At 40.8% G+C, this 288,358-nt stretch overlaps 2 protein-coding genes across 7 annotated transcripts; one reads left to right on the forward strand and one right to left on the reverse strand.

Annotated features, from left to right (window-relative positions):
- Nucleotides 1–28,137: 28,137 nt before the first annotated feature.
- ndufb9 (NADH:ubiquinone oxidoreductase subunit B9) lies at nt 28,138–40,588 on the forward strand. The gene is made up of 4 exons (XM_041190091.1): nt 28,138–28,384; nt 35,751–35,943; nt 37,114–37,227; nt 40,345–40,588. The coding sequence occupies exons 1-4, from the start codon at nt 28,299–28,301 to the stop codon at nt 40,468–40,470; spliced, it is 519 nt and encodes a 172-aa protein (XP_041046025.1). The 5' UTR covers nt 28,138–28,298; the 3' UTR covers nt 40,471–40,588.
- A 7,922-nt stretch (nt 40,589–48,510) lies between these two features.
- Nucleotides 48,511–226,258, reverse strand: LOC121279060 (protein MTSS 1-like). 6 transcript variants are annotated; one of them, XM_041189914.1, is made up of 15 exons: nt 225,503–226,258; nt 212,732–212,793; nt 208,397–208,470; nt 103,232–103,316; nt 101,850–101,941; nt 101,072–101,146; nt 83,504–83,661; nt 74,382–74,489; nt 73,973–74,070; nt 72,008–72,218; nt 66,468–66,515; nt 65,251–65,445; nt 63,387–63,557; nt 56,562–56,724; nt 48,511–51,936 (listed from the first exon to the last, which is right to left on the reverse strand). In XM_041189914.1, exons 1-15 carry the CDS (start codon nt 225,572–225,574, stop codon nt 51,194–51,196), a joined length of 2,355 nt encoding a protein of 784 aa, XP_041045848.1. In that variant the 5' UTR covers nt 225,575–226,258; the 3' UTR covers nt 48,511–51,193. The 6 variants fall into 6 exon arrangements, with proteins under 6 accessions (XP_041045848.1, XP_041045849.1, XP_041045846.1 ...); XM_041189915.1 differs by having other exon boundaries at nt 65,251–65,361; nt 66,396–66,515; XM_041189912.1 differs by having other exon boundaries at nt 66,396–66,515.
- Nucleotides 226,259–288,358: the final 62,100 nt, after the last annotated feature.

The raw sequence follows: 288,358 nt of genomic DNA on the forward strand, positions 1-288,358 counted from the left end.
CACTGACCACCTGAGTCATTGCCTGTGTGAGGGCTTGCAGGTCCAAGCGCAACCCCAGGAACCCTTGATTCTGTTCCTGGAGCTGCCTCTCCATGAGAGTCACCACTTTCTCAATGGAGGAGGCTATGCACTCAACCATGATGGTCAACACAGTGCTCATGCTCCGCATGGACTCCTCCATAACGGAGATCATGGCATGCATGCCCTCATGGATCTCCGCCAGATTCTCCCGCACGTTTCGCTGGACATCCAGCATTTGCTGCCTAATAGACGATTCCAGAGATTCATCATCTGCCTTCGACTGAGCAACATCCCTCAGTCCCCAGCAGTCCCCCTACCTCCAGCACCCTGGGCAATCTCTGGCCTCCGCCTGCACCTCAAGCGAGTGTGACGTGCCCTCACCAATGTATACCAAGATACTAGCCGCCGATCTAATGCCCATCGAGGTGCTGGTACCTGCACTGTTGCCTGTCTCAGAGACCGGGTGTGATGCAGGTGCAGCTGAGGCTTCGTGGTCCTCCAGTGTCAGGTATGGCCCTTCAGGGTCCATTGAGCGAATGCCTGCTGGTGAATCTAAGGGAGAACAAGGACATGTCATTAGTTAAAATCATCACGCTGTCACTGTGCATGCCAGGCACCCTGGTGAGGCAATGGAGATCTGCATCATGGTGCCATCATCTTTCAATGATCAATGGAGACTCCAGGCTCAAGGTTCACATCAGTGAAGAGACTACAGAGGAATGGTTGCATAATCTGAAAGTCTCACCTCTGTGCGCTGCATTCTTACCTTCATCTGGCACCCCGCCTCTCCACAGCAGGTAGCATGTGGAGTGTGCCAGCTCTCAAGTTCCAGGGCGTCTTCCTCGAACCTGCTGAGCAGCAGGAGGTTAAGCGGCTCTCCGCCTGTAGGTGCCCTCTCTGCTTGGTTATGGCTTGTCTTCTCCTGAAAGAACAGAGGAGCATTGATAAATCTGCTCTCTACCTGCTGCACCATTGCAGCCTGGCCAACCCCAGTTGAGGAGCACCTCACTGTGCACATCCCAGCTGAGCCACAAGGCGCTTAGTCCAAGCAGCTAGGGCTCATCCCCTTGGCCAACTCTAGCGTCACTGAGAGTTGGCACTCAGACTCTAGCACCACTGAGGTCCAAGGGGGGGCGGGGGGCGGACGGGGGATGGCCACACCTTAACACTTCTGCACACTGACGCATGCCAACACAGTACTCACCCTTCCTGCATGCAACAGCTCATTGAAATGCTTCCGCACTGCACCCACGTGCGCCACACCACGTCATGGCTGCTCACCAGTGCTGCAACCTCCTCCTCCACCTTCCTGGCAGCCATCTCCTCCAGGAAGACGGCGAGGCACTCGTCGCAAAAGTGGGGCGCCAAGTGTACACCTGACCTGCCCTCCCACCTGCCGTGTCCAGCCGCACTCACCTCCATAACTTCGTTTTGGGAATGCAGAGGGGACATCCTTCCATGCCAGCCTTCCAGGGGCTGCCTGGGCCATTTTTAAACTGGCCGCCGGGTCACCATTGGACCCAGCAGCCGACAGGCCCCCGCCCCCGCTCGGCCCTTTCTGACCACTGTAAAGCCACATTTCACACTGAGCGGGCCTTAATTGGCCCGCCAGGATGAAATCGCGGTTGGGGGCCGATCGCAGACGGTGTTCCGTTCCCAGCCATTCCCGGGCCCACCCATTGTGCCTGCCCGATGACCTCAAACTCCTGCCCCAATCACTCTCCAGCAACATTTGCTGAAAGGATATGTACACAGACATAACTTTTTCTCTCTTTTCTTCTTGCTTTTGCTTAATGTTTGCCCCACATTTTCCTCACTGTTGTTCTCACGCATTTTCCACATCCTCTAACGGGTGCCTCCTCTCCGCTCACTGATTTCCTATTATTTGTTACTTCCCCATCTGACCTTCAGTTTCCTTCTTCATGACCTTCAACTGCTCTTTGCCAGTGGAAAATCAGTTTATTCCTTGTTAATGCATTCACTGTGTAGATTTAATGAGTAATTTCAAAACTTTGAATACCTTTTATTGAGTGACTAGGGAAAGATGAACATGATTGAGAAACCAGTGACGATTAGGGCTTTATCAGTTTAAAATTGTAACCAAGAATGAGGTGAAATTTCTTCATGCAGGAAGATTTTGGAGCATGGAATGCTTTGCCACAGGCATTGGTTGAGGCAAACATCATTGCACCTTTTAAGGGAAAATTGGAAAAATATTTGAAGCAGGAGACAATACATGGCTCGCTATTAGCCATCAGCAAGATGGTAAGATTAGTTTTGGACTGTTCTAGCAAAGATCCAGCACGAATGTGATGGGTTGAATGGCCTCCTTCTACATTGTAAACTCCTATGGTTCTATGCATTTCATTCTGTTTTCTTTAATCACCCATCTGTGGGCTTCAGACTAGTGTCGATAGCCATGGCAATCAAGAGTGTCCCTAGCCCTGCCAACACCCATCTATATATTCATCCTGCTCCTCCAAATTATTGTGACCATATGAACTGTTGCAAGATGAAAGCTGCAAGGAGTGCCATTCAGTCTTCACCATTATGATTGTATGCATTGTTTCAAAAACTTCAAAATTTTTGTTTCTGCTGAACAAAGACTTCAGCACAGAATGAATTGTGACATACCCACTTAATTTTGCAGAGACCACTGCAGCATTGTCCCTTCTGCAGCAAAGTGAAATTTTTACACAATTATCCATATCTTTTAGTTGTTCTTAATTTACAACTGGTAGTACTATAGGCTAAGAGCACACTCTAGGCTTTCCTTTGGTATCATAAAATTCCATTCCAGAGAGATCATGAATGGGAATAGTGTATTGAGAATTACATAAAATGTCTGTCTCAATTCAGTAACTTTAAAGAATGAGTCAAAGGAACACTTAAGAAAGTATATATCTATCTGTCTTTACAGCATTTAGAATTTTGTGACAGTTCAATGGAAAACACTTGTTCTTTCAGTTGATATATTAGGTGCTACAGTACGTCTTTTGTCTATGATCAACCATCCACTATTATACCGATATCAAATTTTTATCATACCGTGGCATACGGATTATTCGATTTTGCAACAGTGATAAAGTATCGGAGCAAGGCTTCATTTAGTATTTGTACTGAATCTTCTACTTCAGGAAGCTTTTCTAAATCAATGTCAAACTCCTCACCAGTTAAGTTTATCCAATCTAAACCTGAAAAGGCGTTAGGATGAACTTCAGAAACTGTCGGGGAAAATACAAATATATTAAGCAAACTCCTGCTATTGTACAATGGAATTACTTACAAAATCTTAGATAACAATTGGCACTACAAGATTACTTATATTCACATATGACTAAATGATCACATCTGATTTTTTTTTCCTTTATTCCCTTTCAGGAAATGAACTTCCCTAGTAAAGCCTGACTTAACCATTAACAGTGTTGAAAGTTATTTGGTTTATATTGAAACTCCCATAAGAAACTCAAGGGTCTGATGTCATTGTCTCTTACTGGATTCTCTTTAGGGATGGTTGGCCAGATATCAACTAACACTTAAAATTCCACAAATAACTGCACTGCAGAAGGAGATAGGAATAAATGGGCAACCAGTCTAAGTTTCATCGTCCAAGTCATTAATAAGTGAATTAAAGCTGCACTTATAATGCTTGCAGCTTTACTCATGAGAGTTGTATGGCCTGTGCAGGAATTCCAATTCCATAACCATGTAAATCACTGGACTGAAATCAAAAAGCAAAAAAATCACCTATATACTTTCTCAGCTTTCTTCCAAAGTGGAAGAGGCAGAAGTTAATTCACCTTTGTTCAACTCATGGAGCTGTGGAGCAAGGGAGAGAAAGTAAAGAATATTAAGTGTGTGCTCCAAGGAACTAATGTCCTCTTCTATGTACAAATGAGGTAGGAAAACATGAAGAACAATCAATTTTAGCGCTTTGGCTCATATTGAGGCCGAAGTCTCTAGTGGGATGTAATGCGATACATCAGGTGTTGGTAAGATGTTTACGATGGCAGGATCGAGTACAAAGGTTGGCATTAATAGCAGAAAGCTATGAATATGCTGTTATTAGTAAGCATGGAACTAAAGCATTGGTGTGATCTGATCAGTTAGGTTGAAAACTTATTGGATGTGTACATGATGCTGAGGTCTTCACACCATCAGCAAAGTGGAATGATGCTTTTAGCTTCTTGGATAGAGGCTTACTCTCAGATAAGTACATTTAATTGTACTCCAGACATTGCCTCTAGATTATATTAACAGTGTACACAATCGAAGCTTGTCTTCCCTTGTGAAATATTTGAGAGCAACATCAAAGACTGAATCCTTAGGAAAGACCTTAGGAAAGCTTTCTCCCCACATTTTTAACAGAAGGCCTCATAGTTCAGCTGTCTTAGTATTTTGATAACTTCTTTGCTATTTCCTATGTTGATTAGAGAGTGACAGATATGTATAAGATAAAAGCAAAATACTACAGATGCTGGAAATCTGAACCAGAAACAAAAATAGCTGGAAAAACTCAGCAAGTCTGACAGCATCTGTGGAGAGGAAGACAGAGTTAACGTTTTGAATCCATATGACTCTTCATCAGAACTGAAGAGAAATAGAAATGAAGTGAAATATAAGCTGTTTAAGGAGGGGTGGGACAGGTGGAGCTGGATAGAGAGCCAGTGATAGGTGGAGTCAAAGGAGAGATATGTATAAGACTTGGGATTAGTAGAGAAGAAAATTAGGTACATATGTCATTAACATATATTTAGGGATGGATAGTATAAGCTTCAGTACTTTCAAATTATACGATGCAATATTCACATGCACTTAACGCCCATGTAGGAAATCCTTTTGCCTGATATTCTAATGAGGCATTAATGGGTTGACCCCTCCGTCAATATAAAGGACCAAAGAAGTTTTCTATGAAAGCAAACAGTGGAATTTCAAGGCATTGAATGAGGTGAAAAGTTTAAATTAAAAAATTAAAATGTCAACCTCGCTCAGGTGATAGCACTTTTGCCTCAAACTCAGCTTCTGTGTCCAGTTGCCACGTCAGGACTTGAGCACATAATCTAGTCTGGTACACTAGGGTAGTAATGAGGGAATTTCACATTGTCAGAGGTGTAGATCTTTGGGGAAGATATTAAACTAAATCTATCTGCCTATTCAGGACATGAAAGCTTGCATGGCACTATTTGAAAAAGAATAGGTGCCCTAGTCAACTGGTCAATATTCTTGCTAAACCAACAGTACCTAAAACCAACTAACCAGCTACTCATCTCATTTTGTGATTCTTGCTGTAATAAATTGGCTAGAGTGTTTGCCTACATAACAATGACTACACATTAAAAGTATTGAATGTGTATGCTTGTTTTGACGATGCGAATTCTCCCATGCCCCCATCGGCAGGATCAATGGTGGGTGAGGGGGGAAGAATTCAGTGGGAGGTCCAAAAATTGGTTTCACACCGGTGTGAAATGACGACGGGATTTTCCGATACTGCCCACCATGGCAGATTGCTAATGGGATGCAGATGAAGGCCCAACCAGAATCTATCCCCCAGGCCTGATTCTCTGTGACACCAGTGGGAAAATACACCAATCCAGAATATGTCTGGACCAACGTAGCGTGCAAAAGTTGGGACTTAACTTAAGGCCTTGGATAGCTCGTGAACATCCAAAAAGAAGATAGAGGTATCCAGCAGCTGGAACCTGGAGCACAGGATGGGTGGAGCTTCATCGACATGGTCTTCCGTGAAGCAGCTTCCAGATGGTGGAAGTTCTGCACGCAGCAACATTGCTCAACCTTCAGACCTTCATCCAGAAACATCGCTCAACCTTTGGACCTTCTTCCAGGGATACAGCTCAATATTCAGACCTTCTTCCAGGGAATTCACCACTGGTTCAGAACTTCTTCCAGGGATTTTACCATGAGATCGTATCCTTGAGCTGCAGTGGAAGGCAGCAGGAGATAACATTGGGTGGCGAGGGTCTTTTGAAAGGGGAGGTTAAAGAAGGTTAGGAGAGGACTGTTGAGTTGCTGACTGGTAGAGGGGTACATTGACCGTTGGGGGCGCTGGAAAGGTAATTACAAGGGTGCAAGGCAGTAGAGGGAATGGAGAGGGAGGGTGGGAAGGGCCATGTTGGTTGCCAGGTGGGGTGTCCAGCTGTGAAGGGACTCACAGGGAGGGGTCGACAACAGTTGACTCCTGGAGAGCAAACTCAGGGTGGGCGTGGTATGAGAGAATTGTGAGGGTTACAGGGAAAGGGAGAGTCAATAGGGTGGGAGTGTGAAGGTGCAACACTGTCACATGAAGGGCCAGCAAGGTAGTAGGTGGGGATGGACTCGGGGGTGGGCAGGAGTGGGGCAGGCAGGTTAATGGTGACGGGGATGGAATTCTCAGGGAGGAAGTGTACATGTACATTGACCTGGACATTGTCAAAGGTAAAGGGAGCGGGTTGGAGGGTAATGGTGGGGAGGTCGAACATAATGCTAGAGGGGGATTCAAAGGTAAGGGGGATAGGGTGTGGGTGACTGGAGGAGGGGAGAAGGTGCCAGAATGCAAGAAAAATGTCACAACCACATGCTGGTCTAGTCCAAATTTAGCAGAGCCTCGTGTTGGAGGTCCCAAGGTGCTGCATGGGAGTTGGGTCAGTGGGTGAGTGGAGATGCAGGTCAACTCAGCTGAACAACTGAAAGGGAACCCAGCAGATAATATTGACCATGCTCGGGACCTGAAATATGAGACTTTGATGGATGAAGGCTCAGTGTACACTGGAGAGTGCTAGAACATGGCTCGCAAAGGTCCTGCCACATATCCTTCGGTCCCTGCAGGTTCACTCAGGCGTCGGGTGTCTGCAGGAGAGGAGGGGTAAGCCTTAAGGATCACGCTGAAATAAGACAGTAGGCATTATTGAAGCAAAAGTGATTATATTTACATAACTTCTAATTGTGGCAATCATTTGTTCACCCATGCAACCAGTTGTGATCAAAATTTCTTTATTTTCCTTGGCCTACTATTTCTTTTAGGTACTCCCCTGGCATCCACAGCAGGGCTGGAGGCAGCCTACTGAATAGTTGGCCCTGTTGCCTTGGATGACTATGATGGCCGTCCTCTGGAGAGCTGAGGCCTGGTGGGCCCCAGCTTCCTTAGGCTGTCCTCTGCGGTGACATAGGACGAGGTTGAAGGGGTCACAGCCAGAGTGGTTTTGGAAGGTCCAGATAACCTCTGAGATTCCTGAGTGGATGACCCAAGTGTGTCCAGTCTTCGTCTTCCCCCTTAGGGTGCCTAAGGGCCCCAGCCTGACTCCTTGAAGGGAAGGGGCACCTGGAGGGAGACCGAGTGCCCTGTTCCTATCTCATGTGCCAACTGCAGAAGCTCCCCTATGGTTACTACGGTGTAGTGCAGCTCTGCATACATCTCCGGCAGGACCTGCTAGACTAGGATCTCCATGGAGTCTGCCACCCTTCCCATGGAACCTCGATGCATGTATATGCTGCACCACTTCATCAGCCATCAGGCAGACAGACACCTCCAACTAACATGCCACCCTGGTGAGGGCCTACAACACTTCTGCCTGATGTTGCTCTGCCTCCTGCTGACTCTCCACCATTCCAGAGGCCCGTCATTGGACTTGGACCTCACAGATCCCTCTCCCCCGGCAGTCCTCCAGGTACCGGTGAGCTCAGCTGACCCTACCTCCTCCAAGTATCTGGGCAATGACTACCAGAGTCTGAGAGCCTTCCTACGATAGCCCACTGAGGTGTGTGTCTCTGCGATGGTTACAGGGTGCAAATGTCTACTGTGATGCCTGTACAGGTGAACATCTCTCCTTTTCTCCTATCTCCTGCCTCCTCTCCGGGCTAGGGCTCCTGAGGCCTGACAGGGAGTACTCTGCCTTGGGCCATGGCTCTTTCTGGTGGCACCTGTAACTGAGAGAGGAGACCGCGTGTGCCAACATTAGCTACCTCCAACATGGAGGCACACTTGGTGCTCAAGTTTCTGTACCATGGATGGATCCTTACTGGGTGGAGGCCCAAGTCCAAGCTCCCCATCACCAATTACACAGTCCTGCTCCACACTCTTCAAACTCCATGACAGCCCTTAGATGTGGGCGCCCCTCCCGTCCTTGCCAGTTGTGCCTCAATTTCTCCTACTCAAAGACAACGGTAAAGATGGTTTTGAGAGCAACTGTATGTTGCATCCATTTGTTCATAGCAATTTCACGTTCTTTTCTCATACTTCCACTCTTAAAAATAATCCACTGAATAGTGTGGCATGGCATTAATGCTCTGCACGTTGTCCAGAAGGGTTGTGGGCCAGCTCCATCCAGAGCGCTGAGCCCATCCACATGCAAGGATAAGGATTAGAGAGGCATCTGATTTGCGGGAGCCTGCTGGTGCCTTCTGCGTCTGAGACCATTCCCCCCACTTTCCATGAAGCATTTGATCTCTGTATGTGGAAGGATGAAGAAGGCACAGTGGTCACTCCACCACAGAGTGTAGGCACTACAGTGGGGCTTGAGGCATGACTATGCCGTTGCCACTGAGGCCCTTGTACCCTGACATTCATTGCTTTCGTTGTGGTTAGTGCGAACAGCTGAAGCTTTACTTACCCTGGTGGAGTGAATGAGGTCATCCATCCTTTTCCAGCATTGTATGGCTGAGCTGTGCTGGATAGCCTGGGCACTTACAGCATCCACTACCTGCACCAATGCAGGGTTAGTTTCCCTGCTTGGCCTCCTCCTCCCATCAGCCAGGTAAAGTACATTCTTCCTAACATTGACATGGTTGAGGAGGACACGCAGGGAAGCGTCACAGAACTTGGGTGCTGGACCTTCACCTCCCCTTCCTGACATCTCAAAAGGTAGTGATGACAGTAAGGATGTCCAGGCACCTCTTTTGGAGGTGACCAGGAAACTCCCTGGAGTTGTGGGATCAGTCATTTAAATATTTAAATAATCAATTAATTCAGTTATTAATCCTGGATTTTGGCTTAGCAAACGGTTTCCCAAGCTGTGTGAATATTGCCAGGGCCAACAAAGTGAGAGCACTGCAGGGAGCCATTGATTACTGAAACTGTCAGGCATGAAAGCCTTTAGACAGTGAAACTGCATAGATACTGCCCTACCTTTGTGAAAGGCTTGTATTCACAACAGTTATTCTGAGAGTCTGCTTTCAATGCTTCACAAATTATTCCCAACTTCTTAGAAGTCAGTTCACCTGCACTGGACTTTATTCACCTTGATCTGATCTTCCCTGCTGTCAGACTTCACTGCAGAATCAAAGCAGCTTATACAGCTTTACTCTGGATCTCTGATGGGGAAACAAGAGCACCGCCAGCAACACAAAAAGCATCAGAAGCAGCAGGAGCAATACCAGCAGCAGCATAAACTGCCTCCTCCTCAGCCAAATGCCACTCCATAGGACTGAGGAGATGGACACAGAGCTGCAGCTTGAAGGGGACATTACCACCAATACAGGGGCTACAGGCAAATGACCAGCTTTCTTGACATGTCCGAGTACCAGTGACTCATGATGATCAGGCTTTCATGGCAGCCCATTGTTGACATCTACGGTATCCTGGAACAAGATATCCTTCTCACAGTGAAATAGGTGGGCATGCACGGCTAGTGGCCTTCAATATGGCTATCACTAGAAGGCCACTCCTTCTCTGCCAATCCCTGGAGATTTCTGCATGGAGAGAAAGCAGAGGGTCATGTGAGAAATGGCTTGTGTAGAAAGGGCACAATGACAACAGTTGTGGAAGGTGACTGCGAGAGATGGGTGCAAGATGTCAATAAGAGGAGAGCAAGTGTTGGCTGTTCAGATGGGGATGTGAGGAGGAGCCTGGAAAGAGAGGAATAAGTGGAGCTGCAAGGTATGCTGGTCTGAAGAGTGATGTGCAGGAGAATGCTGGCGAAGTCAGAGTGTGGGGGTTGGCACCTGAAAGCGGGATACTACTCACCTTTCCTGCCCTCATGAGGTCATTGAAACTCTTCTGGCAAATATCCAGGTTTGAGGGACCAAATTTCTGTTACTCACTTCCTCAGCCACTTCCAACACCTGCTCAATTTGAGAAGCTGACCTCTTCTGTCCACAGAAAACAGCACTTTACTTCAGTCCCTCAGGTTCTGTAGCAGGGCTCCAGGGAAGAGTCAGAGTCTTGGTGGCATGGTGGGTGGGGGTGTGGGTCAGCCTTCCAATGTCTCCTTTCTATTCTTGTGGTTGCTGAAGCCTCAGGAAGCAATGTAGGATTCAGCCATTCTAACCCCTACCAGCATCCAGTAAAGTAGAAATTTTTCTTTTGATAGAGCACAGGTCGTTGTCATACTCACACTGTGGCTGTTTGGGCAACCCAGAAGCATGATGGCCATGTTCTGGCTGAGTTAAAGAGGCACAGCCTTTGACAAAGGGTTCCTGACATGCCACCAGTACTTATCCCACTATGCTGTGAATAAGCCTGCATCATTAAAATTCTGCCATCTGTCTCTATTTATAAAGCCAAGCATCTCATATGCCTTTTCAACACCTTTCTGAAATTGTCCAGCCATCTTCAAAAGACTTCAACACTTCAAAGTACACCCCAGGTCTTGCTGTTTCTGTACCCCTTTAAAATTGTACTATTAGTTTATATTACCTCTCTTAATTCTTCTTCCCATGAATCACTTCACACTGGTGATGGAGACTGACAAAGTTTCATTTTTAAACAGTTGAGCTCAGACAGTGAAATCACTGAATCATGTGTATGAGTAAGCTTATGCAGGAGGAGTTGAGAAGAAGACAACAGGATTCAGTTCAAGTTAGGAAATTTAACAAATGTTGTGACAAATTAATTTAAATTATGGTGATCTGCCTAAAAGCAGATCCTCAGCTCATTCCTCTATATTTTGCAGGCTTGCACTCTCCTCTTCAGTTGCTCATAGGAGCCTCCCTGTTGCAATCTCAAGTTATCTAACATCATCGTTCTCTTTCTCCATCTTAATCTACATCCCTCTGATCCTTCAATCACCTCCTTCATCAAGTTCTTATGCCTTAGAATATAGCCAATCTAACCTTTTCTTGATAATATTCACTGACAATCTTTTCTCCTTCACCATCTTGAGAACTTCTTCATTGTTCTTGTGTTCCCTCCAACTAACCATTCCATACTTCTCCAGAACCACATTTCACAACTTTCTAGTCTTCGGATGGTTGCTTTTCTCAAAGTTCACATTTCAGCCCCACACGATAAGACACTCAAAATCAGTCTTGGTAGCTCATTATTCAAGATCTCTACTTGTTCTAATGCTGAGCAATTCTTCATGTTTGGAGAATGCATTTCTCGCCATTGCTATTCTAGGTCTTTGTCTTTGTGGCAGTAACCACCTTCTGACAAGATGCTTCCCAAGTACTTAAATTATGATACCTGATCCAGCTGTTGGCCATTTATCTTGACCTCTTCATTCCCAACATTATTTTTTCTAATCTTCAAACTTTCACCTTTTTATATATGAGCAAATAAAGTGGCGCCACAGCCACTGATTTTCAATCTGGGAATATATATCTGGACATGTCCAGGGTCAGGATATTTCAAAGAGTTTCTTTCTCTTAAAGCTGTCCTGCTATAGAAGGCTGGGACAAATGGAAGATCAGCAGCAGAACTGGTCTATTCAGTGAAGCAGGTTTGAAGATGCTGTTGCAGGATATCCTGGAAAGAAGGGTTCTCCTTTTTCAGCTGAATGCCACACTCCAGTGAAAAACAGCATTACAGCACTGTGGACGGAGATGGCAGAAAGGGGCAATGCTGATCTAGAAATTAGCTTTCCCCAACCAGCCAGTGCAAACTGGGCACAGGAAACAATCTCTGTACCAGAACAGGTAGCAGGGTGACCAACTATTTCAGATTTTCTGGGATCATCCTATAATCAGGGCTTTTGTCCCACATCAGGCCATCTTGAGATGTGTTTGTCCCGGATTTCCACTTTAAGGTGTTTCTGCGCATGTGTCAGGCTTCAAACCTTCTCTTCTAATCTCAGCTGAAGGGTCAGATCCTGCACTTTCTTCTGCTATTTCTGTGCAATAGTTGGGCCCGGTATATTCTTTGTTGATTCTGCACGTGTGTTGGACTTGGTACACATGCAGTTTGAGTTCGGGAACCACAACTGCTGCCGCCACCCCCACATCCCACCACTCTTACAGGCTCTCCACCATGTCAAGTCTTTCCCTGAGATTTGATAAACCTGACAGGTAGGCCTTACTGACGCATGCCTAATATTGGGCTTCAAGCCTCATTTACATGAGATGGCAAGCTTCAAACAACTTTTTTCTATTCTTTCACTGGATGTGGGCATTACTGGCTAGGCCAGAATTTATTGCTCATCCCTAGTTGCCCTTGAAAAGGTGATGGTGAGCTGCCTTCTTGAAGCGCTGCAGTCCATATGATGTAGGTACACCCACAGTGCTGTTAGGGAGGGAGTTCCAGGATTTTGACCCAGCCGCAGTGAAGGAACAGTGATACAGTTCCAAGTCAGGATGGTGTATGGCTTGGAGGGGAACTTGCAGGTGGTGGTGTTCCCAGGCATCTGCTGCCCTTGTCCTTCTCAGTGGTAAAGAGTGTGGAGTGGAAGGTGCTGTCCAAGGAGCCTTGGTGTGTTGGTGCAGTGCATTTTGTAGATGGTACACAATGCTGCCACAGTGCATCAGTGTTGGAGAGTGTCAATGTTGAAGTTGGTGGATGGGGTGCCAAACAAGCAGGCTGCTTTGTCCTGGATGGTGTCGAACTTTTGAGTGTTGTTGGAACTGCACTCATCCAGGCAAGTGGAGAGTATTCCATTACACTCCTGACGTGTCCTGTAGATGGTGGACAGGCTTTGGGGAATCAGGAGGTGAGTTACTTAAGAGTCTTCAGGCAGCTCACCGCTAAAAAGGAGTTAAATATTTGGCCGCTGCATTGTTGGCAGAGGCTCTCAGATAGATCCAGGAGTGGCAGAAGGGTCGGATGTGGTGGTCAACGGACAAAACAATCAGTGGAGAGGGAGGAGGTTGATTGGGGACTGAGTAGGATTTGGCAACAATGCAGTTTAGCTAACATGGGCACTAGCACTCCTGAACGTTTCAGCTCTGTATTTTCAAGTATTTTTTGAAACGTTTATTAGAGGCAACACTTTAAGACTTGCTGCTTTGGTCATATGTAGACCACATTTTCCTGAATGCAGCAGAGAAAGGCTAATTCAAACAGCCACTGGGCCTCATATTTGCATATGCCTAGCATCTATTCAGGCAAGGGCCCTGGATATCTTTTCTGGCTTTCACAAACATAATGGACAGGGCACTTCTGGGACCTAATGAACAATAATTCAGGTCTCCAAAAAAGCACTGCCAATAACAAATGGGAATGCAGACCTGAATTGCTTAATGCAGATGCAATAACATCAAAGACCTTTTGAAAATGTTCTGTGAAAATTGGAAGGTTTTTAGGACTTCACCTACCTGATATAGTGCTCTTATTGGCCCTTGGAGTGTTTTCATAATGCTTTTGTTTTATTTTTGCAGTTCCACTTAACTTTGACTGAGCTGTGCCTTTTTCTCCTTTAAATTCAGAACCAACCTAAAACCAGCATAGAAAACAAGGTCAAGTACTTTCCTGTGATTGTTAGAGAAATTATAATTACTGCATCCCCATACAAAACACCCCAGCCCAGGGAACAACATTTTAATTTGGTTATGTAAGTTGCCTTTGATTTTTTTTAAGGGGCTGTCACAACCACCCGGCCGATTAATTTTTTATTTTGCTGATTTTCATTTTTATTAAATAAGAGCATATAAAATACCCTACTCCAAATGAGCAGTCTGTTCTATTACTATTGTACTATGTTACATTCAGACAGATATAGAATATCATAGCTATAGGTTATCAACAACCTCAGGAGCCTGTAAAGAACAAGACACTTAAACAATTGGAGTGCAACGTGGTGCTCAAGGGAGAAGATGCCAGATTAGAGAAAGAGACGAAGGTGTGATTTGGTGATTAGGGCCACGCTGCCACCATGACTACTTGGGCAGGACAGTATTGTCAGGCAGTGAGGCTTCAGTATAGTGTCAGCACCTGTGAATCAAGTTTCAGACAAAGCCATGAGGTCAATGTAGTCATCCACAATGAGGTTATAGATGGCAAGGGCCTTGTTCACAAGTGATCAGATATTCTGGAGGGAAACCACAGAGCGGGCAGTGATTGTTGATTCATTCCAAAATCCTGATCAGTCATCAATTTCAACTCTGCAACATTTCCCACTCTTACCTCCACCTCGATTTCAGCCACTCCACCACTAAAATTAATGTACATTCCTTTATTACCTCAAAACTTGACTATGACAATGCTCTCCTTGCCAGTGTTCCGTAAACTAATATGTGCAACATGTTCAAAGCTCTGCCACTTTTCTCAGGTCCCGTACTGAATCACACTCATCCAACCCTACCCCACTTGACAAATTACACTGCCTCGGGAATTCAAAGGTTTCTTGGGTCAAGATTTTCCTCCCGTGTTCATGGTGGGTGTGTTTGTTTGTGAGGTCAGAAAATCTCACGAGAAGGCCCTATGCATGTTTCCGGACAACATAAATTCAGGACGTTAAGGTCCCCTACCACTGTCAATGGCAGGCTGTGTTTCCCACCATCGAACGTCGGGAACTTAATTACAATAAAATAACATCTAATTATTTTGGCCACACATCAGAATCATCCCCCCATGTCAAACTTAAATCCCACATCAGCATGATTTCACGAAGGTGTGATTTACAACCGCCTTTAAAAGGCATGATCCTGGTGAACTCAACTTCAAGGGGAACGCAGAGGTGAGTGCACGCAATTTTGCACAGTGCTCGCGATGGCCCCTGTGGCTCCATGGATTCAGGGGGAGCCATAGGCAAGTCTCCGCAGTGGCTTCTTCATGGCTGGTTTGTGGCACAACCATAGCACAACTGGACAAGCCTGAAGATCCTGTTGGGAAAGGTGGCCATCGAACACCGACAGAGGGGTGTGCTCCTAGTTCTTTGCATTATGTTTCAGTTGACATTGAAAAGTCACCCTCATGGTACAAGCAAACCACGAAGTTTGGGGTCCAGGTTAGGAAAATGCCTATGCATGAGATGAGAGTTCAGAATGCAGCTGAGTGGCCAAAGCTGCTGCCACTCAGTCATGTGGTGTGGGCATGGTGAGCCATCATGCAGTATACAGTGGGCATCCATGCAATGGCCTGGACTCTCTGGCATGTGTTAAGGGGCCTTGAGAGGCAGCCACAGGTGATGACTTGACCAAGAGTGGTCCTTAGGAGAGAATTGCTGACCCTTGTGTCTCCTTCTTTGATACTGCAGTGAAGAGATCATCAGGAACATGGAGTCTGGTGATCTTACTGTCTGCCTGATTGCTTATAGGCAGGGGAAAGAAGGAGAAGAATGTGACAGAGGTGCCTGGCTCACCAAAGGGAGGGGCAGAACCCTGAAGACCAAGGGGCGGCACGGCCTCTTCTGCATGCAGAGAATGAACCCCACAGAGCCGCTGTTCATAGCACATCGCTAGACCTACAGTCTACAGATGGTGTGTGTGCAACCTGCAGATGAGCGAGAACCAGTGTCGTCAACGCCTGCACATGTCAAGGGAACTGGTCACCCACATATGCCACCTTCAGAGAGCATCTACTGCCATTGGCAGTTAAAATTACCGCCGTACTCAATTTCTATGGCAGTGGTTCCTTCCAGGGCTCCACTGGGGACTTTGTGGGGTCTGGCAAGCCTCCACCCACAAATGCATCTAGAGGGTCATGGATGTCCTTTTTGCCAAGGCAGACTCCTTTGCCAATTCTGACATGAATCAGGCAAGCCAGGTAGCAAGAGTGCTGGGATTTACTCAGATTTCTGACTCCCACCAGTGCAGGGTGCCATCGGCTGCACCCACATGGCTCTTAAATCTCCCTGGCAACAAACAGTCCAGTATGTGAACCACAAAGACTTCCACTCTCTCAATGTTCAGCTGGTCTGCGACCATAACAAACCAATCATGCAAATGTGTGCTAGATACTCCAGAAACACCCATGACGCGTACATCCTCAGCAGGTCTCAGATCACTGATATCTTCCAGGGACTACACAGGATGCAGGGTTGGATCCTCGGGGTCAAGGACTACTACAAATGATGTGGCTGATGACGCCCCTGAGGCAGCCTCAGACCGCTGGTGAGAGAAGGTACAACGAGGCTCATGCTGCAACCCAGAGTTTGGTTGAGCACACCACTGACATCCTGAAAATGAGGTTCCAGTGCCTGGACAGATCTGGAGGAGCACTACAGTACACTCCCCAGAGGGTGTCGCACATCATATTGGCTTGCTGCGCACTATGCAATCTGGCAATGCAAAGTGGGGAGGACCTGGATGATGAAGAGATGCAAGAGCTGCATGTTTCCTCCAATGAAGCGGAAGTCGAAGGAGATGAGGGTGATGAGACCCTGGAAGGCGAGGGTGCAGGCGATGAGGCCATTGCACTGGCAAGACGAGGCAGGCTTAGTTGTGAAGCCCCCATTACTGCAAGATTCCAGGAGGATGATGATGACAAGATGCAGAGGATACTCCTGAGATCTTCACATTGCATCCAAGAATGTCTGACACCTGTCTGGCTGAGGGCAGTGCACATGCACTCAGTGAAGAGGGTCATATCATCGAGATGCTACTGAGAAACAGCGGCCACGTGGACTTTAAGACAACTTGATCCTTTGGCCAGCTTCATCGTCTGTTTCATTCACACCACATTTTCGCCTGTCAGGAATGGTGTTGAGATGCGGGGGAGGCAGATCTGCCTCAAAGGTGTTGAGAGCACATAGAGAATATCATGGAACTCAGTGATGCTTAGGTACAAGATTCTTGCAGCAAACACAAGCTACATCAAGGTGCATGCATTACTAATCTGGATAGCGACTTTGAGGCTGGACAATCACTGTACACCCTTTAAATATGGTACCTGGATTATTGAAGGCCTGAGGTCACAGCGGGGTGGGCAAAACACAGCTGTCCCACCAATGATCCGGCGTGAAACCCGTGCCTCTGCATCTCTAAAACAGTGTCCCATGATATGGCGGAAAAAGCCGCCACTGCCATCGGCGGGTCAAATGCCACTTTCCTCGCCCAATATCTGACTTTGCCGATTTCTGGGAAGATTCTGCTCTTGGCCTGTTCTCCTCTGAAGTTTCTGCTAACTGCAAGGAAATCTTGCTAGCTTTTGTATCCTGAAAGATTTCAACCCATACCTAAATTCTCCTTGGCTCTCTCCTAATTTCTGTGCACTTCTACCCTCACTCAGACACACGGCATGTCAACCCGTACACTAATCTCCATGGTCACCCCCTCAATCTCATCAATTCCCATGGTCTCACCATTTCTGAGATTTCTACCACACTTCAGTACTTTTTCCAACCATGTCCTTTTTCACTCATTATCGACTTCCTTCTGCCTGACCCTAGCCATTCTACAATCAGCCTTTTCCTTTGAAAGTTTATTTTAACACTCCCTTTTAACTGATCCCTGCTCAGATTATAGATTCCTACACCAAAATAACCAAATCTGCAACACATCATAGAAACAGGTGTAGGCAATTAAGCAAAAGGAGCCAGTTTTCTTTTTATTCATTTACAGGAAGTGGGCGTCGCTGGCTACCCCTGAGGAGAAACCTCAGAAATGGTGAGGCCACAGGAATTGATGAGAATGAGGAGGTGGTCATGGAGATTGGTATCAGGGTTGATATACAGTGTGTCCGAGTGAGGGTAGAGTGCACTATTATTAGCTGACGGCTTACCTAAACTACAATTACTCAGATTTACTCTATATACTTGGATAACCTTACCAAACCAAAGTATGTCAAAAATATAGAAAATGCTGGAAAAACTTAGCAGGTCGAACAGCATCTATGGAGGGAAAAAAAGAGATAACGTTTCAAGTCCGTATGACACTTCTTCAGAGCTAAAGAGAAGTAAAATGTGATGAAATTTATACTGTTTACGAGGGGTGTAGCAGGTGAAGATGGATGGAAGGCCAGTGGTAGGTGGAGGCAAAGGAGTGATTGCTAGAAATGCCATGGATAAAGTGGTGTTAATGATGGTGGTACTGGCTAAAGGAGGTGCTGATAGTGGCATTAAAGTCAGAAAGCAGAAAGTGATAATAGCAGGACAAGGGTAAGCACTCTGGAAAGAACAATATGAAAAAGTGACAGATGGCCCTTGTGGGGGTGGGGTGGGGAGGGGACGGTGGAGGGGAAAAAGATTGAAAATAGGATAAAAGGTGGGGATAAAACAATTAATAAAAATGAAAATAAATAAAAATAAAAATAAGCGGGTACAAAATAAAAATTCAAACATGAAAAAATAAAACAATTAAAAATGAAGATGAATATTGAAAAAAGGGATAGAAAAGGGGGAGCGGATGGAGGAGGGAGTTCATGGTCTGAAGTTGTTGAACTCAATGTTAAGTCCAGAAAGCTGTAAAGTGCCTAATTGGAAGATGAGGTGCTGTTCCTCCAGTTTGCGTGGGCTTCATTGGAACATTGCAGCAGGCCAAGGATGGACATGTGGGCATGAGAGCAGGATGGTGTGTTGAAATGGCAAGCGACAGGAAGGCCAAAATTGCTTTCCAACCTTAATGCCACCATCAGCACCTCCTTTAGCCAGTACTACTATCATTAACACCCCTTTGTCCTTTTGTCCATAACGTCTTTGGCAATCTCTCCTTTGCCTCCACTTATCACTGGCCTTCTATCTAGCTTCAGCTGCTCCACCCCTCAAAACAGTTTTTTAAACACATTTTATTTATCTTTAGCTCTGAAGAAGTGTCGTACGGATTTGAAGTGTTAACTCTTTTTTTTTCTCTCCACAGATACTGATAGGCCTGTTGAGTTTTTGCAGCATTTTCTGTTTTTGTTTCAGATTTCCAGCATCTGCAGTATTTTGCTTTTTTGTCAAAAAATATATCTGTCTTAAAAATTTCAATTGACTCAGCATCTGCAGCCTTTTGGAGAGGGTATGCCAGGTTTCCACTATCTTCTGTGTGAAAACAATGCTTCTTGATTTAATGATGATGAGGTGACAGAGAGGGTTGATAAGGGAAATGTTGTAAATGTGGTGTACATGGACTTCCAAAAGGCATTTGATAAAGTGCTGCACAACAGATTTGAGCAAAGTTGGAGTTCATGGAATAAAAGAGACTGTAGCAACATAAATACAAAATTGGCTGAGTGACAAGAAACAGAGAGTACATGGGGGGAACCTGAATTTGAGAAACTGGTAAACATACCTAAGATAATTATCATTCAAAGGACAGTCCATGTTTACTTAAAGGGGTTAGAGTTAGAGGGATGAAAACAGCAAACAATAGGCAGCCCCTTTCTCAGTCTTGATAGAGGCAAGATGTCTACAGTTGCCTTCAGAAGGGGTTTAAATTATTCATGTGGGTCCCAAACCAAAGAAAATGTTTGAAAGCAACTTTTCAGAGTTAAGGACTGGGTTAAATTTTAAATTGATTGATTGAAATCTCTGTCTAGAACATTCCAGGTGTGCCATGTTGCTGTGGGGATAGATTGCAGGGAGGTGGTCTTTTGTTTTGGATTTATCTGTATGTTTTTCTCACAGAAAGAGTTAGTCAGCTTAGAAGACTGCGAAACAGCAGTGGTGTATCAGCCAGCAGTTAGAACAGGGAGCATAGAGGCCATTAGGGACTGGAGTGTTCCTGATCTGGAGTCACTAGTTAGGAATTGCAAGTCGGGGCCACGCTTGGAATAAATGTCCAAATTCATGAAAAATTAAAATAGTCAGGTCTGTCTTGTAAATCTAGAGGAAGAGATTGGCAGTGGAATCCTCACAGAGAGAAAGAGTCCTAGAAGTCTAAGTGCCAGATTGCAAAACTGAAGAGAATCAAAGTGAATTCTTGAGAGCTGTGGCACACTTTGGTTTGGTCCCAGGAGAAGTGAAAGAACCCGAAATATCCTGGAAAGTATAGGGCGAGATTAAAAACAGAATGGGAAGTGGTCTGTTAAGATTTTTGGATTTAAAGAATAAGGGTTTATGAAATATAGGCCAGGATTTTACATTTCATGGGCGGGCGCGCTCCTAACCCAAATGGACGTGAAATAACATGAGATGTCATCGGGTGAGTGTCCCAACGTCATCCTGCACGCAAGCAATCTTCAGGTCGGTGGGCATGCACGGGTACAGAAGCCACACCCACTAACAATTAAAGTGCCACTTAAGGCCATTAAAAAGCCAATTGTGCTTGATTTTATGTTGCTTGCGTGATTTTGCACCCATTGCACAGGCAAAACGTGCAGGCGGGCAGCCCACTTTTAACAAAACTTCATCCAAGTATGGGATAGAACGGGTGTGCAGCATTGCCATTGTGAGTAGTGAAGAATTTAGGAGATAGTTTGCCGCTGGTTGATTATTTGAGCTTGATAGCTTCATCCCTGTTCTGAGCTTCAGTCTTAGCATTTCTAGGCTTCATTTCAGGTTGGTGTCTCCAAGGTCCCCAGGGGATTTTGACTGTGTGGACCCTTCCAGGCACCAGACAGCCTCCTGTTACCCTGGTAATGGGGATTGTGATCTCCGCTGGTGGCACCTCCTCTGAGGAGGAAGGAAGGGGCAGAAGGGAGAAAAGGCCAGGTATCCCTATGCAGCTTCCAGGGGAGCGGCCTGTGGGGGGAGAGACACGGGCACAAGGGATGCAGGGCTAGCATGTAGTCCAAGGCAGAAGGGACCACAGAAGACACCACTATCCTGCTGCCAGGATTTACAGGCAGCAATGCAGCTACCTCAACATGTCCAAGATGCAATGCCAAAGGAGACTCTGCCTCTCCAGAGAGGCTGTGACCTTCATTTGTCAGATGATTGGGCCTAAGATCACCTCCAACAGTGCAGGTGGACACCCCATGCCAGTGGCTCTGAAGGTCACAGTGACCCTCAATTTCTATGCCTCCAGGGCTCTTTCCAGGGCTCAGTGGGGGATCTGTGTGGAGTGTCCCAATCAGCTGTCCACAGTTGCGTCAAGCTGGTGACTGATGCTCTGTTCAGGCAGGTAATGACATTTATTCATTTCCATGCGGACAAGGCCAGCTGGGTTGAGCAAGTCAGAGGGCTTGCGTGAGTGCTGGTGTCCACCACATCCAGGCTGCAATCAACTGCACGCAAGGGCGATGATAGAGAGGACCATAGCCCTCCTGAAGATGCACCGACAATCTAATGCCCACTGAGCTGCTGGTATCTGCGTTGTGTCTGGTTCGGAGAGGGATCCTCTGGCATCAAGGGTGGCTCTTCGGGGTCCTGCGTTCGAATGCGAGCTGGCAATTCTAGGGGAGAAAGTAGATAGGGAAAATTGTTCCCATTGGTGGAAAGATTGAGAACAAGAGGACACAGATTTAAGTTAATTGCAAAAAAAGCAATGGTGACAAGAGGGAAAACTTTTACATGCAGCAAATGGTTAGGATCTGGAATGCACAGCCTGAGAATGTGGTGGAGGCAGGTTCAATCAAGGCATTCAAGAGTGAATTGGATTATTATTTGAAAAGGAAGAATATGTAAGGCTATGGAGAGAAGGCAAGGGAGTGGCACTAGATGAATTGCTTCTTTGGAGTGCCAGCACCGACACATCAGGTCGAATGGCCTCCTTCTGTGCTATAACTATTCTGTGATTTTGTGACTTTGTAATTCTGTAATGACTAAATGCCCCAGCTCTAATTTTAAGATTATGCCCTTTTATTTTTCCAGCAAATGAAATATATTTTCTGATTCTAAGCTATTGAATCCCTTTACCATTTTAAACACCTTGATTAGGTCATCTACTTAACCTTCTAACATTAAGGGAATACAAATCAAGTTTACACAACCTGTCTTCGTGATTTAACCCTTTAAGCTCTGGTATTATTCTAGTGAAGCTCCGTTGTGCCCTTTTTAAAACCAATACGTCTTTCCTGAGGTTTAGTTCTCAAAACTGAACACAGTACTGCAGGTGGGAGTCTGAGCAATACCTATAACTAAAGAATCACTTCTTCATTTTTGAATTCCAGCCCCGAGATAAGGACCATCATTCTATTAGCCTTTTTGATTAAGCTTTATACCTGCACACTAACTTTTAGTGCTTTAGTGTACATGGATACCAAAATCCCTTTGCTCATTCAGAGCTTCGAATCTCTCACTATTAAGAAAATGTGCCGATTTCTCTTTCTCTGATCCACACTATATTGTTCCAGTACAGCATCTATCCCCTTATGTCCTGTCCACAAAAAACAGGACAAATCCAATCCAGCAAATTACTGCCCCATCAGCCTCCACTCGGTCATCAGCAAACTGATAGATGTTGACAACCATGCTATTGGCATGAAGAGATATTAATGTCTCTAATATTATTGGAAATTATTTTTAAAATGGAGTTGTAGTGGAGTCTGTGTCTAGGTGTTTGACTGTGTGTGTCTTAATTGGATTAAATCCAGCTAGTCTGGGTGCTTTGATGTATAGTAGTTTGAGATGTTAATTGGGTAAACAGTAAGGAAGTTAAAAGGGAAAGTGTACGTTTGCATTTGTTGAATAAAGCTTCAAGAGCGGGAGTAAAATCTTGTACCTAGCTGGGAGACACTAAACAATGTGTTTATATTACTAATAAAATTAGTGGGATGAAAACATTATTGTTCGAAGATGTGAAGTTAAAAGCCTAGTGATACCATAGAAAATTTACATTCAAAAGGGGAAGCTAGGTATAAAGAGGGAAAGGAGATTGTGTGTATGATAGAGGCATTTAAGATCTTACCAGCCTGTAAACTTCCAACGGTGTCTGCAAAGGAACTAAATTGCAAGCAACCTAATTTTGAATTAATATGGTCAAATGTGCTTTGCCTGGTATCTGTTTAAAGTCTATGGATTATTGTTGCCTTGGTGAAGATTTACCCAGGAGTGATTAATTTGGGGATTTGTTTAAAAGTTATTATGGTAGTAATTTGTAGACATGTGCATGTGTTTAATTTATTGTAAAGTAATAAATGTCTAATTTAGTTTTATATAAAAAAACCTCTTGAGGCTAGGTGGTCTTATTCCTGAATTCAGAGCTGCATCTCAAATATGCCAATTGAAAATATAGGTTATGAAAGTTATTTCAAGTTTCCCTCTGGGATTTAAATAATTCGGCCTTTACCAACTGCTGTGTCCTAACAGCTATCCAATGGCACTTACGGCAATAGCCTGCTCACTAATGCTCAGTTTGTGTTCCGCCAGGGCCATTCGGCTCCTGACCTCATTACAGCCTTGCTCCAAACACGGACAAAAAGCTGAACTTAAGAGGGGAGTTAAGAGGTACTGTCCTTGACAGTAGCGCTGTGGTTGTATCTGCACCAGATAAAAACATTCCCCATAATAACCTTCGCCTCTCATTGTTTTGCCCACTGACTTTTGCCCAGTTAACGCATCAACAGAAGAAAATAGCAGTCTTTCTTAGAAAACAAAAATTGTTGAAATGTGCACCCTTGAATAAGGTTATTCTCCCTGCTAGCCTGCTCTGGTAATATCATTCTTGGAGTAGCTCTCTTTAAAACATCAGAGGATGTATTTTCGAATCCGACTGCAAACTGCTCTCGAGGCACCAGACCTCTCAGAAACCATGCTGCTGAAAATTTTATTCCTTTGTTACCATCTACATCCTATTTGAATATTGCCCTTTTATCTCTGCTAATATACCCACAATTGCATTTGTGATGCCGTCTAGCTTTTTGTAAAGTGAGTTTACGTTTAATGCGTACCTCCTGATCACATTAACCTTTCTTCAATTCTGAAAAAACTTTTGTCACCAATAACAATTAACCCGACTAATCTTTGTCTGGGTTGGTTTGTCGCAACTAAAATTTATTACATTAAAGGAACAGAGTACCATAAACACAACAAAATAATGTATGTGCATTACATGCGGCAACGCACCTGTTATTATAAAATAGCATATATTTAAGGCTGAGGTAAACAGATTTTTTGTCTCAGGGAATCAAGGGAGCAGGCGGGAAATTGGAGTTGAACCCCAAGATCACATATGATCTTACTGAATGGCGGAGTAGGCACGACAGGCCATACTGTCTTCCCCTGCTCCTATTTCTAATTAACTTATATTAACATGTCTCCCTATCTGTGCTGAGCAACAGCACAGGTATCTTTAAAAATATTAATGTCTGATCTTTGGATCAGTATCATTGCAACATATTAAACAGCTAAAACATTGGAGAGTTACATCAACGGGATTTCAACAAAGAGATGCCCCTTGTAGGTTGCAGTTATATAAAGTGGTTCAGCCTATACATCAATACAGAACTCACAACGAAACTCAGGAATCAGGTCAGAAATCTGGCTTTTTTGGTTCATAGAAGCAGGAAGTTTAAATTCTTCTGTGGTCCTCTCAGCCTCCGAGTCACTTTGGAAACTTATTTTTCAAACTTTTTGTTACATCTGAAGTCTGTTGCTCTTCAGGGTGTAGACCACTACCCATACACTACCCATACCAAAAGGCACGCTCCTTTTGGTCTCCTATTTAATTGAAAGGTGTGGTGAGTAGTAGAACTCGCTTCCACCAGCCAAGAATCAAGCAACATGGATAACCATCTCAGACTGATAGGGTAGGGTTGTCAACCCTCCAGAACTATCCTGGTGACTTCAGGAATTCACCATTGATAGAAGGGCACTGTTGCAAGCAATCCTGGAAAAAGAGCATGGGGTGTTAGTAATATTGCACCCTTTCAAAAAAAAAGACTTTAAACGATTTTGCTAATTAGTTATAAAAAAAATACTGGAGATGTAGTTATAAGGTCTGATTGAAGTTAAGGACCAATGGTGCAGACATGGTGGGGGCAGGGAGGTGATGAAACCTCCAAACATACATGCAACTCGAGTTAGCAACCTTACTGATTAGAGTGCTCTGGAACTGCAACCATATGATAGGGGGTCCCATTGATACATGTAAATGTATCATGCACTTCATGGTCAGAATGTTGTGGGTTCCAGTCTCACCACAGGATTTGCGGACAAAAATTAAGGTTGGTCCTCTGAGCCAGTGGTACACTGTCAGAAGTGCCTTCTTTTTCAGGTGAGACCTTAAACTGGGGTCCTGTCTGTTCCCTTAGGAGGACAGAAAAGATCCCATGACACTACTCTGAAGAAGAGCAGGGGAGTTATCCTTCAATATTCATCCTTCGATACTGATCCTTCAATTAACATTTTAAAAGCAGATTATCTGGTTATTATGGCATTTGCTATTTGCGGGAGCTTGCTGTGCACAAGCTTCCTCCAAGGCAGCAGTGACTACACCTCAAAACGACTTAACTGACTGCAAAGCCCTTTGGGCGTGAAGAGCGCTACATGAACACAACTTTCTTTTTTTGAGGGTAGGGGGTGTTAGGTCTCCTCTTGGCTGCAAATACTTCATCCATTTATAATATATACATATATAAGCTAGGGTCCAAGTAAATGTCAGCAGGTTTAACCCTGGTCTTACTCCGGCCATTTGGAGGAGCCTATTGTATTCAGGCTGCAGGCGATGGCGCAGAAACGCCGGTTGCTTTCTACCCTTTCACGACGAAGGCGACGCCAGGCGGTGCCGCCCAAACCTCCTTAACCGTCCGCGGTTCAAACTTGGCGCCATGGTTCCGACAGTGGAACGTGGCCCGGATTCCCGCGAAGACCGCCGCACGTGCCCGAGGCGCTCGCTGCACTATGTGAACCTCCAGTTCCCGAATGAGTGGCAAATGGCGGGGGTGGGGGTCCATGTTAAGTCCTGATGCTAAATTGCACAAGAAATCGATAAGCCCACAAATCTTTTTTTTTCCCCACAACATGGATGAAAGTATCTAAGTATGCAGCCCACGGCTTGTTCCAGGTCAGAAACATTAGCAAAATTGAATGTGCCCATTTAACTGCTTTATCTCAAATAGGTGCAGCGGAGCTTGTTGCCAAACCTCCAAGAATCTCTAGGAATTGAAGATCAATTTCCAGGACACTGTTCTGTTCAACCCTGGAGAAAAATCATCAGATTGGGGAAAAAATTGCTGTTTGGCTGACAGTCAAGCATCATCCAATTGGTTAATGAGTCTTGTTGCTTTCCAATTGGCATAGGAATGCAGTACGCCAAAAGGATGGATATGTTGACGGACTAATGGCTGAAGGGTGGGGGGCAAGTCATGTGATGAAACCTCCAGTAATACATTTAATCACGGTTGGCAACCCTAAGGACTTTCAGTCTAAGACAGTGATGAATGGAGTACATAGGACAAGGCGATCTCCCAATTCTTATTATGGGCAATGTGCTAGCATTTGGGGTTCAGAACAATCTTGGAACTTACATGTATATCAACCTAGAATATTAGCAGCTGCAGCAATGCAATAATTTTGTTGACAATTCAAACTTAGTCCTGATTATTGGTCTATGATAGGCAGTGGGGTGCAGGTATTTTTTAAAACCTAAACTGCATAAATACTAGTTTATAGCAGAAAGCTGCCAATATGTTGGGAAATCTTCCCTCACTTTCCATACTGTAAATGTGAACTATGATGGATAGGTATTGGCATGCTATGTGGAATTGTATAATCATTACATTGTTTATTGGGTTACCAGTGTTCATGTGGAAGCATTCTTCTCCTCTTCTCCCCTCAGTGCCCAAACTCAGTTTTCTCCTCAACTCCCTCTGATGCACATTCCAATTCCATCCTCCTCTCTATCCACTGTCTGAGAATGAACAAGACTATTTGCAACTGCAGTATCCTATTTGACCCTAAACTGAGTTTCCAACCACGTTTCTTCTCCATCACCAGCCACCAACTTCAACCTCCGTAATATTGCCTGTCTCCACACATGCCACAGTCTATCTGCTGTGTAAACTCTCATCTACACTTTAGTAACCTCCAGATTTGATTATTGCCATTGCTCACTGGCCAGCCACTCAACCATCTGTAAAATTGAGCTCATCCAAAATTCTGCTGGCCATGTCCTAACTCGTACCAATCATGCCTTTACATGCTGAGCTACATTGACTCCTGGTCCAGCAGCACATCAGATTTAACACTCTCATACTTTTGTTCAAACTCCTCCAAGGCCTTTTGCCTCCCTATCTCTGTAACCTCCTCCAGCCCTACAACCCTTGCGAATTTTGCCTACTTCCAATTCTGGACTCTTGCATGTCCTTGATTTCCTTCACCATACCCCGCAACACCCCACACCCCCAACACCACTCCAGTTCAAGTGGAAGCCATACTTTCAGCTGTAGGCCCTAAGTTCTGGACAGTATCAATTCCTCCATGGCCATCAGTAATAGAGATTGTCTGGTATAAGACAATGGACATCAGTAATAGAGATTGTCCGGCATAAGAAGTGACTGCCCTTCAAAAACTACTTCATTTGCTGTAAATGCTTTATGTCCTGAGCAAAGTAATTTTTGGTTTGATAACGCCCTGTGAAACGCTTTGGATTTTGACTACATTAAAGACAAGTTGTTGGGAAAGAGGCTATATAAATGCAAGTTTTTTTTTCTCTTTTGGGGCATTCTGGCCCACTGACGTGTTTTGCTGAATTTCCCGTTGAGTTTGCAACCAAATCCATTTGGGAGTTCCTTTGATGGGATTTTTCAGGGATTAACGTCTTTTGCAAGGTTTAAAAAGACATCACTGGAGCCTTCAGGTATTCCCAGGGGGTGGGCAGCAAAAACATTCTTTTTGAGACTGAGCAATGACATGACTAGGAATTAAATGCAAGCATCTCAAGTTACCAGTAAGGATCACTAACCAGTGTCAGTGACTGTGGATACTGGACATATATTCTGTGAGGCTGCCAGTCTCTAGTGTTTACATTGCTAAATCCGTTTCGTTTATCCCTGCGGCGGGAGAGTCAGGGTCTTTTATGACATGGATTTATTAGCGAGAAACCCAGGCATCAAAATTAAACAACAGTATAAAATCGATGAAAATATTGGAGTGGCAGTTGAAGAAGCCTTTCACTTGCAGCTGACTTTAAACGTCAACATAGGTGGTTTTGTGTGCCTGTGATTCGGTCCTCCGCTTTCCCGTCATTCTTTCCGGCACTGGCGGACCTCCGTCGTTCCTCCAGGCGGAGCCGGGGCGGGGTGGTGTGGGGCGGTCGTCCGCCTTCCCGTCAGCCCTATCGGTGCTGGCAGTCTGTGGTCCTCCGCTTTCCCGTCATCCCTCCCGGCACAGGCGGTTTTCTGCCGGCCCATGGTTCTCCGGAGGGGAAGGTGACGGGAAAGGACGGTTCGAAGGATGGCAGCTTATTTGACGCACCAGCAGAAAGTACTTCGACTTTACAAACGGGCCCTGCGGCACTTGGAATCCTGGTGCATTTTCAGGTTCGGTCTTTATCTCCCTTGAGTCAATGCAATGATGGGGATTCAGAGTTAGAGAAACTGGTGGTGTTGGAGCTGGATTGACAGACTTGCAGTTGGTGCTTTGATCGTCGATTCACATTTGAAGCGCATTAACGAGATGGTTTGTTTTAGTATTTTAATTGCCATTTAACTGATCTGGCGCAACAGGACGAAATGCATAAATGCTTGTAAATCAAAAAATAATTGCGTTCATACGCTTGTTCAATGAATTGCAACTGTCAGTCGAAAAATACTCTGAATACTGGAAATCGTAAACAGAAAAGGTTGTGTACGCTCAGCAGGTCAGGCAGCCTAAATCTGTGCAGAGAAAGAAAGGGGGGCGGGGGTGTTCTTAAGAAGGATCTTCGACCTGAAATGTTAACGCCATTTCTCTCCACAGATGCTGCATGATGTACTGTCTTTGCAGCTTTTGTTTTTTAGTTTCCAGCTGCCATAACGTTATTACAAATGAGTTTTATTTTAAAGCATTAACCTAAATTTGAAACCACAAAACATGTTCCCATCTTCACGGTTCCAAAACCAAACTGAGTTGCTTTTAACAATTAGTGCTTGAAGCCTTTAAACGTCATTAATTCACCTGTGCAGAATGTAACTCTTTCGAGTACAAAGCCGTTTCCATCTGTTTATTCAGATGAAGTTACATTGTTTCATAGTTTGCCATTGTGAGATTTGAACTCTTGATCTTCGGTTTACAAGCCCAGTACCATAACCACTTGGCTATTTAGGCCAAGCCCTGTGCAGAATGTACATTGCCCATGAAGTCTTCTTCTAAGATTAACTGATTTATTGCAAGGAATGCCTTTATAAAGAGACAACTTTTAAACTATTAAGAGTTAATGAACTGATTTCAGTTGTGAGAATTAAGAATTTTTTGTAAGTGTATTAAATCAGGAATAACATCAACATACTGGAATAACACTGATTGACATTGATAAAGTTGGTTAATATTTTGAGGAAGGAGGAAACTTCCCCAAGACTTGGTTTCCAAGCTTTTATGAAAATCAAATTCTTGGCTATGGATATTCATCTGATGTGATCTGTGTCTCTATTTATGTGAGGTTTTGTTTAAAAATGAGGCAAACATTTCTATTGTAAATCACAGAATCTCTCAGTGCAGAAGAGGCCCTTTGGCCCATCAAGTCTGCACTGACATGTGAGAAACACCTGACCTACCTACCTAATCCCATTTACCAGCACTTGGCCCTTGGCTTTGAATGTTATGACATGCCAAATGCTCATCCAGGTAATTTTTAAAGGATGTGAGGCAACCCGCATCCATCACCCTCCCAGGCAGTGCATTCCAGACCGTCACCACGCTCTGGGTAAAAACATTTTTCCTCACATCCCCCCCTAAACCTCCTGCCCCTCACCTTGAACTTATACCCACTTGTGACTGACCCTTCAACTAAGGGGAACAGCTGCTCCCTATCCATCCTGTCCGTGCCCCTCATAATCTTGTACACTTCGATCTGGTCGCCCCTCAGTCTTCTCTGCTCCAATGAAAACAACCCAAATCTATCCAACCTCTCTTCATAACTTAAATGTTTAATCCCAGGCAACATCCTGGTGAATCTCCTCTGCATCCCCTCCAGTGCAATCACATCCTTCCTATAATGTGGCAACCAGAACTGCACACAGTCCTCCAGCTGTGGTCTCACCAAGGTTCTATACAACTCCAACATGACCTCCCTACTTTTGTAATCTATGCCTCGATTGATAAAGGCAAGTGTCCCATATGCCTTTTTCACCACCGCACTAACATGCCCCTCTGCCTTCATAGATCTAGGGACACACACGCCAAGGTCCCTTTGTTCCTCAGAACTTCCTAGTGTCATGTCATTCATTGAATATTTCCTTGTCAAATTACTCCTTCCAAAGCGTATCACGTCACGCTTTTCAGGGTTAAATTCCATCTGCCCATTTGACCATCCCGTCTATATCTTCCTGTAGCTCAAGACACTTAACCCCACTGTTAACCACCCGACCAATCTTTGTGTCATCCGCAAACTTACTAATCCTACCCCCCACATAGTCATCTATGTCGTTTATATAAATGACAAATAATAGGGACTGAGCACAGATCCCTGTGGTACACCACTGGACGCTGGCTTCAAGTCACTAAAGCATCCTTCTGTCATCACCCTCTGTCTCCTACAACTAAGCCAATTTTGAATCCACCTTATCAAATTACCCCGTATCCAATGTGCATTTGCCTTCTTTATAAGTCTCCCATGTGGGACCTTGTCAAAGGCTTTGCTGAAATCCATATAAACTACATCAACTGCACTACCCTCATCTACACACCTGGTCATCTCCTCAAAAAATTCAATCAAATTTGTTAGGCATGACCTCCCTCTGACAAAGCCATGCTGACTATTGCTGATCAAACCTGGCCTCTCCAAGTGGAGATAGATTCTCTTCTTCAGAATTTTCTCCAATAGTTTCCCTACCACTGATGTGAGACTCACTGGTCTGTTGTTCCCTGGCTTATCTCGACAACCTTTCTTAAATAGTGGAACCACATTAGCTGTTCTCCAGTCCTCTGATACCTCCCCCGTGGCCAGAGAGGAATTAAAAATTTGGGTCAGAGCATGTTACACTCTTGGGCTAGCACTTGCACTAGATGAATTTATTTTGTGTCACTGCATCGTTATAAATATGAGATTACCTTTTCGGGGGCAATCTTGCTCCTAGCAACAACAGTACCAAAAGTATGGTATTAAAAGACTTGCCGCCTTGGTGTGATGTCAGAATTTGCCTTTATGCTGAAAAATGACATCTGAAGCTATATTTCTTGTACTAATTGGGCCTTGAGAGAGAGGGGTTACTATGTTAAAGTGACTATTAGGTCACTTTAACACAATAAAGCTCACACGTGTAGAAGTATTTATAGAACAAGTGAATTGTATTGATTTAATATGCAAGCAAAATAATGAATGTTGAGTTAATGAGTTGTGTGCAGAATTGGTACCACAGTAGTATATATTATTGAAAAAGTTTTTTAATAGGAATATGAAGCAATATCTGACATTTCATCTTTTCCTTGATACATTGTTAATGTCTTGGTTTTGCACCTGATACAGGGTCTTCCTTTTGACTTAAGTAATTAAGGTTTCAGCATGCCTTCCTTTTGGAGGCGGTGTTTTCATTCAAAGCATATATTTATCCTAGGCTCAACCATCTTCATCAGTGATCTTTCTTCCATCTTAAGATCAGAAGTGGGGATGTTCACCAACATTCATGGCTCCTCAGATACTGAAGCAGTCCACGTCCAAATGCAGCAAGACCTGGACAATATCCAGGCTTGGGCTGACGAGTGGCAAGTAACATTCGCACCATGACAAGTGTCAGGCAATGACCATCTCCGACAAGAGAAAATCCAACCATTGCCCCTTGATGTTCAATGGCATTACCATTACTGAATCCCCCACTATCAACATCCTGGGGGTTACCATTGACCAGAACCTGAACTGGACTAGCCATATAAATACTGTGGCTACAAGAGCAGGTCACAAGCTAGGAATCATGCAATGAGTAACTTCCCTCCTGACTCCCCAAAGCCTGTCCACCATCTACAAGGCATAATTAAGGAGTGTGATGAAATACTCCACTTGCCTGGATGAATGCAGCTCCTACAACACTGAAGAAGCTGGACACCATCCAGGACAAAGCGGTCCACTTGATTGGCACCACATCCACAAACATTCACTCCCTCCACCACCGACACAACAGTGTGTACCATCTACAAGATGCACTGAATTCGCCAAAGCTCCTTAGACAGCACCTTCCAAACCCACGACCACTACTGCCTAGAAGGACAAGGACAGCAGATAGATGGGAACACCACCGTCCTGACTTGGAAATATATCACCTTTGACCTTCGCTGTCGCTGGGTCAAAATCCTGGAACTCCCTTCCTAACGGCACTGTGGGTGTACCTACACCACATAGATTGCAGCGGTTCAAGAAGGCAGCTCACCAGCACTTTTTCAAGGGCAACTAGGGATGGGCAATAAATGCTGGCCCAGCCAGTGAAGCCCACATCCTGTGAATGAATTTAAAAAAAATTGCACCCTTTGTTTATCCTTTTAAAATGTGGTACACCCCTGAAAACTAAGATGTCTGTTGGGTATGCTTCTTTTCATCCTCAGTGTTTGTCTGCAAACTTGCTTCTGTTATTTTTCTTGACTCCTCTTCTATGAAAAGTATTTCCTTTTACCAAACTAACTGCCATGCTATTGCTCGTTCACTGGAACTTTGTGAAGTTATCAAACCTTTGTTAACTTTTAAATTATTACTTTGAAAGTTGTGAATTTATCCATGAACACCAGTATGGTGTTTAGATTGATAGTCCCACTGATAATCCTGTTTGTTGCTCAAGTTATTAAATTTTATATATTTCTTCTTGGGGATGTGGGCAATGCTGCTTGATTCATAGGCCATTCCTATTTGCTCTGAGGAGGTGATTACATGGTGCTACTTTGAACCACAGCAGTTCTTGTGGTGATGGTATTCAGACAATTCCACAATGTTGACCCGGGGTGGTTCGTGACTTGGAGATGAACGTGAAGATGATTGTGTTCCTTAGATATCATCCCTTGTCATTCTAGGTGGTAGAGGTTGCAGGGCTGGGAGGTTTTGTTGAAATAATTTTGATGAATTGCTGCAGCACATCCTGCAGATGACATAATTATAGCATATTGTGCCGGTGATGAAGGGACTAAATATTGAGTCTAGTGGTAGAGCTGCCAGCGATGTAGACTGTTCTGTCCTGGTTGGTGGTGTACTCTCTTGACAACAAATGCAATTGCATCCAGCCAAGCAAATGGTGAGGAGCGCAACACACACAACTAAAGCTTTGTTGGTGTTAGAAAGACTTGGTGAGGCACTTGTTGCAGGGTCATGGCCTCTCCCCTGCTCTCATCACTTTACTGATCTGGCTGGTCCAGTTAACCTCTAGTCAGCTGGAGAGGGGTGACAGTTGAAGGCTGGATGGATAATTAGGCATTTCCTTGGAGCTAATCATTACTTGATACTTGTGTGGCATGAATATTACCTGCCATTTATCAGCCTAAGCTGGATATAGATGACAGAGCGGTACTGTGGGCTACTTCATTGTGAATAGAGCTGAAGAGTATCCAATTGTCAACGGCCTTCCTTCCAAACTTGTATTGGAAGGAAAGTCACTGCTAAGTGTTGGGTTAAGAATATCTCACTGAGGTACTTCTGCAATGGTATCCCAGGCCTGCAACAATTGGCCTCCTGTAACCAACTTCCTTTGTGTCAGATATGATTTGAGTCAAGATGTTGTCCTTGGTTCTTATTTTGCTATAGTATCCATTTTGCTAGGTTGGTTTGATGCCATAGTAATTGAATGGTGCAGGAATTATTGTGGCCAGCTACAATGGTTCTTATGCCTTTTGTATTCAACAGCTGAATACTTCAAATTATTTATCATTATTGACATCCCAAAAGCGTTTGACAGAATCTAACACTATATATGTTGAAATAATTTACCAAAGTATGATGATCATGACCATCTAGTTTACTCCAGATTGCAGTACAGTGCTAGCAGTAGCTTATCCTTTGACTCTTTTCATAGTAATTTGGCTCTCCATTGCTCTGACTCTCCCTCCCACTCGCTCTATTCCTTCCCATCAGTGATCCCTTCCTCTCAACCAAACTTATCCAACATTTTGCTGATAGTTTCACGCTACATTCTTAGACATGATTTTATCAGTGTAATGGACGAATCGTTACATTTGATCTCCATGCCCCTTAAGACTGAAATTTTTTTTTGAAGAATGTAAAAGATGTGAAGAAACATTTTCTTGCATAATTAGAACAAAAGTCATTATTTACCTATGATGGTTCAATCACTAGTCTCAGTCTACCAATGTTCTTTGTTACATCCTCTTGCCACCCCCTCCCAAATGGAGTTCCCACAATTGTTCTCTTGTTGGAAGTTGCCTTCAAGGTGCTGCTTCCTTTTGTGTCTGGCATTTATTTTCCATTCAAATCACAAAAGCCAGTTCACAGAATAGTGTAGCTCAGAGGGAGCCATTCAGCCTACTGAGTCTGTGCTGGCTCTTAGTTTTAATATTCTAGGATGGTGAGTTTAGGTTCCTGTTTCTGCAAAATGTTGAATATGGGTAGGATTGAGCTTGGTATTGAGCAGTGATGCATAATGGCCTCTTGTAGGAGAGCACTGTTGAAGGAGAAATTGATTTGAACAGTGTATGATCTCTATTTGAAATTTAATCTTGTAAAGGGACTTGAATAAATTTGATGAAACACCACTGCAATTGCTATTGTATATAGGTTTCTGTTTAACTAGTAACACTTGTGATATTCCATGAAGGAAAAGTAACCTTGCTAACTTTACAGTCAAAGTTCACTAAATGCAGAACATCTTTCAAAATCTGGGCTTTTGATTTTGGGGTGAATGCCTGCTTCCTTGCTCCACAAATCCCTAGTGTTATGTCTTCTAGTTTTATTAGGGTTAAGTACTGTTGAAGTGGCTGCCCGCCTAACTTATTCTTCCTTTTAAACCTACAATCCCCCTCATCTAAGTTCAACATCCAGCTGCCTCTTGAATGATTTAACAGGTTTCACCTCCATTGCTCTACCAGTATGTATTGTACTCATGTTACCTTATTTGGAGCACAGAGCATTTCACTTGTCTCTATCGAATGGCAGCATTAGCATAGGGCATACCTTAGGCCATCCGCTTCACATACAGAAACCAATATTACATGGGGAAGCAGATACTGGGGGCACAGCTAATGGCTTTTAGCATTAAACTCAACTGTCTTCCCAAGTCTAAAGTATTTATTCCTTCCAAAATTGTTTTGGTGGTTTATAAGCAGAATATTCTTGCATGAAAAATAACATGTATTTGTTCAAAGCTAATTATGACTTGAGTTCAAGAAGGCAAGTCACATTGTATACATAACAGGCTGCTGAGCTTGTTAAACCTAAACCTCATTCAACATCTGCAGAGAGAAAATAAACAAACTCATCACTAGTGGACCAAATAATTAAATTTTTCCTAAAAATGATCATTTTGTAGCACCTTTATCCATTGAGATTCAGAGAGGCACAATGAAAGACTGGTGTTTAGCATTTTGCCTTCTAACACTAGCTAGAGACAAATCTTTTTGGTAACTGAAACAAGGAAAAGGTCACAATAGTAATATTTGATTACACCTGCCACCATTTTAATTCATTTAAGAGTGCAAACTTGTTGGAATGAATTGTGAAGGCACAGTTCCTGGGGTTAACACAAATTACCACTGATTTGTGACATTTACTTTGTTCCTAATTAGGGACAAATACCGTTTTTATGCCTGTATGCTGAGAGCAAGATTTGATGAACATAAAGATGAAAAGGATATGATAAAGGCTACAAAGCTGCTGAAAGCTGGTGAGGAGGAATTCTGGACAATGCAGCATCCGCAGCCCTATATTTTCCCTGATTCACCAGGAGGCACATCCTATGAGAGATATGATTGCTACAAGGTGAGAGGTGAAATCCATATATAAAACCAGTGCATTATAGATAGCCTCATATGAGGCTGCTTATTAAATGCTTTTTTAAAGTCTAATTAAACTATGTCTAACAGGTTTCCTTCATTCAATATCCTGGAGAATTCTTCAAAAAAATACAATCAAATTGGTAATGCATGACCTTTTTCAGATTCTGTTAGATAACCCTAATATGGCCTTCTCTGTCTGTAATATATTGCATCCCTAATGATTCCCATAGGCATCTTATCCATGTTAAGTTAATAGGTCCATAGTTACCCAAGTCTGCCTTTATCCCCTTTTCAGATTAGAGCTACATGAGTCTCCTGAAAGAGCCTAGACTCCAGCAAACTATTAAACATTCAGGCAAGGGGCTGGCATAGCTCCTGCCCAATCTCCTAAAAGAACCCCTGGTGGGCATCATTCAGGCCAGCAACTCTATCCATTTAAAAGTTCTTCATTCTAACTGACTCTTCATAGCTGAAAAAACTTTTCCTATTGCTACCACAATTATCAACAGTCCACCTCTACAATTAACCTCTTGGCTGAACTGTTAGCTACCTTAAGTTTATTTTTATTGTTCTCTGAATGAAACTCTGTCCTTAACCAGTTTCTGCAAATGCTTGCTTCCAGCCAGGATTGTTGGAGGATGATCAGTTTTCTTTTATGTCTACAGTCTGGTGAAACTGGTGTTAATTTAGCAATTCCACTGATGTACTACTAACTGTGATTTCCTAACTCAGCACAGACCTGGATTGTCCTATCTGCTTGCTTACTGCTGACCACACTGATCTCTCCAGGGCTTTGTCCAATTTTTTTCTGATTTTTGAGCTGCTTGGAAGTTTTTAAGAAGTTTGGGGAGAAGTCTATAGTCTAGGTGCCTTAAGTCTGTGAGGTAACCTGATACTGGGTTATAAGCAAGAATCTTAAATTTATTGACATAAGTTTTGATGGAAACAAGTGCTAAGTGCTTTAGCACTTAGTTGTATCCTGCTTTGATATATCTAATGGGTGACTTAGATTTCTCATCAACTTATTCCCCAAAATTATTGATGCTCTTTTACTGATGTGCAAAAATCAAAAAAGTTTATTTTACTGTGAGGCTATTCTTCAAACCCTGACTTTTAAATTTATTTAAGATATGTTTTCCTCTATTTTTGCTAGACACCTGAGTCCTATCTGGATTACTGGCATCCGTCTGAGAAAGCAATGTACCCAGATTACTTTGCCAAGCGAGAGCAATGGAAGAAGCTGCGTCTCCAGAGTTGGGATAAAGAGGTGGATACAAACCCATAATACTGCATTTATACTATAATAGTTCCAAGTATCTTAGCTATCGGCTTTCCATTCGCTTAAAAATAATTTCATTGAAAAATACAATCTGCAGCATTTTTAGAGGCCCTGCAGTATTGTGTGGTTGGCAAATCATCTATGCAATCAAACATATTAATCAACAGCAAGATATTGTAGTGGATGTGTGGAAGTTTACCAGCATCTGCTTATAAAAAAATTGTGGAAAATAGTTGTAACAATTTAATTTAATATATTTCTATTTAAAAATACTGTTGCTTTGAAAAATGCTTTAATTGGTTGGGATGTGGCATTCTCTGGCACAGATCAGCATAAAGAAGTTTCCTAAATTCTTTTACAATCAAGTATCTAATTCCTTTTTAAAAGAGGAATGTTAAAGAGTATGGCAAACAAGCAGTAGATTAGCAGAGGCAGCCTTATTCCTGGCATATCACCTGTACAAAATGCTTTGGTGAAGTGATGTCTTTTGATTATTAGAAGTACTCTGATCAGAAACACAATGAATAGAAATCAACTTTTATTGTTATGTCACAGTTATATGGATGTGGCTACAGTAATCTGGTTGCTTCATGGAGAACCTGTATTCTCCAATCATCCAGATTGTTCCTCTTGCAGAAGAGTGTGGGCTGGGGTGAGCTCCTTTTCCAACACCATCACCTGCTCCCATTGGCTGACCTGGTCAACATTGATATGTTATTCAAGAAGAGAGGAAGGAATAAACCAGGGAACTACAGGCCAATCAGTCTAACCTCAGTAGTGGGGAAACTATTGGAAGCAATTCTGAGGGACAGAATTAATCTACATTTGGAGAGGTAGGGATTAATCAAGGATAGTCAGCATGGTTTTGTTAAGGGGAGGTCATATCTGACCAATTTGATTGAATTTTTCGAAGAGGTGACCAGGTGTGTAGATGAGGGCAATGCATTTGACATAGCCTACTTGGACTTCAGCAAGGCATTTGATAAGGTCCTGCATGGGAGACTGATAATGAAATCCAAGGCAATTTGGCAAATTGGATCCAGAATTGGCTGAGTGGCAGGAAGCAGAGGGTGATGGTCAAGGGGTGTTTTTGTGACGGGATACCTGTGTCCACTGAGATTCCACAGGGGTCAGCGTTGGGTCCCTTGCTGTTATGTGGTATATATAAATGATTTAGACTTGACGGTAGGAGGGTTGATCAGTAAGTTCGTAGACGACACGAAAATTGGCGGGGTGATAAATAGTGAAGAGGATAGCCTTCAATTACAGGAGGATAAAGACAGGCTGGTCAGGTGGACTGATCGGTGATAAATGGAATTTAATCCGGATAAGTGTGAGGTGATGCACTTGGGCGGGACAAAACAAGGCACGGGAATACACGATGAATGGTATGACCCTGGGAAATACCGAGGCTCAGAGGGACCTTGGTGTGCTTGTCCATCGATCCCTTAAGGTAGCGGGACAGGTAGATAAGGTGGTTAAGAAGGCATATGGGATACTTGCCTTTATTAGCTGAGGCATGGAATATAAGAGCAGGGAGGTTTTGCGGGAACTGTATAAAACGCTGGTTAGGCCACAGCTAGAGTATTGCGTGTAGTTTAGGAATTTGCATTATAGAAAGGAAGTGATTGCACTAGAGAGAGTGCAGAGGAGATTTACCAGGATGTTGCCTGGGCTAGAGAGTTTTAGTTATGAGGAGATATTGGATAGTCTGGGGTTATTTTCCCAGGAGCAGAGGAGGGACATGATTGAGATGTATAAAAATTATGGAGGGGCATAGATAGGGTAGACAAGAAGGAACTTTTCCCCTTGGTGGAGGGATCAATAACCAGGGGGCATAGATTTTAAGGTGAGGGGCAGGATGTTTAGAGAGGATGTGAGGAAGAATTTTTTCACCCAGAGGGTGGTGGGAATTTGGAACTCTACCTGAAAGGGTGGTAGAGGCAGAAACCCTCATAACATTTAAGAAGTATTTGGATGTGCACTTGCGATGCCATGGCATAAAGGCTATGGGCCTAGTGCTGGAAAATGGGATTAGAATAGTTAAGTACTTGTTTGACCAGCACAGACTCAATGGCCCAAAGGGCCTTTTTCTGTGCTGTAGACCTCTATGACTAAAGAGGAATTATACAGAGTGATTTGATGTAGGCATCTCAAATTATAATGGAGATAGCTAATGGGGTAGAGAGACTTCCTAGTAATTAGGATCTAGAATAAGAGGACATAGATGTAATATTAAACAAAGTTTTAGGACAGCAAACAGCGGAAGCTTTTTGCACTGAGTTGTGAGGCTCTGAAATGCACTATTGGAGTTAGTGACTAAAGCAGACACCATGAAAATAATTAAGAATAGATTAGATTTGAAGGAGTGTGAAGAATATGGGAACATAACAGCCACATAAAATTGGGATGACTGTCTGTGAAGGTTAAACATCAAAGTGGACAGTTTGGGCCAAACAGCCTCTATCAGTCTTGTAATTCCTATATAAAAGATAGACTAGTATTTCAATTTCATGACATCCCAAAGCATTTCACAGCTGATTACGTATTCTGAGATATAGTCAGTATTGTAAAGTAGGGAAACACATGAGCCAATTTGACCACAATTATCCACTCCTACGTCTTTTCTCCTCTCATTTCGTGAGCGATCAGAAATTTAGTTAGTAAAGAAATATTTATCCCACCACTCAATGCACTGTTTGACATTCCATTGCATGTCCTGATGGGGATGTTTAACACTGGTACAAGCACTGAAAATCACTCCTCAAGGTGGGTGTTACAATAATTCTCAACCTTAGAGACACTAAACCATGTGATTTGATAAGCAGGTGGAGCAGTTTTTGTTTAAAAGTCTGTATTAAAAATTGACACATTTAAGCAAAAATGTAACTACAGTCTGGCCATGGACATAAACAAAAATGTCAGTCATGATTTACAGTGAGTGCAGGGTTCTAAATTTAACCCAAAGTATGGATTTAGACCCAAACTGGAAGTCAAATCATTGCAAGCAAGTTAAAATTGCATTTTAGAATTACTTGATCCTGATAGTGTAGAAGGAAGAGAAGGGTATCTGCATGGTAACTTTTATTTTCTTTCCCACTGTAGGTGAAGCAGCTGAAGGAAGTGGCTGATAATCTTGAAGGTGAGGCTCTGCCCCCTGCTCATAAGGAGGGTGACCTACCTCCACTGTGGTGGAACATTGTCACAAGACCCCGTGAGCGCCCAACATAAAAAGGCAGAAATGATCCCAGTGTTGTCAACAGCAGATTATTTATCGAGAGTTGGTGTAAACACTGTTTTGAAATGTTTCTGTAAACTTAATGAAGCCTAATAAATAACTGAAAATAAATGTTTGTTTTCATTTTGCACTACCCCAAAGAAACTCAGTTAAAATGAAGGATCTTTACAGTTTATGTCAGTGTTTCCCATTGTTTTTATCCTTAACCTTAAATATTGCTGCTGTTCTTTTTTTTTTAAAAATTGTGTTTTCTATGTTTTAGTGGTCTATCACCATCCACCCCTTCCTTCCTGACTTGTCACCCACCAGGGAATTTGAGTGCACTTCTCCCCATTCCTGGCCCCTCCCCCCAACACACACACACACACACACACACACACATTTGTCACAGCTTCTGAAAATGAGTTAATTCCCTATCTTTCATAACATAACCAGCAAGCAAGTTCAGAGCATCTATTTGGCACATGCAGCACGTATCTGAAACCCAGACCTTGGACTGGATGGTCACAACAGGCAAAGAGCAGATGCATTCTATACACCCGTCATGTCCCTAAATGTAAAACCAGCCCCCTTGTGTCCTCACTGGACTTGTCCAAATCAGGAGTTATTCTAAGATAACAAAGGAAAATGAGTGGCAAACAATGTTTAACTCAAAATTTCTCCAAGGCCTCCTCTACCCCCACCCCCTTATTTCTTTAACCTCCTCCAGCCTTCCAAACGTCCCAATCTCTGCACTCTTCCAATTTTCACCTCTTATGCATCTGCACTTTTCATCACTCCACCATTGGTGGCTGCGCCTTCAGCTGCCTCCATCCCAAGCTCTGGAATTCCACCCCTCTCTCCTATCCAATTATGCCTTCCAATCTACCTCTTTAACCAAGTTTCCAGCCATCTGTCCAACAGTGCTTATTGTGAAGGGCCCTGGGATATCTCATCACTGTGAAATCTCTTGCTTTTCATGAAATTGCTATTCCTTTCTGGATCAAGCTTTTGACCTATACACAGTTGAAAGTGAGTGCAGGATGTATGTTTAGATATGTTTCCAGTTTGTTTTTCTGCCAATATGTAATGTGTTTCCTGTCCATAAGGGGGAGTTCAGATGTGCAGCTGTACATTTTTATAAACCCAGAAGTACAATTCATAATTTAATGAAGTAGATTTTACTTTTGAAGCTGTTATATTCTTTAAATGTTTGGGTAGATAATGCACTGATGTATTCTGGTAGCACTATTGCTTATAGATAGCTTACCACTATCTGGGACAAAAATTGTGCTCCCTTGTGCATAAACCAGGGACATCTATAGCACAGAAATATACTATTTAGCCCATTCTGTGGGTGCTGGTTTTGCAAGTGTAATCAAAACTAATTTCCCTGCCCTACACTCTCACCATGGTCCTACATGACATTCTGCTTCAATTATTTATCCAATTTTCAGAATATTGAAATGGCGTGTTATTTCATTCCATGTACAATTTTAAAGAGTGCAGAAATAGAAACCGGGCGCGGCTCCTACACAAATCTTTGAAGTTGACAGAACACGTTTAAAAAAAAGCCATTAAAAAGCATATGGGGTGCTGAACTATCAAATAGAATCAGTACAAAAGCAAGGAAGTTATGCTAAACCGTTATAAAAATCATTAGTTTGGCCTTAGTTGGAATATCGTATCCAATTATGGGCCCCACATTTTTGGAAAGGTGGCAAGGGGAGATTTATGAGGAAGTGTTTCTGATCCTGTGGAAGTACTTCTAATATCCCGCGTCTCCTGGTAAGTATCTTCCTTACTCCTCCCCTGTGGCTTGAATGCCTTTTTTAAAATAATGGGACGGTTAGAACTATATCTAATCACTTATTACTTTACACTTGTACTCAATGCATTTAGAACTCGATTGTTTCATCTACGAGTGGTTGCATTTCCATGAAATTATGCATTTAAACTCCGGGTCTTTTATTCGTTTACACCTTTAGAATACTCTCATTATACACACATGACGTAGTCTCTGCCTACTGCCTACCCATATCGCTAACCTCCCTGTAGTCTTGAGTGCGTGTCATTGGAATTAACAAATTTGAAGATTTTGCTACCTGTTCCCCAGTTAATATATAAATAAAACAGGTAATATCTTGTACAAAAAAAACGAAAATCATTTGAATTAAAATCATTTTTTAAAGTTACCAGTTCTAGCGTCTGAAATGGCTCCACGTAGTTTGGACAGAAACAGCTTTATGAAAGGTCTCCGATGATTAAATGGATTGTTAGCTTCCCTTTACACCGATCATTGTAGAATTTCATTTCAATAAACTCAAAAGGGGGCGGTATCATGGAGCAACAGATAGTGCTATTAAGGATATGAAACCACGTTGGTAGCTGAAGTCAAGATACAGATCAGTTATGATCTAAGTAAATGGCGGAACCGGTGGGAAGAACTGAATAAATCAACTCATTCCTATGTTGTGATGTAATCTTACACTATCAATTTAACGTGTGGTGCTGTTGGCTACACCTACCTTATCACGTTCCTCATGGTACAGTATTTTCTGCGTGTATTCCTGGTCCGACAGATTAGCAACGAGGGTCGATATGGCTGTGATCTTCTGACACGCATGCAATATTACCATCTTGTGGCATGAGTGGCTTCAACTGCTCTCCTTTCCACGCACTCAACGAAACAGCATGCTACCAGTCATTCCACAGATGATCATCGGAGTTTGGGTCAGCATTCCCCTCATTCTGCCACAAACTTCATATCATGGGTAATTTTGGTCTGTCACTTTTTTTACCCCTTTTACCACTTATGGCCCATGTAGCTTTGGCAAGTTTTTCCCCAAAATTAAAAAAAAAATTACCATTCTAAAACACCAAATCCAAACCTTCTACCCAGCTGGAATTCTAACCCTATACCTGCAAGCGACTGCATCCTATTATTTTTCCTAGTAGCCCTACAGAGCTATTTGCTCTTTAGGCTCAGCAACCATTCACTAAACAGCACCAGACATTACTTTTCCCACCATGCAATTAAAGCCTTTCTAACAGGGGTAGATGGTGGTGTAATGTCACTCAATTAGCAATCCAGTGGCCCAGGCTAATGCTCTAGGGAACACAGTTAACGATTCGAGTCCGTATGACTCTTCAACAGAACTGTTGACTCGAAACGTTAACTGTGTTCCTCTCCGCAGATGCTGTCAGAGCTGCTGAGTTTTTCCAGCTATTTTTGTTTTGGATTTCCAGCTTCTGCAGTTTTTTGCTTTTATAATACTCTAGGGATATGGGTTCAAATCCCACCATTGCAACTGGTGGAATATAAATTAATAAATTTGGAATGATAAAGCTAGTCTCAGTCATGGCAGTTGAAATGCCCTTTGGGAAGGAAATCTGTCATCCTGGCCTACTCCAAACCCACAATGTGTTTGACCTCTGTAAAAGCCACTCAGTTCAAAGTTGGTCTTGCATGCTCCTTAACGAACCTCATGTTTTAATTGTACTCTGAGACTTTTCTGAATCTCAAAATTAAGTTATTGTGTTATTGACTGTTGACAGTCATTTTATGCTACCTCAGTGTTCTAAATCAGAACACCAGACCTGTTAGTGTCAATAATTTTATGTATACAAATTAATGAAACATTGATTTTAGACTTGATAATGGACTACAGAGCTTTAAGGTATGCACTAATTAGCTAGAAGTTTGGATATTTGTTGTCACAGCAAAAACATGAAACGAGTTAAGATAGCTCATTGGAGTCCTAAAACTAGAATTAAGCTCCTGGCACTACTGAAGAGAAACAAACACCTCTGTTTTAATAAGCCATTAAATATTTTATACAAGATTGTTCAAGGAATGTCTAAATAATGAATCAGAGTTCAGTGATTTTTGTGTAAGGTACTGGCGATTGCAATCTGAGATAGCATTGCGGGATACATTTGAAAATAAAAACATTTTCTATTCAGAAACCCCAAGTAATACTTTAAGCAACAGCCATTGTTCATTTCATACAATGGACTACTGGAACTATTTAAAAGCTGAAGTTCCTACAGCTACAATATATATACTATGTATTGTAAATAGAAAGTTAAACATGAATGTACATTCTTTAAGTTCCCTACTGTTGTGGTTTTTTTGTGTTTCATATATTTGTAAAACAATCTTATAATACAATTTTGATTTTAGTGCTTTTAGAATAAATCCCAGGGATACCATTAACTTGATCTAGATGTAATTCAGTCCACAAATCATTATAACAAAGCTATTTACCTTGTTGAGGCCCAAAAATCCAACATGCCTATTTGCATCAACCAAAGCTTATATCAAAGCTAAAAAGCCAATTGAAAAACGTGTGAAATCATTCATAAAAATCATGCCATTTTACTAGAATAGCAACCCATTCTGAAAGTAGAAGTCCATTGGACTAAAGCTAACCTACAGCTTGTTTGTCAAGATATGCAATTGTTGGAATGATCAGGTGGTTATTGTGTTGGAACTGACCTTCGTTATAATTTTTTAAACCAAAATAATCCATTTGTTAACCTGAAGTTATGTTCACAAATGTTTTAAAGAAAAAAAATCTAGGATCAGCACTGTCTTGTTTCATTTTTGTTTAAAAGTGTTGATAATTGAAGAAAATGGTACACTGGATATACCAATCTCCATGGAGCAAGAGAAGTAAATTTGCGCACAGCTGCTTTCCCGTTTTACTTTCATATTTGTACTCATTAAGTCAAAGAATGTTTGTATTGGAAAACAGAAGTTTTCCTATTTCAGACACAAGTGTCAGCATCGATCATTCTTATTTCGGGTATAATAGTCAGAGTAAAGCCCCCAGCTACACTTCTTTTGCATTAGCTACTTTGTACACCAACTATCCTGTTGCCTGAGTAAGATTATTCAGGACAGTTTTGTGCTGTGTGCCCATGCCCATTATGAATGCCAATGAGCATGTCCAAGCTCAGTTTACATTGGGTTCAGATTCAGCTCATACTTCAGTTTACTTGCTGTAAGGATCCAGAGGTGAACAACCAGTCTTAATCATTGCACCATCCAGTTTTTCACTTCCAGGTTTTTGTTCGTACTCAGGAGAAGCAATTATAGCAGCTCAGGTGAGCATTCCATAAATGTTTTCTTCTTTACATGTGGGAAGCCTCTGGCCTCTCAATAATTAGCATGTCAGATTTTCTTAAACAATGAAGTATTCAAAGCCATTAATCACTTTCACTCAAACACAATGGTGAATCTATGTCTATTAAGCTGGAAAGGGAGTATTGGACACGTTAGTCAGGCTCGATTCAATGAATTCTGGGACTTCATGATAAATATTGCTTTTCTGAAGTGTTTGCTTCTCCAGTTGTATTTGTTTAAAGTCAACACAATTTCTTTTGAAAAGGATTGAATGGTGAGACTCCCTGTTTATATAAAATAAACTCTGTTGGTGATGATTTAAATTAATAATCATGATACATCAATATCTGCACCAAAGCTAACACTCTAGTAAATGTATGAGAACCAATTTAAGCACATAAGGGAGAAAGGAACAGAAGGATATGCAGTTCGAGGTAGATGAAGCAGAGAGGAAGCTCATGTGAATCATAAACACCAGCACAGTCCATTTGAACTAAATGGCCTGTTTCTGTGCTATAAATTTTAGGTAATGCATCACAAACTACATTTCATTGCCTTGTGTAGAAAAATTTGATACTAGAAACTTGAGGTTGGAATTAATCAGATGATACTGTTCAACAATAAATTATGTTCCGTAATCTTAATTACATCTTCAATATAACCTCTGAAGGAACATTTTCAGATCAGTAATCTTCAGGCTTAAGTCAATGCCAAACTCCTTTGTTCATTCGATGTTCAATTACAAAGTGAAAGTTGGGCCTCCTATAATGAACATTCACTGCTGAGTTTTTCCAGGTATTTTTATTTTTGTTTCACTTTTCATCTCAGCTTGATATTTATCTTGCATCATCTAATCCAGATAATGCTACAATCAAGTACTGTTTTTTGAAAAATCTTTTAGCCCATTTAATTACTGGTGACGAAAAATATTTCTGCATTTAACATTGACACATAGGTGAGAAGCAAAAGGCAAAATTTAACATCAGATATGGCTGACTAGCATGCTGGAATTCAGTGGTGCGTCAGTAACTGATGTGGGCCATACATTCCATGGGTGTTCTACTGTTATAACTTATGCAGATACTGGAACTGGCTGTTCCGTCATTTCTCAGAGCATTCTACTGATCTTTCTCCAAAGTACAGAAGATTAGTGGAAATTCCCATGCAAATTCTCCCTCTAGTGTTAACTCCACACTAGATGAATCAGAGCATTGTAAATGGGCCATTAGATAGTCAAACATGGAGTAGTGCAAATAGCACAATATTTTCCAACAATTGAGTATGCCCTCATGTTCACACCAAGAAACTTAGACACAGCTTTAACTCAATTAACTGCCTTATTCTGAAAAGAGAGATCGGAACATCAGTGACAATATTTTATATCCTGCTGCCAGGGGAACTATCACGCTTGCATCCTTGGGTTCAAATGCTGAATTAAAAATCATTTGTTGAACATAAATCACTACAGAAGATAGTACCTCTGCCACCTCCCCAAGTTAATGTTAAGAATAATTGTTACAGCTGCCCTTTATTACACAATTACCTCACTTTACACAAAACAATCAAATCCATTTGAGGATGATTTCAAACCAAGACCTAAAGGTAAAACAGCACACTGATTTGTTATACCATCCACTCCCCAATTATACCTTAATAAAACCACAAATTTTATTTGTAGCTGTAGAAAGCTATCATGATTGTTTTGGTTAGTGTGCTCTGTTGCCACCAAAGCATGTAGCAAGATGTGGCCTAGAAAGTACAGCAGTTCAGCCGATTACACAATTGCAGTTATCATAAAGTGCACAATAAATAATTTTCAATATTATACTGATGATGAATACCACTCACGACTCCTCAAATACTGAAGCTGTCCGTGTCCATATGCAGCAAGACCTGGACAACATTCAGGCTTGGAGTAATATGTGGCAATAATATTAACACCACACAAGTGGCAGGTAATGACCATCTCCAACAAGAGAGAATTTAACCATCTCCCCATGACAGTCAATGGCATTCTGCTGCTTCTTCTTGAGTTCTCTGCCTGAAGGCAGATTCTTGACGATTAATAGACAAACCACAGGGTGCTGTGATTGTTATTATGGGTAGGGAGAAGAGGCAGGCTCCGAGTCTGCCTCAGCTGGACTAGGGATCAAACCCTGTGCTAATGGCATTAATCTGACCCACATGCTAGTCGCCTAGCCAAATGAGCTAACTGATCCCCTTAATGGCATTATCAGTGAGGGAGTCAGCACAAAATCTGGGGGTTATCACTGATCAGAAACAGAACTGCACCAGCCAAATAAATACTGTGGCTACAATAGCTCAAAGGCTGGGAATCCTGCGACAAGTAACTCACTTCCTGACTCCCCAAAGTCTGTCCACCATCTACAAGGCACAAGTCAGGATGTGAAGGAATACATTCCACTTGCCTGGATGAGTGTTACTTCAACAACATTTAAGAAGCTCGACACCATCCAGGACAAAGCAGCCTGCTCGATCAGCACCCCATCCACCAACAAAAACATTCACTCACTCCATCACAGTGGCAGCAGTTTGTACCGTACACAAGATACATTGCAACAACTCACCAAAGCTCCTTTGACAGCACCTACCAAACTCACAACCTCTATCATTTAGAAGGACAATGGCAGCAGATGCGTGGGAACACTGCCACCTGCAAGCTCCCCTCCAAGCTACACACAATCCTGACTTACAACTATATCACCGTTCCTTAATTGTCGCTGGGTCAATATCCTGGAACTCCCTAACAGCACTGTTGCACATGGGCTACAGCAGTTCGAGGCGGCAGCTCACCATTGCCTTCTCAAGGACAATTAGGGATGGGCAACAAATGCTGGCCTTGCCAGTGATGCTCACAACCCATGAAAGAATACATTTTAAAAAATGGACAAACAAACTGATGTTTATGCCATCAAATTTAATTATGTAAATACAGAAGACCTGCAAGGAGTTGGCCAAGAATGCCTTGTTTGCCAAGACCTTTTGCAAACTACATGCAAATTCTGACATCAGAACATAAGTATGAGAGCAAATTACTTTTCAATTTTAGTACAACTTAGATAATTTAAATTATGAACACAAATACGTCATTACAAAATGGAGAGAGTTTTTTTTTACATTTCTTTAATGTGGGCTGAAGCAATCATTACACAGAAGAGGGTGACACAAAAATTATAGATTGTTATATTTACACCTGTCAAACAAAAAAAACTGCACATGGAGAGGTCAACTCTCAATACAAACCAGGAACAAAACCACAATAATTTACCATTAGAAACAATTCTAGTTTCAGTGTGATAACCTGCTTTTACAATATGCAAAACACATCAAATTTTTACTATTTCAAAAACAATTCTGTCAGTTTACATATTATTAAAATTTTGGCAACATTATTTAATATTTAACTCCATGAAGAGATGCAAGATATGTGATGAATGTTAGAATCTACTTCACATACTACCTCTTATTTAAAAGTTTTCCTACATTTTTATAGAACTGAACAATTACAATTGTGTCTCTATGATTTTTTTTTAAGAGCTATTAAGTAACCATCAACTATTAGCATCATCTGCAATCTGCATCAGCTGGAGTTACTACTGTATATCAACTATTCCTGTCTCACCTGTTTTGTTTTAGTATCAGAATCACCACGCGCACTACAAAGATAATGCTATTTTCTAGCCAGGGGCTTGTTTATTAAGCATGTTGCAACCATGAAACTTCCAATTGCTGGTTTGCCCAATTTTTCTTACAAAAATCAAAAACAGCTTCACATCAGTTTATTGAATAAAAACAGCGGTTTCATGTTTAGAACCTCTAGAATGTCCTTGTATACTCAGTGCTTGATGGAAATTATTTCATTTTCAATCGTTTGTGACTCCTGAAGTGTCAAAGATATGCAAAAATATCTGCAAGTCTGGGATTAAAAATACTTGCATTTAAATGCGTTAAGTGGTTAACACTTAAAAGAGAAGCAAACGGTATTCCAAAAGCTTAACATACTTGCTATCACCTCGTGCTGGCACCTTAGGGCACTGGGAATGAAGAGGAGATAGAGAGTACAGCGAAGGTGACATTAAGCATTTACTGAAAACTACATGACTTAAACCAGCCATTATTAGTCAGCATGATTACTAAAATACAAAACTGACGTAACGGTTAGGGCTTAAGTTTACCAGAAATGCTAAATATATATTGAAGAATTAATCATGCATAAAGGAGATGGCAACTATACACAATGCTCGTACACTCTTATTTTATGATTTTCTGTATTTAATTATTACAAGTTTGATATGAATCAAGAGCTGCAATACATAACAAACAAGCCCCTGAAAGTATTTTTAAAAGAACGTACATTTGCACAAGGGATAAGACCTGAGCTGTAATTCTATGGCTACTGCTCTGTCATAGCATGAAGATTTTGCTTACTTTTCTTAAAGTTGCACTATACGGGTTTTTACTTACCCCAGCCTGCTGGGTTAATCTATTTCTTTTTTTAAAAAGAAGAAAATTTGAGAAAAAGGCATTGTTAACTAGAGAACTCCCTGCTACCTCAGTTTTTAAAAGGTGTGTTACTACTTTATTTCGCATACTTCCCATTGCATTAGCCTAAAAGTTATATTTAAAATTAGAAAAATAGAGGGGAAAAGGGAAAGGTGAAGAAAGCATATGAACTGCTGCAGGTATAAAGAAATAACATCTGGTCACGTGCACACAAACAAGCTCATTTCTGTGGACAGTTAAATTTAACAGAAAGCAATGTCTAAACAGCATAGGAAATTATAAGTTGTGTAACCGGATATGGCTCATTTCAATAGGATCAACATTAAGCACTAGAAAACTACAGTATGCTTAACTATCAGTGTAAAAACATCCATTTTGTAAGGACGGTCATTGTCATGGCACTCTAATTTACGACTAAATATTAAATCCTCGCTGACTCATTTTGCCCTAATTGCACTGTATTGCTTAAATTGTTAGCTGGTAGTCTGTTAAATTCCTTCAAATTACTGTACAGACAGTAACTAAAGTTAATACTGTGTGATGCTGCTTATCGCTCCATCCTATAGAAATAAATCTTGTAACATGGATAAAATCCAATAAATTAAAACTTTCATTTTCTCTATGCACCATTAATTCAGTGCACTATTCATCAGTTTTCAGCTGATGAACACCTTACACAATAGTCTTTTAAACAAAATTATTCATTCCAGAATTTAAAAAACCTTTATCATGTTGTGCTCTAGCAAATTACAATGAAATCGATAGCATGTCAGATATGATTTGGCACCTTCTGGTTTGGCAGAAGGGAGGGAAAAAAAGCAACAGGTAAACTAAAAAGCAGCTACAACAGAAAACAGTTTTCATATTTACAGACCATAAAATCCAAAACGTAATGCAACTAGTAAAGATTCCCCACCCCCACTATTTCCCCCCCCCACTGCCTTTTCTCTTTATTCCACCAGTTTCCTCTCTCATAAGCCTCTCAAATAAAATACATGGTGGTATGTTATTGAGATTACAACAGAATAGATTTCTCCAAGTCAGAGACCTCTACCGTCATCTCTACAATACAATTTATACATTTATGAAAACCTTGGGGCCGAGCGGTCATTAGTTGTTGTTTTTCTCAGTTTCACCCCACGTCGGATGGCGCTCAGCATATCTTCACCTTGAGGGGGCTCTGCAGCATCAACTGTGGAATGCTCACCTGCTGTATCCAACTCCTGCAGGGTCAAAGCTGTACTGGTACAAGACTGATCCCCAGATGCAGCTGCCAGTGTGATACCCAAGTTGGATGCTCCAACTTCTGTCATCATCTGTTGGCTCATCACAGACTGCTTCTCTTCGTCTGTGGGGCTAGCGGATTGGGATAGCACTGGAGGAACGACAGGTGCCTGTGTGCAAGCAGTTGATGATATACTGCTTTTCTTTGGAGAGACCTGCAAGCTTTCTGCAGCTTCAGAACCCTGCTCTGGACATTCCTCTGGCCCAGGCTGCACACCTGACAAGCTACTTACATCAGGCACAGTTGGTGTTTTAACAGGAATCACCGGAGTCTTAATTGGTATTGGGCCTCCTCCTATTGTCCCTCTTCGGACTGATGGTTTGGTTGAAGGCGTCCGTCTGATTGTAGCAACTCCTGGTGTCATCATCACCGGTCCGCTGTTTGTTGGTAAGCCTGCTGTGGATGCAGGACGTTTCGCCTGGAACATACGACGATAGGACTGGCTAATATCGCTATTTCGTGGAATTGTGGAGGACTTGTCAAACTCCGTCTGTTCAATATCCTGATCACCACTAACTGAGAAGTAGTCATAATCTGAAACTGAATAGAAGATTTAAAAAAAAACTCGATTTTTGAAACTTACGAAATTGAATTGACTCTGCATTGCAGTAAAATCCTATAATAGCTCTGCCAATTGGGAAATGCCTGGCTTTTTTCTCCTGTGCCTTCTAATTAAAGAACCAGGAATCAAAGTGGCAGTCAGCACAAATACACAGCCATAAATGTGCTATCTTCAATAGGAAAACAATTACATTCAAGTGATCACTTATTTGTAAGAGGATTGAATTGAAGGCCTTGAACAGTGGAAAAAACCGACAGAAATAGGGTTTGGTGTTTCATTGACCAATACTGTTACCTTTACATTTAAGGCAGTTGAACAAATCTGATAACAGTGCCTTTCAAAGCAAATTCAAATGAGTTGTCATAAGCAATTGTCTAATTACATATGATCTGTTGTTCAAAAAAATGGCACAAAATAGTAAATTACCAGTTACATCAATGTAGCAAAACAGACTGCCTATAAACAAGTGAGGATTACTGCTACACATTTGCTTGAATGGGACTTAAGGGGAATGTGGCAAAAAATGGTGTAATGGAGACATTGCTCTGTTGTTTTTATACTACTGCTGAATGATGTTTCAGTCATCTGATGGGGCAACTCAAAGACAGGCAATTGTATTTATTTCTTCTACCAAGGTGAGGTGTCAGTGTAAGCTATATATGAAGGCATCTCAGAAATCATGAAAAGTTCTTCTTGATTAGTTGAGGAGTTCAATTACCCAACTATTATTTGGACGGGAATCAAACCACACCACTTATTCCAGTGGATTTAAATTGCTTTGCGATTGAGTTGTTGATGACACTGGTCCTTTCCTGACTAAAAATGAGAGCTTTCAATCGAGAAAACATACGTTTCTAATACAACAACTTGAATTGCAACAATTGTAAGTTCTTAACTGAAGTGTAGGTGCCAATCAAATCCAAGGTCATTTTGTAAACTTTTTAGTTAACTAGATAAAGGTGACCAAAATAATTCAAGTTATGTTTAAACTTGAATGAATGTAAAGCCTTTGTTTCTTGTTTCAGTGTCCAGTTTTAATCAGTTTTCTATATAAGCCTTCTCAAAAGATTTCTAGCTTTACTTGTAATCATCCAAGGTATAAAGTGCTATCAACTTAATCAATGCATCTCTTTGTTTCCAATGGATATGCCTCCTGATCAACTCCAACCACATCAGTTAGCAACCACCACCATATGGTAGAAATCTGATACTAAATATAAGTGTAAACACAATTGATGTTTGTACAGCAAGAATACCATACATACCGGCATATAAGTTGACCTTAGGAGCCTTGAGAAATATCTCCAAAACAAGGTTCGACTTATACGCCGAATAAAAAAAGTGATGTGTTGGCCTGGGTGTGGGTGGTCACCATTTTGAAATGTCATTAGCAACCAACACAGGAGTGGGCTTACCTTAAACTCATGCACATCTTTGCAACACAACCTGTATCAGCTGCTTGATCAACATTTAGAACTTTCATGCCTTTTAAAAAACATTCTGCTATTCTATTCTAAATGACCGAAGCGAATAACCTCACACTTCTCCACATTATACTTAATCTGCCATCTTGTTGCTCACTCACTTAACTTGTCTACATCTCTTTACAGCCTGTGTCCTCAACTTAGATTGTTACTGAGCTCTTGTATCATCAGCAAACTTAGATACATTACTCTCTCTCATTTTGTTTAAGTAATTAATATAGATTACAAATAGCTGAGACCACAGGACTGATCCTTGTGGCACTCCATTAGTCCTCTATCCATGCTAATATATTACCCTCAACTCCAGGAGCCCTTACTTTGCTTATTAACCTTTTGTGTGGCATCTTATTGAATGCCTTTTGAAAATCCAGGTAATACTACATTTACTGGTTCCCCTTTATATACCCTATAATATCCTCAAAAAACAAAAATTTGTCAACTGTGATTGTCCTTTCATAAAACCAAGTTGACTTTGTCTGATCCCACTACAATGTTCGAAGTGCATTGTTAAAACTTTCTTAATAATAGATTCCAATACTTTGCCAACAAGTGATGAAGATTTACCAGGGAGTGATTAATTTGGGGATTTGTTTTAAAGTTATGATAGTAATTTGTAGACATGTGTATATGTGTTTAAATAGTTGTTAAATTAATAAATGTTTAATTTAATTTTATATAAAAAAATCTCTTGAGGCTTGGTGGTTTTAGTCCTGAATTCAGAGCTGCATTTCAAATATACCAATTGAAAATATAGGTTATGACAGTTGTTCAAGTTTCCCTCTGGGATTTAAACAACTCAGCCTTTACCAATTGCTGCGTCATAGCAGTTCATACCCATGTAACTGGCGTTGTTTAAGTTTAAGATTCTTGTTTATGATTGGAGCATGTCACTTTCAAATGTAACATGGAATTCGATTGTATTATGATCACTAGTTCCCAGTGGATTTTTTTACTGTGAGATTACTAATTAACTCTGCCTCATTAAACAATAGTAAATCTAAAATACCTTTATTCATAGTTGGTTCCACAATGTATTGCTCCATGAAACTGTCCCGAGAACATTCTACAAACTCATCTCCAAGATCACCCTTGCCAATTTGATTGGCTCTGTCAACATGAAGATTCAAGTCCCACACAATCATTACATTGTCTTTGATAATTCAAACAATTTCTTGTTTAATGCTTTGTTCAATAGTATGACTACTGTGAGGGGCCTATAAACTACAACCTGTTTTCAGACACTTGCTATTCTTAATCTCCATCCATACTGGTTCTACTTCATGATCTTTCCTCAGTAATGTCCTTCAGTCATCCATTACTATCAGGGATACCCTTCTTCCTCCTTGTCCATTCTGCCTGTCTTTTTGACATGTTGGGTATCCTGGAATATTATGTTCTATCTTATTACAGCTACTTCGTGCATTCAAATGAAGTGCTTTAATTTCATTTTTTTACCACTATTCCCTGCATGGATCTTGCCTTATGACCCTTCAAAGATTCATCATTATCTACAAGGCTCAAGTTAGGACTGTAATGGAATACTCCGTGCTCATCTAAGTGAATCCACTGTTATGGTACTGAAGGAGGTTGACATAATCCAAGATAAAACAGTCCACTTCTTTGACGCCAGAGCCGCTGAACTCAGTATCTAGCTCCTCCACTACTGGTGCACTGTATCCCTAGAATGTACTATTTACAGTATGCACTGCTGTAATTCACGAAACTAAATTTGACAGCACATTTCCTGTGACCTTTACCACTGAGGTGGTCTAGAAAATAATACCATAGGAACACAATCACCTGCAATTTCCCCTCCAAGTTGCACACCATCATAGTGTGGACTATTTATTAGTTGTTGCTGGATTATGGTTCTGGATTCCCTATTGAACACCATCAGTACAAAGACTGTAGTCATTCAAAGGGATACCTCATTTCCACCTTGAGACAGCTAGAGAGGAGCAATAAGTTGGCTTTTTCAGCATTGCCCAGTTCCTGAGAGCAAATTTATTTATTTTATTTTAAATGGGCACTTGCTTCTCTTTCGTTGTTGTAGCTTGTCCTTATATAATGGGTGCAGGTGCAGAGGGACCTGGGTGTATATGTGCATAAATCACTGAAGGTGGTAGGACAGGCTCAGAGAGCGTTTAATAAAGCATATAGCATACTGGGCTTTACTAATAGAGGCAGAGTACAAAAGCAACAAAGTTATGTTAAATCTGTATAAAATACTGTTTTGGCCTCAATTGGAACATTGTGTCCAGTTCTGGCCACCACACTTTACAAAGGATGTGAAGGCATTTGAAGTGCATGGAAGATTTATTAAAATGGTTTCAGGGATGAGGAACAGGGATAAGTTACATAGAAAGATTGGAGAAGTTGAAACTGTTCTCCTTGGAGAAAAGAAGGTTGAGCGAAGATTTGAGAGGTTTTCAAAATCATGATGGGTCTGGACAGTTTAGATAACTGTTCCTACTGGTGGCAGGCTTGAGGACCTGAGAGCACAGATTTAAGATATTTGGCAAAAGAAGCAATGGCAACATGAGGAAAAGCTTTCTAACGCAGAGAATGGTTAGGAACTGGAATGCAATTTCAACTGAGGAATTCAAAAGAGATAATTATCTGTAAAGGGGAAATTTTCTGGGCAATGGTAAAAAGACAAGAGAGTGGCACTAGGTGAATTGCTCCTTCAGAGGGCCAACAAAGACATAATGGGCTGAATGGCCTTCCTCCTGTTCTGTAACCATTCTATCCCTTGCACCCAGTTTTAATATACAAGTAAAACATGCATCTGTGGGGTGAAAAATTGAGTCTGACTACTGATACGAGTATAAGGTAGTGGCTGAAAAGGAGGGAAATGTGATTTACATGCCGAGTATAGGCAAAAAAAAGATTTTGAGCTGGAAAAATGGGGTCACCTTATATGCCAAGTTGCCTTATATTCTGGTAACTCATATGAAATTCACAAGGAATTGGAAATTGAGCACAGGGTATAATACAGCTTTACATACCACTAGGCCTCCTTTTCATTTAAGTTTGTTGTGGCCATTATGGTGTCAGAGCATTGCAAGGATCCAGATACTGAGCCAAAAAAAAGTTACAAGAAACAAGGTCACATTTACCTTGCGAAGGGATTGTGTCCTCAGAGCAGCATGGTGTGGTTGTCTGTGTGCTGTATCCACTGGAGCACTGCAAGGAATCCCTACTGCTCCTCTGAGTATCCAGCTGAAGACCTCTGCTGAGGGCCAGTGCCAGTTCTTCATGAGTTTCTGTCTCCTCCCCCTGCTGCCAAATACATGCAATCCACAGTAAGTTACGACTGCACTAATATTACCGCTATGATCTAATCCAACCATATTTAGCATTCAAATCAAAATTAGGAAGACAATAGTTTAGTTTCTCATACTTAAAACTGATGTCCTTAGGCTTGTTCTAAGCTCATCCTAGAAATAATTTGTTCATGAATTCACCCACAAGACGTAGGAGCAGCAGTATGTGATTCGGCCCATCGAGTCTGCTCCGCCATTCAATGAGATCATGGCTGATCTGATAATCCTCAGCCCCACTTTCCTGCCTTTTCCCCATAACCCTTGATTCCCTGACTGATTAAAAATCTGTCTATCTCAGCCTTGAATATACTTAACGACCCAGCTTCTACAGCCCTCTGCGGTAAAGAATTCCAGATTCACTACCCTCAGAAGAAATTTCTCCTCATGTTATAAATGGGCACCCCCTTACTGAGATTTTGACCACTGGTACTAGACCCTCCCACAAGGGGAAATAACCTCTCAGCATCTACTCTGTCAAGCCCACTAAGAATCTATATGTTTCAAAAAGATCACCTCTCATTCTTCCAAACTCCAATGAGTACAGACCCAACCTACTCAACCTCTCCTCATAAGAAAACCCCTTCATACCCCGGATCAACCTAGTGAACCTTCTCTAGACTGCCTCCAATGCCAGTATATATTTCCTTAGATATGGGGACCAAAATTGTTCACAGTATTCTAGGTTTGGTCTAACTAGTACCTTGTATACCTTCAGCAAGACTTTTTACACTCCATTCCCTTTGAAATAAAGGCCAACATTCCATTTGCCTTCCCTATTACCCGTTGATCTTGTATGTTAGATTTTTGGGATTCATGCACAAGGACTCCCAACTCCCTCTGTGCTGCAACTTTCTGTTGTCTTTCTCCATTTAAATGATATTCAGCTCCTCTATTCTTCCTGCCAAAGTGCATAACCTCACATTTTTCCACATTATATTCCATCTGCCTAATTTTTGCCCAATCACTTAACCTGTCTATATCCCTCTGTAGACTCCTTGTGTCATCCTCACCACTTGCCTTCCCACCTATTTTCGTGTCTTCTGTAAACTTGGCAAAAGTACATTTACTTCCCTAATCTAAGTCATTAATATGTATTGTAAATAATTGAGGCCCCAGCACTGATCCCTGTTGCACTCCACTAGTTGCCATCCCAAAAATCTCCCCCTTATCCTAACTCTGTCTTCTATTAGTTAGCCAATCCTCTATCCATGCTAATAACATAGGAACTAGGAAGAGTAGGCAATTCAGCCTCTCGAGCCTGCCCCGGCCATTCAAAATGATCATGGCTGATCTCATTTCGGCCTCAACTCCAATTTCCCGCCCTCTTCCCATAACCTTTCAAGCAGTTACTAATTAAATATCTGTCTATCTCCTCAAATTTACTCAGCGTTCCAGCATCCACTGCACTCTGAGGTAGTGAATTCCACAGATTCACGGCCCTTTGAGAAAAATAATTCCTCCTCATCTCTGATTTAAATCTACCACCCCTTAGCCTAAAACTATGGCCTTTCGTTCTAGAATGCCCCAAAAGGGGAAACATCTGCTCCAAGTCTACTTTGTCTATCCCCTTTAGCATCTTACATAACTCAATTAGATCTCCTCTCATCCTTCTAAACTCTAGCGAGTATAGGCCTAAACTGCTCAATCTCTCCTCATAAGACAAGTCCTGCATCTCTGGAATCAATCTAGTGAACCTCCTTTGAACCGCCTCCAATGCAACTACATCGTTCCTCAAGTAAGGGAACCAAAACTATGCACAGTACTCCAGGTGCAGTCTCACCAATGCCTTGTACAGTTGCAACAACACTTCCCTATTTTTACACTCTATTCCTTTAGCAATAAATGCCAAAATGCATTTGCCTTCCTTATTACCTGCTGTACCTGCATACCAGCTTTCAGCGATACATGCATGAGGACACCCAGATCCCTCTGCACTGAAGCATTCTGAAGTTTCTCTCCATTTAAATAATAAGTCGGTTTTTTTATTCTTCCGACCAAAATGAATAACCTCACACTTATCCACGTTAAACTCCATCTGCCAAATTTTGGCCCATTCACCTAACCTGAACATATCTATCTGTAAATTTCTTATTTCTTCATTGTAACTTACTTTCCCATCTATTTTGGTGTAATCTGCAAACTTAGCCATAGTACCTTCTATCCCTGAATCCAAGTTATTAATATGATGGTAAATAATTGGGGTCCAAGGACCAAACCCTGTGGCACCCCACTAGTTACAGCTTGCCATCCAGAAAAAGACCCATTTATCCCAACTCTCTACTTTCTGTTGGTTAGCCAATCCTCTGTCCAAACTAATATATTACCCCTAACTCCGTGTGATCTTATCTTGTGTATTAATCTTTTGTGCGGCACCTTATCAAAGGCCTTCTGGAAGTCCAGATATGCTACATCTACAGGATCCCCATTATTCACTTTGCTTGTCACACCTTCAAAGAACTCCAGCAAATTACGATTTACTCTTCATAAAATCATGCAGACTCTGATGGATTGCATTTTGACTTTCCAAATGCCCCATTACTACTTCCTTAATAATGGATTCCAACAATTTCCCAACGACAGACGTTAAACTAACTGGTCTATAGTTTCCTTTCTGCCTCCTGCCAACTTTTTGAATAAGAGCATTAGCATTTTTCTAATCCTCTGGAACCTTTTCAGAATCTAGGAAATTTTGGAATATTATAGCCAATGCTATACTATCTCCGCTGCCACTTCCTTTAAGACCCTGGGATGTAGGCCATCAGGTCCTGGGGACTTGTCACCCTTTAATCCCAATAGTTTGCTCAGTGCGTTTTCTCTAGTGAAGGTGATTGTTCTAAGTTCCTCCTTTTCTATACCCTCTGCACTACCTGTTGCTATTGGGGTGGTACTAGTGTCCTCCACCATGAAAAGTGAGGCAAAATATTGATTAAGCATCTCTGCCATTTCTGCGTTCCCCACTATTAACTCCCCAGTCTCATCCTCCAAGGGACTAACAGTCACTTTAACTATTCTCTTTCCTTTTATATATTTGAAGCTTTTGCTATTAGTTTTTACATCTTGCGCTAATTTTCTTTCATAATTTACCTTTGCTCTTTATTTTTTTTTAGTAATCCTTTGTTGATCTTTAAAAGTTTCCCAATCTTCCAGCCTGCCACTGACCTTTACAATTTGGTATGCCTTAGTTTTTGCCTTTATGCTATCTTTAACTTCCTTGCTTTGCCATGGATGCTTTTTCCCCCTCTTACCATCTTTCTTCCTCTTTGGATTATATTTTACTTGGGAAGAATTGAATATCTCCTTAAATATCTGCCACTATTCATCAACTGTCCCACCTTGTGGTCTTCCTGCCCGGTCCACTAGGGCAAAATCTACTCTCATGCATTTGTAGTTACCTTTGTTTAACTCCAGAACACTAGTGTGGGACTCAAGTTTCTCGCTCTCAAACTGAACTTGAAATTCTAGCATGCTATGATCACTCTTCCCTTGAGGATCCTTTACTATGAGACCATTCATTAATTCCATCTCATTACACAAAACCAAATCCAGAATAGCCTGCTCCCTGGTTGGTTCCACAACATATTGCTCCAAGAAACAATCTCTAATACACTCTATGAACTCTCCCTCGAGGCTACCCTTGCCAATTTGATTAGTCCAGTCTATATGCATATTAAAATCACCCATGATTATTGCAGTATCTTTCTTACATGCTTCCAGTATTTCCTGGTTTATACTGTGGCCTACTGCTGAACTACTGTTTGGGGACCTATAGATTACTCCCACCGGGGACTTCTTTCTCTTGCTATTTCTTATTTATACCCAGACTAACTCTACATCTTGCTCTCCAGTGCCTACGTCATTCCTCACTTTAGCACTGATCCCTTCCTTTACTAACAAAGCTACACCACCTCCTTTTCCTTCCTGCCTATCCATCTGAAACACTGAGTACCCATGGATATTCAACTACCAAACCTGTTCTCCCTGTCAACATGTCTCAGTAATCGCCACCAAATCGTACCTATTTATCTCTATTTGCACTGTTAACTCATTAATTTTATTCCAAATGCTATGTGCATTCAAATACAAAGCCTTTAAGTTTGCCGTATTATCAATTTTCCCTACTTTTATATGATTCCTTGGTGCAATATGGTATTCATACACACTGTCCCTTCCTTTCACTTTTTGGTAACAATCAGCCTTGTCACTAACTTGCACTCTTACCCTCTCCTTAAACTTTGATTTGTTTGTATTTCCATGCAACTGAACCCTTCCCCCAACCATTTAGTTTAAAGCCCTATCTACGACCTTAGTTATGTGATTCGCCAGGACACTGGTCCCATCATGCTTCAAGTGGAGCCCGTCCGAACGGAATAGCTCCCTCTTTCCCCAATACTGGTGCCAATGTCCCATGAATTCGAACCCATTTCTCCCACACCAATCTTTGAGCCATGCATCTACCTCTTTAACCTTATTGACCCTGTGCCAATTAGCTTGTGGTTCAGGTAGTAATCCGGGGATTATTACCTTTTTGGTTCTGCTTTTTAATTTAGCCCCTAGCTGCTCGTATTCCCTCAGCAGAACCTCTTTCCTCGTTCTACCTATATCATTGGTACTACGTGGACCACGACAACTGGATCTTTCCCCTCCTACTCCAAGTTCCCCTGCAGTCCAGGTGAGATATCCTTAACCCTGGCACCAGGTAGGCAACATAGCCTTTGGGACTCTCGATCCTGGCCACAGAGAACAGTATCTATTCCCCTAACTATATTATCCCAAATTACAACGACATTTCTCTTCTCTCCCCCAACTTGAACCACGGTGCTATGGTCAGTTTGCTCATCCTCCCTACAGTCCCCGCTCTCGCCCACACAGGGAGCAAGAATCTCGAGCCTGTTGGACAAGGGCAAGGGCTAAGGCTCCTGCAGTGCTACTGCCTGGATCCCTCTATCTGCCTCACTCAGTCACACCCTCCTGTCCCTGGCCACTGGTCAAATTTAAGGTAGTTAATCTAAGGGGTGTGACTGTCTCCTGAAACAGTGTCCAGGTAACTCTCCCCCTCTCTAATGTGTCGCAGTGTCCGAAGCTCAGATTCCAGCTCGACAACTCTGAGCCGGAGTTCCTCGAACAACCAATATTTGCTACAGATGTGGTCACTAGGAACCACAATGGGGTCCACCAGCTCCAACACATCGTCTGGTCCTGCATCTCTATTTTATTTAATTAGTTTTTCCAATTTGTTTTTAAATTTCCTACTGGCATTTAGTTTATCAATCTGTAAAATATTTCTCCTATTTACCTTTAATCAGAAAGCAAGTTAGAATAGAGATTCAAAATACACTTTTTAATATCAATTGGAACTCGCGCTCTCTGCTGAGTTGAAGCTGAAGCGTTAGGCCTCCGATCCTGTGCTCCAGTAGTCACCTTTAATCTGAAATCAACTTAGAATAGGTAGTTCAAACTAGCAGTTACTTACCAACCAATGAACTTACGGTTTTCCTGTGATGTCAATTTTTTTTTTTAAACTCAGCGACGGTGACTGGAGAGGACACTCTTCCCAGACTGCTTCACGGCGACAATGACTGGAGAGGACACTCTTCCCAGATTGCTTCACAGCGACAGTGACTGCAGAGGACACTCTTCCCAGACTGCTTCATGGCAACGGTGACTGCAGAGGACATTCTTCCCAGACTCCCTCAATATACTACCCTCAACACCATGGGCTCTTATCTTAATAAGTAGCCTTATTTGCGGTACCTTATCAAATGCCTTTTGGAAATCCAAATATCTTACATCCACTGGTTCCCCTTTATCTATCCTGCTTGTTACCTCCTCAAAGAATTCGAATAAATTTGTTAGGCATGATTTCCCCTTCATGAAGCCATACTGACTTTGCTTGATTAGATTATGTATTTCTAAATGCTCTATTACATCATTTACAATAGATTCCAACATTTTCTCAATGACACCCTTTTCAGATATAAAATTAAATGCTGCACCATCAAAATCAAAGTGTCAAAATCCTACTATCAAAATTAAACCACTTAAAATAAACTTCCAAGTTGAATTTGCTGTAAAGACTACTAAATGATTAACAGCACAATGTAAAAACATATCCAGCATTAGCCATGCCTTTTCTATAAAGCTAACAGGAATCAAATATTTCATATTAGCAGGGAGGTGATGGTGTAGTCCAGTGACTAGTAATCCAGACACCAAGTGTAATGCTCTGGGGATCTGGGTTCGAATCCTGCCATGGCAGATGGTAGGATTTGAATTCAATAAAAATCTGGAATTAAAAGTCTAATGATGACCGTGAAACCATCGTCAACTGTTGTAAAAACCCATCGGGTTCACTAATGTCCTTAAGGGAAGGAAATCTGCTGGTCTGGCCCACATGTGACTCCAGGCCCACAGCAATGTGGTTGATTCTTAAATGCTCTCTGAACAAGGGCAATGAGGGACGGGTAATAAATGCTGGCCTAAAAGAAAAAATGTGCAATGGTAAGAACAGGACATGTACATTCTGTCCCCAATTGGGGGACTTTAAATTGCTCTCTCAAGTACATATCTCCAATAATGAGCACAGAATTCATATTAGATTGGCAATTTAATAGTTATTACCCTTGCTGTAGTAGACACAGTCATACTTCTAGTCCTCTGTGCTTCCTCTATTTGTACATTCTGGCCAAGAGATGGAGTCTTTGCTTCAGCATCTCGTCGCTGCTCTGAGTCTTTACGCCTTGGTAAGGTATTTACTCCTGGCTGATCGTAGGGACCTGGTCTTGCCCAGTCCTAATTAAAATACAGTTAAGTATTTAAAAATGTAAGTATCTGCATTTTTCTACTTTTACACGAATATCAAATCAAAAGCTCCAAAGCACTGCACCCTCGAGTGATAAAGAAGTCAAACAGATGTTTCTCCACTGGGGTTTGTATGTGTATAAATAAAAGGAAGAGGGAAGCAGTATCACCTACGGCTAACTTCACTAGTTTAGCCGAATGGATTTGGCAGCCTGGAAACAGATTGCTTTCTTAGACAAGGAATTATTTTTGGGACAATGTAGGCTGGGGCAGGGAAGAGGAGAACTCAGGAAAAAATGGGAGATAATTTAATGGAATTATGCAAGAAAAGGGAAAATATGAAAACCATAGTTTGCAACTGTCCAAAATGCTTTAGTAGCAACAGAAACTTGTATTTTTATAGCATCTTTGAAGTAATAAGACATTCCAAGGTGCTTCACAGGAACAGTAAAAGTCAAAATTTGACACCAAGCAGTATAAAATAATATTAGGGCAGATGGCCAAAATCTTAGTCAAAGGATGATAGAGAGAAGATTATTAGGGAAGATAGTTGCAGCTATAGTTCAAAGAAATTACTGTAATACACAACTGCTTCAGCACAGTAGACCTTTTTATGTTAAAAGGGAGGGACAGTATAGAGGGGGAGTTGAGGAGGGAGCCAAAGAGGCCGAGTGGACATTTCTTGGATGCAAATCACAGAAGAACTCTGTGGTAGAGAGAGATTTGGCTGTCCTGGTGGATGAAATCACAAAAAGTTAGTATGCAGGTTTAGCAAGTGATTAGGAAGGAAAATGGAATGTTGCTGTCTATTGCAAGGGGAGTGGAATGTAAAAGTAGGGAAGTTTTACTGCACCTGTACAGGGCCTTGGTGAAACCACATCTGGAGAACTGTGTACATTTTTAATTTCCTTATTTGAAAGAAGTTAGAAGTTCAGAGAAGGTTCACTCAACTCATTCCTGGGATGAACGGCTTATCTTATGAAGAAAGCTTGAACTAGTTGGGCCTATATTATTAGAAGAATGAGAGGTAATCCTATTGAAATACAAGATCCTAAGGGGCCTTGACAGGATGGATACAGGGAGGGTGTTTCCTCTTGTGAGGCAGATGAAAACTAGGGAACACAGTTTAAGAATAAGAGGTCTCCCTTTTAAGATGTAGAAGAGGAGAATCTTTTTCCTCAGAGGATTGAGAGTCAATGGAATTCTCTTCTCAGAAAGCGCTGGAATGAGTCAGATAGATTTTTGATAGACAATGGAGTCAAGGGTTATGGCAGGAAAACAGCAAAGTGGAATTGAGACCAGAATCAGACAACCACGATCTTACTGAATGGCAGATCATGCTTGAAGGGCCGAATGGCCTAATCCTACGTGAAGCAGCATCTCACAGGCCTGATTAGGCATGATAGAAATGCAAGAGTTTGGTGCGGTGTGGATGCATGAGTCATCACAGTGCGATATCATCATGGTTTTACTAATTGAACAAGCTGTTATGCAAGCAGCAATATAAATTAACTATAAATACTGCCATTTATCTTTACTGATTTATCTCCAATTTATTTTGGAAAAAATACAAATTGTCATAGGTTGTTACAAATTGTCATTATGTTTTTAGAAACATGAGAAAGCTGTCCTAGGAAACATTTTCAAAAGCTACTTCAAAAAAAAAGACAAGATGAGCACAAACCTTCCAGCTAGGAACTTTGGATGATGGAAACATGCCAGGCCCAATGGTATAATAATGAGGATAAACTGGGAGAGCGGCTGAACAAGGTCTGGAACAGGGTCGGGAAGAGGGCTGAAAATGTGGGAGAAAACGTGTACCAACTGAGGCAAGGTATGGTTCACTAGATGAACTGAAGTAATCAAACCCATTTGTCAACTGCAAATAAACAGAAAAAGCAAAACAAAACAAAAATACACAAAATGGAATAAAAATGATTATGAAGAATGTCACAATAACCAAAATACAAAGTCAATGGGAGAAGTATCAATGAATTGGGAACAATCTTCACAAAATATTACAAACATCCAGCCCAAAACAAGCTCATAGGGATTATTCTTGTACTTCAAGTAAGCATTCAATTTAAAGCAAAGGTAGCTCAGAAATATATGCATTTTTATTACGAAAATTCAAAACCATCAAATAACTACAAATATCACAAATTGGGGCCTTTTAGTATTTTCCCATAACTCTGCTAAAGATATTGTGCTCAGTTATTTTTTAAAGATGTAAATGTACCCCTCTTTAGTTCAGGTTTACAAGATTACAAAGTTAGCAGCTGGTGTTTTTTTTAAATTCAGCTCTTCCTCCCATCCTCTCCTGAAAACACTAGTCCTTTGTTGGGGTACGCTTGCTCAGAAGCTGATGGGCCTCTAGTACTTCAACCAAGCATATATTCAAGAGAGAGTTCAGACAGCAAGTGCCAGCAATTTATTTGAAGAGGAAAAAAATTACAACGACGACTGATCCCAATTTAGCTGGGCATCCCTACCCACACACACACACATCTCCCTCGATCAATGGCATTAAGATATTTAGCTGTATCCCCAACACAATCCCAACTAATGGATCTAATCTACATCTATATGGCTCAATACCACACCAACGAGGGCTTTATTTAACTGAACCTTTAGAAGTGTGAGATTTCAGAACACTTCAATTTTATGCACAATTAATTCTGCATTAATAATCCAGAAACAAATTTGATGGGAATCAACAGATTAAAAAATATGAAACTGCCTGGAATACTAATAATAGAAATATTTCCTGGCTCCTCATGTTGTAGATTCACATACGGGGACATTGACAGTGCATGGAAGATTTATCACCTTTTCTGTTGATGCCCAGGCTCCCATGGTAGAACCCGAGCTTACGGAAGTGGGTGAACTGCACTCACTCACTGATTGGCAGGTTTCAGATGCTTCAGAGGAGGCAGAGCTTGACGAATTCTGCACCACACCAATAGGGTGAATGGGGGAAGAGGCGAGAGGAAGAGGTGGGGAGGGAAGAGGAAAAATAAAAGCAGAGAAGAAAAGCACTGTATTAGGGCCAACTTGCTTCAAAATACTTTCAACAACAATTAACTCCATCAAATAATTGCAAAGAAACAAAGACAAGAAAGTTCAACCATGCTAATGTACAGAACACAAAGATTCAATTTTGTTGAGGAATCTGGTTTCTAATTAACAAGGCAATTAGATTAGCGAGCCTGGTTAATGAGAAAAAGTGCTATGCTTGCAATAGTTAGCAATCAGCATAATTAATGTGGTGATTATACTTAGCATCTCTATTTCTACTCCTACTTAAACCAATGACTGCATACAAACTGAGAAACAAGCAATGTTACACGACAAAAGAATAAAAAATAGTAATCATCATGCAAAAAGAAGCCCCACTATAAATTAGTGATTGTACTGTAGTTTCACTCTTGCAAAGGTATTCGTTCAGTGACCCCGAGCTGCTGGTCACCTGTCTTTTTAATTTTCCACCTTGCTGTCTGGCTGACCTCTCTCTACTTGGTATCTTGTAGTGTTCCAATGAAGCTCATTGTAAACTTGAAGAACGGCACCTCATCTTTTGATTAGGCGCTCTACAGTCTTCTGGACTCAACACTGAGTTCAATCATTTCAGACTATAATCTGTGCCCTATTTAGTCTCCTTTTTCTTTACAGGTTTCAATTTTACTCTCGTTTTCCTTTATTTTTGTTTTCAGATGGAAGATCTTCTTCATTCTGCCATTCACGCGTCCTCTAGACATCTTTTGTTTCTTTACCTGTCCCATCACCACTCTTTGGCCCTGCACTACCAACTTGTTTGCTATTTTATCTCTCCGGTCTTTCAACCTATCACAGACACTCTCTTATTTTCTTCCTGCCCTCCCACTTTCACTGCTTAAAGCCTGTTACATTTCCAACTTAACCCAGCTCTGATGGAAGGTCATCAACCTGAAATGTTAACTCAATTTCTCCCTTCAAAGATACTGCTGGACTTGCTGAATATTTCCAGCATTTCTTTTGTTTTAAATTCAATCTTACTAAGTCTGAGTACACTCTGGCACCAGTATAAACATCTCTGAAAATATGAGACACAATTAAAGGAAACAAAACAAAAAAAATTAGTAAAAGGAAAACGAGAACTTCACATTGGATGTCAATGCCCACTATGCCATAATTCTAGTGACAACTGTATAGCATGTTACCAATTGGCTGCTGTGTTTTCCATATTACAACACCGAACACTTCATTGTCCTTGATGTGCTTTGGAATGTCCTGAGGTTGTGAAAGGTGTAATATAACCATACCAATGCTTATGACTATGACAATTAAATTCTAAAGCAGAGTATTACAACAGACATGATCTTATTGTAACATGAGTTTCTAGATTTTAAAATAAAGATAAATATCTTAAAATAGATGAGTGTTAATTTTGGAGTTTATATGAAGGCTAAATCCTTTGCCACCATTGAACAATTGCAAGTCAATTAGTTAAAATTTGTAACAACTTGAATGGCATTTAATGCCTAGAAGATTATGTGGAGAAGTGCTATGAATGGTTGAAACAAATGAATAGTACATCAGCTAAATTAATGAACCGGGAACTTATGGGCATATACTTACACCAAATAATGTTTAGAAGTAGAGTTATTGACAATGGTTCAAGATCTATACTGCAGAAATTAACAAGACATAAGAATGGGATGATAATAACAGGCGCAGTCAATTTTCTTCCTAGAATCTGACTGTTGAGCTTTTAACAAGCTTACATATGTAACATTTGCAACTGAGATCATTAACAGTTCTATTTTTCTTAGACTGCCCTAGTTGGTCTTGCTACTTAACTATCACTAATAATTTTAAAGGAACAAACAGCAACATTCACATGCATGTTCATGAAAACTTGTAGAGTTCATATGACACCACTCCTTTCTTTTTCTGACATATTTTAAAAACATCTATTTTTAAAACACTAGTAAGCATAAGACAATACGAACATGCAAAATAGGAGCACAAGTAGGCCATTCGGGCCCTCGAGCCTGCTCCGCCATTTGATAAGATCATGGCTGATCTATTTGTGTTGATTCCACATTCCCATCTATCCCCAATAACCTCTGATTCCCTTGCCTAACAAGAATCTGTCTACCTCCTCAAAAATACTCAACCACCCCGCCTCCACCACCTTCTGAGGCAGAGTTCCAAAGTCGCACAAACCTCAGAAAAAATTTCTCCTCATCTCTGTCCTAAAAGGGCAACCCCTAATTTTAAAACAGTGCCCCCTTGTTCTGGATTCACCCACAAGAGGAAACATCCTTTCCATGCCCACCTTGTCAAGACCATTCAGGACCTCATAGACTTCTATCAAGTTACCCCTCACTCTTCTAAACTCCAGTGGAAACAAGCCCAGTCTGTCTAACCTTCCCTCATAAAACAACCCACTCGTTCCAGGTAGCAATCTAGTAAACCTCCTCTGAACTGCATCCAACACATTTACATCCTTCCTTAAATAAGGAGACCAAAACTGCACACAACATTCGAGATGTGGCCGCATCAATGCCCTGTATAACTGAAGCATAACATCCTGGCTTTACGTTCCGTTCCTCTCGTAATAAAGGATAGCTAAAGGATAAATACTTGCTGTAACTGCATACTAACTTGTTGTGACTCACGCACTAGAACACCTAGATTCCTCTGCACCTCAGAATTCTGAAGCCGTTTTCCATTTAAGTATTACTGTGCTTTTTCATTCTTCCCCATTCTCACTCTGTAGAGTGACCAACACTCACTTTACTTACTCTTTTCTTCTTTAAATTTCTGTAGAAGCTCTTGTTATCCATTTTTACATTAGCCAGCTTCCACTCATACTCTAATTTCTTTCTCCTGATTACCTTTTAGTCATTGTGCCGTTCTTTATATTCTGACAAATCATCTGGCCTGCCATTCATCTTTGCACAGCTATACGTGTTTTCCTTAAGTTTGATGCTTTCCTTAACTTCTTTAGTTTAACCACGGATCATGGGTCCTCCCCTTAGAAGTTTTCTTTATAGATAGGAATATTCTTATTCTGAAGCCTGAATTTTTCAGTCGATGTGCGGGGGCGGGCCCGACACGCTGGCACATAAAATGACACATGATGATGCTGGACACATGTCCCGACATCATCGCGCTGTCTTGCGATGTTTCGTTTGGCAGGCACGCACCGGAGTCGGTGCGCGCCCACTGATAACTCACAGGCCTATTAAGGCCATTAATTAATTAATGTAATTGTTATGCTGCCCGTCCAACTTTACAGTTGGCAGGCAGGCGAAAAGGCCAAGCGGCCTTTACATATTTTTAAGAAACCTCATCCACAAGCAGAATGAGGTTTCCTAAAGCTTTTATTAATTAAATAAAAAATTTCTCAAATCTAAAATCATGTCCCATCTCATGAGGGGATGTGTTTAAATAAATTTTTAATCCATTTATTAATTTTTTTCAAAAAGCGCTTCAATCTTCCTGAGGCTCCATGCCTTAGGGAGACTGAAGTGCTCTTTTGTGCGCATGTGTGGAAAAGCGCTGGCCCCAATTCTCCCTCCTCCCCCAGCCCGCACAGGTAGTGCTCTACCGCTCGTGTCTTACACTGGGCGGGCCTTAATTGGCTCGCCTGCGTAAAATGGTGGCGTGGAGCTGATCGCGGGCGGCAGTCGGCTCTGTGATTGCCCCCGCCCGCTCCCACTGAGCCCGCCCAACTGAAAAATTCAGGCCCAAGTATTCTGAAATACCCCCTTAAATGTCTGCCATTGCTTCTCTATTGATCTATCCCCTATCATAGTCTCCCAGTTCACTTCAGCTAGCTCAGCTTTCATGCCTACATAGCTGCCCTTATTTAAGTTTAAAATACTAGTCTTAGACTCTTCTCCCTTTCAAACTGAATGTAAAAATTCAATCATATTGTGGCCACTGCTACCTTGGCATGCCTTCACTCTGAGATCATTAATTAATCCTGACACATTACACAATACCAAGTCTAACATAATCTGCTCTCTGGCTGCTTCCAGAATGTGCTGCTCTGAAAATACTCTCTCAAAAGAATTCTATGAACTCCTCATTGTGGCTACTACTGCCAATCTGATTTTTCCAGTTTATATATATAGATTAAAATCATCCATCATTAGTACCATCCCCTTATCACACACACCCAATATTTCTTCTTGTATACTTTGTCCTATATTGTGCTTACTGTTAGGGGGCCTGTAGACTACTTCCACTAATGACTTCTTTCCTCTACTATTCCTCATCTCCACCCAAACCAATTCTACATTCTGATCTCCTAAACCAAGGTCATTTCTAACTGTTGCACCAATGCTATTCTTAATCAACAGTGTTACCCCTCCACCTTTACCTAGCTTCCTATTCTTCTTGATCATATACCCCTCAATATTCAGGACCAAATCCTTGTCATCCTGTAGCCACATCTCTGTATTCGCTATCAGGTCACATTTATTTACTTCAATGTGCTCCATCAATTCATTTACTTGTTATGAATGCTACACGCATTCAGATACAGAGCCTTTAGTTTTGTCTTTTTGATATCTTTGTAACATCTAGTCTTCACTATTGGTGTATTCTTAGTTTCTATCTCTCTGTTTGTTCCTGCTATTCCATGATCCTCATTTTCCATATTACTATTGTGGCCTCCTGCCTTGAATCTATCCCTTGATTTGCTACATCAACCTAAGCTTGATTCCTCACCTCCACGACCTCCCCAAACATTATTTAGTTTGAAACCCTCTCTACTTCCCTGGTTATGCCATTTGCAAAAACACAGGCCCCAGCACGGTTCAGGTGTAGACTGTCCCATCAGTGCAGCCCCCATTTTCCCCAGTACTAGTGCTAGTGTGCAATGAACTGGAATCCACTTCTCCCACACCAGTGTTTGAGCCACACATTCATCTCCCTAATCTTATTTCCCATGTCAATTTGCACATGGCTCAGGTAATAATCCAGAGATTATTATCTATGAGGTCCTGCTTCTTAATTTGGTACCTAGCTTCTCATACTGACTATGTAGAACCTCTTGCCTTGTCCTGCCTATGTCATGGGTACCTTCATGGATCACGACAACTGGATACTCTCCTTGCACTGCAAGTGGGAGTAATCTTTAATCATTTGAATGCAGAGAAATTTGCAGATTTTAAACTACAACCAATTTTATCTAGCATTGCTAAATTTCTTCAAATTTCCCACTGTTAATTATATTTTAAAGTTTGAGAAATGTATAGTTTTTTTTAAATATTGGTCTGAAATATTCATAGGATTATATTTCATCCTGGTTGAGAATGCAATTGTAGCCCTCAAACGATTCATTGGGTTCACAGCATTACATTAATATAGCCTGTAATGCTAGATTTTTAATATTCAAAAACTGCATAGCTCAGGGAATTGACATTCCATACAATTTCACGTACCTGATTGGTTCCTTCTGGTGGCATTGGGGAAGGGGACTTTGACTGGAATGCATCCTGGGACATGAAGCCAGAGTCATGGGATGACACACTGGACAGCCTCATTGGAACCTGTTGGGGCTGGTTGGAGCTGCGGTAGCGATAGTGTGAAGTGGGTGAGTGAGAGTGGGATCCACTGGATCTGGAGTCACTACTGTTAACGCTGTTCAGACTGCTAAGAGAGACAAAAGGGAGGACAGGAAGGGGAAGACCATGTACAATTAAACACTCAGGCTCCACATATCAGAAGCAACAGCCATTCACTGTTAAGCCACAAAAACACATCAAGGAAGTAAAATAAATAGGAATTGTGCCACTGGTGCAGAAAGAAAAAGCAAATTGTTGGGCATTCATTATACCTGGCATGCTAGCTGATTCCTTCAGCCTACAACAGTATTTCTTTGACAATGTTACCGCATTATTTTTTAATTAGCAATGTGTCCATCCAATAAACTAAAGACAGCAATCGACCTTGCAAACTTTCTTCTAGTTTGCAGCAAAAATAAGAGTATTTATGACATGAATGCAAACACAGCATGCCAACAGCTACTATACGTCACAAAGAATGGGAGCTTTTCCCAACAGTGATCAACAGAATCAGACACAGGACAGGAAGGTACACTATCACATTGGGAAACATTTATTTTTCTGTAATCATAAAATACGTTGGTGTTTGGCCCTTTGCATCAAAAAACAAAATTATTATTTTAGCTTAATTTCAAATATTCTTCAGTCTTACAATCCACTTATTTTATTACATTATATTTAAAAACAAAACATATTTTGGATATGAGATAAAAAATTATAATTTAAAAGCTGCGATGGGGTACTTCAGTATTCAATGGTCAAGTGAAGGTTAACTGGGAACAAACAAAATGACAGCACTTTCTGTAAAACGCTTACACGTATTCAAACTCGCTAAACTTCATTTTGCTAGCTTCACTATAAATCTCAAATTGAGATCAGCGGCCCTCCAAAGCCATTGCTTTACTGTCCTATGCAGTTTAAACACTTTTGAAACACATTTTACAATTATTCTTGCTGGGTGGGGTAAGGGAAATCCGGTTACAGTGAGCTGACGTCGCAACTCAAAAAGCCAACATTCTCTGGATTTATACAGTTTCAGATTCCGAGACATTGCACATAGAACTGAAATGAATTCCTTGGCTTTTAGAAAGTTAAATACAATTTAAGTCTCCTCCAAAGGAAACATGCAGTAAGTGAAGAATTCTAATGGATCTTATGCAAAATGTTCAGTATTTGAACCTCATGAAGGCGGCTTGAGGTTGTTTACACCCTTAATTAAATGGTTCACAAGAATGAATAATTGTCATGTTCCATGTGAAATTCAGGGCCTGAGATAACGCGAGATAAAACTTTATTTGGAATGTTAATCAGGGTTAGCAAAATGTCTAACAGCAATGTACAAGGCAGGATGTTACTCCTGTACAGTTGTTTATCATGAAATCCCGTGATAACATAGTTCACTTGGCTTTTCATACAAGTGAGAAATAAATATTTAATAGTGAATGGGTAAAGAAATACTACCAAGTGGATAGCTTTCAGAGAGCTGCCACAGGCATGGTAGGCAGCTACATAAAAATAAATCTAATCTGCGATGGAGATATCTAATCAAATTCTAACCAGCAGCTGCAAATGTCTTTCTATACACTTCAATATTTTTAAACACACAAATTGCTCTTGAAATGCTACAGTTATTAAAAATACCAATACACCTCTTTTACATTTAAACAGGAGACATGCCTCTCTTTCACAGAGAAAACAAGCCAAACTTGTGGGCAAAATGCACGTACACAATTGACTGCAATGTGGCACAAGTCAGGCACAAATTTTGACACAATCCCTTAATCTGCACTGTAAAATCATACTGCACAGGTACAATTAGTCACAGTCTGTACATTCACATACCTGCAGACACTGGACTTCCTGGACATGGTGGTGCTTGGAGAAGATGGAGGGGTTTGGTATGTCCAGTTATAATCAGAGCCCTTCAGGTCAATAATCACCTTGAATAAAAATTATGTAATTTACAACATAAGAAAGACGTACTTCAAAAATTACATGTTAGATAAATCATAGTTTATACATTTTACAACGTAGGTAGCAAACTTACAATTTGACCCTTTTCATTTCAACATTGCCACACACTGACAAAATACACAGAATGATCATTATTTGTTACTGACACATGAAGCTTCTGAATATATGTAAATCATTCCAGTCATGACTTCTCAAAATACATTTTACAAAAGCACAATTACAATGATGAACTTCAAAGAAAAATCTTCATAATTTCATGGGCTCTTGACTCACTGACCTGTTCACTGGCTGTCGGCAGTTTGTGAGGATCCATCGTCAGGTTAGTCAGGTCATCTGCAATAGTCTGCAGATGGGTTACTTCTCCCAGCATTGACATTTCTTCCTCCTAAGAGAGATATAGTACCAGATTTAGAAGATAATGCCCTCATATGGCTAATGTTAATGCTTACATAAATCGGTCATGGAATAATAGGTTAATTTCATGATTAGCCACAGTTTAGCAAAGTCAACTTTACAGTAATCTTTTATGCTTCATTTTATTTTTTCCCCTCAGTGTGTGGGCAATGCTAGGTTTAATTGCATTCTCCATGTTTACCTGTTAAGGTTGCTTTCTCCTTGAACCACTGCAGTCCTTGTGACAATGTAAAACCGGTGTAGTAGTTTCATGATGGAATGATGACCAGAATCACTGACTGTGGTAAATACACTGATCCTTTTGACATAACAAGTGATGTGGAGCAGGAGTTTGGCACAGCCCCTGTACTCTTCAGTGTATTCTTTGCTGCCATGCTTCCTGCTGCATTTAATGCAAAGGTTGATGAAATACACATCCAATTAAGAGCAGATGGCAATCTCTTCAACCTGAGATGACTGAAATCTTTGTAAAGGAAATATTATTTTTTCCTAATATTACTGTGGGATACTTTAAAGCAGGCTTTTGTGGGCTGTATGTGTATGTGACTAATTTAATTGAACTAAGGATGGTCAGACTACACGGTTTGAAACATCATAGGGGTTAAGTATAAAACACACATTTTGAAATGGACATGATGAGCTAAGAAAGATAGGTAAATAGGTTAGAGTTAACGTTTGCATTTGTAGATAAGTTGAGAGGTTGTTTGAATTCAAAAGGGACAGGATAAGATGTTTTACAACTGGCAAAATAGATAAGGCCAAGTTCTTAAGTTTATTTTTCCTGAAATTACTGGCCAAGATGACATCAAGGATTTTTATATTCTGGGAAAAGTAACTTGCAAAGAGAGGGGGAAACAATGGGATTTACAGATCAAAAGGAGAAAATATATTAAAGAAAAATGGAAAGCCAAATGGGGAGTGGCCATGTGAGATCATGAAGGTGGACTGTGTGAAACAGACCTGTGAAAAAACAGCCTCTAGCCACCCCAGGTAAGCGTTTGCTTGTTCCAGAGAGCAAGGTTTTGTTAAAAACCTTGGAATTCCATTGTTGAGTGAGGAGGAGAGAAGAGCTGTGAAACACCTCCCTTACAGCAAGAGTGGGTGCTTATGCTAATATTCCTGTATGTTTCATAGATTAAGAATCTAAGTAGAAATATTTTAGGAACTGTTATAAGATTAAGTTTAACTGTACAACTGTAATCTCATGTGTTTAAGTTTTCTTTTCTTTTGTTAATAATGTTTTAACTTAATCTTTAAAATCTCCAAAGGTGGTAGTGGACTCTTTGCTCCTGACTTCAGTGAATATACCTTCTCATAATTAATACAAATTGCAAAATGGTTGTGATAGCCTGGCCAAGTGTCCTTTGAGATTTGGTCAGCCTAGTAAATACCAATTGCCATATCATAATCCTCAACTAAGATATCAGAGATGGTGTTATGGGAATTGCCATTTGCTGACGATTGTGCCTTTCTGTCACACTGTGAGCATGGTCTTCAAAGGATCATGGTCTGTTTCTCAAAAGCAGCTGATGACTTTGGGCTAACCATCAGCTTAAGGAAAACAGATACTCCACCAGCCACAGCCGACCTCAGGTAGGTAGTTCGACAGGCCCCAATTGAAATGCATTTGGAATATCATGGGCATCAAATAGGAGGACAAAATGCCCAACACCAAGGTACTTCAAAAAGCAGAAATATCTGGAATTGAAGCATATATCATCAGAACCCAGCTCAGGTGGAGTGAACATGCAGGACGTATGACTGATGACAAAATCCTCAAGGCGGTTATATATTCACAACTTAAACTTGGACACCTGTGAAGTGGGCCAAGATTAAGGTTTAAGGAATCCTTGAAGGTAAACCCCAGGACATGTGGCATGTCCACCACAGACTGGGAGAAAAATGCCAAGAGAGAACTACCTGGGCAGCAATCTTCAGTAGTGGCATTATTTCCTTCAAACAGCAAAGAATGAAGGCAGCTAATGACAAAAGGCAAGCTGGGAAGACTGGGCAGTCCCAGCAACAAAATTAGACAATTCATCCCTGCCCGTCCTGGGAAAGCTATGCAGGTCTGCAATTGGACTCCACAGTCACATTAGAATGCACAAGAGATGAATCTATGCAGAGTCATCTTTGATAACAAAGGGAAAGCGGCTATTGGAGGAGCTAAAAATAGAGCTAACCACTGGAATCTTCAGTGAACATCCCCACAGAAATTAGAAGATTTCATTGATGAAGCAAATAAAGACAGTTGGATCAAAAATACTTTCCCGAAGAATTCCTGTCGAAAGATCCTGAAACTGTAATGATCACCTTTCGACAATTACCATCAACATCCTTTGCTCCAGGCATTACTCCGGTCATGGAGGGTTTTCCCTTTAACTCCCCCCAGTAATTGCAGTTTTACTTCGAGCCATACTTGATGAATGCTACTTTGATATCAGCTCATATGCATACTTCCAGAATAAGACGGATGAGGCCGAGTGCTGCTTGTAGAATTTGAACTGGGCATATACAATTTAATTTTTAAAAAAGTAATGGAGGAAATAATAGGTCTTAAGATGGACACTAAGACTTGATGGTTTCCAGTCCAGAGTGTTTAAAAAAAGCTAAAGGAAATTGCAGGTGCATTAGTCATAATTTTCCAAATCTCTCTACATTCAGGAATTGTGCTTATAGATTGGGAGATCTAATTTCTCATACTGTATTTGATTTGATAGTGAATTCACTATTCCATCATGAGAGGGGGAGGGGTGGAGAAACCAGGTGACAACAGACCCTTCAATTTAACGTCAGATATGGGAAAACTACTGAAGTCCATCAGAAACAAGAATGTTGGACTCTTCGACAAGTATGAGCTACTCAAAGAGAGTCAGCATGGATTTGTGAAGAGTTTAACATGTCTGAATAATATATTTTACTTTTTTGCAGAGATCACTAGCATGATGGATATGCATGTTGTCTATGTGGACTGCCAGTGGAAGCTCCCAAAGTGATAGCAACTAACCCCACACTTGACTAATATAGACTTGTTAATGAAAAATGGGAATTAAGTACATTAAAATTAATCATTTTTTCTTTATATAAATGAATGATTGCAGTGGATTTGGTACTAGTGCTTGACCTCCGGAGCCCAGCATCAAAACCAGTTCAGATTGATGAGATGAAATTCTCCTGTTAACTAAAGCTCCAACACAAAATATGCTTGGACAATCCCAATCCAATTTCCAGGACAAACACATGGTGGAAAAACTGGTAGTCTCATTGAGGCCAATGATGTGCAAAGTGAAGAACTATCAAATTGATACAAGTGAAGGCTGCACTTAGGTTGCAGCAGAGGTCCTTTTTCTGAGAGGAGAATGGATCACAATTTACTGTTAAAAAAAGTGAGGCTAAGAGCACTATTATTTATGCGTAAATCGAACAGCAACTTTAGATAGTGCAGGTGCACAGTTAAACAGACAAAATACAGAACTTACTGTCTGTAATATGCTACTCTGCTGTAAGTTGCATGGAAATGGTGTTTCACTGTCTGGCTCCCTGTTCAAATGTATTCAACATTTGACAAAGTTCCGGTACTTGGGCCATAGATATGGACTAAAATCACCACAAAAAGTTAGGGTTTGCCTATTTCAGTCTCAGTACCCTTTTTAATGGTGAGACAAATATTATTTACTGTTAAAACAACCTGCGGGGCATTGAAACTGAACTTTGACAATCCTTTACCTAATTGTTGTTAGAGATTAAAAAATGTTTTTTTAAACTTAAAATTTAGCCTATTTTTTCTTTGTCTTTTTTTTTCCTCTCTCAACCCAACCTTTCTTTTCCTCTCTAATTTCTCATTCTGTTTTTGATTTGATATTGAATTCACTATTCCAACTTGCACTTCTTAGTTCAGGCTCAGCACTGTTCATTCACAATTCTTCATTCTGATTGGTCAAGGAAATATGCAGTTGTTTGCTCAGCTCAATCTGCCCCGATGCCTTGTAGTGGAAACTGTGCCATTTCAATCATCTGTTAACAGCAACTTACCAAGCAAGAGCTCATGGAAATTAAATGGGCACAGCAAATTAAATGGGCACAGCAAATTAAACAAATAGAACCTGACCCATGTGTTACCAGGGGGAAAGAACAAGAGAGTCAGATGAAAATAAACCATGAAGTGAAGCCTAGGGCAATTTATCAAGATTAAAATTTTGATGTATGGTAGGTATAATGTGTTTGAGCGGTTTTAATATTTATGCCATATGTGGGTGTCATAATGGATTCTGAAGAACTGCAGTCTCATGCTACAGAATTCCAGTGCCACTGTTCCAAATGATTTGATATGAAAGGATATTTGGTTTGATTTTACATTTAACTGGGAAATGGTACACTCCACATCTCTCAGATAATTTTAAATGAGCAAAGCCATTCACCTCAACTTAGCTCATTCATCCAGAAGGACTCAAAAGTCACCACGTAACAGAATCCAATTGTTTCTTAACTGATTTCTGGGCGTTTGCTTTTAGGACTCTATCTGGAAGTGTAGCTGCCATGCATTGATAACTCTTCAGGGTGAAGAGTTTCCAGGTATCAATCCTGAATTTGCATTTTACTAGCTTGAAACCATCCCTTTGTCTTATTCTTGCAATTAACATAAATTTTCCAGATTACCTTTTTGTACCATTGCATACCTCCAAGATTATCTCTCGGATGCCTTCTTTCAAGGTTGAAAAGTACAAGTTTAGCCCAAGTATCTCCAATCTTTCCTTATAACACAAACCTTCAAGGCTGGATTAGCTTTGTGTGCTCTCATAACCTGGTGGCATCATGCATTAATATATGAAATTGGAGCAATTCTCTTCCCATATATCAGTGGTCAATTTAAATGTACTTAAAAAACAGTGCCATGCTCAATAATCATTTGAGTTATGTCGCAATAACTAAACCAGTACACTTTTACTATTTATAATCAAGTTATTTTCTGCTTAAAAATATTTGAATTATCAGATAATGTTAATTAAGCAGTTTGAATGAAAAGTAGACATTTAGAGTTAAGGTAGCTCAAGTGCTTTTGTGATTTGCAAAACAAGGAATTTCTATGTAAAGATATAAAGCATCTTTTCTGAGGGAATGGTGAAGGCAGAAAACACAAATTGTAAACATTTAGTATTATACAGTGTATAGAACTATATAGAAGTGTTCATTTCACTCAGGAGAAACAGCTCTATAATATTGATATTCAATGTTTATTTACATGGAATTTGTCAGGTCCCCCCCTTTAATGCCGGATGTTCAGTTATATTCCATTGAATGATTTTTGTTCATTACTTCTCCTAGCTGAATAAAAATAAATCAATAACAAACACACCGGTTTTGCATGTGATGTTTAGATTCAAGTTATTTTCTTAAAAGTACCAGTAGCTGTCAAGTACTAACCTGACCTAAAAGGAAGGCACAAGTGAACATTTCAACTTAGGTATCACACTATTGCGATGCATAATTCACCCAACCCTGTCTTCTGCAAATTTAGTAAATAAATTGCAACAACCATTTGGATGTACAGTAGAACCTCAAATGTCCATCTTCTCAACCATTTTCAAGGATAAGCAAGTGCTAATTTGCAGCAGCATTCCCCTCCATTTATCCTGCTGGCAAGAGCAGTTAGTGCTGCACAGTTGGTCTGTTGCCTTGCAGCTGACTCACCCATCTGCCTTTGACAGTGTAAAGAAAGTCAGCCAAAGCCATTCCGGATGTCAGCCATGGCCATCCTCCAGTCCTTGAACAGAATCAATCGCTAAAGGTGTATCCTTATGTCCAGCAATCCTATTTGCTAGCTTCTGTGACACTAATCTTGGCTTGAAGATCTGCCTGTTTAAATACATTCTCATCTGCACAAATGCACAGAAACAAGCACAGTCTGTACTGACTTTGAAGTCTTCCTCTCAGCTGAAAGCACTGCAGAACTGGGGCTGAACTCATTACAGGAAAGAATTTAATTTTTTGCACTTAACCCAGTCTGAGAAAACACAAATAGATTACAGATTGGGAGGATAGATTAAGCAATTTAGAGTCCAGTAAAATTAAAAGCGGATATGGCTCTTGCAGATGGGTGACCTGAGAGTTAGCCAGAAATGCTCTCAATGCCAAGCTCCCAATTTAGTGATAGGCATTGAGAACATTTCTGGCTGACTCTTGGAGTCTGGGCAAGCTTCACAGCTGGAGCTGCAGAAAGGTGCATGGAATATCAGTAAACTGGAAGATCAAGTAATTTTGCCAGCAGAACTGACAAAGGAAGAGTAGGTGTGAAGAAATAGTTTATTCAAAGTTTAGAGCAGCAATTGGCAGTGTTGTTTTGATTACTGTACAGAGGTGAGAAAAGCTAGTCTTCTCTATGATAGCAAATAATTGAGTTTTTAACCTATACACTATCAACTTTTTAACCTGGCCACTTAGCATTTCCATTACATAAAGCAGTTTGTTGGTGTGGTACAAAGAACTTCAGGGAGTTTTTAAAGCCTGGTGAGATTAATACTTAACAAATGACAGAAAACAATTATACTGCATTTTGTTATGGCTATTTTTCTATAAGGTTTCAGCCATAGATCAGTAGTAGCACTCTGACTCCTAGTCAGTAGGTGGGGGTTCAAGGCCCACCTCAGAAGTTGTGCATATGTTCCACACTAACATCTCAGTACATTACTGAGAGTGCGCTGCACTATCAGAGATGTCATTGTTTGGATAAGGAATTAAACCGAGGCCCAGTTTACTCTCTCAAGCGGGTGCAAAATATCCCAAAGGCAGTTGTGAAGAAGAGCAGGTTAAGTTGCTGCATCCTGGGTAATAGTTATCCCTCATCCAATATTACTAAAACAGATACAAAATCAAAAATAGCTGGAAAAACTCAGCAGGTCTGACAGCATCTGTGGAGAGGAACACAGTTAATGTTTCGAATCCGTATGACTCTTCATCAGAACTAAAGAAATATAGAAATGTGGTGAAATCTAAACTGGTTGAGGGGGATGGGGCAGGTAGAGCTGGATAGAGGGCCATTAATAGGTGGAGGCTGGAAGGACCTTGGCCTGCTGCAATGTTCCAGTGAAGTTCAACGCAAATTGGAGGAACAGCACGTCATCTTCTGACTAGGCACTCTACAGCCTTCCGGACTTAACACTGAGTTCAACAACTTCAGATCATGAACTCCCTCCTCCATCCCCACCCCCTTTCCGATCCTCCCTTTTCTAATAATTTATAATTCTTTAAATATATTTTTCTTTTCCCTATTTTTAAATTCATTTCGATCTATTGTTCTATCTCCACCTTTTATTAGCCCATTTCGATCCCTTCCCCCCATCCCACCCCCACTAGGGCCATCTGTCACTTGTTTGTCCTGCTTTCTACCCTTAATGTCACCATTAGCACATTCCTTAGATAATATCATCACCGTCAACACCCCTTTGTCCTTTTGTCTATGGCATCTTTGGCAATCTCTTCTTTGCCTCCACCTATCACTGGCCTTCTATCCAGCTCTACCTGTCCCACCCCCCTCAACCAGCTTATATTTCACCACATTTCTATATTTCTTTAATTCTGATGAAGAGTCATACGGACTCAAAACATTAACTGTGCTCCTCTCCACAGATGCTGTCAGATCTGCTAAGTTTTTCCAGCTATTTTTATTTTTGTTTCAGATTTCCAGCATCCGCAGTATTTTGTTTTTATCTTTTTACTAAAACAGATATCTGGTCACATTGTATCTCATTGCTGCTGTGTTTCCCTACATTAGAACAGTGATTAAGAATTCAGTCACTAAAGTATAATAATTATCATATTACTGTGATTTATTGTAAAAGTAGGTTAATAGTGGGGTTTGGATTGTTTGTGTGTGAGAGATTTAATTACATCTTGTAGCCAAACAGACTGCAGGTTGAAGTTATCAAAGGAGGTGAGGTGTAGAAATGTCTAATACGTTAATGAGTAAACATGGTTGGGGTCTTAGCATGAAAGTTATGAAGGGAATTTGCATTTGTAGATAGAAGAATTTGGTTTTCAAAGGAATCTGTGTTTACAAACAGCCAGACAAGCAAGATAAGGAACAAGTTTAATTTTCTCAAGGGTTACTGGAAATATATAGCGGTAACATGAAAAGATTTATGTTATGAGAAAGTAGAGTTCCAAAGGCATATGGACAATGGAGTTTACACATTAAAGGGAGAAACATGTATAAAAGGAAATGAGGCTGTGTGTCAAGGAAGGCATTGTAAGATCTACCAGAAGTTTGACAAGCCTCCAGCATTTGTGCATTAAGCCTGCTGTCTACAGAAACCGAAGCTGGGAAAAGCCACTTTGAATTCCACTGTCCAGGATATTGTGCTAATTTGCTGGAATCTGTTTAAAATCTATTACCATTGCCTTAAAGGGAGTGTAACTGGTAGCCAGATTAATTAGGGGTTTTAGGAATGATTACAGTAGTCATTTGTAGACATATGTATGTGCTTGAAATCTTTTCTTTTGTTAATAAATGTTTAATTTAGTTTTTAAAAAATCTCTGAAGTCTCAGTGGGCTTATTGCTTCTGAATTCAGGGCATGCATCTCGAAATAAATACAAATTGCAAAACCATTGTGATAGCATGATCAAGTTTCCCTTATGGATTCGATCCAGCAGGCATACATCCTCTGCCACGTCATAACGGTTCAAATGCACTTCATTGGCTGTAAAGTGCTACGGGACATACTAAGGTTGTGAATAGTGATATATAAATCCAAGTGCTTTTAATTAAGCATGCACTAAACCAAAGCGCACAGAGCTGTAGCACACTGGTGAATATAATTTTGATTCTAGCAGAAATAGACAACGGATTTAGAATCCAAGTAATGGGGTAAAACGAGTGAAGCGCCCACCCAACCACCCAATGCAACAGATCTCTAGTTCCTTTTAATAATACTTGTAGCATTTAGGATAACATCCTTTCTAGTTGAGTGGAACAAAAAAACAAACTTACAACCACAGGTCGTAGCATGGAAACAAAAGCACAGAAACGACTGCGTTCTTCAATGAGGGCTCTACGGACAGCTTGTTTTTCTGTCTCTTCAAGCAGAAGATATTTATCATTTACATCTTGCAAAGCACTGTCCAACTGGGGTTGAATGTCTCCTTTTCCTGAAAAAATGGAAATAATGATCAATTTCAAACAAATGAACTAATGGCCTTTATTTTTTCTCTCTTTGCCCTCCCAACATATTAACAAAACCAAAAAAATCCTCTGAACACTCAGCAGGTCAGGTTAATGTTTCAGGAATAGAGGCATGAGTTTTGATCAAGTCCACATCTAAAATGTTGCCTGGTCTGTTCTTTTTCTGCACATGTTGACAAACATAAGGATTTTTAGCAGTTACTAGTTCTGTTTCATATTTCCAGACTCTGCAGTACTTTTTTTTTAAACTAAATCAGCATAGATTTGTGATGAAATCTGGGTCCTTCCAAGGTCAACAGTTTCAACCCATTTTGTATCCTTTTCTTTGTATGTTTCAGTTTTTCTCTCATTTGTGCTTTCAGACATTAGCACATCTGCTCTAGGCATCTCTTTTGTTTTTCTTGCCCTATCACCATTCACTTTTGGTCCTAACTCTTCTGTCAATCAATATCTCCTGTGTGCCACCCTATCACAGACTTTCCTTTTGTTCTTATCCTACTCACCCCTTGCTTAAAATCTCTAACTTTTCCCAGTTCTGATGAAAGTTCATCGACCTGAAAGGTTAACTCTGTTTCCCTCTCCACAGGTGAGTATTTCCAGCATTTTCTGCTTTTATTCCTTCTTGGTCTGCATGGCTTAACAAATTACTTGAGTAAATGAGCAGTTTTGATTTTGTAAAGTGCAAATTGTTCTTTAAATTTCAGGTACTATGCTAGAAGAAAAATCGAAGATGTACAAGCAATCTTGTGAAAATAGTTTACAATTTGAAAGACGTTGTTATGGGCAGGTTGACAGTTCAATTTATAATTTTCTATTCTCCTACAATTTTGTGCTTTGCAAGATTCCTGCTTGCTCTAGAGGGTTTAGATTTGGTACTAAGATTTATAAATAAGCTAGGCTATCAGGCACTCAGTCCTTTCCATTTCTTCTTTAAGTTTGCAGTCTGTGAACAATTCTTTTTGTTATGCAGACCACAACCAGCATTTTAGTAAGGTACCACAGACCAAGAAAATACACACTGCTCACTGGAAAGTTGAATTAATTGGTGCCATTTGCCCTTGACTAGCTTTTCTTTCTTTCCTTCAGTCCCAAAATTGAAACTGAAACACCCTTTACTTGGAGCTATTCTGTGAACAAAGTATTAAAATAAAATGTATTTTGGTATTTCATACAGAAAAAGGAGCAAGATTTAACACCCTCTCAAAATAAACAAAACAATTTTTTTTGTTTAGAAGTGAAATATGCAGATAGAAATTTTATGACCAAACAACTGCTACAAATTTGATTCTCAAATCCTGTACATTGTAAATGTTTCATCAGATTTTCTGGTTTTCTATGCAGCCAAAAGTAATTGATTTAATTCTTTCATGTATGTTGCAACCAACTATTTGTCTTTACACTGGATCAAAGGAAGCTTTTCTTGACCCTCCCTGAACTCTACAATTTTTTTTTTACAATGCATAAAAGTGATAAAATAATATTTAGATAACATATTCCAGTGGACCTGAAAGAGCCTACACTGGCAGAAATAAATGTCCAATTCTGTGCTACTCACCTTGCCATTTCAGGAGACAAAGCATTTGTTTGCATTCAAATATTCTAAGACATTCAGCAAATGAGGAAGGATAATGGACCTGGAGACCTTTTCAGTAAAAGATCTAATACATTCAGTTACACAAATATCATCCTTCATAACAAGAATAAGCCAATTTCTGATTTCTTACTGAGAAATGAAAGCGCATTTAAACTGATCACGGACCAGGCTATAACACTTTTAAGAATGCAAATTGGTGCCCCCTTCCCAACCCATAATCCATTGTTAAACACCAAAAGAACATCCAATGTTTTAAGTAAATACATAGTGAAAAACTAGGACAAGACATTATTAACATGCTTAATGTAATGTTACAAATTATGGTGCCTCTATAATTCACAATAATACTTCAGTGCACATCCACTCACAGAACATTGAGATAGTGCAGTAGAAACAATTAACCACAAACACGGCTACTATACACAGACGTTTACTTTGGAGGCGGGCGGGGGGTGGGAAGTGTGGTGGGGGGAGAAAAAAAGGAAAACATAAACGGCAGGTACAGGGGTGTTTCAGCTCCCTTTGCCTCGTAGAACCAATCTAAGTGGAGATGGGTTCAGAGCAATCCCACTCAACCTGGTCTTAAAAGCAAAATGATTTGGTTGAATGACAAATATATAGTGAAAATACATTTACTTCTGAATTGGCTGAGCTGAAAAAAAATAAGATTGGTGATGTTGTATGCTGTCCATTGGAAAAGTAAATTTGTCAGACAAAAGAGGTAGGAAGATTTGTAAAGGATTATGATGCTAATGAGAATACTTTCCATACTAACGCTATTCCTCTGCAAAAAAATCCTCTCTTCCTCAGATTATCACAGCACAGTAAAGTTACAGATTCCTCTCAGTTCCAATATTCATGCTTGACAGACCTTTGTTTTAAACATTAAGATGTTAAACATTTCTGGTGCTCATCTAGATATTTTTAAATTGGGTGATGGTTTGTAGAAGTTGTAATTCTACGGTCATCAATAAAACATGCTCTTCTAAAAGCTTTGAAAGTAAGTCATTAGGTCATGCTGTAGTCTTTTACTTACATAAATCATTAAATGATGTAAACATTAATAGTTTTGATCTTGTAGAATTATCCTCCCTGTGTTGCCTTTTCTGGAAAATTTTACTTTTCAATTTTCCATAACACAAGATGCTTATATAATGAAAGGCAAGTATAGACTAAGCAAAAATTTTGGCTGTCAGCTTTGTAACATTTGTCAGAATATGTAGAATTCACTATTCATAGCAGAAAATTTGAATTCAAGTCCCTTTAAATTATTTCAGCACATACATAATATGCAAACTAAAATGTCATTTCTCCTCTGCCTAAGTCTGAAGTCCTTGTGGTTTGTGATGTTATATCAAAAATATTTTGTATTTTGTGGAAATTACAACAAAATTCAAAATATAAAAAAAGGTCCAAACAGATTGATGTTTGAAACTAGCTAATCTCAATCCCACTGACAGAAGCAGCACCACACCTGGTCTCAGCGCTGCTGTTTGGAAGGTGAAATTTAATCGAGTTCTCATTAATCATTGTTACTCAACAACTTCTGAGAAATGCATATGCAGGTGTCAGATGAAGGAAATTGCAGATCCTCAAATAGTTCCTGAAGATTGGAACATGGCAAATGTAATCCCACTATTTAAGAAAGGAGGAAGAGAGAGAACGGGGAATTACAGACCTGTTAGCCTAACATCTCTCAGAGGGAAAATGCTAGAATCTATAATAAAGGACGTGATAACAGGACACTTAAGAAAATAATTGTAGGATTGGGCAGAGTCAACATGGATTTATGAAAGGAAAATCATGTTTAACAAAGCTGTTATGAGTTTTTTGAGGATGTAACTAGCAGAATAGATAAAGGGGGTGGGAGGAGAACCGGTGGATGTGGTATATTTAGATTTTCAGAAAGCTTTTGATGAGATCCCGCACAAGAGGCTCTTAAACAAAATTAGAGCACATGGGATTGGGGAGGGGGGGAAATATACTGGCATGGATTGAGAACTGGTTAATGGACAGAAAACAGAGTAGAAGTAAACTAATCATTTTCAGGTTGGCAGAATGTGACTAGTTGGGTATTGCAAGGATCAGTGCTTGGATCCCAGCTATTCACAATCTATATTAATGATTTGAAAGTGGGAATTAAATGTAATATTTCCAAGTTTGCAGGTGACACAAGACTGGGTGGAAGTAGGAGTTGTAAGGAGGATGCAAAGATGCTTCATGGGGATTTGTAGAGGCTGAATGAGTGGGCAAAAAATTGGCAAATGGAATACAATGCGGAGAAATGTGAGGTTACCCACTTTGGTAGGAAAAACAAAAAGAGAGTACTTAAGTAGGGAGGGGTTGGGAAGTGTACTTCAAAGAGACTTGGGTGTCCCTGCACATGAGTCACTGAAAGCTAACAGGCAAGTACAGCAAGCAAGTAGGTAAATATTATATGGCCTATATTGCAAGAGAATTTGAGTATAGGAGTAAAAATGTCTTTCTGCAATTATATAGAGCCTTGGTGAGACAACACCTGGAATAGCATGTGCCATTTTGGTCTCCTTACCCAAGGAAAGATATACTTGCCATAGAGGGAGTGCAACAAAGGTTCACCAAACTAATTCCTGGGATGGAGGGATTGTCCTGAGGAAAGACTGAATAAACTGGGCCTTTATTCTCTGGAATTTAGAAGAATGAGGTGTGATCTCATTCAAAGTTACAAAATTCTTACAGGGCTTAACAAGGTAGATGCAGGAAGAATGTTTCTCCTGGTTGGAGGGTCTAGAACCAGGGGACACAGTCTCTGACTAAGGGGCCGCCCATTTAAGAATGAGATCAGGAGGAATTTTTTCACTCAGAGCTGATGAATCTTTGGAATTTTCTGCCCCAGAGGACTGTGGAGGTTCAGTCGTTGAGTACATTCAAGACAGAGATTAATAGATTTCTACATTTTAAATACATCAAGGGATACGGGGATAGTGCAGGAAAATATTGTTGAAGATGATCAGTCATGATCTCAATGAATGACAGAGGGCTGAATGGCCAACTCCTGCTCCTATTTCTTATGTTCTGATGTTCAGACAGAGGTGGCTGTGATGTTTCAAACAGCTTGCTGAGACGCAAGGTCAGGCATGAATAATGGACAAGGTACAGTACAAAAGTCATTGGTTGGCACCGATGCAACTATACCCAAGCAAGGTTAGTGCCTTGAAAGGGGAAAACAATGGCAAGGGGAAAATGCCATAAAAGTCAGATGAGAAAAGAACTTTCTGTCCAATGGAGCTCATCACTCTAGTGCATTAACTTTTGCACCATAGTAACTAATTGTATTTTGAATAGCATTACATGATATAGTCTATTTTGTTTTACTTGGTAGATTATTCCAAACATTTATTGTCGACTAAAGTAATTTTCCTGATACTTGTTCTAAATTTTATCATTCATTCCCATTTTTGTCTCCTGGTTCTATTTTCTTGGTGTCCCCTTAAATAATTTGGATTTACCTGTCTAACATTTGAAATTGGAGATACTTCTGTTTCTCTCTCCACAGATGCTGTCAGGCCTGCTGAGTTTTTCCAGCATTTTCTGTTTTTATATACTTTGATGGAGTTTATGTTTGACCTTTCTAGACTATAAATCATAAGCTTTCATCATAGCCTGTCCCCTTTATATCTGGAATAAAGTTTTATTATTTTCTTTGCTTTTTTTATGTCACATGATCAAAAGTAAATACATACTACACGTGGACAGCCAGTGCGCTGCAAAGGCTTAGCATAACTTCTGGAGACTTAACAGGATTTCTTTTGATATATATTCTTGCATTGAGGTGTCAACCTTGGTTTAGTGGCGGCACTTAGCCTCTGTGTTCCTCCAAACCTGGGTCTTGTACAACCCATACTCCCTTTACCTTCTTTGAGCCACTACTCATAATAACTCTTTGTCTTTGCATCAATTTTTGTTTGAGCATGATTCTGGTGAAGTGCCTTGCAGTGCTTTCTATGCTAAAGGCACGACATAAATTAAAGTTGTAGCTGTTTTATTGTGAGTTCAAGTTCCACTCCAGGACGAGAGCACATAAATAAAGGGTGATAAGACAGTTTTTAATCCCATCTGTCCTTGTTTCAATATTGTTCAATACAAGACCTGCAAATGTTTCTTAACCTCATTGTGGCTTATTAGGCCTTGGTAATTAAATTAATATGCCACCTTTTATTGAAATTGTTATTTTTTAAAATCTCCCATTAGAAAATAGGAGTAAGCATTCCAGCAACTTTACGTTTTTTGTACACAATGTTTGATTAGGTTTCATATTCCTTCCAATTTATGGCCTATAGTACCTATATTTTCCTCCCTTAAGTAAGATTGCTGACTCTTGAAAGGTTTGTAGGCTCACATCTCTCTTCTGGTGACAAGAATGTACTGATTTTGTAAAACGAAAGTTCCCTTAGGCCTATTATTCAGAGTCCCTTTGAGAAAGGATAGCTAGAGGGATGGAAGATTTGTCAATTATGGGTTGACGGCTCCCAAATCTTTCCCAATGCCATTTTTGAGCTAACTGTTGAAGCGCTGAAACAATTTTTGAATGTTATACTGCTTTTTGAGTTGTGGTGTGGAGGATTTGGAGAAGATGGGTCTGTAACTTTACTCTCTGGAAGCTTTGCTGGTCAGAAGAGCACACCAAAAATTTAGGAACGCACATTAATAGTTTCAAAATCATCAGCAGGGTGTGCCTGAATTTCAAAGATGTGCTTCTAGTAAATAGGCACCCTTCGGAACTCAAAATGATCAAGGTGTTATAATAGAATACAATTTGTTTTATATTCATTCATAGGATGTGGGTGTCGCTGGCTTGCCAGCATTTATTGCCTATCCCTAAATGCCTTTGAGAAGGTGGTATGTGCTGCTTTCACTGAAGTCGATGTGTTGTACAAACAGTCACAGTGCTGTTAGGAGGGGAGTTCCAAGATTTAGACCCAGCGATAGCGAAGGAACGCCGATACAGTTCCCGGTTAGGATGGTGAAAGACTTGGAGGGGAACTTCCAGGTGGTGGTGTTCCCATACATCTGCTGCCCTTGTCCTTCTAGTTAGAGGTTGTGGGTTTGGAAGATGTTAAGGTTTGAAATTTGAAGTGGACATAATCACACTTATACATATGATTAAGCTATGACATTGTATAATTTACAGCTTGAAAATCTGAATATCATACATATATACAAAAAAGTTCAATCTAAGTTTTTTGTTGATTGATGAGTCATTTGTTACAAGTAGTTATACATGATTGAGTAGAATTAATAATTTGCATCAAAATGATCCAGCAGCTAGTGATAAACATATAAGTAATAGCAATCTAATAGCTGATTAAATCACATTTTTTCAGATTTCATAACTGTTATGTGCTGGTGAACATGAATGGAAGTTTTAATTCTTAAGGAAAGCATCATACTCAAATAAAATACCTTTGAGTTTTTACCAAATTCCTCCTTGAAAACTTCAGAGTCAACTTTAGTCAATACAAAATTCATAGGGAGAGTCATATCTTTCACCATCATAATCCTTTACATATTGTAGTAATAGAATTTTGGCCTATTAATTATAAAACTTCTGGTGTTATTTAATCCCAAAAGTACCCAACTTCCCTAAGTATTGCTACAATGCAAATATTTTCTAGGCAATAGTTTTCAAATAGTTTTCAATCACATTGCAGATTAAAGTACTTATTTCACTGCATCAGATTTATTTCTAATCGTGGTACAAAAGAACAGTTATTGCACAGTGTGCCACTCATTTATTCATTTCAAAACAAAGGTGCCAGTAAAAGAACATTGAGATAGTTAAAGGCTTTTTCATGATGGGAGGAGGAGAGAAGAGGTGAGAGGCAAAGGGAAGAAACAGACTGGCAGTTACTGGTGAATATCATTTAAACACATGTATCCCACAAAAAGTTTTAATCACCAGCCAGCAGGGTAGAGCTCAACTTACCAAAAACATCAGCTAGCAGAAGATATGGCACAGCAAAATTTGATACAAAAAGGAAAAAATATTAAGTCAAACTAATCTTCATGGCGTCATGCACAATATCTGTATCCACTTCTGTGCCAATTAATAAATGTATATGCAAACCCATACTTTATTTCATCAGAACTACAAGACAAACGTAACTTGAATCAGCAATATTATGTGCTTGGTTACACTGTCCTACAAGATTGGAAGTTAATCACTCATGGCATATTAGTTTACAATCTGATAGTTCACAGTTAATAGCGCAATTAAAATGTCAATCAATCTTATGACTGCACTGTATTAGTGACATACCTAATTATGGTATTTTAGGCCAGTCACTTTGTCACAAGTATCTTGGTAAACAACAATTGATACCAGCAGTTGAGTGAGATTAATTTAACAATGTAAGAGTCCACATAGGAAAACTTATATGCAAGGTGTTAACAAGATAATGTCAAAAATGAATCATCCATAAACACAAATCACTATTTACAATAAGCCTAATTTATGGCTAAGTTTTGTAACATGCTTATCCTATTATTTGAATTTATTTTAAAATTTGCAAAACAGAAAATTAGTTGATGGAAATTTATTTCAGCACAAGTGTGTCATATTGTAGATTTGCTATGCAAGAGGCTGACTTTAAACAAAGTAAATATTCATTTTATAGCCATTTATACACTTTTAAATCAGCTTGTTCAGTATACATTTTGGTGATGTAAATGTACAAGAATGTAATACAAACACATTAGTGTAAATAAATAAAAGCTCTGTTATTTTCTTGCAAATGAAAGGACACTTCACATGACCAATACTCACTACAGGTTAATATTTTCAAAACCACACATTTTTCAAATTTATCAAAAGACTTGTGTAAACTGCAAGTTTTAAAAAAAGGTTAAATTTATATCAGTACAATATTAGAAGTTGCAATTGTTAATTAATCAAAGTTTCCCCTAAAAAGATCAGAAAATATAGAACTGCAGAAATTAAACACAATGGCTGATGCCTATTATATTTTATTCCAGCTATATTTTACAATTCTTACTGATCAACTGAGAATTTTTCCTTTAAAGTTATATAGCATGGATGTTATGCTAAAACTTCACAGTCCTTAGATGGCGTATTCCAGGCACCACACTTTAGGAAGGATATTAAGGCTGTGGAAAAGTGCAGGGGAGATTTACCAGAATGGTAACAGACTTGGGGAACTTCAACTTTAGTTACATGGAGATACCAGAGAAGCTAGGGTTTATCGTCTTAGAGCAGAGAAGATTATGGAGATATTTAATAGAGGTGCTCAAAATTATGAAAAGTTTGGATAGTGTAACCAAGGAGAAACTGTTTCCACCGGCAAAAGGGTTCCTAGCAAGGGGCACAGATTTATGATAACTGGCAAAAAAGAACAGTGGGAGAAGAGGGGCAAAAAACATGTAAGCACAGAGTTCTAATTTTGAATTCGCTACTTAACCGTATGATAGAAACAGATTTAATATTAACTTTCCAAAAGGTACTGCATATATTCCATGAAAAGAAAATTTTGCAGGGTCATGGGTAAAGAATAGCCAAGTTAGACTAAACGGACAGCTATTTCAAAGAGCCAGAACAAGCACGATCAGCTGAATGGCCTCCTTCTGTATTGTATGATTCTAACTTTTATTATTTTAAAGTTTCCCTGCCAATTAATTCCAAGACTCAAATAGTCAAACACAAACTTTTGCAAACTCAACTTTCTGGGCTGCAGTAAACCTGTCTCTTGGTGGCAAGCAACAAAGAGAAATATTGGACCCTGATATTTAATTGGAATGGGAAACATCAAAATATTAAATTTCACCTTGGCCCTGCTCGCCATTTCCATAACATAATGCTGCTTTCCTGTTCACCATGGACTCATTTGCACAAAATAGTGCTGCTCTTTCTTCCTCTTGCACCAAGAGGGATTCGGGAATCTTTGTTTAGAAATAGGTTACCTGAGCCACAATGAAATTATTCTATTACTTCTGGTGACAGTAAATCAATTTCACTGAGGAATGCTGAGAATTTCTCCTTTGAAAGCAAAAAAACAACAGCACAACATTACATAAGGATCTGGAGGCACACCAGAAGCTTTAATTGGGAAATTAAGCACAATCAGCGAGTGAGTAAAAAAAAAAGGCCTGTCCTTTGGCTATCTCAAACTATCTAAACGTCATTAATATTGTCCTTGCCTCATATAAGCTCAAGCTTAGTTCACAGTAGATGATTTGTGATCTACTCATACATTTGCTTAAGAAGAATGAGTCATCCAAACAAAAGCACTAAAGAGTAGCATCTTGTTTTGGAATAAGAGGAAGAATTTAATTTCTTAAGCAAATGTTGCAACCAAGTTAAACTGCCTTCTGTGCATTCATCATTGGATTAAATTTAGTTGTGACGTTCATCAATTAAGGTACAACTGATGAGAACACTCTTGTAAAAGTATTGTTGGTAGGCTGTGCCGTCTTAGGAATGATGTGGCATGGATCCATATCCACAAATCGTCACAATCTGTTCTCTAGATCAGGGGTTTCCTTAAAGGCAGAATAGCCGAAACGAAAGCAACCTCCTACAGCCTGACTAAAGTGCAACATGGGGAAAATCAGAGTGGCTGGGAAATTTGGGTACAGGGAAGGGAGAAGAAGGATTTTCCAGTTTTGCAATGGGACAGTGAGTGCATTGAAACAACCAGACCAAATTTCTGCCTGTAATTCCCAGAGAATGTGCTTCAGGTCCTTGCTTTGAGAAACTGATCAACAGAGGTGATGCGATTCATCACAGAAAGTGCCATTTCCAGGCTGCATTGAGCATCTTTCAGAGGTTTAAGATATTAGGTCGGTTTCAGGAAAACAGTCCTCAAATTTTCTTTTTATCTCTATACCCCAGGCAATATGTCGAATTGCAAGCCATCAACAATTACGGGCATTTTGCTAAATGTATCACTTTTAAATTAAAAACATTAAATTGTTTGTAATCAATAAAGGGAACTACTCCCTAAATCTAGAATATTGCACACTACATTATGCTGTAACGAAAAATAAAACCCAAAATAGTTCCGCACTTCACTTAGACAAGAGCGAAAGGAAAACCAGCAAAGTACAGGCCTCTCAGTTTGACACCGGTTTCGATGAAGTTACTGGTATCGATCATCAGGGACATAATGACAGCATTTGAGCAAGTATGAGCTGATCAAATAAAGTCATCACAGATTTGTGAATGGTAGGACGTGTCTGCTTAATTTAATAATGTTTTGCGAAGAGGTGACAAACAAGGGGCGCAAGGGAGTGTCTATAGCTGTTACCTACATAGATTTCATGGAGATTTTTGGTAAGGTTTGCACAAGAAGATATCAGACAAAATGAGTGTGTATGGAATTGTAGATGGCCTTAGAACACGGTTTGAAAATTGATGGGGAGGTACGATGCAGAGTGGATAAACGGAAGTATCCTGACTGGTGAAATGTGACATACAGGCCCAGGATTTGCTGGGAAAATACTGGTGAATTATAACAATATGTGCATGTTGTTATTTTTGGGTTTAAAAGAAAAGCAATTTGTGGCAAGACAAGATATGCCATGAGTTGCAAGTGGTCACAAATTGCTGGATGATGTGCACTGATTTATCAATTGCCTTGCAAAACTGAGATCTCACTATTAAGGTGCAAAATTCAGCAAAAACCTATGGCAAGATTAAGTATGAATTAAATTTGCTGCAGAAAGTTTAAACAACGTAAGGACCTTTTTCATGATGAGATTTCTATTCCTGCAATGCCACCCAACTTCAGAGATCCAGAAGAGGAACTGCTAGAACTGTGGAGTTTCACCCCGGCTGGTAACAAATTATTCCTGGATTTTTTTTGTTAAATTAAAAATGCTGGCCTTGACAGCAATGCCCACATTCCATGAAAATACTTTTTTAAAAAAAATGTTCAATATATACATACTATTCCTTCATCCAAGTTTGATATATAAGATGGAAAGTGGAAGCCTTTTTACAGATCCCTGGGGAACACCACTCAACTACCAACACGGAAAGACTTCAGTTTAGAAGTCAACGTTTGTACAATAACCATATCGCCAGAAATATTCTGGCTTTGGCTACAGGATATGACCCTCCTGCCTACGACAGTAACTTCTTTTTGCAGAATAAAAATAAATGCCAGTTCCCCAAGAATCAAAGCTGAATAATAAAAGCATGAATGGGAATGCAAACAGATTGATTTCTGGCCATGCAATTTAAGGAAAATTCCTTGTATTACGTTAGCATTGATCCTTCTATTTTTGTGGATGGATAGCAAAGTGATAGAACATCTATTACATAGCAGTTCACTCCTATTAAGTGGAGGGGCAAAAGAGAGATTCCTTTCACCATCACAAATGATTTTATGTCCTCAAAGAATGTACAGGAGTTCCTGTTCTTCAGCTGTTGATCGAATAGTATCTATCCAAAGGCAAAGTGCCATGAATATATAGCAGAATATGTTTCAATACCAGCATCACTACCAGAAACTTCAAGTGCTTGACATGCCACCTAGACTGTTTGAAGATTAACCTCCTATGCTCCCAAACCAACAGGGAAACATTCATCACTACCGTGAATTGAGAGAAGTGGCTGAAGGAGAACCTTTTGAAACATGCTCTCCGGAGCCCAAAATGAGAATTCCAGTGCTACTCCAGTGAAGAAAGGGTGGCAGAAGAGAGTCATGGAGGAGTCATTAGCGGATTTCTCAACTAGAATGCCAAAGAAAAGGAGCGCGTTAGACTAGGCCATCTCAAAAGTGAATTTGAGCGCAAGAAGGAGCATTAATTAGTGTGTAAGAAAGTCCTGACACGTGGCTGCAGATTCAAAGATCACGAACATATCATCTACATATCGGAAATATTTACAGGGTAGTGGGTTAGCACCCATTCCATCAAAAATGTATTTTTCCTGGAAACCGACGAAAATGTTAGCAAGCGTTAGATCTAGAGGAGATTCCGTGGCTAAATCATTTATTTGGGCAAATATGGTGTCATGAAAATGGAACTTGGCGCAAGTTGCTAAGTTCATAAGTTCAACAGATATAGGTTCAGAAAATAGCAACATGTCTATAATGCTGCCAGGTGCTAGTTGAGAAATCCACTGATGGGTTCTCCGCTACCATCCACCGCACGTGTAGCTTCATCAGTCAATATACATCATGTTGGGATTCATAAGACCATAAGACATAGAAGCAGAAATTAGGCCATTCGGCCCATTGAGTCTGCTCTGCCATTCAATCATGGCTGATAAGTTTCCCAACCCCATTCTCCTGTCTTCTCCCTGTAACCTTTGATTCCCTTACCAATCAAGAACCTATCTATCATATGGCTCCACACGCTATAAGACAGGTATTATCAATGATCTTGTAAATAGGGTTCTAGCCATTTGCTCACTTTGAAAGCTCAATGCAGAAATAGGTCACATCAAAGCTAGCTTGAGGAACAATGGCTATCCTGATCATACCATCATTCGCTGTGTATCGTGCAAACTCATATATAGGCCAAAGGCCACCACTTCAAACCTGAAAAAAGTGCCCAGTCCACCTCAAATTACCCTGGAACGGCAAAGTATCTCAAAAATCTGAACAGGTTAAAGAAGCCGTTACATGCTGCTACTACTGCAGTGGCTACGCAAGTGGTGTTTTCCATTAACAAGACCAAAAAGTCAGTCCAAAAAGATGTTCTGCCTACCAGATTGAGCAATGTTATGCATGAATTTCATTGCCAAGCACAGGCCATACGTCTCAGCGATTGGATCAAAGAGCATGCTCCTTTGGTGTTCATAATAGGCAGAATACAGGTCATACTCAGCCAGCCCACACTTGCAAAATCCAAAACAAAATGTCTACTGTTAGATGTGATTCCACGATTGGGCATCATTTGTTCAACAATCCTGAGTGTGCTAATAGCTACACTAACAACCAATTTACGATAATCAAGTCGAGCTCGTAATGTGGCTCATTTACACTTTCTAGAAGCAGAATACATTCATATGCAGGGACCCCCTTTTCTGTGAACAGAAGAAATATGTTAAAGCCTTGTGTCTTTTTTGAATTACCAGGGAGCTTGGGCAGCCTATAGTTCCTTGTTGCTTTCTCCACTGACCTCAGCCAGTCAGTACCCTTTTCTCCTGTAGTATAAAAATAGTTGCGACTGCTTGAAATTAGGCACTCGTGTTTGTTCCGATGAGCACAAGACAAAACGTTTCAGCAACATACCTATCTTTTCAGCAATATTCATGTCCTGTACTACCAAGGGACTTAACAGTTTAAACTTAAAATGAAATCTGAGGTTATGATGGTCTTTTCTTCGCTGAAGGCTGGTGAAAGATCCTAGGAAGGCATAGAATAATTCCAACAGTTAAGAGCTATTAACATGCTTCTGTGAGCACAGCCTTTTGTAACAAAAACTTACCTGGATATCAAGGCTAGTAAATATGCTTTCAGAGTTAAGGCTCATTAAGGGAGCAGTCCAAGTCTAAGTCTACACAAGTTGAACAATAACGAAAGCTACTTTGCTAGTCCACAATTATTCCAGCAAAGAGAAAAACAACCAATCCAGATAATCAGATTTATCCTGGTGAACTCATTTACTACTCGGGCAGATTAAGCAGACTTGAAACTGCCAAACTGCTAATAATCCACAGAATTGTCCATATGGAAATTTAAAATGTGTCTTGTGTTCGGGAAAGTCAATGTAGAGGTCAAGAAGAAGGGAGGTAAAGGAAAGGTACAATGGTTTTGTTTTAGGAAGCATAAAATCTGCTGTGCACAACTGTCAATTTGAATTATTTTAAGAGACATGAAGCAATCAAGTAAGCATTTAGGATTCAGAGTTTATAAACACAATCTCAACTAATTCTGTACATGCCAAACATCATCAACTGAAAAGTATTGTGACTTTTGTTCTAAATGTGCAAGATTCATCTCACTATGGGAGAAAGAAGAACCGGATACATAAGTGAAACTGGTATCAGAGAACCTCACCACAAATGGGAGACTGAATGGTGCATGGCTCTTAGGCAAGGAGGATATTGTCTGTAAACTGCAACTTCATCCAGTTTGGGAGAGGGAATAATTTAATATGTAACTTATTCCACAAACAGCACTTACCGACATATATATCATGGAGTATTGAACAAAAACAACCTACAGAAGGATCTGCTTTCAAAGTTGATGGCTCCACAATGTTGACTTTTCAGAATTAAAATACATGTCAAAAATACATTGTTTCCAATGTGCTTGCTTCAAATGGATAGCTCAAACCTATGATTTTTCTTGTCCCCCCACCTTTACCACAATCAAAGCTTTTGCAAACATAGTTGTTGTCAGTCATGAAGGTAGGCAACTGTTACTGGATTCAATATATCTCAAACAGGGGCAAACATTATAAGCTGGTTATGTCCACAATACATCTGCACAGGTCAGACTAAAGAACTCAGTAAACTGATATTTATCAAATTAAATGTGTTCAGTTTTCTTCTAATGCGCTAGGGACCAGATAGTTATGCTGCAACATTAACATCCAGTGAGACTGGGTTAAGAATCAGAATTGAACAGCATCCAAGGCTGTTGAGTATCGTATCCTACACTGTCAAACGTACGTGTATTTTAAGAGGATGCAATATGCTGGGGCTTACTGTTGGTAAATAATTTTCCGACAAAAAATTCAAGTATGGCCAAAATGTATGGGACAGCTTTGCATCATAAAATGTATTTCCCAATGCTCCTGTATTGATTTAAGATTCTGAATGAATATTTTAATCATAGATTAATATATTTTATGCAAAACTATTCTTATGAAGATTTGTGATATGCTGAAGTGCTTAAATTTTTTTAAAAAAAAAGATACATTTGAGAAAATAACTAGCCAAGATATGGGACAACTGTGACAAACTGAAACTTTAATATTTAACATAATCACAATTGTTCGTCTTTCAATAAATAGCATTTAATATTGAGCAAAGTAAGCACAACTCTAAAGTTGACTTTAGGAAAAGCAATCAATTGTGTGCAACAAAGCATGTAGGAATGCTATCATAATAAGTAACAGGAAGTGTTTATTAAAACCTCTGGAGAATTATGACAAAGAATTCAAGGGAATTGGACTTTGAGCATGACTAAAAATTCTATTTGCAATAATTTTAGAATTAGAATGCTAGTGGAGATCCGTGGCATGATCATATGTTGCTATGGCCTAATTTCTTCATCTGTGCCATAAATTACACTGTGATCATAAATGTGCAGTGACCCAAAATATAACTAAAATCAGTTTTAACTGAATTATTTTAAATAATAGGCATTCTTCATTCACAAATTAATTCTTTCTTGAAAGGATGCAGTTATAACGAACCAACTTCCATGATAAGTTTATAGCAATTAGTTGTTTCATTAGTTTCAGTCTGCTATGAAACAAACTGTTAAATTAGAATTGACGCAAAAACAAAAATCTTTTAAAAAAATGTTCTAAAATTGTCTCCTGCGAGTTCTAGATTATGTTAGTATAATCTATATTTAAAAGAGATGTTGCATTCATAAAGAAGTGATTTGAACTCAATGGCTGAAGCTTTAGCACATGATCAGGGCTCATTTATGACGCAGGAGCAATACGTCACTTAGATAGAACCAAGTCTCTGATACTACAATGAAATGCTCAATACAAGTGTTTCAGAGAACAAATTCAGACCAGAACTAACTCCTAAGGAATGTGGAAGATGATAAATGAAGAAAAATGCAAGTCATCAAAGGATCCTTTCCAACATGCGGGTGCTGAAATTTGCTTCCTTCATTGTGGACCAGATTGCTAATAAAAATAATAAGATGGGAGACATTATACAAGTACCAATTTGCAGGAGCCTGCTGCTGTAAACTGCTTAAAACACCAAACATTAAATAATGGTGCAGATGAGGGCAGACTAGCATGAGAAAAAGAAAAGGGTCTTCCATGTATGGTAGCATGAACATAGGAATTATTCAAATAATCATTAAATACTTTGATAGTTGACTGCAGGTTCCTGCAGAAGAATAAGCTTGGAGAAATATATGGTCTTTCTCATCTGTAATTAACTTTGTGATAATAATGGAGATAAAAGTTTGCTGCTTTGATCTGGTCCCTTGGAGAGATAACCTCGTAAACTACTTAGATTTCCTGGGATTCAAGAAGCCATAGCACTGATAGCACCAGGTCTCCTACATTTATGCTGACAGCACAGATTTATCTTCCTAGAAGGAAAAATATAGAGTGCAAATTAGCTTGCTCAGTACTTGTAGTTTTTTTTTCTTCTAGTGGTGTATGTCAATTAATCTCAGGAAGAAATAGAATGTCTATTTGGCACAAAGCACAAGCTAATGTCTGCATTAAAAAAAACCTCTGTCAGTCCTTTTAAAGAAAAGGTACAATGTGTAATTCAAATAATACTGTATTATTAGATCACAGAAATGAATATGTAATGTTGCCCGAAACCAATAATTACATGCCTGGACACTCATGTATTACTCAAGTCAACAGTTCATTTTTATTGTCATAAACAGCTGCAGTGAGTCAATATATTTTTCCTGTCTACCTCTGGCTGGGTTAATATGAATTGGACTACTGGACTACAATATCCATAACTTGTTATCAATGCACTGTACAGCTGTGCAGGAAAAAAATAGGTTCAAAACTGATATGGTTAATGAGATAAACCCACTGGTAAAATATTTACATTTAACTGTAGAGAAATAAGAAACAATAATGCAAATGTGCATTTTGAGATAACGTACCTTTCTTTGCCTTCTTCTGAAGTTTCAATGTATCAGACGATTTTTTCTTGATTTCTTGCCGAGCTTTTTTATATTCTTTAAGTAAAGAAAACTTCTGTCAAAGTCTATGTTATTCTATACTGCATTCCCTATTACAATAATTTATTTATTGGTACGCATCTCCTGCAGTAGTACATTAGAAACAGTGCACACTGCTTTATAGTAAATTTAAAAGGGTGTTTGGCATTAATACAATAGTTTCAAGCGAAGTAGCATTATTTCAATCTAAAGCAACAACAGCAGCTCATACTTATATACAGCCTTGACATAATAAAACATCCCAAATGCTTCACAGGGACATTACAAGCTAAATATGACACCAAGTTGCATAAGGAGATATTAGGTCCGATGCCAAAAAGCTTGGTCCAAGAGGTGGGTTTTAAGAAGTGTATTAAAGGAGGCAAGTGACATACAGAGTTGGAGGGGTGTGGGGAGCACCGGGTCAGTTGATCTGCATACAAATAGGGTAAGCTCTGTGCACCTGCGCCTTCCTGACCACCTGCAATCTATAACATCCCCCCGAAACAACATGTTACAGTAACAGATGGGATAGCTCTATAGCATGTGTCATTTTGGCTAACCTGAATAAAGGGAGTCAATTTTATGTTTCTATTTTCAAGACAATATCTTTACAGTAAATGAGACTAGATTCTTTTAAATAAATACAGCTCTTTTACATGTGTTTGACCAGAGGCATTTACAGCATATGTTAAAACTAGGAGAACTTGGTTAAGTGTACCTTTTGCATGATCCTTGTCCAGCTGGTTGGCGACTTTCTTCCATTCTTCCATTTGATCCTGAAGTGGATTTATCAGGCAATCGATCAGAGCTCTAAGTTAACCAAATAATGTTATTATAAGTGTCATGAAGCTATTAATGTAAATAATATTTTGGAAAACATTTTTCTTTTAAAATAGAGGTTTAGTCTGTGGGTGTGTCTTAATTGGATTAAAGCCAGCTAGACTGGGTGCTTTGATAGGTACTAGTTTTGATACGAAGAGAGATAGCGTGCATTTGCATTTTTTGAATAGAACATTCAAGAAGTAGGGTGAAAACTTGATGCCTATCTAGTAGATACCAAGCAATATGTTTATATTAATAATAAAGTTGGTACTATGAAAGGAGTTTAATTGTTAAAAGGTAGAGTTCAAAGGGGCTGGTGAGACGATGAGAATTTGAATTCAATCAGTGGTGGTAGGTATAGCTTCAGCAATTTTCGGGTGTGCAGGCAGCTGCAAGCCTCCAAATGGCTCCACAGTGAAAAAAACCTCATTTTGAATTCGTACAGTGAAAATGCTTTGCCTGGTGTTTGGTTAAGTCTACGGGTTGCTGTTGCCTTAATGGAGATTAGTTTGGGAATTTGTTAAAAGTTATGATAGTAGTAATTTGTAGTCGTGTATATATATTTTTTTAACCTGTGTAAATTAATAAAATATTTCAATTAATTTAATGTAAAACCTCAAGAACTGGTGGTCTGATTCCTGAATTTAGAGTCGCATCTCAAACATAACACTTAAAATTATAGGTTATGACAGTTGTTTAAAGTTTCCCTCTGGGATTTTTAAATATCCCCACTTTAACAACTGCATCAGTCATAACAATGAGACATTTTTTCAAATCTGAAAGAATGCAAAACAAATCTTGTACATTGTAAATGCATTTAAAGAAGCCATTTAATGGAAAGGCAACCAACATGCTGTCATTTCAAATTATTTTTTAAAAATTGATTTTAACTTGCAACATTAAAAAAATAGTGCACTGAACTTGATTAGCAAAGATTTCCTTGAATATTTCTAATGCATTGCTAGTATAACACAATTCTTCAGACAAAGTTGTTCAGAACTGAACTGAGGTAACCCAATTCGGTGTCTAACCAGAAATTTTAAAAATGTAATTTGATGTCACTTGGCAGATTGAAAGCAAAAAACGAAAAATGAATTGGGTCAGCTAGATGAGCTAAATTTTCCTGAAAACTGGGCCTCCGAATAAGTAACTGTCTAATTTTCACTTTCAAGATTATAATCAGTCTAAGTAGATTTTGAACTAATTAAAATAAATAATCCATAATTATTCCAAACTGTACACTCATTATTCAACATTTACAAAAGCAAAATAACTTACGCTGAGAACTGACGAAGTTTAGATTCTATGCTTCTGTGTCTCATACACATTCTGGTTAATGCTGAACCAATTTCTCTTGTTGCACCTAATGAGGGAAGGGAAGAGAATCATTAAAAGTCTTTAAAGCTATCCAGTCATTTTAGTATTTTTTAATCAATGTTTCTAAATTTAAGTTCCACAATATGTATCTGCAGAGCAGTTTTAAAACAGAATTAAAGGCTGTTCAATGTCATCTTTTTCACTAATGTACTCTTGCTTCCCCACCACCAAAACAAAATAAAATTTACTCGTTCTAATTTAAAGTCAACTTGATTCATTAACACTGTTTTAGTACATAGCCAAATCCTGCTTTAGTTCAGCTGTTTACTTGTATTTCTTTTCATGCAAAATAACTAAATTAAAATATACCCTCATAATGAAAATGAAAAATTCCTTATGAGCATAAACAGACATTAGAAAGCAACAATTATGGATGCCTCCTTGTACATAATTGTAAAGACATTTATTTGCAGTGATAAATAAACTAAAGTCAGTATTGAAAGGCCAAAACATGTAGCAGTTAAGTTGGGATTGTAACATTTTGGGCCTCTGCACTTTACATTTTATAGCTTGTCCATGCTTAAATTTGTAGCCAGAACACGTCTCAGCACAATTATCTTCAAACATGCTAAATTCTATGTTTCTGGCAAAAGCAAGTCTTCAATACAAAGCAGGGTTGTATGGTGAATGAAGAAAGACCACCTGAAGAGGTGGGTGCACCATTACATCATGAGAAACCCTAGCACTGGCCTTTCTTTCTGTCTGCCATCAGGTGCACAAATGGAGAGATTCCAGGAATCTAAGCTATCATAGATAGATCTACTTCTTCCTGAAGCAGTTTCTCTACATAAAAGTGCAATAAGGATAATTTACTAATAGGAATACCAAGAACATTATTAATGTTGCATTCACACTGCAGCTACCAGATTCAAACTGCATGGCTATACGCATATGCACCACAACTCAAAGCAGGTAAAATTTAGCTGCAGGTGGCAGTGGCAATAACCTGACAGCTATTGAGGCTAGGTCAATGGAAGATTTCAAAACTGAGAATGATAGATTTTTGTTAGATAAGGATATTAAAAGATATGGAACCAAGGAATGGAGTTAAAGCACAGGTCAGCCATGATCGAATTAAATAAACGGGCTCAAGCAGCTAAAGGTCCTACTCCTATTCTTTATTTATTCATGCATGGAATGTGAGCTTCGCTGGCTTAGCCAGCATTTATTGCCCATCCCTAATTGCCCTCGAGAAGGTGGCGGTGAGCTGCCTTCTTGAACCGCTGCAGTCCATGTGGTGTAGGTGCGCCCACAGTGCTGTTAGGAAGGGAGTTCCAGGATTTTGACCCAGTTGCTGTGAAGGAACAGCAATATATTTCCAAGTCATGATGGTGAGTGACTTGGAGGGGAACTTCCAGGTGGCGGCGTTCTCATCTATCTGCTGCCCTTGTCCTTCCAGTTGGTAGTGGTCATGGATGTGAAGGTGCTGCTGAAGGAACCTTGGTGAATCTTGTAGGTAGTACACACTGCTGCTACTGTGCGTTGGTGGTGGAGGGAGTGAATGTTTGTGGACGTGGTGCCAATCAAGCAGGCTGCTTTGTCCTGGATGATGTCAAGCTTCTTGACTGTTGTGGGAGTTATGCTCATCCAGGAAAGTGGGGAGCATTCCATCACACTCCTCGCTTGCGCCTTGTAGATGGTGAACAGCCTTGGGGAGTCAGGAGGTGGGTTACTCGTTGCATGATTCCTAGCCTCTAAGTTGCTCTTGTTGCCACACTATTTATATAGCTAGTCTAGTTCAGTTTCTGGTCAACGGTAACCACCCCCCCAGGACGTTGATAGTGGGGGATTTAGTGATGGTAATGCCAATGAACATCAAGGGGCAATAGTTGGATGTTCTCTTGTTAGAGATGGTCATTGCCTGACATTTGTGTGGCACAAATGTTACTTGCTACATGTCAGCCCAAGCCTGGATATTGTCCAGGTCTTGCTGCATTTGGACATGGACTGCTTCAGTATGAGGAGTCGAGAATGATGGTGAACATTTTGCAATCATCAGTGAACATCCCCACTTCTGACCTTGTGATGGAAGGAAGGTCATTGATGAAGCAGCTGAAGATGATGGATGGGCCGAGAACACTACCTAAGGAATTTCTGTGAGATGACTAACAACCATCTTCCTGTGTGCTCGGTATGACTCCAACCAGCAGAGTTTTCCTAGGGCTCCTTGATGCCACACTCAGTTAAATGTGGCCTTGATGTCAAGGGCAATCACTCTCACCTCACTTCAGGAGTTCAGCTCTTTTGTCCATGTTTGAACCAAGGCTGTAATAAAGTCAGAAGCTGAGTGGCTCTGGCGGGGCCCAAACTGGGCGTCAGTGAGCAGGTTATCGCTAAGCAAATGCCACTTGATAGCACTGTTGATGACCCCTTCCATTATTTTACTGATGACGGAGAGTAGACTGATGGGATGGTACTTGGACAGGTTGGGTTTGTCCTGCTTTTTGTTTACACGACATACCTGGGCAATTTTCCACATAGCCAGGTAGATGCCAGCCAGTGTTGTAGCTGTACTGGAACAGCTTGGCTAGGGGCGTGGCAAGTTCTGGAGCTCAGGTCTTCAGTACTATTGCCGGAATACTGTCAGGGTCCATAGCCTTTGCAATATCCAGTGCCTTTAGCTATTTCTTGATAACACTTGGAACGAATCGAATTGGTTGAAGACTGGCATCTGTAATGCTGGAGACCTCTGGAGGTCGTCGAGATGGAGCATCCACTGGACACTTCTGGCTGAAGATTGTAGTAAATGCTTCAGCCCTAACTTTTGCACTGATGTGCTGGGCTCCTCCATCATTGAAAATGGGGATATTTGTGGAGCTTCCTCCTCCAGTGAGTTGTTTAATCGTCCACCACCATTCACAACTGGATGTGGCAGGATTGCAGAGCTTAAATCTGATCCGTTGGTTGTGGGAGCACTTAGCTCTGTCTATCACTTGTTACTTATGCTGTTTGGCACGCAAGTAATCCTGTGTTGTAGCTTTACCAGGTTGACACCTCACCTTTAGGTATGCTTGATGCTGCTCCTGGCATGCCCTCTTGCACTCTTCATTGAACCAGGGTTGATCTCCAGGCTTGATGGTAATGACAGAGTGGCCATGAGGTTACAGATCATGTTCGAGTACAATTCTGCTGCTGCTGATGGCCCATGGACCTCATGGATGCCCAGTCTTGAGTTGTTAGATCTGTTCTAAATCTATCCCATTTATCACAGTGGTAGTGCCACACAATATGATAGAAGGTGTCCTCAATGTGAAGGTGGGACTTTGTTTCCACAATGACTGTGCGGTGGTCACTCCTATCATGGAGAGATCATCTGCAGCAGGCAGGTTGGTGAGGAATAGCTCAACTATGTTTTTCCTTCTTGTTGGTTCCTTCACCACCTGCCGCAGACCCAGTCTAGCAGCTATGTCATTTAGGATTCAGCCAGTTCAGTCAATAGTGGTGCTACTGAGCCACTCTTGGTGATGGACATTAAAGTCCTCCGCCCAGAGTACGTTCTGCACCCTTGCTACCCTCAGTGCTTTCTCAAAGCGGTTTTCAACATGAAGGAGCACTGACTCATCAGCTGAGGGAGGGAGGTACATGGTAGTTAGCAAGAGGTTTCCTTGCCCATATTTGACCTGATGCCATGAAACTTCACAGGGTCCAGAGTTGATGTTGAGAACTCCCTCCCGACCGCCACCGCGCCGCCACCTCTGCTGGGCCTGTCCTGCCGGTGGGACAGGCCATACCCAGGGATGGTGATGGTGGTGTCTTGGACATTATCTGTAAGATATCTCCTATCCTAAGTTACTAAAACTTCAAAGAACTCCAGTTACATTTATAAAACAGTCAGGAGGTAAAAATGATCTCAACCACTTTTTCAACCCAGTTTGACACTGTATGAACTGAACTGTAGCGTCAAACTCAACCACTGTGAGCCTTCTTAGAAGAATTTCGCACTGCACGCTCTCTCAACTCGGTTACTAAATCTATGGCATAGACACATTCCAATATCTTTCGGTTTGAGGAATACTAATGAATGCTAGTTCACTCAATCACTGGCACTTAGTAAGCACTGCACTGCAAAATATTCAGGTTCATACTACTTTTGTTGACAGTCTTAATTCTTCTCACCAGGGCACTCAAGTCCAATGTCACCTTGAATGCACTACTATGATTTCAACTCTTCTTCCAGATGGTTACTCATTTGTAGAGGGCAGGATAAACAAGTTTAATCTCATCTTCACCCACTAATTTCTGGAACAATTTCATGGGCTAACGATCAGGATTAGGAATCTCAGCCAATTTGTTTAGGTTCTAACGGCACATGAAGTACAGCATTTACAGCCCTGGCTGAGATCAGCCACCTCACTGCAGAGCAGGATTGAACTAGTGACTTTTCAGTTGAGATACCTTAGTACCACACCACACAATGCATCTACCCAGTATACCACCAGGGAAGTAAGTTTACAAATATCTAAGTGAAACATGTGCACCTTAACTTTAGGCAAAGTTAAAAAGTAAGTACAATTTAGACAGCAAGTACAACCAGCAGATGGTGCTAGATCCACTTACATTACCAACCCACCCAACTTTACCAGTTCAGTTAATAGGCTGTCCATTTCCTTTACAAATTATAAATCTCTTTACCTGGTTGCTGCAATCGACAATTTCAGATCAATGATCATCTGGAGTTAAAGTAATATCAACTCACTCCACAAAACACCAAGAAAAGCATAGTTATGAAACTTCAACTTGAATTTTGCCAGAAAATTCTAAATATTCCGGAGAACTGCATTTGTATTTTATTGTACCTTCCAGCTATGGAAAGACTAGTTTATAAAGGTGAGGTTAAAAGTGAAAATGAGTAGCCCGCAAAGTGCTGATATTACAATTCCTTCAAAAATCATAAAAGACATAATTACGACAATATTAAGTAGTTGTGACAGCCTTCTCTATAAAATCCAGGTATGATCTTTATCCACAAATGTGCCTTCATAACACATTGAATATTTTCCCCTGCATCTACATTTAATGGAACAATATCCTTTACTGTTAAAAGCTTTGCCAAACTGAAAATAACCACAAAAAAATCAGTGAGCTGAGGACATCATGGGGAAAGAACAGGAACGATTTAAGGCCCAACACCTTAAATGACAGAAATAGACTTAATGTGAGATGATATCATATTTTATTAACCAACTTTTATGATTTTTTTTAATTCACTCTCGGGACGTGGGCACTGTAGGCAAAGCCAGTATTTATTATGCATCTCTGGTTGCTCCGGGAAGGTAACACAATATGAAATGGAGCTTTTTGAAAAAAGGTTTCCCTTACTGTTTCTCAATCTAATTGCCAACAGTAGAACAAATAGCAAAGGAAATCTGTACATTGTGTTCATAAGAAAATAACTAATTTTGAAGAAAAACATACTACACACATTCAGGATAGATTTCTTTGTTGATTAAAGGCACTTGACCCTTCTTAAAATTAACAATGCATCATTTTTAATGGAGGAAAGGTGGAAGAGGAGGTTATATTCTCACTCAATAGTGTGCAAACTACATGATCTTCCCAGCCTACAGTGCCTAAGACCCTGCACTGGAATCATTTTGATGGAAGCCAAAAGCGCACAAGGCGGGGCAATATATATAAAAATGTTGAGTTTAAGGCACTTTGCCAGACATTAGGGAAAACAATTGTAAGCCTGATCGTATTTTGCACATAGAGGTAGAACCACATTCAAAGAAGACTGAACGCGAGCATAGAATTCTGTTTTAGTATTTCAATATCCACAACTGGATTAGGCTAACACAGTACAGTTCTAAAAATGGTCAACTAGGATTTAACATTTTGAGGTGATCTTGGAGAAGTGAAGCACCAAGTCATCATCTCCAATGGTCCAGCTGATAACAGTTTGTGAAGACAATACTGTAATCATTTAACTACCAACACAATAGACTACAGAAAGGCAAAATTCTGCAGGTGCCCAAAATCTGAAATATAAACACAAAATGCTGGAAATTACTTAACAAGTCAGGCAGCAGTTATGGGCAAAGAAACAGGTACAACATTCAGGTTGGTGACCTGTAGGCAGAATTGAAAAAGATGTTACAGGTGTAACAGGTTTAAAGCAAGTACACAATCAGAGAAAGGGAAATTGGCCAGAATTTTCCGTGCACCATAGAGGCAGACTTTGAGCAAAGGGGTCGAGAAATAGGCAGAAAATTGGGACAGCTCCCCAGTGCAGCCAAAACCAAACCATGGAGGGGTTTTCCCTCCACGCTGATAGACCACAGTTGTTCTGACTTCCTTTAATTTAAAATTTCAGCTGGCTTCCAAAAGAGCCTCCATAGAGATGCCCTACTGCTCAACTTTCTGCCTCAGCCTCGCCCACCTCAATCGGTGCATCTGCCAATAGCCCAGTGAGAGGGCCAGAAGCACTGGCCTGCATGGCTTGAGAGTGCTCACAGTCCTTAATTGGTTGGTGAACACAGAGGCAGCCAATTAGGAGCCTGCCTCATGTAAAATTGCGCTAGAGGGCATCTTGACAAGTGTGGGCTTTGGAGCCGCATATGACCCTGATATCGAGTTCCCGAAACATGCAGGAAAATTCAACCAATTAATTCTGTTTTCTCTCCACAGATGCTATCTGACTTGAATATTTTCTGCATGTTCTGTTTATAATCTCAAGAAAGCCTTTGCACACAAAGTGAAGTTGATCCCACATCAGCATGAAATGTATTCTACCATCCACCTACCTTGTTTGTTAATGGGTTTAACTAGCTTTATCAAATAAAGCATACCAAACAATACAAGGTGAGCCCACCAGAGCATTAAGCTCACTTAAATACAAACTTAAGAGGACAGGAAATGCAATTATCTACAAAGTTAGAAATTTTTCATTATCAAGACAAACAAAATGTGCTTTGGTGTTTAAAGAACACGCAAGTTTAACTGCAGCAATTAAATGCGTCATATCTAGTTTTTCCAGCCATCTGCGTCAAAAGCCTCATATGACGTAGCTGTGAGGGAGCAGTGTTTGCAAATGATTGAGGACCAACTTTTTTCTCTTTTAGAGTCACCTGGAACCCAGCATCTACGAACAGCAGATACTGGGCCAGTTCCAGCTGAAGCTTCTTAACCAGCTGAAGCTTCTTAACTAATGAGGAAGCCAGGAAAAACCACCTCAAAATGCATCATCACAGTCTATATAAATCTTAATCACTCCATCAAGGAAAGGTCGGACATTAATGACAGTGAACAATCTAGGTGCAGCTGATAAGCAAATGAGATCACTTTTAGTAATTCTATTTTAAACTTCCAGAACTATCAATAGCTGTCTCCTTGATAAAAATAAACTTGAATAGCTGGGAAAAGGGTTACCCGACAACAGTAGAAACTCTAAACTGTTCCTTACTACAGAGCAACAGGATTTCTACCCAAAAATAATTCATACAGCTCAAGTATGAGAATGTGAAGTTTGCAAGAAGTATCCTTGCAGAAACTGAATGAACCATTTGCATTTATATTACACCCTTAACGTTGTAAAATGTCCCAATGCGCTTTACAGTACGTTCAAATGTATGAATTAGGAGGGGTAGGCCACTCGACCCCTCGAGCCTGCTCCACCATTCAATAAGATAATGGCTGATCTGACTGCAACCTCAACTCTACATTCCCACCACATGCACAGAAGTATAAATAAGCAAAATCTGTCAACAAACCAAAAAAGGACACATTAGGATAGGTTATGGAGAAATTGATCAAAGAAGTAGGTTATAAGTGATATCTTAGAAGAGGAGGGCAAGGTGAGGAGGTGGCAAAGTTTAGGAAGGGAATTCCAAAGCTCAGTGTCGATGGCTGAAGGCGCAGACTTCAAAAGATGGAACGAAGGAAATTGGGAAAGCACAAGAGAAAAAGAAAAAACTTTGATTTATGCAGAAATTCTTACAACTACTGGACTTCTCAAAGTATGGCCATTGATGTACTTTTTGACATGTAGTCACCGTTGTAATGCAGAAAACACACTAGCCAATATGCACACAGAAATCCCTCAGACAGCAATGTGATAAGGACCAGATAATCTGTTTTTTTTATGATGTTGATCGAGGTATAAATATTTGCCAAGACACTGGGAATAACTGTCCTGCTCTTCTTCAAAATGGTGCCATGTGATCTTTTACATTCATCTGTGCAGGCTGATAGAGACTCAATTTAACATCACATCTGAAAGACAACACCTCCGACACTGGAGTGTCGGTGTAGATTTTTGTACTCTAGTCCTACAGCAGGACTTGAACCCAAAACCTTATGATTCAGAGGCAAGAGTGCTACCAATTGAGCCACCACTGACAATGTAAGGGGCCATAGTTGGAGGAACACAGGTCACTGAAGATTGGAGGAGGTTAGAGCGAATAGGACAAGCAAGGCCGTGGAGGGTTTTGAACACAGGATGAACTGAATCAGTGCTGAACTAGGAGACAATGTAGGTCAGCAAGCAAAGAGGTAATGAAGGAATGGGACTTGCTGCGAGTTAGGATATTGCAAATCTTGGAATATACAAGAATGCAAATAAATCAAATGCACCACAATAATTTCCCTTCGTTTGCAAAAAGACAGACTGTGTCCATACAGGATTATACTCAGTTCAAATCATACAACTACAAAAGCAAGGTTCTGCTCCATCAATGACCCATGACTACCAAACACCCATTAGGAACTGCGTCAAAGTCTAATCCTCAGGACATTTACAGCAAATACGAAGTGACAACTTTCATCTCCTCGGTCTGAACTGGATTTGACTCTGGATTTGCCTCATGTTTAGAACTGAAAATGGCAGTATGCTTAACGCTGCATCATAACATCCTCTCTATTGACTTTTATTTAAAAATAAAAAATAAAAAATACCATTCTAGTTAACATCAAAGAAAGGAATGCTTTGGGAATTGCAAGCGATTTAGGTCGTCTTTGAGGTAGTGTTAGAAAGAAAATGGGTCAGTATTCCAACCATCTAATTTTATAAAATCATCAAATATTACAGCACAGGAGGCTGCCATTCGCACATCAAGTTTGCGATAGGTCTTGGAAAGAGCTATCCAACTAGCTGCACTCCTCTGCTCTTTCCCCAACTGTATAATTTTCTCTCCTTCAAGTATTTATCCAAGTTCCTTTCGCAAGTTACCACCGAATCTGCTTTTACTATCCTTCCAGTAAATGTATAATTCAGTTTTAAAATGTTTCCTCATCTCGCCCCTAGCTCTTACCCAATTACCTTAAAACTGATATTGGAAGGGAGGCAATGGCGTAGTGGTATTGTCGCTGGACTAGTAATGTAGAGTCCCAGGTTAATGCTCCGAGGACCCGGGTTTGAATCCCGCCACGGCAGATGATGGAATTTGAATTCAATAAAAAGCTGGAAGTAGAAGTCGTCTAATGGTGACCTTGAGACCATTGTCGATTGTTGTAAAAACCCACCTGGTTCACTAATGTCCTTTAGAGAAGGAAATCTGCTGTCCTTACCTGGTCTGGCCTACAAGTGACTCCAGACTCACAGCAATGTGGTTGACTCTTAAATGCCCTCTGAGCAAGGGCAATGAATGCTGGCCTAGCCAGTGATGCCCACGTCCCATGAATGAATTTTTAAAAATCCTCTGATCACTGACCCTTCAGCCTGCCAAACAGTTTCTTCTTACTAATTCTTATCAAAACCCTACTGCCTCTCAAATCTCTCCTTAATCTATTCTGTCAGTTCCAAGGAAAACATTCCCAGCTTCTCTTGTCTCTCCAGAAACTGAAGTCCTCTGTCTTCAGTACTATTCTAACAAATCTCCTCTGCACCCTATCCAATGCCTTGGCATTTTAAAAGTGTGGTGATCAGAATCAGGCACAAAAAGTCCTAATCACTGACTTATAAAGGTTTAGCCTAGCTACTTATAAAGCCAAGGAGTCCATATGCTTTTTAAAATCTGGATTAAAAAACACTTAGAACCCATCAGCTGTTGAGAATGCGTGCATATACACAGATGAAAGGACCATTTTCAAACACTACAGTTTGCTTACATCATAATTACTACATTCCAATATGTAAGGCTTCCTTTGTTGAGTGTGGAATGCTTCCTGGTATTAAATAAAAAGCTTAGAATTAGTCCTCAAAGGTAACTCTCCAGTGCACAATAAATCTTTGCCTTCTGCTATAATACCATGCCATACAGACCAATGATCTGGAGTTCTGCTCAGAGTTAGCTGTCCTCACCCAGGGCAGCAGGTGGGTCATTACAATTGGTTTCAGTATTCTTGGATTGGGAAAAAGGGAAAATAAAAGAAGCTCGAGTTTCCACCCCCTGCTGCTAAGTGGGCAGAGTGGACTTCGGTTGACAACAGGATTGGATGAATCCACAGCAGCTTCAGAGCTTGAATAAGCTACTGCCATTCACTGGGTTGACTATTTAGGCTAACAAATAAAGAATGGTCATGTGGGTATGGTGGGGAAGATTAATAATGTACATGAGAGATGGTCTTTAGAGGAATGATCTGGAACCAAAGGGGGAATTTGGAACCAAAGGGAAGCTAACAACTTGCTTTTATTTAGCAATTTAAATAACAAGACATGCAAAGGTGTTTCACAGGCAGGGTTGTGGGGGGAAAATAGTCAAAACTGACATGGGATTTGGAGAAGAAGTGCTGGTCTTGGAGAGGCTTTTAAAAGGCAGAGAGTGTTACGTAGGACAAGGGGGAGGGTTTGATAGAGATTACAGAGCTGATTGAAAGCTCCAATATCAATGATGGAAAAGAGCAAAAATGGAGATTGCAGTAGGCATAATCCAGCCTCAGGAAAAATGAGCAAGAATAAAATATAGGGAAGGTTACAGAGATGTGGTGGAACAAAACCTCGTAGGCATCTGTCCATGGCAATGAAAATTTTTAAAGATAATATGTTGGTTTTGGGAAGTCAATGGAGAGCCTCATGGATGGGTTGATTATTGAGCAAAACTTCGTATGGTCCAGAATGCAGATAGCGAAGAGCCGTAGTAGTTGGAGTTTATTGGAACTCAAAGACAATTAGGGAAGAGAAATAAATGCCAACCTAGCCAACGACGCCCACATCTGGTGAACGAATAGACAAAAAAAATTGGGGCAGTGGCAATAATACTCTTAGCATTTGAGTGTCTTGGTGATAGACAGAAAAGGCGTGTTTCATCAAGTTTAACTTCATTAAATATCAAGGGACAAGGATAGAATCAGCATTTTTGGGGAGTTTCTGGCAACAATTGAGTAGATTAACTTTGGTCCAGACAAAATTTGGTTGAAGGTATTTTCCGTTCATTGACCTGGCAAGTAGAACTAAGGTTGCTGATGCATAGGAAAAGATTGGTGTCTTTAATGCAAATATGATGTTACCTATAAATATGTAGAAATGTAAGAGATAAATAACAAGGTTTTCTTAGCAAGTGCTCCTCCATGTTGAATATCACTTGAAGGAAGCACTGAGGGTGGCAAGGGTGCAGAATGTACCCTGGGGGGGGGGGGACTTCAATGTCCATTACCGAGAGTGGCTTGGTAGCACCATGACTGACCGAGCTGGCCAAGTCCTAAATGACATGGCTGCTAGACTGGGTCTGTGGCAGGTGGTGAGGGAACCAACATGAGGGAAAAAGATACTTGGCCTCATCCTCACCAACCTGCCTGCTGCAGGGGCATCTGTCCATGACAGTATCGGTAGGAGTGACCACCACACAGTCAATGTGGAGACGAAGTCCCGCCTTCACACTGAGGATACCCTCCATCGTGTTGTGTGGCACTACCACCGTGCTAAATGGGGTAGATTTCAAACAGATCTAGCAACTCAAGACTGGACATCCATGAGGTGCTGTGGGCCATCAGCAGCAGCAGAATTGTACTTGAACACAATCTGTAATCTCATGGCCTGTCATATCCCACTCTACCATTACAGTCAAGCCAGGGGATCAACCTGGTGAAGCTATAAATCAGGACTACTTGCGTGCCAAACAGCATAAACAGCAAGTGATTGACAGAGATAAGCGATCCCACAACCAACGCAACAGATCTAAGCTCTGCAGTCCTGCCACATCCAGTCGTGAATGGCGGTAGACAATTAAACAACTCACTGGACGAGGTGGCTCCACAAATATCCTCATTCTCAATGAAGGAGCCCAGCACAGCAGTGCAAAAGATAAGCCTGAAGCATTCGCTACAATCTTCAGCCAGAAGTGCCCAGTGGATGATCCATCTTGATAACCTCCAGAGGTCCCCAGCATTACAAATGCCAGTCTTCAGCCAATTCGATTCACTCCATGTGATATCAAGAAACAGCTGAACGCACTGGATACTGCAAAGGCAATGGGTCCTGATAAATTCCAGCAATAGTGCTGAAGGCTTGTGCTCCAGAACTTGCCGTGTCCCTAGCCAAGCTGTTCCAGTGCAGCTACAACACTGGCATCTACTCGGCTATGTGAGAAATTGCCCAGGAATGCCCTGTACACAAAAAGCAGGACAAATCCAACCTGGCCAATTACCGCCCCATCAGTCTATTCTCGATCATCAGTAATGTAATGGAAGGGGTCATCAACAGTGCTATCAAGCAGCACTTGTTTAGCAATAACATGAGTTTAGCTCACTCATGCCCAGTTTGGATTGCCACTCAGCTCCTGACCTCATTACAGCCATGGTTCAAACATGGACAAAAGAGCTGAACTCCCGAGGTGAGGTGAGAGTGACTGACCTTGACATCAAGGCAGCATTTGACCGAGTGTGGCATCAAGGAGCCCTTGCAAAACTGGAGTCAATGGAAATCAGGGGGAAACTCTCCGCTGGTTGGAGTCATACCTAGCACAAAGGAAGATGGCTGTGGTTGCTGATCAGTCATCTCAGCCTCAGGACATCACTGCAGGAGTTCCTCAGGGTAGTGTCCTAGGCCCAACCATCTTCAGCTGCTTCATCAACAACCTTCCTTCCATTGTAAGGTCAGAAGTGGGGATGCTTGCTGATGGCTGCACAATATTCAGCACCATTCGCGACTCCTCAGATACTGAAGTAGTCCATGTCCAAATGCAGCAAGACCTGGACAATATCCAGGCTAGGGCTAATGAGGAGCAAGTAACATTCGCGCCACACCAGTGTCAGGCAATGACCATCTCCAACAAGAGAGAATCCAACCATGGCCGTTTGATGTTCAATGGCATTAGCATCACTGAATCCCCCACTATCAACATCCTGGGGTTACCACTGACCAGAAACTGAACTGGACTAGCCATATAAACACTGCAGCTATAAGAGCAGGTCAGAGGCTAGGAATCCTGCGACGAGTAACTCACCTCCTGGATCCGCAAAGCCCCTCCACCATCTGCATGGCACAAGTCAGGAGTGGGATGGAATATTCCCCAATTGCCTAGGTGAGTGCAGCTCCTACAACACTGAAGAAGCTGGACACCATCCAGGACAAAAAACAATCTGCTTGATTGGCACCACATCCACAAACATTCACTCCCTCCACCACCAACACACAGTAGCAGTGTGTACTACCTACAAGATGCACTGTAGGAATTTGCCAAGGCACCTTAGACAGCACCTTCCAAACCCACGACACTACCAGCTAGGATAGGGCAGGAGATAGATGGAAACATCACCACCTAGAAGTTCCCCTCCAAGTTGCTCACCATCTCGACTTGGAAATATATCGACATTCTTAAACTGTCGCTCGGTCAAAATCCTGGAACTCCCTTCCTAACAGCACCCATATAACTGCAGTGGTTCAAGAAGGCAGCTCACTGCCACCTTCTCAAGGGCAACAAGGGATGGGCAATAAATGCTGGCCTGGCCAGCGAAGCCCACATCCCATGAATGAATTTTTAAAAATTAGTAGGGATGAGTAAAAGATCCCCATTTAAGAGGTTCCTATAGATATTCCCTATAAAATCATGGACTAATCTGCAGCACAGAAATTGAGAATTATTTCAGAAACCCAGTGGAATGCTTCACTTTCAGCTGCTAATGAAAACTGCAGCACACAACATGGAATTAGAAAAGCACCTGTTGTGAAATGCCGCCACAAGATGTTTTTATTCAGCTGCCCTGCTGCTGCAATTAGTTTGTGCCTGTACTTTGGAGAATAGACAGTTGCTCATTGTATCAGTCACCCCTTAACTTGAAGGATGAAAAATTTCATGTCAATTCAGGAAACAAGACTCGGTATCAACATGTTCAGCAATATTAAACTACTGTTCCATATGGATCAGGTGCAAAAGCAAAGACATGCACAATTGCAACACACGAATATTCTCCCCCAACCCCCAATTCAATTTAATTGTGGTCATTGCAACAACTGAGCGCCCAAGTTCTTTTTGTGGAAAGGAAGAGAGAGTAAGAAATGAGGCAATGGAGGGAGATAGGGAAGTGGAAAAAGAGGCGGAGGGAGATGGAAAAAGGAAAAGAAGTAGGCATGCTATTTGGTATCCAGTCATCTCTGCTGTGAAATGCAGTGTAGGTGTCAACAGCAGGTGAAGTTAAAATTAGACTTGGCTGCAATTATTTTACTCCCACCCAGAATCTAATAACCTATCGAAAGTCACCATACAAGTACACACATGAAGGAATTTGAGCAAAGCACTTGCGGGTTCCAGCATCAATGGAAATACAGCTCACCAAGAGCCAGTGCCTTGAGGAAATGGGAAAAATTAAGTTCAAAATTAAAATGGGCCGACATCTGTTACATTTGGTTGATAATGCTCAAATAGTGTAGAAGGTCATTGCTCCTACAGAAAATAGCTGTCAAACCCCCTCAATATTTCACCTCTCAACTACTTCATTTTTTACTTAATTGTCGATATGTACGGACATATGAAATAGGAGCAGAACTAGGCCATTAAGCATCCTTTAGAGGTGGTTTAAAATACTCGTCTTAGACTCTTCTCCCTTTCAAACTGGATGCAAAAATTCAATTACTTGCTACCTAGGGGTGCCTTTACTCTGAGGTTATTAATAAAACCTGTCACACTACACAATACCAAGTCTAATATAACATGCTCTCTGATTGGTTCCAGATCATGATACTATAAGAAACTCTCTCGAAAGAATTCTATAAACTCCTCATCCAGGCTACTACTGCAATCTGATTTTTCTAGTTTATATGTAAATTGAAATCACCAGTGATTATTGCCATTCCTTTATCACAAGCACCCAATATTTCTTCTTGTATACTTTGTCCTACATCGTGATTATGTTAGGGGGTCTGGAGACCACACCCTCTAATGGCTTCTTTCCCTTACTATTCCTCATCTCCACCCAAACCAATTCTGCATCCTGATCTCCTGAACCAAGATCATTTAGAACTATTACAAATGCCTTCCCTGATTAACAGTGCTACCCCTCCACCTTTACCTAGCTTCCTATCTTCTTGAATATCATATACTCCTTAACATTCAGGACCCAATCCTTGCCATCCTGCAGCCACCAGGTCATATTTATTTACTGCACTATCAATTTGTTTACTTTGTTATGAATGTTACACACATTCAGATACAGAGCCTTTAGTTTTGTCTTTATCTTTGTAACATCTAGCCTTGATTGTTGGTGCGTTTAGGTTTTTTCTCTGTCCCTTTTTGCCATTCTCTGATCCTCATTTCCCTCATGTCAGTCATTGAAAAAAAGCATCACAAGCCTATTTGTGCAATATTTACTAACAATTTCAAATACAAAAGTAAAACAAATGTTCAAAATCTTCATGGTGGTAATTTTTTAAAAATCTATTTATTCCCTTCTGAACACATTATTTTCAGGTCACTATATCAAAATGCATAAATACATTTTGCCTGGTTCTTTTCCATTCAACTCTGCCTAAAATTCTTATCCTGCCCTGCTGAGAATTGACCTAGTTAACTTCAATAATATTTGTCTCAAGATATTTCAAGGAAAGAATAGATGCTAAGCTAGTTACATATAGCACTAATGCTATTTATTGCTATGTTTAATTCATGATTAAAAATGTCCAGTTATGTTCATATGGACTTCAAAAATGGTGGGATCATTCAGATGAACTAAATGAAGTTCACAACTGGTGCCTCCTCAAGTTAGGTATAGACCGTTCTGTTGAGTGATGTCACTCAAAACATTAATGCATCTCTTCTCTTTCAGACAATTACTAGCCTGTTATGCATTTTTCAATGTTCAAATTTAGTGACGTGTATTTCTTCTGCTTATTATTAGCATTATAGGTGATATTTTTCATGCATTTGCATCAGCGAGATAAAAATCTACTGAACAACCCTACCCCAAGTCAAACTGAAAATCAATCAGTGGGAGTTTTTTCCCCTCAATAACCAACCGCATATCAGTTATACTTGGCCAATGCTGAATTATTCAGCTAAAAGAAAATAGTGCATTTGCCTCTGTCGAAATCTAGGATTTGGACTACAAGCACAAATTCATTTTAACATGCATAGAAAAAACCACCAAATGCCAAAGGGCCCCTTTCAGCATAAATTTTCTTGGATTACTTAACTGCAAAAATCGTACCAGGAGTTCATGTTTTTACCTGCCATCAAGTAAAAAGATATATATGAAATAGGGTTTAGGAAAAGGTTCAGTTACACAAGAAACTTAAAAAAAAAACATTTTAAAGAGAAAAAAACTGATCTGCAATGCTGCTAAAAAGTGGCAATCAAATCACTGGAAGTTAACGTTGAGATTGTGGCAATAGCCCAGCATTCTAGCAAGTAGTTTTGTTCTGAATCATTGTCACTCAAAACTCATTTGTAGGCAACTGCAGTCACCAAGTTTTGGAAATGTACCACTCTGAGGAGCTAATCAAAATGCACTAAATGTAATCTCTCCAGTGAGACTGGCTATACTGTACACAAGAAGTCTATTATGTGAATGTCACCATTCACAACAGCACTCAACTCAGCCAACATCTATACAGCAAAGCACCAGTGAGATTCCAGCCTCTGTTACTTCACATTCTCACTTAAAACTAATATTACTGGACACATAATAACAGGAACTGAAATCCTTTGGCTAAATATGTGTTTTTAAAATGCTGCACGCGATGCAGTACAAGTCTCAATATGGTGGCATATTTTAACATTAGGTTTTATTGACATACAGTAGTTTCCATTTTTGGTCTATGTAGATTAGTCAAGCCAAATATAATTCCAGGATAGGAGATCCTAATTATTCTGAAATGCAAAATGTAGATATTCTAAGCAGCATCCCTTTGTTTTATTCTCTCAATTGTGGATTTAAACCATAAAATACAGCAATAAAAAGCATTACAATAAATTTGTAAACCAAATTACAACAGTACTTCATTATCCAAGTATTTTTTGCATTGCAATTATTGCATTATTCATAGCAGTTATTCTGCCAAACTTGCACCAAAATTAAAACTTCAGATGCCTAATTTATGCAAAAGTGGCAGTATAACTAAGGTGCAAGGTCCCTAGCTATCACTCAAGCACACTGAAGCTAAGTAATACAAGGCCTTCCCTAGAGATTATCTTATACCACTTGAAATTTAACTCCCATCCAGTTTGAAACCCCAGTTTTAAAGTGAAAATGCAATTGATTGATATAAAATGTTCTCAAAGTTATGAAGCAGACACTTTTGCCAGTAGTCCAACAACAAACGCTACCTGGAGGAGGAACAGAGCTCCATATATGCACAAACACACAAAGAGGTCAGTTACGCTACAGCACAATATCAGCATACTTAGGTTAATCTATAATATAACAAAAGTCAACCAACCACAATGTACTGCGCCCTTTTCAACTAAACAAAAGCTTGGGGGAACAGCTATTCTCTGGTTCATTCCTGATGGCAATGCTTTGACCAGAGTTGACCTGGCTAGTTTGAATTTAAACAAAAGCTTGGCAGTTAACTGTTCCCTCATGCATTCTCCATGGCAATGCCTCTACCAATCAAAGTCCACTTGCTGACCAATCAGTGCTCTCTTCTCATGCAATATAAACTGTTATTCCCTTTACACAACTGGTATTCTTGTGAATCTGTCCTGATGAGTTCAAGGCAAAACATTTTTGACAGCATGTCTCTTTTTTCAGCAATGCTTATTTCTGTTTGTGGAACTTTGCTGCATTTCACCACATACAACAGTGACTACACTTCCAAAAAGTACTTCAATAGCTGTAAAGCACTTCTGAGACATCCTGAGATTGGGAAAGACACCATATAAAGTTTTTTCTTTCTATGCGGTGATAACCTTTGAAACACAATTCAATGGCTGTGAAGTGCTTTATGACATTCTGACAATATAAAGGTCACTTTTCTTTTGAATTGAATTATAGCCTAAGTTAGATCAGTATTCTTCTTTTTAATTTGGCATTCCTAAATCAAGATCTCCAGAACTTAATTTCTACTACCAACCTGATTTTTAAAAATAAATATAAAGTGAAGTATAATTCTTACCGTTAATATTACCATTTTGGGTGAACTGTGACCAAAGTGCAGCTGTGCATTCCTATCCCGCATGCACCCTGGCCCTCCCACTCCCATCCCAAACCAGATTCCCAAGGTAATGACATGAACATGATCAACAACATGCTTATGCTATGTCAAAAAATTTGCCTCAGTGACAATGAGATTGGCAACATCTGGAGAAGCAGACTCATTTTGTCTAAACAAAATAACCTGAAAATTAGGAGGAATGAAGTGCACTGAAAAATTAAAGAAAATGAGGTAGGCAGCTCCTTATAATTGTGAGAGTAAAGCACACAGTGTATTGTTGTTTTGTTTTGCAATCCAATGGAATAGTAAAAACAGCTCTTGCTTCAAATTAAGCAGAACTTAAATTAATGTAGCAAAGGAAGTAAAGGAAGGAATGCAATTTAAATTGAAGCTGCAGATTCACTGCAATGAAATCCAATGGGATTGTACATTAAAAGGATGTGCAGCACTGCAGAGTTTGCAGCAATTAATCTCCACGAAGCTCATAGGACATTCAGAATTTCTAGATGTGAAAAGACCATGGTCCATCTCATTTGCCTTCTACCATTCTGGTAATTGCATGACAATAATAGCAGTGTTATCTAATCATATTAATCAATCTCTATCCGTTGGTCTACAATATATCCAGACTTGAGGCAATGGAAACCCTCATTTGTAAAGTGTTTGGGATCCAAAAGTACAAAGTCACCTCTTCCTCCCAAGAAGGCTGCACTCATCTCAATTACTAAAACTATAATCACAAAATATATTTCCTGAAAGAAATCCTTCTAATTTGCATTCAAATTACGCAATATTACCTGCTTCCACCATAGCGTCCAAAAAGCCTGTTCCATAGATTTATCACTCATCTAATAAAATATTGTTTCCACAGATTAGTTTTCAACTCACCCTCCTTCAAGCTTTTAGGCTTCTACAATTCAACTGTTTTGGGTGGTGAAATAGCTGGTCATCATCTACATTATATAATCCCTTTACTGCCCTAAAAACATCAATCTTAACACCTCTCAATCTTCTCTTCTGTTTATACAGTTGCTCATCATAATTCAACCTCCCCATCCCACAGTCATTCCGGTTGTGCTCTTCTATATCTTTTCGATAACTGTAATTTTCTTTTTGTACTTCAATAACTAGAACTGCACATAATGCCTTAAGCATTGTCACACCAATGATATATAAAGTGACAGGGTTCCCTCATTATTTTGCCTCAAAATTGACTTCTTAAGAACATGGTAACATTTGACATACTTTACTCACTGCCATCGAATATCATTGCAATAGCTTCAATTTAATGTCAATCAGAACCCCAGGTCACTTTCATTTTCCATACACATTTTCTTTTTTTTTAATTAGTGGATTTTTTTGTTTCCACGTGAAGCATTTTTCATTTCCCTTGAAGTTTAAAGCTCAAAATACAACAAGAACAACATCCTGAAAGGAAGTGGCAGTGAGTCTCTACTAATATAACCAATGATCAGTATTCAAATTAAATTAAATAACTGGCTTTAATATCAACAGATAATGCATTATTATTAACCTATAATCCATGTTTTTGTCACCATGCTAAGATTGGCACACAGTAGGATAGCACTCTATGACAGTAATAGAAGGTAGGTTTGTATAATTGTTCTTTTTACAAGTTACAAGGATAAGACTTGTTAACAGTAGAATTCATCTGTTTTGAAAGTTACACCTGAACAATGATGTAGGTGCTTGCTCAGTTTCCAGTTTGAACACCAGAGAAACCTGGGAGTATTGTATATAATGCAATGCTAGCTTAAACTGTTACTTTTTAAAATTCTTTCATGGGATGTGGGCATCACTTCCTAATTGCCCTCGAGAGGTGATGGTGAGCCACCTTCCTGAACCGCTGCAGTCCAGTTAGGAAGGCAGTTCCCGGATTTTGACCCAGCAACAGTGAAGGAATGGTGTTATAGTTCCAAGCCAGGATTTTTTTTTTTATTCATTGGATGTGGGTATCACTGGCTAGGCCAGCATTTATTGCACATCCCGAATTGCCCTTGCTCAGAGGGCATTTAAGAGTCAACCACATTGCTGTGGATCTGGAGTCACATGTAGGCCAGGCAGATTTCCTTCCCTGCTTTTCCTTTTAGTGAGCCAGAATTGGACCAGACAATGAATTAGTGAAAGGACATTAGTGAACCAGATGAGCTTTTATAAAGTTTCATGGTCATCGTTAGATTTTTAATTCCAGCTTTTTATTGAATTCAAATTCCACCACCGGGATTCGAACTGGGTCCCCAGAGCATTACCCTGGGTCTCTGGATTACTAGTCCAGCGACAATACTACACCATTGCCTCCTCCAGGTGAGAAACTTGAAAGGGAACTTGCATGTTGTGGTGTTTTTGTGCTCCTGCTGCCCCATTTCATTTAGGTGGTGGGGGTTGTGGGATTGGAAGGTGCTGTCAAAAGGAGCTTTTGATGGAGAAGGTGAATTGCTGCAGTGCATCTGTATATGGTACACACTGTGCATCAATAGTGGAGGGATTGAATGTTTAAATTGTGGAGTGGGGTGCCAATTAAGGCAGCTGCTTTCTCCTAGATTATGTTGAGCTTTGAATGTTGTTGGAGCTGCATTAATCCAAGCAAGTGGAAAGTATTCCATCACAATATTAACTAGTGTCTCTTCGACAGTGGACATGCTTTCAGGGAGTCAGGTGGTGGGTGACTCGCTGCAGAATTCACCATCTCTGACCTGCTTTTGCAGCCACAGTATTATATGGCTGGTTCAGTTCAGTTTCTGGTCAATAGTAATCCCCAGGATGTTGACATTTAACAGCAGTTCCATCATTAAATTCCCCACTGTCAAGGGGAGATGGTTAAACTCTCTCTTGTTGGAGATGGTCATTGCCTAGCATTTGTAGGGCATTAATGTTACTTTCCACTTCTAAGCCCAAGCTTTAATACTGTCCAGGTGGTGCTCCATATGGGCATAGACTGCTTCATTATATGAGTAACAAATGGTATCGAACATTGTGTTATCAGCGAACATCCCGATTCCGACCTGATGATGCGGGAACGACGTTCATTAAACAGCTTAAGATGGTTGGGCCTCAGACACTATCCAGAGGAACTCCTGCAGCGAAGTCCTGGGACCGAGCTATTTGGTTTCAACAACCACAACCATCTTCCTTGGTACTGGGTGTGACGCTAACCGGTGGAGAGTTTTCCCCGATTCCTGTTGACTTCAATTTTGCCAGGGCTCCTTAATGTCACACTTGGTCAAATGCTGCCTTGATGTCAAGGGCAGTTATCACCTCCAGTCTCGAATTCAGCTCTTTCATCCACGTTTGGACCAAGGTTGTACTGAGGTCAGAAGCTGAGTGGCCCTAACAGAACCCAAACTGAGCACCAGTGAACAGGTAATTGCTATCAAAGTGCCATTTGATAGCACTGCCGATGACACCTTCCATCACTTTAATGATCAAGAGTAGTCTGATGGGGCGGTAATTGGCCAGGTTGGATTTGTCCTGCTTTTGTTGGACAGGAAATGACTAGGCAGTTTTCTACATTGTTGGGTAGATGCCAGTGTTGTGGATGTGCTGGAACAGCTTGGGTGTGACTAGTCCTGGAGCACAAGCCTTCAGTATTATTGCTGGGATGTTGTCAAGGCCCATAGCCTTGTCAGTACCCAATGCCTTCAGCTATTTCTTGATATCATTTGGAGCGAATCAGAGAATTATGATAGCAAAGGAGGCTGCCAGGAGGCCAGTCCCTTCTACACCAGCTGTATGAATGAGCAATTCACTGAACAATTCTCCCCATAACCCTACACATTCTTGCCTTACAGGTAATAATCCACTAACGCCTTTAATTCCTTGAACCTGCCTCCACTACACACTCAGGCAACACATTCTAGATCGGAACCACTCGCTGCGTGAAAAAAGTTTCTCAAGTCTCCATTACTTCTTTTGCCAATTACCTTAAATCCATTCAACTCTGCCATTCAATTAGACCATTGCTGATCTACCTCAGAGTCATTTTCCTATACTATCCCCATATCGCTTAATAACTTTAAGAATGAGAAATCTATCCATCTCTGTCTTGAACATACTTGATGACTGAACCTCCACAGCCCTCCCTGGTAGAGAATTTCAAAGATTCACTTACTTATGAGTGAAGAAATTCCTCCTCATCTCAGTCCTAAATTGCCTACCTCTTATTCTAAGACTGTGTCCCCTAGTTCTAGGCCCCACCCTCAGTCAGGGAAAACATCCTTCCTACATCTACCATGTCGAGCCCTATAAGAATTTTATACATCTCAATGAAGTTACCTCTCATTCTTCTAAAATTTATAGAATAAAGGCCCAGTCTCCTCAATCTCTCCTCAAAAGACAATCCTGCCAAGGCAGGAATCAGTCTGGTGTACCTTTGTTGCACTCCCTCTATATCCTTCCTTAGGTAAGGAGAACAAAACGGCACACAATACATCAAGATCGGCCTCACCAAGGCTCTGTACAACTGCAGCAATACTTTACTCCTGTACGCAAATCCTCTAGCAATAAATGCTAACATACCATTTGCCTTTTTAATTGCTTGTTACATCAGCATGTTAGCTTTCTGTGACTTGTGAACAAAGACACCAGAGATCCTTTTGGGCATCAACACTTCTCAATCTCTCACTATTTAAGAAAAACTTTGCATTTTTGTTTTTCCTACCAAAGTGGATAACTTCAGATTTTTCCACACTAATGTTCTTACACACTCACTTAGCCTGAAGTTCTACACTATCCTTCTCACGGTTCATAATGCTTCCAAGTTTCGTATCATCCATAAATTTTGAAATTATGTCCCGTCTAGGACAAGAACACATATCAGAAAGAGCAAGAGTCCCAACAAGGACTCGTGGGGAACTCCACTAAAATCCTTCCTCTAGCCCAAAAAACATCCATTAAGCACTACTCTTCATTTCCTGTCACTCAGCCAAATTCGTATCCCATGTTGCTACTGTCTCTTTTATTCCATGAGCTGTAACTTTGCTCACAAGTCTGCTGTGCTGCACTGCATCAAATGCCTCTTAGAAATCCATGTACATTACATGAACAGCATTACCCTCATCAGCCCTCTCTTATCTCCAAAGAACTCCAGCTAGTTAAACATGGTTTGCCCTCACCAACTCTGTGCTGGCTTTCCTTAATTAAGCTGCATTTGCCCAAGTAACTATGAATTTTGACTTGAATTATTGTTTCTAAAAGCTTCCCCACCACTGAAGTTGAACTGGCTGGCATGAAGTTGCTGGGTTTATCTTTGTGCCTTTTTTTGAACAAGAGTGTAACATTTGCAATTCCCCAGTCCTCTAGCACCATCACAGAGTCTAAAGACGACAGGAAAATTATGGCCGGTGCCTGAACAATTTCCACTTTCACTTCTCTCAGTATCCTTGGATGCATCTCATCAGGCCCTGGTGCCTTCTCAACTTTAAATACGACAGCCTATCTAATACATTCCTCCTTATCAGCTTTAAATCCTTCAAGTGCCTGAGTTACCTCCTCTTGCACCCTGACCTGCACAACAGCATCTTTTGTAGTAAAGACTGTTGCATAGTATTCATTTAATACCTCCGCTATGTCCTCTATGCATAAATCCAGGGTGACCAACTGATCTGGATTTTCCAGGGTTGTCAGGGAATTTGACTTGATGTCCCACGTCCTGAGGGTGGGCCTTCCTGGGACATAATTTTTCTGAGTTCTCTGGGCAATGAGGGAGGAAACTGCTCAAGGCCTCCTCTTGCTACTGTCTGATCACTGCTGGTGTCTGCGCAACCGCAATCCAGAGCCGGCACAGTACACATGCGCAGACACAACCACAAAAGAACAGCAGCACTAGTGCCAACATCTACACCACTCTCCTCCTGGCTCCGATGGGTGGGTAGTTGTGGTTGGGGTGAGGGAGGCAGGTGGTCTGGCACGGGTCCAGGAAGATGCCTGACAGGCCTCAAGGGGAGGGGAGGCTGAAAAGACCAAATGAGATGGTGTCAGGGAAGCCCGAGGGGGAGGAGGAATCCAGGGAGGCATGAAGGAGGTAGTCGGCTTTTGTGTGTGTGTGTGTGTGTGTGTGTGTGTGTGTGTGGGCGGGGGGGGGCTCGGGGAGGGAAAAGAAGGGTCGGCAGAGGTTGGTTTCTGGTGATCCGACTCCCCTGGACTCATCAGAATATCTCCTTCCCAATGGTGTCCCTTATTTCTTTTCTCCAGAATTGGTCATAAATTGCCATTTTGGTCCTTAATCAGCCCCACCCTTTTACAACTATTTTACTTTTATATGCCTATAATGGCCAAGGAATTCTCTTTTGTTAGCTGCCAGTCCCTTTTCATGCTCCCTCTTTTTTACTTCCTCTCTGAACCTTCTATATTCAGCCTGTTTCTCAGTTGTATTATCCACCTGAAATCTATCATTAGCACACTATTTCTTCATCTAGATCTCTATCGCTTTTGTGATCCAGGGAGCTCTAGATTTATTTGCCCTACCTTTCTCCTTCATAGGAATATACCTTGACTGTGCCTGAACACACTCTTCTTTAAAGGTAGCCCTTGTTCAGTTACTATTTTTCCTGTCAACCTTTGATTCCAATTTATCTAGTCAAAGTCCATTCTTACCTCAAGTTGGCTTGCCCCCCAGTTAATTATTTTTATTCTGGATTGTTCTTTGCCCTTTTGCGTAGACAACCTAAACCTTATGGTAAAATGATCACTGTCCCCTAAACATTCTCCTTCTGACACTTGATCAACTTGATTTGCCTCATTCCCAAGAACCAGGTCTAGCAGTGCTTCCTTTCTTGTTGGACTGGAAACATACCACTGTAGAAAATTTTCCTGAACACACTCTAGGAACTCGCCCTTCATACTACTACTATCTCAGTCTATATACAGATAATTAGTCCCCCATTATAACCACTCTATAATTGTAGAATTAGCTAAAGATTAACATCTGTGATTCTGGGGACCTCATGAGGAGGAACAAGAAAGTCTTTGTTAAGTGTTAGGGCAATAATGAATAGTCCATCAGTCCCATGACCGTCAGTATTCAGTCCTACGTTTGGATAAAACTGGGGCTGAGTATAAATTACCACAGCACAAGATTATTGAATGCTGATCAAATATCAGTGGAATGATCATTTGGTGAAAAGTTCAGATGTACAACTGCAGTGGAAGTTCGTCCATTCCGGTAAGTGACAATCAACCCTTGTCCTGAAATTCAAACATTCAAATTATCAATTCAAACTGACTGTGAATACCCTCCAGGAAATGACTTTGAGCCTACAGTGACAAATGTCCTTTTGTGTTGCAAAGCTGACTAAATAAAGACCATCCCGTTCATTATTTTCACTTCTTTTGCCAAATACCCTTGAAACCGAGGATGTTATTAAAAGATCAATTTGTGCTGAACTTTGCGATCTTTCATTATAATTGCCACATATGCAGCTGTGCACTTCAACAATCAAACCAACATTCCAGAATCTATTTTATTAAATAGCACAAGCATGTAATAAAGGAAAAGAATTAATCTTGCAGTTATAGTACTTAGTAGAGTCCATCTGATCCAGAGCAATTGTGTCATTGCGTGTGCAGTAGCACACTTATGGTATTTCCACTCTCAGAGCAAAAAATTGCAAAATGACAGTTAAGTTTTCAAAGCTCTTTTTGAAAAGCAGTGCAGTCCTGTAGATAACAAGCCCATAACATACATTCTTGTCACAATGAATGGAAATTCATAATTACATTTTTAATGTGAAAGTCTAAATCCTGTACAATGCAGGAAAATCATGCATACTGCATATGTACATATATGCATAAATCAAGCATACTATGGGATTACTGACAAACATTATTTTGATGGTTGTTTAAATAACATTCTCCAAATTTCCAGATGTGCCAGTCCAGCGTATGTTTAAAGATAAATGTTTTATAGGACTACCTAAACCATAGTGCAGCAATCTTAGCTCCCAACAAAGGCAGGGCTTCAAATATACAGCTTCCAATTAATTGCTCAACTTCCATAAATCAGATTCAAAACTTAACATTGCACCAACTTAAAGAGTACAATCCCTCATCAGAGGAAACTGTTCAGTTTCAATCTGAAAGAAATCATCTTTTTATTTTGCCTTTAAGCCATGTTATATAGTAACCTGATCCAAACACTGCACTTTATACATTATCACTTTTAAGCTGCGCAAACCACCTAATTTATCTTGGCAGGGTCTGGCAGTGGGACTTCATCTCGATTAAACTTCATAAAGATTACATTTTTTCACATCCCCATGAGAAAAGTCAGTTTTAATTTGCTTCAATATATTTTATCATATGCTTCAAAACATCAATTGCCACTTATAGTGAAACTTGCAACCATAATTTTAATCCTTTTTAAAGGCTTCTTATGTAACAATGACTAGATCATGACTAGGCTTTTTATAGAGGTAAACTCCAGGCTCCAAACAACTCACTTTGCATACAATATTCCAAATTGGAAATTTCTGTCAAAAGATGCTTATGTTACACTAATATCAACTCAAAGTTTAGAGGGCATTCGTTAAATAACGATCATAAAGTTTACATTTTGCAGTAATCTCACAGTACAATACCTTTATCAAATAAAATTTGGTGAATGTCAATCTTGAGAATTTCAACTGACTTAACATCCAGAGGCTTTTAGGGAAGAGTTTCTAATTTCCATCACCCTGTGTGTAAAGGTGCTTTTTGATTTCACTCTAGCTTTGCAGTACTGAGTAGTATAAATGAGGGCAACATTTCTAAAGTTAGATGCCTATGTAAAACTTTTAAATCAGTAAAACACTCTTTTATGCCAGGTGCGCTATCCAGATGATTGACAATTAAGAAAAACGGTCATGACTTCGAATCACTCCCATCCAGTAATGTTCACTTGCCAACCATGAGAGAACTGATTGAAGGAAATCTGAATTAAAAGTTAACTCAAATATTATGCCCCAATTCCAAAGACAGATGGAAACCTGTAATTTATGGGGTGCCGTTACATTTGTATCAATACAGGTGGTTTATTTTCTGTAAATCAAAAGGTCCTGCAATACATTCCATCTATATAAATGCTTACTATTCTCCAGAGGAACTGGGTTTTAGTCCCTATCATTTGTAGTAATCATTTGCTAGAGAACAACAGCAGTGCCTTTGCAAGATTCTCCAAATCCGGTAGCAAGATGCCAGTCCAACAGCAGCCAACTCTCCCAAGCCAACTTGCCTAGAATCAAAGCACTAATCACTTACAACTTGCTCTGCTGGGTAGGACATGTGGTTTGTATGCCTGGCACCATACTCCCGAAACAACTCAGAACTTGGGTTGCGGAAGGAGGCCCTCAGGAAGACAGTGGGGTTTAGGGGTGTTCTCAAAGCATCCATGAAGCAGTCAAAAATACTCACCAACTCAGAGGCAGCCCTGGCATGTGACCGATCTAAATGGAGAAGGCTCATTCAGGAAGGCACCAAACACATTAAGAGACTTCGTCAGGAAATTGCAGAGGCAAAGTCAAGGTGTCAGAGGGAAGTACACAAACCTCCAAACAACCCACCTGCCCATCATATGATAAAGTCATCAGATTGCGCATTGGATTTACCAGCCATTTCGGAACCCACTGTGTCGGTGTGGAAGCAAGTCATCCTCAATTTTGAAGGACTGTTTAATAATAATCATTTGCTAGTAATGATTTTGGTGTCCCTGCCATGTAACTGTGTGGTTCTGTATGAATAAAATAGTGTGAGAATGGATTGGGGAATATTGTGCTGTTCTATTAAGAAGGCTGGGTACCTGTGATTTAATTAAGCTGGGCATGAGTTTAATAGGAGTCAGGTTGTCTGCGGGTTAGGAAACATGAAGAGAAGAGAGGTGTTAAGTTGAGGTACAAGTAAATAGGTTAGATCTAATATTCGCATTTTTAGACAAGTTGAGAGTTTGTTTGAATATCAAAGGGGAGTCAGAGGTAACAAGAAAATATTTGCATCCTGCATGAGTTCAAGGGTAAACAAGTAGTGAGGCTATGATATTTTATTGACCCAAAAGCAAAGACAAGATGGTAACATGAAAGATCCTTTATTTGCAAGGGTTTGGGTTTCAAAGGGGTGTGAGAACAATAGGATGATGATGAAAGGGAACAAAAGGTATATTAGAGTTACTGTGGAAATGGCTATTGAGCTGGAGACGGCTGGAGCTGTCTGAGGTAGCTGAAGCACTGGGCTGGGAGATGGTGCAGTTTGACTCACCTATCCAGTCAAGCCATAAAGTCTTGGGCTGCAGCAAGCAGTTTTATTCTGAAGAGGATTCCACTGCAGTATGGAAGAGGGTTAAGGTCATGTGGTACACCTTAATTGAAGCTGCAGCAGTTTGCATTGTGTAATATTACTGGATTTCATATTCAAACATTTATAATGGAGTGTTACCTGGAAGATGTTTACTTGTGGGTTTAACCAGGTAGAGCATTTTGGGGGGGAATTTTTGTAGCCTTAAGCTTAATTGTGTAATTGTAATCTTGTGTCTTTAAGTTTTCTTTTATTTTTGTTAATAAAATTTCTACTTTTAAATTTTAAAATCCCAAAAGTGTTACTAGACCTCTGACTGCTGAGATTGGTATGTCTACTTCTCAGTTTCAGAATACAAAGTAAACTTTACAGCCTGCCTGTAGGCAACGTTTCTCTCTGGGATTTGATTTGCGTGGCAATTAACACCGGCTGTTGTCTTAACAATAGGCAATAGGGTGTTTGATTGTATTTATCAGATTAGTGGGATTATAGCTGTCCTCATGCTAGATTAATTGCTGATGCTCTACCTTGCTCCACCCATCCAAGCCTCAATGTTGGCTGCCCGCTATTATGCAAAGCGCTCATAAAATGTGCTTGCTGTCCAATGAGTGGATCGTGCATTGAATATATAAAAAATGGTTAGTGCTATTTTCAACACGCATTATTCTCGCTAGCACTTGGTGTGGTCTGGCTTAAAAAATTAGTTCTAAATATTTGTATTGCAAGTGGGCAAAGTGCTTATCGTTAAATAAAACGTTAATTGGTTACTTTGGCTGCTCCACACTTTACACATCCAGAACTCTAATTTTAAACAGGAGCATGCTTAAAGCACTCATAGACAGAGGGATGTTGAATAAAAACATGCTGTTGCTCATGCTATATTCAGCAATACGTGCTCTGCTTACTAGTGCCTTTAAGTGGACTCAAAGAGGCAGTCTGATATGGATGACCAACACTGAAGGAAAGCAGAACAGTCATCGAGTACAAAAAAAAAGCAAAAAACCGCAGATGCTAGAAATCAAAAACAAAAACAAAAATAGCTGGAAAAACTCAGCAGGTCTGGCGGCATCTGTGGAGAGGAGCACAGTTAACGTTTCGAGTCCGCATGACACCCCTCCCCAACCCTTAAACCAGCTTATATTTCACCTCTTTTCTATTTTTACTTAGTTCTGTTGAAGAGTCATGCGAACTCAAAACGTTAACTGTGCTCCTCTCCACAGATGCTGCCAGACCTGCTGAGTTTTTCCAGCTATTTTTGTTTTTGTCATCGAGTACACGTGTTTACTTACGGTAAATTCTTCTTCAATTTAACTACTGAAAACACCAAGTTTAAATCAATGCAATCTGAATTGTCTGGTCTCAAAACCATTCTCGGGGCAAAGGTCACCTTCATTCAACCGCTTGTGCTCGGCTCATTTGGATTAAAATCAAGTAAATTTTCTTTTAAATCTAATCCTCCTATTTCCACAAACTAAAGGTGCCTTTTCACAGCAGGCATGTCAAAAGCACAGCCATTCCCGGTTATTTCTATCTCACATCATTTTCACTTCCACACAACAGTTAATGTCAAACTTAGGTTATTACATAAGGGCCAGCTGCTGGAAAAGATTTTGAAGGGTAAACAATTGAATTTTCAAGAAGCACACACATACACAGTGGTTGACAGGACGGAGAAACGGCCCAGGGAGCTGATTTCTTAACATTTTTTGATACGCAAGATTCTTGCTTCAACGTTGTACACTTACTTGACATCCAGAGCACCTTAAACGCTCAGAGAGGCGCCTGTTTGGGCAACTGAGTTCAGATTGCTTTCCAAAAGCATGGTGCATTCAACAGATGAGTGTTAAAATCTGATATTCTTTTGTGATATTAAAGATAACAAACAAAACATAAACCTTATAATTTTAATATCCTGTGCATTGTACCAAGTCACATAAGTAAATTAAAATCACACAGCATGCAGTGGATACATTTAGAAGTTGTCAAAACTCAGAAAAATTATGAATTACATTTACCGCTGCAGATTGCAAATCCATTCAAGTTTACCAGGTTGGCAAAGAGGGAATTTCTTCTGTTAGTTCTTGTGCAATTACGAAAAGCGAACAAAGGAAACCTTCCTCCATGGGTTTGTGTTTATTTGCAATAGCGGTTAAACTTAAAATTGGTCAATATTTTTAAACTCAAATGAGTAACTGCCAAGAGCAGACACACGCTGAATGACTACAGAACATTCTGCTTTGTATTAATTTCTTCATAACTTAGTTTGTCAATTCTAAACCTTAATGCTCTCATCACTTACTTCTACAGGTTTGGAACCATGCAAAAGCATTTTAAAAATTTATATTAATTGAACTTGCATATATCATTCTTGTTATCAAATCCCAGTCTAATAAAATGAAAGCCACTTGGTTAAACAGCAGATAATAGCATTAGCTGCCATGGTTTTACAAAGTGGACCTGATTATGCATGCCAAAACTCTCCCCACATCAAGTAAATTATGTCAACATTACTCTCTCTCTCTCTCTCCTTTCACTCCAGCTGGTTACTGTACACTCATCACAGATTCTGCTCAGCAGCTTATTTAAATCCCTAATTGTGTCAGGCATAAAACATCACTTAATACACTGCAAAGCAGAGAACAATTAAGGAAGTAAGATAACTGTGAAGATTAGAGACAGCACAAAGCACAATAATAAAACGGTTGCGGTCAAAAAAAATCAGTTAAATGCACATCTTAGTTTAGTGCGTATTTCCAACTCAAAAAATCAATGTGTATTTTAGTGAGCTGCACTGTATTGCTATTCATAGTTATGACGCAGACACACTGCAATGCAGTAGGAAGCTTCTGTGATTAGCTCTTTCTGGCTTTGATGTCGCAACACTGTCACTTTCTACACAACCTGCAGCCACTTCCCATGTGGCTAATTAAGATGTGACATGGCTGGTGAATTAGCAAAACTATGTAAATCAGCACTGTATACTTCAATTATAAATGTAAAACTAACCTGTACACAAGGTGGCATCAAAGTTAATCAGTTCCGCTTCAAATTAAAATTGAAAACTGCCTCAGTGTTGTGTTGCTACAGACCAAAAGATGCGCAACAGTGAGTGAATGTAATCCCAAATGACTCTTCAATGCCTAGAAACACCACCAGGATTTATGATATTTTTCATTAAACCTTTTGATAAATGATGTTGTAACATTCACAAATCCTCATCTTTCCAGGAAATCATTTATAAAAACTTAAATTTAAAAAACGGCAGCTACTAACACAATAAAATAAGCAATGTTACAGCAAACTAGTACCTCAAAAAGTGCCTCAGGAACAATTAGCTAATCAGCCATTAACTTGAAAAAAATCAGACAAAGTGAGAAATGACATACTATGATCAGAACATCAAAGCAGCAAAGAATTATGAGGTCTAATTCAGGGTTGGTATTCACAAAAGTGATTATGACTAGGATAGAAAAGTGAGAGAAATTGCACTATAAGTTCTTTATGCTGGTTTTTCAGGACTCTTAAGGATTAGTTGGGAGCATGTGTTTGGGGCAGATCAAATGGACACCTTGGAGCAATAAACTACTGAGGAAAATGAGCAAACGATAATGTAAATGGAGAGAGGAAGGACACGCAGAGTCATGGTAGTGCCCCATCATACTGTAGAATGAGATGGGAAAGAAATACTGAGTTGGCAAAGTACTATAGAGCCCTTTAGCACTGACAGCCACAACCTAAAGCAGGCTCACTGACAAGCAAAGTGGGAACACTGGAGCCAACAAATTCTTCCCCTCCTTCATAGGCAATAACTGAACAAGTGAATACATTTTGCCTCAGATAAATTAAAGCAGCATATCCAATTGAATTAACTTTTCATAAGCATTTCTTCGAAGCCGAGCTAAAAGTGGCACTCACCTGTCTGGTGCACAAGAAACAATAGATTGATTAAATGTCTCCTTCTGGAATTTTGTGGAAAAAGGGCTAAGACAAATGGTTTGAGTGCAACAGAAATATCCATAATAGGCTTAACCTACTGAAGTACCACAGAATTATAGAATAGATACAATATAGATGGATGCCATTCAGCCTATAGTATCCAAATCAGCTCCAAGAGCAACTCAGCTAGTTTGTGGTGGGGTGCCTTTTCGAAACAATAGTAAAGGGCAAATTTAAGTCACTTGAACAAATGTGGATTAATTAAGGAAAGCCAGCGTGGATTTGTTAAGGACAAACGTTTTCAACTAATTTGATTTGATTTTTTTGATGAGGTAACAGGGTGGGTTGATGAGGGCATGATGGTCATGGAGAGATACATTTGGTAGGTAGAACAAGGACAGACAATATAAAGGATACAATTCTAAAGGGGATGCAGGAGCAGAGAGACCTGACGTATATGTGCACTGATCGCTGAAGGTGGCAGATCAGGTTGAAAAAACGGCTAGTAAAGCATACTGGTTCTTGGGTTTTTTAGATAGGGGCATAAAATGCTAAAGCATGGAAGTTATGGTGAACTTTTATAAAACACTGGAGTATTATGTCAAATTCTGAGCACACTTTAGGAAGGATGTGAAGGCTTTGGAGAGGGTGCAGAAAATATGCGTGAGAATGGTGCTAGGGATGAGACTTTAGTTAAGTGAATAGGTCGGTAAAGCTGGAGCTGTTCTCCTTAAAGAAGGTCGAGAGGAGATTTGACAGATGTGTTCAAAATCATGAACAGCCTGCACAGGGGATAAATTGCTTCCATTGGAAGAGTTGAGAACCACAGGGCACAGATTTAAGGTGAGTAGCAAAAGAACCAGAGTCAACATGCTGAGTAACCTCTTGTGTAGCGAGTGGTTAGGATCTGGAACGCATTGCCCAAGAGTGTGGTGGAGGCATATTCAATCATGGCTTTCAAAAGGGAATTGGATAATTATCTGAATAGAAAAGGTTTGCAGTGGTGCAGGAAAATGGTGTGGGAGAAGTGAGACTAGCTGAGTTGCTCTTAAATGGAGCCAACATAGACATGACAGGTTGAATGGCCTCCTTCTATGTTGTATCCGTTCTAAATCCAAAGTGTTGTTTCCTGATCCTAAGAGAAAAGTTAACAGTTAGGATCACAAGCCTTTGTGCTCTCCCTTCACCCTATAACCTCTCTTTTATTGTGGTTAAGGAAAAAAAACAAATTTCAGCTTAAGCATAAATGGTTTTTCAACTTTATTTTGTAGATGCACGCAATGGGAAGAAAACAAGCTTGTATTATGAAATGAATGCCATTCACTGTTGAAAATATCCTTCAAGCTATTCAATCACTAATTAATGTGAAGCTCACTTGAACATGCAGTAACTGTAAAGGTTCTTTTTATGACTCACTACTACCTACCAGGATTCTGAAATGGTTTTTTAGGCCAAATATAAAGCTGGCTTATAATGTCCATGTCATCATTAAAACACCTTTGGAGGAGCTGCTCATTAGGAGATTAAAATTGCAACAAATCTAAAGAGGATAGAAATACATTTTTTTAACCTATATCTTCAAGTGGTCATGTAAAAGATACCTCATTTGGGAACTTAGAATGGAAATGTTGTGAAACCTCTTCAATAATTCAGAGGTAGTGAAAAATGAGCTTCATTTGGTACCACCAAATCCTTAATGTCAACATCAGACAATAAAACTCCTTGTGTGTATATGCTCTAGCATCCTAGCTTTTTACAAAAAGAGTATTTCTAATGGCAGGCAGAAATAATTGACCTGCATGTAAACTGGCTCTTTGAAGTATGCAAATAAATGATGGGGAATTAAATATTTGTTTTATCCACTTCTGCTATGGATGGTCCAATGTTAGTTCTCAGAGATTGTAAGTTATACAGAACAGTTTTATTATATGAATAGAGAATCCTTTTATACTAAATTCCTTTGCATGTTTAAAGAAGGGGGTTAACTCTTGGATAGGTTACATCACAGAAGGTTAAAATCACAGAGCAACTGTGAATACATTAAGCATTCATAAAGTATTACCATGTGATATTTAGACTGAAAAATAAGCCGACTATTTCCTAGCTCTGTCAATCATGAGCATAAAGGTCAGCGATAGGACCTTTTAGCGATAAAGGACCACCAGCATAAAGAACTTTGAAATCTTCCCACCTTGCCTGTGAGGAAGCATCTGGATTCCGATCTATATTTTTCCACTGCTTCAGCTCAGATTAGAAGCTCCCGTGTTAAGAATTTGAGATGAACCCAATCACTCCATAATGCAATACTCTGAAGCAATAACTGCCATAGGTCAAAGGTAGGAATCCTGCAGTGAGTAATTCACCTCCTAACTCCCCAAAGCCTGTCCACAATCTTCAAGGCACAAGTCATGAGTGTGATGGAATGCTCTCCCACTTGCCTGGATGAGTGCAGCTCCAAAACAAAGCTTGACACCATCCAGGACAAAGCAGTCCACTTGATAGGCACCCCACCCACAAACATTCACTCCCTCCACCACTGACGCACAGAAGCAACAGTATGTACCATCTACAAGATGCACTGTAGGAACTCACCAAGGCTCCTTAGACAGCACCTTCCAAACCCACAACCACTACTATCTAGAAGGACAAGGACAGCAGATACATGGGAACACCACCACCTGGAAGTTTCCCTCCAAGCCATCGTCATCCTGACTTGGAAATATATTACCATTCCTTCACTGTTGCTGAGTCAAAATCCTGGAGCTCGCTCCCTAACAGCACTGTAGGTGTACCTATACCATATGGACAGCAGTGGTTCAAGACAACAGCTCACCATAGCCTTCTCATGGGTAACTAAGGATGGGCAATAAATGCTGGCCTAGCCAGCGACACCCACACCCCATAAATGAATTTTTAAGAAACTCAATTATCTTACTGTGGTAAAGATGAAAAGGGGCTAGGAAAGAGAAACCTTTCATATTCCTAAAGTACCATATGCAGATTTGCCCAGCAACATTCTAATAGAAAATGAGCCAAATTCCTTCCAACAGAACACCAAGCTCCTAACAGGTCAGCAGCATGGAATCTTTTCTCCAGAACCTCCAACAAGGACTGAGAGCGCATGTGCACCACTAAAAGAGTAATGCTTAGACTGCAGTTCTCTGTGAGCCCAATTATCAGTGTAAAAGCGATTTAACATATGCTCTAACCATCCCATTGTCTGAACTCCCTTTCCTCTCCAAGGTTCTCAATAGCATCTTGTGACTCTGTGCATATCTCTGCAAAACTCTCTAAAATCACTGCTGACCAGCTTCCCCTCTGCCGACCGCATCAAGTTGGCCCTGGTCAAAATCCCTGATGTCTCTGTGACTAACATGTCATTCATCCTTGACCTCAATAGAATACAGTAGTCGAACTTATGGCAGGGACCAAAATCTTCACACTGTTGCCTTTGATTCCACTGATTCCATCCCCATCACTCGCCAAAGCTAAAACAGACCATATAAAATCTTGGTGTCCTGTTTGAACCTTAGCTCAGCTTCAAATGCAACATTCCATCAATCACCAACTACATGCTACCAGCTTCACAACACCACCTACCACCAACCTTCAGCACTGCCATGGCTAAAATCTTGATCCTTGTTTTTGTCATACCTTGTTTATTTCAATTCTGGCTTTTCTGGCCAACCAGCCTGTGCAAACTCCAAATTGTTAAAGATTCACTGCCATATGCTATCCTGTGTTAAGCTCCAGGTGCCAATCACGCCCATGCTCACTGACCTACATTAGCTCCTTATTACCCCAAGTCCTTATTGTCATCTTCAAAATCCACTGTATTGCTCAACTCTATCAGTGCCCCACTCTATCATTATACCTACTCCAACTTTAATGACAGCTCACCTCCTACCCCATACTCTTCAGTCCTCAGTGTTCACTTCACACTACCACTGGCAGCATAGCTTTGTTACCATGTCCCCCACTCTCTAGAATGCCTTCCCCCAAGCTGCACTTTTCTCAACTTCTTTAAGAGATTTCTTAAAAACAATCCCCGCAAATTCCAACTTGGGTCAACAGCAGCACACTGACCTTAGTGAGGTCATGAATTCAAGCCCCAATCCAGCACTTGATCATACAATCTATGATGACACTTTAGTGCAGAATTGAGGGATTAATGCATTGTTGGAGGTGCCATCTCTTGGATAAGGCACTAAACCAATGGTTGAGTTTTCAAGTGGATGTAGAAGATCCCACAGTATTATTTGGAAAAAAATGATTTGAGAGCATTTAACTCAAAATCAGTTATATTGATCATTCATCTCACTGTTTGCTGGATTCAGCTGATGTATTTGCATACATAACAAGGGACTACACTTCAAAAGGTAATTTATTTGCTCTGATGCACTTTTGGGAGATCTAATACACATAAGGCACTATAGAAAGACAACTTATTTTCAACTAGCCTTTTAGTTCTGCTTCCTAACCTTTCTTTCATATTTCAAGACCCATTTTCCTATCTATTTCAATTGTGAAGGACCTTGGACATCTTTCTAAACTTTAAAGGCACTCTGTAATTACAATTTGTAGTAAAGTTCTGTTGAGAATGAACAAATCATCATTAATCTCATTTACCTACATGCGGTCATCAGATGAGAAGAAAGTAATTTTGCCAAACAATTATGGGCCAGTTAGTCTTACATCGGTGGTGAGCAAATTAGTAGAATCAATCCTGAGAGATACGATTAACTGTCATGTGAAAAGGCATGGACTAGTCAAGGATGGTCAGCATGGATTTGTTAAAGGAAGGTCTTGCCTCACAAATTTGATTGAATTCTTTGAGGAAGTGACAAGAAGGGTTGATGAAGGTAGTTGATGTTGTGTACATGGATTTTAGCAAGGCATTTGACAAGGTCCCACATGGCAGATTGGTCAGGAAAGTAAAAGCCCATGGGATTCAGGGTCATGTGGCAAACTGGATAAAAGGTTGGCTTTGTAACAGGAAACAAAGGGTAATGGTCGATGGATGTCTTCGCGAGTGAAAGTTGTCTCAAGTGGTGTTCCACAGGGCTCAGCGTTGGGACCCTGCTTGTGTTATATATTAACAATTTGGGTGTGAACGTGGGGAGCATGATTGGGAAATTTGCAGATGACACAAAGATTGACCGAATAGTGGATAGTGTAGAGGATAGCCAAAATCTCCAAAACAATATAGATGGGTTGGTGGAGTGGGCGATAAAGTGGCAGATGAATTTTTACATAGAGAAGTGTGAGGTCATACATTTAGGGAGGTCAAACAGTTATGGGGATTACACAATAAATGGGAACATACTAAGAGGGGTAGATGAAGTGAGAGATCTTGGCGTACAAGTACACAGGTTCCTGAAGGCAGCAGTTCAAGTAGGCATGGTTGTAAAGAAGGCATATGGAATGCTCTCCTTCATTGGCAGAGGTATAGAGTATAAAAGTAAGGATATAATGTTGGAATTGGATAAAACACTGGTGAGACCACAACTGCATTGTGTGCAGTTCTGGTCACCACATTACAGGAAGGATGTATTAGCTCTGGAGAGAGTGCAGAGGAGGTTTACAAGAATGTTGCCAGGGTTAGAAAAGTGTAGCTACAAGGAGAGATTGGATAGGTTGGGGTTATTCTTCTTAGAACAAAGGCAGCTGAGAGATGACTTGATTGAGGTGTACAAAATTATGAGGGGAATAGATAGAGTGGACAGAATAAAATTGTTTCCCTTGATGGAGAATTCTAGAACCAGGGGACATAGATTCAAGATAAGTGGCAGAAGGTGTAGAGAGGACATGAGGAAGAACTATAAGCTGCAGGGCTATGGGCCGGGTGCAGGAAAGTGGGATTAGAAAGGGGCTGGGTGTTCTCAGGCTGGCATGGACAAGATAGGCTGAATGGCCTTCTTCTGTGCTGTAACTTTTCTATGGTTCTATGGTTTACCACCATCAAATTAATAAGCCAACTTTTTGGTGAAATACATTTATTTTCTATTCTTTCCCTAAGCGGAGTTCCTACCAGTGCAGACAGCTGGAAAATTCCACAATCTTATGACAGTGGCAATCGAACACATCCATCCTTATCTTTCAGCTTTATTATTTTTAACAAGACCAAAATTACTCTTGTCCTCACTTTTCTAATACTGATCTTAAAGAAAGAAGCAACTTATTAAAAATGTTAAAGTCTTGTTAAAACCATCCGTAAGGCATATGGAAAAGCATGCCTTGATAAGAGAGGCAAGTTGGTGGCAGCTAAGCTAATTTGCTGTCCTGTTTTCTTCCCTCCTGTTGGTCAAACGAGCCGGCAGTATATCACAGATCTGTTTCACCAAAAGGCTTTAGTGTCTTTCAGTATGGTTTCCAACACAAACAATGGGTCGAATACTACCTCAAGTCCTGAAAGCAGCAGGTTATTAATGTTTTGCTTATGAACATGCCCAAGAGCAAGAATTGCTTGAATAGGAAGGATAAAACACCCATTTCAGAGTTACACCATCGCATAACTGTTATGTTCCTTTGCTCCACCTATCATAATATTCACTAGTTATAAGCAATTTGGATGGTTGCAATATGTCCATGCAATGAGGTGAGCCAAACTAAAAAAAACAGATTTCCCAAGCCAAAAATATCAAAAGTATTCAATGTTTCATCAGTTGAGAGACAGGAATGCCCACTTCATAGGACTTCTTTTAAGCTCATTCGATGTAAGAAATCCATGTAAATGATCAAGTGCATCAGGAATCACTTTGCTTTCTAGTGCTAATCAAAGGATACACTTAATTTCTTCCAGAATTAGACCACATGGGCAGTCTTTTGCCAATAATCTGTGGTTTCTGCAGTTATTTAACTTATCTATCAAAAAAAACTGGCTAACACGGATGGAACTTTATAGGTTTAGAATCACTACCGTTGATTCTTTTTTCCCTGGTTATAATTTAAATCTATTAAAAATTAGACAAATCAGGTCAGCACAGATATTGTAATAGTCTTGTACTGCACTAAATTTGGCATCGGCATGACCTGATTTTTACACTACCCCGATCCATAACCTCCAGTACAACTTGAGAGATTTTGCAGAAATCAATGGTACGGATCATATCCACCAAGTAAAGGTGCTGCACATCATGACCGTCTGGCAAAGATGGTCCTATGTTGCTTGCATTGTATATCACAGCCAGTTCTTAAAAAATGCAGGACAACTTCATTGGCCTTGAATTTCCATTGACTGAACGCAAGCTTCTTTTCTCTCATCAAGTCATTGCCCTTCAAAGACAGCCAGCCAGATATGAGTGGGCAATACAATCACAGTTCCTTGCTAACATTATTATTTAAATGCTACCCTGTTTGACCCGATACTACTGAGGAGGCATTTCCATCGTAATGTGACACCAATTACAGCCAGGAGTTAGCTTTGCAAAGCACAAGGTCATCTCATTTGTTGCTTGAAGATGGAGCCTAAAAGTCCTTTTTGTTCTATACTTGAAACATTGTTTGGTCATGTTTTTAAAAAAACAAACCTTCATGATTGGAGTGTTATTACAGCACACTTAAGTACAAGATCTATTTGCAGACTGACAATATTAAAATAAACTATGCTGGTGGCAGTTCAGCCTGTGAATAAACTACCCCCCACAAAACATTCAAGTACCATGGAAAGACATGAGCCTTTGAAACATTGAATTGCAAACATATTTAAGTCAATTTCTCTATGTTTGGGGTAGTATTTTGTTGCTCTATTTAAAACATTAAAAATGCAGCAATTTGACCCTGAACAAAAACCCAAAGAAGGCAAATGATTAAGCACTTCAAATGTGACAAACAGATGCTCTCACATGTCCTTCAGAGACTTGACAATTCATTCTTGCGAGTTAAAACCATTTTTTTCTGCTCAACAAATGAAGCTCGTTAATGGTGTCAAACAATAATTAACCTTATTTAATGCTGCTTTTTGGTATTATGTCAATTATGTAAAACAGAGGATTGAACTTCAGTTTTTCTGTAACTTAAGACAATTGTGGATAACAGCCATACAACAACGCTACAACATTTTATCATACAATAAGCCTTTTCTAAAGGACTTTAACCAGTACAGTAGCTCAAATCAAATAGGGAAATTAAAAAATCTTGCATTTATGGTTAAAAATTGTACATTTTTGTGGTCAATTGTTAGCTAATGGCAAATATTCTTTTTTTAAAGTGCTGATTGGCTTTAAACAGCCCTCCTTTTAACCGCATTCCCCCAAATTCATTCAGGGTTTAATCAGTTCTTAGCTAAAGTACAACTGACTACTTTAAACATCAAAATTTAAAGTTCCAGGAGTCTTAAGTACACTCAACATTTATCCACAAATGAATTTTTAAAAAAAAACACTGGTGCTCATCTTCCAGTAGACTTGTCACCATGATCACAAGCTATTATTTGACAAAATGTATAAAGCTCACCCATACTGAATTGTCTCTGTTTGAGGACTCTCTAAGTGTTACAAACAAGCACCATAAAATGAATTAAAAATTAAACCAGGGCTTTTCCACACTTTACTGCAAGAGGCCTGAAGGAGCTATATGAATATAAAGCAACAAATAGGAAAAGACCAGCAAGTCTTGTGTAAAAATCTCAGTTCTCAAGCAGTTATAGTGTCAGCCAAGGACCTTTAAGCTAGGTATTAATCGAGTGGCCTTCTTCCAAGCATTTTCCTGGAACTCTTCATCACCGACCATGAAGGGACCAAAACTAGACACAACATTCCAGTACAGATCTGTACAAAAACAGCATCATGCTTTTTGCTTTGTTTTGGATTGTCCTGGCTATACATTCCAATATTCTACTTGATTTGATATAGAGTCAGTTTTGGTTGGAAACCTTAAGATTCATGTACTACAACCTTAAGTACTCAATTGTGCAAACCAGGTTGGTGTTCACCAGACACACATGCATAACACAACATTTATGCAGGTAGACAGTAAAGAGATTTGCACTTATGTTGTGCCTTTCATGTCGTCAGGACAACCTCTGCCATCTACTGAGATGCTACCCAAATCTGCCCCGTGAAATACACCAATGGTCTTATAAAATCCTTATGTTTCATCTGGCTCCTAACATGGCTAAAAAAGCTATTTTATTATTGCTGCCAGTTATCAACTACCTTCTGCTCCAAAGACATTTTCACTGCTCTCTTTGCAGCTTGCACTGCCTTTAGTTGAGCTGTTGTCTATCTCTGTTCTTCTGAGAACCATCATCTTTAAGTCAGTAAACAATTTTTTTCTCTCAGGTTGGATTTGTCCTTGCCTGTGACCCTTACCCAATTTGATTTTTTTCCCCAACACAAAAGTAAGGCATGTATGTCACACGAATAAATAGAAAGGCATATGGTAGATCAATCATTTATTACAAATCTCTCGGGTGTGCTGTTCTCAATACCAGGCGCATCACCATTTGACCAATGAATGCTTGGAAAATTAAAATCCCCAATTACACACCATGGGCTGCATTTTACATGCCCCCGCCAGATGTGTTTTCAGCAGGGGAGGGGCATGTAAAATAGGATGGGTGCCCATCCCACCCACATCCCAAGCTTGTGCCCATAATGCCGGAGGGGGTTGGCAGGCGCCAAAATTAATGGCCTACCCACTGTATTGGAGTAGCTAATCAAGGGTCAATTAGGCTTGTTACCAAGCCTATTTGACCCTGATAACTTGCTGCCCACACCATAAAATATTTAGCAAGGGCAATCAGATGGGTGGCAGCTGGATTTTTTAAAATAATCTTTTCAAAAGGGCAGGAAGAAAGTGGGGGTTCTATCTTTGGGGGCTGCCCTTGGCCCATCAGGCAACGGCCCCACAGGATGGAACCTCCCCTCCCTTCTTACCCACCCGCCACCTTAAACCCATGCCCCACCAGCCTCCTTGACCAAGACCCCGGACTTACCTGTTTCCGGAGATCCATGGGCCTCCTTCCTCCTCCTCTTGCAGTCCTGGCAGCAGCCACTAACATGCTCTGGCACGACTGGGACTGATGGACAATCCGATTGGCTGGCAGCTCCTAAGGGAAGGACATCCTCCCCAGTGAAGGGGAGAAGTTCCACGCAGTCCTTGTTTAGCCCGCCCTCAGCTGCGAGAGCGGCCCAGCATGGAGTGGGCTGGTGGTTCCACGCCGACTTTGCTTTCACAGGTTGGCAGCTGGGGGGGTTGACAGCCCCATCATTCCCCCAACTGGCTCTCTTAGTAACTACGCTGTACAGTGTGGAACTGGCGCACACAGATTAGGAAAACCCAATCCATTCAGGCTTAAACGCTGGTCAGCTGGGGCAGCAGCTCAATTACAACTGGCCTGTGGTCTAGAGAATAAAAAATAGTTAACAGGAGTTAGCCAGACTCTTGCTGGAAATTGTGCAGAGTATGGGCCAGGATATATGCCTTCAATACAATACACGCAACTAATTAAACTTTCCATTACTTGCTAGGTTTGTACATCAAGAGTATCACCTGCGCATATTAGATGACCAATGTAATGACCCCAATTTGAGCCAGTATTTTCAGCAAGAGAAAGCAGAACAAAATTAAATGGACTTCTTGCAGCTTTTTTTTTTAAGCTATCCACCATGGCCCTCTCTTCCTCTGCCCTAGCCACCTCCTGGTGTTATTTTGGACTAACAAGAGAATCTACTGTATATTGCAGCACCAGGACTAATGCCAATTCCTACAGGTTTGGAAAACCACATGCAGTGCACATTTAGCTGAAGTGGCCATATAAGCTAGCTGTTTAAACTACAAAGACATAAATTTCTTCAATAATTTTTAAACTGAGAATAACATCCCTTCCTGCACAGGGGATGTCAGACGCCAAGTAGTATAAACTGGGCTGAAGACTGAAAGGGTTAGTGTCAGATCCTCCAAAACAATGTCCCTAAGAATATTAGCTCCTACTTGGGTTGTAGCTGTACCTCTTGTAATTAACCAAATTTCTCTCTTTAAAACTCTGAGGACTCGCACACAGCTATACTAGCAGTTGTCAGGCAAGGGTCTCTAGTGAACTAACCATCCAGAGACGAGATTGCGGAACTCTCCCATAAAGAGGGATCTGGGTGCCCTAATTTATGAATCGGAAAAGGTTAGTACGCAGGTGCAACAAGTGATTAGGCAGGCAAATGGATTGTTGTTCTTTATTGCAAGGGGACTGGAATATTGAAGTAGAGAAGTTTTGCTGCAGTTGCACAGGATGTTGGTGAGACCACACCTAGAGTAGTGTACAGTTTTGATCTCCTTACTTAAAAAGGATATAATTGCATTAGCAGTTCAGAGAAGATTCACTTGACTGTTTCAGGATGAAAGGGTTGTCTTATGAGGAAAAGTTGGACTGGTTGGGGGCCTATATCCATTGGAGTTTAGAAGAATGAGAGGTGATCCTGAGAAGATTTGACAGGGGATGGGTGCTGAAAAGATGTTTCCCCTTATGGGAGAGACCATAACTTGGGGGCACAGTTTAAATATAAGGGGTCTCCCTTTTAAGACTGAGATGAGGAGAAAATTCTTCTGAGGATCATTAGTCTATGGAATTCTCTTCCCCACTGAACAGTGGAAGGCAAGGTCACGAGTATATTTAAGGCAGAGTTAGGTAGATTCTTAATTGACAAGGGAGTCAAAGGGAGTAGACAGGAAAGTAGAGGCCACAATCAGATCAGCCAAGATCTTATAATGTGGCAGAGCAGGCTCTCGGGGCCGAATGGTGTCCTCCTGCTTCTAATTTCTATGTCTGTCTATTTGGGCAATTCTAGATAATGTTGCATTCTCAAACATGCCAGACAGTTACTTTATGAAAATAACAAGTTTTGAGAAGTTGAACAAGAGTGCTTTGAACATTCTGCTACATGAAACTAACCTTTAATAACTTCTCTATGTTGTTTCCATACGGCAACATAGGAGCACTCATCCTTTATGTCCATGACAGCCAACCAATTCCCTAGGCTGGGATAATTTGTGATAACATAACCATGTTAAATTTATTACTTGATAAATTTAGGCATCGTTCTTCTGTCTTTTGGGAAACTATAAAATGTCTCAGTGGTCACCTGCCCCCTCTTCTGGAGTAAATTATTTCCATTACCCTGATAACCCATGTGCTGGCATTAAGGTTTTTTTTAACAAAAAGATATCATACATTTTGTGGATAGTTGCCCTGAAATGGTCAGGCCGATATATTTTCTGGGAACCTAAACAGAAGAACAAGAACCCTGACAGACCATAGACAACAGAATGTCAGTCAAATTTAGTACCATGTAGGGGCTAAATATAGCAGAGATAATTTTGCAGGATGGGGAAACTGGCATAAAGCTTCCTCACCAGGGAACAGATGATTGAAAAACTTGGTTTTGGAGGTCAACATGCCTGATTTGTGCCGCTCCTGATTTTCTAGTCATTAATTCTAATGACTGGAAAATTGAACACAATGACCTCTACAGAGGATTCTTTCATCCAACCTTCTCGTGTGTTTGGGTTTGCATTAGTAGCCCCATCTCAGAATCTAACCTGCTGTCTCAAACATTGACCATAAGGACTCTGACATGAGGAGCAAAACACCATGAGCTGGATATAAATGGACTGGCACAATGGCACTGATCCTATGGGTTTTACACCATGCATCCCATCACAACAGAATCCACTAAGCTATCTCACACTGTGCAGAAGATACAGAATGAATTTTCTCCCTTTATTCGAACTCCTGACAAGTGTGCTGCACATCAGTAATGCACCAGATACACATTAGGAACCTCACTAACTGTACAAATAAACTTCTGATTATGATTTATCAGAACCATTAAGAGATTGGCTGTCTGAAAAGTTGCTTTGGTAAAAGGCTCCATACTGAAGCTGAATTATAATTAGGAATGTATTACAATATGATTTCTGCACGTAGACATGAGGCCAATAATGGGGTATCCAAAGTAACATCAACAAAGAAACCTGCAACTCCCCAAGTGTGGGGAGGTTTCAAAAACATTTTTTGCTATTCTTGTGAACTGAAACCAAACAAGATCAAAATTGCCTGTTTGGAAATTATTGCTGATGCTTCTGGGTGAAGGGATTTTTTTTAAAGAAATCTCAAGTGTAAGACACAGCAGTTTGCTAACTAGTTAGCTGTAATATAAGACCAGAGAATTGCCACTTTAGTTATCACTCTTCTTCCCCTAAACAAACCTTGAGATGCAAATCAATTTCACCAAAAACTTCAAGGATACACAATACTTGATTTGGCAGTAAACATAACAAAAGTGCAATATAATGCAAGCTGAAGGACAGAAACAAGATTATCTCAGAACTGAATTCAGGCATGGGCAAGGATGGATTTTTAAATTTCCCATCACTAATCTGATATTCAAATAACTTTTAAGATTGTTGTAAAAGCTTTAATGAAAAATCTTAAATTTCACAGTAACACCTGCACCAAATTTAAATGTCCACAATGTGACCTGCAACCGACAAAGTTTAAGACTGCAATTTTATTTTTAAATCCCAATCTGCTTTGAATGCCAGAAGGATCAACTACTCGAGAGCTAGTGCAGCACACAATTTGTTGGACAGCATTACCTTTAACACCAAATTAAAACAATCTTACTTTGAGGCTTTCCTGCATCTAGTGATGCAGGAGGCAGACAAAGCACGAACTCACGTCTGTTTCTATAGCTAGTTTTTCCTCAACAAATCGCTAGTCTGTCACCACCAGAGGCTATAGCTTTAGGGGCGCTACTCTCCATCAAGCCGGGCTGACCAGGAGACTCTCCCATTTATCATCTGCCATAAGTGCATTGGAAGGATTTACAGATTGATAATCAACCTATTTGGCCATGTTACGAACGCACCTCTTGTGGCCATCAAGTCTTGAAATGGGACTCGGACCTGGAGCTTCTGGCTCCGAGGCAGGGATGTTACTGAGTGTGCCACATTAACTCCATCAACAGCTTTGGGGATGAGGGAAATAGAATTCTATATATACATCCTGTGCTTACAGAACTTATAATACTCATGACAATTTTGCCCTCCATGTGACAATGAAAAGCACAAATGGAAAGCATGCTTATGCATCAAGTACTAAATTATTCCTTTCAAAATCCTGTAACCACATCTCCTGCAGCCAAGGGAAACATTTCAAGAATTCACCACTTTTTTTATGAAACACTCTGCGCCACTTCTTCACACTTCCACGAGTGAAATAGCCAAGTGTGATACCTCCATGATGCTCAACATTGCTGATCCCAGACATTGTGCTACCCTTGTATGAGGCATTTTCTACAGCAATAGCTTATTTTCTGTACAGACGTCAAGTATTTTGCCCCTTTTTCATTGTGTCAAACTGCAGTACATGTATAAAATGGCACCAATATACTTAAAAGTACATATCTTTGTGTAATACAAATTGCTGGATTTTGTAGGGGTTTGGGTGCTTTTGAAATAAAAACCTTGGGGCAGCTCCTTGGAAAAAAAAGTCAAGGGCACTAAACTCCATTCCCATTTATGCACTGATAAATGCACCTGTACTTATTTAGTGCCTTTACCACTTTTAGGACACTCAAAACACTTCACAGCCAGTGAAGTACTTTTACAGTGTAATCAGTGTCACAATGTAGGAAAATGCAGCAGCCAATTTGTTCCATAAACAGCAATGAGATAATATTGATGGAAGAATAAATTTTGAAATGGCCAACAACATACTTGATCCTTTCTTTCCCCCACTTCTCTGCAGACCCCCACTGAATATTTCCCCATTGTATTGCAGTCAAGGTTAGAAACTTGAAGTGAAGGTGATGTTCTGGAGATAATATAAAATGCAAGGTTTTTTTATTTCTAAAAAAGCAATGCTATATATTTTCTACAACGTTACCAAATGTTTGCTCTTAAAATTGTCTCTCTCTGGAGCATGGTACAGTACAATTAGTGCAACTTTCAACTTTGTATAGTTCCTATCGAAGGCTTGTAAAAGACTTGTAAAAACAGAGATAAAAACAAAAAAACTGCGGATGCTGGAAATCCAAAACAAAAACAGAATTACCTGGAAAAACTCAGCAGGTCTGGCAGCATCGGCGGAGAAGAAAAGAGTTGACGTTTCGAGTCCTCATGACCCTTCGACAGAACTTGAGTTCGAGTCCAAGAAAGAGTTGAAATATAAGCTGGTTTAAGGTGTGTGGGGGGGGGGGGGCGGAGAGAGAGAGGGAGAAGTGGAGGGCGGGGTGTGGTTGTAGGGACAAACAAGCAGTGATAGAAGCAGATCATCAAAAGATGTCAACAACAATAGAACAAAAGAACACATAGGTGTTAAAAGTTGGTGATATTATCTAAACGAATGTGCTAATTAAGAATGGATGGTAGGGCACTCAAGGTATAGCTCTAGTGGGGGTGGGGAGAGCATAAAAGATTTTAAAATATTTAAAAATAATGGAAATAGATGGGAAAAGAAAAATCTATATAATTTATTGGAAAAAAAAGGAAGGGGGAAACAGAAAGGGGGTGGGGATGGGGGAGGGCGCTCACGACCTAAAGCTGTTGAATTCAATATTCAGTCCGGAAGGCTGTAAAGTGCCTAGTCAGAAGATGAGGTGCTGTTCCTCCAGTTTGCGTTGGGCTTCACTGGAACAATGCAGCAAGCCAAGGACAGACATGTGGGCAAGAGAGCAGGGTGGAGTGTTAAAATGGCAAGCGACAGGGAGGTTTGGGTCATTCTTGCGGACAGACCGCAGGTGTTCTGCAAAGCGGTCGCCCAGTTTACGTTTGGTCTCTCCAATGTAGAGGAGACCACATTGGGAGCAACGAATGCAGTAGACTAAGTTGGGGGAAATGCAAGTAAAATGCTGCTTCACTTGAAAGGAGTGTTTGGGCCCTTGGACGGTGAGGAGAGGGGAAGTGAAGGGGCAGGTGTTGCATCCCCTCCATCATTTTCACGTGGTCCATCTCTGACACTTCCCTTCCTTGACATCTCTGTCTCAATCTCTGGTGATAGACTGTCCACCAATATCCATTACAAACCCACCGACTCCCACAGCTACCTCGACTACAGCTCCTCACACCCCGCTTCCTGTAAGGACTCCATCCCATTCTCTCAGTTCCTTCGCCTCCGTCGCATGTACCGATGATGCTACCTTCAAAAACAGTTCCTCTGACATGTCCTCCTCCTTCCTTAACCGAGGTTTTCCACCCACGGTCGTTGACAGGGCCCTCAACCGTGTCCGGCCCATCTCCCGCGCATCCGCCCTCACGCCTTCTCCTCCCTCCCAGAAACATGATAGGGTCCCCCTTGTCCTCACTTATCACCCCACCAGCCTCCGCATTCAAAGGATCATCCTCTGCCGTTTCCGCCAACTCCAGCATGATGCCACCACCAAACACATCTTCCCTTCACCCCCCCTATCAGCATTCCGTAGGGATCGCTCCCTCCGGGACACCCTGGTCCACTCCTCCATCACCCCCTACTCCTCAACCCCCTCCTATGGCACCACCCCATGCCCACGCAAAAGATGCAACACCTGCCCCTTCACTTCCTCTCTCCTCACCGTCCAAGGGCCCAAACACTCCTTTCAAGTGAAGCAGCATTTCACTTGCATTTCCCCCAACTTAGTCTACTGCATTCGTTGCTCCCAATGTGGTCTCCTCTACATTGGAGAGACCAAACGTAAACTGGGCGACCGCTTTGCAGAACACCTGCGGTCTGTCCGCAAAAATGACCCAAACCTCCCTGTCGCTTGCCATTTTAACACTCCACCCTGCTCTCTTGCCCACGTCTGTCCTTGGCTTGCTGCATTGTTCCAGTGAAGCCCAACGCAAACTGGAGGAACAAGACCTCATCTTCCGACTAGGCACTTTACAGCTTTCCGGACTGAATATTGAATTCAACAGCTTTAGGTCGTGAGCGCCCTCCCCCATCCCCACCCCCTTTCTGTTTCCCCCTTCCTATTTTTTCCAATAAATTATATAGATTTTTCTTTTCCCACCTATTTCCATTATTTTTAAATATTTTAAAATCTTTTATGCTCTCCCCACCCCCACTAGAGCTATACCTTGAGTGCCCTACCATCCATTCTTAATTAACACATTCGTTTAGATAATATCACCAACTTTAACACCTATATGTTCTTTTGTTCTATTGTTGTTGACATCTTTTGATGATCTGCTTCTATCACTGCTTGTTTGTCCCTACAACCACACCCCGCCCTCCACTTCTCTCTCTCTCTCTCTCTCTCCGCCCCCCCCCCACACACCTTAAACCAGCTTATATTTCAACTCTTTCTTGGACTCGAACTAAAGTTCTGTCGAAGGGTCATGAGGACTCGAAACGTCAACTCTTTTCTTCTCCGCCGATGCTGCCAGACCTGCTGAGTTTTTCCAGGTAATTCTGTTTTTGTTTTGTAAAAACAGAACCTTGTGACTTAAAAATTAGGTACTTTAATTTTACACAATTAACAGTTCAAATTTACTATCTACCTATCAAAATGAAATTTCGTTGGGATGGCTAGTGATTTTTCAGGTACTTGCCATTCAAAGAATGCCTGCCCATCAAAATTTGCCCACCAATTGTTGGACCAGTGTTGCTGATGCAGGCACCTGAACATTACACCTTAAACACATTTCTCCAAATCTTTCTTTGCTCTTACCAACTATTGTATTGTGAAACATCTATTCTTGTTATAGTTGTGACTGCATGCACTCTGTTACACCACCTAACCCATAGCAAGGAAAAAGATTAGTTTACAACTCCAGCTGCTCTCTACTCTGCCACAAAAATGTTCCTAATCAAGGATAATACAGAAGTATTGATTATAAAGATATTATTAAACATTTTGATCTCCCAAAAAAGGATAAGCCAGCAAAATTGGTCATTGTCAGATCCTTTAAGAAAATTTAGAACCAAAATATGAGTTTATGGTCTGCTGCTGTTTTACAAAACATACAAAGCACAATCAATAGTTTGGATGAATGTGAGTCACAATGTTTGTCCCAACAAAGAAACACCATATAAAAAGGCACAAAATCTCCATACGGAGATTCCATGTTAGGAATGCTTCAAAAGTGCATGGCCACAAATATGAAATTGCTGCTGGGAATACTAATCAAAGTTCACATGTGAACATGCCCTTCAAGGGCAATTGAGGGTGGGCAATAAATGCTGGCCTAGCAAATGTCACCCACATCCCATGAACAAAGTTTTAAAAATCTGAACTAAAACCTCAATTAAAATTATACATGTACTGCTGAAGAATTAAGTACTGACCTCAGATAGAAGGAAAGAGAAGTGGAAAAGAGCAAGACAAAAGCGAAAGAGCAAAATAACAAAAGAGAATTGCCTCAAATTAAGTCAAAGCATAAAGTAATGAATTACATTGAAATGGTGTACAGCAGCGAGATCGAAGGTAGAAAGCAGCATGTTAGAAAACAACTATTAGTGCAGTTAAGTCTTATGTTTCAGTACACCTTAAATCTGGGGGGAACTAAGTTTGAGAATCAATATCATTTTTAAAATCAGCTTCACTTTGTATATAACTCTCATACTAAAAATTTTGTACATAGCATTCAGCAACAGAGATTTGAAAGTGCATTACCATAGATTTCATGGATGCCTTGGGGACTTGAGAATGCTCAACAGCTGCAGTTTGTGTAATAAGCATTCCTAGAAGATTCCTATTTCATTAACTAAAAATAGTACTTGTGGCTGCAGTTGCCAACTAAAAGGATACTTTCAACAATTAAGATTTGTTGGCACAACTATCACTTAATCGAAAGTGTCCAATTGCAGCAACTAGTAAATAAGCATTTAGTTCAAGCTACAAGGTCTCCCATTTCAGATAGCACCTTTCACAACCTCAGGATGTTCCAAAAACACCAGTCATTTCCCATCCCAACAAATTAGCCAGAAATTCGCATATCATCTTTGCATACATTGATGCAGCTGAGGCAGTGGACATCACCATTTGTTAATGTCACTTGACAACTTGCCAGGAATGCTCACATGATCCAGGAAAGTCCCTACTGACAGAATAGCAAACCAAACCTTTGTGGCAAACAAGACCAAAACACTTGACATCAGCATCAATGCAGGGCTATTAGTTGGGAGTCCACACTCCTGGGTACCTCAATAGTTTGTACTTAGCAAGAACAAAATCAATCTATATAAGTAAACACTGAACAACTATCTGCTTTAGTCATTAGGCTATGAATGAAGTGACTGAACAGCACAAGTAAAAACAAGATTTCTGTATGATCCACAAATGTTTAAGATACTTGCATTAAACAAGAGCTGCTTGATAGTGAGCTTGATGCAAAATACAGTTACTTAAAGCAAATGGAGCTGAGCACACATGCAACTTAAAGCGTGCATAACGTAGAGGAGTTTGCCAAAAGGAAACATTGCACTTTCATCCTCTAGATGTACTTGAGAGAGAACATGCAACCCTTACCAATATTTCACAGCATACACCACTTTGTCCCTCTCAAGGAACTAATTAAAGATGTCTACCCAAGGGCAACAAAAGAATTAACCAGAAAGAAGTGCACTGGATGAATCATAAGAGTACTCTACAGTTTGGCTAAATAGGCTGGGAATAAGGGCCTCCTGAGTCTGGAATTTGCAAACTGATGCCTGTGGAGCATCATGTCTTAGGTCAGACATTGGGTGCCATGTATAACAGAGCTTGCAGATGGCAGTTTGGGTGGAGGATTATACCAGCAACATAGGCAATACATAGGGGATGGTTGACAACCACATAATGCACCCTGAAAGCTCTGGCAATTACTGGGGCATCTGGTAATGGAAGCCTCCACTGGAAACCGCCACGTAGTCTGTGCTTCTTCCAAAAACATAACATAAGAACTAGGAGCAAGAGTAGGCAATTCAGCTCCTCGAGCCTGCCCCGCCATTCATTACAATCATGGCTGATCTCATTTCGGCCTCAACTCCAATTTCCCGCCCTCTCCCCATAACCTTTCAACCTGTTACAAATTAAAAATCTGTCTATCTCCTCCTCAAATTTATTCAGCGTCCTGGCATCCACTGCACTCTGAGGCAGTGAATTCCACAGATTCACGACCCTTTGAGAAAAGTAATTCCTCCTCATCTCTGATTTAAATCTGCCACCACTTAGCCTAAAACTATGGCCTCTCGCTCTAGAATGCCCCACAAGGGGAAACATCTGCTCCACGTCTACTTTATCTATCCCCTTTAGCATCTTATATACCTCAATTAGATCTCCTCTCATCCTTCTAAGCTCTAGCAAGTATAGGCCTAAAGTGTTCAATCTCTCCTCATCAGACAAGCAAATCTTAAGATTCATACCACAGAAGCAAGCTGGGTGCAGAAAAGGATTGATTAGGGCTTCTCTAGTCTCACTGCTACCATTAAGTTCACTCTCCTGATAAGTGGCCATGCAGAGTCAGTGCCTAGAACCAGTGGCATGGCAAAAACAGACAGAGAGTACTGCAATCTTAGGATGGTGGTATCCTCTAGCCAGTTCTGTACAATGCCTGCACACTTGGCAAAAAGAATGTAGAGTTAGGCTTCTTATGCAGCAGCACAGCGGTGAAGCCTGCAGCAAAAGCATATCTGGACCTGGCTGCCTTTAGGCAAATTCCACTTTATCCCCACCTTGCACATTCCTGCCACTGACTTCCTACTCAGCACCTCAGTAAAGCACTGACTTGGGTTAAAAGTACATATTTCTTACAGAGGTGCCAAGAAAGCAACAGGACAAGATGTGCTTGGCGCATGTAATGGTTTGCCAGCAGCAAAAAAATGGGAGTTTGGTAACTTCTACTGCTATAAAGCAATTGCACTTTTAAAATGACAATTGAAATAATAATTTGAAAGTAGACCCCAACTTGATTCTAGCACAACAGTGCAAGACCTCCTTAGAGGGGCCAACTAACTCCACTTGTCTTGACATAGCAGGACTATATTCTTGTGTCATATCATGCCTGGCTTAAGAAGTATCAGCATGTTCTTTGTAAACACAAGTGCACTTTTAAAAAAATGTTTCAGGAGTCTGTATGTTACTGCCTGAGTTAACCAAGTATTTAAGTACAAATTTACAGAACTCTGAGGATCCTGAGCACCTGATTTACAGCCAGGGTACATAGTTTCAAGTTGTGCCATGGTGGAATTGATTCTGTAGCTAAGTATAAATGCAATCTTAAACAGTTATATTGGTCCACCTTCGTCAAGTGCTATTATTATGCAAATATTAGCCACAGTAGGAATTTAGGCTTAAAAACCAATTATCAAGATTAAATTTAAACCCAAACTACATAATTTGTAGAATACAATGTTCAGATATTAATTCTTGACCTTATATCTATAATTTTAAAAAATAAACCATTTTTTCCAGGGTGGCGGGAGAATCAAAATGGACTCATATGCTCTGAACACCGCCAAGATCCAAAGTAATCTAAAAGTACTGAAATACCATTTCTTATAATGCTTTCTGGTTCACATACTTCAGTTACTTTGGATCATTAAGACAGCAAAATATCTAAATAATGCTCCCTATGTTCAGAAGCTGCTACACGCATGACTAACATGGAAAGAATTTGTGAAAGCTTATAAAAGGAAATTCTCCTAAAAGGTCCAAGAGGCAACTGAAGGCATGACTACCATTGGTGAGATATTAAAATCAAGGACGCTCAACAGACCAGAATTATACGAATGCTGATATCTTGAGGGTGGAGGGGCTGGAGGCTATTAGCAATAAGAAAGCAAGAGGCCATGGAGGAATTCCAAAGGAAGGATGACAATTTTAACATCAAGACATTGCTTGACGAGGAGCCAATGTAGGTCAGTGAGCTCAAAGGCAATAGGTGAAAGAGGTTTGGTGCAAGTTAGGACACGAGCAGCAAAGTTTTTGATGACCAAGTTTATGAAGGTTAGAATGGGGGAGACCAGGTGTGCATTGTGATAGTCAAGTCTAAACGTAACAAAGGCATGAACCAAGGGTTTCAGGATCAGGTAAGCCAACACAGGGTGAAGTTGGGCATTGTTAGAGGTAAAAATAAGTGATAATGCAAATACATGGTTGGAAGCTCAGTTCAGGGTCAAATACCCTGGTTGCGAACAGTCTGGTCACCTATGCTGAAATGTCATTTTCTGGGTCATTCAAAATATTTTCCAGTAAGTGCAGTTGTGCCTATGCCACAACAAACAGCAGTTATGCCTGCACAATGTCCAGATTTCAATCTGGTTATACACAAAGTTTTGTACATATTACGTCAAACACTATAATCTGCAAATGAAATGGCACAATAAACCTCTATGGAGTAGGAAACCTCTATGGAGCAGGAGAAATGTAACTTATGTGGAACTTCAATTAGCCATTAAGCACATTCTCAATGGCTGATCATCTTGTCAATTCTGCTGCTTTAAAAAACATTACGACTTTTTGAATGGACAAATAAGAGTGGAAACCAGGGAAAAGAACAACAGCCATCAGTTTGCCACTTTTCAAATGCTGTTGAAGAAGTAAGCTTCTACTTTGCTCCAGAAATGTTACGTTTTGTTACTGTCCTACTTTCTCTTATCTTTGTCCTCTCCCCCAGCAGTGCTTGGAATAGAATCCTTCCAATCACAACCACATTCAAGACAATTTATGGAAGATATGCAAATTCTTTGTTTATGTAAATTCTGATGGTAGCAAGTATACGTTCATTGTATGAAGGTCACCATTACATAAATTGTATATATGTATAAAACAGAAAACAATTTTTTTCTTCCAAACAAATTCATGATTGTTGCTAATTCTGGCTAATTGACCAGAAGGATCCCATGTGAAAATAGTTTTGGCAGCCTTGGACAGGGGTCTAAAACACAAAATTAAGTTGGGCACAAACTAAATCTCAGAGGCAAAGGATGAATTTTGTGGAAAGTAGAAATGACACATTGGTATAGTAAGGGCCTCGAGGTCAGGCAGGAGGCTGAAAATCATAGTTCAATCAGAACAAAGAAAGCTCAACTTAGCAGCTGCTCACATTATGCCTGTTCAGTCACTGGATGCCAAAAATGAAATAAATGTTCCATTCTTTAACATTAATAATCCTCACCTTGAGTAGTTCACCAAACACTTTGGGTGGAGAAAAATAAACCTGCACTTAAATGTTTTTTTTTAAATTCCAGTCACAATCTAATCCTTCGCAATTCTTTTGCCTATCATTCATTCAACATCCATAAAGCGCTTTCTCAATACACATTTTGTGCAATGCAATGGCTGAATTACAACATCTTGATCTTATTCAATGCCCTTCAATGCCCAGGACACTGAATTCCAAGTCTTCAGACGCACAACGATTTCACACTATTTTAAGTCTGATGTGCAGTTACCATCTCTTACCTATGATGTCTCCTCCCTACAGTTTCATGTTTAGTGCTTCGGCAGTTCTAGTCAAAGTGAAAACCACAGGCTGAACCATGTTTTATAGGTTCAGGATTTTGCCAAAAAGACAAAGGACTCTTTTTTAACCACATAAATTCTGGGAGCTGGTGCACAAACACTGCCTTTTCTGTACTTCAGGTCACAAGGCCAATGTGTAAATGCTCTCTGACCTTACTTATTGACATTCGTGGCCACTTCCACTGACCCCTAATAGAGGATAAATGAGAGTTCTATTATGTGGTAAAGAAGCTTATGGTCCCCCTTCAACACAAAGATTAATTTTTTCCTCAACAAATGCTGACAATGAGGGGCCAAATCACTTAATTAGTCCTCCTTAACTGCAGGACCATTTCTTACACTCCTGGATAGGACACACGAAAAGGCTTTTCCAATTTGTGTGCTCTCTCTCTCTCCACTGCAACCTCCTTGGCTCCATTTACTACCAAGTTTAGAGCTCCTTTGAATTTTACTCTTTTGTTAAGCTGCGAATATGCAATCGCACACTTTCTCCTCCTTGCACGGAAATCAAGACTCCACAGAATCTCTGGTGCTAATTTATCCTCTGTTCAACCCAACCAAACACACCAACCTCCCAGATTTTGAGACTCTAGAATTCTTTATCACCTTCTTTCAAACCCAAGCGCTATGCCACCTTACCGTGTGAAATTAGCAACAATCATGAATTTGTTTGGAAGAAAAAAATTGTTTTCTATTTTATACATATATACAATTTATGTAATGGTGAACATATACTTGCTACCATCAGAATTTACAGAAACAAATAGTTTAATCTTTTACATTTTGACATGTTGCAGTAGCCAGCACCGGTTCCTGAGTAAATCACCAATACGACCAGAATTACACTGATTCCTACTTGTCAACTATGTTAAATGTAAATGGACTGCAGGCTACTCCGCATGTAGAAAGTACTGCTCTACTAAACCAGACTGGGTTCATGATGCAGAGCCACTGCACAAAGTCTCTGAATGCTCGTTTAATGGCAGAAAGCAACAGGTCTCTTGCAATAAAAGCTCCCAAACAGAACCGACAGTTTTTTTTCACACAGCAATACAATTCAAACATAGACTTCTGCGTCATTAGAATGGACCCCAGATGGTAACCAAAATTCATCCTGTGTGATCATCAGGAATTTTGTACAGGCCTTACATTCTTGCTCTTCAAGTTAAATATACAAATCCACCAGCAAGATACTGAAAACATCAATCTCACACAACTCTATTTTAGGAATGCTACATGACAGGCATAGGTCTAATTTGCTGCTGTAGAAGGACGATTCAGATTTGGATAACGTTACCTGACCTTAGGCCACATCAATCACAGCGACAACTGATTAGATAGACTGATTTGTGGTCCATATTGCCCCATCCCAAAATGTGGTCTCTTGGGATTTGGTAATGAGCTTGATGGTGTTTGGAGAAGGGATAAGGTAGAAAAAAAACCATAGAGAACATTCCCCCATCTTTTTCAACACCTTTTGCAAGGATAATAAAGGTTCAAAATCAATAGCACACATTGAAAATAACGGGATCATTGATGCATAAAACACTCAAAAGCATTTTTTTTTAAGTACAAATTTCTGCATCAATTTTCCCTTTATCCCGAATGCCAAAAATAAGGAATTTCAAATGCCAAATGCATATAAAAGGCTGCCACATGGGCAGTCAACATAAATACAAAATTAGTCTACCTCATCTGTCATGTGAATTAAGTCCTCGGTCATCACTAAAAAAGCCAAAAATGGGATTGATAAAAACATATGCATTTATTGCTAAGTACTCCAAATATTTCCCAACCAAAAATGTAGAAACTCTTGTAAATGTGACACTTAAGCAAAATTCAACTACATTTGACGTTTGTGGTGCATGTTTATAACAAATCTTCACCAATTTGACAAACCAAGTTTAAGGCTGAAATGTCTCTCAACACACGGAAAAAAAAAACAATGATTTGATCATTCTGACAGCCATGATAAATTATGTTATATTTGCCTGAAAGGCAGCCATGTTCATTTCGCTGCAATTATTGGCACATCATTTGCAGCCAGGCAGAAGAATGCTCAGTCATCTGCACAACACAATCACATCTTGCACAAATCAACTCTAGGAACTTAAGAACATAAGAAATAAGAGCAACAGTAGGTCTGCTCCACTATTCAATAAGATCATGGCTGATCTGATCATGGTCTAAACTTCACTTTCCTGTGTGACCCCATAACCCTGGACTCCCTTGTAGATCAAAAAATTCTCCAACAATATGTTCAATGACTCAGCCTCCACTGCTTTATGGAATAGAAAATTCCTAAAATTAATGACAACACTAGGTATTTTTTATTTTGGTGGAATCGACAGACTGCTCAAAAACAAATTTTAGGGCGCAGTGCCCTTGCACTGTACAGCCCCCAAAATACAACTAGATGTGTAAGAATTCTTACTGTAACTTTCAATGACAAATACATATAAAACAAAGTCTTGTGACCATCGAAATTATAGTACATCATGAGGGCTCGACATTAATGGGTGCTTGTCCACCTGGGAAACACTGAAATAGATGAATGCTTGAAAATGAAACTAACTTGATAATGGTAAGTTAATTGTATCGCAGTTCCAGATATATTTAGTTCTCCTTCTAGACTTGGAAATAACTTAAGTTTTAGGTTATCGGCGGTAGTATTTACCCATAATTTTGAACCAAAAATGCCCCATAAACTTTACAGCATTTGTTTTCCACTGGTTAAATCAAATCTTTCAAATAGTGAGTAATGTAATAGGCACATTTGAAGATACTAAATGAAATTTGAAGAGTGCAAAGAAGAATTTAAAGTTATACTTGGTAATGCTAAATCTACAGTAGTCAATTACACAGAATGCTTAGCACAGAAGGAAGTCATTCTCCTCCATCATGCCTCTTTGCAAGAGCTGTCATGTTAGTCCCTCTCCTGACATCTTCACACATAGCCTTGCAATTTTTTGCTTTTCTAGTATTTATCTATTTCCCTTTTGAAACTTGCTACTGAATCTGCTTCCACTATTTTGTAGGCAATGCATTCCAGATCATAAGAACTCAGTGCACCAAAATTTCTCATCTCCCCTCTGGTTCTTTTACCAATTACCTTATAGATGAATATGCAGTGGGGGATCAATTATCCAGGATGCAGTTAGCAGTTTTCTTGCATATTTGGAAGACTTTCCACTGATAATCAGAGACCTGTGGGACCCAAGGAAGTTTTTTTCTTTTTACATAATTTGTCTCAGACATGCTGTCCTCAAAGGCAAGATCACCTGGAACTAAAACAGCCCATTTACACACAGATTTGCCAACTGCAAGTCTTCCATGAATTTAGCCAAATATGCTCACCATCAATACCATGCCTAGCTATGTAAGAGTTTGGTAAATGTGCTCATTTCAAGAGATCCTGTTGACAGAGCATTGATCTGGGGAGCTATTAACTTCAAAATCAAGAATGTCTGTTGAAGTAGGCTGCAGTACTCGTGAACAAAACAAGCATTGAAATTCGTACCATTATTAGTATTTTCAACCAGCAGTCCACTCACCAATGCAATCCCAGCAGGTACCTTAGGCCACATTTCTAGAGTCTATGGGTTATTGGTGACCGCAGAAGCTTTGCGGCAGCAGACACAGGGGGCTGCCCAGGGGCGGTGGGGACAGGAGGATGGAGAGGATGTGCAGAGACATGGCATCGCTAAAATAGCCCTTCATCAGAACACACTCCTATAAACACAGATTGGGGTCGCCATTAGCAGTATCGAGAAGAATGTTCACATGCTGAACAAACTTACTGGTTCTAGCTGGTTCCTGGGAAACACAGCCCTTGACAACAGTAACTGAATCCTGCACGTATTTAGTTTCCTTCCTAACCACAGGCCAGATCATTCAACCTCCAAATATGGAGAACCAGCGATCAGAGTGGATGAGGTTTTATTCAGGATCATGTAGCTTACCTTTGTGAAGGCTGGGTGCGGGGTGGGGGTGGGGGGGGGGGGGGGGGGGGGGGGGTGGGGGGCAATAGAATGTATTGTTGCAGTCAGGTTTATGGGCAAATTTCCCAAAGTGCTTTTCACAAATAATTTTCAAGGGCTGTAAAATACACTTGAGTAATTGTTGCAAATCACAATTTTCTTTTGGCAGAATGAGGGGGGAATTTCTGTGACTTGCCATTCAAAATGACATCAGAGATAATATGATTACTCTGTGGTTATATGATTCTCTGATTTGATTGAGGGATCAGTGGTTCTATCTGAACAAAGATTCTGCATAATTACAGGACTACAATCACAGACATTTGTCCATGTTAGTGGGACTGAGAAGCTAGCAAAAACATTCAGGCTGCAGCAGGCAGCAACAGATAGGGATGTCAACAGGCCTCAAGGTTGAAGGCAGGAAGTTAGAAGGGATCATTACCGTTTTTACGGGGAACAAAAAAGAACATGCTTGTGAGCAGGAGGCAGCACAGTTGGAATGAAGGCTGGAGTTGATGAACAGTAAGTTACATGGCTTTGGGCTACTATAGAGTGGGAGGAGGAACAGTGAGGTGCAGGGAGATTGATGCTTTTACCATATAGCTGCTGGGGTCCCAGCCAGTATGCTTGCATTTTTTTGGGATGTTTTCTATGTTGAAAACACTATACAAATGCAAGTGGTTTGTTCAGCCAGATTGTCTTCACAGTACAATTGTACTCATTGCATGTGTCATGCTGGAGGCTGAGCCACATAACAGCATGAGTGATTCTGTACTATAGTTGTCTGGTTATGAACATTAGGAAGCAGGTCATTCACATCCATTCTTGGGTTTACTAGACCTTGAGGGGAGGAGAAAAGCAAAGAGCAAGAATTATTGGAATTGGGAGCGATCAGAAATGGGGTGGCTATATTTGTGACCTTTTTTTAAAATTGTATTTGTATTAAGTTCTAGATCTCATTTTTGGGGGTATTAGCAATAAACTGTTGTGGCAGCAGTTATCTCCAAATTATTTTTGCTGACGTGATCAAGAAGAACATTTATAATGGAGAACGAATGGTTACTCTTAATTCTTATTGCTTTTATTCATCTGAATCTGATCTGATTTTCAAAATCTGAAAAGCAACTCAACCCTCAGTAAGACTGATGAGAACAGGATTACAGCTGGCGAAGGATCCTTAGAATCAGCTGGACAAGATGAAAAGCCAATGAATTTGTCCACAAGAAAATCAGAATAAAGCATCTCACTGTCATTTAGCTGAACTGGAGAAACTGAAATTGAGAAAGTAAGACTACTGGAGTAGGAGAGGTGAGAGTCCAGTGTTGGTGACAAAAGAAGGTGAAACATTAAGAAACATCAGGCCACGGAGGACGACTGGATTTGATCAGAAACTGGAGAGTGAAGAACAACAGCAGTGTGCAGAATTGCAGTGAACAGAGAAGTGCCTATGGCCCCTTATGGGCTATACCAATCCTATCATCCACAATTAGCCAAGAGATCTAAACACTTACCCAAAGAAGAAAACCCTCACTGACAAACAGCTCAACTGTCCAATGCATATAAAATTCTAATAATACATGTTACAAAGGAAGTTTAATTTACACATGTTAATCTATAGATTCCAAAGAGTACTTTTCTCCAACTCCCTAATGGAGCAATGGATACATTGATTCAATCCTGCTGTGATCTTTAACCTTATACACCAAGAAATGAGGTTCAATTCCAGGTCTATTAGATAATTTCAGCTGACTGTGAGTAGGGTGATCCAAATGACTTCAACGCCCCACAGCCCTCTGGCCCCAATTACTCTCCTGTAATCTTTGAAGTGTGCAATAGGATATGTACTCTGGTTGCCACTCATTTTAACAGGAAAAAAAAGTGTTCTGCAACTAAATTTGCACTGCTCATAAAAACAATACACCTCAGAGGGGTAAACCAAAGTAAAAACGGAACAGGTTTAAAAAAAGCAGCTGAGCTTGAGAGGGTTAATTCTGTATACAACACATGTTTCATGCTTCTTGCATTCAAAGCTTTACAAAACAAAATTTGACTGGATTTGTGCTTTTGACAGTATTGGAAATGGTGGGTGCATGCCGGGGGGGGGCAGGGGGGAGTGCAAGAGTAAAAACACAGGTGCTGGCATCAGGCAGCAGAAAAAAGCAAGACCATTACACACTTTGGCAATACTTAACAGCTCAGGGCCAAAATACAAGCTTTTGATCTCAAAATGTTCAGACCATGCTAAAGCAAATCAATGTCACAATAATTTAAAATATCTTAGATAGAAGCAATTAATTGGAAGTATTTAAATATAGCTTGAAATGGATAAAATTGCCCATTAGATTTTTTTTCCCCAAGTTAGTCTCTGAAGAAACAGTGAGAGCATCTAGCAACCAACCAGTTACCCAGTATGTAGGTCACACATTTAAACAAAGCAGCAGCCTGCAGAGTACTACACTAGGGAGAGAGCAAATTAATGAAACCAAACATCTTCCTGCATTATGGTACATGGAAATCTACATGCAATGAGCAAAAAGTAGTTTTTTAAACTGTATTAAACACAGTACAGATAATAGGTTTATTGTATCCCCAAAAAAACCAAAAATGACTTTGAAAAGCTTGTATGCCTGGTTGAGAGTACAGACCAAGGGCTATAATTTCTTCTTGGGTGCACATTTTGCAACTCTGGCCATTTTGTGGTTCGTAAAATGCACTCCTGACTGATGTGCGACTTTGAGGTTTTTGTCTCTTTTCTGCAGGGTTTGGGTTCACAGTGCAGTTTGCGAGCCGTGGACCAGCGCTGGAGGAGTCGAGGTAGGCTGCTGAAAAGTCCTGCCTTGTTTCTCAGTGACAGCAGCATGGCTCCAGTACTTCCAATTAATTGCTACCATCTAAGATATTTTAAATTATTGTGGAATTTATTTGCTTTAGCATGGTTAAGGCCTCCTAAACCTCACTCACCCACCGATCCCCTGCCATCCCATACCCCCCCCACATGCGCTCCCATTTGTCCTTCATTACCACTCACCCAGTGTCCATTATGTATATATAGATTCCATGCAATGGAAAATATTTTACAGCCCTTGGAAAAATTAAACTTCTCACTATATAATAAAAGCCTCCATCAAACATACTATCATTGATCCAGAGAAAAAATAAATGCATTCCATTCATGTGAAAAAAACATTGTAATATTTGTAATCCCATTAGCTTGCATTTTTAAGTTTAAACAAACGCAAAACAATATCAAAGCCACAACCTGTTACAGTCTGAAAAACTTCAAATGAATGGAACATTTAATGTGCTGAAACACATCCCTACTTGAAGCTCAGCCAAGCATTCATAATACTTACAGCTGTCCAAATAATAGAGTACTCCAAGATGGAAAGAACAAAGTGCTCATTTCAATTTCAAAGCAGAGTCCCTGTCAATCAATTGATGGGAACAGGTGAATAGATTTTTTTCAAGTGTTAAAAGCAGGGCTTTTTAAAAAAAATTAGCCAAAGCTGTCACTCCACTTAAATCACAGTACAAAAGATGACAGCACAGGCTGACAGGGAATTTTGTAATATTTTTCACAGCATTACAGTACCTTTTAAATGGAGAAAGTAGCATCATGCATGTGAACAATTACACAATGCCATTTTTTTTTTATTCATTCAAGGGATGAGAGCTTCGGTGCCTAGGCCAGCATTTATTGCTCATCCCTAATTGCCCTCGAGGTGGTGGTGATGAGCTGCCTTCTAAAACCATTGCGGTCCATGTGGGGTAGGTACACCCACAGTGTTGTTAGGGAGGGAGTTCCAGCATTTTGACCCAGCAACAATATATTTCCAAGTCAGGAAGGTGAGTGGCTTGGAGAGGAACTTGCAGGTGGTGGTAATCCCATGTGTCTGCTGCCCTTGCCCTCCTAGATGGTAGTGGTCATGGGTTTGGAAGGTGCTGTCTAAGCAGCCTTGGTGAGTTCCTACAATGCATCTTGTAGATGGTGCACAGTGCTGCTACTGTGCATCAGTGCTGGAGGGAGTGAATGTTTGTGAATGGGGTGCCAATCAAGCGGGCTTTGTCCTGGACGGCATCAAGCTTCTTGAGGGTTGTTGGATCTGCACTCATCCAGGAAAGTATTCCATCACACTTCTGACTTGTGCCTTGAAGATTGTAGACAGGCTTTGGGGAGTCAGGAAGCAAGTTACTCACCGCAGGATTAACGTAAAGGCTACCTTTGCAGGACAGATCCTTATGACGAACCATTGCACTAAAAACACATCTACATTACAACATAGCACCAAAGAGTGACATTTGACAGTGTGAAAACATTGTACACTTACCTTTCAGGATGTTGCCGACTGCTCAGCAGGTTTTCCATTTTCTTCACAAACTCTCAAGCCTAGCTTGCTTTTATTGGGCTTCCAAAACCCCATACCACAAGGCAAAAATGGTATGTGAGAGGAAATCTGATTTTTGTCGCTCATTTAAAATGGGGAATCAGACCTCAGCAGGGGTGGGTGTGCATCCTGCACACTAGCCATTCCCAGCCCGCAAAAAGGCCAGAGGAAAATTGGATTTCCTCCCAAAAAAAGTGTGGCCATTCCTGCAGCCAGGCAAACATTCGGCTCCAAAAGTCTAAAGTGAATGCAACCGAATACAGCCGAATAAAGCAAAACACTGCAGATGCTGGTCTGAAGCAGAAATCTGACATGTTGAGAAATAGAGACCGGATCAGTCAGCATTTGTGATGAGAACAGATAAGTTTATATTACAGATCCAGACCCTTTTCCTGAACATGAAATGCAAACTTTTGTTCCTTCCATAGATGCGGACTGATTTGCTGGTTGTTTCCTGTACTTGATGTCTTCTTAACATAAGTTAGGCCATCACAGTCTTATCAACAGTTATAACCAATCAAATGTATAGCTGACCGACTATCGTAGCTGCATAACTGATTTATCAGCTCTAGATATTGAGATTTACATATATATAAAAATATATTTATATAATATTTATAATATGTAATGAAAAAGTTCTTAAAAAGTATTGACCCAATTTACCACATTTTACCATGATATTTTATTCCACATTGATCTTAAATCTATAAACCTGCCATTTGTGAAAACACATACAATTTGTTAAATGGAAGTATAACACCATCACATATATGTTGAGCAGTACTTCCAAACTGCGCTCAAAGCAGCTCTCCCAACGGAGGGAAGAGGGGAAGCAGCTCCTTCATCATTCCTACAGTTAATCAAATGCCTTTAAGGGCTTAAGGCTTCAAAGTCATCATTAATATACTGCAAATTATGCAGTTCTCCCCCCCCCCCCCCCATTACATCTCAATCTGAACAGGAAATAAATTTCCTTTCCTTAGATTACTTATAAAAGGAATGCTGATTCTCTCAATTTATACAAGCAACAACTGTGAATATTCAAAACAGGAAATTTAAATTTTCAACAATCAAGTATTCACTGAGAGGATTATTTAGGTTAATGATCTAAGTATCAGCATCTGTTGTTATGGAATAGTAGTTCAACAGCCATTTTCTTTTGGGTAGCTCTGTTAACAGCACCATTGATTTCTAGGTCAAATGTAACATATACTTCATGCCTCACCAGATACTAATAAGATGCCATGACAGGTTACCAAGGCGATGCAGTCTCCATTTGCTAAACTATCTTTCAAATGGTTTCAGCTCAAATTAGAAGGGAAGACCCTTTAGGCCCATGTTCTGGCCTCAATCTCATTTCCCTCCTACCACAGTTCTTTTTCTTAAATTGGGGGACCTAGTTAGCAGGACCTATGCTTTAGTTCAGGAGAATACTCTGGTTGAAAACATTAAGAGGGAAGGATAAGTAAATCTGAAATTAATGATTAAGTAATGCCACACTTTTTTAAAAAAATTCATTCACAGGATGTGGGTGGCACTGGCAAGGCCAGCATTTATTGCCTTCCTAACTGTCCTTGGAAAGTGGTAGCGAACCGCTGCAGTCCACATGGTGTAGATACTCTCTCAGTGCTGTTAGCCAGTGACAATGAAGGAACGATGATAGTTCCCTGAGTCAGAATGGTGTGCAGTTTGAAAGGGAACTTGCAAGTAGTGGTGTTCCTATGAGCCAGCTGCCCTTGTCATTCTAGGTGGTAGAGGTCAAGGGTATGGGAGGTGTGGTCAAAGAAGCCTTGGCAAGCTGCTGCAGTGCAACTTGTAATTGGAACACACTGCAGGCATGTTGTGCGATGGTGGAGGGAGTGAATGTTCAAAAAGGTGCCAATCAAGTGGGCTACATTGTCCAAACTGGTGTCAAACTGAGTGTTGTTGAAGACTCAACAACAGTGCATATTTATACAGTGCCTTTAATGTAATGAAACGCCCCAAGGCGCTTGGAAGTGCATTAATAAAAAAGTACAACATCGAGCTATGTAAGGAGATATTTCGCCACAGGTTTCGGTCATCTGACCCAAGAGGTAGGTTTTAAGGAGCGTCTTAAACAAAGGAAGTGAGGCAGAGAGGAGCAGGAAAGGTATTCCAGAGCTTGGGGCCAAAGCAAATGAATATGTAGCCGCCAACGGTAGAAAAATTGAAAGAGGGGATACTCAAGAGGCCCAAATTAGAGCAGTGCAGATATCTCAGAGGGTTGTGGGGCAAGAGGAGAAAACAGAGGTAGGGAGGTACAAGGTCATAGATGGATCTGAAAACAAGGATAAGTTTATAAAATCCAAATGTTGCTTGCCCAGGAGCCAGTGTAGGCAAATGAGCACAAGAGTGACAGGGGAATGGAACTTGCACGAGCAGAGTTTTGGATGACCTCAGGTTTACATAGATTGTGACAGACCAGCCAGTAATGCATTGAAATAGTCATCCAGGCCCCAGGATAGTGGAGACTATTCCACCACACTCCTCATTTGTCCCTTGTGGATGGTGGACAGGCTTCAGGGAGTCAGGAGGGGAGTTACCTGCTGCAGGATATGCAACCCTTGACCAGCTCCTGTAGCTACAGTATTTATGAGGCTGCTCCAGTAAAGTTTCTGGTCAATGGTGACCATTCCCCACCCCCAGAATGTTGATAGTGGGCCTACACATGACCAGGAGGGCATCCGATGATGACAATGCTGTTGAATTTCAAAGGAGAAGTGGTTAGACTCTCTCTTGCTGGAGATAGTCACTGCCTGGCACTTGCGTGGCACAAAAGTTACTTGTCACTTATCAGCCCAAGGTGAATACTATCCAAGTCTTGTTGCATGCAAGCAGACTAGATTAGCACCCAAGGAGGTGCTAATGTAACTGAACATGCAATCATCAGCGAGCATCCCCATATCTGACCTTCTGACAGTGAGACGGTCATTGCTGATACAGCTAAAGATGGCTGGGCTGAGTACACTGCCCGAGAAACTCATGCATCGTAGTCTAAGGGCTGAGTGGATTAGCCTCTGTTAACCATCTTCCTTTGTGTTCCTATGACTCCAGACAGTGAAGAGTTTTCTCCCTCATTTCAATTTTCAATGTTATTAGGACTGCTTGATGTCACACTTGGTCAAGTGCTGCCTTGATGTCAAGGGGAGTCACTTTCACCTCCTTTGTACATGCTTGGTCCAAGGCTATAACGTCTGGAGCAGAATGGTCTTGGCAGAACTCAAATTGGGCATCAGTGGTTTCCATAATTCTTTAATACTATGTAGATGCAGATGTGGAGGAACAAATCTGCAGGGAAATTAGAGAAATAAAAACATTGTAGAGTAGTTATAATGGGGGATTACCAGAATGTAGACTGGGACAGTGGTAGCGTAAAGGGTGGAGAGGAGCAAGAGTTCCCAGATTGTGATCAGGAGAATTTTCTACAGCAATATGCGTCCAATCCAACAAGAAAGGATGCATCGTTGGACCTGGTTCTTGGAAATGAAGTGGGCCAAGCAGATCAAGAATCAGTGAGGGAACATTTAGGAGACAATGGTCATTGTATCATAAGGTTTAGGATAACGGTACAAAAGGACAATATGCAATCCAGAATAAGAATAATTAACTGAGGGGGAGCAGACTTCAATGGGAGCAAGAACGGAGTTGGACCGGATAGGCTGGAACCAAAGGTTGGTGGGAAAACTGTAGCTGAACAATGGGCTACCTTCAAAAGAAGGAATGGTTCAGGCACTGTCAAGGTATATTCCCTCAAAAGGGAAAGGTAGAGCAAACAAATCCAGAGCTCTCTGGATGAAAAGGGAGATAGAAATTAAGAAGAAAAAGCATGCTTATGACAGGTGTCAGGTAGAAAATACAACTGAGAACCAAGCAGAATACAGAAGGCTCAGAGGGAGGCCGGGGGTGGGGTGGAGAAGCAAAGAGGAATTAGGAGAAAAGGCTGGCAGCCAACATAAAAGGGGAATCCCAAAGTCTTCTATCGGCACATAAATAGTAAGAGCATGGTAAGAGGAGGAGTAGGGCCAATTAGAGACCAAAAGGGAGAATTACACATGGAGGAAAGGGGCATAGCTGAGGTGTTAAATGAATACTTTGCATCTGTCTACCAAGAAAGCAGATGCTACCAAGATCAGTGACAGAGGAGGAATCTCTGTCACTAGAAGGGTTCAAAATTGATAAGGAGGAAGTGTTGGATAAACTCTCAGTACTTATGGTTGACAAGGCACCAGGAGTGGATGCGTCCAAGGATATTGAATAAAGGACGAGTGGAAATAGTAGGGGTACTGGCCGTAATCTTTCAGTCTTCCCTAGACTCTGTGGAGGTGCAAGTGGACTGGAGAATTGCAAACATTACACCCTTGTTCAAAAGAGGTCGCAAGGATAAGCAATTACAACCTGTCAGTTTAGCTTCAGTGGTGGAGAAGCTTCTAGAAAGAATTATTCGAGATAGAATTAGTAGTCACATGGAAAAATATAGGTTGATTAGGAAGAGCCAGCATGGATTTCTAAAGGGGAAATTGTGTTGAACTAACTTGCAGTTTTTTTGAAGAGGTAGGTTAGATGAGAGTAATGCTGTTGATGTCGTATACATGGACTTTCAAAAGGCGTTCAATACAATGCCACACAGACTTGAGGGACAAGTTATAGCTCATAGAACAAAAGGGACAGTAGCAATGTGGATACAAAATTGGCTGAGTAATAGGAAACTGAGTGTTGGCCAATGGATATTTTTTGGGCTGAAGAAGGTTTGTAGTGGAGTTCCCCAGGGATCATTTATTGGGACCCTTACTTTTCCTGATACATAGTAATGACCTAGATCTTGGTGCGCAGGGGACAATTTCAAAGTTTGCAGACAATGCGAAACTTGGAAGCATTATAAACTATGAGGAGGGCAATGTAGAACTTCAAAAGAACATAGACAAGTTGGTGGAGTGGACAGATAGGAGGCAAATGAAGTTCAATGTGGAGAAGTGTGAGGCAATGCATTTTGGTAGGAAGAACATAAAGAACAATATAAAATAAGAGGTACAATTCTTAAGGGGGTGCAGGAGCAGAGGGACCTGGGTGTATATGTGCATAGATCACTGAAGGTAGCAGGGCAGGTGGAGAGAGCAATTAATAAAGTATACAGTATCCTGGGCTTTATCAAGAGAAGCATAGAGTACAAGAGCAAGGAGGTTATGCTGAGCTTATATAAGACACTAGTTAGACTTCAGCTGGAGTAGTGTGTACAGTTCTGCGCACCACATCCAGGAAGGATGCGAACGCATTAAAGAATGCGCAGAAGAAGATTACAAGAATTGTTCCAGGGATGAGAAATTTCAGTTATGAAGACAGATTCGAGGGGTTGGGACTGTTTGCCTTGAAGGGGAGAAGACTTAGAGGAGATTTGATAGAGGCGTTCAAAATCATGAGGGGGCTAGATAGAGTAGATAGGGAGAAACTTCCCACTCATAAAAGGATCAAGAACGAGAGAGCACAGATTTAAAAAGTGATTTGTAAAAGAAGCGAATGTGATTTGAGGGAAAAAAACCTTCTCACGCAGTACATGGTTTGAGTCTGGAATGCAGTGCCTAGCAGTCTGGTGGAAGCAGGTTCAATCGAGGCATTCAAGAGAGTATTAGATGATTATTTGAATAGAAATAATGTGCAAGGGTACGGGGAAAAGGCAGGAGAACTGCACTGAGTTATAATGCTAATTTAGAGAGCTGGTGCAGACATGATGGGCCAAATGGCGATTTAATTTCCAGTTAATTGCTTAATGGATTGAGATCTGTGCCCATATATTTTGAAAGTAAACAAATCGTTGGGATCACCAATTTCTTCTGTAAACTTCAGGGGACCATTACGATAAGCAAAACTGCTAAGTTCTGTATTAAACTTAATCATCCTCAGTTGCTGACCTATACAATTAGGGCAACATCCCTATAAAGCTGTTATGCTGCAGCTTATTTTCATGTAAAATATTGCATTAAACACTTTTCTTTAAAAACCCTTTCCAAAAGCGGTCTAGGCTTCCTTTCTCGCTCTACCTGAGGGAAATACAATGATTAGTTTGTGTTTTCTCCTATTCCCAGCCCCAACTTCAATGAATCACAAAAATACTATAGGTAATTTTGCATTTATAGGATGCAGCCAATGGCAGGTCCATTGAATTCCTGCATTTGATGGTACTCAAACATAAAAGTAACCTGATTCCCGAGATGCAGATGTTATCAGGCATTGACAATTTCACAGATATTGTAAATTTTCAGGTTCCATGCAAATGTGTGCGCGCCAACATCTGAGATCATCAGTGATTTTGTCTCTCAATACCTAGCCTCACATAGTACTGTTGGATTGATTATGTTTAAAGTTGGTTTATGTTCTAAGCTACTAAATTATTAACACGGCCAATGCCAAAATGTTTAAAAGTACTGATGAAATACTTAGTGACTATATTCCAGTAATTTCAGTGCTTAAACCAGAGGCATGTATTTATGCAGAGCAAAAAAGCTACTGTCTGATCGATGGGAACTGAAAACATATTTGCTATATAGTTATGAGCCTATTATACACAATTTTTAAAAAAATCATTGACAGACGTAATCTGGTTCAGTACAAATTTGAGAAAACTGAAATTGGGGTTTTGTTGCAAAATAGCTCGCTGGAATAGTGGTCATGACATTCCCAGTTCTCACATGCCAGTCACATTGAGAAGCAACCTCCAACAAGCATGACAGCAGTATTAAGGAACAAAATATGGGAGATTGGTGCCCAGAGGTTGTGACTGTCTGAATGCAGCTCTCTAGGGAGCTAAACAACATAAAAGTGCTTTATGTTCTCTATGTTGACATACTGTAGTCTGGGCATAAAAGAAACATGCTGCATGGATAACGCAGTCTAAAAAAAATAAAGATGCTGCACTCCATCAATAATGTGTAGTACTTTTATTGCTTGGTTTACAGCTCTAGTTATGAGCAGATGGTTAATGATTTGCTCTTCAGAAATGCTGGTTCCTGGGGTGCAGCACCTGTCTTCTCTCTGAATGCAAATACCACTGTTCAACTATGCACCAATTTCATGGCACACAGACAAACTTTTTTTTTAAAAAGACTGAAGACAAGGTCATTAAATGCACGTGACATAAAGATATTTAGCTTCAGAGTACTGTTTTCATCAGCCTTATCTGAAATTACCAACTCCAGTTTCTCCTTACACATGCATAAGTTGTATAGAAATGCTACTGAGATACCCTATTAGACTAGGACAACAATTATTAATACAAAGCAACAATATAGGTGCAACTACAAAATGCTTTAAACCCTTTATTTTTAATGGGATGCGGGTGTCGCTGGCAAGGCCAGTATTTGTTGCTCATCCCTAATTGACCTAGAACTAAGTGACTTGCTAGGCCATTGCAGAGGGCAGTTACGAATCAACCACATTTGTGGGTCCAGAATCACATATAGGCCAGACCAGGTAAGAATGGCAGATTTCCTTCTCGAAAGGACATTCGTGAACCAGATGGGTTTTACAACAGGCAATGAAAAGACAATAGCTTTCATGGTTACCACTACTAAAACTAGCTTTACTTTCAAGATTTATTAATTGAATTTAATTGGCACCAGCTGCTGTGATGGGATTTAAACCCATACCCGGGCTTCTAGATTACTAGTCTAGTGACATTACCACTCTGCTACTGTCTCTCCGATCTGGCCTCAACTTCCCTAGAAAGGAGAAACAAAATTGGCCAAAGTCCTTGGTCCTCTTGATAACTGTCCAGCAACTCCTGCTAACACAACTTTCAATTCTTGGAAAATCATTATCAGTTCAGTTTACCAAACTCCAACAGGCATATCAACTGCCAGGTTAGCTAACAAAGGTCATTGTTTGCACTCTCCCTTTTCAATTTCTAGGTTTTTTTCCATGGCAAAACCCACCTGTCTGAGCTTTTGGTCACCTTCCTAAAACCCCCTATGTGCTAGGTGTAAGATCTCAATTGATAATGCTCCTGTGAAGTGCCTTGGGATATTTTACTACACATAAGGCCCTTATATAAATACACGTTTTTTGGTGTTGCTTGGTAATGCAGGTCAAGGGAGAGATCTTTAAATGTGGTCCTTCCTAGATGAACTCACACCAGAGGGAGTCCTGGCTGCTGAAAGCCGGCTTTGTGATCTTGTAAAGGAATCACATAACTGTGTGAAAATTCACATCAGCTCAGCCAATTTAAAAGCACTCAGATGAATAGTTACAAATTTACTTTGTGTTTCAATGATTTCAACATTTCAACATGAGAAAAAAATGCTGATTTTACTTAGTTGTCCATGTACTGATGTTGCTATCTTGAATCATCATTGCTACACACCAAATGAGGTGTGAAGTTGGCACTCATTAACACAAACAGAATGCACACACACGGTAAAAACGTGCTAAGGTTGTCTGTCTAGGCAAAAGCAATTTTGCCTATTAAAACTGAATGTTGATACATAGTGCTTTTTGCCAAAATGCCACATTTTGGTTGCATTTTAACCAAATAGTGTTTTTAAAGGCAATTTTAATATATGGAGGCCTCTACACTTTAACTCTGATTTAAAAGACTGCACAGTACAAAGATTACAACGTGGTTACATTTATACAGAAGCAGTATTGTACAGCTCCGAACAATAGCAATAAATAACGGGCTTAAGAACTTCAGAACTAGTTGAAGAAACATTTTGAAACTGAAAGTCACCTAATACCCCCAACAATAATAGCCTGTGTTGTAGCCTGAAAGTTAATAAATATTACATGGTTAAATTCAGTTTTCATAAATATGGCAGGCATACGCTTAAGGCAAGGCACTTTAGCCCATAATCCAAAATTGATCCAAAATACATTCATCCAGCGCAATGACAGGCCAAATGGTCGCCTTCAACACTAACTATTCTATGAATCCTGTCCAATTAACTGTTCAGAAACTGTCCAGAGTGGAGTAAACATGTTTCATGAATTTTACTTATATTTTACAGAAGAAAAATGTTAGGTGGGTTTGGAAATGATAAATTGTCATCAAATGTGATGTGAAAATATGGAAGCAAATGTGATGTCAAAAATAAAGTTTTTTCCCCAAATTGTTCAATACATAGATAAAAGCAAAAAAACTGCGGATGCTGGAAATCCGAAACAAAAACAAAAATACCTGGAAAAACTCAGCAGGTGTGGCGGCATTTGCGGAGAGGAGCACAGTTAACGTTTTGAGTCCAAATGACCCTTCAACAGAACTAGGTAAAAATAGAAGAGAGGTGAAATATAAACTGGTTGGGGGGGGGGGCAAGTAGAGCTGGATAAAGGCACTAGCCCTTTGACAGTTTATACAATCTTAATACGATCCCCTTAAGACAAGAGTCTCCAGATATTCATAATTCAGCATATTAAAAAATCCAACACAGGCAGGGAGTATAATTCGTCTCTGGGGTCACATCACTTAATTGCAATCGTCTTGAGTTGTGTCAAGACTGGACTCAGTGATACCACTCTCAACTCAGTCCGAAGGTTGTGGGTTCAAGCCCCCTCCAGACACCTGAGCATATACTCTAAGCTTGTGCTCTTGTACAGTATGGAGTGATACATTGTCAGTGGCACCATCTTTCAGATGAGATGTTAAACTGAAGCCCCACCTGTCCTTACAGGCAGTTGCAAAATATCCCACTGCAGTATTCTGAAGAGCAGTGGAATATCCCCCATGTCCCAGCCAATATTTATTCTCTCACTCAACAAGTAAAACAGATATATGATCCTTCATTTCATTGCCATTTGTGGGATCCTGTTGTGCATAAATCCGCTTCCATGCTTCCTACATTACAGCAGTGATGACATTTCAAAAGTAGATAATTGGCTGTGAAGTGCTTTGAGGTGCCCCAGGTACTATATAAATGTACGCCTTTCTTTTCAGATAAACCAAAGTTTGTGTTTTTACGATATTTGTTAGAAAATTGATATATCTAAGTGAAAAAGCAAGATCAGTGGATTAGATTTTGCATTTATTGCAATTTGAGGGTGCTGCATGTTCTTCTGAGCTTCATCATAATTATGCAACTCAGTGTTAGATGTCACAATCCAGTTAAGGACCAGTAACTGTTTGTTAAAAGTAGACAAAGGTTGAAAGCCCAGTTACCCGCTAGAAGAATAAAGCTATAAGATTCCACTGTTTTAAACAAAAACAAACTTTACTGTATGAAGCAAGCAAAATAAAAATTTACAATAACTATCTTCATTCAGAATTAACGAGGTTAAATATGAATTAGCAGGCAAACTATGGTCGAACACATCACACTACACATTAAATGACACATGTGACCAAAACAGATCCCATGAATTTCTCAGCGACCCACACAGGCATCAGTGAACACAGTCACACTCTTGTTTAAACTATCTCCCTCATGAAGGATTTCAACTCGCTTCCAAAAACCTAGCCTCTGAATTTCCTCAAAAACAGCTCCAACTTGGACTGCCTCAGTGCCTGTTCACCTCCCAATGGTTCAATCTCTCCTCCTGAGACTGCATTCCATGGTATTCACAAAGCTGCAATCTCGCCTCTAATTACCAGCACACTTGGAACTCTTTTGCAGACCACTAGCTTCCCTAAGCTGGCACAACCCCTGGGTTTCCCTGAAATCCAGTCTCCCAGCTGCACCAAGCTATAAATGGCTCCCAGGGCTTCTTCTGAGACCTAACATGGGCTGCAGCGGTTCAATAAGGCAGCTCACCACCACCTTCTCAAAGACAACTGGAGATGGGAAATAAAAGCTGGTCCAGCCAACAAAGCCCACATCCCGTGAATGAATAGAAAAAAAACCTCCCGCCACATTGTGAGCTCACCAGGACTTCTCTGACCCCTAACTGCCCGGCGCCTGCCAACAGCCCCCAGGATTTCTCAGGTGCAAAACAGATCAGGTCCAAACTGCAACTAACCTTCTCTCACAGCAAACAGACAAATTGAAATCAGAGAATCTTAAGTTCCACCCATCTCCATGACGACGCAGCCTTTCAGGGTTCACTGAATGCTTTTACTAATTTAGCTCTAGCCCAAAACAAAACATCTCTCTGGACGACATTCTTTTGCAAGCAGTGTACACAACACCTTTCCAATTAAGTAAGCCCACCTGCTGTTTTATGGCACTTTCCTTTCTAGCTGTTAAGGCCTTAAGTAAACATGGCTCCAAGTTTTTGAGTGTGATAGCCTCCAAACTGCTTTAGTTGCATTTATCCTATTTTAGCAGTTAAACTTGAATTTTTCCAGAACAAACATTACTTCAAATATTAACATAAACCATGAACGAGGTATTCATCACATATCATACAGACACTGGAGCTCCCCTAATGCTCTAAATTTAATGATCAAGTAGCTGAGCTGTCCAAAAGGTCTCCAGATCTATTCCTCAGGATTATTTACTAGCTTCTAGTCTCTGCCACAATTCTCTCAGCCATCAACATCTTTGCTTGGAACTGGAATGTCATTTCAGATCATGCATGGGATTAATCCATTATTTCATTTGATCTATCTCAGGTTGCATACATATAAAGAAAGTGATAGGTTAAGCTGTGTGTTCAGGACAAGTTAGTGCAATATCACTTTTCTACAGATGGGACTAAGCCAGACAAATAAGCTTAACACAATTTCTGAATACGAGCAATATCAAAAACAATAAAAACCATCTAGGCCAGACTGCTCATCTAATAAATTGTCAGATCTAGTCAGTTACATGTATTGGTCACTGCCATGACAGATGGTTGAGTTTTATACTGGATTTATCCTAAAATTTGGGGGGGGGGGGAAGCAGTAGCCCAATTTTGCAACTAATTTTTCACCCTGGAAATACAGTTAGTCTCAAACTATTTAAATATCATGCCTCAACCTGTCTCGTGTCTTGCTTTGGTGAGCTTCCCAAAACTACTTCTAGTCCTAAATATTATAGAATATGAGTTCACAGGGAAGGTTGAGAGAAGGTTTGGTAAAAGTGTTCAAAATCGTGAGGGGTCTGGATATATTATTTTTTTTAATTTGAGCATCGCTGACAAAGACCAGCATTTGTTGCTCACCCCTATTTGCCCTTGAGGACATTATGAGCCACCTTCTTGAACAGCTATAGTCCATCTGGTGTAGGGTACACCTACAGTGCTGTTAGAAAGGAAACTTCAGGATTTTGACCTCATGGTAGTGAAGGAATGCTGATATAGTTCCAAATCAGAATGCTGTGTGGCTTGGAGGGGACGTGCAGATGGTGGTGTTCCCTTGCATCTGCTACCCTTGTCCTTCTCCTTCTAGGCTATAGAGGTTGCAGGTTTGGAAGGTGCTGTTGAAGAAGCCTTGGTGAGTTGCATCATGTATATATGGTACAAACTGCTGCCATACTCAAGTCACCAGGTGAGGGCGAGGAGTGTGCACGCGCGTGAGAGAGCGAGTGCATACAAGCAAGAGGAGTAAGGACGTGCGTATGAGATAGGTGCACGTGCATACACGTGTGGGAGAAAGGGGCGAGCGATCGAGGGAGAGAGAGGGGCCGCGAGAGACAGATTGAGAAGCATGTGCAAGAGAGAGAAAATATTTTCCAGTCAAAATATTTTGCCGATACGGAATAACTGGTTAGGAGTGCTACAAATTGGTCCCTGAGCAAGTGAGAAAACGTTTTGGGTGGGATGGAGAGGGGGGCATGAACTATAGAATACCCTACCACCCCTAACAGTGAACTGCTCTTCAAAAGTAATCCACTGAATGTGAAGTATTGTTAGATGGTGCTGAGGGTATAATAAAGCATTTTATAAATGCAAGCTCTTCCCTCTCAAAAATACAATTGAAGAGAAGGATTTTATAGACAGCAGCTTCTTCAATGCAGGTGCCAAACCTGTCAGGTATTAAAAAGCTGGCCAGAAGGTTCACAAAAGAAAGAAGTGCTCAAGTTTATTCATAATTCATGTCCATAGGGCAGGCTGATTGCTCTGTTCGCTACAATGCGCATGGAACTTGATTTTATTTCAAAAAATTAAATTTATGCAACACCACTTGTTGCTTTATTATTGGTGGATTAGCACAGCACACCATGAAGGGGTACAACAGATGAATGCTAAAAATTCCTCAAATGGTGTTCCTAACCTACTTTGTTTAGCAGTGACTGAAAAATATTTTATTGCTTTGGTAGAAAAAGAGAAACCTGGGATCAGATTACTCATCTGCCATTCACCTTGTCCACATCCAACAAGGGAGTGAAGCGCAGAGGTAAGAATCTGCTAATATTTGATTCGTGGGAAGGGGAAAGAAAAGTTTCATTTTTTATAATTTCAAATCAGTAGGTTTTAATTCATTTTAGGATTTTATAGACTTCAACAACTCAAGATGAGAAAGCAATAACAGCAACAGTTTCCACAACTCTAATATTCAACTGCTCAAAATGGGTCTCTTATCACAACAGCAACCAATTTCCGACAGGATTTTCATCTCTCTTTTTTGCCTTGTTCACCTCTATTGCTTTCCAGTTACCTATCCCTGGCCCTCAATCCAGCTCTACTTGTCCCACCCCCCTCAAACAGCTTATGTTTCACCTCTTTTCTATTTTTCCTTTGTTCCGTTGAAGAGGCATACGGACTCGAAACGTTAACTGTGTTCCTCTCCGCAGATGCTGTCAGACCTGCTGAGTTTTTCCAGGTATTTTTATTTTTGTTTTGAATTTCCAGCATCTGCAGTTTTTTGCTTTTAACTAAACAAAAGCCTCTGCAGCTCTACCCAGCCACATAACAAGTTTGAATACTCACTGAAAATGCACCATGGCCCTGCCACTTCATCTTTATTGGCCACAGTGTGTTCTTCTCAAAGTGAGGTTAAAGGCAAATAGTAATACTTAATTTTTAACATTTTTAAATACAGAAAAGAGTTGCATAAAGTTTCAGGCTGTTTTTATAAAATAAAAAAAATGTTTATACCATAAGTGCCATTTCAAATGGAGGTCAAGTACAAATAATTTGCAATGAATAGCTTAACCAGGAAGCTCCCAGGTTGAACCCCGGAATGCATTGCATTAGGCCAAGGTGGAGCTTTCAAATTTACCTCAGTGCTTTTCAACTGAAAGGGGGAAGGAGATAACCTGACCATTCCCAACACTGCTGCTGGATGTGAACCTTTGCCAATATTGGGTGGGGATGTGATCAACTTTTGCTCTGATGGCACAAATAATCTCCCAGAATGGTCATTTGGATAAAATAACCAGAATACAACTCCATTCGTGCAACCCTATCCCAGCCAAGTATCCATGCCTTCAACAATAGGGAGGGACAAAAAATTCTCAGAAATAAAAAAGTTGACAGCAAAGAAAGTAAGTGTATGGTCCACAGTAGAAGCCAACTGCAGACGTGTACTGATCCCTCTCAATCTCAATTTTCAAATCAATTCACAGTGAATTAAATTTAGAAAGAGCCAAAAATCTCCCTGCTCCCCACTGCTGCAGCTAACGATCATTTCTGAAGTGGTTCCAAGGTTTTTGCTCCTACTCCTCTAACCACAGGTTAATCCCACATGTTGAAAAGATTTAACTGCAATCAGAAACTTTGAGTTTGAGTACAAGCCCCCATCTCACTCAATTTAGAATAATTTTCCTGACCATCCATCTTTACCATACCATCCAAGATCTCATATACTCTACTCCTCTAGCTGTATAGTTCAACATTCTATTGGTTTTGTTCATTGCAGCCCTGCATTAGTTGGAGGCTCACATTAATTTCAAATTCATCCCCTCTCTTGCATCTTCAAACAGGAGAGTGTTGCAACAAGTGCAGTTTAAATTCACCTGTTGATGTAAAGCACTCACAAAAAACTTGTATTATTATGCAAACCACTTCAGTTCAGATGATTTACCCATAATTGCACAATGCACAGTCACACAGACCAAGAAAGTTTGAGGTTAATCCCAGTGTGCTGAACTTGTTGATCTTGTGACAGGCTGACGCAGCTGGCCTACAGAGGAGGGGGGAAAAGTTAAGGCTCCTGCTCTTGATTGTATGCCTCTTTACAATATGCGCATATGTTAACTGTAGCTCCAGATAATAGTCAGACTGGATAGCTTGCCAAAACACAACTCAGTTTAGGTTCACCGAAGACACTGAACAACTATTTGGGTGAAATACTGAAATGCTGCTGACACCCATGAATTATATCTCAGCAAAAGAAAACATGAAGCAAAGCTAGGCAGTTTCTCTCTCATCTTTGCAAATTTATTGAACTCTACAGCAAGAGTTTCACCTATTCTGATGCACTATTTCCTATACTTTTCCATATTTAAAGTTAGGATACTATGTTAAAAGAATTGCAAAGTAATGGACTGAAAAAGTGAGCAAGAAAGGGAAACATTACCATTTACATCAAACAGCAATTTGTGTAAATCCAAGTTTACGTAAATAAAGTTAACTAAGTTGAAGATTTACAGGTGCGAACACCACAAAGTTTGCACTGCACCAAGAACAACAAAATGAATTAGGCAAATCAAGGATACATATTAAAAGAGTGCTTGCTGAAGGAAAGTCTATATTAGCTAACTGGTAATGTCCATTACCAGACATCTCTTTCAGGCTGTTTAAGCACATCCTTTTCTAACAAATCTTTCATTAAGTGGAAAGAGGAATGTGATATAGTTTTTTACCAAAGTATCTGCCACAAGTTGGAAAAATTCAGTCAGAGTTCAGGCAGATAATATTTTCTGGATCTTCTAAGCTATAGCAAATTGGCGAGCGCTTATCTTGCTCCAAATCGGCATATTTGCACATCAAAAGATTACAATATGATATGTAAGCAATTTTGACACTCATATCTCAACAGTGATCTTTTACATTAATTAATACAGCTACAGCATACAACATGTGACGCACAGCCTTGAGCTTGAGCTTTGCACTACGTGGTTAGCCTTGGACATTTCTGCTGTTATGTACTGTGTTATCAGTAATGTGTGTTCCAGGGTAAACAGCTGATTAGGAATGGGATATTATTAAAGATAACAATACTCAAATTAGAAGTTGAGTAATTCAGCAAAAATCAGATGCTGTTTTGGAGTTTTACTCAAATTTCCTGAGTTTAGGAGAAAAAAAAACAAAAAGAGGTTGTGCCTTTAAGTGGGAATTTCCCAATTATATCTCCTCATTCTTTTGTACGCTTCCCTATTCACAGAGTTCCTTCAGCATCTTAAGAAGGTTGTCGACTCCAATTCTGGTGGCAGATCAGGATGTTCAAATAATTAATTTTGTGTCACTCATGCAATCTGCTGCAGGGTGCTATTTGGACAACTGCTGTCCAAGTAGTGTGCATCCCAATGATCCTCTATGAACCAGACTGTATCTGCCAGTCCCATATTTTCTGTACCTAAACTACCTCCAAGCCTTCAACAATAAAAAAGTAACATAGAATAAAGTTTTCAGTCCCCTATTCGCCCAGGTTGAGAAGGCCCTCATACTTTGTGAGCAGCCAAGTTTCCCTTGATGCAACCTTGTTACCCTGAAGGCCAAAACACATCCTAAATCTTGTTAACCAGATTGTCAAGTTATTTTGATTACATGTAGGGTGGCCAAGTTGTACTATTAATGCTAGAGTTGATCTGCAGACACTTCTTGGATGGAAACATTAAGTTTATTTACAATACACTCAGCAGCAACTATATTTCTACACCGACAGCTGAGGTAGCCCATGCTACTCTCCGATTGGTTACTACAGATCATGTGATCTTGGCCAACACGGATTATTCTTAAAGGTATATTGCACACTAAATAAAACCATAATTACTACAGCATGATTCAACAAAAACATTCAGGCATCATCATATGTGGGATTAATCTTACAACCATTTGATACTTTATAAATGTGAGCATCTTTGACTGTCATCCAAGTACATTTTGCTTTTATATTAATAAATGCAGTTATAGCAGCAGCATGCAATACATAATGCAAAGACAAGCGGGCGTCAAATAACATAGCTATATATATCTTTATTATGACAGTTATTTTTGTACGAAGTGGTGTGACACTGCAGTGACTACCACAGCTGAAGGGTCCATGATTGAGTTAATGTCTACGGTGAACATCTGAATATGGTGCTGTACTGTCAAAACAGGGCGACTGTTCAAACAGCTGTTTAATTATGATGGCCTCCCAGTATCTCATGTTATTTCCTAACACGATAATTTTTTTTTTTGCTGCTCCACACTGGAAGAAGAGCTGTTACAAAGAAACATGGAGGAACAAATTTCACAGCCATCGTTATATCATCAACATATTCCCAGACACAGGACTATTTACAAACTACCTTAAAAACTGCAGAATTGGTTTATGGTTTTGAGTTAAAAAAAAGAGCATTCCAGCTGCTCCAACAGTTGCTCTATGAGTAATTTTGCTAACTCAGTAGAAGAGTTAACTGCATGGGGGTGTGGGGGGTGGTAGAGGATTATCAAGGCTGAACGCGTGAAGGGAGGAACACAAACAACCAGCAATGCCCAAAAACATGCTATAAGGACAATATTACACCAGATTAATTGTCAGGGCTTCATTCAAACCTGGAATAGAAAATTACATTCTTGCAGAGACAACACATCTCCCCCATTCTAGGCATCTTTGTAATATCGTTTAGTCTTTTTTTTAAATGTTTGAAATTGATCATTGCCATTCATTTCTGATGTTACCACCATCATTATACTGAAATTGTACATAACAAAAAAGGAAAAAAAAAAGCTAAAAACAAAAAACTGGATGCTGGAAATCTGAAATACAACAGAAATTGCTGGAAAAACTCAGCTGGAAAAACTCTGGCAGCACCTGTGGAGAGAGAAACAAAGTTAACGTTTTAAGTCCGTATGACTCTTCTCAGAGCTAGAGAGAAGTAGAAATGTGATGAATTTTATACTGTTTGACAGAGGGTGCAGATGGAGGAAAAAAGAAGTTCAGGGATAGGTAGGAGTTCAGGAGAGATTGATAAAGGTGTCATGAGCACAAGGCAGAGAGAGTGTTAATGGTAATGGTAAAGACCAAAGGTGGTACTGATAGCGGTATAAAGCTAAGATAGCAGAAAGAGTTCATGGCCGAACAAGAATTAGCACTCTGAAAGCGCAACAGGATTTAAAAAAGGATTTTTAAAAAATCATTATATAAAAATAACAAGAAAAATAAATAAATAAATAAAAATAGATAAATACACGATTCCTCTGATGCCCCACGTCGTATCAACAATTTCCAGTTTCCTGGCCCTAACCACCTCCTCTTCACTATGGACGTCCAGTCCCTCTACACCTCCATCCCCCACCAGAACAGTTTGAGGGCTCTCCACTTCTTCCTTGAACAGAGACCCGAACAATCCCCATCCACCGCCACTCACCTCTGTCTGGCTGAATTCTTCTCTCACTGAACAATTTCTCCTTTAACTTGTCTCAAGCTTTCAGAGTGTTGGCCCTTGTTCGGTTATTAACACATTCGGCTATCTTACCTTTATGCCACTTTCAGCACATTCTTCAGCCCTTACCACTACCATTAACACTACCTTGTTCTTGTGTCCATGACATTTGTCAATCTCTCTGGTGCTACCAACTATCCCTGGCCTTCGATTTTGCTCCACCTCCCTTACAGTGTAATATCGACATTCGTACTTCTCACCCATCCCACTCTTCCTCCTTATGCCATCCACATCCTACCACCCCTCCATCCCATTCTCCTCCCCCAACCCCTCCTATGCTGTGGCTCCTCTCTACCCCCATGCCATGGTCCCCAACCCTTCCCAAGCCATCCTCTTCCCACCACCCAACCTCAACCACAAGCCCCCTCCCCCACACACCCCACCCTCCAAGCCATGATAACTTTGTTTTTGGGTTCCCCTCAACCTTACTTTGTTCTTTTTCTCTACCAAACCCCTCTTCACCCTGCTGCTACCGCCGCCACCACAAGTTGGCAACCACACATGCACCACACACTCCAGTCCTGCACGCACCACTTATGTTGAAGGACAATATATTGTAAAGCTGGAGAAGAAACTGCAGGTAAGCAATACTCTCATCTCTAAACTAGACTGAAGATATAAACATGTTGAGCTATTTCTCTTCCACCTTCCCCCACTACCAAAATCGTTTTTATTAACAATCACTGTTACAAGAAAGGCAGATTTCTTTCTCCCACTGCATTCAACCCTTCCAGGTTGAAATATGTGGCAATGTGCAAACATCAGTAACAAATCAAAATAAGGGCAAGGGCAAGGCCTATGCAACTATGAACTATGCTTTGGCTACTACCAAATTCAACTGTTGCCTTCCTCAATCTAAACTTGACACCTGATTAAAGCTTCTGCTATAAATCCTTCAAATTAAATACCATAAACAGCCACTTCTGTTATGGTCTCACCATAAAGATTCCAGTAAATCAATTAACTTCTCGTTTGAGGCACTGAAAGTTTCACAAAACAGGTACACAAAGAGAAGTACTTTACATCGAACATTTTCTTTAAACAATTTGCTTTGTTCTACTGTGGGCGTGGACAAGATAAATAAATTTTCTGGATAACCATCTTATACATTTAAATGATGCCCATCATGCCCTACATAGAAAACATTGAATTTTTAGTCACTCTAGTCCAACCAAATTTTGAATGTTAACGATACATTATACAAACACTTCCTGTAGGCACTGCAATTTTAACACCCATTTTTCCTAGCTTGCTATTGGTTTGGGTGCCATTTCCCTTTAAATCAAAACAGGGCATAAAAGGGGCACAATTTCCTTGATAAGTACCAAACTTTAGAATCATAAATAAACGCACTGAGTTCAGGTCAGAATGACTAAAATTGATGAATTCCAACAAGATTTCTACAGAGATCTGTTCACCAAGTCAATACATGGAAAAAATTATTAATGTAGTAAACAGCTCATCATTTACCATTGGTAAATTCCACAGTTCATATTCATAACACTTCACAGCTAAACATGCAGCTGGGCATTTATACTTCAGTACTCCACTGGAGCCAATACTTTGCACTTTACAAAGCACTTTGTACATTGCGTTACAAAATGCTCCACTATTATATTGGGGTTTTTCTCCTTTTTATTCCATCATGATAGTTCTCAAAATAACTATGGCCATATCCCAACAATTTAGAACATCGAAATAGAACTTTCAATAACTGGGGGGTCTCTCAAAGTGTTCCAAGGTCCTTACTCACAGAATAATTGGCTTTCACCAAGTACAGTTTTGAAACCGTGTTCATGTAGAAATATTATAATAAACGTCCCGACTGTACTCTGCATCAGAATGGCTGGGTAAATTGCCTCCCAAGAAATGGCTTATCCAGGTTACGATTGGGCACAGGGAAGAGTAAGGAGGATAATCCAAATATGTGTGAACCTATACCAAAGTACAGCTGTGGAGTAGCAAATTGGTATAATCTACTGCTACACAAAAGGAGCTTACAATAATTTAACATTTTGAGGGGGAATTCAATGTTTCAAACAATCCACTAACCAAAATGAAAACCTCTACATAAAATGAATGTCTTATAGTCCTCAAGCAGATTGTCCTGTTTTACCAGGTGAGGCTAACTGAATATTTATATAGTGAAACACACCACCCCACCCCCAACCCCAGCTTACAAACTTTTGTTTTAAACTGAATAGAAGCCAACAGTGTACATGCAAAGTTAGATTTTTTAAAAAGAGGCAGAAAACAAACATGGAATTCCTCTAAGTAGGCACTTGTCCACTGTGCACTAGAGCTCACGGATGCATATCTTAAAATTGTGCTGGTTCTTCCCCTTTTCTCTCCTGAATGCACTGATTCCCTGTTGGGGTATGGTTCCATGGGTGTCAGTCACCCTCCAATATCTTGATCAAGTGGCCACTACGAAGTATAAACCTAAACTAACTGTTTTTTCCTAATTCTTTCACAAGGTGGAGGTCGCTGGCTAGGCCAACATTTGTTGCCCATCCCTAATTACCCTTGAGATGGTATTGGTGAGCCACCTTCTTGAACTGCTGCAGTCCCACGTGGTGTAGGTACACCCATGCTGCTGTTAAGAAAGGAGTTCCAGGATTTTGACCTAGTGACAGTGAAGGAAGGGCGATATAGTTCCAAGTCAGGATGGAGTGTGGTTGGAGGGGAACTTGCAGATGGAGATGCTCCCATGCATCTGGTGGCCTTGTCCTTCCAGGTGGCAGAGGTTTGGAAGGTACTGTCATGAGCACGGATGAGCCTAACTTTGTTCTCACTTGACATCCACATACTCATGCTTTTGGAAGAATGCAAATCTGGAACCCCTTCCCTAACCAAGTGCACAGATTAGCTAAGGGCAGCAATAATAGATCAAAATTACGACATCCATGATCTATGTGGTTTGAATATTCAATGTCTCAAAGCCATGGCAAGGCAAGAGGAAAAAAATCTTACAACTAGTTTTTGATGACTTTTTGGATCTCAATACTGAGTGATTCCAATCACATTATTACAAAACACTTTCAGGCTGCAGGTGTTAGCCTGCATTTTGCTATCCTAAGTTTAACCTATGCCAAGATTCCAAAGACATTTCTCCAAACCCACAACAGATGGTACTCATCAGCTTGGAAAGAAAGCTGTCCTCTCAGCATTTACTCCCCTTTTCTATTTAAGGGATGAGACTGAAGCATCTTAGTTGTGTGCAGCCAGCTGGTTTTTCATACTTCATAACGCAAGTCAAAGTTGAACATGTAACACAGATACTGTCTCTTTTGTTGTTCTTGCTCTCATCCTCCCAATTAAAATTCAGGGGATGATAATCCCACTTGAAAGTCCATATAAAATGTTGGCTCTTACTAAGGCACTCTTCCATTATTTATCAGAAAAATAAGTGTCAGTGATATTCAGTAAAGATATAACATCACAAAACTGTGACAAAGTTTTTATACATTGAACCATACTGAAGAAAATAAAATGAATTGGATGCAATGTGACATAAGTGTAACTGCTCAGGCAGACTTGGCTAAGTGATAGCACATTGCCAAAGTGGAATCGAGCCCCAATCATGTATTTGATCACATAATTTAATATGAGGCTTCAGTGCAGTACCGAAAAAGCATTGCACTATCAAAAAAGAGTTTTTCAGATATGTTAACCTAAGGTGAAGCTAAATAATTCTATATCACTTGCATTTCTATAGTATATTTCACAACCTCAGAATATCCCAAAGCACTTTACAATCGATGATGCGTTTTGAAATGTAATCACTATTATAACATAACTCAGCAGTCAACTGCACAGAGACAGATCCTAAAAAACAACAATGGGATGCTGACCAGGTAATTAGGTGTTCCTTGAGGAAAAACAGCAGTTAAAATTGCCTTGCTCTTCTTGAAAATAGTGCCATGGGATCTATTGCATCTGCCTGTGGATGAGAGGTTTAACATTTCATCTAACGTCTCGAAAAACCGGCACAGCTAACAGTGCAGCACTCAATCAGTACTGAACTGAACTGTCCTATCAGCCTAAAATCACAGCTCAAATCTCTGTAGTGGGACTTGACCCCATAACATTATGACTCAGAGGAAAGGGTGTTATTACTGAACCAAAGTTGACACGGGCTTAACAATCTCCTGAAATCCTTAACAGTACAGACATTTACAGAGCCATTCCCGAATGTAACCCTGCACAGAACGAAAGCAGATTTTATTCATATAGCCTATAATTTAAACAAACTGTTGCCACTAAAGACCATGAGCAACAGGCAAGCAGGGGCTTCAAAAGGCAGTGCAGTTTTTGACAGCAAAGTAGCTTGTCAGAAGAAGCCATGGTTTCTGTCCACGCAGCTCAGCCCTCCACACAGCCAGCTGTTTTTCTGATACAGCGAACAATGTTCTCCATCATCCAATATAAAAAACTGGCCAATGGTATCCTGGCCAGTGAACTGGTATTACAATAATAATTTCCTAAAGTGATCCTTGCCCAGCAGGCAGATACAAAAAAGGTCACAACAGTGCAAGCTCTGCATCAGTGCCAGGTAAATGTTTAATCTAATTCAAATAAGTACAAATCAGTGGGATAAACAAACAAGTTCAAAACTCACCATCAACTCAGTAGGATTCAGGAAAAGGTTGTCACCATCCAGTTAGATGTCACTTGCACAAAAATTAACCTCGTGCACATTGTTACATCAACAATACAAAGTATGTTTCTTCACTACATCAGCGCAGATACACCATTCTCCTCCCTCTGCTGTATTTCTAAGCATACAGGAAACAAAATTCACAGAACCTACCATCAGGTCAGCTTCCCGTTTAAACATGAAATGAAAAATATTGTGCCAATTTGCATGTGTTTTTGCAAATTACATAATTTCACTTCTACTTCAGTTAGATGGCAGCTTTCATTTCAGACATAGAAACTCAGGCATACTTTGGTTTACTTAATTTTGGAGAAGGTATTATTTTCATTTTTTCTTCATTTAAGGAAGCTCCAAAACTCCTAAAAAAAAATCCTTCATTGGATGTCTGGGTAATATCCATCACCAGAATTAATGCTTCAGAGGAAACTCCTTTAACCTGAAATATGAACACACTCTCTCTCCACAGATACTATGTAACCTGCTAAGTATTTCCAACATTGTTTTTTTTTCAGATTTCCAGCATCTGCTGTACTTGCTTTTTTATCATTGTGATTAAGTTTTGGTGCTGCAAAAGTCAAAAAGCAACAATGAAATACGGTGATGTTCATCCCCAGACAGGAATTTAAAAATAATTTACAGCACTTCTACACTGGTACCATTTTAATCTGGATTCCATTAAACTGACACGAAATACTTCCAGCATCTTTGCTGTTCCTTATTCTCGCTACAGATTAAGAGACAATTTTGAGAGGGTTGAAGAGTCTGCTGTTCAATTAAGAGCTAGATTTAAATAAGTGTAACCACTAAGAGATGACCAATAGGGTCCCTGAATCTGATTAAAGCAGTGGCAGTATGAAAGAGTTTTCTTATTTTCGGTAAACTGATTTACCCAAACAGAATGGTTACATTGATGTATACTAACCTTTGCCAACATGATGCTGGATCAGCTGCTGGAACATGTGTGCTTAACATGACAGTCTTTCAATCAAGAGTTACAACCTGACAATGGCAGGCTTTATTCAACATTTGTAATTTGGCTAGCTTGGAACAAACAGGTTTTCAGTCGTGGGCCAAATCCTAACACAGGAGGTTTTATATACCAGGAATACCCCAGAGTACACACCTGTCTAGATACTGTGCGCAAATTACAGACTGTGTGCAAATGACAACAATTCTCAAAACAAAACTAGTTTGACATCATGCCACTACCTTTTATTCTAAGCTGAGAAGTCAAATATTGAAAATATTAGAAATAATTTCTCTTCTCCTGTGCACAAATGTGGACTTCTCTTTTATATCAAAGCAGCTTCTTCCAGACAGAACAGTGTTACTCCACAGGCAGCAAAAAAAGGTGTTAATTAGTGAGACTAACTTGTTTGCCTGTCATATGAAACATAAGACATCCCAATACTGTAACTAAAAATTTATCACTAGACACTTTGGTTGGTTAAATTAACCAAAATGCAAACCAGGGATCAATGCCCGCAACTAACCAAATGGAGTAAGGCATTTTACCATCAGGGTCAACAAAAAGCCATTTACCAATGTAACTTTCTGGGGTTGCTTATTAAATACAATTGTTTTGATTCTTGATGTTTTAGACATGCTCCCAGACTAAATGGCCGGCATTCACATAATAAGCCTCTTTTAAACTGTGCTATTGCAGTCAGCTCCTGAATTAAGTATTGCATAGCTAGTGGCGATATTGAAATAACTTTGCCAGGTATTTCAAGCTATGTTATTTTTAAACCGGCTCTACAAATTTGCTTTGATGCACTTATCACTGAGTATGACCACAAATTGCAAGCCTGCAGCTCTAACAAGATCAGTTGCCCATTGGTTGGGCCAACTTGCCAGGAGGAAGCAAAAGGAAGCTGCGGAGATCTAGGTGAAGTGAATGCTGATGAACTAAATACATAAATATATATTGAGGACTGTGTGGGTAGTTTGAGCACTAAAATACATCTTAGTAATCAACAACTTAATATCCTATTGATATTCTGTTCTGCCTCCATGTCTGCCTTTCTGGTAAGATATTCAGTGGAAGCTGCTCAGATATACACTACAAATGAGGTATAAGTCCTTTGTTACCAGAACACAAGAACATTTTTTGGACACTAAGGGAATGAAGGTTTACAGAGTGAGAATGGAGTGTTAAGGTAGAACATGAGCCATTACCTTACTGAATGGTGGAGCAGGCATTTGGCCTATGTTACTTCTGTAGCACACTAACCTTTCATAGGTCTAAACACTTAAATCTTCATTGTGGATTGAAGCTTTTAGAAACAATGTTGGAACTCAATTTTTTTTTTTTACTTTCCAACAGGTTACAGTGGGTCCACATAAATGAAGGATCGAGTCTTACTGAAGATGAGCACTAATCAGACACTAAATAGTTTTAGAAGCGACATTCTTTGTTGGCACATTAAACTAAAAGTCCATTTTGGCAGACAAATGTCCCACAAAACTGATTCAGTCATGGTAGACTCACTATTCATCTAACTCCAGTTAGTGGAATCTTGTTATGTACAAGATGTTTACCACATTTTCCTACATAAAAGTTAAGTTTCAAATTAATTAATTACACGAGATTTGAATTGTTTCTGAAAGGTGCAGTAAGGAGCTGTAAAGGATAAGCCACTTTTACCACTTCACCCCAAAGATTCAACAAAGAGGGGATGCAAGGAGGTTGGAGTACACACTTAGGGAAATCCTGCTACAACTGTACAGGACACTGGGGAGACTGCACCTAGAATACTGTGTACAGTTTTGGTCTCCTTACTTAAGGAGGGATATACTTTCATTAGCAGTTCAGAAGCAATTGCCAGGCTGATTCCTGGGATGAAGGGATTGTCTTATTAGGAAAGGCTGAGCAGATTGGGCCTGTACTCATTGGAGTTTAGAAGAATGAGAGGTGGTCTTATTGAAATATGTAAGATTCTGAGGGGTTTGATATGGTAGATGCTGAAAGCATGTTCCCCTCAAGGAAGAATCTAGAACTGGGGGCACAGTTTCAAAGTAAGTAACTAAGGGGCCACCCATTTAAAATGGAGGTGAGGAGGAATTTTTTCTTTCAGATGATTGTTAGTCTTTGGAATTCTCTTGCACAGAGAACACTGGAGGCTGTGCTACTGAATATATTCAAGGCTGAATTAGACAGATTTTTGATCTACAAGGGAATTAAGGGTTATGGTGAGCAAGCCCACAATCAGATCAGCCATGATTTTACTAAAGGGCAGAGCAGCTTGAAGGGCCGAATGGCTTACTCTACTCTTATTTCTTATGGCCTTATAATAGGTTTGCCTTAACAGCAGCATAAAAAAGTGACAGAATTATGGGGGCTTAACTGCCAGCTATGGGGGACCGTATGAGAGGAGCCACTGAAGAATGTTGTATGATGAAAGCATGTTCCCCTCAAGGAAGAATCTAGAACTGGGGGCACAGTTTCAAAGTAAGTAACTAAGGGGCCACCCATTTAAAATGGAGGTGAGGAGGAATTTTTTCTTTCAGATGATTGTTAGTCTTTGGAATTCTCTTGCACAGAGAACACTGGAGGCTGTGCTACTGAATATATTCAAGGCTGAATTAGACAGATTTTTGATCTACAAGGGAATTAAGGGTTATGGTGAGCAAGCCCACAATCAGATCAGCCATGATTTTACAATTTTACAACATACAAGCATCATAGGAGTCAATGTATACCCCTTAAGTTACAGAGTAGCATAACAGAAGTCTGGAAAATTATCAGTCCTTTCAGCTAGGAGCACATGAATGATCTTAGTCACAGGGGGAAAAAAAATCCAAGACAAATATTTCTAGTTTTGGGCATTTTCTTTTCCACCAAGATAAGGAATGGCAATGCTTCAGGATATAACACTTCCTTACTTTGTAAACCAGGATTAAGCATCAGGTTATCAAAGGTCAAGGAAAACATAATTAATCGCAGAGTCACGTCCCCTCTACTTTTTTCTCCAGCCCAAACATAGGAACGCAAATCATTTAGCTTCAAGCATACAAATGATCATTTGCTTTCAGCTTGTAATTTTGAAGTTGATGCACAGCTTACTCTGATTTACAGGCACAAGAGTACCTTAGATTGCCAAATGCAGGTGTTCAATAACTAAGAAATTAAAAGCAATTAAAAGCTTTACAAGTTAAAAGGTTTATTCTGCATCATCCCTGAATGGGCCCTTATTGCACAATTTTGTAGACATGAATTAAATCCACTACTAACAAAAGAAACAAAAAAACTGAAAAAAGGCAAGTCCCACAGCAACACCACAATCTGGCACATGATCATGTTCCCATAGCAACCAAGTCCTTAAATCCCACTGTACATGTATTGAACATTCTCAGCACTAAGGCTGGCAGGCTATTAGCTCCAACAAGCCACTGCAGAATATGGAAGATTTTGCAGTTATTTCTGATACTGCCATTCAGTTACGATTTAATGTATTCATACAATGCAATACCACGCATCAGGCCAATAGATGCCAGCACCAGATAATTTGGTTACAAATCACAACTCAATTCAATTGTGTGCATTCCAACTGGTCTCCTTACAGTTCACAGGTTCACTGTCTCCCACTGAAACATATGCCTGGTTTTATACACTGTTGATTCCATCAAATCATCAGAAAGGAAAGATTCAGGATGCTGGCAAATGCAGACAGCTTCTTGTGCAGCTGCATTACTCCATTTGCGACCTTATTTTGTTTCTGTAGTGACTCTCAGCACATTAGATTTTGGTAATAAGTTCTTTGCTAAGCAAGATAGAGCGAGTCAAAAAAATCTACAGTGAGCTTTGCTTTCCTAAGTCAGGATCCCCATGGCTCAAGTTCTACAAAGACTACAATTAGCTTTGACAGTCAATACTCATTTCAATTTTGGATAATAGTGGAAGTAAGTAAAAAAAAACTTCACGAGCTCATCTTTGAAATCACTTAATATTGCTGATCTTGCCTATTACTTTATCCTATACTCCAAATTAATCCTCTTTCGCTCGCTACTTCTTTGTAGTACAGCACATCCACAAGAGATTTTTTTTTAATTCTGGTATCTGATGGCAAAAAAAATCCAGCTGCCACAACCACCCTGGCCAATTTTAGCACCTGTTTCAACCACAACATAAGCAGTTTTTGGAGAAAATTAGCTAACTGTAGCTCATGACTGGAAATGTCACAAAAATAAATTCAGAATCTTTAAAAAGGATAAAAGGAATTGCTCACAAATTAACTGAAGTATGCTCAGCTGGCAAATTATTTAAGGGGAAGAGAAGAAAATATTTCACTCAATAAGATCTATAATGTACACAAGAATATTTCAACTGAAATTACACACACAACAATAATTATTAGACTGTTACCATTTTGCTTGCAATGGACTTTGCTTTGATCCCCATTTTATGTTTCATTTTATAGGCAGTCAAACAAATTCTCAAGCATCACGAAAAATATAGGCACACAAAAAGGAAATCATCCTAAACCATTTGACATTGTCCGTTGCAGTAGCATTCTTCAAAATCAATTACTTTCCTAAACTGAAAAGGCCATATAAACTACATTTTATTTTAATTCTTAGGATGTAAACAATGCTGCCAAAGTTACATTGCAGCTGCCCATCACCAGTTGCTGAGGTGGTGCTCTCCTTGAACTGATCCAGATCAATGGTGGCATCAATGTATTCACGAGAGACAATTGAAACATCACAAATTTATCTGAATGCATGGTTTTTGTAGAAGGCTAAGCTGTAATTGTAGCTTAAGTTAGGACGGCGTGGGACTTGGAGGCAATTATGCTCCCATATTATTGCTCTTTTCTGTCTTTTTGTGGTAGAGGACTCAAGCTGGGAGATGCTGCTTGGTGAGTTACTACAATTCATGGGGGAACTCACACATCTACTACAGCCAGTGTACCAGGCAAAGGGGCTAAATAGGCTCAAATGGCAGGGTTGCTTATCAAGCAGAATGCTGTACCTTGGATAGTAGTGAACATCCTGCAGTTGTACCCATCCAAATGACTCACAAATATTCCATCAAACTCCTGACATAAGTCTACAAATGGTGGAAAAGCTTTGAATGGTTAAGTGATAAGCAACTCACGATGCAGTAGCTAACCTCCGTAGCCACATTGTTGAAACAGCTGATCTCATTAAGCTTCTGGTCAATGATAACCGCATGATATTAGTCTTATTGAAGAGCTGAGCAGGACTGTTAGGCCTGCCTTACTGAAGGTTGCACTTGTGGTGTGTATGCTACTGCCAATCATCAACCCAAACCTGAATTTAATCCAGGTGCTGTTGTAGCTTGGCATGAGCTGTTTCATCATTGGAGTATTTTTGCCTGGAGTTTACTGTGGAATTATCAGCAAACAGATTGCTAAAGCAGCTTAAGATAATTGGCCTGAGTGTGCTTCCCCGTGGAATTCTGGCAATAATCCCCTGGGGCTGTAAATGTTTTTTTTAAATATTCATTTATGGGATGTGGGCATCACTGACTAGGCCAGCACTTATTGCCCATCCCTAATTACCCTTGAGAAGGTGGTATTGAGCTTCCTTTTTAAACCACTACAGTCCAAGCAGGCTACACCCAGTGCTGTTGGCAAGGGATTTTGACCCACTGACAGTGAAGAAACAGTGATATATTTCCAAGTGAGGATGGTGAGTGGCTTGGAGGGAAACTTTCAGGTTGTGGTGTTCCCATGCACTTGCTGTCCTTGTCCTTCTGGATGGCAGGTGGTGTGGTTTGGAAGGAGCTGTCCAAGAAGCCTTGGTGAGTTCCTGCAGTTCATCTTATAAAATGGTACACACTGCTGCCACTGTGTGCCAGTGGTGGAGGGAGTGAATGTTTGTGGATGGGGTACCAATCAAGTGGGCTGCTCTGTCCTGAATGGTGTCGAGCTTCCTGAGTGTTGGAGCTGCACTCATCCAGGCAAGTGGAGAATATTCCATCACACTCCTGACTTGTGCCTTGTAGATGGTGGACAGGTTTTGGGGAGTTAGGAAGTGAGTTACTCGCCACAGGATTCCTAGCTTCTGACCTGCTCTTGTAGCCACAGTATTTATTTGGCTAGTCCAGTTCAGTTTCTGGTCAATGGTACCCCCCCTGGATGTTGATAGTGGGGAATTCAGCAATGGTAATGCCACTAAATATTAAGGGGCGATGGTTAGATTCTCTTTTGTTGGAAATGGTCATTGCCTGGCACTTATGTGGCACAAATGTTACTTGCCACTCGTCAGCACAAGCCTAGGTATTGTCTAAGTCTTGCTGTATTTGGACATGGACTGCTTCAGTATCTGATGAGTTGCGAATGGTGAACATTGTGCAATCATCAGCAAACTTCCCCACTTCTGATCTTATGAAGGAAGGAAGGGCATTGATGAAGCAGCTGAAGATGGTTGGTCCTGGGGCACTTCCTTGAGGAAATCCTGCAGTGAAGTCCTGGAACTGAGATGATTGATCTCTAACAACCACAACCATCTTCCTTTGTGCTAGTTATAATAAATCTCCACCTACTGAAGTTTAATCCCCCAACAGCACCAAACCCCATGACCATCCCAGTTCAGTTTTGCTAGGTTTTAGTGGTCAAGTTCTGTCTTGTTGATGGCAACTACCCTGACCTTTCCTCTGCACTCCACTCTTGCAACTACATCTGGATTGTGGCTGTAATGCGATCTGAAGCAAATCATTTCTGGTGAAATCTATATTGAGCGTCAGCAAACAAAATATTGGCAAGTAGGTGTGACAAAATTATCTCTATGCATTATCGTCATAGAACTGTAGAATGGTTACAGCGCAGGAGGCCAATCAACCCATCATGTCGATGTTGGCTCTGAAGGAGCAATTTACCTAGTGCCACAATCTTGCCTTTTCTCCATTGCCCTGCAATTAGTTTTCAGATAATCATCCAATTCTTTTTTGAAAGGCTCAACTGACCCTGCATCCACCACACTCTAAAACAGTGCCTTCCAGATCCTAACTTCTCATTGCATGAAGAAGTTTTTCATGTCACCATTGCTTCTTTTGCCAAATACCTTAAATCTGTGCTTTCTGCTTCTCGAATCTTCCACCTATGGGCACAGTTTCTTCCTATCCACTCTATCCAGACCACTCATGATTTTGAATACCTCTCTCACATCTCTGCTCAACCTTCTTTTCCCCAAGAGGAACAGTTCCAATTTCTCCAATCTTTCTATGTTACTGAAGTTCCTCATTCCTGGAACCATTCCCATGAATCTTTTCTGCACTCTCTCAAATGCTTTGTAAGACCCTTTGTAAAATGGCGCGGCCAGAACCGGACACAATGTTCCAACTGAAGCCAAAACAGTGTTTCATACAAGTTTAACATAACTTTGCAGCTTTTGTACTCTATGCTTCTACTAATAAAGGCCAGTATGCCATATGTTGTATGAACCGCTTTCTCAACCTGTCCTGCCACCTTTAATGATTTATGCACATATACACCCAGGCCCTTCTGCTCCTGCACCCATTATATAAGGACAAGCTACAACAGATACACAGAAGCAAGTGTCCATTTAAAATAAACTTGCTCTCAGGAACTGAGGGACACTGGAAAAGCCATTTTATTGCTCCTTTCTAATTGCCTCAAGGTGACAATGAGCTATCCCCTTGAACTACTGCAGTCTTTGTACTGATGATAAAAAACAAAAACAGAATTACCTGGAAAAACTCAGCAGGTCTGGCAGCATCGGCGGAGAAGAAAAGAGTTGACGTTTCGAGTCCTCATGACCCTTCGACAGAACTTGAGTTTGAGTCCAAGAAAGAGTTGAAATATAAGCTGGTTTAAGGTGTGTGTGGTGGTGGTGGTGGTGGTGGTTGGGGGGGGGGAGAAGAGGAGAGAGAGAGAGAGAAGTGGAGGGGGGTGGTGTGGTTGTAGGCAAAAGCAGTGATAGAAGCAGATCATCAGAAGATGTCACAAACAACAGGACAAAAGAACACATAGGTGTTAAAGTTGGTGATATTATCTAAATGAATGTGCTAATTAAGAATGGATGGTAGGGCACTCAAGGTATAGCTCTAGTGGGGGTGGGGAGTGCATAAAAGATTTAAAATATTTAAAAATAATGGAAATAGGTGGGAAAAGAAAAATCTATATAATTTATTGGAAAAAAAAAGGAAGGGGGAAACAGAAAGGGGGTGGGGATGGAGGGGGAGTTCAAGACCTAAAGTTGTTGAATTCAATATTCAGTCCGGAAGGCTGTAAAGTGCCTAGTCGGAAGATGAGGTGTTGTTCCTCCAGTTTGCGTTGGGCTTCACTGGAACAATGCAGCAAGCCAAGGATAGACATGTGGGCAAGAGAGCAGGGTGGAGTGTTGAAATGGCAAGCGACAGGGAGGTTTGGGTCATTCTTGCGGACAGACAGCAGGTGTTCTGCAAAGCGGTCGCCCAGTTTACGTTTGGTCTCTCCAATGTAGAGGAGACCACATTGGGAGCAACGAATGCAGTAGACTAAGTTGGGGGAAATGCAAGTGAAATGCTGCTTCACTTGAAAAGAGTGTTTGGGCCCTTGGACAGTGAGGAGAGAGGAAGTGAAGGGGCAGGTGTTGCATCTTTTGCGTGGGCATGGGGTGGTGCCATAGGAGGGGGTTGAGGAGTAGGGGGTGATGGAGGAGTGGACCAGGGTGTCCCGGAGGGAGCGATCCCTACGGAATACTGATAACGGGTGTGAAGGGAAGATGTGTTTGGTGGTGGCATCATGCTGGAGTTGGCGGAAACGGCAGAGGATGATCCTTTGAATGCGGAGGCTGGTGGGGTGATAAGTGAGGACAAGGGGGACCCTATCATGTTTCTGGGAGGGAGGAGAAGGCGTGAGGGCGGATGCGCGGGAGATGGGCCGGACACGGTTGAGGGCCCTGTCAACGACCGTGGGTGGAAAACCTCGGTTAAGGAAGAAGGAGGACATGTCAGAGGAACTGTTTTTGAAGGTAGCATCATCGGAACAGATGCGACGGAGGCGAAGGAACTGAGAGAATGGGATGGAATCCTTACAGGAGGCGGGGTGTGAGGAGCTGTAGTCGAGGTAGCTGTGGGAGTCGGTGGGTTTGTAATGGATATTGGTGGACAATCTATCACCAGAGATTGAGAAAGAGAGGTCAAGGAAGGGAAGGGAAGTGTCAGAGATGGACTACGTGAAAATGATGGAGGGGTGGAGATTGGAAGCAAAATTAATAAATTTTTCCAAGTCCCGACGAGAGCATGAAGCAGCACCGAAGTAATCATCGATGTACCGGAGAAAGAGTTGTGGAAGGGGGCCGGAGTAGGACTGGAACAAGGAATGTTCCACATACTCCATAAAGAGACAGGCATAGCTGGGGCCCATGTGGGTACCCATAGCCACACCTTTTATTTGGAGGAAGTGAGAGGAGTTGAAGGAGAAATTGTTCAGTGTGAGAACAAGTTCAGCCAGACGGAGAGTAGTGGTGGATGGGGATTGTTCGGACCTCTGTTCGAGGAAGAAGCTAAGGGCCCTCAGACCATCCTGGTGGGCGATGGAGGTGTAGAGGGATTGGACGTCCATGGTGAAGAGGAAGCGGTTGGGGCCAGGGAACTGGAAATGGTTGATGTGACATAAGGTGTCAGAGGAATCACGGATGTAGGTGGGAAGGGACTGGACAAGGGGAGAGAGAAGGGAGTCAAGATAATGAGAAATGAGTTCTGTGGGGCAGGAACAAGCTGAGACAATCGGTCTACCAGGGCAGTTCTGTTTGTGGATTTTGGGTAGGAGATAGAAGCGGGCCGTCCGAGGTTGGGCGACTATCAGGTTGGAAGCTGTGGGAGGAAGATCCCCAGAGGAGATGAGGTCAGTGACAGTCCTGGAAACAATGGCTTGATGTTCAGTGGTGGGGTCATGGTCTAGGGAGAGGTAGGAGGAAGTGTCTGCGAGTTGACGCTCAGCCTCCGTGAGGTAGAGGTCAGTGTGCCAGACGACAACAGCACCACCCTTGTCAGCGGGTTTTATGACAATATCAGGGTTGGACCTGAGAGAATGGAGTGCAGTAAGTTCAGAGAGAGAGAGATTAGAATGGGTGAGAGGAGCAGAGAAATTGAGACGACTAATGTCGCACCGACAGTTCTCAATGAAAAGATCAAGAGAAGGTAAGAATCCAGAGGGAGGGGTCCAGGTGGAGGGAGAATATTGGAGGTGGGTGAAAGGATCCGTTGAATGGGGAGAGGACTCCTGCCCAAAAAAGTGAGCCCGGAGACGAAGACGGCGGAAGAAGAGTTCAGTATCATGCCGAGCCCGAAATTCATTGAGGTGAGGGCGTAAGGGTATGAAACTAAGTCCTTTGCTGAGCACTGAATGTTCAGCATCGGAGAGGGGAAGGTCAGGGGGTATAGTGAATACACGGCTGGGGCTGGGATTGGAAGATGGGGTGGGGACGGAGGGACAGGCAGGGGTGGAGGGTCCTAGATGGGTGTTGGTGTCGATGAGTTGTTGGAGCTTGCGTTCCTTAGCACTTGAGAGAAAGAGAAAAAGTTTCTTGTTGAGGCGTTGGATGAGCCGAAGAATAAAATGAAACTGGGGGCACGCGCAGCTTTGAAAAAGGGTACGGCGGTGCTGCTGGAGGGAGAGGTCGAGTGTGTTCATATGGCGGCACATGGCACTGAGTGTGGATTTCAGAATGTGACGGGAACAGCAGTCCAAGAAACGTTTTATGTCCCGGAGATACCTGTAATCCTGGGTGGGTTCAAAACACGAGGGGTGGAATTTCAGTTGAAATCCACGTGGGGTAAGTCGGAGTCGGAGACAGTCACTGAGAAAGGAGATATGGCTGTGAAAGCGGGTTTTAGTAAACACCTTGTCAAACACCAGGAGGGAAATGGAAAGCAATGAAGGTGAGCAAGGCAAAAGAGAGGTATGGAAATCTTGCCGCAGAGAAGAACAGAACTTCTTCAAGGAGGTAGGCATTTCTTGAAGAGCAGTGGCAGTCAATTAAACACAGATAAAAACAAAAAAAACTGCAGATGCTGGAAATCCAGCATCCGCAGTTTTTTTGTTTTTATCTTTGTACTGATGATGTTCAGTAGGGAATTTCAGAATTATGGTCCAGTAATATATATCCACACTAGGATGGTGCGCAACTTGGAAGGGAAATTGCAGGTGACTGTGTTCCTATGGCATTACGTTCTAAACCTTCTCAGCGGTTATGGTTGCAGGAAATGTGCTGTCAAATTTAGTTTGGTGAATTACAGCAGTGCATATCGTAAATAGTTTATGCTGGGGAGGGTGGATACTGAGTTCAGCGGTTGTGGGGCCAAATAAGTGAACTTTTTTTTATCTTGGATGATGTCAAGCTCCTTCAGTACTGTTGCAGCTGTACTCATCTAGATGAGCACTGAATATTCTATTACAGTCCTAAATTGAGCCTTGCAGATGATGGAGAATTTTCCAGGGGTCATGAGGTAAGGTCCATGGAAGGAATAAAAGTAAGAAATTTAAATTAAAAAGGTTCTTTATCTGGATGCACAAAGCATCGGCAATAAGATAGGTGAACGTGTGACATAAATGGTTCAAATCTAATCGGCGTTTCAGAAACATGGTTACATGGTGACCAAGGCTGGAAAATAAATATCCCAGGGTAAACAACATTTCAAAAATACAGGCAAAATGAAAAAGGTGGAAAGGTAGCCTGATAGTAAAGGATAATCAAAGGACATTACGGAGAAAAATTCCTGGTTCAGATAATCGTGAAGTACCATCAGTATGGGTGAAGATTAAGAATAGCAAGGGTCAGAAAACACGGAGTAGTTGAAAGGGCCTCTTATAGTAGTCACACCATTGAACAGAGCATTAAACAAAAAATATTCGAACGTGTAACAAAGGCAATGTAATAATTGTGTAGGACTTGAATCTTCATATGGACAAGACCAATCAAATTGGCGAGGCTGGTCTCGAAGATGAGTGGCAGAATGTTTTTGATAGTTTCATGGAGCAAAATGTTGTGGAATCAACTAGGGATAAAGCCATTTTAGATCTACTATCATGTTATGAGGCAGAGTTAATTAGTAATCTCATTGTAAAAGATCCACTGGGAACGAGTGATCATAATACAACTGAATTCCATGTTACGTTTGAAAGCAACATACTCCAATCATAAACAAAAATCTTAAACTTAAACAAAGCCAATTGCATAGGTATGAGGGGAGAACTGGCCAAGGTTGACTGGGTAAATAGACTGAAAGGCATTGCCATAAATAAACAGTGAGAAACATTTAAAGGCTCGCTTTAAAATGTTCAAAAATACATGCCATTGAAAAACAAAAACTCAGCAAGATAGTTCCATCTGTGGCTTACTGGGGAAGCTGAGGATAGAATTAAATTAAAAGAATAGCAGCATGTCTGAGAATTGAGCATGTTTTAGAAACCAGCAAAGGGGCACTAAAAAGTTGATAGCAAGGGAAAAAAATAGAATGAGAGCAAAATCATGAGGAATATAAAAACAGAATAAGAGTTTTTCAGGTATATGAAAAAGGAAGAGAGCAGCTAAATAGAGCTGATGCTTTAAAAACTGCTACAGAAGAAATTATTATGGAGAATGAGGAAATGGCACAGATATTGACAAATATTTTGTGTCTGTCTTCACAGGAACAAGCTGCATATCAGAAAGAGAGCAACCAAGGTGTTAAAGAAGAGGTGAGGAAACTATTATCAGCAGACAAAAAGTACTGGAGAAACTTATGAACTAAAATAAACAAATCCCCTAGGGCCTGATGGCCTACATCAGAGGGTTCGAAAAGAGATTGCTGCAGAGATAGAGGATGCTCTGGCTATGATTTTCCAAAACTCCTGAGATTCTGCAACAGTCCCAGCAGATATTGGGAATTAGCAAATATGACACAATTGTTCAAGAAAAGTGGGAGAGAGAAAACTGGGAATCATAGGCCAGTTAGCCTGACATCAGTTGTTGGGCAAGTGCTGGAATCTATTATTAAGGAAGTCTTAACAATGCACTTAGAAAATCATGTGATCAGACAAAGTCAACATGGTTTTATGAAAGCAAATCATGTTTGACAGGTTTATTAAGAGTTTTTTGGGGATGTAACTAGTAGGATAGATAAAGAGGAACCAGTATATGTGACTAATGGAATGTCACAAGGATCAGTGCTGTGGCCTCGACTATTTATAATCTATATTAATTACTTAGACAAAGTGAGAGAGAATAATGTATCCAAGTTTGCTGATAACACAAGAGCTAGGTGGAGTCTTAAGTTCTGAAGAGGGTACAGAGGCTGCCACGCGATAGAGGTAAGTTAAGTGAGGGGGCAACCAGATGGCAGATGGAGTACAATGTGGGGAAGCGAGAGGTTGAAAAGCAGAATTTTTTTTTTAATAAAGGCTTGAATATCAACATTTACAAGTTTCAAAGAGATTTGGGTATGCTTATACAAGGAACAGTTCACATGCAGGTTCAGCAAGCAGTTAGGAAGGCAAATGGCATGTTGGTCTTTTTGCAAGGGGTTGGACTACAGGAATAAAGAAGTCTTGTTACAGTTGTACAGGGTATTGGTGAGACCACATGGCGTGTGCGGACAGTTTTTGTCTCCATACTTGAGGAAGAATATACTTGCACTGGAGGCTGTACAGCGAAGGCTCAAGGGATTGGTTCCTGGGAATGAGAGGATTGTTGAATGATAAATACATTGAGCCAAAATTCTCTGAAGTTTAGGAAAATGAAAGGTGATCTCTTTGAAGCATTCAGATTCTCAAGGGGCTAGCTGGGGAATCTGGAACACATGGACACAGTCTCAGGATAAGGACTGATCATTTAGGGCTGAGATGAGGAGAAATTTCTTCACTCAAAAGCTTGTGAACCTTTGGAATTCTCTACCCCATATGGTTGTGGATGCTCTATCGTTGACTACCTTTAAGGCTGAGATAAACAGATTTTTGGTGTCTCAGGGAATCAAAGAATACGGGGAGCAATCAGGAAAGTGGGGTTGAAGCCCAAGATAAGCCATGATCATATTGAATGGAGGAACAGGCTGGACAAGCCATATGGTCGACTCCTGCTCCTACCTCATGTTCTTGTGTTCTTTTATGACTTGAGCCACTTGTTGCAGAGTACCCAGCCTGTTCCCTGCTCTTGGAACCACAATGTTGCTATTAGTTAAACCGCCGGTTATTGGTGACTCCCAAGATACTAATTGGGAAGGCTAAGCATTGGTAGAGTTATTGAAGATCAGGGAGATGGCTGGGCTCTCTGTTGTACTGGATGATAAGTAGCAGACACTTGTGGAATAAATGTCACATGGTGCAAATATTTCCAGCTAGTTCTCTGCCCAAGTGTGGATGTTATTATGGTCTCTTGTAGGCTAACATGGCCTATTCTGTCGAAGAGTCATGAGGACTCGAAACGTCAACTCTTTTCTTCTCCGCCGATGCTGCCAGACCTGCTGAGTTTTTCCAGGTAATTCTGTTTTTGTTTTGTGCTGTTTCAATGCTGGAGGAGTTATGAATGGAGCTGAAAACTGTAGAATTATCAGCAAATAGCTCCACTCCAGAACCTGTGAAGCAGTTGAAAACAAGTGAACTAAGAACATTTCTCTGAAAAACCTCTGCACTGGATGTTCTGGGCTCCAATGAATAGTGCCAGTCTACTACAATCATCTTCCTTTGTCACATATGATACCAGTCACTAGAGTCTTTCCTTTGACAGCCATAGAGCTCAGTTTTGCCAGGTGCCATGGTAATATAATTCAGTTAAATGCTACCTTGACAGAATGCAGCTACTCTCACCAGGTATTCAGCTCTTGCATCGATATCCGAATCAAGGCTGTGCTGAGGTCTGGAGTCAACTGGTTCTGGCAGAACTCAAACGGAGTGCCAATAGCAAAATATTGGTGTGTAGATGATGCTTGACAATTACTATGACTTCGCACACTTTACTGATAATCAGGAGAAGGTGAAGGCATAACTTGGCTGGCTTAGAATAATCCTGTCTTTTGTGGATGGGATATAACTGGGCTATCTTCCACACATGATGAATGCAACTATGACAGCTCTGTCTGAATAGTTTGTCTGGAGAGTGACTAGCTGATACAGTGGTCTTCAACACTACACCTGGGATATTATCAGGGCCAACAGCTTTTGTGGCCTGTGCGGTCACTTCTTAATGTTGTGTTCAGTGAACCTAATTGACTGGACATTGCTATCTGTAAAAGCAGTAACTTTGAGAGGCCATGTAGGATCATTCACTCATTTGTCTCACATAGTTATAGTGGGTAAACAGAAAGTATTTATGTTGAAATCCCATTATCTTCCATGTGGATCTAGATAATTGCAGCATTATTTTTGCTACAATATAAATTTCCAAGTCTTTTTATGAAAGAAATAAGCTGCCATATTGAATTTTGGCCTTGTAGTTTAAGTCTACACATGAATCTAAATTTCCCATAGCCCTAGGCTAAATAAAAACAGCACACTAGTCCATGAGTTTGTGTAAAACTGTATAAGCAATTTGTCACCACCAGCCCCCCACAACAAGTGCCTCCAAATGACTGACTGCACTCTCATTTTCGACACCAACACAAAGAAATATGCCAAGGTTGTCCCTCTGCCAATATCACCCACTGCAGGTGCTCAAACAATGAGCTCTTCAGTCTAGAAGAGAACAGGGAGGGCTTGAAAATAGATTTTGGTTAAAATATCTATTATTATGCACAACACAAGGTGGTTTTACTTTATGAATAAACTGATTTTGGAGGACATTTTGCTTTACAGCCTTCTGGATGTAACATTGAGTTCAAATTTCAGACCATGAACTCTGTCCCTCATTTGGATTCTGTTTTCTTGCCACCTGCCAGTCTCAATCTTGTTTTTCATGTTTTGCTTTCGGACAAAGCTGCTCATTATTATGCTATTCACACTCACTCCGGACAAGCGTTCCTTTTAAAAAGCTACAACGTTTACCACTCCCTTTGTTCCATGACATCTTTGTCATTTAATTTCTCCTGCCCTCTACCCTATTCTGGACCTTCCCTTTAGTTCTTCCTTCCCCTCCCCCTTTCAACAGCATAAAACCCATCACATTTCTATCTTCCTTCAGTTCTGAGAGTCATATTTGATTTGAAACATTAACTCTGTTTCTTTCTGCACAGATGCTGCTAGGCCTGCTGATTATTTCCAGTACTTGGTTTTCATTTCAATAACATATTAGTCTTTTTGAACCATAATTTGAATACCACAGCTATTCTACAACACGTTCTGTTCATTTCTTGGAGCAAATAATGAGAAAATAATCCATGCTGTAGCTGCAGAAACCAAGCAAAACAGGACATCAATTTATATGAAGAATATTAAATTCTTATACTAGTTGCCCTTTAAAAGCTTATAATTTAAAGGTCGACATAGGGCAGTGCCTAACCATTAAATTCAAGGGTTACACAGTGAAAGTATTATACAAATACAACCTAGCTGGAAAGCAAGTCAGCCATTTCAAGTCTTGAAGGAGCCACTAAGCATAGGACAACTTACCACGGGTATTCGTAGCCATGTCTGCCACTTTCTGAAAGGCATCCAAAAAAGCAGCAGCAGCCATCACTGTTGTCCTGGAACAGAAATAATAACCGTGAACACTGCTTTTTTATCTAATAAATGAAGCCTCCAAGAGATTTATTTATATGATTCCTTCTTTTAAGGAAATAACAGCTCTACTTTATTAGTAAATATGAGGGGTAGATTTTCCTCTTTAGTGCTGGGGCACAAGAGCTTGGCAAAATCAATTAAAAGGAATGGATGAAAAATCATATATACCATGCGCCCAATTTTGTGATAAAAGCTTCTCTTGCCAAGTTCTCCAATCCAGTACTGCACAGTAATCCATCTAATCCAGTTTTAAAAGAGAGTTGCCAGTTTGAGAAATGCTGGAAGATCATTGCTACTAAATATAACACCCAATCTTTAGTTTGTAGTTTAACGCCCACTTACACAAATAGAGATACTAAATATCTTTACTGAGAAAGCAACCTGAAACATCCATCCCTAAGAATTTCTGCACTATTTCTCAGTTAATCCCAATCCACTCAGTTGGTCATCCTAAATTGAAAGTGCAAATCAAAACTGTTTAGCAAAAAAAATAGAAGTTGGTTCACTTAGCTGCCTTATAATGTTGAGTAATAACTAAGCAGCTGTTCGGAGTATAAAGTCTACAGGGGAAAAAATTACATTTTTGTTTGCTCAAAGCAAGATTAAGAACCTTGGTAAGCTTAGGGAAGGCTTATCAGATTGCTGCAGCAAGAAGATACACTAAAATTTTCCCTGGCTGTATTTCTGCGCTGGAAAACATGGAGATACACACTATTGTCAAACTCGCTAACCGCTTTTTAGGTTCACCAAGAATTGCGTGAATCACATATTTTCCCAGATAATAGTAGGCCTGTGGATCAGGCTGCCTGTTCCTAAGGCAAAAGCCAGTTCACTGAATTCCTTCAAGCAAGAGCTAGACCTCTTTCTGATGGAGGTGGAAATCACCTTGCACAGTAACACTGTATTACGCAACATTAATCAGAGCTAGAGGTCACCCAGACTAACAGCAGTCATCGAAAAGGTGTGTGGGGGGGGGGTGTGGTGATGAGAGAGAAACTTTTCAAATTTTTTTTCCTAAGGGGCCTGGGTTTTTAATCTGTTTTTCCACCTCCCCCAGTGAATTACATGGCTTTTGGATGAAATGGAGAATGCATGCATTGTATTTTGCAACTGCATCGCAATTGGTATGGAACAGGCCATATCAGCCAAAGGTCTTATCCTGTCAATTATTATTCACATGTCCAACTAGTTAATATTTCTTTTCAGCAGAAAGCTTCTGTATGGTGATTAAGGTTATATTAAGCTTCAATATGGTAATTTTTGAAACAAAAGCATTTCAGATACAAATACTTCAAAATTTAGTTTTCACTATTCTGTCTGCATGCCCAAGCTAAGTGGCATCTGTAATAGGTACAGAAGCAAGTGCAAACAGTTTTAAGTGTAAATTACACAAGAAAACGGAATTAAACTGTTCTGACATTCATTTACTCAGGAAGATTCAACTGCCAAGTGATTTTTTATGCTTTCCAAGTATCCTTTAGAATCCTCACCAGAGTGCTGTCCAACTGAGTCACCTTGCCAAGAGGGTCAAGGAGTTCCTGACTCAGTTAATTCCATTCAAATGAGATAGTTAGCTAGACCTGAAGAATAAGATCTGCAAACGCTTCAGAATACCACAGTATTGCATACCAAGGGGCATGCTTATGATCTTGATGCCAATAGAAAAGTGCAGTTTAGCATTTTAAGCCTTCACAATTTAAACTTTGTGCAATGATTTGACATTGTGGGAATTTCAGATGCAGGTAAATCCATCTGGTCAGGTTAATTCCTTCACAAACCAAGACACTATAACTGCCAGAGTGGGGGGGGCTACATCTTCTCCCTTCTGGTATGGAATGCTGAGGTAGCAGCAATTCTGTGCACCTGTCACACATAGGCAGAAATGGCTCAAACTGAACAGATTTGTGATGGAAGCCCATTTGTAAAGTTGGCCATACTTTGGCCTGAACATACACCAATGTCTGCCACTGTATTGGGTAAGGAAATGAACAGAGAAAAATTGGCCAATATCAAGCAGAATTCCTTAAGTGTTGAAACTGCGTTTCAATGCCTTGGATCCATACTCCACTCCACAAGTCCGACCCATTCAGCAAAGAGGTGCCTGTTGTTACAGAAAAAGGCATATAAATAACTCTATCCAAGAATGGATACGGACAGAAATGCAAGCCCATCTCTTAAATCCAAGTGATCCAAGCGTAATATTAAATCTTGAACTTTTCTTTCACTAGAGGGGAACTCAGAATTTTTGAGCATTACATGTATATTGTTTTGTAGTCCTAGAAAGACTAGGAAGTCACAAAATTAACAGGAACAGGAATATCCCTGATCTCTGTGGTGGGGAAAAAGCAGAAATATCTGCATTTATATAGAGTTCAAGGCTCTTTGGGTTGAGCACTCTGATGCTCCCAAAGTTGCTCCAAAAATTGTCAGCAGTGAGAATCCCTCTGAAGAGGAGGTAAGTGCCTCCTCCTCATTCCACATATTTCCAAATAAACAAAGTCTGTCCACCTAGCTGAAGTTCCCAAATGAAATTCTGCAGCTGAGCAATGAGCAGAATTCAAGAGGAGGGCAGCTTCTTCTGCACAAATTCCAGCTAGCCTCCTCCTCAAACCTAACCAAAGTTTCCCCTGACCTGAAATATCTTTCCTTCCTTTTTTTCCCTACCCTATATCCAGCCTCCACAACTTTGAAAGCCAGAAGCATGGGCCTAGCAAGACTTAGTTTTGAGGCCTTACTTCGGAAAACTTTAATCTCTGGTAGTGCACTGTGAAACCCTTGAAGTGATCTACTTGGTCACCCGAAACATCGGTCCCTGAAAATAAGTAAACTTGAATAGTTTACTCTCTACTTCTGCTGGAACACCTGACAAGTTTCGCCATGCTAACTGCAAAGTATTCGGGAGACCGCCCACAGAGTATATTTAAAGCAAAAGGCTCAGTGCTTAAAAAATATGAAGGACTGTGTCCAAACATACCTATGTATGCTGTTATTGAAGGGAAGGGTCAAAAAGGACTGACAAAAAATTTTGGGAAGTATATATAGGGAATGGGGAAAAACTCAAAGTACCTGATGCAATCATAATGTTCTTACACATTCTATTATCCCTGTTGTTTCAACCCCACGGGATGCCAGCAATTTTGTTTTTGTATGGAGTTGAACAAATAAGGAAGCCTGGCTAACCTTTCCTACTTTTTATTATCCAATGAGAGCAACAAACATTCCATGGTGCTGAATGTAAACCTTTTTCTATTTTGTACGTGAATGAACCCGTTATCAGATCAGGTCGAACATTTCTATCTCCCACACGTTGGCCATTAACTATTGTGATTGTAGAGCGATATGAGCCATATAATGTAAATTGTGAATAGGTTTAAGCTTGCTACAGATGCAAACAGCAGTAGCCAAACTCATCTTATTTAGAAAATGACAATCTGTGCAGAAAGACTTTGATTCCAACAATTTAGATTTGATGCAAAAATTGTTAACGTAAGTGAATGGACAGAATACCATACCACGACTGTCTTCAGTCAAGCCTGCAGTTAGAATTTTTTTTGTGAAAAGACTGATATTAAACACTGATATCAAACAATACCGAGTAAATCAGTGAAACTAGTTTTATTTCAGTTCTGCATCACTTAACGTAAGCCTCAACTTTATGTTAAAATCCAAAAATTAGTAAAAGTAATCAAAGTCTGTCCCTTTAGCTCATTTACATCAGAATAAAGTAAAGACTTTAAAAAATCAATAAAAGCAGTTCTTTCTTTATTAAACTGCTATAATACCTTCCAAAGGACTTGTTAATGTCAGGGGACTTGGCGCAATTATCATTCTAATCAATTTTCTGTGGCAAGCCGCAATTTTAGGGAAAAACCATCTGTCTTCATGACTGCAGTTTGCCCCTTTAGCCTTTTTGATCATCATCCACATGCTGCAGACTTGAGCCAGACTCCTAATTCCCAATACAATCCTTTGTTACAAGTTCAAGTCCAAAGTTCCTGACCTTTGCTGGTAACTTGACAGCCTGTCATTCTGACAACATGAAGCTCTCAGAGGATCTCCTGGTAACATCAGGATATTTTTAAAAACATTTTACAGCACAAATTTCCCTCTATTCCTTCCCTCAAGTGCCTTTTAATTCAAAGCAGAAGTGTTACCTTCAATCTACTAGTCTCTAAATATTAATGTGGAAGCAGGAAGAGATTTTTTAAAAAAATGTTAACTTACCTGAGTTGGGACTGTAGCTTACCCGCTTTGTTAATAAAATCTTCCCAGATTGGGTAGCTCCCCTATGGGAAAAAAGAAAACACAGCATTTTATAACACCTGCCAATTTATATGTTACATGTAAACCAATGAGATTAAACTTCTCTCACACATGATGCAAACTGATGATTTTTTCTGCATTTTCCATGTGTGCTTTTTCAGCTGTCAGATTACCTTGAACTCGAAATTAAGCAGGTGTCAAAGGAAGTGCATGGCAGAACATTAGCCAATAAAAATGTCTGCCTGCCTGAGGCCTGAAGAAAATATCTGCCCTGAATATTTATGTCAGCCATTTTGATCTCTCTCCAAAAGCATGTGCACCACCTGAGTTAATATAAAACGTTGCTAATTGAAGCACAAGATTGATGTAATAACAATGTTTTCACAAAATAGAAATTTGGCCTGTACAATTCCTGACCTGGGAGCAAGCACACTTTTGACATCCAGTGTAAATGGGAGTTCTTCATCAACAACATATATTATCACACAAATATAAAATGAGTACAATTTCTCCCACTTTTTTGGGTAGGATTTGGGGTTCTTATATAGCAACACAAGTGAATCATCAGCTATAAACTGGAAATTTAAACAAAAATCACTGGTGCTTAATTAAAACTATGTTTCTTAATGTACATTAAGAATCTCGTTTATTCAGGATTTGGAGATGGTTGGTCTTGTTGCTACACAATGAACAGATCCACTTCAATATTGGTATGGCAATCATTTTAATACAACATCTCTAACATACCCATGATCCTGAATTAGCACTGGCCCTGACAACAAATGCATTCACCAACAGATTAGCCAATTACTCTAATCTGCTCAACAGCATCCTGAGTGTTTAGGCAAGCCGTTCCACTTCTATTTAAAAAGTCAGTTCCTCAGTGATAAGAAGCTAGGAACTGTGGAAGATCAAGGAGCTTTAGGGGCCCATGTAATCACTGCAAGTAGTGGACAAGTAGAAAAGATAATTAAAAAGGCCAATGGAATATTGGCTGTTAATCGCAGGGGTCTGGAATAAAAAGAGATAGAACTTTTGTCACAGTTGTATAAAGTTCTGATAAGACCCCATATTTGATATATACACACACAAGCTCAATAGCATGTTCAAGAGCCTTCAAATCAAGAAATCCAGAGATAGTAAACACTCTCCACCTGCAATAACACTTCTATAACTCACACCAAAAATGCTTAGGTGCAAGCTGGCAAGAGTCAAAGCTAAGCAACATGTGTAAGGGAGTCTTAACCAAGGTTTACCAGTGCAGAGCACGAGCAAATTCCCAATTATAGGTATAGGGCCCCATATCTGGTCATAAGCTTCCCGGATGTGTGCCAGATTTGGGGATTTCATGGGTTTTGGGTCCTTGGCCTAGCATGTACTTATAATACATAAAATAATGAATGAAAAATAAAGAAAAAAAGGGTTTTATTCAAACTGCTACGCAGGGCGCTGACAATATTAGAATAGCAGGTCCCTTTAAGAATAAACCAGGACAAGCTTCAGAGTAAATCTGGAGCAGGTGATGCTCATTGAAGCCTGTACTTAAGACCTGGGTTTTTCTGCAGTAGTTGAGTTTGCTTCTGGACAGGGAAAGAATCCAGAAGGGAAGAGTGGAAACTGGCATTTGTACTGAACCATAGTTTAACGATAAAACAGTTACGATTCACAGAATGTCTCCAGCTGCCTGAGTCGGTATATAGATATCCACCTATTAAACAAATGCCACCTTCAAATGTAGCCAGTTTTCGAGGCTTCCAGATTTTGGGAAGCCAGATAAAGGGTCCGGAGCTGTAGGTGTACAATTGCTCACACTGGATATTAGTTTGCAGGGTTACCTGGGGCTATGTGGGAGGTCACCCAGTCCTGAATGACAGTCTATACCTCCAAGTTCCATTAAATGAGTCAGGTTAACTATTCGGGCATACTGAAGCCTGGCTCAAGCATCAGATTACCAAATCTCTAACAAAGGGTTCACTGAGTTCCTATCTTACAATTCTGGACAAAACCTTCTTGGACCAACTCAATTCCAAAGAAAGCCTCCTAAAGCTCTTCTATCACCAACCCCTGAAGAGTCTAAAGATCTATCCCTGATAATGTAAATGTCTTCCCCATCAATAACTATGTTAAATTATCCAAATGAAAATGTAATGGTAAAAATGCAAATGATCAGATAATTTGAATTAAGCAACTTTTAATTCAGAAGAGTAGGCTATATTCTCAAGTTAATCATTAAACGCCCAACAAGCATAGCCATTTAAACCATCAGCAGGTGGAAGGCAGACCTGAGGTATACTATGAGAAGCACAAATCGCCATAAAACATGCCTCCTTCTGTTATGTGCAGATCAGGTAGCAGTTATCAGAATTCATCATTGATGCTCTACAATATTTTTTGCTACACTAAAGCTGAATAACGTTCATTGTTTCTGTTCATCATCAATGAATGCTTTAATCTTGTGTTAGTAAAGCCATTGCATTGTGGATTGAACATGTAAGATTTCTTTGAGATGCTATACTGGTTGGCGGGGGAGTGGGGTGCAGTTGCATGCTCACAATTATATTTAATTCTTAATACCCAATTTAAGCAGAACTCAAATGCTCCGCTGATACTAAATTCAAGCACAATGGTTCAAAAAGATAGCATATCAAACTTTAATATGAAAAATGGCAGGGAAACAATACACAGCCCTAAACTTCACACCATTATTTTTCACCATATTAAAGCATTAAGGCAGCATAAAAACTCTTACTGGTACCCCAGCACCAGTTTCCACAGCAACAAAGATGCTCCAACAAATCCATTTTCCTCTTTGAAGGAGTTAACTCGTTGTGGATATCATTTAATACAAGAATTTGATCTTAGGGACATCAACAGATTTTTGTTAGGTAGGGATATCATGGAATACAGAGCAAAGACCAGCAAAATGGAGTCTAGGTACAGATCAGTCATGATCTAATTCAATGCTACAACAGGTTTGAGGGGGCGAATAGCTTATTCCTATGAACTCATTCTAGTGGTAATTCATCCATAATATTTTTTTCCTTATCAACGTCAGCAAGAAGCAACCATCTGGCCTCTGCTCAACATCGCTTGATGCCACATCCAAGTTAAAAACTGACTGCATCAGGAATCCATGACATATTCCTGCATTCAATAAATGTCCTTCAACACAAATGGATATTAAAACGCATTTAAGCATATTACTCTTTTATACTTTTATTTCAGAGTTTTAAGAGCTTAAGGAGCAGGACCAAACTGCCAATCAAGCCTGCTCCGCCTTTTCAAGATCATCATGGTTGCTCCTCAAATCCACTTTCCCACCCTAACCCTATTTCCCTCAATTCCCTTAGAGTCCAAAGATCTATCATTCTCAGCCCTGAATACCCTCAAATGACCGAACATCTACAGCTCACTGGGGAAGAAAATTCCAAAGATTCACAACACTCCAAGTAAAAAAATTTTTCATCTGTCCTAACTCTAGACTCTCAGTCAGGGAAAACAGCCTCTCAGCATCTTCACTTGCCAAGCCTCCTCAGGATATTGTATGTTTCATTGAGACCATGTCATTCTTTGAGTTTCAGCAATTATAAGCTCATTTGACTCAATCCTTCCTCAGAGAACAATCCTTTCATTTCAGGAATCAATCTAGTGAACTTGCATTTCACTCCTTCCAAAGCAAGTATATGCTTCCAAAGATATGGAGGCCAAAACTGTACACGATACACAAGGTGTTGTCTCACTAAAAACCTGTACAATTGCAGCAAGACTCCCTTAATTTTGTACTCCAGCCCCCTTTCAATAAAGACCAACATACCACCAGTCCTTATTTTGTGCAACCACCTTTCAAGTATATTATCAATTTTTTTGGGAAATCTATGTACAGTACGTCCACTAGTTCCCCTTTATCTACTCTACTACTTATATCCTCAAAACCTCTTAAAAGGTTTTGAAACACAAGTTCCCTTCCATAAAATCATGTTGACTCTGCCTAATCATATTAGGATTTAAGTGCCCTGTTGCCACGATCTTAAAAATAGATTCCAGCATTTTCCTGACATCAGGTTAACTGGCCTCTAGCTCCATTTTTTTCTCTCCTTCTTTAAAAGCAACTTCCAATCAATTGGGACAGTGCCTGTAATCTAGGGATTTTTTTTTTAGGATAAAAGACAATGCATCCAGCATCTCCACAGCCACCTCTTTAGAACCCCAAGATGTAGGCTATCAAGCCTAGGGAATTTGTAGGCTTTGAGTCCCATTAATTTCTCTAGAACATTTTCTTTATTAATAGAAATTTAAGTTAATATTAATTACTCCTCACTCTCATCAAACCCTGTTATTTCCACAATGTTTTTTTTGTGTTTTCTAATGTGAAGACTAAGACAAAATATTTATCATCTCTGCTATTTCCTTACGCCCCATTATAATTTCTCCTATCTCAGCCTTTCAGGGACACATGTTTACTTTCGTTACTCTCCCTTTTTACATTCTTGTTTAAGCTCTTCCAATCTTTTTTTATATTTCTTGCTAATTTACTCTCATTCTATTTTCTCCTTCTATCAATTTCTTGGTCATTCTTTGCTGGTTTTTAAAACTCTTCCAATCTTCAGGTGTACTCCTCTTCTTGGCAATATTATTTTAATATTGTCATGCCCAGTACAGGCATGAAGATATTACAAATATTAAAACTATATTTTTTTAAATGGGCACAATTGTTTTAAGATAGCGAAGAACACATCATGTGACTTTAGTAATAGCGGCTCTGGACGAGATTGAAACTCAAGCAAACGTTTCATTAAAATATGAACAATATCAACCACTTGTGAAACTCAAGTCCTTTTGCGCAGGATGAACTGTAAACAACCAGGGTTATGAAACCAGCCGATTCATCTTCCTGCCTCACCATGGACAATAGAGATGCCAAAATTAAATGGGAGTTAGACAAATGAAATGAGTCTCATCGACCTATCATTGTATTGTGATGGTACCTCATCTCAAAAACGCTCAAAAGTGTAAAAGGCCACAACACACGATGTGTACCCACCTTATTTGGAAAAGGTCTCTGGACTTGTAGAGGTCACATGGTTAAGGCAGCCATGTTTGTAACTGCTTTCAAAAAGTTCAAGCAGAAGATATTCTGACCAGAGAAATAGCATGAGAAATTCCAACTGAAAAGCCAACGAATCAGTTGCAAGACAACACACCTAAGGTAAAACAACTATGCTTTGAAAGAGAAAGACAGAATCTTCCCCTCAACCTGTTACATCTTCAAGTTCACCTGAGAATCGACCTACTTGCATTCCAACTACAAGGAACCTCAGCGTACTGAGAATGCTCTGCTTTTAACTGACCTCCAATCCAGCCACAGCACCTGTTCAGCTAACAAACTACAGGCCTGCTATGAAACAGAAATCATTTCAACTTGTAATTGTATTGTTTTTTTCCCCTCATCTGTATCTACTGCGTGTGTGCATGTGATAGTATGTATGAGGTGTCGTATTAAAACCTCTGGGGCAAGAAGCTTTATTTTTAAATTCACAAAAGCTTGCTGATGGAAATTATTTAAATTGGGACGAGCCACTCAGAGGGTAAGAAAATGCACACACTAAAAATTTTTGAACATTGTCAAACTCCAGATGTGACAACATATAATTACACTCCTTTTAATCAAATACTACCCTTAAACCTTTTAAGTTAGCCATGAATAATCACTTTTCCACTTGATTTTGTTTCCCACTGGACTGCATATTTGAGAATTATGAAATATTTCTTGAAATCGTGTATCTAACTTCATACTTTAATCTAATTTCTCAACCTACCTTAACTAACAAATCCCATTACGTAGACAGGAGAGTAAGTTTAGACTCTAGTTTCAAATTTTCTATATTACTCTCAAATTCAATGTGAATTTCATCTTATCTGATCACTCTTCCCCAAAGGATTCCTATCAAATTGCTAATTAGCTTTGCCTCATTACACAAGATCTAAAATGGACTGTTTTGCAAAGAATTATTGAACTAATCTCCCCAAATCACAAGAAGAAATTACTCTTGCTATCACATAAATTTGTAATAACAAATTTGTCAACCAGATTTATCATATCAGTACTCTGTGGAGGAAAATAAAAAACACACTTAAAACCACTATGTTCTATGTTGTGAAATACCCTAAATTAATCACCTCACATTGTTCTAGCCACTACATTCAGTGAGAGACATGCAACAATTAGCTGGAATTTCCCTCTGCGGTCATAACCAAGGTTTCATATGGCATATTCTGTAATGGTATTTTTCAGTGTTTTCACAATAAATAGAGCACAGAAACTCCATGCTCATAACATTTTGCTAAAATCCTAGCAGCAACTCTCCATACTACTGAAACTCAAATGTTGTTACTATCCATGGATCTAACAGAAATAGATTATCCCACTGAAGAACAAATAGTTTTGGTTGTTTAGGCTTGCTGCTCTTTTCCAGAGCTTTGTACTATGTTTAAATTGAAGGAGCTCCCCAACATCTGGTGGATCAAAGCAGTATATTGGTCACAGGTCTGTCAATTAGAGACCCTTCAATGTAAGCAGGCTGCTTTTAGCAGTTTTCACCAACCTACTGTGCTCAGTTTAACAGTGTCACTCTGAAATGGTGTAACACATCCAAAAAAGCCACAGGGTGTTCAAATAACCAAGTTGGATTCAAAACACACAACTTAGGAGGTCAGATGGCAAAGCGTGTTGGTTGTTGTAGACTTATTTAATTCCACCTTAGACCTAGAATTCTCCACAAGCCTGACAGAAGCTATTCAACTTCTTTCTCTATTTTGCAAGTTATTTTCACAACTTGTGCTGCGAAAACATGCATGCTGCCTGTCAAAATAGTCTTCTTGGTTTAATGGCCTATACATAATATATACAGCGCCAAACAAGTTGATCTGAATTAGATTGGAATATATTTCAAGAATATATATCACAGAATATTCTGTGGTGCATAGGAGAGATTATTCTGCCTCTGGAGTCTACAACTAGATTTGCTCTTCGAAGGAGATGTGGTCCCACTCCCCTGCTCTTTCCCCATATCCATAGACAGCAGTTTTTTTTTAACCATCAAGTGTTTATCCAGTTGGCAAGTGAAACTCTTCACATTAACTGCAGTTGAATTAAAATGGCAGAAAACAAAATTAGGGGGCCACATAAAACACTATTCCACTGAGTGACAGATTTTTTTACTGTCACATCCCATGGGTTTAAGATGGGAGAAAACTCTCCCAAAACAGTACCTTATATCAAAATTACTATGATTTAGAACTTTAAAATAAATGTTGGAATACATGAATACTTCTCAAAGTTGCAGCTGCAGAACCAGCAAAAGGCATCTTAAAACAATATTATTCCGCAACTTCCTTTAAACCTTCCTGACATGAGAATGAAATATACTTGTAAGTGAAGCTCAAGTATCAAAAAAAACCTGCCCTGAAATAATGTGCCAGATTGAACAAAAAGTTAGTCGTTTGCCACACTATACAAAATATTACTGCTGCAACTTTGCAAACTACTTTAAAAGAAGTCAATACATTTCACATCTGACAGCAACTGATTAATTATTCCATTAGTTTACCTATAGCAGCAAAAAGAAATATAATTTGTTTGGAAAGCTGCATTTTTTTCAAAACCATTGCTCACTGAACAAGAAAAACTCCATGAAAGGCAACGAAAATTCAAGATGCCACAAATCAAAAGCAATGCATAGTTTGAAGCTATAGTCCATAAGACATAGGAGCAGAAGTAGGCCATTCGGCCCATCAAGCCTGCTCTGCCATTCAATGAGATCATGGCTGATCTAATAATCCTCTCAACTCCACTTTCCTGCCCTTTCCACATAACCCTTGATTATCTTACTGATTAAAAATCTGTATCTCAGCCTTGAATATACTTAATGACTCAGCCTTTACTGTCCTCTGCAGTAAAGAATTCCACAGATTCACTACCCTCAGAGAAGAAATTTCTCAATATGTCTTAAACAGGCATCTCCTTACTCTGAGATTGTGCCCTCTGACCCTAAGCTCTCCCACAAGGGAAAATAACCTCTCAGCATCCACCCTGCCAAGCCCCCTAAGAATCTTATATATTTCAATAAGGTTGCCTTTCATTCTTCTAAACTCCAATGAGTACAGGCCCAACCTACTCAACCTCTTCTCGCAAGAATGTCCCTCCATGCCTGGGATCAACCCAGTGAACCTCCTCTGGATGCCTCCGATGCCAGTATATCTTTCCTTAGATAATGGGACTAAAACTGTTCACAGTATTCTAGGTATGGTCTAACTCGTGCCTTCTATGCTTTTAGAAAGACTTCCCTATTTTTATACTCCACTCCCTTTGAAATAAAGACCAACATTCCATTTGCCTTCCCTATTACCTGAACTTGTATGTTAGCTTTTTGGCATTCATGCACAAAGGCTCCCAAATCCCCCTGTGCTGCAGCTTGCTGCAGTCTTTCTCCATTTAAATAATATTCAGCTCCTCTATTCTTCCTGTCAGAATGTATAACCTCACATTTTCCTACATTATATTCCATTTGTCAAGCTTTTGCCCACTCACTTAACCTGTCTATATCCCTCTGTAGACTCTGTCATCCTTGCCACTTACCTTCCCATCTATTTTTGTGTCATCCGCAAACTTGGCGAGAGTACATTTGCTTCCCTCATCCAAGTCATTAATATATATTGTAAATAATTGTGGCCCCAGCACTGATCCCTGTGGCACTCCACTAGTTACAGCTTGCCATCCTGAAAATGCCAACCCTTATCCCAACTCTGCCTTCTATTAGTTAGCCAATCCTCTATCCATGCTAATATACTAACACCATGGGCTTTTATATTACTCAGTAGCCCTTTTTTTATTATTACAACCTTTTCCATAATTCTTAAGTGAAACTTCCATTTGGCTTGCAAGAACTTTCAACTCAAAAGTTTATTTTACAAATGGAATCCAATTAGATTCAGGTTAACTTTAGAGGTCACTGCTCTCCTTATTGGCAAATCATGGAATGACAGTCCTTCATAGTCAACTTACAACAAATACAGGATGACACACAAGGTTTTGTGCCTTCAATCTGGGTTGGTTTTTCATCCATTTAAATCAGTTTCACTTCAAAGCACAGATGAAAGGTCAGGCTTCAAAATTAAAACCAAATCCAAAACAGGCTGTTCCTTGCTGTGTGTAAACGTGTCTTCATATCTCACCTCCACCAACTGCACTGATATTTTCTATCTTAAGTTTCTGAACAGGCAGATAGCCCTTTGTTCTGAGGCCACCGTAACTAATCACTACAAAGTACATAAATGGTGGTCCTCCTGCCTTCTGATTTCGCCTCCCTGCTGTACAGTCACCCAATATCCATGCAGCACTTCCTGATAATTTTCAGGCTCTCGCATATGTGAATCCACCTACAATTCAGTGATTGCAGGGAACAACATACCACATTAGGAGACCACCCATGCACAGCAAAATTTTAATTTTAATCAAAAGCTAATGCAGATTAAGGCTGGAGCAATACACCACTCTCTGCAAATTCAAAAGAAATGAGTCATGCTCATGGAAGCATCCTCACAGCTTTACTTTGCTTTTTAGCTTACTGAATCACAGCCATTTTTGCGCTGATATGCACCGACAGCCACTTTGCATCAAAACAAAAAAATGCCAGCATTACTGCAAGCCACTAAAACCAATTTTGTGCAGGATTCCAAAATGCAACACCCAGGAGGATCAGGATGCAAATTCCAGCTCGTTACCTGTAACACAATAAACATCTGATCTTCGAATTTGGTTACTTAGTTAGTTGGTAAGGTGTGGTGTCCCAGGGGGCAGGGAGGAGAGGGCAAAAGTTAAACGTCCTGACTGCAGTCATCTGCGATGACTCATACCTCCTATTTGGTGATTCAAGAGTGATATTGGAGGCAGTTTGGAAGCAAGATAACCCCTCACTATTGGTATACGATCTGAAGACCAGTAGAAGAAAAACTGGAAAGAGACATTGACTTTCTTATGTAATTCAACATCCTCATTTATTAAATACAAGTCTATGTTTCAGAAGGAACACTATAGCATCACCGGCAGCAGTAGAATCTTCACATTCCCATGTTGTTCAGTCTCACCCAGGGCACCAACTGTTCCAGGATTCCACACCCATCACTCAAGATTAACTGCTCAAAATTCATTCAGCATAACCAAGGAAGTGGATAAAATTCCTCCATTCAAATTTAAGGGACAGCATGTGGCTGCACTGCTGGGCTAACACATTAAATTGGTGAGTGACAGAGGGCATAAATGCATACTGCACCACTTCATGTTGATGCTCCATGACAACCTGTAACACTGCATCTATAGGTACCTTTCCTGATCTGCCCACAAGAAAATGTATGGCAGTACAAATCAATGCCATTCCTCAAATCTTTCCATCTTTTTTAGCTTCAGTGTTTCATAAAATGACAGATCCAAGAACAACACCTCATCAACCAAGAGAGGTTTCACAAAACGGTACCCACGCCAATTCAATGTGCATGGAATTAAAATTGACAAAATACTGATCAGGTGACTTCAGATTCAATTTACAGATCATACTATCTCAGTTAGGGGTGGAAGATGAAAGTAGAAGTGCTACTGTTAGCTCCAACATTCCTAAACAAGAGCAAGTCAACTCCATCAAGGTTCCCACTTATCAAGGGACTCCTCTTGGAAAGCGCATTACAGATGAAGACAGCATTTGGGTTAGTTGCAAATGTCTTGCTTGGTGAAATAGTTAGCACTTAACATCTAGATTGGTGCACGAAGAGTTGGGAGTGTGACAGAGGGTTGTGGATGCTCCATTGTTGAATACATTTAAGGCTGGGATGGACAGATTTTTGGTCTCGCAGGGAATCTTGAGATATGGGGAGTGGGTGGGAAAATGGAATTGAAGCCCAAGATCAGCCATTATCATATTGAATGGTGGAACAGGTTCGATGGACCAAATGATCTACTCCTGCTCATATTTGTGTCTGGATCTTTACCCCACCAAATGTAACCACGTTCAAGTGAGGCGGGAGACAGCAAATTAGTAAAAAAAATAAACTTTTTTTATTAAACAAAAATATCTTGAGGATTTGCTTTTCATTAAAGGTACTTGCTCTCCCTATGACTCAAATGCTAAAGGTGCCATGTAGCTGTGCCATACGGACATGATTCTAGATTCAACTCTCTATTAGCTGATTTCGGTCAGGGTGTAAAAGGGTTGGCACAATTGGCCTTGGCACTCCTTGCTTAGAGAAGGGAAAATTAGCCAACACCTACACATCCACATACTTACACCCAACAATGCACTCCACCCACCAAGAACTGGATGAACTGGATTTGTTTGAGATGCCTCCAGTGACTAATTAATTATGCATGTTCTAGGCTCACAAGGATAGTAATGTATTGAAGGGCAATCAGCACCTTTGTAACCTAACAGGAGTCAATATTTTTAAGATGGGGAAAAACGCAAAAAAAAGTATCTAATTTACTGTTTGCATAAGGATGAAACTAACTATATTGCACTGGATTTGAACTTAGTTACAAGTCACTTGAAAAGCCAGCAAAATAACTTGCATTATGCAAAACAAGGTCTTATGCCAAAAAATGCACCTCTTTTCAGGAAATGATTCCAGATAAACAGGTCACAATAAAATCTGTATAAACTCAGTATCTAATGGCGCACTTTGATAGGAACTGACAACATCCTCCTTTCACATGGGCACCAGCGTATACAATGTAATTGGAAAATTATTCGAGTACACATACCCCGGCGAAAAAATAATCGATTAAAAATTATAACAGCTTTAAGTATGTACTGGAGAGGAATGCTACAAGACGACAAATTGTTGAACTAGATTTTACGAAAAAGCGTTCATTTGAGAAGCGAATTAAAGCAAAACATATAGCCTGCTTAAAATCAATTGGGCAAAGCTACATAAAGTCATTTGAAGTTAAAATAGGTTTTTATTTAGGAGCTACAAGAGATTAACTGAAAATGTGTAAAAACTACTGCTCTTTTCGATAAAATACGTATTTTGTTTAAGTCCAAGTGCCAGACGACTGAACATAAATAAAAATTCGTTAACACAGGTCGGCAGAAACAATTTCACATCCCTCAAACTCTGCCAGGAAGTGAGATTCATTTGCGGAATTGCAGTTTATATGAGAACGACCAGCTCCCAGTACGGATTAGAACATACTTGTCCTTAACAGTTTACGAAAAATAAGCAATTCGTGAACTGCCTATAGATGTATGGAATGTGCAAAAATCTAATTGTACCAAGGAAAACCAACAACATATTATTAGAAACTTGACAGGTGCAGTTTCCAAACTGGTCATTATAGTCTTCAAAACGGTTTACGTTGAAAAACATTTGCAACCAGGACAACAGCGAATTCAGAGGAATAGCTGTTGAATTTATTTTTTTTTATATTTCATCAACTCATTTATTTCCTCGGAAACCTATAAAGGAAAGGACAAGCCGCTGTCTCCATCACAACAGCCTAATGTTCCCCAATTAACTTTCTGTATATTCTGACCAGTGTCACAAACCCCTACTTATGGATGGATGTGTTTGGGGGGGGGGGGGGAGAAAGGAAGACAGGTTTCTGCAAAAAGTGCAAACGCTACTCGTTGTTTAATCTATTCTGTGCAATGATCGGGATAATTTTTGTTTTTAAAAGTCACCAACCTTCATGTCGCCGATGATGGTTTGAAAGAGTCCACCAAGCGCACTGCATTCCTTCTCTATAACAGCCTCCATTTTTCCGAATAAAACAAAAAAAAAAGCACAGCTTGGTCTCCACAAACGAAAAGGATGAAAATACCTTTACAGTCTCTGCTCCGAGAGAGAGAGAGAGAGAGAGGGGGGGAGGGAGGAGGAGAGGGAGAGGGAGAGCAAAACAATTCCCTCACAATCCACCCAACAGTTGCGTTCGTCCTCCTGATTAGAAATAAAAAGCCTTCCTTATCTGGAATAAAAAAAAGGGGGTGGGCGGCTGGTGATGAGGGAAATCAATGCTACGAAGGTGTTTGTTGGACGATTGCAAAACACACACACAAAAAAAACACGCACTATTACTCCCTACAGTCAGCGTTTATCCCCGAAGCGAGTGAGACCCGCTGCTCTTTTCGCAATGCCGAGAATTGCCATTGTTCTCCGCACGAATCATGTCGACATTATGCGGCAGGTTGCAAAGAAAAAAGGGGGCGGAAAAACACACGGAAAAGTGGGTGGCGCGGGGAAACAGGCTGCTTTCTGCAGCGGGTGGGAGCACCAAAGAACAAAAGAAAACACCCGCCAACCGGGGAGGAATGAAAAGAAGGGGCCCCTAACACAGAGAGCAAATAAATAACAGCCACAGCACCACAACCGAGCCCAGCCAAGCGGCCTCGGCGGACTAAACGCCACTCTGGGCTCGGCTCGGCTCGGCTCGGGCCGCCACGCGCACGCGCTCGCCGGCGGCGCGCGACACCGGGGTGACGTCAACAGCTCCCGCGCCTGTCCTCCGCTCCTTTGTGACGCGCGCTCTCTTCTCCTGGGAAACCTGTGGTGCGCGTGCGAGAGTGACGGTGAGGCCCCGCCTCCAACCGCGCGAGGCGGGGAGAGAGCGAGAGAGAGAGAGCGGTGGGTGGGGAGAGAAACCGTTGAAGAAGCCGTGGGTTTGGAAGCTGGTGCTCGCACCGCGCGGCTGGCGGGGTAGTGTTGGCGAAGGCTGTTTGCTCCTTCTTTAATCAGTAAGCTTGACGGGGTCCTCTGGTACATCAGATGCTTTGTGTTATCAAATGTGGATATGATTACGTTGAATTTACAGCAGTCTGTCCAAATGCGGGGGTTTATTCTCCACACGAACTTCACTTAACCTCAGCGACATGTCCTATTCCTTTCTCCCCCATGTGTTTACCTAGCATCTATGTTATTCACTTCACCTATTCCTTGCATATGTAGTGTGTTATATGCGCATTTATATATAATCTTGACAGTTAGTGGTAGATTTTGTTTTTTTAAATGTCCATGCATTGAATGGCATTATTGGTGGTGGTGGAACGCAGAACAAAAACAATTAAGTGATTCCACACCAAGCAAGAAGCGGGGAAAAACAAACTGTCCATTATTGGATATCCTTATAGTTTCACTTGCAACCTGTTTGTATTAGCCGATCAGGCGATGAAAATGGGTCACTCTCTTAGGAAATAAGTTAATAAAATAGTGGAGTTTATATATTGCGAATGGCAAAGAATTGTTCCTGTTTTATTTAATGTTATTACAACACGTCAGTGTTCCACAGCCTGTAATGGTTGTCCCTAAATGAATTACCAGGCAATAATCCAATGGAGGGGTTCAGGTGACAGTAAATACTGCGAAGTAAAGCTCACAACCGGTTTATGAATGGCATCTGATACCACATGATTACATTAATGCCTCAAATTCATTTAGTGGCTTCATTATTACTTATTTGATTATCCACTATTATGTGTGAATATTTATGTATATTCTTTAGGGGAAAATAAATCAATTGATGCCTCCTGTTTTATGAGCAAGATTCTCTTTGCTTTTTGAAACATGAAAGTATTGACCTGAGTTAAAGGCTATCATCAAATCTGTTATAATAGAGTTGGATGAATATATTTATGACAAAAGACCTTAACGTCTAATTTAGTAAGAGGATGTGAAGTATCATTAAGTATTCTGAAATGAAAATTTATTGGAAAGGTCAGTTTTGCATATTTCTATTCAAAACAGCAAGGTTTTATCATGTTCATAATTTTAAAAGGGCAATACTGCAAGCCCTAGATTCAATATACCTTTTAGTCCGATGACCAACATATTGCTTCAGGTTCTAAAGTTCATAATTTCAACTAAATTTTATAAATCATTATAAATAAAATTCTTTAGAAGCTCAACAGAGGATCAGTAAGTTTACCTTGTGAGCAGCTGAGCATATGGCCCAGGAAAGTCCCATGATCAGTCTGATCTGAGTTACTTTGGGTTCAAGGGTTACTTGGCATATTGGCCTAAAATTATCTTGAGTTAGGGAGGGTAAAATTGCTAAGGATTCCTTCTGTTAATTATTATAAAGCAATTGCAACTTAAATATAAACATTGTAGAGATTGATCTCTGAACCAGTTAGTCAATCAGCCCATTAAAACTTGCTATCAATATTTAAGTAATGGATACTTGGCCAAAGTACAAGATGGAGAAGGGTGTCTTTGATATTGTACTCGAGGAAATAGTCAACATCTTTTATGAGGAGGTAAATTCTTGAAGAAAATAAAAGAATGTTCATGTATCATTGTGTACAATAATTGACTTGCCTCTGAATTTAAACTAGTGTAGACTTTGGCAAAAGCAATAAATGTGGATGCTGGAAACCAAACGAGAAACAGAACAATGGAAACACTCAGCCAATAAAGCAGCATCTTTGGAGAGAGTTACAGTTTCATGCCAATTTTCCTTCACCAGAACTGCAATCTAAGGGTTTAGGTGGCCCGCTTGCAGTTTATGAAGCCTTTGATCAAATTGTTATACTGCAGTTCACTGATCTCTTTCATCTGTGTATGTATATTACAGTATCTTTGCAGTGCAGAAGGAGGCCATTCGGCCCATTGAGTCTGCACTGGCTCTCTGAAAGAGCATTTCATCTAGTCCCACTTTCCTGCCTTATCCCTGTAATCTTGCACATTGTCTCTTTTCAAGTAGCAATCCAATTCCCTTTTGAATACCTCAATCGAACCTGCCTCCACCAACCTTTCAGGAAGTTTGGTCCAGACTTCAACCGCCACCTGGGTGAAAAAAAATTTCCTCACCACATTTACTCCTTTTGCCAATTATTTTGAATCTCTGCCCTCTAGTTCTTGATGTTCTCTTGAGTGGGAACAGTTTCTCACTGTTTACCCTGTCCATACCCCTCAGGATCTTGAACACATCTATCAAGTTTCCTCTCAGCCTTCTTTTCTCCAAGGAAAACAGTTCCAACCTCTCCCATCTATCCTTAAGGCTCCAGTTCTTCATCCTGGGAATCATATATACCTGCCAACACTTTGGGAGAAAGTATCTGGATGGCAATGCAATGTGTTGTATTGGGCGATACAGTGGTAGAATGGGACTGCACCTGTGAGTTCCCCAATCTCAAACGTGCTACTGTGGGAAGCTACCAGGTAGAGAATAGATAGCAATGATATTAATTTACATTTATATAGTGCCTTTAGCACCCTTCTTCCTTTCTCTGATTTTTGCAATTCAACTATGTCAGCCTCTAAAGTTTCTTCTGACTCAGACCTCACCATCCACACCATTTTTACCTTGCACCCAGTATCTATACAGTTCACGGCTGGAATCCCAATACTCAGCTGCCTTGACTCTGCACAGAAGCTAGACATCTACATAATTCCATTTGTTTGTATGTCTGGGAGACTCAGATCAGCTTACTGATGGCCATTTTAATACAATATTCTTAGCTACTGCCATTTTGATCAGGGATTTTCTCTGGTTCAGTCTTCAGCCTTAGTAGGGGAATTCTTGGAGCTATGGTACAGTGCCAGAAACTTGTGAACATAGTCCCAGAAAATTTAGTTTCTTATGCTTGTATGCATTATACTTGGACTCCTGCATATGAAAGTAAAACTAAATAATTCAAAGGCTGAGGGTTTGCTTTTTATGAACATAATAAACAAAGTAAAGGCGACTCAGCCCACTGAAGCCCATTCTAGAAATCTAGTTTTCCTATTGTGGCATTCAGCTGCATTTTAAAGGACCCTGAGCAGATTATTTCAGTCATTTATTACCAGTAAACAAGTTTTTGCTAATATTGGTTTTAAATCTACTTTTCACCAACTTAACTTTGTCTCCTTTTCCCACTGTCTTAATTTTAAGCAACAATGTCATCTTACTGCATATTGTGTAACTTTGCCTTTAACATCTCCCCGTTACTGATTCCCCTTTACACTTCAAATCAATTTTGCTGCTCTTTTCTGCTTCCTCTCCGATGCATATATCTTTTTATTGCATTGAGATATAAATTAAACATGGTAAATTCATGATAAAGGTTTATTGAAAATAATGTTAAAGATACAGCATGCACATATCAGGAAAAATGTGAGCAATAGATTGGAATAAAGAGAGAAATGGACATCCAAACGGCATGCAAAACAATGGATAGAAAGCATTTATCTAATAGAGAACATAAACCAACTGATCATTGTAATCGCATATCTAAAGTAAACTCAAAACAATACTTTCAAATACAACAGGATAGCAGAACAAGAATGTTCAGACTCAGGATTGTAAAGAGCAAACTTAAGACAGATCTCAGGAAGTACTTTTCAAAGTGGGTGGTTAATGACTGGAATGTATTGCCAAGAAGAGTGGTTAAACCTACAACACTCAAATTCATTTAAGAAACAAGAGGCTGTAATATGAAGATGGTACTCTTCCTCAAATATCCAGGACAGTATCCAGGCTTGGGCTGACAAGTGACAAGTAAGTCATGCCACACAAGTGTCAGGCAATGACTATATCCAACAAGAGAGAATCTAACCGTTGCCCTTGACCATCACTGAATTCCCTACTATCAACATCCTGGGGGTTACCATTGACCAGAAGCTGAACTGAAATAGCCATATAAATAATGTAGCTACACTAGTAGGTCACAGGCTAGGAATCCTGCGATGAGTAACTCACCTCCTGACTCCCCAAAACCTGTCTACCATCTACAAGGCACAAGTTGAGAGCGTGATGGAATACTCTCCACTTGCCCGGATGAGTGCAGCTCCCACAACACTCAAGAAGCTTGACACCATCCAGGACAAAGCAGTCCACTTGATTGGCATCACATCCACAAACATTCACCTCCTCCACCACAGTACGCACTGTAGCAGCAGTGTGTGCCATCTACAAGATGCACTACAGGAATTCACCTAGGCTCCTTAGACAGCACCTTCCAAACCCACGACCACTACCATCTAGAAGGCCAAGGGCAGCAGAAAGATGGGAACTCCACCACCTAGAATTTCACGCCCAAGTCACTCACCATACTAACTTGGAAATAAATTGCCGTTCCTTCATTGTCTTTGAGTCAAAATTCTGGTACTCCCTAACAGCACTGTGGATGTACCTCCACCCACATGGACTGCAGCAGTTCAAGAAGGCAGCTTACCACCACCTTCTCAAGGGAAACTAGGGATGGGCAATAAATGCTAGCCCAGCCAGCAAAGCCCACATCCCATGAATGAATAAAAAAAGGCAGTGGAAGCAGAGTGAATATTTTTAAGGCAGAGCTGGATAGATTCTTGATTAACAAGGGGGTGAAAGTTTATTGAGGGTAGGTAGGAATGTGGGGTTGAGGTTACATTCAGATCAGCCATTATCTTATTGAGGGGCAGAGCAGGCTTGAGGGGCCAAGTGGCCTACTCCTGCTCCTAATTCGTATGTTTGTATATTCTGCAAGGATGAGACCAAATGGGTTGTGATACATCCATTGTGTAGCTAGATCAGCACTGCTCCTCTAACACTTTGTTTATCGTACAGACCCACATTTAAAAATGGTTCTATACTTTGGCAATTTCAATCCTTTAGTAAGAAGATATTGTTTGTCCACCTGGATGGAGAAAATGTTAGCAAAAAAAAACTGTTTACAATGCAGCTGAAGTCTCTGGATGGAAAGCTTGTTCAGTTTTTAAAATTCATTTTTGGGATGAGGATGCCACTGGCATTTATTGCTGGGAGAAGTTTGATATGAGTGACTAGTTTGGTCAGCCACTTCAAAGAGCAGTTCAACCTTGAAAAAATGGCTGGCATTACATACGAGCCAAACTGGATAAGGGTTGGAGGTTTCCTTATCTATAGGTGATGAACGAACCAGTCATGTTTTTACAACACTCACAACTTTAAGGTTACTTATTCTGGTATCAGCCTTTTATATACAGACTTTGTAAACTAAATTCAAATTGAAATTGCCATGATGAGATTTGAACAATATACTCAAGTGCATTATTAGTTCAGTAACAATCACCATGCTACCAGACTTTATTTTGGTGTGCTTCATTTAATTGTGTAGTTTTTGCTATTTGTAGAAAAAGCATGTTTGCTTACCTACACCATGCAGAAATGTAGATTTTACAGTTGAAATACTGGCTCCATAACTGTCAAGTGAACTGAACACTGCATCCTTTCTTTCAGACTGTTCAATAATGGCTTGGTACTATGCCCTTTTAAAATTTATTTTCTATAAAAATTGCATTCCCAATCTTTCAAGTCAAGCTTTCAAAATAAGATGAAGCCACAGATGGACTTCTTCCCCTCAGGACAACACTCCCACGCATGCACATGTGTACATCATCTTTTTCAGTACAATTCACTGCATATGACCTTATGACCCATAAGAATCAATTAGATATGAAGACATCACATATGCTTTCTAGCACACAAAATATGATTGCACAACCACTGAATGACATTTATCAGGATGCATTTTCATGACATTGATTGTCACTTCTCATTGCCATTTCATAGTTGTGTGATCTGTTCCAGTTACACACTGACAGTTTGGTTATGTCAAGTTGGGATCACATCTTGTATTTCTCTCACATTATTTTTCTTGATAAGATATGGTTCTAAATTTGCACTTAAACAGTAAATATAACTATTGTTAGTCAAAATTAGAACCTAATCTGAATATTCAGTAATAAATATGTTTGGCCATTTTTGCACTTTCATCTATGTACAATAAAAAAAGACAATTTTTCCCAACATGTGTTCAAGAAATTGATACCTTGCAATTAAAAATTATGAAAAATTGGGCTGATGTTTTCAAATAATTACACATCCACATTTTTAAGCAGGCTTTTAAATAGCAAGACATATTATTTTGAACACACATTCAAGGCCTAATTTTCCCATAGGTTAAACAAAAACAATCTTCTTACACTAAAAATGGGACAGAAATAAAACAGTGTAATCCAGAAGCTGAAGTTGTTTTAATACTTGTCCTAGCACAGCAATTTTCCAACTCAGGGACAGCTATCATTCAACCACAATTGTGTTCATTGGCAAATTTAATGAGATGTAACACTACCTCAGGGAGGTGAGGAGCAAGTATAAACATACATCTACAATAAAAGCAAAAAACTGCGAATGCTGGAAATCTGAAACAAAAACAGAAAATGCTGGAAAAACTCAGCAGGTTTAGCAGCATCTGTAGAGAAAGAAACAGTTAACGTTTTGAGTCCGTATGACCCTTCTTTAGAGCTCTGAAGAAGGGTCATACGGACTCGTATGTTAACTCTGTTTCTCTCTCCACAGATGCTGCTAGACCTGCTGAGTTTTTCCCACTTACATCTACAATCTCCCAAGTTTCCAGTTTATAAGGTAATGCATTTTATATATTGATGGGTATCCCATAACAGGAAATTAGAATTTAAAAAAAAAGAAAAAAGTCTCTTTTTCTGTCCCTTCACATTGTGTATAGAATTGAAAATAGTTTACAGGATGTGGAGGAAGCAATGCACAGGAGATTTGGTCTGATCTCTAATGGCATGGTTCCTGGTGCAAATGCAAAACAAGCAATCTGGATTTTGCCAGGCCCCCAGTTCTAGCCACCATGGTTAACCTAATCTAAAGATGTAATATGGGTGATGTAGTCAAACCCCTGACCTGTTTCACCACATTGTTTTAATAGCTGATCTTGTTTCATTTTGCTTCCATTTTCCACCTTCTCCTCAAAGGTAGTGACTCATGCTCGAGATACAGTTTGATGTACTGCAAGGTTATTTGTACCCATGACAATTTGAAGTTCTGTGAGACTGTGAATATTATCCTCACAGCTGAATAGACTTAATCAAATTTGAGCCTGATTTTACCTTCACTCGATGGCTGCAAACATATTTTCAAGTGTTAACTTGGCTGAATAGTAGGCACTCATTTTGGAGCCAAAACAATTTCAGTTCAAGCTCCACTAAGGACTCAGCCACATAATCTAAAATAGTGGTTTACAAACATTTTTGTTTAAATGACCTCTTTTCAAGTGGATTAGTAATCACAAATCCCCATCTAAATTATAATATGCATAATGAAAGTGTTGCATATAAAGAATATCAGTGAGATGGGTGTGCCTACTTCACACTGCAGTACCTGTCCATCCTTAACAGGATTCCAGAGAGAGCAAAACATGGAAATGCCTTAGGGGAGCCAGGGGAAAGCAAAAGCAATGGGAGAAACCACATGATGAAAGTAGAGTACCAAGAAAGCAGGAACATGGAGAGTGCATTCGAGGAGTGGAGAAGAGCTTGAACGCAGGGAATGCCTCTAGTTGCTGGTCACTGGCTTACTTGTGACCACAGCACTTTGGGCATTCAGCCAGGTTGACCATCTTTAAAGGGTCCTCCATTGCAGAACCCCTGTAAGATCTCTGCATACTAATGCAGTATTGTGGGAGTACTCCACTGCCAGAGACACCTTCAATGCCTGCAGTCACAGGGGCAAAAAATCTCATGGCTGTATTTTAAAGAAAGGTGAGTGCTCCCTATTTTCTGATCAATGTCCTTCTCTTGCCGTCAAAAAATAAATGAACTCATTTATTTCACAGTTGATGGGGCTTTGCTACGTACAAAATGGCAGTTGTATTTGTCCTCATAACAGCCATACAGAAAGTGTCCAGGTGCCAGATATTCACAACCACTGCTTTTGAAAACAAGGACAAAAATCAACAGAATGAAAGTTATTTATTATAACACAACAAAACAATAATTCATCGTATGTGAAGTGATGTGGGATGTTTCTGAGACTGAAATGTGTGATACAGTGCCAAATAAATGCAACCTTTTTTTTAGAACGATCATGCAACACTTAGCTGGAGTGGAATCCCTGGTTGATATTCTTCTTTCCAACTCAGGGATACCAAATCATATTGCAGTTTCTTACCACCATTCCTTCTGAGATCCATTAGTTCAACTGAGGCCAAGTAATGTACCCAACATCTTTCTAGTTTGATTAATTTAGTATCACGCTATGTGGTGCATTTTCCCAATGAGCCAATGGAACAAGAGGTGCACAACAGATTTGCAGCTGAACTCTTTTAAATGATACCTCCATTAATTTTATATTTCTGCTTCACCATCACACGGACAGACAAACAAAGAAAGGTGTAGTCTCATGTGCCCAGTTGATTTTGCCCATGTTGCCAAATTTACAAATATAGCAAAGTGAATATCTGTCACATGCAAGTTCTCTGCTTGGAATGCTATTTCTTCCTACTTCCAGTTTTCACCTTATTTAGTTGCTTCATGCTTGCCAGACATGTATAGTTGAATAGGAGAGATTATTACAACTCTTTCATGGCATTGCCACATTTCCTCCAATTGCAGGTTGGATGGTGTGTAGGGCATAACCTGATAAAACGGGAGGTTTAAGGAGAGGCAAAAATCTGATTAATAAAGAGAATATATGGTATGCTGCTTTCAAACAAGATAATGTGTCCAGACTATTTCAGAAAGTTACATACTGTAAATTTAAGCGATGGAATTTTAGTAGAAAAACATTTTCCAAATCCAGCAACATTTCAAGTAACTGGTTAGCAATTTTTTACACTTGCACTATACAACTCAAGTATTGTTGGAAACTCTTGACTTTGTCAAAGTGCTATAGGGCAAATGAGACGATGCTGCTACTGCCATCTAAACAGATGGCTCTCTCGTGCACCTCCAGTCAGCAAAAGCATGGCAACAAGGTAAAAACTACTCCTATATTTTAGCTCTACTGGCAGCTGTCAGGCAAGTCTCATGCAACAGGCAACACCACCATAGGCAACTTGCTATTCTCAAGTGAAAAGCTGGTAATTGGTGAATCTCAAACTAGTAAGCTACTCAGGAATATAGAAAACAGATGTTATATACTTCTAAAACCTCACATACAAAAGGGGGCGAGTAGCTAAATTAAACACTGAGTCTTGAGAGGCAGAGACAGGAGAAATTAGCTTGGGGAATGAGAAAATTGCAAAGACATTGAACAAATATTGTGTCCCTCTGTACAGTATAAGATCCAAATTACGTACCAGAAATAGAAGGAAACCAATTGGCTAATAGAGTGACGAACTTAAAGTAATTAATATCAGCAGAGAAAAGGTTTTAAAGAAACTTAAGAGACTAAAAGTTGACAAACACCCAGGACCTAATGGCCTGTATCCTAGGTTCCCAAAAGAGATAGCTGCAGAGATGGTGGATAAACTGGTTATGGTTTTTCAAAAAATTCTACATTCTAGAATGGCCCCAACTGATGGAAGTTTGCAACTGTAACTCCACTATTCAGGAAAGATTGAAGAAAGAAAATAAAAAAGGAACCATAGACCAGTTAGCTTGACATCAACCATTGGGAAAATGCTGGAATCTACTATTAAGAAAGTCTAACAATGTACTGTGTTATCAAAGTCAACATGGCTTTATTAAAGAGAAATCATGATTGACAAATTTATTACATTGTTTTGAAGATGTAACTAGTAGGGTAGATAAAGGGGAACCAGTATATGTAGTATACTTGGATTTCCAAAAGCCATTTGAAAAGTGCCATATAAAAAGGATAACATGCAAGATAAGAGTTCATATAGCCTGGGGCGGTGGTGAGGGAGTGGTGGGGCAGGGGTGTAATGGCATGGAGGATTAGTTGCCAGACAGGAAGCAGAGACTCAAGATAAAATTTACAGCTTGTCACGCTGTGACTATTAGATGGCAGAAATGGATTGGTGCTGGGTCCTCAGCTATTTACTATCTATATTAAATGACTTGATTGAAGAGATTGCTGACAATACAAAATTAGGTGGGAATGTAACCTCTGAGGAGGACACAAAGAAGCTGAAAAGAGATGTAAAAAGGCTAAGTGAGCAGACAATAAGGTGGCACATGTGGGAAGGTGTGACTTCATTTACTTTCTGAATCAGAATAGAAAAAAAATATTTTTTTTAAAAAGGCATTAAACTTTTAAATGCTGATTTTCAGAGAGACTTGGATGTATGTGTACAAAGAACGCAGTCAGCATGCAGGTCCTGCATGCAATTAGGAAGGGAGATTGCTTATTGGCCTTTATTGCAAGGGGATTGGAGTGCAAAAATAAAGTTTTGTTATAATTATACAGCAATTTGGTGAGTACCTGGAGTAACATGCACAGTTTGGTCTCTGTATCTAAGAAAAGATATACTGGTCTTGGAGTTGGGATAGCAAAGGATAACTCAATTGGTTCCTGGGATGAGAGGGTTGTCCTATGATGAGAATGTGAGTAAATTGGGTCTTTAGTATCTAGAGTTTGTAAGAATGAGAGGATCTCACTGAAATATACAATATTCTGAAAGGCCTTGACAGAATTTATTCTTCTAGCTAGAGAATCTAGAACATGAGAGCACAGCATCAGAATAAGGGGTCAATCATTTAGGATTAAGATGAGGAAACACCTCTACATTCAGAGGGTTATGAATCTTTGGAATTGTCTGCCCTAGAAGGTTGTGGAAGCTCCATCATTGATTATATTTAAGACAGAGATTGATAGCTTTTTGACCTCTCATGGAACCAAGGGATATGGGGAGTGAGCAGGAAAGTAAAGTTGAAGTAGAAGATCAGCATGGTTCTATTAAATGGTGGAGCATGCTTGAGAGGCCAAATAGCTACTCTTGTTCCTATTATGTTTTTAATTACATGGAAGTGATTACTTGACTGCTGCACTGGCACTGTACAATCTGTTCCACCATGCAAGAGAGTGTAATCTGCCCTCTATTATAGAATTGCATCTTTTAAAGTAGTTCCACAGAATCACCAGCTCTTTCTTCCTACATGGTGCAATTCCTCCAAGTGGACATCTTCAGGAAAAAAGGAATTGATGTCAACCAGTAGAGATCCTGTCAGTTCCAACTCCAGTGCCCCCAAAACAAAGTACATTGGCACAATGTTCAAATGCCAGGATTAAATACTGGAGAAATGGGCACTTCAAGAAAGCTGTAAATGCCAGTTTATGAAAGACAACATTAAAATTGATTTTTCTTTTACATTCCTGATCTTTGTGCACCCAACCTGAGCTAGGCATTAATGACAATAGTATGGTGCAGAAGGAGGCCGTTGGTTTAGAGATCCAGAGTAGAGATTGCCTCAGGAATGCCCAAAATAGCAGACATGCTTACCCCTTCTATGCAAATCATCCCAACCCTGGAATTTGAAGCAGGTTCAAGGTTGGGGAAGACCAACAGCCAGAAATCTCAATCCACTGTACTTCCGGGTCACCCAAGGATGGGAACTTATTAAAAAAAAACTGGATAAATGCATACTTACGTTTTATTTGTCCTTAAAACATTCTCTTCTTCAAGATGTTTCATTGTAGTACTGAACTTAACTCTACATCAAAACTAGTATCAGATCTAGTGTACATCTAGTTAAAATGATCAGTGAAGTTTAGCAATTGTGTTGTCTCCTCTTTTAGATATAACCTCATCTTTCTGTGATGGCCTAGTATGATGATTAACTGGGGTGGAAGTAACACTAAGATTGTTGGTTCAAAGTTCTTCCAAATCCATTTTACTTAACATCTCCACAAGCTTGAGTCCCAATTATAAATTCTACTCTTAACATTATCAATAATATTTCTCAAATACTGCATTACCACTCTGCAAAAAATCATCAACATGCATCATGAAGATAGTTGAAAGTTTTCCTTATGATACAAATAAAACATTACAGGATCTGCTTTTAGCTGAACAACTTATTTTCAGCAAATCAGATCTCACCCCAAAAAAAAACACACCCTGGACACATCATTCAGGCCATAGATGCATTTGTTCAGTTTCCATAGTTTTCTTTCTGCATCTGCTGCCTCTGAGCCGTTTCAGAAACACTTCTCTCTCTGAATAGTATTGCCCTGCAAAAAGGCAGCTTTCATGCCAATTTATCTACACTCCCATGAACATGTGGTCAGTAGAACCAAGAAGATTTTTAATATTAACTTTTCAGTGGTGGGAGAATCCACGAACATTTGTATTACCCAGTCACTTTTCAAAAGCCCTCGCAAATAGCCTTGTTTTAGCGTTACAAGTTCCATATGCAGAACCTTTTCAGTACAAATCCATTTATGTGACAAAGCTGGTTAACTACTATCTGGTACCTCAATAAAACTCCAATCTCTTTCCAATTATCTAATTCCTCTTGTTTTGTCTCATAGGTTCAACCTCAAGTTAATTGATAGCCATTAAAACTTCAGTCATGAGGACATATGCTTCTAGTTTTGCAAGACAGTTCTGTGGGCTTTATTTCATCACAATCTATTCCAAGTTATAACCTCCACTAGCACTTAAGTGTACCAGGAGTACTACTTTGGGATCTTCCTCTTGCACTATTGAAGGCTCTTTCTCCAGTAAGTAATTGTTTTCTGACACGAGCCATGACCCGACTCATTATCAGTACTTGAGTGTGCTCTGTTACTTTTCACTCTTCCACCCCATTGACCTCACTACTTGGCCATCATTCTGAGCATTCAACGAATATTTAAACATCCCAGTAACTTTTCCTGCACATCCATTCATTAAACCCCTCTGGAATGCATGTTACCCAAGTACACAGTTTGGGTAGCTGGTCAGTGGATGTGTTAACTCTGTCATGTGTATCAGAATCAACGAACAATTTACATTTCCAGTTTCCAGCCATTGATCTACCACGTTCAGGTTCTCAAGACCCTTATCACAACACCCATGAGCATTTGAGGTACAAGGTGACTTCTTTAATTCTATCAACTGCTTAGAGTCTGAGATTTTGTGATTAATTGTAAGGAACGAACCTTAACAGTTTGATTGCCATGTTTGATAATTACTGTTTTACTGTCATTACAACCTTACCAGGGCCTTTACATTCCACTGACCTTCTCTCATAATGCACCAAACCTCCTGAATTAAACTCCGGTCTTGAATGGTCTTATACAATGCCTCAATAATGTCCAAACTTTTTCCAAGGCCTCAACATTGATGAAAGCCTGTCTCACTGCATGTAAAGCATTCAAATGTGCAGAAAAATTGAACTAATTGTAATAGATTCTAGAGCAGGAGGTCTATCTAACAGAACAAAAGGCAATTTGGAAATTTCAGGTATGGACTGTTTGATAGAGACTATACCCTTCAACCATCTGGAGTGAATTCTTTGCATGACCTTCTAATGCAAGGGAAATTGCCAACTTGTAGTCTGGTTGATCAGCTAAAATTTTATGTAGCATTTAAAATCTATCACCACATGATTCAGCCATGCACTCTGACAGGAAAGGACTTTCATCTTCATTCTGCCCATCTTTTAACCTTTCCATTCTATTGACACCTGTGTCTATTATCTTCAAAATCACTTCAAAATCTAGTAATCATTGAGTCTCCTATTTTTATCACTGCAAAATATCTCGTTTGGTCCGTAAAATGAAAAGGAAATGACTCTCTCCCCAGGAATTGTTTTAACGCAGGAGACATCTGATCCAACAAGGTCTCCTTCCTTGAGCACCAAAACGGCATTTTGCACCAATAGCCAGTCCATATGAGACACCTTAAGCACAATCAGGTAATTTGAACACTAATACTGATTCAGGCATCCCCAAATTGAATTTCATCAACCTTTTACACAATTTTTCATGGAATAACCATCTGATTCAATATCTATCAAATCTTGACCAGACCAAAAGGCATTTAGATAGATCATCTTTCTTGCAGATTCCATTCAAGAACTCTAATAGAAGATCCAAGCTTTCATCACTATCCAACTGATTGGCATCCAGCTCACAAAATACTTTACATCTGATTTTACTTGTGACAACACAAAAGCCGTATTTTGTTTTCTTTTTGGTACAGATGTAACCTGTGTCAACATGTCTAGTTCATTCTTCCACTGGTCACATGTGCCATGAAAGTATAATAATTTTCATCACATTTTTCTGGTTTATTGTAAAGTAGGTTTATGGGGGTAAGTGGTTGGGTCTGTCTATGTGTGATTTAATTACATTTGAAGTCAGGTAGACTGCAGGTTTTGACTCACAAAAAGAAGCTAGGTACTTGGTGTGCTAATGAGTAAACATGGATGCTGGCTTAGCATGTAAGGTGTGAAGAGAAGTTGCATTTTTAGATAGATGAAAGATTTTAGTTTGTTTACAAATAACCAGACAAGCAAGGCTAAGGAATGTGTTTACTTTTCCCAAGGTTTACTGATAGTAGATAATAGCAACATGAAAGCTTTTGTTATGTGGGCGATATAGTTTCAAAAACTTATGAAACAATAGAATTTACATATTAAAAGAAGAAAAACATATATAAAGGAGAATGAGGCTATGTGTCAGGGGAAGGCATTGTGAGATCTAATGGAAGTGTGTGAAATAGCCTTAATGAAACCTCCAGTATTTGTGCATTAGCCTGCTGTCTACTGAAACTGAAGCTGGAGGAGAAAGTCATTTGGAAATCCACTGTCCAGAGTATTGTGTTAATTTGCTGGATGTGTTTAAAATCTAAAATCTATTTTTGGACTTTTGCCATAAAAGGTGTGTAACTGAGGGTCAGGTTAATTAGGGATTTTATGAGTTATTGTAGTAATTTGTAGTTCTATTTATGTGCTTGAAATCTTTTTTGTTAATAAATATTTTAATTTAATTTAATTTTTTAAATCTCAAAGTCTTGGTGAACTTATTACTTCTGAATTCAGTGCATGCATCTTGAAATAAATACAAATTGCAAAACAGTTGTGATAGCACGATCAAGCTTCCCCCATGGATTTGATCCACCTAGCACACATCATCTGCGATGTGGTAACAACAGGGTACAGACTCAGGGAACATCAGAGGGTAACCATACTCACCCCAACAATTTACACTTGCTTTCTGCCATTTCCACAATGGTCATTAGGATTTATAGTTTTCACTCCAAAAATGTTTTTCCTCAGTCTCCAAACTTCACTTTTCAGCAACAATAAGCATTTACTTATAGAGATAAGCATGCTCCTCCTCACCCAACAAACACATTTTCAGTCTGTTCCTATTTATAGGGACATAAATGAATCCCCAGTTACCTGCATACAGTTAAATACACTTAATATACAATTAACACCCAACTCAGCTTATGCTGTCAAAGCTACAAACACATAAAAAAAAATCAAGGAATGTATGCAGGAATGTAAGAGAATATTTTTAGGTTAAGTTCCACATATTATTGTAAAAAAAAATTTTTACTTTAGTGGTTGTTAGAATAGCATCAATGTTATTTTTGACCTCTGGATGTTTTGAGTATGTCAGAAAGACAAATGGCAGACAGAAGGTGTTTCAGAAACTATTATAAGCAACCACAATGGATTTGTTTCTGGTCTTTTTATTATGTTTTCCTCATAGCTCATGAGGGGAAATTATCTGTCTTGTAGTTTCTGGCAGATATCCTAAATGCATATCAGGATGTGGCACATCCTCAGTTCGTGGTTTTCCATTTATTAAAATTAATGATTAGAACATCACAGGCTGGTGATGCATATTTTTCTGAAATCCACTCCCAGAGTGCGTGGGAAATGGCTTACTGCATCAATAAAGCACCATGGCACATCAATCCATCTCATATCAAACAACACAGGAAGTGGCACAAAAAGCTACAGAAAGTGAATTGTCACAGTTGACATTTATAAATTTTCAGCCTGGCTGTCACGACACATGTTGACATTGCAATTCCCCACAAACAAAGTGATAACTGTGACATTCTCTCTGTCACACAAAGAATATTTCCAATGACACTAAAAGGTCTCTGGCTTTTTACCTAGTTGGCAAATGATATAGATTGCACCGAAGTATCTGGATATTATCATTCCACAGGTACAAGGTGAAGACATCTTCCACAATGCATTTTTCTTAGGCACATTGGCATAGAAATTTGAGCGTGCCTTGCCTATTTTCTCACAGACAAAATGGGCATCAATGGGTCCAGTACAGTAGGTGCACATGCTTATTCATATTGAAAGTGCACAATCTACCATATTAGATTCAGCTCCTTTGTAGGCATCCAAGAGGTAAGTATTAAAAAACTGTAAAATATCTAAATAATTGTCCTAAGCTTGTTGTAGAACTCTCTCCTGAAATTGGACTGCCCTCGCACCTGCCTCAGTGCATGATAAATCACTCCATAACCCATCACTGTAACAGAGGTAAGAAAACCACGTCAGCATCACTATTTAAAGGGCTCACCAACTCCATCTAGGTTAGCTGCTGTTTGTTCTTTGGGCTACCGGTCAAGATATTCACTTTTTCTTGCCTGGCTTCTACCTTCTACAACTAATTTATGATTTCTGTTAAAATGTTTTTTATGGTGCTGGACTGCTTTTGGCAGGTGGTGGAGTGTGAGTAGAAAATAAGAGAGCTGAGTTATGATTCTTACCTTGATAGGTTTGATGCGGAAACTATGTCAGTAAAATTCTTTAAACAACTCATAAGGTTATCACGAATTTAGAAGGATATCACCTTAGAAGGATACCTCCTTTCTTGCCAGGGAAAATCATGCACATATTGCAACAGAGTCCTAGGGCAGGAGGAGACTGTGACCACAGGATGTTGCACTTATCTGTTCATCATCCTCCCTATGAGCATGATGTCGAGCATTATACCCACAGTAATTTGTAGTTGTTTGCTGCATGTTTGATAACTTTGCTATCTTGAGGGACTGGCTCTTATCAGCACACAGGCAGCAAGAAAGCCAGAAGCAGAATGAAGAGCAGCACAGGGAGGAGAAAGAGCTGGAGCAACAGCAATCATTAATACTCCTCACTGCCATATTGTTCCCAGACAACTGGTCATTCAAGTGCACTTTGTATAAACTATCTCAATACAGCAACAGTTCCGCAATCGTCAATTCCATTTTTGGTCAATATTTAAGATATGAAGAAACTTTGTGATATCAACTCCAGTACTGCCACTTTCCTCGACAAAGACTCTTCACAGTTCACAATGACCAAGAATTTGACTGATATGGTCAAATAGTTTGTCGTGTGTACGATGTATGGTGTGAGAAAATGACAGTTGCAATAATTTTGAGAATGGAAAGTGTGGGAGTGTAAGGAGAAAGAGGTGGAGGGAAATGTGGTACAGTGTTTGTAGGATGTGAAGGGACAGGGCATTATTGTGGTAGTGAGGCTGCAGGTGGTGGAGTGTGAGCAGAAACTAAGAGAGCTGAGTTAGGATTCTTACCTTGATAGGTTTGATGAGGATTAAATATCTTCTATTTTGGAACTAAACTTTTGGCATTAATCTCCTCTGCAACCTCTTCCCAGTGATTACAGAATTATTACCAAAGATGGCTTTCAACCTCCATCTCTGGAGGGGAGGCACAGGTTCACCTTTCTCCTGTTCATCACCTGGACAAAAGCCTCTAATGTGGCAAGAAACAAATCGGGAAATGGTTGCAAGTTTTCTAACAATTTATTTCATCAAACGTATTCCTTTCTGTTTTCAGTCAGAGTATACCTTCTCTTTAAGGGATTCCAGCTGTTGTAAGATGTTGGTTACATAGAAATATGGAAACTGGGAGCAGGAGTAGGTCTCTTGGCCCTTCAAGCCAGCTCCGCCATTCAATATGGTCATGGCTGATTCTCTATCTCAATGCCATACTCCTGCATTCTCCCCATACCTCCCTTTAGAGTCCAGAAATCTATCTACTTCCTTCTTAAATATATTCTGTGACTTGGCCTCCACAGCTTTCTGTGGTAAAGAATTCCATAGGTTCACCACCCTCTGTGTGAAGAAGTTTTTTCTCATCTCAGTCCTAAATGGTCTACCCTGTATCCTGAGACTGTGACCCCTTGTTCTAGACCTCCCAGCCAAAGGAAATGCCATCCCTGCATCCAGTCCCTGTCCATCCTTGTCAGAATTTTATATGTTTCAATGTGATCTCCTCTCATTCTCCTAAACTCCAGTGAATACAGGCCTCATCGGCTCAATCTTTCCTCATATGACAATCCTGCCGTCCCAGGAATCTGTCTGATGAACCTTCACTGCACTCCCTCTATGGTAAGTATATCTTTTCTTAGGTAAGAGACCAAAACTACACACAATACTCCAGGTGTGGTCTCACCAAGACCCTGTACGGCTGTAGTAAGACATCCTTGCTCCTGTACTTGTCCTCCTGCAATGAAGACCAGCATACCATTTGCCTTCTGAACTGCTTGTTGCACCTGCATGCTTGGTTTCAGTGTTTGGTGTACAAGGACACCCAGGTCCCTTTGTACATCAACATTTCCCAATCTATCACCGTTTAAATAATACTCTGCCATTCTGTTTTTCCTACCGATGTGGATAACTTCAACTTATCCACATTATACTGCATCTGCTATGTATTTGCCCACTCACTCAACCTCTCTAAATCACCTTGAAGCCTCTTAACATCCTCCTCATCGCTCACATTCCCACCAAGTTTCGTGTCGTCAGCAAACTTGGAAATATTACATTTGGCTCCCTCACCCAAATCATTGATATATATTGTTAATAGCTGGGACCCAAGCAGTGATCTCTGCGGTACCCCACTAGCCACAGTCTGCTACTCCAAAAAAGACCCATTTATTCCTACTCTCTGTTTCCTGTCTGCTAACCAACTCTCAATCCATGCCAGTATATTACCCCCAATTCCATGTGCATTAATTTTACACACTAATCTCTTATGTGGGATTTTATCAAAAGCTTTCTGAAAATCCAAATACACCACATCCACTATCTATCCTGCTAGTTACATCCTCAAAGAACTCCAGGAGGTTTGTCAAACATGATTTCCCTTTCATAAATCCATGTTGACTTTGTCTAATGATATTTTCTAAGGGCAGAATTTTCTCTTCGGTGTGCGGGGAAGGGTCCCGCACACTGATGTGTAAAATGACGTGCGGTGACATCGGGCGTGCGCCCCAACATCACCACGCATCATTCCAATCTTCCGTTCGGTGGGTGCACGCCAGAGGCAGCTGCGCGCCCACCTAACTGTCGAAGGCCTGTTAAGGCCATTAGTACACCAGGTAAACTAATTGACAGGGCTGCCCATCCAACCTTAAGGTTGGCGGGCAAGCAAAGAGCCCAAGCAGCCATCACGTTTCTCATGAAACTCATCCACGGGCGGGATGAAGTTTCATGAAGGTTTTATTAAATAAATAACATTTTTTTTGACAATTCATAAACATGTCCCCGCTCATGTGGCACTGTCACATGAGGGGACATGTCTAAATAATTTTAATCTTTCCTATTTTCAATCATTAAAACTGAACTTAATCTCCCTGAGGCACAGACCTGCCTCAGGGAGATTTCTGCGCTCTTTCGTGCCCACGCCTGCACAGACAGTGCTGAGCGCTACTAGGTGCGCATCACACTGGGCGGGCCATAATTGGCCCACCCACATAAAATGGCAGCACACAGTGGATCGCGGGCTGCGATCGGCTCTGCTCCCAACCAGCCTGCTCAACAGGCAGAAGATTCTGCCCTAAGTGTCCTGTTATCACATTCTTTATAATAGATTCTAGCATTGTCCCTACTATTGAGGTCAGGCTAACCGATCTGCAATTCGCTGTTTTCTCCCTCCCTCCATTTTGAAATAGTGGGGTTACATTTGCCACCCTCCAATCTGCTGGGACTGTTCCAGAATCTACAGAATTTGGAAGATGACAACCAAGACATCCACTATTTCCATAGCCACCACCGTTAGTATCTTAAAGCTTGGTAGGTCTGAAGAAATCTTTGTAGTCATATGTAGGTTAATTATAAGTCTTTACTGACCCCTAGAACTATTTACAAATATACAGTAAGGGGTACAAGCTAGGAACCTTCTCCATGCTTGCTGCTACAGACGGCTCTGTCCCTGGGTGCAAGTCAGTACTCTCTTACATCACTGTGTGGATGGTACTGTACCACATTAACCCTATATGTTCCAGACCCTTATACCACACCTCCCTAAGTCTTTATCCAATGCATTTTAAGTGATTATAATTTACCTTATGTCTTACATTGCTGCCACTATTGTGCATTTACATTGTCATTAATACATTATCACTACCCCATCTCCCCCCCCTTTAAGTCCTTGAATCCAAAGATTCAGGCAGTCGGGCAGCCTTATAAGTCTTGCATATCTCATTCGCACTAATGTTGAAGGAGTGGTAGGCTCTGACATTGCTGGTTCTTCGTGTAGGTTTGGAGGTTGTTCTGGTATCTGAGTATGTTATCTACCAGCTTCCAGCATCGTTTGTGGCTTTGACATGCTGGCTGGGAGTTGCAGCATATATTTGGTGGGTGCAGTGTTGTCCTGCTGTACCATTGTTGGAGTCAAAGGTTGAGGCTCATCGGACTGCTGGTTGCTCTTTTTTACATTCTTCACTGGAGGCGTCATGGTTACCTCCTGGATGGTTGGCTGGTCCGACCATTCAACATTTTCCAGCACCTGCAATGAGAGTGGACAAACCTGCTCTGCAAAGAGACAAGTAATTTCAGAGCTCAACTCCCAGTTAGGATACTCTTAGTTTGAGTACTTGGGAACTTGCAGTTCTGTATAATTAATGACAGTGATTGTCTTGACATCTGCCATTTTGAGGAGATCTAGAGCTACACAGGCATCTCTACTGAAGGGAGAGAAAGGCTGGTTATGGATGAAGTACATCAGCTCGAAGAATTGTTTACCACCATGCCATACCTTATGATTCCAGAATCATACCTATGACTGGAAATCCTCTGGATTCTGGTGTGTCTGTTGTTCATAGCCAGAAGTCTTTTAGCCATGGTTCTTTGTCCAACAGGACAGTTACACTGGCTCCTGTGTTTTTTTTATTCAGTTGTGGGATGTGGGTGTCGCTAGCTAGGCCAGCATTTATTGCCCACCCCTAATTGTCCTTGTTCAGAGGGTGTTTTAACAGTCAAATACATTGCTGTGGGTCTGGAATCACATGTAGGCCAGACCAGGTAAGGACAGCAGATTTCCTTCCCTAAAGAACATTAGTGAACCAGATGGGTTTCTACAACAAATCAACAATGGTTTGGTGATCATCATCAGACTTTTATTTTATTGAATTCAAATTTCACCATCTGCCACGGTGGGATTCGACCACAGGTCCCCAGAACATTACCCTAGGTCTCTAGAATACCAGTCCAGTGACAATACCACTATGCCATCACCTCCTCAATCTAACTTATTTGTTAAATGGCCATTGACTGAAACGTCCGCATTCCAAAATGAGAAACCAAGATCTTTGACCTCACCTAAGAAGAAAGAGCTTGCAATCTCGACCTCTTGAATGAACTTTGGGCCTTCAGTGTGATTCAGACCTTTTATCTTGCACAGTTTGCAGTATGTCCAATCCTGTAGATCTGAAAGCATTGGGCTGAAATTGCAGGACATTGATCTCACCTCTGGGGGCGCTTTGCTCCACAGCATTGGCATGGTCGCTCTGCTGGCCAGTTTGGGTTTTGCTTTCTCTGGCCTGGCGTGTCCCTGCACCTTTGTCGCGTAACTAACTGAATTGTGGGTTGGCCTCTGCACCACGGTTTATTTTCTCTGTTTAAAATGGCTCTGTGCTGCTCACAGAGTTCTGATGCCTAATTATATGGATTGCCTTTTCCAGGGTTAGATCTTCTTTTGCTTGCATGAGGTCAGAGAGTGCATCGTTCACCACTCCTACCACTATTCTGTCTCCGATGAGTTCAGATTTTAAGCCTCCATATTCACAAGCTTCTGCCATCCTGTACAGATCATTGATGAATGAATTGACAGGTTCTCCTGGCTCCTGGACCCGTTTGTTAAATTTAGCTCTTTTGATTATTTTATTGCTTCTGGGATTGAAAGAAGGTTTGAAAGAGTTTAGTACTTCTTCAAATTTAGCAGATGATTCACAGATACCCTGTCTTACAATGTCATCTGCAATCAGGGCTACCGAGCAAAGCAGTATGTTAACCTGCTCTGCTTCTGACTTTTTGTTTAAACCTGCAAGGATGCTGCAATTAGGAAATTTTTCTCCAAAGTTCTCAATTATGTGACTAATCTAGGCCTTGGATTAGTCTGAATTGATTTGGAAGTGTGAAATTCTGATCCATGGTTAAATTTTTAAAAATGTAGGTTAAGAAAGCTTTTTGAATTTCAAGATGGCGTTGCCGTTCACTTGGAGACAAAAGGAATTCCCATGCTTGCCAGTTACAATGGCGATTGCGCTCAACAAAATAAAAAATCAACAATGGCTGCCTGGATCGACTGGCTACAGAGTTCTCTTACTCAGCGTTTTACTTTAAAGTCACAAATTTGTTGAATCCTGGTTTTTGCTTTCTTCCAGCAGAGTTTAGAAATCTTGATTCTCCCGGATTATTTAATTAATTGTTTTTTTCCATTTCGGAACGAGCTCGGATGCCATGTGTTCAGGCGCCGATTCAGGGATCAAGTTTTCACGATGGGTTTTTTCAAACTGCACTTCTGACTCTGAATTATTTAAAGATTGCCCAGGACTTGCTGTAATCTGAAGTTTTAAAAGATTTAGCTCGCGCCTGCTAACTCTGTACTATGGGACTAGAAGCTGGACTTCCAAAGGAGATTCACTGGAGTCTTCTGCTGCAGTAAGGAATTTTAAAGTTCTCCCTCCAGTTTCCAAACCTTTCTTTGGAGTTTTATCACGGTGACTTTTCCTCTGCACCTCTGCTTCTGGAACTTCTTTTCAGGTCACGCTGCTTTGCTGATTTTTTTCTTAGGCTTCCAGCGTTTTAGTTTTTCTCTACATTTTCTGCAAGGTCTTGGGTTTTTCCACAAGCTGGCACCATGTTATAGGGTGTTGGTTACAGTTAAGTAGGTCTGAAGAAGTCTTTGTGGTCATACATAGGTTAACTGTAAGTATTTTTTGACTCTTAGACCTATTTACAAATATACAGTAAAAGGTACAAGCTAGGAGCTGTCTCCATTCTTGCTGGTACACAGGGCTCTGTCCAACACTAGGCTGACCCTGGGTGTCATGTGCTGTCTTACATCACTGTGTGGGCGGTACTGTACATTAACCCTATATGTGCCAGACCCTGAAACTACACCAGCTGCCTTTAAGTGGTGTCATTGAAGGCCAATTCTCCCCCAGTCTCACCCAAACAGCCAATGAATAGTGCAGGTAGCTTTGGCTGCATGTTTGACTCCCTGATTTTATATGGAAACACTGCCCTTAAAGGTTTATGCTTCAGGACCATTCCAGAGCACCACAGGAGCATCAACAGTATTAGCTATCCATAGGTGTATTAAACAACTCACTTGTTTTAAGGTCTGGTGTGATTTTGTATATCACTAACAGTGCTTTGTCATTGGAATAGTGCAGTATATTGTAGATCTGAGCATTTTGTTAGACTTCCCTCTCTACTGCCCTCTCTGTTGGGAAGGTGTAAATAAATTTAATTCAATAATGGTAACTGAACATATGCTAGTCTTATGTTACATACAAAGAGTTTGTCTTTGGGTCAACTTGGAGCATGTGGCACAACCCGATCTTTTCCCTTGTTAATTTTAGCCTCCACAGACGCTGTTCATCCAATGCAGCATTGTGATATGTGCACCTCTGTTTATAAATGAGGGCATAATGATCCAAGTGGGTGTGTGTAGGCTACCTCTGGTGCACCTGATCTCCCTGACATCTCTCCATTGTCCTCCTGTTTCTCTGAAAAGCTGAAGGGCAGGGAAATACTCATTGAAAATTCTACTCTGGGTCATATGTAAAAAAAACAATGTCTCAGCAACTCCTACAGGTATTCATGAACACTTAAGCAGAACTAGGGAAAAAAAGCTTGCAAAAATTGTCAACAAATGATTTCATCAATCATCCTGCAGAGCTTTTTAAATTTACTTTCTTTTTAATCTTACTACTCCCAATAACCCTGTCCACCCATTTTACATGGGAAGGTAGATGTATTAGTTAATTTCAGACCAACACTTTCTGGTACACAGTTATGATGAAGAGTCATACAGACTCGAAATGTTAACTCTGTCTTCCTCTCCACAAATGCTGTCAGATCTGCTGAGTTTTTCCAGCAATTTTTGTTTTTGTTTCAGATTTCCAGCATCTGCAGTATTTTGCTTTTAACTTTCTGGTACACATTGGCTGTATGCAAAGCCCCACTGCTGCACGGGCCCTAAAAAAAAACATTGCTCTCACATTTCCATTCATGTAATTATCATCTTTATCGCCATAAGATGAGCACATCGGTACAAGACAAATAACCTGCTTTGGACAGCCATCAAAAACTGCACTGTATCATTTTGCAGGTGATTTGGGGCATTCACATCAGGCTGTTCACAATAGAACCATGGTTGCTAGATGATGACATCACCCTTATAGGCAATTGTGAGCACTCTAAGGCAGTATAGCACATAACCATCACTTCTGTTTGAAAGAATTGCATAGGAAGCAATATAGTAAGTGTTTTAAAAATAATCAGAATCAAAAAAGGAACAAAAACTGATTGTGTTAGTGTATTAAAGTTCTTAATTTAGCATGTAGCGAGTCTCATGGTTACAAAATGTGATTATCAAACAAGAACACGATTTGTCGCATTGAGGCTATTGACCAAGTCACACTGAAATCTTAGGCAATCACTAAGCCCTGAAGCCCACACAAGTCATTAATCACTTAATATCACATAACGGTATTATTATACACCCTTGCGCAAATTGGATTTGACAACATTTCATTTGCGAAATACATTAATGATTTCTATTTTTATGCCAAATGGCTCCAGAAGAAAAATCTTCATCCAGTAAATATCAAATTGTGGGGATTGCTTGTTATTTTTTTCAACGGGTCTAGAGCTGGTGTCAGGAAGATATAATTTTCAAAATGTTGTTGGAATTTATTATAAAGTAGAGTAATAGAGGGGTCTGTGTCTATTGCGGTGGTGGGGAGGGGGGAGGCCTGTGTGTGTGTGTGTGTGTGTGTGTATGTGTGTGTGTGTTAATTGAATTAAGGCAGCTGGTCTGAAGGCTTTGATGTAACAGAAGATAAGTTAGGTTTGAAATGTTAAGTAGGTAAACGTGGGGTAAATTTTAGGGTGTAAGGTGTAAATAAACCAGACTAGTTGAATTCAAAAGATGGAGTAAAATATTATACCTAGCCAGGAGAAGTTAAGAAACAGTGGCCAGGATTTTTACCTTGTTGGGCGAGCATAATGGGCCAGTCCGGGAGCAGTCATGAAGCTGACCGCTGCCTGCGATCGGGCCCCGACATTGATTTCATGCAGGCTGGCCAATTAGCAGCCCACCAGCATGAAACATGCGCTGAGAAGCACAGCGCTGCCAGGGTGGGGACAGGAGAAGGGTGGAAGTTCGCACATAAGCGTGAGTGCGCATAATTAAAGCTTCCTGAGGCATAGAGCTGCCTCAGGGAGCTGAAGATTTGAAAAATCAGAAGTAAAAAAGCTTAGCAATGTTAAAAACATGCCCCCTCATGTGACTCTGTCATGAGCAGGGACATGTTATAAATGAAATTTTAGAATTTTTATTTAATTTTTAATTGCTGTTGGAAACCTTATCCCGCCCGTGGATGGGGTTTCCTAAAATATCCATAGGCCGCTTGGCCTTTTCACCTGCCCACCAACTGTAAGGTTGAACAGGCAGCAAAAAATGTCATTCAATTATAACTTTAATGGCCTTAATAGGCCTGTTAACTGTCGGTGAGCCATGCTGCCGAATCCCACACGTACCCTTGACCAAAATATAGCGCGAGTGCGCAATGAAGTCAGGATGCTTGTCTGACATCATCGCGCATCATTTTACGCTCAAGCAGGTCAGGTGCACGCCTGCCCGCTCAGTGCAAATTTCTGCCCAGTGTATTTATTTTTCCCAAAGATTACTGGTAAAATTGGTACTATGCTAGATATTATTATTGGAGAGGTCAAAGTCCAAAGACATAGTGAAACAATGGGAATTTGCATTCAAAGGAGCAAAAAGGTGTAAAGGAGCGAAGTTTGTTTGGGCAGGCACTCTAGGATCTAACAAGTGTGAAACCCTCCAGCATCTAAGCCTCAAGCTGCTGTTTACAAAGAACTGAAATTAAGAAAACTCACTTCCAATTGGATTGTTCAGGGTATTATATTTCTTTGCCTGGGTATTTTAAATCTATGTATCTTACTATTGCCTTAACGAAATTGTAACTGGAAGTTAGATTAATTAAGAGATTTTGAAATTATCATAGTAGTAATTTGTAGATCTATGTGTGTACTTAAAAATATTTCTTCTATTAGTAAAGATTTAATTTAGTTTTGTAAGAAACCTGTAAGACTTGGTAGTCTTATTACTATTGAATTCAAGGCACGCATCTCGAAATTTACACAAATTGCAAAACAGTGTGGCAGTTGTTTCAAGTTTCCCTTTGGGATTTGAGCAGCTTGGCATTTACCATCTGCCTGCCATAATCTGGGAATAAGTAAGGTCAATCAACAAGTGTCAGCTACTGTATCACACTGCAAATCAAAAACACCGCAAACTGCATACAAATCATTTTAGCTTTATTGCCAGGAAATAATTGTTTTACCATTTTGGGCAGTTCTCAGACTAAGTTCCTGAAACAGCTAATGCAGCCTCCAGCAAAAATTCTGCTGAAACTCCAGCATGTTCATCACTGTACTAAGATTACATGCAGCTAGAATTTTTAAAATTCATTTACGGGATGTGGGTATTGCTGGCTATGCCAGCATTTATTGCCCATCCCTAATTGCCCTTGAGAAGTTGGTGGTGAGATGCCTTCTTGAACTGCTGGAGTCCCTGTAGTGTAGGTACACCTACAGTGCTGTTAGGGAGGGAGTTCCAGGATTTTGACCCAGCGACAGTGAAGGAACGGTAATATATTTCCAAGTCCAGATGGTGACTGACTTGGAGGGGAACTTCCAGGTGGTGGCGTTCCCATGTATTTGCAGCCCTTGTCCTTCTAGATGGTAGCAGCCATGGGTTTGGAAGATGCCTCCTAAGGACCCTTGTTGAGTTTATGCATTGCACCTTGTAGATGGTACACACTGCTGCCACTGTGCACATGTGCTGGAGGGAGTGTTTTTGGAAGGGGTGCCAATCAAGGGGGGAGTTTTGTCCTGAATGGTGTTAAGCTTCTTGAGTGTTGTTGGAGCTGCACACGTACAGGCAAGTGGAGAATATTCCATCAAACTCCTGACTTGTGCCTCGTAGATGGTGGACAGGCTTTGGGGAGTCAGGAAGTGAGTTACTCGCTGCAGGATTCCTAGCCTATGATCTGCTCTTGTAGGCACAGTATTTATATGGCTAGTCGAGTTCAGTTCCTAGTCAATGGTAACCTCCAGGATGTTGATAGTGGGGGATTCAGCAATGGTAATGCCATTGAATATCATGGGGTGATGGCTAGATTATTTCTTGTTAGAGATAATCATTGGCCATCGCTTCTGTATCATGAAAGTTCCTTGCTGTTTGTCAGCCCAAGCCTCGATATTGTCCAGGTCTTGCTGCATTTGGACATGGACTGCTTCAGGATTTGAGGAGTCACGAATGCTGCCGAACATTGTGCAATCATCAGCGAACATCTCCATTTCTGACGTTTTGACGGAGGAAAGGTCATTGATGAAGCAACTGAAATGGTTGGGCCTAGGACACTACCCTGAGGAACTCCTGCAATGATGTCCTGGAGCTGAGATGATTGACCTCCAATAACCACAGCCATCTTCCTTTATGCTAGGTATGATTCCAACCAGCGGAGAGTTTTCTTCCTAATTCCCATTGACTCCAGTTTTGCTAGGGCTCCTCGATACCACACTGGGTCAAATGCTGCGTTGATGTCAAGGGCGGTTATCCTCACCTTTATGTTAAGCTTCAATTAATGTTTGCAGATTTGTAAGATGTTATGAGTTTTGCAGTACCATTGGCGTTAATTATGAAATTCATGCTCTGTATACAAAGCAAAGGAAATGTTTCTTTACATGTTATATGTAACAAAATGTGGAAGAACCTTTTAGGGAACACATTTCTAATTTTGCTGCAAATATGCAAGTTATTTTAGGAAAGGTCAAAAACTTTTGAGAGAAAAAAATTGAAACTGTATTTTTCACACAACCTTTTGATAAAGCCAGACCACAGCTGTGTGCTGAGTTAATGGATCTCTACTCGTGTGGTCATTGGGGATGGGGAGTTTGTGTTAATTGTGTGGTGCTAAAGGGCATTTGTGCCCAATTCATGATTACAGTTGGAAAAAAATTAACCAGGATTATTATAATCATGAGCTGAAGTGTGAGCAGATGATAGGAAATGACTTTGAAACAAGCTAAGCAGTAGAAATCAGTGTTCACATTCACTTTGAACATTTACTGAATTTCTGAATGGAAATTATTGGTAAAGCAGCTGACTAGAATGGCAAATGATCAGTTGCCAGAAAAAAAACTTGGCATGTGCCTAAAATGACATTTACTGTCATGAGAAATAGACATAGTACGGACATATTGGAAAATCCAGGTTTTAGTCTATGATGTATCATAAATGGCTAAATTCTTTGTTTTAGATATTGTGTGTAAACATTTTTTGTCCACCAATGACATGCATTTAAGTAGCAAATTGAAAGTAGAAAATTGTTCCAAGGTGCAAGGAAAATGGAGGCCAGGCTAAAGAAGGAGATTAATTGGCTTGTGAACACAGGCAGTATATCTGGTGGACCTGTGCCTGGTTTCCTGGAAGCAATCATGACTCTTTCATGTTGTACCAGTCCTCTGTGCAGCCTTGATTCCAAACAGGCCAGCAAGTTATAGGCTTTCCACTGGGCAATAAGAGAATCCCCTCTGAACATGGGTCATAACTTCTGCCAGAAATTTGGACACAGCTGTAGAGCAGACCTACAATGAAATCCATGCTGGCACAAGAAAAATGATTAAGCAAACAGTTATAGTGCTGAAGCGACACTTCAACTACCTGGATCATTCCAAAAGAGTTTTGTGCAGCACTCCTGAAAATGTATCCAGATTTTGGTCATCTGCTACATGCTCCATCGCCTTGCCATCATGAGGGACCTGTCTTTATCATCACCTGAACAATGAAAACATTAGCAGAAGCAGGGGGAAGCAGGAACGGCATTGACTATCAGTGCCCCGAGCTGCCAGAACTCTTGGAGAACAATTGAGCAAAGAGGTCTTCACTTAAATCATCCATTCTATCCCCAATACACCAACTGTCCTCCGATCCATATCACCATGTTCCTAGCTACCAATATTTGAATACCTTCTTTCACACCAGCTGGTTTGAGTTTTTCTTTCACTTCACTACAAATATAAACACCAACACCAACACCAAATTCAGAACAAAAAACAAATTTATCAAACAACTCAATTCCAACTCTTTCTAAGAGTTAACAGAAATAGTTATGAATCACCCTTTTACAAGTTCATGGTTGGCCATCTTGCAAGTGCCTTCCCCTAGCCTAGGAATAAAATATTTCTCCTGATGCTGTAGCTGAGGAGGTGGTCATGTGATGACCTATTGATGACACTTTAGATAACCATGGTGGGTAACTGTCATGACGATATGTTGTGTGCAATGTGGAATATTAATCATTAGTTTCACTGGTTGGTGTGATGCCTTGGATTGTTTTTTTAAAGAAAATAAACATCTAGAACTACAAAGACAGTATTTTAAAATAGATGCAGAAGTCACCTGACCTACATATTGGCCAAGTTTCTAGAAGCCTCTGAAAGCAGATTACCAGGGGACATGTGTAGGAAGTTCCCCTGATGGACTTCACAACGGATATTGTCAGATTCTCTATAAAACATAATGACAATAGCCTACCAGACTTCCTGACTCCAAAAGATACCAGGAACAAAGAAGGACTAACGAAGCTCATTATGCAAGGAGGATGCTAAGGACCCCCTATCTGTTTCAATGGCATATTGATAGCTCTGATAATAGAAGCTCCTTCATTAATATGAATTGCCCTCCATTGTGTGCTGATAGCCAGTGTTGTAATATCAGTACCCCCACTTGTGAAAAGCTATGATTATAACCTTGTCTGTTTTGTTACAGCAGAAGAATATGCAGAAGGCATCAGTAACATTCAGAAGAAGACTGCAGAATTTAACATCATCTCTCTTTTCCTACTATTCTCAAGTTCGAACCTTATCTCTGTTACATTTTGAAATACATCACAGAGATAGGGAATTTCAATTAGAAGGAACTTCAAGTACCATAGCATCCACTTTGGAAAAAGATGGGTTACAAGTTAAAAAGAGACTGTCTCCAGAAAAACGACCAGCTTGCATCGGCTGCAACACTCCTGAAATTTCGAGACCGCCAAAAGAACGTCATGATGCATATTTCTTTTTTGCTTATGGACACCTCCTTCACCCTGTAACTTGTTTTGTTTTGTATGCTAATATGTATTTGTATGTCATGTTTTTACCTTTTTAATAAGTATTTTAATTTTACCTGAGTGAGTTTTAACAATGAAACTACCCCTTTACTTGTTAACTCAAGAGATTTGGCTGGCTTATTTCTTCATATTGCTTTACATATGGTCAAGTACATACCGAATTGAAAAATCACAACTTTAAAAAAAATTCGAACTCTGTTATCGCCACACTCAGGAATGGGAAAGAGGAATTTACTCATCCCTCTGGGCTTGGTCATAACAATAACCTCAGCAGCTTGGGGCCTCAAGAGCCTGGCTCCAGACTGCATTTTTTGGGCTTGGGCCGGCAACCTGAGTGAGGCAGCTGTGTGACACTAACAATGGTACTGGCAGAATGGATGGCAGGGGTGTAGCCATACCATCAACTTCAGCGATAACATGCCTGCTCCCTCAAAGCGTGTGCTTCATGTCCACCATATTGGAGGATTGTACATCTTTTATCAGTTGAAAAACGGATGTGACACAATCAAATTTCTAGGTGTACATTTACAATTTTCAGGTGCATTTATAAAACTTGCATTACTGTCAACTGTGGATCTTCCATCCCTTCAACAATTCGTGAAGTATCCAGGAAATATTGCACTGTCTGGGTTACTGTCGCTTAGATAAGATGTTAAATTGATATACCTATTCCAATGGTTCAGTGAGATATTATAAAACTCATGGTCATATTCAAAGAACAGCAAGGAGTCCTGGCCAACATTCATTCTTCAATATTTTATACCAGCAAAATGCATTTTGTCAGTCATTCATTTTACCGTTGTTAGTGGCATGTTGCTCGCATTGAGTTTTCCAGTGCATTTGTCTTCCGAACATGAACCACAGAAGTTCTGCAAGCAATTCCTTTGTAGGACACGTTGAGCTGCTTTAATGTGAAAAAGGATAGATAAACAGAAGCATTGGTATAATGAGAATGCATGGGATGACTCACCATCTGATTTGTTATCCTTCCCTGTGGAGGAGCACTTTGCTCAGATGGGCTGACTGAGAGTGAGAACTCACCAAGTAAGAAATTACAGATGCAGCCTGGACTCACAGTCTACAACTTCATGACATAATGTATTGGTACATTATGTGCTATATCACCAGACCACTAACTATGAATGTTTCAAACCAATTAAGAGATTCTGGGTTCCCTGACAGAACAAAGAAGATGTAACAGTATGAAAGCACTGCCTAGCCTCTTCTTGAACAGCTCCCAGTAATTAACTAATCGGGGAAATTAGTAGGACCCTAAAAGTAAGCCACCTCCCTACCCCAAACACCGCCCCCCCACCTAACTGCTCATCTTGAGGGGTTTGTGCTGACCTGAACCAAGGATAATATTTAAAATATATTGGACTGAGTATGAGATTATACACTGCTCGTTTAGCTCTGTGTTTTTAATCTTGCGGTCGATCTCAATTCAGCCTTTGGTGGGCACAAGAATATCAACAATTTGGCAACATTTGGTCCAGGATTCTCTATCATATAATAAGCGTAGGAAATGAAAAGAGGGCAATGAAAAGTATACATCTGAGGTTGGGGCTAAAGGACATTCTTTTGAGCAAAATAGTGCAAATTTTACTCCACATCCAACCTGTACCACATCAAATTTATCAAAATATTTTCAGTTCTCAAATATTGGCTTTGATAAACATAAAAGTTAAGTATTCTCACAAGGATGTTGACCACTCTTGACTTCATGAGATAATTAAAATCACAACTGATAATTATAAACATTTGTACATCTTTCACTCTCAAACTGTTGTTAGCGTGAAACATAGGCCAGGATTTTCCATTTGGCGGGGGAGGACGGGGTGGGAATGGGCATGGACCCGATCGCGGGCGGCGATCAGGTCCGCTCCACCATTTTACGAGGGCGGGCCAATTAATGCCCTCCCAGCGTATTTGCCGACACCCGGGGATAGTGGGAGTGTGCAGGCGGTGGCAGGCATTCACAGACATCTGGGTCCAGTGGTGATCCGGAAGTCTGTTTGAAAGAAGGTCTGGCAGTCTTTTGAGGGCTGCTCACAATAGCCAGTTCCAGGCCAGAGCAGAGGGGTTCAGGTGAGCAGGGCAGGCTGCAGGGTAGGCCGGAGGAGTAAGGCAGGCTACGGGGTAGGGCAGAGGAGCAGGGCAGGCTGCAGGGTAGGCCAGCAGGGAGCCAATACACCCCTCGTTTTTCTGATGACTGCCTTGCCGTCCTCCTTGAGGTGGTAGCACAGCGGGTGTTGTTGGTCCCCCCGGATGGGAGGAGGAGGCCCCCCGACATGGCTAAACTTGCCTGAGAGGAGGTGGTGAGATCCCGCAACATGGTGCGGTGCACCTGGACCCAGTGCTGCAGGCACTTCAACGATTTGCTGCGCTCTGGAAGGGTGAGCACCATGTTGGAATTGGGCATTTAACCCAGCAGGTAGCCTTAACCTCTGATGCTGCCCCCGCACCCCCCCCCACCCCCCCCCAAGTCTTACTGTATTGAATCACTTAGGGCATTTTTCCTTTGCTGGGTGGGTGAGCAGATAGTGCCCATGCTGAGGTCAACCTGAGTGGGTCAGGAGGAGATGTCTTCTCCCCCGCACCATGTGCTGATCTTAGTCCCACATGACTGGTTTTGGGGCAACCTGGAGGAGCTGCATCCAGGCGCATACTCAGAACTCCAGGACATGTCCTATTCAGGGCGATGAGATGGTGGAAGGGGAGCCTGAAGGTATCGTGGCAACAAACCATCTTCTGCCCTCTATGTTGCACGTGGTTGCGCCTCCTTGCTATGGGAGGAAATACCGTGTGGTTCCTAAGGTGATGTAGGTAGCATGTGTCCAAGGGGGTGTTGGGGAGCAGGCCTAGCATCTTTGTCTGAGTGATCAGCAGCAGTGGGGAGAGGAGGCACTGGAGGCCCCACTCTCGCTGGGGTGTGGCGTGCGCGAGCAGAGTCCGTGTGCAATTTGCCCTAATCAATGGTCTTCTGTCTTTTTCAGGGGAAGAATGCTCATAACGTGGCCGAGTGTGTGAGGACTGGAGGCTGCCAGGCACAGCTCTCCATATTAAGCTGCTTTGAGCAAGAGGCCCTTGAGCTGGAGAGACATCAGGCACCCAAGTCTACTGGTGTCAGTGAGGCTGGGGTGGCACGGCCAGGTATTTAAGGCCAACAGTGAGGTCCGCAGTGTCCTCCCAACAGCCATTGCACCGATAATTGTTAAATTAGTTATTGTTGCAACATTGCTGGGCCATTGGTTATGGAAGGTTGTGTGCATAATGAGCTGGGGGGACAGGGATGATGTTTGTCAGTGTGTGCACACCAACTGATCCACTGTCCTTGTTCTTCCTTTCAGCATCATCAGAGCACAGCTGGGAGAAGGAGCAGCAGATGCCCCCTCTCACACCTGAGGGTCCTGAAGTCTCACCAGCATCACACCATTTCTGCGAGGCAGGCACCAGCGCAGATACTAGCACCTCGGTGGGAATTCGAATATCGGCTAGTGTCCCGGGGCACAGTGAGGGCACTTCACAGTCGCTGCAGGAGCTGGCAGAGACAGAGAGTGCCCGTGGCGCCAACAGTCGGAGGACTGCAGGGGACCAAGCACTTGCTCAGTCAGTGCCTGATGATGTGCCTCTGGAGTCGTCTGCGACGCAGCAGGTGCAGGTAATACGGCCGGGTGTGTGGGAGCATCTGGGGCAGATACATGAGGTTATGCTTGGTCTCCGAGGTGGAGGAGTCTACGCGGACATTCGCAGAAGCAATGAGCCACAAGTCCAAGCGCAATGCGTCCTCCACGGAGAAAATGGCGACTGGGTACCTTGCACAGACTTGTAGAATCAGCATTCTGTGATCACACACTATCTGCAGGCTCAAGGAGCGGAAGCTATTCCTGTTGATGAAGGCACCGGGCTGTCCTGCTTGCGCCTTGATGGCCACATTTGTGCAGTCTATTGCACCCTGGACGCAGGGGAAGCCAGCAATCGTCGTGAAGCCTCTGGCTCTCTCTGTCTGGCTTGTGTGGTCCCAACGGAAGTGGATGAAGGTCAATACATGCCTGAACAGAACGCCTGTGACTTGCTTGACACAAGTGTGTACAGCTGAATGGGAGATACCACAAAGATCACCCACCGAGTCCTAGAAGAAGGTAGAGTCATAAAAGTTAAGGACAGCTGTGACCTTCAGAACTACTGGCATGGGGTGTCCGCCACACAGTTAGGGGAGATCTCAGGCCCAATCATCTGACAGATATAGTTCACTGTCTCCCTTAATAGTCGGAGCCTCCTTCAGCACTGTACCTCAGACATATTGAGCTAGCTGCTTCACCGCCTGCATACCCTGGCAGCAGGACAGTGGCTTCTTCTGCGGACCCTTCTGCCTTGGGCTACCTCTTGGCCCTGCACCCCTTGTACCTGTGCTCCCAAAGGTGGCTCCCATGGTGGCTGAATGTGCACTCCTGTCCTCCTCCTCCTTCTAGCCCTCCCTTCCTCCTCAGAGGAGCTGCCTCCAGTGGTCAGATCAGATCCCATACCCAGGCTAAATGAAGGCTTCCTGAAACCTGCAGGCCTGGAAAAGATTCTTAACTGCAGAGCGCCGATCTGAAGGTTAAGAGTCCAGAAAAAGCTGCTGGGGTGTGTTCTGAAGTACTACAGATCACACAGGCAAGTTCTAAAAACTTTCTCCAATAAATACTTCACAGAGCAGATTCACGACCCCACTGAGCCCTGCTATCCCATTCGTGGATGAAGTTAATAGAAATGCCTCCTATCCAACTGCCTCTTGCACCCATGCACCAACCCAACGATCGCACAGGCACCAGAAAATCGGCATAAGTTGAAGACTAAAGGGCCTTAAGTGGCCCGTTAGTTAATGGTGGGCGCCTGTCGGACTTCATCGCGCGCCCGCCCTACGAAATATTGCGATGGCACACGGTAACACCGGGATGTTCCCCTGATGTCACCGCATGTCATTTTACCGCCGCCCCGCACGTCAAACGAAAAATCCTGCCCCTAGTTTGCGAACAGCTCACAGATTACATACTGAGGGTGAAGGGAAAGACTATCCTCATTGTGTAACAGAATTGGCTTTGCCAAAATTAAACTGGTTCCAATAGAGGAAAAAGCAAATGAAGAGAATGAGAGAGCAAATAGGAAAACCAGGGAACAGGAGACTGAGAAGTGAATCAGGAGAACACAACAAAGTGAGCAAAGCAGGAGAGAAGCAGGGGTAGCAGAGAAGAAAGAGACAGAAATTGAGGAGGAAAGAGACAGAAGTGTGAATGAAGGAAGAAATTGGTATGCATTGAACCCATATTTTTGGTTTAAAAGGGGCACAACGCTGACAAGTTAAGCAGTGGGGTGGCAGGCCCCCAATCTACACAAGTGATCAGGCCACCAATAAATTCACGGACCCAACAGTTAGGCTCCTTGCATATGTTGATATGGAGCCTGATACCTGCCGAATTGGGCTATTCTGAGTGGATGTGCATGTGTCTGCTTTGCCCAGATTTTCCAGGTGCCCATGCAATATCCAAAGGAAGGCAAGTTTTCTTAAATTTAAATCTTCGAATAAACCTTTCTGTGGAGCCAGGAGGAGCACCTTCAAAGCAGGGGCATCCTGGGGAGGCACAACATGCATAGACAGCTCATACACAATATGTTAATAATGTCCGAGGTCAATTTCAGGCTTATCAGGGTCCTCTTATTTTGGGCATTCCCTGCCTGTGCAGTGATGAGTCTGGGTCCGTAACAGTTCTAAATGACAGGATGTGGCCAATGCTGGTAAGCCAGCATTATTGGCTATCTCTCTATGTCCTCAGAAGGTGATTCTATTTGGTCAGGAATTCCAGGTTTTCGTAGTAACAGAACAATTATTATCTTCTGTATCATTTATTAATAACAAGTACAATAAATGACTCAGAAAAGATTATTGTAGGAAACAGTTACAGCTGTCTATTTTCAACTTTTTCACCACCTGCTTCCTTTTGTCAAGCTTTCCATTCAGTTAGTTAATTCACCATTATGTCCATGAGCATAAATCTCCATGAGCATTATACGTGGAACATTGTTAAATGTCTCCTCAAAATCCACATAGATTATATTCACTAGATTGCCCTTGTCAAACAATTTTGTTCTTTTCAAAGAATTCCCGTAGGTTTGTAAGACAAGACTTGTTGTTTCTAAGTCCAAACTGATTATCCCTCTTCTTTGTGCTTTGTAAATAAACACTGCTCACATTCTGTAAATTGTTATTGAACATTTCGACGTCAGTTATCAGGTGCAGCTTCTAAACTCCTCTAATATTGATCAAATCCTTAACATTTTTCTTGAAGTTTTAGGATATATGCCATCTAATACAGCTGTCCTTTATATAAACCCTTGAGATTTTTTTATTATACACATCTTATTGATAGACACATTGATCCCAGAGCAAAAGTCAGAAATTTCTCTATGAATACTGTTCTGCACGGGCAATTTTCTCTCAGTCTTTTGCCAATACAGCGCTGTATCTATGTAGAAAGAAGAGCAAAAGATGAACTTGCATTTATATAGCACCTCTTACAACCTTAGGACGTCCCAAAGAGCTTTACATCCGATGTTGTATTTTTGAAGCATAGTCATTGTTATAATGTAAGAAATGTGGCAACCAATCTGCACGCAAACAGCAATGCGATAATGATCCGATAATCATTTTTATTGATTGAGGGATAAATATTGGCCAAGGACACCAGGGAAAAGTCCCTTGCTTTTTTTTTTGAAATAATGCTATGAAATATTTTAAATCTGTCCAAAAGCGTAGCTTTAGTTTAATATTTCATCTGAAAGATGGCACTGCCGACTATGCAGCACTCTTAGTATTGCACTGAAGTGTCAGTCTCTGGGATAGAACTTGAACGTTCAGAGGTGAGAGTGCTATCACCTAATCCACGCTGACACCTAGAGAAGATGTACAAGACTTGCCCAAGGTTATTGCCCCAATACTTTCTCCTCACCCTGTGGGGTATACCTAGCATTCAGGAACTTACCTGGACTGCATAGACCAGTTCAGGAACTTGACATATTTGACATATTGGCTGCAGATCCATATCTCATCTGCACCATGTTGAAGTATGAATGAAATCCCAGTTTCCGACTTTGGTACAACACTTGTTCATGCCAACAAGTTTTCAACATGGTGGACTTACAATATCAGTTGTGCCATTGGGAACAGCTGCTTAGCAGAACCCAGGCACTTTCCCACATGGTGCGAGAGGGAAAAATTGGCAGGTGAGTCTATTTAGAATTGCTTCCACACACCTTCTACCATCTGGATCAGAATTTGCCTTGGCAGAGCTTTAGATACTTGAAGGGGTATGATAAAATGTTTTGAAATTTAAAAATGCGTAAGCAGTTTCTTTAGCTTTTGGGGTTGAGTCTAAAATTTGCCTTTAACCATGTTGTACAATGTTTCCAAAAATCAGTGTCTGTTTTTGTATCTATGGAGGCTGCAATTCTTTATGCAGATCTTTGCCATTATGGGTGACATTTAATGGAGGCGACAAGGATCTTGCAGCCGGCTAGAGAGCTTGTGAGAGCCCTGCGTCACCTCTTTTAGGGAAGGCCAGCTGTACTAAATGCACACAGGCATTTAACTGGACAGCGGTACGCCTTCCTGGGGCCAAAGATCCCAGGGCAGAAGTCTCATAGACTCATAGACATCTACAGCACAAAAGGAGGCCATTCAGCCCATCATGTCTGTGCCACTCAACAAAGACCTGACTACACTAATCCCATTTTCCAGCACTTGGCCCATAGCCCTGGAGGCTATGGCAACGCAAGTGCATATCTAAATACTTCTTAAATGTTACGAGAGTTTCTGACTCAACCACCCTTTCAGGCAGCGAGTTCCAGACTCCCACCACCCTCTGGGTGAAAAAGCCCTCCTGCCGAGATTTGCCAGCCAATCAGAGGCCAGCAGATCTATTGAATGGCAGCGCCAAGGATGTGGCTGCTGCCAGTATGACATCCACCCAAGGCTTGGTATCATTGCTGGATTCTGACCACAGATGAATGATGGTGAGGTGGGGGGAGTCGTGGGATAGTGGTCACAGGGGAATTAAGGTAGATGATCAACCAAGATCTTACTGAATGGTGGACTAGGCTAGAGAGGCTGATTATCATTGGTCTCAAAATTGCAAATAAATTGCATTGGTCACTCCAATTGGGAGCACATATACCATTAAAGCCCAAGACAGAAATTGGCAGGAGCCTGTCCTGTCCAGTTTAAATTCTCAGGAGTATGGCTTACTCCCGCTCCTCTTTCTTATGTTCTTGTGTCCTCTGCTGAGCCCCACCAGTCCACTCACTTTCTACGAGAAGCCCTTTGCATGGGTCCCCAGGTGTCTGTCCCCATGATTTTAAAGGCCAAACCGCTGGTTCCTGCCACTCATCTAGATATTTTGGCTAGCAGGCGACATGCAAATGAAGCTTGGTCATTAAAACTAACCAAAGCTGCTTGCTGACCCCCTGGCCAGGTATGATACTTGCCTTTCCAATTTTCCTGTCCAGGAGTTAAAATTGAACCATTAACTAGAAGTTTGAAAGAGAAAGAATTAAAGGGATATAGGCACAAGATGGGCATCCACGATTAGGACTACAGCGTCTGTGAAGGATCAATCATTGAGGATTGGTTGGGCTGAATGGTCTGCTTCCGTATTGTAATCTCTATTTAACTCTTAAATAGTTCGAAACATGAACACAGCATGTGATGAAATTTCCAATATGTGGACCTCGTCGGTAATGTGAAATTATAAAAGTATGGCGTTTTTGATTATATGGTGGCATTAGCAGAAAATTAACTCAGCATGGTATGACTCCATATTAAGTGAATCAATCTTTTGACTTTCTGAATTCTGACATAAAATAGTAATATTCAGATATTCGCTGGCTAGGAATGTGAGTGGCAGAATAGAGTGTAGATATCTTCTCACCCAGTTTACGGTGCACCATATTTCCTGTTGGCTCTGAAACTGCACAGGCCTTGCATCCTACACCCAAAGGGTGTACAGCTGACAACAGAGAGCAGGCCTTGGATCCACCTAATTCCAGCCTTTGCTGGAAACTTGCGGTGCCTCACCTGGGAGATGACACTCTCTATGTTGCGTCATGGCAGTAGTACTGGGGACACTGACTCCGTGTGCTAGTAGTTCCTGCTTTTCCAACATTAGTGCAAGATTGAAGATGTGTATACACAATGAGGTTCAATACTGCAACCTCCCCACTCAGTGGCATTCAGTGTTAGCAATCTACTATGGAGTAACAATGCCATACAAGAACATCTAGTGGATGAAAATCTGCGACTGTACTGTTGCATTTCTGATGGGAGTGCATTGGAACCACCACAACTTAGACAGAGACCCAGGTACACTTGAATTTGATCTTCCCTGAGAGCTTCTGTGAGGCAGAACCTCAGCCTGGCACAAAACCTGTCCAACAAGCTAAGAGAGAGTATGGATTGACATTCCCAGGATAGGCCTGGTGGGACATCAATAGGCTACTATGCTGATTGAAAGCAAGCATAATCAACTGCTGAGTGGTGGTTGTTTTGGTCCAGGCCTGTGTTCTAACCTTGATCATTATCAATAGGGTAGATAGAAAGGAGTTATTTCCTTAGGTGGGAGAGTACAGAATAATGGGACATAACCTTAAAATTAGAGCTTGGCTATTCAGGGATGAGATTAGGAAGCCATTCTTCACAGAGAGGGTAGTGGAAATCTGGGACTCCCTTCTCCAAAAAGCTGTTTGGTTTAGGTCAATTGAAAAGCTCAAACCTGAAGGTTTTTTAGGTATTTAGGGTCACAGAAACAAGACAAGCAGAAAGGGTTATGGTACAAATCAGCCTTGATCTTATTGAATGGCAACAGAACAGGTCGAAGGAATGAATGACGCGTCCTCTCCCTATGTTTCTCAGGAAATGTTTTCAATATTTCTTAGCCCCCTTGCAAGTGAGGCCATTGGTGCACAGATTATATGTTTGTGGGAAAGGGTCAGCACCCACCCAAACTAGCACACTTTGCCACAGTATACAACTGTTGAGGTGCACCTTTTTGATGTAGGTGCCCTCCTGCGTCATTCAAATGAAGTGACCTTACCGTGGCCCTGCAAACAGTAGGGAAGAGGTGGGATCAGCACCATAGGTAGGCAGATTTGGGCACTTCTGCCAAGATGTCAGGTGTTTTGGGCCCTTTTGATCTAGCTGAGAAAATCTTTGAATTTTGTCAATGTGTATTTGATGGTAGTAATTGGAAGAATCTTTTACAGAAGAGTTAAAAACAAAAGCAAGAAAGTAAAATTAATAAGTTATGGAGAAAAACAGCTTAACTTTATGTATAAGTTAGTTCTTCAGCGTTCTTTTTCCAGCTGGTCTATTTTTTGCAATTTTGCTCTGTTTTGGATAGACCTTTAATTTTAACCTACTCCTGAACACTCAAACAAGCTCTCAGGATATTTAACATTTCTTAAATTGATGGTTATTGAGAATGATGACATACCAGTATATTATTATCAAGAGGACAGTATAAGTGCTGATAGAATTAGCATACTGCCACAATAGCAATAATTAAACAGTGCATCTTTATGATTGTCCAAACCTACCCTTCAATTGAAACCAAATAACAGATCCACTCCATTGCTCAAAGATTATTGTTGGCAGAATAAATGTAGCAATTTATAATAATTATTGACTACATTATACTTCGATAAACAATGGAAGTTTGTCGCTCAATAAGCTTGCCATCACTTCATTCCTTTGTTAATCCTTCAGTGTAGACAGTGGACCGCAACATGTCAGTAAAATAAAGAGCAGCAAGAATGAAGAGGAACTGAGAGAGGCAGACAGCAAAAGGCTGCACTGAAGGAGAAAACTAAATAGAGGTATCCTTCCACCATTGTCTTCAAAGCATCCACTCAACTGAGAATACATCAGAGAGGTCTACCTAAGGAGGCTGTGGTCCAGTAAAGATGTATTGCAGGAACTCTGACCTATAAATTCAGCCATGCAGCAATAACCTGCTTACAAAGTACCAATATGGCTTGCAGGAGACACGTTTGGACTAGAATTATAGGGCAGAATCTTGTTGCAAAAGTGGGTCTTCCAATAGCGGGACCAGGAGTGACCGGGACCTCCACATGGAAGTGAGACGGCAGGTTACGCGCAATCACATTGTGACCAGCCTTTTACTATGCACTGTTGAGGGTCATGGCCAATTGTGTGGCAGGAGCAGGCAAGATGTTGCCAAACCTGCCGTTACCTCATGGTGGCCGAAGGCCTGTGTGCCATATTTAAACAGCACTTGGATAGGCATCCACTTCCTGCAAACCTGTAGCATCATTCTGCTTGTCTGAGAGGAGGATTTTGAATGTGAACTGCTGCCATCCCCTCCCCTTCTTCCACACTTGGATTTCTGGATCTGCAAGCCAGCATCCTGCACCCTCCCTCAGTCACCTTTGACCTTTCCTCTATCACCCTAGCCCTGTCTTCTGTGACCCTTGGGCCACTCATCATTACCATTGATCAACTCTCTGTTCGCTAAAGCTGCCCGTGTTCCCCCACCTCCTCACTACTGTCACCATCGAGCTGCTTCCCCCCACTGCCAGCATCCAGGCTCTATCCCCATTACCTGCCAACTGTCACCCTTGACTCTCTCTCAACAGCCTTGACCTGCCCTCTGTTACCCTCAACTCTGCCAGCCTCACCCTTGACCTGCCCTCATTCACCCTTGACCTCACCTCTATCATGCTTGAACCGCCTTCAGAAGAGATTGACATTCCCCCCGTCGCCCAGCTTCCTCACTCTGTCCCCCACGACCCTTCTTGGGCCTCCACAACCCGACCTCCCTGGACAGCCGCCACCCAAGCTTAATGCAACCGCTCAGTTTCCTCTCCTCTGGTCCAACCAAGTTCCACATTCTAGCTTCTACCCACTCCAAATCCACCAAGAAGACTACATCACCTGCTGCACGCCACCTTTGACCAGTTATGAATCTGAAGGCACATGTTTCACATTTGCTACTAACTTAATCACAAAGGTACAATTTGATCTGGTGACCCTATGTGTTAATGAGAATACATGACATGCCAATGTATTAAAAATAGGTTCCCGGTGTTTGCCACAGGGAACGACAATCCACCTTTAATTTGCTGCCAACTTACTTCTCTACTTTCAACCACCATCAAGAAGCTGATATTTTGCCGCCTGCACAATTAAGTGCCCTCACCTGCCTCGTTTCTTGCACCCGGGAGCTTCCCTGATTTCACCCATAGAATGGTTGCAGGCACAAGGCCATTCAGCCCATCCATGAGTAACTTAGTTAGTCCCACAGCCCTGCCCTTTGCTTATTGCCTTGCAAGTCTTTCACCCTCAGGTGCTCACCCAATTCCTATTTGTAAGACTCAATTGAATCTTCCCCCTCCACCTTTTTAGCTAACGCATTCCAGATCATAACCACATGCTGTGTAAAAAGGCTTTTCCTCATGTTGCCTTTGGCTCTTTTGCCAATCATTTTAAATCTGTGTCCTCTGATTCTTGACCCTCCACCAATGGAAACAGATTATCTATATCTAACCCCATGATTTTGAGCGCCTGCATCAAATCTATCCTCAGTCTTCTCTAAGGAGAAAACACTAACTTCTCCAATTTACCCAGTAACTGAAGTTCCTCATCCCTGGAACCATTCTCATGAATTTTGTCTACGCTCTGTGGAAAGCCTTCTCATCCACGTCAAAGAGCAGTGATCAGAATTGGACTCAATGGGCTGAATTTTCATCCTTGAGGTGGCTGGCAAGCAGGAAATTCCAAGCTTGTCCCACCCCTCAGGAGGAAGTGCCCTAAAGGATGGTGTTCTCATTTTGGAGGGTCAGGTACGGACTGCAGTCGGGCCAACTGACCGGGGGAAAAGTCCAGAGGCAGCCAGGATGCAGAGGAGGGCTGTTTAGAAGGCCCACCTCAATGCTGTGGGACTTTGTCCCAGTTATAATAAAAACAGAAGGGCCCTCCAGGCATCACCCTTCACACCCCCTCATTCCCCACACACTCCCTATTCCCCTTTCAAGCCGCCTTATGTCCCCACCTACCCCCTATGTCCCCTCATGCCCCCATATTAACATATGCCTCCCAAACGACCCCAATGGCCCCTCATGCTCCCATACCAAGGTATGCCCCCCAACCACTCCCTATTGTCCCTCATGTCCCCCATGCCCAGCTTGGGCACCTTCATGCCCATTCACATGGTATGGAAGCAATGAACCCTATAGTGACAATTGTATCTGTAAACAAAAAGCTTTAAAAATACAATCATTGATAACTTTCCACTTTCTTAAAGAAACTTATTGTTATTACGTCCGATGAAAGTGTCAATCATCCAAACCCTTTAAAGTTTAATAGCTGAAACTGTAAGCACTTGTACTCTCTTTAGCTCGTGTAAATAAACATTGTGCAATTGACAGAAGAGATCAAAGAATCAGAGCTGTCAATCAATCAATGTTTTCCCTGGGGCTCAGGCATTTCAAAGCCTAATGGATGCCTGGGCTCTCAGGCCAGAATACATAATGATGCTTGGTAGAAACCGAGGGTAGTATGCACGTGCAAAAAGGTGTATAATGTTTGAGGCCTCCTTTACAAGACTGGTTTGCTACAATTCCAGTTCAACTATGCTCCTGGAATTTCAAGACTAAGGGATTTGGACTCCGGGCTGAAGCACCTTCTGATATCTTGTCTAGTGAACTCTCCCATTAAACCATGATACAGTGGGGAATATCCTCAAAATATGGCAGAAGTATAACACTAACTATTTAGAGTAAGTTTTCACTATGTTCATTCTGTCTTCACACTGTGTTGTACAGTTCTTTTAAGATATCCATCGTTGTTACTGCAATTGCAGCACCAAGTCAGCATAAAAACAGAAAATGCTGGAAACACTCAGCAAGTCAAGCAGCATCAGCGGAGAGAGAAACAGAGCCCAGGATATTTCAGATGATGGGGTTTCCTGTCCGGACATCCAAAGAGTCTGCAGGGAACACACCCCTGCCGGCTCCATCTGCCCTACAGCCATTTCACGTCGAATGAGCATCACTTGGCTACAGAAGCACTTCCATGCCTCACTCGGGAGGAAGTGCCACCTTAGAGAGCTGCCAGCCAATCTGGTTGGCCAGCGGGTCTCTAGTCCCTGCAGTGACAGTAGCTGCAGTGGACAGAAGAGGAAGTTCATGAAGATGACGGAGCCTAGGTCTCTGAACTGGATGGAAAGGGTAGTTTTCAGGGTCTCAGGACAGGAAGAGTAGGGAAGGCCTTGGGGGAGTGCTGAATAGTGGTCCATTGGGGTGTCGGGGAAGAGGCCAGGGAGGCGGGGGGCATGAAGGGAGTCCAGCGGACACCAGACCTTAAAGGGGTGGGGTACCCAAAGTCAGAAAGGGGCTTCTGATGGAAGTTCCCCCCCGCGCACCCCCCCAACCTTCCAGCCTGAGGTCTAAAACCTATCAATTTGGGATTTCCCCCACACCTAGGAAATCCTCCCGCCAACCTACTAATTGAAGCTGCTTGGCTAACGGCCCTTAAGTGGTCACTTAAGGGTATCAATTGGGGCAAGCTCCGGCAGCCTGTCCGAGGCCTTGCCCGCCCCAATGTAAAATTGCTAGAGGTCGGGCAGGCAGGAACCCAGTGGGAAGCCCATTCGTCCTATTTTACACTACCCTCCCACCGACAGAGGAGCGTGAAATTCAGGCCAGAGTTATTGGGATGAATTTTACCAGTCACTGGGAGACCAGAAGTGGCAGGGAAAGTGGGAACTGGTTAACCAGAGAACCAATGCCTTCAAAAGAATCCCTTCCCTCAACACCAACTCAACCTGCAAATACATGCCGGGAATGGTAACCCCTAAGCTGGCTATGGCCCCCAAATGCACCCCCTTGGCAACTATTAAGCCCACTGACACTCATTAAAGCCAAGTGCAGCCAGCAGTTGAAGGGAAGCTCATTAACCAACTCTCTTAGGAGGACAACTGATTAACCTGGGACTTTATCTTTTTTTGCTCCCCTAGTCACTCCATCAAGGGAACTGATTGACTAGGGAAGGATAACGGGAACTGGTGAACCATAGAGCTAACGCCTTCCACCAGCAACCGGACAGCTAATTTCCATAACCAAAGGCCCTGTTAAGGGCCATTTTACTGTGCCATCAGCGTGGCGGCTTCCTGCCATGTGGGGAGGCCGCCAGCTAAATAGTGGCTGCTGCTAGAGAGTGGGGGCAGCCTTGTGGGCCACAGAAAGGGCAATGGGTGGGATGGCTGCCCCAAAAATTTCCGCAGAGGCGTTTCCCCTCCAACCCTTGATCCTGTGAATTTAAACATTTTTTTCACTTTTCTGTCTGTGATTCTGAGATCTCTACATTCCTCAGCAGTGACCATCTCTCCTATTGGTGCTGTGGAGTCTTCAGAGCTTCAGGCCCTGTAATTGGGCCGGCAGCATGGAGCGCCTTCCTTCAGTCCCCAATTAGGTGGTGGGACCACAGGCAGCTAATTAGGGGGCTGTCTGTGGTTAAATTGCCAGGCAGGTCCTGCTTTTCCCCTCAACCTCGGGGTCCCCTACTCAGCTGATAAAATTCAGCCCAATGATTCAGCTCAATGAAAGTTCTGATGAAAGATAAGTGATCTGAAATGTTAACTCTGTTTCTCTGCCCCCAGAAGCTCTGCCTGACCTACTGGGTACTTCCTGCATTTTCTGTTTTTGTTTCAGATTCCCAACATCTGCAGTATTTTGCTTTTTAATTAATCAGCATTCTTATTTTTAATGTATTTGACAGGAATTATGAATAGGCAGGTAAAACAGCATACCCTGCTAATCTATGGGTTTGTGTGCTGTGGCTTTTCATCTCTGAGTTTCAAGTTAAAGTAAAGAGTCAGTATGGCTGAAAACTCATAGTGACCGAGGTTTACTGATAAACCAGGCCACTTTCTGTGTTTCTAGGTTGACTGGCTTGTGCCTTTGTGCCACTGTCTAGATTTTAACATTGGGTAGGAGGAGGAGATCGGCAGAGTCAAAGAAGACAAAAAAAAAATCAGAATGAAAGGAGGCCAAGATATGAAAGGAAGTAAAAATATAAGTAAGAAAAGGAAATCTAGGGAATTGGAATTCATCAAAATGTTGAAAATCTGTTCTTGTCAGCTGAATGGAATTAATTTAGCCTGTGCTTCCATCCTAACATCTTTTTTATATACATGTGCATCTTGGATTTAAACATTTGAACAGCTATTTACTCTTATATTTTTCCTAGTGCATTCCAGTTGGCGCTTCTCTGGAGGAAAATATACCAGAAATGATCGCCAAGCTGTAGTCTGCTGATTTACAGAGAAAACTATGGATAATGAATATAAGGCTGTGATTTCATTGATAGGTCAAGATAATGCTCATCTGGGCCCTTGCAATGAAATTACCTCTGGGAAATCACTCCAAAATATCTATAATGATTACATTTTATATCCAGTAGAATTGATAGGAGTTTTATTTCTGTGGATATCATAGCAGACATCTGCGGCCAAGATACTCAGTTTTGTTGCAGAGTCCTTGTATCCTCAATGAAAGAATATTGATTTTAATGTGATTGCTGCAAGTTTGCCAAGTGATTGTCTGTAGATGGTAACTAAAAAAAAAAATAACACACTCAGTATATCATTTTAGCATCATTGCAGAATCACATGCATGCCAGTAACTGGTGCCAAATATTGTGGGAGGCACCATCTGCAACAATTTCTACTTTGCAAGAAACTTCTGCATTTGAGTTCAGGGCCAATTTGGAGTAAGCATAATGGTGACATCTTTGAAAGTACTGCGTTATAAAATGGCTTTCTTGCAAAGAAGGTTTTTTTTATCACTGTGGGCAAAAACTGCTACAATCCTTGAAGAGGTTAAAGTACTTGTCTCATGTCTCCACAGTCACAGATTGTATACCGGTAGAGACCAAGCTCACCACATTGTCATATGGAAGGGTGCCAGGATTCCCAGCCAGATTCTAGTGCCACTTTCACACTGCCTAGGAGAATCCATGCTGAGTTGTAATTGCATTTGGAGTGGTGTATTTGCAAATGGCTGACTTTGTTCTCAAATGAATCAGTTGCAAGCCAGTCAAGGAAAAAAATAATAAGTCTGCAATACGGAAGCTGATCTCCATCAGGGTTACAAAACTATGTTTAAGCACAAGATTTCTTTCCACATGATATTAACCACTATACAGCCGGAACAGATGTGTTGGCAAATGCACTGCATATGGATAACTGCAGCACAATGTTTTCCTAGTAATTTGAAGTTACTTCATTTGAATGACTTGCTAATTCAAATTCAAAATGCACTGAAAAGCTTTGTTGCATTTTTATATTAATTCTCAGAATGTAGGAATCATTGGCAAGTCAGGCATTTATTGCCCATCCTGAGTTGCCCTTGAACAAAGTGGTGATGAGCCTTTTTTTAAACCACTGCAGTCTTCCAGTATCTTGATTTGAATCACTGCATGATTCAGAATTTTAATGCAGAAAGCAACTTTGAATTCACAGAAGCAAATATAGTGTTTATAGGTGAAGATCCTTACTTGGGATCTAGGATATAAGATAATGCAGAATGGCAAGACATCATAAGGCAAAATTTCAACTCGGTGTCTCATGGTGACAACAAAACTGTAAATCAAATTAAAGCTACAATTCATGCACATAGCCTTCATAATGCACGCAGAGTTTTCTTTACATTATTGTTTTAATTCAGTCCTTTCTCCAACAATTTTGACCAGTATTTGCATCATGTCCTGATTTCCTTTGACCCTCCTTTGGCAGGCAGGCCTTCAACCATCTGGGCCCGAAGCACCCTCCCTAAACATTGCCTCTACTCCTCTAATATGCTTTTTCAAAGCTATGTCTCTAACCAAACCTTTGGTCACCTGCTCTAATATCTCCTTATATGACTTGGTGTTATAAGTTGTTTGATAACACTTTTGCGAAGCACCTTGGAATGTCTTATTATGTTAAAGGTGCTATATAAATGCAAGTTGTTGTTGTTCAACAAGACATTCTGTGATTCGAAACCTAATGTTATGTGTAATAGTCTGCCACGGAACAAATAATTAGCCCTTCTATCACTGGACAAAACACCACTGGAAAACTCACCAGACTGAGAGACCGTGGACTGTAAATTGGTTAGCCCTCATTGAATGGAGGTGCATTCTGGCTGCTGTAGACTCTGGGAGTCATTCTGCAGTTGAATTAACCTGCGGAAGAGATCAATAAGTGACCATGGCAGGGAGCTGGCCCCTTAGTTTTTTGGATGCTGCACTGGAGGCCTTGGTGGATGAAGTAGAAAAGTGAAGAGATATTCTGTATCCTCAGGGAGGGCAAGAGGCCTTCCCAAAACATGATGAGAAGGCAATGGGAACAGGTAATCATGGAGGCCAATGCAAGGTGCATAGGACCTGGATATGTGCTGGAAGAATTTTAATGATCTCTCATGAATGGTCAAGGCCAGTGAATGCAACTTCAAATGCCATATCCTAACCACTGCACCACGAGCCTCAGTTACTACATAGTTCCCCGCACCTCATTACTCACCTACCAACAATCTGTATCAATCAGGACTCAGACCTAACATTCATAGGCTTCATCTCACCTTCACACATTTTGTACTGTTACAAGGCTCAAACCCACAGGTTGCACACATTAGCAGATATTCTGTCATGACAACTGTGGGCGGAATTTTCCCATCATGCCTGCAGTGGTTTTCGTGACCGGTGGGAGTGGAGAATCTAGCGGGAGCCAGAAAATCAGAACCCCGCTGGCGTGAAAACAGTTTGCAATTCTCCTGATGCTGGGTTAATGGCGGGTCAATTATCCCGCTGACTAGTGGCATGAAAGCTATTTGCGTTAGTTACCATCTCATGACTGCTCATTAAATATGCTGCTCACCGGGATTTTGTGGCGTCTTCCAATCTTGTGTCACGCCAGCAGGAAATCACGCTGGTCTGAATCACATTTGAAAATGAGTGGCATGCAGCGGTCAGACCTCACTTCGCTCATGGCTTCAAGGTGAGTGCAACATTCCTACCTGCCAAGGTGCTGCACCAATCTCATTGAGATGGCAGTGGAATGTCACATCACTGGGGCTGTAGGATTGGTCTGTTCCCAGTGGGTGTCTCCGTTGTCCAGAAGGACACCGCTGTGCAGCAGTACTCAAGCAGGGCTCAACATTCAGCAGACAGAGACCAGTATTTGGACTAGGGGTTGTTGGGGTAGGGTTGATCTGCTCCCAGTGGGTGTCTCTGATGTCCTGAAGGACAGCACTGTGCAGTAGTACTCAGGCAAAGCTGAATATTCAGAGACCAGCATTTCGACCAGTGTTGGGGATGGGGGTGGGGTGCAGGGAAGGATAATGGACACAAGGGACAAAGAGGCAGAATGGCAATGCAAGGGGTTGGGGAGGTGTTGGAACACATGGGGGACAAAGGGGCAGAAAGGCATTGCAAGGGGTTGGAGGGGGAGGGGGAATGCTGGAAGGCAGATGGCAGGAAATCTTTGCAAGGGGGTGGAGGAGGAGGGACAATGGCAGGCAGAGGGGAGCCCGAGGGGTGGGAATCTGGAGCCCGACAAAGGAAACTGAAAGGCTGGCAAACAAGGGAGGTGGATGGGATACCACATATGAATGGGAGGGGATGCATGAAGACTCCAGAATGGGAAAGGAGATCTGTGTGTTAGCATGACACAAGAAGGATGGGTCGCACTGAGACTCATGGATGGATGGGGGGAAGGGAGACAGTGTAGTGTTCACTCATGAGGGCAATGGGAACTCACAGAAAGTCAAAGTCCTTGGTCTGGGGCCAGCAGGGCAGAGTCAGAGAGTAGAGACACTCCTTGCACTCACAGTCAGTAGTCAGAGGGTAGAGATGCTCCTTGGGTCATAGTCAGGAGTGAGACAGTAGAGACAGTCCTGGGACTCTGTGGACCTCACAGTCAAGAGTCAGAGAGTAGGGACAGTTCTGGGTCACAGCGGGCCATGCTACAGGGCTATGCATGGCACACACGCTTTACTCCTGCTCCAGGGAGGGACAAGGATTGATCCTCAATTAGACTAATGCACAGCTTGGTCTGCAGGGCATTTTCACAGTTCAAGTCCATTGGCTTGTCTGCAGATGGGACGGTAATGGTTATGGGAGGCTTCTCAACCTATATTTGGGGAAAACATAATGGGGGGTGGTGTGTGAAGCTTTCATAGGTGGTGAGGGGGCTCCTCTGTAGGTGATCATGCACACAGCCTCTAGACTAGGTATGACTGTGAAGGAACAGCAATATATTTCCAAGTTAGGATGGTGTGTGTCTTGGAGGGGTACTTCCAGGTGGTGGCGTTCCCATGCATCTGCTGCCCTTGTCCTTCTAGATGAAGACACACCATCATTTGATTGTACAGTTGCAGCCACTAGCTCAGATACTAACACTGCACATAATTTGGAGAATAGAATAGAGGTGGAATCTGTATGAGGTGAAATACACAGCCCAATTTTCTACAGCAGGGCAGGAGAAAGCAGAGCTCAGGCCCCAGCTCACTGGAGGGTGAGCTCACACACTAGTTCTGTGCAGAGGACTCAGATGATATTTATGGGCAGGCTACAGAAGAAGGCTTGGTGTACTGGAATACCTTCCAGAAAACTTGTGTTCAAAGTGAAGGAACATGGAGGAGCCTGGCACCAAATTAACACAGGGCTTTGTGCAGAGCTTGGAGCCGCTCTGATGTGGAACATGTGGTCAACCACTTCCATCAACACACCTCGTGGTGTCAACAATGATGCAACATCTGATAGCTGATGTTGCAACTTCCATTATAGCACATGCAGCATCTACCCAGCAAATGAGTGTTCCAGTGGCAGCTCAGACAGATGTTATGTAATCTCAGTTTACTGCCATGGAAGTTCAGGTTGTTGCCATCATGGCTCTGGATACCAGTGTGCAATGGTGCTTCCAGTACATCACAGGACTCCTATAATCTATTATCAACAAATCTGCTCTCTAACGAACCTCTGTGGATATGGTTTCTGGCTAGGTGCCCTTCTCCCCTCCTCCTCCTCCTCCCTCTTCTAGCAGTTTGTCCTGCTCTTTGTGGTCTCTGCTCATTTTCCCAGTCATGCTAAATGCCAGCAATGCCCTACCAGGCCTCCCATGACAGGAGGCAACTGCTTTGTGCACAAGCCTTTAAATCAACAAAAAAGTACTTCAACCTCAGACAGATCACTCCCTAGAGATTATTAAAACCTTTAACAAGTATGGAAAAGCATTCAATACATGTAAAATTGCAGCAACTGCTCGAAAAAAATAACCCAGACACCTAACTTGTAAGTAGTTGATGACTCCTTTAAATGTCACTGGTGAATGTGTGTTCAGCTCTGGGAGTTTAAGAGAAGGCATAAGCTAGAGTGAGGAACTCCAAAATGAACTCATTGACATTGTGATCTGTCCACTCTGCTTACTTCTGGCATGCTATATATGTGCACGTGTAACCCCTTTCCCAATAAGACATCTGGTGCGCTTTGCAACAGAAGAGTGCACACACACTGTGGATGTCATTTTCGAACTTTAAGGAGATTGAAATGCCCAAAAAACAGGTGTTACCCAAGCCCAATGTAACTCCGCATGGGCATAACTTGCAATTTCACCAACTTGGTGGTTGCCTGGCAGGGCAGTTCATCTGCTGTTTACAGAACCTATCCAATTTTCATTCCATAGATGTAAATGCTTTAGTTACCTTTTAAAATTAGTCTTGTTAACACCTAACAAGACCATTCTGATTTCTCCTGGATTCAACCTCATCATCTATTTAATCAGCTTAAGTAAAGTTGTGCAAAATTTCTATTTTGATCTCAAAAAATAGTCAAACAAATCTCCACAATATTCTGACATCTCTATTTAAATCATAAGAATAATTTTATGAATTGCCGCTCCCCATTCAGTGTTTGGCCTGCTAGGGGACACATTAGGAATTTCGCTTTGCACTGCCCAAAATTTTTCCATCCCTTAAAACGAATAGACGGAAAATTGTTGAGGGAATGGTGAGGGCAGGATAGGGTTGGGGGTTGTGGGGGGAGGGTGGGGGGAGGGGGGGGTGGGCGGCGGGTGTGGGGGCGGGGGTGCAGTCTGTCGCTTGAATTCCCAATATTAATTACTCGGATAAAGTACTGTGCCAAGAGGGCAAATTTGTAAAATTGCCCCTCACCATCTAGTTTTATAGAGTAAAACAAAAATAAAAATACCTGGAAAAACTCAGCAGGTCTGACAGCATCTGTGGAGAGGAACACAGTTAATGTTTCGAGTCCATATGACTCTTCAACAGAACTAAGTAAAAATAGAAAAGAGGTGAAATATAAACTGGTTTAAGGGGGGTGGGTGGGACAGGTAGAGCTGGATAGAGGGCCAGTGATAGGTGGTGATAAACAAAAGATGTCATAGACAAAAGGACAAAGAGGTGTTGAAGGTGGTGATATTATCTAAGGAATATGCTAATTAAGGGTAGAAAGCAGGACAAGCAAGGTACAAATAGCCCTAATGGGGCTGGGGTGGGGTGGGGTGAAGGGAAGGGATCGAAATCGGCTAAAAGCCATTTCCGCCAACTCCAGCATGATGCCACCACCAAACACATCTTCCCTTCACCCACCCTGGCGGCATTCTGCAGGGATCATTCCCTCCGGGACACCCTGGTCCACTCCTCTATCACCCCCTACCTCAACCCCCTCCCACGGCACCTTCCCATGCAACCGCAGAAGGCGCAACAACTGCCCCTTTACTTCCCCTCTCCTCACCGTCCAAGGGCCCAAACACTCCTTTCAAGTGAAGCAACATTTCACTTGCACTTCCCTCAATTTAGTCTACTGCATTTGTTGTTCCCAATGCGGTTTCCTCTACATTGGAGAGACCAAATGCAGACTGGGTGACCGCTTTGCAGAACACCTTCGGTCTGTCCGCAAGCATGCCCAGAACTCCCTGTCGCTTGCTACTTCAACACTCCACCCTGCTCTCATGCCCACATGTCCGTCCTTGGCCTGCTGCATTGTTCCAATGAAGCTCAATGCAAACTGGAGGAACAGCACCTCATCTTCCGACTAGGCACTTTACAGCCTTCCGGACTGAATATTGAGTTCAACAATTTTAGATCATGAACTCTCTCCTATATCCCCAACTCCTTTCCAATAATTTATATAGATTTTTCTTTTCCCATCTATTTCCATTATTTTTAAATGTATTTCCATCCATTGTTTTATCTCTACCTTTTAGCCTATTTCGATCCCTTCCCTTCACCCCACCCCATTAGGGCTATCTGTACCTTGCTTGTCTGCTTTCTACCCTTAATTAGCACATTCCTTAGATAATATCACCACCTTCAACACCTCTTTGTCCTTTTGTCTATGACATATTTTGGCTATCTCCACCTATCACTGGCCCTCTATCCAGCTCTACCACCCACCCCCCGCCCAACCTTAAACCAGCTTGTATTTCACCTCTTTTTCTATTTTTACTTAGTTCTGTTGAAGAGTCATACAGACTCGAAATGTTAACCGTATTCCTCTCCACAGATGCTGCCGGACCTGCTGAGTTTTTCCAGGTATTTTTATTTTTGTTTTGGATTTCCAGCATCCACAGTTTTTTGCTTTTATCTTAGTTTTATAGAGTATTTGATCATTTATCTGCCTGTATTTAGATAATAAAGACAGATGATCAAAAACTCGAATCTTCAAGGAGTTAATTAGTTTTACTTCCTGTTTCTGTAACAAATTTTACAGACCCCCTAGTCTGTTGGGAATGTAAATCCTTTATAATGTTTAACATCCTTTCTGGTTTGCTAAATCTGTACCTGTGCCCTACTTTTGTACTCACAGACCAAGTAGCTTCCTTACATCTAATATTATTTATGCCTCTCCACATTTTAAAGATCGCATGCCCTCACATTTTCTTTTCTCCAATTAAAGTAAATAGCCAACAATGGGAGGGTTCAAGGTAGTAGCCAAGTTGTGATCATACTGGACTAGCAACCGAGAGGTCATGAGTTTATATCTCACAATGGCAAATTATAAAATATTCCAGTAATTTGTGGGCTGGCACCAAAAAAAAAATGTAAGTTGTCGAAATAGCAAACATCAAGACTATGTCACCAGCATCCTTCAGGGAGGGGCCTGATGTGGCCTACATGTGACTCCATCCCACACTTTGTGGTTGTTTCTTAATGCCCTCAGGGCAAATTGTCATGGACATAAATGCTGCTTTGCTTGAGCTACCCATATCCCAAGTGCAGATTCCTAAAAGAAATGCGGCAATGAATAATTAACATAAAGAATGAAAGTGTTATGACGATTATTGGAAGGTTGTCCCACCTTTACAAAACAATCATGTTAAGCTCCTCTCCAATGAAAGAAGAACCATGCATTTATATAGCATCAGGACACTCGAAGGCATCTTACAGCCATTGATGTGCTTTTGAACAGCAGTAATTGCATCAATGTAGGAAAATGCAGCAAATAATTTTCTCACTGCAATGACCTACAGTTTATTTTTACAATTTATCAATGAAATAAATTACCTGATGGTCTGTTTTGGTGGTATTGATTGAAAGCAAATGTTGACCATGAAGAAATTGACTGGAATTTCTACAGACAAAGCCTATTGTATAATTTTGATTGTCACAATGAAGTCAATTTGATATATTTGTGTTTCTGGCACAAAGCTTCACAAATTTATTGGCAGAAAATTGTATTAGACATGTTGGTCTTATGCTCCTGAATTCCCTGTATACTTCCAATGTCGAAAGTTCTAAGCCAGGAGCATTAATTCATTAAACTTAACCCTGTGCTCATAGCTTGGTCTGCTGTGGAATACCTGGTATTTAAAAACAGCATTTTAAGGACTTCATGTGCACTTCTCTCTGGAACGTAGTCCAACTCTTTAAGCAGTGGCAGCCCTCTCATGATTTACTTCAGTTACTGTTCTTTGCATGTGAGGCCAAACAGTGAGTAGTGGTGTTGTACTATGCGTTCTTTAGATTTCTCAATGATGAGATCTTGAGATTTGTATATTTAAACATGAACCATTTATTGTTAACTTTTAGCCATTTACAGATCCCAGCTTACTGTCATGCATGGTTCTGTTACCTCTTTGCAGGCTGGTTCCAGGGTGTTCTCTCTAGACTGTTCTATCAGTGTATTACCATGTGACTCTATGCCTCATACCAGTCCCACATTAACCCTTGCCCTGCTGAGCACCTTTACATTACAATGGCACATCATTCAACATACCCCTTTTTCTCCAAAGAAAACTATCCTCTCTTCCAACAATGTATAACAAACAATTGTTATTTGCTATCCCTGTTTCCCCACCCAAATCTCTGACTTTATAAATTCAGACAGTCTTGAAGATCCACAGTCCCTCCATATCTTGGTCTGTCATGCATGGGGGAATGGTAGTGGTACATTGTGTTTCTGGTACTTTGCCATCTTCATTTGATTTGCTTTTTGCGCTCCTTCGAGTTGCGTTTCTCTTCATTAACAACTGTCTGCTTTTTTCAGACACTGTGAGTTTGTCCCGTTCCTTCCGAGGGGAATGTGCATTCCACTTGTTCCTAGGCTGGACTTGAATTTTCTTTTCCACGGCGTCCGCCACGTTCTTGCTGGACCTTAACGTTTCACAAATGGAATCTTCATTCTACTTGTTTCATAATTTCAGCCGAACATTTGTTTGCTGTTTTATTTTCAAAGCGTTTTGCAAGCTTATGAATCTTTTCATTTGGCTTAGCTTCTTCATCTTCTAATGCCTTGCGCTTCAGTGTTGGATTTACATTTCCCAACCTTATTTCTGTTTTTTCTTTCTCTGTCTGCAACAGAAATATGTCCTTGTCTTTCGTGTTTGTTACACTGTTGGCCAGTTCTGCCTTCAGTGAAGTCTTATCTTGTTTCAGTTCTATAATTGTGCTACTCATGGCTTCATTATCTGCTCACAGTTTAGAAAGTTCTGCGGCTCTTCCATTCAATGCCTCCTCTTTTCCATTCAACTGCTTCTTCAGTTGTTCAGTCTCACTCTTGAATGCTCTATTCAATAAAATGCAAATATACCTGTACCTCTGTTCACATCCCAAACTACTGTACATCAAAGCACCCAGACTGGCTGGCTTTAGTCCAATTAAAACACACGCAGACACACCCACAGACTAAGCCTCTCTTTTAAAAAAATTCCAATAACAATATATACATTAATAGCTCCATGGCATGTAGAATATTTTCATTTATTTATGCATGTTTTGCTTCTTTTGAGTTGGCTCAGGTAGCTTCCCTTCATTCATTGCCATCTGCTCACTCTGCACTGCCATCAGTCTCCCTCGCTCTGGGGTCTTTTGACTCCCTCTCTCTGGGATTGTCTGTTGTCCTCTCTCTGGGGTCTTTTGTTGCCCTCTCTCTGGGGTCTTGTCCTTGCTGCTTTATTGGGATTTGCTCCCTCTCTGAGTCCCTTGTTGCCTTTGGCACTTTATTGGGAGTTTAAAATAACTATCAAAGCCTTTTAATATCTCACCAAATGTTGTCGAGTATGAATCTATACGTTGGCTGTGGAGTACTTCAACAGCAAATAAACCAAAGATGAATAAAAATTTGTCAGCTTGTACTTCTTCTGATTCTTTATTTAATCTTGAAGCTCTTCTGTAAACTAAAAATTGCCTTCTCCAAGATTCCCACACATGGGTCTGGGTTAGCCCTTTCCATAGCAAAATGCACCTGGCTGTTCTAATTTGTTGGTGCCCAACATTTCAGCTCTGACCCCTGTGACACTCCCAGCATATTATTCACTATATGCTGGGAACATCACTAAATTAATTAAATGAGCGGACCTTACCTGATGAAGACCAGGCATTTCCCAACACAATTGTAAGGAAATTCAGAGGGAGAGATACTATAGTCTGCATCTCAAGCATTTCCTGATGGTCGTGTAAAAAGAAAAATGGAAAGACTTGCATTTCTATAGCAGCTTTCATGTCCACCAGACATCTCAAAGTGCTTTATAGCCAATTAATTACTTCTGACGTGCTGCCACTGTTGTAATCTAGGAATACAACAGCCAATTTGTGCACAGCAAACTCCCAAAAACAGCAATGTGATAATGACAGATAATCTGTTTTTGTGATGTTGATTGAGGAGTAAATAGTTGCCAGGACACCAGGGATAACTCCCCTGCTCCTTTTTGAAAGAATGCTATGGGATTGTTTATATTCATCCATGCAAGTGCTTCAGCCTAACATCTCATCTCAGAGACAGAACCTCCAACAGTGCAGCACCCCCTTGGCACTGCAATGGCTCAAGCCCTGGTGTGGGACTTGAATCAAGAACCTTGTGTCTCAGTGGTAGGAGACCCACTGAGCCATAGCTGACACTTGAAGACCAACATTGACAAAAACAACTGCTTATCCTTTTTTGAGTTGAGATGATACATAACACATGGCATAGAAAGACAGAAGGAAGGGGGAATATATACCTCAGAAAAATAACTCACTTTCAAAAAAACAATGTTTCTCCCAATGGCTCAGTGGATACATGAATGGTGAAGTGTGATACTGAATCACATCGGGTAGATCCTGGTATTGACCGCTGGCTGATCATATTGAATTTCCTCATCTAAGTCATGCTGACATTGGCTACAATTATCTCTGAACTTGAGGTTACAGACAGGACCCCAATCCTGGCCACTGATCCAACTTAAAAAATGTGCACATGTGGGCATAATATATGGGTTTGGTTTGGTGGCCTCCCATAAATGAAGCTTGCTGACAATGCCTACAGTGAGGTATAAACAGCACTATTTGGGTAAAGTATTGGATGATTGTCAGCACTTCTAAAACCATATGATGGGATGGACTTAAGGGGAAGAAACAGGAACTAATTTTTATTCAGGATATTTACTGAAACAGACTTGGGTGGTAATACTGAAAAAAATCTGTGATAAGCAAATAAAATGCAGAACCTACATAAATACACTGCAAGGAAACATCATATTTCTGTTATAACAATGACTAAGAGTGACAGTGACAAAGAGGTCATTTAAAAATAACTAAGGGAACTGGGTGGTGCAGTGGGTTTGTGATGTGTACACTGGGACCTGGGCTTGAACCTGACCCAGAAAAGCAGATTTCTTGTAAGATCTGGAATGCCAGTGAACTTCTGAGTTTGAGGCCCATCCCAGTATTTGTACTATCACAAGTAATTACCTTTCACATATCCTTTCCTGTCTTTTGCCTTGCTTGGATTTTTATTTGTACAGTGCAAAGGAGAAATGGGATAACTTCATATTGCAATTAGACCAGCAGAACCTGAGAGAATTGCAAAAGACTGGCAAGGAAAAAGATAGTGCTAGGGAGACAAAAATAGAGGGTGCAGAGAGATGGAAATGGCACTATAGACCAGAGAATGGAATAGACCAAGATTGCCTTGGGGTTTTCAAGGGTTCAAGATTAATATCCAGGACACTACTGTGAGCAACCCAGGAGAAAATGTCCCCATCGCAACATCACAGGTGTCAGGATTCAGCCAATTCGATTCACTCCACATGATATCAAGAAACGGCTGAGCACATGGGATATAACAAAGGATATGGACCCCAATACATTTCAGTTATGGTACTGAGGACTTGTGCTCTAGAACTAATCATGCCCCTGGACAAGCTGCTCCAGTAGAGCTACAAAAGTGACATCTACCCGACAAAGAGGAAAATTAACCAGGTATGTCCTATTCAAAAAAAGCAATTACTGCCCCATCATTCTACTCTCAATCATTAACAAATTAATGGAAGGTATTACCGACAGTGCTATCAATGGGCACCTACTGCCAAATAACCTGCTCACTGATGGTGGGTTGTGCCTCCAGGCCTCATTGCAGCCTTGTTCCAAACATGGACAAAAGAGCTGAATTTCAAAGGAATGAATTTCTAAACTTACAATTGAATTTCGGAGGTGATGGCAGAGTAATTCCCTTGAATTGTGGCTAGTTTCTTTTTTCTCTTTTTGGCTGACACAGAAAGAGCTGCACCATAACTTTTCTATGGTTCTAATTCAAAACAGCATTTGACAAAATATGGCCTCAAGCAATAAAATTAAAGACAATGGGAATCTGGGGAAGGCAGAGGTGTAAAACTGTCAAATGGCTGGATTCTTATCCAACACAAAGGAAGGTAGCTTTGGTTGTGGGAGGCCATCATCTCAGCCGCAAAGCATCGCTGCAGGGGTTCCTCAGGTTGGCGTCTTAGGCCCAACCATCTTCCACTACTTCATTGATGACCATCCCTCCAACAGAAGGTCAGGAATATTGACTGATAACTGCACAATGTTCAGTTCCATTCACAACTCCTCAGGTAATGAAGCAGTCTGTGCATGCATGCAGTAAGACATGAACAACATTCAGGCTTGGTCTTACAAGTGGCAAGTAACATTTGCATTGCACAAGTACTGTACCAGCAATGAACTTCTCCAACAAAAGAAAGTGCGATCACCACCACCACACCCACCCCTTCTCCCACCACCTACTTGACACTCAATGACATTACCATTGATAAATCCCTCACCATCAACACCATGAGGGTTACCATTGACCAGTAATTGGTTGAACCACATACATGTGGCTACAAGAGCAGGTGCTGGAGATGTTTCTACTCAGACATGGGGGAGAATTTTCTCCCCATCAAGTGGGCTGGTCGGGACTGGGTGCAGGATCGATCAGCACCCGTGATCAGCTGTGCACAGCCATTTTATATGGGTGGGCCAATTAAGGCCTGCCCAGCGTGACATACGCCCGGTTGCGTGTGCTACCTGTGCGGGTTGGGAGAAGGAGGGGTATGTGCGAAAGAGCACAGAAACCTCCCTGAAGCACGGAGCTGCCTCAGGGAGATTAATTTCATAATGAAACATTGAAAAATTAAAATTATTCAGGCATGTATCCTCATGTGGACAGTGTCACATGAGCTGGGACATGTTTATGAATTTTGATAAAAAAATTTTATTCATTAATAAATCCTTCATGAAACCTCATTCCGCCCATGGATGAGGTTTCATGAAAAATGCAAAGGTCGCCTGGGCTCTTCACCTACCCACCAACCTTAAGGTTGGATGGCCAGCCCTGACAATTACTTTAATTAGTTTATTAATGGCCTTAACAGGCCTTTGACAGTTTGGCGGGTGCACAGCTGGCTCCGGCGCTCGCCCGCTGAGCTAAAGATTGGAATGACGTGTGGTGACGTCGGGACGCACGTCCGATATCACCACGCGTCGTTTTACATGTCACTGTACGGGACCCGCCCCCGCACACTGAACAGAAAATTCTGCCCATGGTATCACTTTTCAGTTAGGTGAACAAGCTTCTGAAGTGTCAGCAGAACCCAACTAGAAGCAGTACGGTGGATTTAGGCGGTGATGCTCCTGATGGTACTCAACTCAATTCCTCCTTCAATCTGCTAACAGAAATAACCATCGCTGTCAGACCCTAACTTTTGTTCCATCAAGCAGATCTGCACTTTTATATGTAGCCCTTGCTCTGAAACCTAAACTGTGCTCTTAAGACATGATCACTCTGAGTCCTGGTGGTTCCTTTAAGACGCAAATGCCCACATCTTTAGCATTATAAAGCATTTATTTGATAAATTCTGCAGGACACTGACGCTGTAAATCAACTGGTTAAGTGAAAGCATCAGCTTTATCCACTTTCAAAGTATAATGTCACGATCGGCCCATTACACATTTTTTTTCAGTTCTTCTGATTGAAGTGAAGACCATGGCTCTCATGAAACGGTTGAATGTTAAGGCCTCCATGCAGGCATAAATTCCAATAATATTATGCTACATTGCATTAATTATTGAAATGTACAATATTATACAAATCAAAATCTTTTTACTACTTTTCCATGTTATTTTGATGGAGATGTTAACCTGCTCAGGTTATTGTGTGTGCCACAAAGGAGAAAGCAATCCACAGAGCGCATGAAGCATTTTTCTGAAAACATAGCCACAATTGTTTCAGCCTTAATAGGTATTAAAAATATTGGGTGCACAAAACACCCTTTCTCATGACCAACCCTACTTCCTTCTGTAACTTCCCCTGTAAAGAAAACTCTTTCCCATTGACTTATAACTGCACTTTCAAATTCCCAA

This window comes from Carcharodon carcharias, chromosome 6, assembly GCF_017639515.1.
Source record: "Carcharodon carcharias isolate sCarCar2 chromosome 6, sCarCar2.pri, whole genome shotgun sequence".
Classification (NCBI taxonomy): Eukaryota; Metazoa; Chordata; class Chondrichthyes; order Lamniformes; family Lamnidae; genus Carcharodon; species Carcharodon carcharias.

Bases quoted from the DNA above. Each gene is read 5' to 3' on its own strand.
- ndufb9 (XM_041190091.1), top strand. From the start codon at position 28,299: ATGGCAGCTTATTTGACGCACCAGCAGAAAGTACTTCGACTTTACAAA. The intron at 28,385-35,750 runs GTTCGGTCTTTA...GTTCCTAATTAG, and splicing joins GAATCCTGGTGCATTTTCAG to GGACAAATACCGTTTTTATG. The intron at 37,228-40,344 runs GTGGATACAAAC...TTCCCACTGTAG, and splicing joins TCCAGAGTTGGGATAAAGAG to GTGAAGCAGCTGAAGGAAGT.
- LOC121279060 (XM_041189912.1), bottom strand. From the start codon at position 225,574: ATGGAGGCTGTTATAGAGAAGGAATGCAGTGCGCTTGGTGGACTCTTT. The intron at 74,071-74,381 runs GTCAGTGAGTCA...TTTTTATTCAAG, and splicing joins TGCCGACAGCCAGTGAACAG to GTGATTATTGACCTGAAGGG. The intron at 72,219-73,972 runs GTATGTGAATGT...TGTCTCTCTTAG, and splicing joins AGGAAGTCCAGTGTCTGCAG to CAGTCTGAACAGCGTTAACA.